This window comes from Neopsephotus bourkii, unplaced genomic scaffold, assembly GCF_033783945.1.
Source record: "Neopsephotus bourkii isolate Nb327-2 ecotype Australia unplaced genomic scaffold, CSIRO-AGI_Nbou_v1 NB_1638, whole genome shotgun sequence".
In the NCBI taxonomy this organism is placed as follows: Eukaryota; Metazoa; Chordata; class Aves; order Psittaciformes; family Psittacidae; genus Neopsephotus; species Neopsephotus bourkii.
Window position 1 is genome coordinate 4,224,033 of NW_026902113.1, and position 240,756 is coordinate 4,464,788.

Below are 240,756 nucleotides of genomic sequence, written 5' to 3' on the forward strand. Positions count from 1 at the left end.
CAGAATTCAAAACTTTCATAACAAATATATAACCCAGAATTGAAAAAAATATATTATTTTTAAGAAAAACTTCAGACCATGATGACTAGTAAAGAGAAATGAACACATAAAATGCCAAATGAGGAAAAGGACCCGCAAGTGTATTAGAAACAACCTGTGAGTCAACAGTGCACTATTGCTGTAATGGAAGGAAAGGGAAAATCTCATGTTTTCAAGAAATTTTTTTAGGAAAAATATGGCTGAGGATCATTTTCTTCTGCTAGTTTCCAGGGAGAATGTAGCTGAAGCAGTGTGAGAAGTCTTCAACTCCATACTCCCAGACACACGTAGTCACTCTGGAAAGAATACAGCAGAAGACAGCATGAAAGAGAAGAGGGCTCAGAATGCATTGTCTGTGAGGGAAGACCACAGAAAAAAAGTTTTCTTTTAGTCTAGGAAGGTAAAGGCTTGATAAATCTTCCAGTATAGGGGACAATTGTTCATAGTAAAGACAATGATTGACTGTTACCAATTGTTCACAAGAAAGAAAGACAAAAAGAATGCAGTTTAACTTGCAGTAAAGACTATATAGGTCATATATTAAGAAAAAAAAAAACAAACCCAAGGAGAGAAAAAGCCCTTGAGCAGGACACCCTCAGAAACAGAAATTCTAAAAAATGTACCAGATACAAATCTCTGTGGGAAGCTGTAGTGCATTTGATCCTTCCCCAGTGCCAGGGGACTGGACTATGTAACCTTTGGAAATCTATTCCATCCTGCATTTCTAATTCAATGACCACATGATGTGCTTTAGCAAGGACCATTTATGGATTTTTTAAGAGTGCTGTAAGTGACATCAGGTTAGATAATTCCGTCCTTTCGCACAGTAGCATTTTCTTTCCCAAAGGCACCCCTGCTTCCCTTGTGTTTACTTACAGATTACAGCAATATTCAGCACAGCCAAAGATGGAGAAGGTGCCATAACATGTATTTTGGATAATATTTATAAATATGTCTACGTGAATGATTACGACAAAATCTGACCTGTATTAAAGATGCTGAATTAATAAACTATATGAATAATCCCTAGCTTCACAGGGCATGAATCACTGGATTAAATATTAAATAAATTAACACTTTTAAAATTAATTGCTTTTAAGGGGTTTTGGTGCTAGATGAGCTCATTACAGCACTGATTTGCTGCATATAACTTCACCTAGTAATGTAACAGAAATACACACCTTGATATTGGATAGAATAATGTATTTTTTGAAGAAGAAATAACTGGATAAGAACAGACATGTCTTGACTACCAGAATACTTGTAGGAACATACACTTTTGAATAGATACCAGCTATGTTCACAGCCCTTAAAGCGTCAAAGACTGTTCTGATTTTCTAGGAAAACAGATTCTAGTTCTACAAACACATAGCACATGTCTATAGCTGAATGGCAGCAATTATCTGGAGCTGAGGCAAACAGACAGATTTATTTGAAACAAACTTTAACCTTACCATAGACAGAATAATACAAGTTTGAATATGGCATGGCCAAAACTGTGGGCTGAAAATTCATCTTCTAATGCAAGCAACATTGTATGAGCTCTAATTAATGTGAAAACTAAGATGAAAACTGTGTGTGTGTGTATGGTGTGTATGTGTCTGAAAAGCATGTGCGTGTCTGCCTGTTATGAAAAGCATTAGATTGCTTGGTCTTTTTTTTTTACCCAGAGCTGAGAAACAGCCTCATGCAAGTACCTAATGCTTTGATACACAAGTATAGATGGCAGCATATTTCTCTCTCAAAGATACAGATACGGATCTGTTAGGAACTGGAAAAGCTAACATGAGATCACAGAATACAGGTGAAAATTATCACTGTTATTGGCAATAAACCTCACTAAAACTAATTTTTATGAGCATTTTAGTATATCAAATTTCAGTTACATTCTGCAAATATGATTTTGTAGAAGCAGCTTTAAATTTTTCCTGGTTATTATGCCTGAAAGATTTTTTATCAAATTTGCTTCACTTGAGGATTTAAAAAGACAGACCAGAGGCTTCTCTAATTTCACCATCCCCCTTCTCCCTCAGGATCTGGAATTCAGACTTGTCCTTTCTGCTCATCCAGCATCATCAATACTGAGGCTTCTGCATCTGCAACTAATGTGGCAGCTCTCTGCTAGTGGTGTGCACAAACCACAGAGAAAACAGCTCACCCTTCCCCATGGGTGGCAGCACTGGGAAGGTGAAAAAGAGAAATGAGCTAAAACCTTCAAACAAAGGTGAAATTTGCAGTGCTTTTTACAAGAAATGACAATAAGGTCAATACAACAGGATGGTCTGGGTAGTGAACAGATGCCATTCTTTATACTGTTCTAACATCTTCCTCACTGCTGCTTAGATTATGTCACAGAGGTTACGGCAAAACATTGTAATGAGAACTGGTAAGAAAATTAAAAATATTTTCCATCAACTGTTGGTAGAAAAAAAAAGGATGAAAAAAGGGTTGGAGGAGGTAAATCTTAAATTAATTTAATGGAAACAGTGTGATGTTCCGACATGTTTTGTCTGGTTGTTTTGTTTTGCTTGGGGTTTTTTTGTGTTTTTGTTTGCTTGTTTGTTTGGGTTTTTTTTTAATCTCAGTAGAACCCAAAGAAACTATCTTTTTGACTTAGGGAAAAAGGAATTTTATTCATAATAATTAACATTCCATTAACATTTGTAATTATCTAAATTGAGTTTCTGTCTCCTGATGATTTTCTTCTGGATTCTTCCCATCTTATTCCACACTGCATTCAGTTTCACTGCAAAGTTTTCATTATTGGGGGGGGGGGGCCCCCCAGGAAATTTGTATCACTGTAGATGTTGTTTGCTTAGAAGACATAGAACCAACATCCTACTCCCCGTTCAAAAAAGGCAATTTTTAAGTACTGCATGATACAGTGCATGCATCCAGTTCATAGCAGAGGGACAGATGGGTGAATAGCCTTTCTTGACCTGTACCCTCCCTTTCAGGGAATAATCAGGCTGGCCAGACTTTGCAGTGTAGGTGATTACCAGCCAGCCACCTCAAATATACCCAGGGGAATCTTTCATTTGCTACTTTAGAAAAGTTCTCAAATGAGATCAAAATGGGTATGAAATACATTTATTTTAAAGGCTGTTATATGTAAACTTATTGATGGTTGGTCTAACTCATACAGTACCTAGAAGACTAGAAATAACTAACTTTGAATTCAGGAATTATAAGTGATGGGCAGAAGCCAGCATTAGCAAAAGTTGATTTTTTTTCACTATATAAACAAGGCCAGATGGGCTCAGGTGGAATACATTTAAGTTGGTTCATTTTCCCCACATGCACACCTCTAAATGATGAGGAAATTGCCCCATCCTTCAGAATTGACTGGCATTTGCTACTGCAATAAGCTGTATTTAGGAAAGAAACGTGGCTTCAGACTTTTGTAGTTTCTCAGGTACATCCTATGTGCAGCCCCGATTATAAGTCTGGGCCTGAAGAAACATATTACACCATTAAAAATGTAAAAAAATGAGATCAAATTTAAAGGGCATAGATTCCAGTTTTGCTCTTGTACCAAATTCTCTGGGACTGAAGCTATCTGGGAAGCATTGCAGAAGAATCTTACAATACTAATTGATCAAGCAATAAAATGGCAGATGAAATTTCATACCAAAAATACAAAGTGATGCACATGGGAAAAATAACCTTAACTATACACACACGATAGGTTCTAAATAAGCTATTACCACTCAAGAAAGAGATCTTGGAGTCTTTGTGGGTAGTTTCCTTAAAACATTGTCTGGGAATGGAAAATGGCATTTTAGGAAAGATTAGGAAAGGAAAAAACAGAAAAATGTGTCCTATTCTGTGTGCCTGTTTTTCAGAAAGTCATAAGAAGCAGCATAGAGAATAGTGCCAAGAAAGACTGATATATAGATATATAGTACAGACTAAAGGATATAGGAGGACAGAATAGATGGAATAGGATTCTTCACATTTGAAGAGGTGACAGAAGGGTGATATTATAAAGGTGTACAAACCGTGGATGATGTGACATGGTAAACGATTTTTAACTCTTGTTTTCTTAGAGAAATGAAAGACTGCTCAGTTTCTCATACCCTTCCCTAATAAACCTCCATCAGTTAACACAGGATACTGTTCTAAATGGACATTAACATACAGCAGTTAATTACATCAGTGTTACTACATTACTCTCAAATTGAAATAATCCTAACAATGCTGTGACAATCTGCATAATCTGGATATTTTGCTTTCTGCAGGATGACCTCTATAATCTCTCCTTTCCTGGTCAAGGTCTCTTACTGTATCATTTTAAGGTTGATAAGCCAGCAAAGAATGATATTAGCATACAGCATGGTGGAAAGGAGTGGAACCAGTGGATAAACACATTCAAAGCCAAGTGCATGGTACTACAATTGTTGCAGTCTCAACATAACACTTTTAATGAGAAGCACTATTAAAAATGATTACCTGTCCTGCCTATCCCAGAATTTAATGAATGAAAAATAAGCAATAAGAACAAAAATGCAAGAAAACTCTGTAAAGTCATTTCCTGAAAATCAGTTCTACTACTGAAAGAAAACTGCATCTTCTTTTGGTGCACTTCTGATCTATTCAGTACTGCTAGTATCACTTCAAACGGTGATGTGAAACCATGCCAAAGGGTGGAGTGTAAAAAATTCTACATAGATGATTTGTATTTTATTTACTTTTTATTGCCCAGAAGTGCAAAGCACTTCACAAAAGACATAGCCCTGTCCCAGAGTTTACAGTCTAATGGATCTATTTGACAGATATGTGAGCTACAACATTTCATAAGGCAAGAAAGGACTAAGAAAGGACAGGGTTTTGAGTCAATTGCTTTCTCCATCATTTATTTATTGCCAAAACATTTCCAGTGACCACACACTGAAAGCTGCAATGAGAACTGCATTTGAAGCAAGACTAATCTAAATGACTGAATCCAGTTTGGGGATGGAACTCCACGCCCAGATGGTTGTGCTATGGGGAACCTTTGTAGCACAGATATTTGCCTGCTCCAAAAGAGTTCATTTAGCAGCATGGGCACACACGCCAGGGTCAGGGTATTGTCTGTTTTCACAGACAGTCACTGCCTCAGTGCACCCAGAACCTGATGGTGGATCTTCATTGCTATGTCTCTTGATAGTGAAACTGGCCTCCTCCTTTCCTCCTCTCTGTACTCCTAATTGTCTCAACCTGTCCCTGACAATTAGCACAGCTTTACTTCCTTCTTTTCTCAGTCAAGTCCTGTTCTCCTCACAAAGTTACATGTCTCCAGACACATAATGACACGACTTTGTAATAGATTCTGTAGCTGGGATTTGCATTTTGGTTTCAAGAAGATATAAATATGAACCAAAGTTGCTACTTCAGTATGTGGGTTTACCACTACATATGCACCACAGACTCTGTCTATAGAGCAAAGTGTCTGCCTCCTTCATATCCTGCTTTTCCTCTGGGATTCCCATAAGGTAAATGCCTCTGGTACCTTCTTTGCAGTTTTATTCCTCCTGTCTAGCATATAGCCTTCATTTCTTCTCTAGCACAGATCTTCTCATATTCTTCCAGTTCCTGAAGGGTCTTTCAATAAATGCACCTAGTCCAAGCACAAGACTATCTGACCAAGCAAATAGCCAAAGGCTTTCAATCCTTGCCAGAGGGAAAAAGCATCATATTCATGCATCATCTGCAGCAGGATTCATTCCACAGATCATTAGCTTATGTTCTGAAGAGCAAATCTTCTCTAGTGGTGGCCTCCAAGCACAGCCAACACAAGCTGTTACATGCCCTAAGGCAAAGTAAGAATTCACCACCAATAGCCAGTGCCTCTAGTCCATCACCTACCACAACACTCAGTCTGCCTGAGGGGAATTAGGGGGAGCCAGGGACCCCAGTTCCAAAGCAGCTTCATGAAGCACCTGTCCAGCAGCAGCTGGGAGAACACCCACACTTTCCCTTCTGGTCTCCTCTTGGTTGGCAGTGGACTTGGTATTTTGTGTATCTGGTTTCCATGTCAAGGCTGGGGCTAGGTGGGCGCATTGCAGAGGTGGACTCTAAGAAGACACAAGAAACTGACACCATGTTGAACAGAGCCAGTTTTATTGAGCTCCAAAACAGACCCACTGCTTCCCAAAGCTGAGCACCCAGTGATGCTGGTGGCATCTCTGCAGTAACATATTTAAGAAAGGGTAAAAAAATGCTGCACAGCAGCTGGATGAGAGAGGAGTGAGAAAAATGGGAAAGTAACAACTCTGCAGACACAGTCTGTGAAGAAGGAGGGAGAGAAGGTGCTCCAGGCACTGGAGCAGAAATTCACCTGCAGCCCATGGTGAAGACCATGATAGAACTGATGACAACACTGCAGCCTGTGGATGACCCCACACCGCAGCAGCTGGAGATGCCTGAAGGAAGCTGCAGCCTGTGGAGAGTGAAGCAGGAGCAGATTTTCTGGCAGGAACTGTGGCCTGTGGAGAGCCTATATTAGAGCAACCTGCTCCTGAAGAACAGCACCCCATAGGGCAGACCCACACTGGAGCAGGGGAAAAGCATGAGGAAAAAGTAGCAGCAGAGATAAAATGCTATGGACTGGCTAGAATCCCCCACTCCTCACCCCCCTGTGATGCTCAGGGGGAGGAGGGAGGAGTTGTGAAAGGTGTGAAGTTGGGCCTGATGAGAGGGGTGTGTGGAGGGTACTTTATAGATTTGTCTTTGTTTCTCATCCTCCTAATTTACAAGAAATTAAATTAATTTTTCCCAAATTGAGCCTGGTTTGTCTGTGGTAGTAACCAGTGAGTGATCTCCCTGTCTTTATCAGGAACCGTGAGCTTTTTCATCTTATTCTCTTCCCCCTATCCTGCTGGGAGTGCAAGAGCAGCTTGGTGGGCACTCGGCAATCAGCCCAGGATAACCCACCAAAGTATCAGTGAATCTAAAAACTGATCTCACCTTTCTTCCCTTCCAGCCTTAATCTTAATTACAACCCTGCTATCCTTCCTATTTCAGTTTTTCTGTAAGATAAACATTGTGATCAATTACTTGATCATCTGCCATTCACTTGTCAAAACTTACTGAAATGGGATTTTTCCCCTCTGACACTGCAACTCTTTTTTTCCCTTCTGTCTTTTAAACAAAATTGCTATGGTGGCCTCTTACCCTTTCTTTCCTCTGCTTTCCATAGCTGCAAAAATGATCCTGAGATGTCTGAGCAGGGGAGTGTCAAGGAGAGGAAGGGATTATTTCCAGGAATAGCACTGAGTGATACCGTAACAGGAACACTGGGTTCATCAGAAACCAAAACTAAACAAATGCAGATTTCAACAAATTAGAGTAGGTAACAACTGGTACAACTTACCCAGGGAACTGATGGATTTCCTGTCTCTTGGAGTCTTTAAATCAAGGTTGGATGTTTCACTAAAATACATGTTCCAACAGAAATGGAAACTGCAGGATGAGACTCCTGGTCAGAACAGATTAGACCACTGTATGAAATGGTTCCTTGTGGATTCTCAAATTAAATTTAAATTAACATGCTACTGTCATATTTGAAAAAGGCATATTCCTCAGCTCAGTTGGTTGGCAGCAATTTGCCTGTAATGGACATATTTCTAAAATCATAATCTTTTATACATATTTGGCATGAATTCACATGAGTATGTGTCATCAGGTTAACTTAATATTTTACCTGTTTCCAAGTTACTTGCTCCTAGTGGTGAAGAATCAAACAGCCATTATGGAGTTGAAATATTATTCCATTTTCATTACATTTCACTTGGATTTACAAAGTCAAGAAGTTAAACACTAAAGGATGTAAGAAAGGAGGAACCAAATTTTGAGGAGAATTCAGGGAGACAAAGGAAGCAAGGCAAGGAAGATGGAAAGAAAGACAAGCAAGAGCAAAAGTAGAGGTCACAAAGAGCCATGGGTAAATAATGTGAAGCACAAGCCTGCAGATTGAGAGGAAGGATGGGAATACGTGACAGGAAAGTAAAGGGAAGTAGAAGAGTTACTGAAAAATAAAGGAATGAGTATTCTGAAATGCAGGTGAAGTCTGTTTGCCAGTGATCTGCAAAGAAGTCTTTCAAAGAGTGATTTATTTACAGGAACTCCACACTTTCCCAAACACAGTCACACACACAGTTGCACATGCCCATGCAAACAAGTTTATATATATATCTGCTCTCAGTGTTCTTTGCTTGCTCTTTTGGGTACACTGAGGAGCCCACAGTCATGCTTCAAAAAGCACTGTCACCCACTGCAGCAATTAAAGGGGATGTCTTTTTTACCCCAGAGCCTGGAAACACAGGATGTAGTAACAAACCAAGAAAGTAAACCTTCAGGAAAGCAGGCAAAACTCTGGTCTTGGAGCAAATGTGTGTGTTTGAGCACAGAGCCACAAAGCTCACCTTAAAAATAAAAATTCTTTCATATTGCAAATTAACATTTTAAAATTAAGTTATTTGAGCTTCAATCGTTCCCTGTGACTGACAGAAATCTCTCCACAAAGCCACGTGTAAAACTAGAAGCTCCCCTCCCTGACATACAGCTATTGTTGGGTGATTTCATTACCTATCATTTATTATATATATCTTTTAATAATTAACTGCAATATCCCCAGACTTCTGGCAGCTGCTGTGGGGAACTTCCAAAGCTTGTAAAGAAAAATCTAACGGCACCAAAGACAAAGGTCTAGGAAAAAGGAAAAAAAAAAAAAAACAACAAAAAACTCTATTAAAAAGAGGGGGATATAGAAGGGGGGGGAAGAAAAGGAGAGAGAGGAAAGGCGGCAGCACAGGAGCAGCGAAGTTTTCCTTTTATTTGCTTTCTCCTTTTGGCATGAGTGCCCACAAGCGCTGAGCGCTTCCCTAGTCTCGTCCCTCTGCTCCATCCTCTGCCGCAAACCCCGGCAGCGAGGCGGGGGTCCCGCTGCTCCCGTGCGGCACTGAGCCCCCCCGGAGTGGGAGGGATGTCTGTCTAGCTGCGTCCCCCCGCTCCGCAGCAGCTCAGCACATGCAGAGCCGCCCTGCCACCTTCATTAATAATAACCGGTACTTAATAAACGCCATCCCCAGCCGCGCGAATGATGGGCTGCAGCGGTCGTGCTTCTCCCCATACCCCGCGCAAAGCCCGGGGCAGTGACCTTGCCTGGCCCTCACTCCCTCCGCCGCACAAATTTCCGCGCCGCTGCGCGCACGCAGATGTGCGACCGGCAGAAACGGGGGGAAATAATAATAATAATACTAATAGAAACCCCAAAGCAACACAACCGGCCTCGCCGCTGCCGCGGTGGCTGTAGTGCGCGCAGAACCCGCGGGCAGCTCTGCGGGGCGGCGCAGAACAGGGAGCGCTTAGCAGCTCCGCGCCCGCGGCGGTGCGGGCGGCGGCGGCGGCGGCGTGGGGGGTGTCTCACGGCGCATGTCCGCCCGCCGCGCCGCCACTAGCCGCTCCCCCCCGCCGCCAAACTCACCACCATCTTCTGCATGTGCAAGGCTTGCAGCCGGACAGAAACCGCTCCCCGGCGATGGAGACTGCGGGAAAAATCCGGCGCGGCGGCATGGCTTGCTGAAACGGCAGCGGCGGCCGGAGAGAGGCGGAGCGGCAGCGAGAGAATAGCGAACAGATACTAAAACACAAGAACACGCTAAAAAAAAAGAGAAAAAGAGGGAAGGAAGGGAGGAAACCTCTCTTTTTATTCCCCCTTCCTCTTTTTTTTTTTTTTTTTTTTTTAATTCTTGATTTTGTTTGTAGCCACCTCGTCCTCAATGCCTCTCTGAGCAGCACCTAGCGAGCGAGCGGGAGAAGGCGAGACAGAGAGGCAAAAGAGAAGATGAGGATAATTTGCAGACAGCTTGTCTTGTTGTTTTCTGGCTTTTGGGGACTAGCAATGGGAGCTTTTCCTAGCAGTGTGCAAATAGGTAAGCGCTGCATTGGGCTGTGTGCGTGTGTCCAGGGGTTCAATCCTTTGCAAAGTGAGTTGGGAAGGAGGCTCTTGAGGCAGTTTAAACATTTCTCCTCCAACACCATCCCATTTCCCTGCCTTCGCGAAGAAATCCGCGTGTATCGGTGTACGTGTGCGTCTGTGTGTGTGTACATCTGTGTGTGTGTGTGTGTGTATACCAGTACGTGTGTGCGTTTGCGTGTGGAAGGGAGGATGCTTCTCTTTCGCAGAACTCGCTCTAGCTCCGGGGGTGAGCAGGCTTGGTAGGCAAGGAAGGGGCTCGGGGATGATGCCCCTTGACTGCCTAAACTCCCCCTTCTCCTCCCCTCTCCGAACCCCCCGCCTTTCACTGACTCCAGAGGGATGTGGAGTTATATGCACCGGGAGGATGCGGTAGCCGGCAGGGCTGGGGGGTAAAAGCCAGCGCTACCCTTCTTTCCCTTCTAGTTGGAAAGTTTAGGGGTTTGTAGGTCTGCCCTTGTAGCTCAATGCCCCATCCTCACCCCATTCCCATCTCCTCCTGCTCCCCTCCTCTCAGACGCGTTTCGTATGGGACGCAGCTAGCTGAATTCTATCCAGCTCAGCTCCATCACTGCATCATTTCTCGTGGACTTCTAAAGATGCTGCTAACAAGGCTGAGCTGCTCCCTGCCTGCACATGGCTGCAGAGGAGCAAAGTTCATTATATTCTTGTTCAGTGCAGATTATCCTACACTGAGTTTGTTATTTTCCCTTTTTTTTTTTTTTTTTTTTTGTAATCCAAAAAGCATCGTTCCCCTTAATCAGCCCGCCACTTAATGTAAGAGGCTGTTGAGTAGCTGATTTACCAGTGTGTTCCGTATCAGGGAGATGGAGGCTAAACACTTTAAAAGGTCACTGTAATCATGACAAATCTGGGTATTTATGTATGAAAGGCTGGAAACTGAGAAGTCAGAAGAGAAGCATGAATGCATCAGGGAGGTTAAAATCGATTGAGGACAGCGATTTAAAGGCAGTGGTTGTGATTACGAATATGTTTAGTTCCTTATCCGTTAAAGTCGTAGGACTAGACTTACTGTGCAGCTTTGGGAGAGACAGTTGCTTGGTGCTACAAGATAGTAAGTAGCTTGCAAATAATTCACGCTGTTTCCTTTGCTTTTTGCCTTTCTTTTTTCTGTTTTTTTTTTGTAGGTGGTCTCTTCATCAGGAACACAGATCAGGAATATACTGCTTTTCGATTAGCAATTTTTCTCCATAACACCAGCCCAAATGCATCCGAAGCACCTTTTAATTTGGTTCCTCATGTAGACAACATTGAAACAGCTAACAGCTTCGCTGTAACAAATGCCTGTAAGTAAACATGTGGAAATAACATCATTATCTTGTATTGAAAAAGCATCAGTAAGTCTGTCTTCAGTATAGATGCCTTGTGCAGAAGAGCAAAAGGGGCAGCAATATGTGCTAGTTTCTAAGTGGAGCAAAGTCCCCTCTCCTGCCTTCTGCTAACTAACCTGATGTGACATTTACTTTAGTGTTATTACTGTAGTTTCTTGCTTCCCAGTTTCTATGGAGATGAATTTTTGTTGTAAAAAAAAATTATGAATGTCTCGATCAGTCTGTACACCCCCAGTTCCTCTTTGTTGCTTTTGGGTATGGTGTGCCTTACGTGTATTTGAAAGCATACGATAATACTTGTGCTCACAAATGCTTTTCTAATGGCTGGAAAAGAGACAGGGAAACAGTGGTGTGCAGGATAATATATCTGAGTTGTTTGACGCTGCAGTTGATCTGGTGATGTCACTTGAGGCAGCCCTGCTCTTATATTCTAGGTTGTAAATGTCTCTTATCATTTCGTAATGCATACATCGTGTGGATATGTCTCTATGCATCCATACATTGGTGCCAAATCACGTTAGTATCTGATTTACTTGATTTCACAGACCACCTCAACTGGAACAAATATTCTCTTCCTACTATATATTTTATACACACTCACCTGCACACATAGAGATGCACATACACCAGAGAGGAAATCAGAAAAAGAAATGCCTTTACCAAATGAGGCAACATTTACTTTTTCTTCCTCTTCTTTTTTAAAAAAGCAAAGTATAATTAGCTGAACTTACTATATTTGAATCACCTCAGGGTCCTTAGCGGTGGTTAAACATGTGCTGGATACCGCTTAATCTTCAGTAGTGGCAAAACATTGTTTCTATTTATCTTCATGTAGGTCTGGCTTAGAAAAAGGAATTCATGTTATTATGTAAGACAGTGAGACATAGTGTGGCAAAGCTGAAACCATAGTAGCATTGCTACTTTGATGTTCATATTTTAGGACTTTATCGGTTTTCTTCTGTAGTCTTTTAAGTTTCTGAATTCCTCCTCTTCATTCAAGAGTGAATTGCCTCTGGAAGTAGATACCCTAAGCAATATTGCTGCGTGAGTGTAAAATAGAAACATACTGGAGGAGGTCTTAGTGTTCATCGTGCCTTTAAATTAAGTTCTGTGTTTCTCTCCACTTTATCACAGCCATCTCTGTGTCACTTTTTAATATGTAAACATACAATGTACTGTGCATTTCTCATATATAATTTATTGAATGATTGGAAAATTTATTTATATGAGTCTTTGGTACTCTAAGTTTCAGGATGACCTTGCCACCTTTGTTAACAGGAAAAGCTTCTGAGCTGCCAAAATGGCTCCATTCATTTTATGCAGGAAAGATTGATGTCCCATTAAGTGTGAATTCTATATTAAGCAATGTATCTAGTTGTGTTTAGCGTGAAAATCAGTATCAAACTCCATAAGGAGAAAACATTTCAAAAGGTGCTTTAAAACTGTAAGGAGTAAGATCTATGCAGCTGTATTTCATTGAGAAAATAACACAATGCATGTCAACTTTTGCAAGCACTGATTATGTATTCCATGAAGACAAATGACACAGTAGCTTTTTTAAACTTTCATTTTCTTGTGAAGAGGAAAGGACTAAAATTTTTGCATACTGAAATCAGTAATTTTAGGTGAAGTCAATTATTTTAGATTCTGCCTACACATCCAGTTCTGCCAGATAATTTCTGAGGCTATTGTTACTTTCTGGATTAAGGGCATTGCACAGTATTTCTGTGTGAACATTGGTGGATTAATTCTGTCTTGCATAAATCAAAATTGTCTAAAATTGAGCCATTTCTCTGTGTAAGTCTAACACCATAGATTCAAAAAGGGTTTGCCCCAAACTTTACTTATTTATACTATTCACAGCAGATTCTTCTCTCTCATACCAGACACTTTAAGTTGTATTTACCATGCATTGTTTTAACTGAGGAAAACCTGTCCCTTGATGTTTTTGTCATTTATAGAAATAGTGATTCATAACCTGATTTTTTTTTTTTTTTTTTAACTGAATCCAGTTTCAGTTCCAAAGAGTTCAATGACTCAGAGATGATGAATCTTTACAGTATGGGGGGAGGCAAAGATAGAGGAAGAAAGTAAATGTTTACATTTATCTGTGTGCATGCTCATATAACTCTGTACATCTGTATTAAATAGGTTTATTTAAGCCCGTACTTCCCACTTAAACCAATGTGTATGTTTGCATTAGTTCAAGTTTGTATTTATTTCAATTTTGCAGTCTTGTGCCAGTAATCCAACTACTGCTTCTTTTTTGAAGCATTTTAATACTGAAGAGTATTTTTTAAACAACAGATCTCCTAATGAAATCTAGGCAAACTAACTGACAACTGAATGCACATATTGCATGTCCCTTAAGCTAAATATGAGCAGAATCCTGCAAAAATCAATTGTCTGATAGCTGGAGGACACTGACTTCCGTGTGATTGAATTTGCTGGCTTGACAGAGGCTTCTAAAGCACAGATGTGTGAGATTTTCTAACCTAATTAAAGAACCCCCACCATCAGCTCTGAATTAAGTCATTTCATGGCAATATGAAATGATAACTCTTTGCTGAACCACTGTGAAACAGCGGCTTTGGATCTTGCCATTTGTGTAGAAATTACTCAGTGTACACATCCCCAAATATACAGTACAAAAGCCTTAGAGCTGCTGGGCTGCAATGAATATTCATGTGAGTTCAAGCATAAAGCTCTGAGACATGACCGGTTACCTCTATTTCTCTTCCCATTTACTGCAGAGGTTACTTGTGAAGATTCAGGGCCTGGCCCCTTGCATGTGTTATGGACAGTAAACAGAGTATTTCAGATGATTGTGGGTGGCATATGATCAGATAATTCACTACAACAGTGGAACTTGGATATTTTTTTCTTTTAATTAGATAAAACCGGTTATCCAAATATTCACGCATGTACTTTTGAAACTGGAATAATTTTGGATGTTCAGTTTTTATCTATTTTCTAATGGTTATCTTACACAATTTTTGTTTTCTTCAAATGGGCCCAGAACATTAGTATTTTTATTCTAAATCATGAGTGTATATGAAATGGGTAGCTTAAGCAGATAGACTCTGTTGTAAGTTAGCAAAATTGATCTGATTTATGAGTTTGGAGATAGTCCTCTTCCTTTTCCCTTCCCGTTGCCTATTTTATTTAAACTTTCTTCATTTCTTTTGCACAACATACATTATTCAGAGTATCTCTCTTACTGACAGGGAGAGCTGAAATTATTGTGAACATGAGTAGTACAAGGTTCTTACTCATCAGAGCACAAGACACCAGAGCTGAAACATTTGACTATTGGTGTACATTGGTTTACACCTCATTAGCAGGAAATCCTGCTTGTGATTACAAATCTACCTTCAGCTTGATTTCAGATGTTGGAGCAATGCATTGATTTTTGAAGATGATTGTGTATATTTATTCTTCAGCTGAATGCAAAGTAATTTTCTCCTCTCCATTCACCATCTATATTACATTAGTATACCTCAGCAACGCAGTCAACATTAAACCTGCTTGCATACTCTTGAGGTAGATCTATAATTTTACAAAGAACTGTTTGCCTTCCAGCTCTTGTCTTGTGCTTGAGAAATTTTCCATTGAAGTTTCAAAAATCCTTAATGTGTAACTAGTCTTGCAGTTCTTGTGCAGGATTAGGCTAAATGAGGAAGAAGAGAGATCAATTCAAGTCTTTCATCAGTGTTTCATACTAAAAGTAAAGCTTTTCCTTTTGAGTCTGTTTAACTACATTTGTATTCTGAGATGACTATATTCCTAATAAGTGTAATTTGGGGTAAATCAGACACTCCTTTTGTTTCACCTTTTGCACAACTCAGTTCTTTGTAGATTTTAATCCCAGTAGATACAAAACCCCCCAAATCAAATTTTGTTTATTATATGGCACATGGATTAGAAGAATAAAAGCATAATGGAATTAAAATTTTGTATTTTGGAATAACTTTCCTCTTTTCCCAAGAGTTTTTATTCTCTTTGAGTGTTATTCTCTCTGGACTAACATGGGGTTGATGACCTGAAATTAGATGGCCTGGTTCTGCCTCACCAGCATGAATGCAGTTTCTCAGTGAGCTCCACCAAGGTTGGAGGCAGCCCTCCCGACAGAAAAGAACTTCTCTTATCACCCTGCCATCTCTGTGGTCTTGTCTCTAGGCTTGTTCTTGCTATTGAGGTGAGAGGCAGTGTCATTTTGAAGTTAAATTTTCTGCCGAGGCATCCCGAAAGCTGAGGAAATAGGCTCAAATGTAGTACTGCCTTTATATTGTGACTGTCATTTTACTTAAAGCAGTTTCAGATTGATTTGCTAAGCTACATCATAATGGGATTTTCATTAAATTTAGTTATTAATTCTGCTTTATAATTACAACTCAATTTAGCAGCAGGAATGTAACCTTAGTTTAATAATGAGTGTAATTTAAAACCATGGTATTCCTTATTTAGGAAGTGAGGGTTTCATGGTATTTTGCTATTGAGAGCAGTGCAATATTCCCAAGGATGCAGTCTAGAGTATATTGAGAGTTACCATAAAGGCATACCATACGGTCAGGTTTGAAGTGGAAAGCAAACAGTGTGCCAGTTGGTTAGAAAAATGGAACTGGATTAAATTGAACCCTTCTAAAATAGGATCAATTTCAAAAACCCATTTCAAGTGAGTGGTTTGCTTTAATACAAGGAGTTTATCTCAAGCTAGAGTCCAATTATTGAAAACAATTTCTCTTAAAGTTTCTATTATTAGCACTTGCTGATGGAATCAAAGGATATATGTGTAGTTGGGTGTCATTTGCCATAAGAAGGATTCTGTATATTTTTAAGATATATGAAGACCCATATTCAAAGTGTTTCGCAGCTGTAAACGTGATACTTGTAAAGAACTGTACAGCAAAGAGAAAATTAGCTATCAATAGATCCCACGTATCAGAGTCTGGGTTTAATTTTCAAGGTTATTGTTGGGATAATAAATGATGAGCTTTTGCTGAAATATAGCCAGATTTCTTCAATGAAAATTCAGAACATGGATTTCCCTGGCATGAAACAAGACTTTTGTCCAAGCATGTTACTGGACTGGCTAAAATGTAGACTCAAAAGCATTATTACAGGCTACAGAAATAACCTAATCTTCGTTTTAGAGGATTAATAACAAAGACTTTGTTCCTTCGTTCTTTCTGCAGAAGCTAATGCAGAGCAGTACCTCTTGTGTAGGACAGAGCACTTAACAAGTAAATTAAGTTGATTAATATCAGCTTTATCATTGTAATCTAAGTTTGTATGCTAGTCAAAATAGCTCATGCATTTCATTTTTAGGTCTTGATTGTTTTGAGACTTGCCTGTTCATGAGAGAGGGCGACTTCTGCTTTGATTTCTTAACGGTTTAGATCCTACCATGAATTGTGCAAATTCAGGTAGTGAGCAGGTGAAGTTCTTTGGGTTTAAACATGTTGGAATGAATAATCTTTTCTCACAGTTCTTATTCTTTAATATATGACTGATTTAAAGGGGATAAAGCTTGTGCTTGCGCAAAAGTGAAGAACTCCATATGATTGCACAAGTATAATTAGAAGGAAAAAATTGGCCACCTCTATGGATTTCCATTAATCTGGCTAGTTGGCTTAAGGCAAAGGTTTGGGACAAGTACAGCACCAGTCTGCTTTTGTAGCTTAGGTGGGCATACTGAAGTAACATGTTGGGACACAAAGTCAAGCCGGATAATTTGTTCCTGTGTTAATCAAGAACTGTTGCTCTGAATTTGGGAAAATAAATTTACTCAAGACTACATGATCACAGTGTCTTCTTTGGAAATTTTTACTGTTGCTTTTCTTTTAACCATTTTTCTCAGGAGTTTTATTATCTTCTTGTATCTAGTTTGGGTTTTCACATAACTAACATATTTTTATGTCTTTATTTAAAAAAAATAGTGGCTTTTAGCAGTGCTGCTATGGATTTAGTTGTTCATTAATGCAGTTATGGGTTGAGTATTCTTAAAACTTCCGTATCAGAGATACCTGGTTTTATGCACCCAAGTTCAAATACAGAGGCTGTCTTACATTTTGGCATTCAGAGATGTTCTAGTATTTTCCACAGTTCTCAGCGGCATCTGCATTCCAACGGGAACTGCTTACTGCTGAGCACTTAGGAAAATTCGTCCTTCTCAGTGCGATAATGCATAGGTCAACTGTCTTGTTTCAATAGTGTTACTTCATTGTGAGGACTTTGTTTCTTCCCTCTTCTTTTTCCCAGAGTGACTTGTTCAAATAATCACAGCTGGGTTTTGCATTTCTAGTTTCTTACGATAAGAAGGTGGAACCAGAGTGTCACATACCTATCACCTTTGTCTTGACAGTGCACTGTAAAGACCCAGCCCATCCTTCCTCTTCACCACACTCCTCAGAAGCTGATTATAGATAAACTTTATGTTGGACTAAAGGGGGAATACCTGGTTATTTACTGAAAAGCTACTGTTCTTGCTGGGTTTTGGACAGCTACACTAACATTAACAAATTCCAGTTCAAATATTGGCCTTTGTCCTGCAGTTTTTTTTCCCAGACAGAGCTGTCTGTGATTTAAACAGGGACTCTACCTGAGCACGGATTGCAGACAGCAACCCATTAGAATGAAGGAATAGAAGGAATCGGCTTTTTTTCAAGGTGAGCAGGTTCTCATTCTTTCATGTCATAGCTCGAACTTTTAAAAGTATTAAATTGCTTAATTCCTCTTATATTAAAAAAAAAATCAACAAAAAGCAATTTAGAAATCAGACCCCTGCTACATAATTGCCTAATTTAAAATAATGTAATTCGGACTACTGTTTTCTTGTGTTCCACAGGCTATTTCAATCTTCTATTTATATACAGCCATAGATCCTGAAAAATGCAGTCTTGTGCAGCATCTATCTGTATTATTCTAAAGTCCTGGACAACATAACCGTGACTACAGGTTTTTTTTCTGTACATACAACTAGAGCACAAGAGAAGCAAAAAGCTCTTACACTTTTCACCAGCTTATTTGTTAGATTATTTGCGGGGAAGGGCTTTGAACACATTTTGAAGACTGTTCTTAAAATACATCAGCTTTTAACTATTCATTACAGTTCCTTGCAGCCCCTCTGTGGGTTTTTTTCTGTTCCATTTCTGCACGCATGCTCTTCCAATTGGTTTTGGGACGTATTTGTGTAGTACACTTTTACACCCACAGAATTTGGACTTCATTTTTATTTGCAGATCACCTTTCAGTACAGTTTAGGTATACCCAATGGGTATCCATCAAATACATGTTTTAGGAGTGTTCACAGGTAGTGAGAGTTAATTGCTGGAAAGAATTGAGGATTTTACACATTTCTTGCCTCGGTTCTCAGATCCATTTCTAAATGGATATGGAATTTACATTTTCATGTTGTGGTGCAAAATGCGATGCATATGTTAGTATAAGAAATTATGATACAAAGTCATTTGGAGTAATTGTACAAAATATCCTGGGTTTGATAATTGCTTTCAAAGTTACATGTTATTCTTCATTTCTTCTTGTTAAAGATTTTGCTGATACGACATGGATTTTTTTTTCAGTATCAGGGTCAGATGTGTTTCCTTAGTGGGTAAAATGATTCATGTAGTACATATTCAAGGTAGAGACAGGGGAAACAGAGGAAATTCTTGTAGAACAAAGAGTACAAAATGTAGCATATTCTTTGCCTGCAAAAGCTTCCTGTTCTACTTTAATGTTTCTGATTTACAGTAGCAGTATTTCACACTACTAGTTTATGTGAGATATGGGTCTGGATGGTGCTGTGTTCAGGTCTGGAAAACATTATTGAGGATAAGTGAAAATCACTTTATCAAGCACAGATACATTAATGTAAAATTCAGGAGTAAAAAGTTGTAGTGTTTTTAAAAAAGTGCATGTGCATCAGCACATTTTGCCCTTTTTTGCTCACATAAGCTGATGGAACAAAAAAGAACAAGACTTTACAGACCCACAGTCTTAGCAGATTCATGTAGGACCTTCAACTAGTGATTTCCTCCTGGTTTTCAGTGTGGATCTCTCCTGGAGATGCTTGCTTATGAAGGCCTCCAAGGCTTGTTCATTTCCATCCATTTAAACTGAGAAGAGTGTTTAAGAATGGACTTTTAAAAACCACTGCAGCTGGGAGGATAATTTCCTTTGAAAATCAATAGTCACATGCTCTTGGCTGACAGGATATTTTCTCACTTCTCCTCCAAGTAGGAAGTACAAGCCAGGTAGGAAGCTGACTCTTGCGGCTGCTTGCACACCCTGTTAACACAGTCTCTGTTATCTAGCTATTTGTGTGGCCTCCAGTTGCGACCTCACCAGAGGGTTTTCATTCTCAGGTGCTCTCTTTTTAAAATAGGTTCCCTTATTCAGTGCCTGTCTTGGGTGATAAAAACAACAGGATAATACTATAAGTAATACGTTACTGTCTGGAGACACAAGTAAACATGCAAGGAAAGGAGCATAAGAGGACATTGGTGTATTGGGACGACATACGTCTGCATCTGTTGCAGGATTACATATGCCCCATGAAAGTGTGTGGCTGGCAGGTCAGGAGTAGTGCCATATGGAAGTGTTCCAAGTTACAAGACCTTATAAATGATACAGAAAAGATGTGAAAGCAGTCTGGGGGATGAAATGTTGTGTGATGGCTCTGAGCATCATTGCTTCAAAGAAGAAAAAGTAAAGGTCACCAAAATAAATGGGAGAGTGGATAGCATGTAATAGTGTTCACAGGTTACTGTGTTCTAAGGCTAAATGGCACGATTTTGATCACCCAGTCTGACCAGTGACATGCTAGTCACCTAGCCTCAGCTAATTTCTTTATCCAACCTGTAATTTCTTTCCAAATAAGTCCAGTCTTGAACTAAAGACTGAAAGAATCACAGGTAAATTGTCGTGCCATCAACACATCATTTGGACATATCACCTACTGTGTGTATCTGCATTAAATGTAGTAGTGACACAGAGTAGGCAAGTAGAAAAAAAACTTGCCTACTGGGTTTGTTGTTGGTCTTTAATTTAGAGACATACCATGAGCATATGCATGATTTGCATCCAGTCATCACACTTGTGCAGTTCCCAGAGCCCCCTGAGGTTTGTTCTGGCTGGTTGGTGCTGTGTCTTGCCTGTGCATAGGGGAAGTTTTGGACACCTTTAGTAGCCAGGCTTCTGCCACAGCAAGACATGTAAGTTCCCGTGAAAAATACCATCAGTGGACACAAATGGTGGGTTTTCCTCCTCTCCTAAGCCCACAACAGGGAGTATGGCTTGAAGCAATAGTAATATAAGCTTGGTAAATACATTCAAAGACCATTAAGTAAGATTTTGCTAAGAAGCATACACTGATCCCCATTATTTGTATTATCAGAGTCATCTACCTGCAAATGCAACTTAATGGTCATGTGTGTTACACATATTTCACTTTCTGTGAGGCACAGAGGATGTGAATCTATTACTGCTTTCACCTGGAGAGTTTTGGCTGTTACCTTAAGCTACCAAGAGTTATGAATTTAGCTTTAGAAGTCCCTGGTTTCATCTACTTTGTGTGTCTGAGGAGATGGCAGCCTGAACACAAACATGATGATGAATGAGATTTAATACACAGGAATATTTGCAGAAAGCAAAAGCCTGAATAAAGGAATACAAGAAATTCTCCCATAGCTGTCTTTGATGATCTGTTGCACTATATCGAATAGCACATGTATATGGGAAGATGAAAAGAAGGACAAACCTTTTATTTCCTTATACCGCAAGTAATTAAAAGAGAGACACATAGCAACACAAGACCTAAGCAATTAATTTATGGTACACTAATAGCCGTACTTGCAGTATCCTGTGTACTACTAGTCCATCCATTAAATTATTTGCTTAAATGATTTATTATTCCATTATTATTAAAGTCAGATGGAAAATGACAAAGTGTTTTTATACTAACTTGCTCAGATAACTAACCCAGACAAAGAACAATCACAATTAACGCAAATGCGTGTGTGCAGAGTGTAATTGGTAAGGTTTGTCCAGGCATGTGTGATAAATCAAGATCCCAAGCAGGAGGTGGGTCTGCGCCGGTTCTTTGGGGCCCCTTCCTTCAGGGACCCCTGGGAAAATTACAGATTGCTTGGAGTAAGGTGTTAAATGAGTTTGAGACCTTTCACCTGAAGTTGCTGTACACCTTCTGTTCACCCCCTGTTGGATGGTAGAAGGGGTTCAAGATACAGTAGGAGCTGTGTATTTATAAACCAGCATTATTCAGTGATGGGGAAGTAGACTCATGAGAACAGAGGAAGGACTAACTGCTCACTGAATGGGGAATTCTATGCCTCTGAAAAGAAAGCAGAAAGGTGTGGCTGGTACTTGTGAGGTAGGGATTATAGCTGGTGTGAGCTAATGTGACTGAAAAACTTTAAGGTTGTGCTAAGCTAAAAAGTTAGTACAGAGGGAGAAGTAACAGCTAGTCCATGTGTTCACTGGAGTACAGTAAGAGTTAATAGTCATGGAAGAGCATAAACTAAAAGATACTCTTCAGAGACAGAGGGAAAATTCTCTTCCATCAGCTGTCCTCCTCCCCTCCCTGCTTGTCATGAGAAAATCAGAACAGTCTGCAAGAAGCAGTACCAGTGAAAGCAGTGGACATGGTACTTCCTGAGCTCTGCATCGCTGGAGAAGTGTTGTACTGGAGGCATCATGGGGCATCACAGGGAATGAATCACACATGCCCTTCCTGCCCCACACCTTGGGACGGGCTGCTGTGGCTTCTGTGATATGTTGATTACAGATAGACATCAGCTTAGCTACTGCAGGGACAGAGGAAAGGGAGAGAACATAAACCATTGATTTCTTGAACAGCAAAGATACAACATCCTATACGACCTCAGAAAAACTGTGTCCATTTGCATCTCTGTCTGTCTTACCCCAAGTCTGCCTTGGACTCCATCATGGTCAATCGCAGAGTCAACTAGGTTGGAAAAGACCTTTAAGATCATCAAGTCCAACCATTAATCCAGGACTGCCAAGACTTAAATATTTGAAGGAAATGAATGGAAGGAGGGAGTGGTGGTGTTAAAAAGACAGTTTATCAGATGAACTAGGTTGCTTTCCTCCATTCTTCTCTGGGTCTTTGACAGATGTTGAAGGATGATGACAGATGTTCCTATATTTTTATTTCCTGATGAAAGCCCCCAAAAGCCTATCATTCTTCCAGTTACTGTCTATGATGGGAATCTTTTGCTGGCAGGCACCAGAGCTTCACACCTTAGTCACATATTCTTTGTCAGACTTTCAAATACTGTGCTAAATGGGAGACTAGCAGAAATCCTTTGGGCAATTACAATAATCGGATAATAATAATTATTTCAGTTCCTTGTACTTACAGGGTCTGTGAGATTAAAGTGAGATCCGGCATAACATTACACTTTTGAAAGGTGTGGATATCCCCTGTCAGCAGCATCACCTTGCGAAACAGCTCTCCATGGCCTCACATTCCTGCTCCTTTATATTTGGTATGGTCAAGCAGGGCTGTACTGCCACCTTCCTATTAAAGTCTGTGAGCAACTGACTGCACAAATAAAGAAATGAAAGAGAATATACATGTGGGGAATCAGCAGCATGAAGAAAGTCTTGGTTTTGGCCTTGTTTGCTTGTGTCACTGTAAATGACAGGAGAGCATTAAGGGGTCGTCTCTCCAGTTCAGAGGGAGCATGCTTGCATGAGGTGTTTTCCTTTCTTGACTGCATATTATGTAGACTTAGGACCATTAGTGAGAGTTAAATGTGCACAACAAAAAATATAACACAGAGATGTAGCTTTAAGCCGGTTGGTTTCTTAAGATATGCATTAAGATAATGTGCTACCTTCCCATCTGGTCCCATGTATGAAAGTATTGTCTGCAAATGGTTGGTTTATTGGTACAATAAGTTAGCATTACTTGCCTACTGAAATAAAATCCTCTGGGGCCTTTCCCTCGCCCCCCAAAAAAGTGTTCCACACTTAATTAAAATTATGAACTTCAACATCTGTCTTTCAAAGTGTTGTGCCTATTGTTAGTGCTGTGATGATAAGTTCCTTAGGGATGTGTGTGACCATAGTAAGCTGTTACCATAGTTTTTCACCAAGACAAAAATAGAAAAGTGATTTAAAATTCGATTTTTTTTTTAATTTTATTTTTCTTGTGGTGGTGGCAGCCTGTAACTCTCTACATTAAGAATACAGAACAACTCCAGCTTTTAGTGGAAGCCTGCCTCTTTTTATCACCTCTCTTAGTAGATGCAGAGATGGAAGCATCCAAAACCTGTCAGAAGACAGGAATGCATCAAACTATCTCCCTGCATCTGTGGCATCCATGATTGAAAAAGCTGTGTTTGGCACCTCAATTAATTTGGCTATCCTGATGCACGATTTCAAGAGAACAAATTAATGGTTTTGTATCTAATACCCTGGAAGCTATTACACCAGACGGTGGTCCCAAAGGACTGCGGCAGATGTTTGCTGGATTCTGCCTCTCCAGTGTCTACCCAGTTAAGTAACTCCATCTTCATTTGGCTGTGCCAAGGACATGAGGAGAGTGGGAGAGACGATGGCTGACAAACCTGGGGTTCCTGGTGCTTTTTACTCCTAGAGCTACACACCACACAGGAGAGGGGCCAAGTGAGCAAAACTGCATAGGGAGCAAAACAAGGGTGGGACTTATATTCTTCTCCTCTGTGGCTTCCTGTATGTATTTATGACTTATGCCTGCACTCTGGCTTTCTGAGAAGTATCTGTGAGAGAATTTGAGCACAAGTTTGATTTCCAGAGCTCAAACTGCTTGCTTTCTTAGCATTGTTTCTTGTGTCTCAAATTATGCACTTGGCTGACAGTGTTTGTCACCAAGAAAGATTTGGAATGATAAGGACAGGTCACTGAGGCTATGCTACAATGTTTTGGGATGGTGTTTTAGGTTGTGTTGCAGAGGCAGACACATGTAAAAACATCTGATTTGGCTTCTTCCATGTGTGTAGAGGAAGCTTTACAAAACGTTTAAATAGCAAGCGGGTTGGAAATAGATGGTCTTTGAGGTCCCTTCCAACCCTGATCATTTTATGATTGAATGAAACATCTTTAAAGCTCTCTATTTTGGCTTTATGTTGATAACTGTAAACATTTAGGAGATTCTTTCTAAGAGATGTTGAAGAGACTTGATACATCCTGGCAGGGAAATCCCAATACTCCATTCAAAGCATGGATGGGAGTTAATTTAGTTGGACCAAGTTGTTAATTTCTGGCTGAAACTGTTGCCCAGGCGTCTGTGTAAATGTGTATAGCTAACAGAGAGCTGTTTTTTGTTTGGTTTTTTTGTTTGTTTGTTTTTTGTTTTTTGGGGTTTTTTTTGTACATGCGTTTTCACATTCCTTTTAGCTAATTCAGTGATCAAAATACTAAATCTAGCACTCAGACATCTTTTGGATTTATTATAGTCCCTGAAGGACTTTGACTTACAGTTATTGATACAGGTAGTTTTTAAAATTTATGACAGAAATAATAACTCTGTAATGATATTCATTCTATTGCATATTTAGAGCTAGAAATCCCTGGGACAAAGCTTTGCCTCAGTGCTTTGCTGTCCCTCACAGTGCATGGAGGCAAGGGACATTTCAGAGACTTCAGACAGTTCTCAGAACTTGCAGAGGTGTAAACCCAGAGTGAAATCTGTCCCAGAGCAGCAACTGGTATATTTAACTGTATTTCAGGTGCTCTACTTATCACCTAATTACAGTTTTCTGCTATTCAGGGATGTGCTCATTCATTGCAGGAGTGTTTATTGAGTTGACTCTGTCCCACTCCACACCTTCCCAGGAGGATGGTCATCTTCAGCAGTTTGTTCTGCCCCTCTTGCTGCTCTGTTGTCATCCGCAGTAGTGCCCAGAGCACACTCTGGGTGTCAGGAGGTTACAGCAGAATCTCTTGGGTTTAGGCAGTAATGAGGGCATCCTGGAAAAAAGAGAACAGGCAGCTGGAGGCAAATGAAGTCTCAGTGAACCACCTGATGCAGTGCTGTCTTCCAGTACTCAGCAGCGGAAAGGACGTGGAGCATAAGTGTGCAGGGATATACACTGTTTCCTGGGAAGGAGTGGGAAATGGAAACCATGTTTCTTTTACACTTGTCCTTAGGTAGGGTCTTTCCTCAGGCTGAGGTTGAGTTTTCACTGAAACAGTGTAAGAGTTAAGTATTTTTACCTTAAGGACTAAGAAACTGATTTTGGTGTAAACCTAAAACAGCAAAGAGCTTTCTTATAAGGGCAAAGGCTGCTGTAGTCGATGGGTTTTGTTATTTGTGACTAAGGCAGTCTTTAGTCAAATAGACAAACTATAACCTGAAGGAAAGCCCTTCTTCAGTGTGGGCAGAAAATGTCTTTAAATTAGTGTCCTTCGATCATTCACGTCTTTGTTAGAGGAGGGTTAGTGATGTGATCAGGTTTGAGCAAGATGAATGGCTTTCCCATATGCTTGGGGTGATAGTTTTGCTTTGTTGTTGGGGCCTTTTTAATTGTTTACTTTGGTTTATCTCACATTCAAAACCAAGAGCCAAGAATCTCCTGTATGAATCTTAGAAATCTTAAAATCCCTTAAACTCCAAAGTGGGTGAAATGTGGGCAAAGCTGGTGCTTTCCATTTCAGTGAGGCACACCAGGGCAGGCGTTGTGTTGGATTCATGCTGTTTTATAGGTCATTAATAATCTGTGGAGGAGCTGCTGCCTCTCCATCACATTGAGAATTGGCAGTGCTTCTGTGCAGGGCTTTTGGCTCCTCTCCCTGCAGAGTGCTGGTGTCCCTGTCTATCCCAGCCCAGCCCAGTTTGGCCTCAGGAAGGGACTTGCACACACCTGGGTAAAAGGCTTGTTTTAGGATGGAGATCAGGTTAAGCTGATAGGATTGTGCTAAAGCCATGTAGGGCTGCAGCTATTTGAGACTATTGGAGCAAAACTACATTAAACTCCATCCCGTGCCATTGCTGCCTGTGCTGAGCAGTGCCAATCTCTGTGGCTGGCTGCTAGGGTCCAGATAAGGAACTGCCTGGTGCCTGCCCACCCTCATCCTCAGGCAGCAGGGCTGGAGAGGTTATTAGCTGCTCTTCCATAGAGGTAAGAGCCTGTAAACACTTGATTATCAGCCCCAGGCTTACTGCAGCCAGTACCATCATTAAAAGCTCAATTGCAACCACTAAGGTGAATGTAAATTACTCCAAAAATAGGGGATTTCAGAGGGAGACTTCCAGACTTTTTAATAAGCAAAATAGCTACTGCTTGTTTGTACACCTTGAAATTGTGGGGAGTTTGTTCTTACTCTTCAGAGTTAATACACCATGGTTGTGTCCTAACAGCATGTCTGCTAAATGTTTCTAGCAAGACATCTTGAAATGCAGCCAGAAGACCTGGAGAGCTGCATACCTTGCTTTTAACAGAGTGACAGCTTCAAGTCACACACCATGCCACAGCATAGCCAGGATTGTAAATAACAAATTTTAATTACCAAGTATATTTATAATTCATTAATAAGAGGTAGACAAATAGACCAGTCTGTCTTTGCAGTAAAGACAAATGGAAGATTGTGAGATGGTAATAGATGCTGGAACAGAATGTGTGGCATTTTTCTTTCCTCCATTTTGTCTTGCTGCAGCTATTTTGCTTGAACTCTCAAAGTTGTTCTGGGAAGAAGGGCTGGAAATAGGACAAATGTACATCCATCATGAATGTTCAGAATTCTGAAACTGAGCTTTAAGTACAACGTGAACTGCTAGGCGCAAAACCTGGAGGAGCAGCCTTAATGTTTTGTTATTTTCTGCGGCAAATATTTCTCTAGTTGTTTAACAGCACTCATTTAAAATCTGGACATTTTGAATAAAATAGGTCTTAATCACATCCCTTCCATTTGTTCTTGCATATATAATTTTAATTGACTTCATGATAAATATTCCAGGAACTGCTTATCTGCTTGGGTGGTATGATAGACTATGTCATTGATTTAATGGCATAAAACCATGTTTAGGTAATGAACTTTTCACAGTCTTTCTTTTGTAAACATATAATCATCTACTTCAGTGATTCTTTTTCAAGCTAAATTAAAAGTAGCATGTGAGAAGAGTAATATATATGCAGTGTATCACTTATTCAGCTGTAATGTGTGTCTGTATAGCAGAGTACACTGTTGCCTAACCATCGGGCTGGCTTTGGACAAGTAATCAGCTATAAGAAAATGATGAGTACCTAATTTTATATCATTAGAGATAATTATTGTAACTGGGAATGCTTTTAGCCTAAAGGTGAGTAAATGACACCTGTGCAATATATATATCCATGGTTTGAAATGTCAGTTTAAAAGAAAAATGTAGTGGGACATAAAAAAAGGAATTTTTCAGTTTGTTCATAACATCCGATTTTTGTGTGGAGGACACTTACAATGAAAACGGCATTTAATAAAATGTGCTAGTTGTGTGTAGGTTTAGAGGCGGAAATGTGTTACAGTGCTCCTGAACGTGGTGGTTCTTCGACTGATTGGACCAAGGCTCCTTGGCCCCCACCAGCCCACTGACTTACTTTCCTCACTCTGTGTCATGCACGTTGGGAACATAATTCATAGGTGAGAAGGAACACTGTTGAATGAAAAAGGTTCTTGTCATTTTAAAAAGTCAAAAAAAGGCAAGGGCATGGCATACATGCTCCCCAGTGAAAGCCACATACCCCACTGCCCACTGTGAACATACCTACTCATATATGTAAGGTTCAGAAGCATTCCTTAGTCTTTTCTTCACAGCTAGTATTTTTCCCAGTTGATGGGGAGAAGAAGCTTTTGGCTTCCTTGGTGTCTCTCACCAAAGGGATTTCAGAGGTGTTTGTATTTTCCTTTAACTAAGTTTCTGAATGGTCCATGATTTATGTGGAGTATCAAACTATTTTAAGTGGCTGGTCAGATTCATTTGCTTTCTGTGTGCTATGATGGGGTCTTGAGAGCTGAGATCCAGAGCAGGGCAGGCCTCTATTGCAGGTGGTCCTTGCAGCAGGATCACTCCCCATGACTGCTGCCAGAGAGAACAGAAGCAGTCTGGGCTGTTTTCTACCAGTCAGGCATCTGGGGCCTGATTTCCAGCAATGGTGTGCTGAAGACACCTGCTGCTTCAGCAGCTGGATAGCTAATGGGAGATGCTGTTCCTCACTTTTCTGAAAAATAGGGCTCAATTTTTCTCCCGGTTGAGTCACTGTGTGTCAAAGGCCGTTTGTTTTGGTCTGGAAAAAAAGGGGTCAGAAGGGTTTCTGCTGGAGCACATACACGGGTTCACCCAGTTACAGAATCAGTAATCACGTGAAGTGACTTTACCATCATCTTCTGTTTCCATTTTAATTTGTAAAATGAATAGAATCAGACAAAATCCCCTTCTTTTATCACTTGTATAAAAAATTCAGAAAGATTTGATATGTGCTGTATGTGCAGAAGCATCTCCTAGGTATATGTGTGTGTCAGAATTACTCTAGATCCTTTTTCCAATGGTTTAATCATCTATGTGCTGAAGATGGAAGTTTCAGGTTTTGTAGATGTTCTTGTCCACAACAATCTGTTTGTTTAAAAATCGAAAATGTACAAAAAGTCAAAGAAAAAGAAACGGTATAAATTGGCGCTATTCAGTGCCAATAATTATTTCAGGGCATGTTCTTATTCCACATTTCTGAGAGTTTAAGGGAACACTTTTGCACTTCACAAATAAGTTATCCTCTACCAATGAAAAGTAAATGCACTGTACAGACAAGCTACAAGTAAAAATAATCATTGCTATATGATCCATCCAACGTGCATTTAGCAATTCTGCTTTATAAACAGGGTACAGATAGTACTGTGTCTCAAGGCCCATCTCAGAGAAAAATTTGTTTTCAGGCTTTTTCACATAAATCTGTTGAAGTCAAAGTCATTGCAATTCTGTGTGTGCATAAAGTTAAGCACAATTCTAAATGCTTAGCTGAGTATTTCAAAGCATTTCAGTGTTCTTTAGGCCAATGCACAAATATTTAACAATTGGGAAAAGTGAAATGTTTGCTGGAGGCCAAGGAATCAGGACTGGGAGCATGGAGTACACTTTTAGCCAGCAAAATTAATTCCCTGATTGTAAAGGGCAAGAACAGTCACTGAGCTATTGCTTTACTATTCTGTTTTAATAATGTATTAAAGATGTCATCTAAGCTTCTCACACATTAATCTTTGCCTGAAAAATAGGTCTGAAAATAATTCCTCTGTTTGGTTTTGGGCTGTTGTTTAAGGAAAATTTATGTACATGCAGAATTTTTAATAACAGTTGAGGTATGGAAACAGTTGTTGCCAGAGAGCAGGGTGAACTTTCAGGCTTTTAGAAATAATGCTGTAAGTTAAAGTAATTTATTCCATATATTTTTACTGCATTTCTTCAATGTTTGTATGCAACAGATTCAAAACAAACGGATGTGTTTCTGCATGGTGAGTGGTAGACCTATGGGACTGTTCTCTGAAGAAAACTGGGGATGCACAAAGTTTGTATGGATTCAAGTACAGATTAGCTGCACACTGGGAGAAGGCCAAACCACTTGGAAGCACCCAGTAGCTGTAAATAGTTGAGTGATGGGATAATATTCAGGGGAAATATTTATTTCTGGCCACTACTGGACATAGGTGGATGCTTGCCTGGGGCAAAATTATCATTCTTATTTTGGGAGCTATTTCCAATCCCATTGCAATTACAGTCTTTATGTAGTGTTGTGCTGACATAAGAACAGGCAAACCATGGTGGCAAACCAGCATCTTTGGACTGGTGAGACTGATCCCCAAGTGTGGTTTCCTCAAAGTGGGGACCACCAGAGAGTGCTGCTCACACTGTTGAGAATCAGCCTTGTACAGGTGTAGGTGGTAGCATGGGATAAAAGGTGAGGGAGGATGGGTCCCAGTGAAGTAATTACGTGTTCAATGCACACACTGGCACTAATGAAAGCCTCACAGGTATTTCCAGAAGAGAATGTACCCTTTCTACTCATGAACATCAAAGGATCCATAGGGTTACTGATTAGGAACTGCAGCTTCTTTTACTTAAGGAAGGCATGGATAATTAATGATTTTGCGTTCTGATTAGAAAATTAACATTGCTAATGCTGTTACTAGATAACTGAATTTTGGTATCATAAAAGCCTTTTGAAATGCAATTTGACAGAGCATATATCAGATTAAATTGGATTGATTATGGGAGTTTTGAAGTTGTTGATTTCTTTGAGAGCTCTGTTAATGAAGCATTATATTGTAACAGAACCCATTAATAGCACTGTTCTACTTAGCTAACAGCCCATTACCCTCAATAGGTAATAAAGTACAGATGCAGGGCACCACAGCAAGCAGGGTAAAACAGGGTGCTCCACTGTGTCCATTATAGATCTTAGGGTACAGTTCTAATTTTGTGGTATTAACCAGGTTTGGTTTTCACTGTCAACTTGGGCTGATAACAGTGAGTCTCGCAGACCACTGTCACAAAGCAAGAGCATGGTTTTGCACTGTCTATTAACTTCAGTGGATTGTTGTAACAGTATGACGTGGCAGGATGGTGCAGTTACAATATTCCATCTATTTGAGGAACTAGTGAAAAGAATTGACACACTGGTATACGCACTGTGACCCTCCCAAAATAGCAATGAGGTAATTACCTGAATCTAGTTTTCCTCAGTTTCTTTTAGTCAGGATACTTTTCTCCCCAAAGGCCAAAGAAGCTGGGTTGTACTCTGGGGTACTGTGCAAGAAAGGAAAAATGTGCATTAAATATTAAAATGAGGAAGTCAGCCTCAAAACTAGTCATAACTAGAGGCTTTGGCTGCATACCAGAAGCTCTTTCTAATTCTTTTACAAACTTCCCTGCTTTGAATCTTGGCCAAAACCTGATTGTTCTATATAGTCAAAACTGTGGAGAGAAAAGGACTTGGCGTCTCATTTCTGAATGTTAGTGCAGCATCTGTGGAGTTCTTTGCCACTTTCCTATGCTTTACTGTAATGGAGTAAGGTAATGTAGTAATTTACTCATGGAAGGCAGCGTCAATGCTGACGTGCAACTCAAGAGCATCATCCAAAGTACAGTGGTGTGTAGGTATGACAAAGAGTTATTTTTCATCTTCTGAGCTTTTTGATAATTGTGATGATGCAGGGAAAGATATTTGCACAGCTAGCAGCTGAAATCTGCACTTTTTGAGGTCAGGAAGATAGGAGGTCAAAAGATAATAAAACCCATGGTGCTGTTGTTACTCTTTGCAGTAAAATTGCCCTTAATGCAGATGTTTCCAAGTCCACAGTTACCTACTGTGGTTGTCTAAGAGCCCTAAAAAGGAAGCAGCCTGTAGAAGAAACAACTAAAAGGGGAAATATGTTACACTCTTCTAGATAGATAGATACAGTTCTGTTGGCATCCTGGCATTCATGGTCTACTTCCTCTCAGGAGATAACACAACATTTTTCTGTGATGAGAATTTCGGGCATGGCAGGAAGATCAGAGATGTGAGAAATTAGGTACTTTCTGGAGCTTTCTTTTTATTTATTTGCCCCAAGCATCCCTGCATGATTTTGACTGTAAGAGGCAAAATCTGGGCTCAGTAGAGGTTAATAGGTCTGAGAGCAATAACCCAAGTAAACCTAAGTGCACCTGTCAAAGACTGATAAGAGCATGGGTCTGTCAGCTGCATTTCTCTAGTTCTGGAATTGTGTCAGTTCAGTTTCCTCTCTATTTTATTACCTTTTAGTGACACAAATTTCTCAGGAGTGTCTGATTCCTTGCAACCCACAAAATATAATTCAAATTATTTGCCACTGTAACTGCACTCACAGTCCTGGAACATTTAAATTCTGCCTGCATTACAGGGAGAATTGCAGAAGGCAGTTGCTAATGTTTTTAAAAGCCCCAACGCGACAACAGTAAAAAAGCAAGACAACACTGCTGGCTTTTGATGTTAGACTCCTCTTTTTTAGACTAAGGGTTTTTTAAAAATTAACATGGTTTTACACAGATGTAATTAGATTGAGTTCATTGGCATTCACCTGAATTCACATTGGCTCTTACCCCTTCTTGTTTAGCAAGTTTTCGGTTTCAGTGATTTGGATTTAATTTTGAAAAGTATTCACCACACCTGAGGTTGGAGGCTTGTGAAGCAGGGGCTAGACTTCTAGGACCTAGAATTTTAGTTTCATTTAGAGAGAAATATGTCAAAACCAAAATGAAAGTAGGCTTCTCAATCAAGAAGGCGTTTGTTCTGCTCTACTTAAAAATAAATAAATAAAAAGTTATTTTACTTTCAAGAGGGGCAGGAGAGATGGGGACATGAAAAATGGTTAGAAGGAAAGGGCCAGCAGATGTGGGAGAGGATGAAAAACCTGTTGTTAATATAGTCTCTTTAAGTCAAGTTAACAAGAGAGTAAGGAGCAGACGGAAAAGATTTACTGTCATGAGTCAAATAGGAAAGCAAGAAAAGCAATTCCAGAGCACTGCAATGTGGGAATAGTTGTGCAGCCTGGACCATACTCCATCTAAGTGTCATCCTGCCTCTAACAATTGCTACTGGAGAATATTTATAGAAAAAAGGCCTGTACAGAGTGATCATTGCTTTGTGACCTGTGCAATTTCTGGTAGAGTAGAAATTTCTAGAGCCAGTGTGTGTATCTATGCCATGCTGACTCATTCCATCAGTTTATCTGTCCTTCATGACTGTGTAATCCCTTCTGAATTCTGAAATCCACACCATCCTGTGATGGGAAGGGGGCTGGGGAGCTCATATTCATGACCTACAGTGTCTTTTCTTCTCTGAGTTATTAAATGAATGGGAAGGAGACAAATCTTCAGCTGCTGGCAGTTGCTTTTGGAGAATTTATGCAGAAAGCTGCATCAAGCTGACTGATTAAACTAGACAGAATGTTTCCTCCAAAATATCATTTAGCCAAACATACAGATTTGTTGAAATTGAGACATTTCATTAATCCATTTAAATTTTGCAAGTACGTTTGGCAGCTTGCTCTCTCTACCTGTCTCACTTTCCCCATCTCCTTAGTAGTCATTATATTCAACTTAGACATAGTTAAATACTAATTTCCAGTTTCACTATTTTATATTTTTGTTCTGAAATCAACTTTAAATTCAGTGTAAACTCTGAGATTCCAAAATTATGCAAACCCAGAAGGAGATTTTGCTACCTTCAGTTATGCTTCTAACCGTTAAGTTGTCCCACACACATAGAAAAGGGTTTTTTAATCTCTAGCCACAGTCGATGTTGATTTTATTTTCAGAATTGCAAGCAAACTGAAAAATAAGTTGTTCAGGCAGTTTTCCTTCTGCACTTTCAGGAAAGTCACCTAAAGTTTAATTTTGTTTCAGAAACCTCAGTTAATAACATTTATATTGTAGTATTCATTTGTGTATGCCAGCCTTTCAAATAAAATATGTATGTCATTGGTACATGACATGTAATAATCAAAGAAGTAGGACTGCAAGACTGGGTCATATTAAATTCTCCCCCTAAAAATGTTAAACTTTATACTCTTTCCTCACCTATGAAGTTGCTGCAGTACTCTTTGTCTCCTAATGATTTTTGTGACTACTTGGTCAGTCAAAATCAAAACAACTAGCTTTTGAAGACACTCCAGACTTGTCAGACCCCTTTGAGTAGGTGGGATTTGACTAAAAAGAAGATGAAAATGACAGAGTAAAATTGTCTGAAATATCTATGACCTCTTTTCCTGAAACCATTGCAGTAAAATTTTGGAACATAGAAGTGCATGAAGACTTCCTTTTGGAAACTGTTCTTTTAGGATAAGTAAACCCAGATCAACCTTAAAAGGTATTACAAATCTGTAAGAATGATCAGAAAAAGCAAATGATTCAGTAAGTGGACATAATATGCTAAGCCAGTGCACTAAGGCATTTCAGTGAGCAGGGACAGTGCTGAGATAAGTCTAGAGCTGTAATGTTACAGGTAGCTGTTCCTTATGAGAGTTATTAGGTCTCTACTTTCCTTGAGAAAGAGTAGATATCCCTTTGCTTGCTTTAATATCAACCTTATACGACACTTAGTAGAGAACAAAAAAAAAAAAATAAAATCCACATGACAGTATAATTAGATTCTTTAGATTTTATCTTCCCCTATTTTATCCCAATCTTTTTTTTTTCATCATTTTCTGAATTAGGAAGACAACCAGGATTGGTGAGAAAATTGTTGGATCCTGGGATCCATTTTTTGTTTTATTTTGAAGCAGCAGAAACCAACTAGAATGTTCACGAATGTTCATGTTCAATGCTAAATATTAATATTTAACAGTAATTCATTTTGTAAAAGCCATTTAAAAAAAAACCCAACCCAACAAACAAAAACAACTTTTTTTTTTATGCCATTCCAAGTAATAAGACAGGAGAGAACTTCTGCTAATGTAAATTGGTACAAAGCCAGGGCTTTGTCTTAAGCAGTAAAAGTCCTATGAACCATATAAGAAAATCTACTAGGATACGCAGGTTTTTCTCCTTTCCCCCCTTCTTTTATTACTTATAAAGCTAGCACATGTCCCTTAGTGGAATTTTAATTTTCAGAACTACATTTGCTGATCTGTGAAATTAAGTTGTTGGGTAACTATCACAAACTATGAACACAGCACAGACAGACTGCTCACATCCTTTCCTCATTACCTCTAGATTGTTTAAAAAGATTTTTTCCTTCCAATTGGACAGGCTTCTGGTTGTTCAGACAGTGCATAAGTCTGGTTTTGCATCAATACTCTCAGTAAAATCAGGCAGATGTATTAGTAATCTTGCTCCAGTCTGTGTGCTGACAAGCAGTGCATGAGTAATGAAGAGGTCCTTCCAATGTGACCCTACTGCAGAGCACTAATGAACAGGGATGTGCATTGTTAGTTGATAATATATACCAGAATTTGAACAAAGAAATGCAACTTAAGGTGCTGTTTACATATATAATGTTCTAACTACTTTACTTCAGGGAACAATAAGGAAATGAGTCTTCTGTGCTAGACCCGTGTAGCTATTGGTGTTTGGGTTGTTGGGGGTTTTTTTGCTTTTTAAGGGGTTAATGCTCTTATTTCTTCTTCTTTTTTTTTTTTTTTTTTTAATGTAGAAATTGTCAAGAAATTATTGTTCCTGGCTTTAGAGTCTAAAAAGAAAACTATGTGACCTGTGAAAGTATTTCCATTTAAATTACAGTATGGATGAACAGATAAATGCTTAAAGAATGAACAGTCATGTTCAATTAAAGGATTTACCTAGAAATACAAATGCATTTTTGTTTTAGGTGTTGTCATCCAATGCTACCTCAGAATTAATAGTCAAAACAAATAAATTGTTTTCTGTCTTCTTTACTAATATATGCTAGCAGACCTTGTATTTTGCTTAATCTTTTGTGATGTGGTAGTAATGGGCAATAATGCTTAGATGATAAAATACCTTTTTGGCTACTTTAGACTGCAAGTTAACCCTTATTGTGCTTTGAAATCGCAATCAGTTCCACAGCAAGAGAGAAAAAAAGATACGGGATAAAATTTCACCTCAAGAACACTGTGATCCATAGGTGGACAGTCAAGGAAGACGAATGTCATGGAAATTTGCCACGGGTCCATGGTTTCTAATTATGATGGCACATTATTTTAGTTTGGCAGTACTGACATAGACGTTCACGTCTGCATTGCTAACAGCCGCAACACAGCCATGCACTAGGGCGAAGGTACATACCACCAATGCAGACAATCTTTTCCTGTGGCATAGTGACTGGTGAGATGAATTTTCCACTCCTAAGGGCTTCCACCTGTGTGCACAGGTTTTAACTAGATGGTAACCAGGAGAGTAAGTTAATAAGAAGAGGTGCGATGAGCTGCTCTTTGGAAGTACTGAGTGGCAGGCAAAATAGCTAGTGCTGTGTTCATTCAAGGAGTCCTTGGCCCTTGGAGCAAAGATATTCAAAGACAGAGCTCCAAAGGCATCTAAAAAGATTGCAAAATATTTCATAAGCCATGCTACTGTGGACAGAAATTTACCCCTTTCAAGTTTTAAGTTAAAGATAGATGAGAATGATGGCTTAAATGATGGTGCTCAGAGCTCTTTTGAATTGTCATCTTTATTCTAAACTTTTCTTTGCCCCAGAACAATTGGAAGCTTTGGGGCAGTTCAGGAAACTTTTCTGGCATAAATTCCCAATGTTTATTGTTTCACTTCTCAAAGATTCTTTCTAAGAGCAAACACAAATTGCTTTCTGTAAATGCTGGCTTCGTAATTCGTTTAATCATGAACATAAGGCTTTCCATGTTACTGTTTTATTGGTTTAGAGTTTTATCCTTACACACATAAGTTACAATGTTTCATTAAGTCTCTTCAAGCAAATAATATTAAAAATCACTTCATAAATTGAAATGCTTTTTCATTGTTATTGAATAATACATGTTCACAATAAGGAACACCTAGTTATTAACAGAGCGTGAAATCATCAATCAGTTTCAGTTGACCAGCTAATTCGAAGAAACATCTGGTCTGTGGTCTGCATGTCCCTCAGATGACTGAGAAAGCCAAGAAGTGCTTGGAAGACAAGCAGTCTTCGAAATCCAGTACACTCTGAAGTGACTTGTTTTTGTTCCACTGAAAGTGGTAGCAGCTTGGTCTATCAGATTGCCTCAGAAGTAGTTATGTTTAGGTTACACAGGTATGTGAGGAAGCTCAGTACTTATTTGGAAGCACAGCAGATGGTATTCAGATCCTTCTGTCAAAAGAAGTCTTTTGAAATGTCATTGCTTTCATTAAGAATAGAATTTAGACCCTAATCTGTATGCTGAATCCTGTAAAGTTGTGGAAATAATAGAGGAGGCAAGTCCTTATTTTATAGATGTTCTGTTCAATTTGCTTAGTTCGGTTTCAATGAGAATTGCTATTATATTCCTTTCAGACTAGTCCTAAGAAAAGGATAAATTCTGTTGATGTCTCTTCCAGTTTGTGGAAGGGCTTATCTCATGTCATTACCTGTTTTCTTATGGGGTTTGATTTGCTAATTCAAGAAGTAACTTCCAGGTATTTATGTGTTTTCCTCAGATTTTTAGAGGAATTTATGATTTAAACCACAGCAGTGAAGATGTACAGTATGTGGAAAAGCTGCCTAGCCCAAACAAACTGGATACCTTTTTTCACCAATTTGGCAATGTTCCGGGCAATGTCTGGTAATGTTCCTCTCTCTGTATTGGAGATTAACTGACCTAGTGTCCTGGCTCTCTCTGGAAAAGGTGTCCTTTGACAAAGGAAAACTGATGGGATAACCTTAAGGCTTTCCTGATGGCAAATGTACTCTACTGGTCAAGTGCCCACTCCCACCTGTAGCAGCTGAGTGAGCTGACAGTCCTGCTGTCTTTAACTGAATGACTCATGAGCTTAAAATAATTCAGGGTCATGAAATACGTATGTAAAACCTATGTTTTCACAGTATAAAAACATTGCAAGTATGTTTTGTTTTCCAAATAATTCCATGTTCTAGTACAACAGGCAATTTGTATAGTTTTTGTTGTGCGGTCGTTATATGTGATTTAACTGTATAAATGTTTTGACAATAATCTGAGCAAGTTATGTCCTTAATTAGCAAGCGCTGCTTTAAAAGAACAAATAAAATATTAACTAAATGTAATAGTGCCTGATAAACATCAACAATGGATTTTAGACCATTCTGTACTGATACTCTTCTTTGGCTGATTGTCCACAAGCAGTTTTAACCATCAGAGTACTCTACAGTCTCACGTGCAGAGTTTCATGTAATTTGCCATTATGCATCATGATTTTCATAGAATGAGCAATAAAGCTTTACTTCATGTTTCGTTAAAGTCACAGTGGTTGTATATTGAGGATTTGTCATTCCTGACGTATCAAATAATAGGTTCTCATGTATTGGGACCAGTGCCCTCCGGTAGACTCCAGTTAAGCCATGTGGGGTGTACTTAATCATATTGATTAGATGAATACAGTTAGAAATGTAGGGGAAAAAAATCAAGTTGAGTGAGTCTCACAGGAAAAAAATGCACTGTAGAAGGGCAGTGCCACGCTGCAGACGTCATACCTGGTAAATGCCTCTGCCAGGGCCTCATCCCTGTGTTTGCGGAAGAGAGATACAGCGGAGCTGCATGTCTGCCTGTGTCCCTGCCAGCACAGCCCAGATTCATGCTGAATGATGCTGCGGGTGCAGTCACTGTGACTGCTGTGGGCTCCTACCACTGCACTACTACTAACCACTGCTAGAAATTAGGACAGTTGGTCTCTAAGTAATATGGGGCTCCTGTAGAAGGCAGTTGTCATATACTATTACAGATTGCATCTCTGTGTGCTCTGTTAACTAAAAATAATAATTTAAACCTTTAAAATATACATCACAGTGTCTGTAGACTATAACATTAACGAGCTTGTACAATGCCAAGTTGACTGATGAGATAATACATATTTAAATAAAAAATGACAGTGGGGCTCCACCAGGTTTCTCTGGAATTCAAGGAGCAAAAACGTTACTCAGTCTTCTTTGCACCACAAATTAATGAAGATATAGAACAATCAGTGAGGAAGCTTAGAGCCAGAAAATACCATTTACGTGATCATTAGTAGGAAGTCAATATTTACTTCACTGTAAATATGCAGTCTTTCCTCTTTTTGTAAAGTCAAATACAGGGCCATGGTGCATGTCATTTCTTTACAGTATGACTACTGTAGCTGCAAACTGCTATCAAATAAATATACTGCCAAATGCTATTAGTACTTGTGCTTGCCATAGAAATTAAAAAAGCTTTCATACAGTTCTTAAATGAGGGCAGCATAAGTAGCTCTGGGCAATAATTCAGACTGTCCGATCGTGTCATTTTTACAAAAGGCTAACAATAGCTCTCTAGTACCAGGAACAACGAGAGCAGCTTGGGATGGGATGCTGGGTGTGGAAATTCAGGTTATGGATTATCTCAGTGCTGCTACTTCAGGTGGAAGCATCTTGCTTTTTGTAGTGTTAAATGTAGATGAAGAACCCTGTTAAAGTCACCTAAGCCTAGGCAGCATCAGGGAGGTCAATGTTATGAGGAATCTCTTACCAGGATGCTGGGTTAGATTTGCAATATGCAGTAAAGACCACATATGGCAATGTTAAGCTGCGTATGTGGCAGTAACTGAGGAATTGCCACTAATGCCAGGAATACACTGTTGAGGAAAACTCATACCTCAAAATTTAAATTGGTGATAGATTTTAAAAGCATAAAATTAAGTGAATAAAATAATAATTTAAGTGACAGTATTTATTAAAAAAAAAAGAAAAAAGAAGTGCTCCTATTGATTGACCGGAACAGGGACAAAATCTCACTAGCTTAAAGCGTAACAAAACTTTTTTATTCAGTACCAAGGTGGAACTGCTTGACACCTTGTTTCCTCAGTTCGGTAAAACACATGGTGACTTGACAAAGGATAAAAGAAAAAATCACTGTCTTAACACAAATTCGTTATAGTACTGGAGTGATAACCCTTTACTTAAGGTTGAATGCCAGATTATTATAGCCAAGAAATAACACTGAAATGACAGCCATGTTTTTATTCAGGCAATATTCAAAGTAACAGACATTCATTAAAATTAATATTATAATTAGTTATGTAAAATATTTTATGATTTCAGCTGTCCTAGCAAGCATTTGCCTTAACTGGAGGCGACTTCTCTTTGAATCTAGAATAAACTCTGAACAGCCTAGACATTTCCAGCTATCTAACAGTGGGTGTTTTCACATAGGATAATGGATGACAACTTCTATTTTACACTTATAGCTAAGAAAGAGCTTAATTTTCAGTCCTTATATTTAACGTGCATAGTTTATTCTTGAATTAAGAAATATCTGCTCTGTCCTGCTTGAAGATTATTTTAGTTCGTACAAGAGCTATTAGAACCAGATGGAAGTCAGAATGTGATCTGTGAATTCAGGGTTCTAGTTTTGATTCTGAAATGGAGTAAGAAGGGTATATGTGTTTCAAAATGAACAAAAGTTTTGAGATAGATTTTTTAAAGCAGCATAATGCAATGTGTTTCATATAAGACAATCATAGTAAGCTTTTTTTTTTTTTTTTTTTTTGCTAGGGGTTTGTAGAAAAGCAAGATTTTTTTTTTCCAGATACTTCATTTTTGACAAGAGACAGAACAGAATGCATGTTTTTTTCAAAGGAGTTCTGTGGATTGTTTCAAAAAATGAGTAAAACTAAAGTCTTCAACTAAAATTGATGATTTTTACTTTGGATTAAGAATTTCTTATGCTTTTATTTTCATTTTTAGGAGCTAAAAAATTTAAATTTGTACTGTAACCTGTTTTCAAATACTATTTTAAAGAAAGAAGGGAAAGAAAAAGGATTTGCCTTTGAACAAATCAAAACTTTTTTCCAGAAAAAAAATTGCAAAAATACCTGCCATTTCTAACCTGCTTTGTGGTGTATGTTTCCAAGTAGGAAAAGCACAGTAAGCTAGCACAGCTAGACTCCTTCACTGACAACTTTCTCAGCATCAGTTGCATAAGAATGAGCCTGGAGAAGAGAAGGCTGCATGGAGACCTCATAGCAGCCTTCCAGCATCTGAAGGGGGCCTATAGGGATGCTGGGGAGGGAGTCTTCATTAGGGACTGTTTAGGGACTGTAGTGGTAGGACAAGGGGTAATGGGTTCAAACTTTAACAGGGGAAGTTTAGATTGGATATAAGGAGGAAATTCTTTAGTGTGAGGGTGGTGAGGCACTGGAATGGGTTGCCCAAGGAAGTTGTGAATGCTCCATCCCTGGCAGTGTTCAAGGCCAGGCTGGACAGAGCCTTGGGTGGCATGGTTTAGTGTGAGGTGTCCCTGCCCATGGCAGGGGGGTTGGAACTAGATGATCTTAGGTCCTTTCCAACCCTAACTGTTCTAGGATTCTATGATTCTATGAGTGTTTTCTTGTGGCAAGGGAAGGTAATAACACTTGCAATTAAAAAACCCAGAAAGCCCACATTTATTCTGGAGAAACAAATGTATTATTAGAGAAAATGCCTTTATGATCTGCGTAAACCCATGACATTATTAAAGTTACCTTGCCTTGTGTAATCTCTATTATATATGTTCTATAGAGAGGTGCTCTCATGTACCTGGGCATACTATTCAACAATATGCCTAGGCTTTTTTTTAGTGTCTTTTGTCCAGTCTGTATTTTGAAAAGATGTAATATTGTATCATTTGGTCTTAGGAAAATGTCATTATTTAGTTACAGCAATTCTAGTGGTAATATTAAAAATGGAATATTGCCTCCTCGGAAGAATATGTCATAATAGTAACACTAAGCTGTAGTTCTGGAGGAATGATACAAACCAGATGACCTTTGTGTCCACTATTGATTTGATTTAATCTAATTAAAAGCCAAATGAAATGGTCTCTGATGAAATGCAAAAACTCAATATTTTGGCTTCACAGTTTTTTGTCAGCAATGGCTTGCTTAGCAGTTAGAAGTGTTATGAAATCTTTTTTAACACCTGACATGCTCCTGATAGGAGCCACTTGCAAGGAGGCTGCAGACTCCACCCCTGAGCCTTGCCAGGGTGGACTGTCTGTCTGCTGTGAGAAACAGAAACGTACTTTCCTGATTGAAGTCCCAAAATATCCTGATGTGCCTTCTTGGCATGTCACCTCAGATCCTCATCAGGCTGTACTATTTTGTTGCCATAGACAGACATGAAGGACAAGCTTCTGCACTGCTTCGTACAAGCACTGTCAGAGCCACATCAGTGGTATGCAGCTCTTTCTGATGTTGTTTTGGGGTCTTTTCTTGACCAAATGGGAGTGCATGTAGGAAGTGCAAGGCAGGGAAGTGCCAGATTGTGTTTCTGGTTTGGAGACTGTAAGATGGGAGCTTGGGTTCCTTCTGTTTTGACAGGGAAGACCTAAGCTGGTCCTGGTAGAGGTGTCTGGGTAAGCTCCTGTGGTCCAAATTGTTAGATGGTTAGTTATCTGTATTACAATAGTAGCTGCATGCCATCAACACTTACTTTGCATGCAGCATACAAGATTGTGTTGTGGAGGGTTTTGGGGGTGTGGGGAAACTGATGCTTTGATTTTTGTTGGTTTTTTTTTGGAGCTAAAGGACTAATCCTTACAAATCAAACCTGTGTGATACTGAGCTAGAAGACTTACCCCTTTTATATTTCTGTTTCTGTTTTGTTTATAACAACTTTGTGAGTATGGCTGAGACTACACCTGGTAGCTCTTGATTTATATGTGCTTTGAAGTTTTGGTGGCATGGATACTATGTGTAAATCATTATTCTTAAGAACCAGTAACTTATGAAAGGAGGTTGTCATTCTCCATAATCTGGCTGCCTTGTGTGTTTTCCTCTTTGGACACTAAGTTCCTGAAACCATTACATAGATTTATGACTTGTTGGATGTAGAGCAGCTCAGCAAGTTTTTTATGTGCCCATTTGCCATCTATTTTAAGTGGACTTGGTAGACACCTTTTATACCTGAGCCAGTGTATAAATCCCTGAATATTATTCATGCATGAGTTCTCTTTTTATAGTATAACATTTATCATGCATTTAACTTTTCATTTAAACAGAAGTGTACTGTTAATATCAAATGTTGATTTAGTAGAAAAATATTATTGTGTATATAATATCTTGAATTTAGAATATGAAGTATACAGAAAAGCAGATAGATAGCTGAGAGCTGCTTATGTGAGTCATCAAAGGAGATTTAGACTGTGAGGTGTCATTCCATGAATGTGTCATGATCTGATTTTCTAGTTCAGTTGTTCACTACCAAAAAGTCAGTCTGATGGAAGCATTTCACTTCAAGTCACAGATTGTGGTCACCATGTCTACTGTATATTATTATTTGTGTTTATAATTTGAAGGTGGCAACATCTAAGACACTGTGCTAGGCACTATAGTAGCATATGGCAGTCAGTCCCTGCCCAAGGAGAGTTGTAATCTAAAACATGAGAAGATTGATGGAGAGATTAGGAATCCAAAAAACCCCAGAGTATAAATCAGCAGTGCTTATATGGGCTGGTATTGTTAAGGTAGTAGTGATACCAAGTGTACAATATTTATGGATGCAGCTGTCATATGACACAAGAAAGGAAGAAAATAGATATTTTAACCTACATTTTCAACTGCAGATGTCTAATATCAAGTATTTAGATTAATATCTTGGGATATGCAAGAATCTTTTACCATTCCCACTGAAATTAATTGGTGTCAGGGCCTGGGGGCAGCTCTCACATTCAGGCCTGACTTTATGAATTCATGTTTGGAGATGTTGGCCTTTATATCCTCCTTGTATGTAACTGTGTTTCCTAGTAGTTTGTATCTAAAAATTTATTGTAAATATTATTTATTTACTAAGTAATTGTAATTCTAGCCATTTCTCATGTTCCTAAGAGTGCAATAGGAAGGCAGAGCAGGATGAATGAAACTATCCAGAACAGACCTGTATATACCCACAAATAGAGATTAAACAGCTCAGTTTTGCCAGGAGCATGAATATGTATCCCTATGCAAAGATCTGTAATTCTCTTGCTATTTAAGAGCAAAACTCTGGCTTCTCGGAACTAAACTCAGGAACAGTTTTCTGGTATTCCTGATGTTGTAATGTTCAGGATTGATGCTTACAACAATGAAGACTTCAAAGCTGTCCAGTCCGCTGAAGGATGCACTGGGAATTGCCCATTATCACTTACAAAAAAGGAGAATCAAGACAGACATAAGTATTCTCGGGTATAAACTGTTTTCAGTACTGTTAGCAAAGCTGCACGCTTCTCATTTTCTCCGTGTTCCTTTCTGCCTCTTCTCACTCAGCTTTCTTTCATGCATTTATTAAATATTAATCACATGATAATGTACTCTATTAAATTACAGGAAACATTCCTGTGATTTTTATGCTTTGAGTTTTGCAGAATCTGTAAGGAAATACGTTAAAACACTAGTACAGGTGTAGTGTAGTTACATTCACTTTTGCCATGCAAGTCTGTGCTGAATTTGTCTCATCATCATAAAACCTCTAGAAAACTGACATTTTTACACAAATCTGGTAATAAAGAAGAGTCATAACAAAATTGAAGCACTTGCTCTTTCTGCCTTCTTACTTGGGTAAGTCATCTTCTGAGGGTGAAAAATATCCCAGTAATTGAAAAATAAATGCAAACAGAATAAAATGGTATAAATAATGCTGCAAGGTCAAGTACCTGTTTGCAAATCTAGTCACTTTATCCATCTCCTGTGTGCCCACAGGGATTGAAAAAGGTGCTGTATGCTCATGCTGAATTTGTGAAGGGCAGAAAATGGCAGATGGCTTCCAGTCTCAGTAGTTGTTTTGTCTTGGTTTTTGTGATCAGCCTTTTGAAAAGACAGTTTTGGCAAGTTGTCTTCATTAGAATTTGCTACAAAACTAGAAACACCTCATTTACAAAGGTAGCTTACATGTGCTGATGTTGGCTGTGTGGTAGCATTGTTCTGGAAGCTCCTTAGGTGGTGGGTTCTTATGCTGTGGCTGCAATTTGTGCCAGCTACAATCACTGTGTCTGGGTTGTTGGACCTAGGGGCATTTCCTGCTTCTAAGGTCCAGCTGATATCCTACCTTTGTCTCAAATCCATACTCTAACACAAGCTTTCTTGTGAAATTGTATGCTTACTTGTGTGCTCCTAAATTTATTTAATTTCTAACCATAATAGCATATAAGATACGAAGCAAATAGACAGATAAAACTCACTCTAGGTAAATACTGAGATACTGAGTGGTGTAAACATGCTGAGAATGTTGCATATTCCTTAGCAAGCTTTTGCTAACAGCATATTGCGACGTAAATCGGCTTTTTTTATAGCTAAATGGAACAGGACTTTGAAGAGATTCTGGTAAATCCTCAGCCTTTCAGGTTAGGCATCCTGTCACTTCTATGTCTGGAAAAGATGTTTCTATGAAGTCAGCTGCAAGAGTTTGCCCTATACTTAGATAGTTCGACTCACTAAGGGAAGTGCCGTTAGAGAATAAAAGAATCTACCGTTTACATTTGTTTTGGCACTTACTGTTTTATACATTGTTAATTTAGAAGATGCTTGCCATGAAACCTATGCTCATTTGAAGCATAAGTGCATATTATTTGCTTGAACAGTTACAATATCCTTTCTGTCATATATACAAGTTACTAAAAATGTTAGTTCAGTTTTTCATTACTTATTCTTTTTGCAGCTGCTAAAGCAAACTCTTTGTCATAATCCTGCCTACACAAGTTTCTGACACAGAAGAGAACTAGTAGCAGGTTTCATTAGGATCCTAAGAGAATCCAATGTCCATTTTGCATTGTATTAATTATAAACTCAGAATCTTGTACAACAGGCACCCCACTTCATGAGCTTAATTCCATAGCCATCCATGAAGGTATTTTGACTTGCAGAAAGGCTTTTATTTTGGTTATTTTTTTTCACTTCCTTTTAGTGTTACTGTAATGTGTGTGCAATCTAAAAGAAAAAAATGGCGTCCTGCACTCATAAGCTGAACATGATCCAGAATCAGGGAGCAGGAGCTCTGGAACAGGCAGAAATACTATTGAGTTGCATTATATCCTACATGGCATTAGTGAGCATATGAATTGATCTGATGTTACCTTTTTTCTCAGTTGTCACCAGATGGATTACCACGTTTATAAAGTGCCAGTCACTGTCTTATTTCTCTTTTATATAATCCAGTGTGAAGTAAACAGCAGATAAACAGACGGGTTCCATACCCTGTTCTGATTTATGCACACATGCAATACAGCAATGAAGTAAGAAGCAATTATACTGAAAATTTAAAAAAATGTCATTTTTGTGTACACCAGGAAACCTGAAATTGTGCTACTGGTTTGGAGTAAACATGCAGTGAAGTCCTTTCTTATGAGAGGATGTTGGTATCTAATTAATGATGCTGTTTCTTGCTCTGATTTGGACTCCTAACCTGAGTGAAATATTAGGTGTGTTACGTACTTGCTTGAGGGAGTGAAGGCTGGTCTAGTCAGCAGTTCACCTGCATGACCTTTACATTCCCCTGGCAAGCATGCAGGATCTGATCATGCTGGGTTTGTTTCCTCTCTTGGCTTCTATAAGAGGGAGGTGTAGAGTATTTCCTGCTTAGCATGCATGTACTTAACTCCTGTTAATCCTTTTGGGCGTTACACTGTGATATCAAAATAAGTATATACTTCTGATCCCTAAAGCAGCCCTCTCAGAGGTAACTGGAATTTATAGGTTTTATCAATTTGCAGCAGTGCAGGTGAATAAAGATGGTCTTTAAAATAAAACAACTGCTGATTCAGCCTAGATAGAGGCTTGGGAGTAAAACTGAAAATTCAGCAGTGCTAGTCCTTCCTCATCTATCAGCTGATTGAAAGTATTACACTTTTTCTGCTAATCTCGGAGAGTGGTGTAATGTAAAGAATTGGAGATATGGGTGTCTAAATAACAGGAGATCGCTACTGTTTGGAGGCCCTTTAAAGGATAGCTCCTCAGGGTATTCTCCCACAGCTGACAGGGAGAAACTCAAAATATTAAGGTTTATTTTACATCTGAAAGCTAACAAAACTGAATAAATTCAGTAGAATTCTCTAACATGAAGACAGTTCAGCTACATTTCCTTTCCTGTCAGAAAGTGGTAGGAGCATCTGCACTTGATCATTTTTGTATTTTGATTACTTGAGACAACCTAATATGAATACCAGATATCCAAATAGCTTTCTGCCAATACATGTTGAATAACAGCATCATTGTGTAACATCAGATTTATGTAATATGGCATTGTCAGATAATAGATAATAGAAATGCAAGTTTGTTATATGGTACTGTGGTTTTGAGTCCCCATTTGAGGGCCATCCTTAATTAAGTGAAAAATAATTACTTCACCTTTCCAATTGTCCAAATGGCTCAAATGTCTGCTTAGTGTTTGTAAATATGTTGAAAAATAGTTCCTAATGTACAGTTTAGGAATAAACAGCAAATTTGGAGATGCTGTTCCTACTTACAATTTAAAATAAACATCCTTTCAGATGGTTATATTTATTTCTTTAGGTACTGGTGATACAGTGAGTAATAGGAGAAAGTACAGTGGAATAAGAGGGCTGATACGTAGTAAGTAAATATTATTTCATACAGTTAATAAAAAAGGGCTGAAACCATTCAGCGGGGGTTCTGATATTGTGCTGACAATTTGTTTCTAATAGCTGGTGCTTAATTAATTATTTCTAGAAAATAATGGACTTATACTTGTGTCACTTAATATATTTTTCTTTCTAGTTGGCTAAAAGCATCCTGGCTCTTAGACATTACTCAGGGTGCCCTAAGAACCAGAAGCCTGTCTTAGTTGTTGAACAAGGGGGTTTTCAAGTACCATTCACAACTGTTACCTCCTGGAAGAGACTAACTAGATTCAATTTTCCATGACCATATTGCAGCCAACTTCTTAGTTTTAAAATGATAAATAACATTGAAAGTTATATTTTAAGAATGCAGACATTCAAATATTTCTGTGTGTTTTTCATAACCTGTTACACTTTGCTTTTGAATAAAATGTACACCTACCTACTAAATGCTTATTTCACTAAAATGCAATAAACAAGTACTGTGAGTAGAATTCCATAAAGTAAATATTGCCTGTAGTTGTAGTGATGGAGACATTTTGAAATTGCAAATGCAATGAAAAAAAAGCAAATAAAAACTCTGTGCTTGCAGATATTTATAGAGAAATTTCCTGGATCATTAAATGCCTCTTTTCATTCATAATATGGAAACGTAGCAAGATGCACCTGGTGTTTCTGATGAAAGAAATCACATGCAATTTTTTGAACTTCCTGAAGCTTAACACATCCGTGATCTGAATAACAGCTTTTAAAACAAAAAGCTGTATGGGTTTATCCTGAAGGCTGATGGCATGAGATAAAGTATCAGAACAATTAAGTGTATGCATATGGGGGACAAAAAAAGCCTTTGAAAATTTCTATGAACGTGGGACATATTTTGGTTACTGTTCTATATAGAGAAAATACATTTATAAGAACTCATGATTATCTGCAGTTAAATGCAGATATACAAATAAAAAGATTAAATATAAAGAAGATGACATTACACAAATAAAGAAACATAAATCTGAAGTTTATTTTCACGACTTCAGAGATCTGTATTTAATCTCAGAAATGAAACAAAAGAGGAACCCCAAATCAGCTGTTTGTTGTAATTTACAGACATTAATGTAATTACAAATGAATGAACCAATAGAAAATTATGATAATTTTCTGTCTTGTCTTAAAGAATTGTCTGTAAACTTTTTGTGTCTTAACTTAGAGTTGATGCCCTTCAAGGACTAAAAATTGCAAAACAGGTCCTGGCATGGGTCAGGAGTCTCCTCTAGAACATTGCTAATGTGTATCATTGGGAAGTTTTGGCGTCATAATGGTGTTAAATGAATTCCCAAAGACAGCTGTCCTTTTCTGGAGCTGGATGTCGATGTTTTTAATGCTGGTAACCCAACTCCATGTTACAGCCTAAGACTGCTGTCATACAACTTAGTTGTGCAAGTCATAGGTGACTGATGCCTTCCCTATGCACTGACCTTTTCCTTGTTTGAGTGTGGAGTCAACCATGTTAGATTGAAATGCCTTCACTGTTGATTTAAGATTAAAAAAAGAGAAGATTTTGCACTGGGGCATTGAGTTTAGGAAGCACTTGTGGGCTCCATTTAGTTCGCTTTGCTGTTGTCATGGTGATCTCCAACATGGAGGTGGTAAAAAAATGGCCTGAGGTAATAACATTTGCAGCTCTTCCAGCTGCCTGCAAAGTAAATATGTGTCTGTGACCTTAGATTTTAGGATGTAGTTTTTTAATAAGTGGTGAATATCAGTCCCTAAGATAAATGTAAATTTTAAAAATTAACCTCTGAAATGTGTATCTGTTTAAGTTTATAGATAATATTTTAATACCAGTGTAGCTAATAGTATGGAATTGTAACTGCATATTTATGGTTTGAGAATGTGTATCTTGGTTCTTAGCTTTCCTCAGGCAGATTCCGTAATCCTCTGAGGTCCAGCAGTAGAGACAGTCTTGTAAACATAAGAGTTTTCTCCATAAAACTGTCCTTGAAAAATAAATCTATGCAATTAGCCTCCTATCACTCTGTTCACCACTTACTCCTGCAAGTATGATGTTTCACTACTCAATGGGTCTAATTTAGATTATGTCTTCAGATCAGGGCTGTAATCTCTGTCCGACTGCATGTGTGATGCTATTTAAAGATGTCATATTATTGACCTAAATCATAACTTACCAGGTGTTTTTTTGTACAATAAAGCTTTGGGAGGCTGTCTGATTACAAGGTGAATGGAATGGGGAGAAAAAAAAGTGCATTGCTGGAAGGGCTGCAGAGGTTTTTAAGTCTTTGCATTTTCTGAGATGCTATGTGAGTTAACTGTGGAGGATAAAGGAATCATGTAGTGTGTCCAAGGCCTCCAGTTTCTTTTGCAACACCTTAGAGGAGCGTGGAAAAATACAGAGTTTCCCTAGATCTCTTCTGTTTGAGAGCCACGCTCAAATACCCTGTGAAGAATATTCTGTTGGTAGCCAGGTGCCAAGATAATTGGGGATGATTCAGAAGGCCTCAGATTTCCTTTCTGCCTACTTACATTGCTACTTAGGCATGTGAAACTACCTCAGTATGGGCATAGTCAACAAGATGACTTGTGGCAATATTCACTGGGATCTGAGGTCACATCTGTCACTGTGCATTGCACTGCCTGATCTCTCTGCAGATCAGAATAATCCTTCCTTTAGGTGATCTCTCTGTCTTTATCTAACATTTCTTACATGGCTTTAATCTTCTTAAAATATGAAATACATTCCTTCAGCACTGGAAGAAGACCTGCAAATGTATCTGTCACTGGCCTTAATTCAGACAGTGGGAATGTAGGAGGCTGGTTGCTGCAGTTAAATCTGTATCTGTCAAAGCTGATGCTTCGTTTCTCTATACATTTTTCTGTTCACATTTCCAAACGTGGAATCTGAGTCTTAAGAGTTATATTAATCTGTGGTCACAATTTTGTACTTTGGACCTGAAAGCTTAGGACAGTTCTGGACTAAGCTCTTCATCTTGAACAAGCTCTATCCAAGACTTACATGGCTAGTTGTGTTTCCTATCTATAACACTTGCACAGCCAGCAAAGCTGAAACAAATTCTAGTTAGTGATCACCAAGTAGATTTAGTACAGAACTTTGTACAATCAAGATTTTAGCTATACTCATGCATGTATGTAAATTATCTGATATTTTATCACTTGATATATAAGCCAACTTAAATCGATGAAAGGAGTAGTTGTGTGGGAAAACAGAACATAAATTTGGACTTGAAAGCAAGATGGAGGCCCTCTGTCTGCATAATGTATGCATGGGGAAGACGAAGGTTTTGCGAGCGCAACGTGTGGGATTTCTTGGCAGGAGATGTGGATCCTGAGTTTCTCCTGAAAGGTTTCCCATAGCATATGTGAATGTGGAGCTGGCCAGATATCCTGTAAGAGTTAAAAAGTTAATGGAAGTGCGTTAGGATAGGGTGAAGGGAAATAGATTTAATTAAGGCATATAGCTGAGGGTGCCTTACAAGAATATAAATTTGTTCCTCAGAGCAGCACTGAACAGAGTTTTGTAATTTCTTTCATGTGATTGAGAATGCCATAACAGCATCTGTGGAATTCTAAGACTTAAACTCACACAGAAAGACTGGATGGCAGAGTCAAACAGTTGTTTGGTATGCATTTATAAGCTGAGTTTCATCCTGATCTTAAAATGAAGTTGTAGCTAGGTACACTTAACCATACATCAGCATCTTTGGGAGCAATAAATGAGGTCTGTCATTTAACAAAATATTTTTTTTCTTCAGGGCAAACGATTGCATTGGAATAATCTGCTGCCATTTTATTCTTGCTTTCCCGTGATAATAAAATTGTGAAAGGGGAGGAGGGGGAAAGCTACATTTTTAATTCTCCCAAAAAACATTGAAGGATGAACTAAATTAATGGTTTAGTTAACTGATGCAAACCTATAAGAAGCTGGGTTTTCACTATTTTTTGCAACTGCTTTGCTTTCAACTATTTTTTGTAATTCAGTAATTATAAAACAAGTATTGTTGATGATGGCGTTAAAACAGGAATGTATAGTACTTTATTTAGCATCTCTTGCTTTTTGTTTAAGGTGCCGTGAGCTACTGGAAAAATTATTTACTATGTCACAAAATTTTCTGCCTTATTAGTTAGAGGAAAATATTTCCCTACAGATATTTTCACATGTAATGCTATTTCCCATATTTCACAAGCTGTTTGCAGTTTAAATTTAATCATATTTGCCTCTCTGTCACTGAGGCTTTTTAAAATTACCTCAGAGATCTAGATCTTACTTGGATATTTATAGCATAATTAGATTTGACATATCATAGTTTGTTTATCTCAGTTAATGCCTAAAGGCTTGATTCTGATCTCAGATCTGCAGAGGCATAGCACCAAATTTGGAATAAACTGTATCAGAGATCCTAATAGCAGTCTCTGTCCAAAATAGTTACTCTGCTCTCCTCTTACATATGTTAGGTTGGAAAGATGTAGTTGTGTTCTGTTTAGGATGAGATAATGGCAGGAAGTGGAGCCAGTTTGCAGGATTTTGGTCTTTTGTGCTGGTGCTCTCCATATATATTAATGTACATCTGACATATTGCAGTGGATTGATCCTGGCTGTATACCAAGTGCCCACAAAAGCTGCTCTATCATTCCCCTCCTCAGCTGGACAGGGGAGCGAAAATATAATTAAAGGCTTATGGGCTGAGATAAGGACAGGGAGAGATCACTCAGCAATTACCATCACAGACAAAACAGACTTGACTTGGGGAAAAAAGTTTAATTTATTGCCAATCAAATCAGAGTAGGATAATAAAAAATAAAACTAAATATTAGAACACCTTTCCCCCAGCCCTCCCTTGTTCCCAGACTCACCTTCACTCCTGATTGCTCTACCTCAACACACCGAGCAGAGCAGGGGGATGGGGAATGGGGGTTGCGGTCAGTTCCAGCATTCCTGGAAAAAACAGCCTGAACTGGTCATGCTTCCCAGAGAACTTTATTCTCATGAATCAATGAATTAATCATCACCTGGAATTTGTAGTTTACCCCCAGTAAATGAAAAATATTTTTTGTTTATCATCATGTGCATTTTCCAGCAATAACTCTTGGAAATTGTTATGTTTCATTGTCTTGCATCATCCTTTGCTTGGACACATATTTTCATCAAGAAATCTGGTAGTGTGTTATCTATCACCAAGCTGGTTTATGAAGGGTGGTTATATCTGAAAGCAGGAACACTTAGCTGGCTTACAGTGGTTTGCCCACACTGAGTAAAAGGCATGGGGAACCTTTCTGTGTTCAGCTCTGAGAATAGGGTATAAAACACAAAAAAACCTAGTGTAGATAGGTTCACATTTGTATTGCTTTTGGTTGAAACCCTGAAATATATTTGCCAGAAAAACAGAGCTGCTAATCCGTCTCAGAGCTGGGCCATTTTGTACTCTAGTCAGGCTATGCTCATCCCTAATTTGGGTGTTGTATAAGGCAACCTATGGACTCCAGTTGTGAAGAAATCTATTTCAGCTTCATAATCACCTGTTTGTTGTATTTGAACCCTGATCATAGTAAATAAACTCAATGGCCATAGTCAGGCTTTGTGTCTGCTGTCACTTTTGTGAAAGAGGCCCTTTAAAAAATGTGTAAGGCTCCCACAGTTTTTATGTATAGGCAGTCTCTTTGGAGAAATGTAATGCATTTGTGGATTTCCTGAACAAGATAAAGTAGGAGAGAGAAATTTTTTTAATTATCTGTTTTAACAGTTCAAAAATTTGCAATTGTGCTTTGAGTGTTATTTATAATATTATTGTTTATGGAAAAAAACTATATGCTAAATTAAAGTTTGCTCACATGCAATACAGGTTTGGGTTACACTTCAAAAAAACCAGTACACGTACTCTGTAATTCTCATAAAAATACAGGCACACAGACAGATTTTTCTGGGCTAAACTTTAGGCGAACAATGCTGGTTTAATATTCACAAGGCAGAGGGTAATATCTTGCTTTTTGAGTTCAGGTGCACTGCAGAAAAGATGAATATTGCTGAAAATACTATTCCACAGAATTTAATTTCTTACTAGACTGTTTGTTTTCTAAGAAATATGGCTTTATTAAGAAAAGACAAATGAATATCCTTTACTCCTTAGTCAGAGGTTCTGCATATACTAATTAGCACTATGTGATTTCTCAGATATTCAAATTATAGTGTACAAATAAATTTTAATTGCTAATTATTTATACAAAAGTTATTAATTTCATTATTACAGAATATTGATACTGTGGAAAATTACTAATGTAGTAAGAATTTGAGACAAGAGCAGGGCAATAATTATTGTTACTATTAGTATTCCAGTATTATCCAAAATTTACTGAGCCCTTTAGAAATGCAGAGGGCAACACAGCCTGCATCTTAAATAATGTATAAAGCAGCAAGAACAGATCTAATACGCAGGGAGTCAGATTGATGGTAGGCGAGTGACTTATTTACAGGATTTCTCCTTTCTGAAGCTGAGTTCAACACATTCGTGGTGTTTAGGCCACTGGTGTCTGCACTCATCCAAGTGGAGTGACCAACCTGTGGCTCTTGAGTACCTTACAAGCAGCCCCCTGCCAGGATTGTATGCAGAACCACGGTGAGGTGGTTCAGGCATCACTGGATAAGTAAATCCTGCAGCTGTGGTAATTAGCGGATGCTGCTGAGGCCAGCCAGCCACTCCAGGGCCCTGCTTCCACCCAGCCTGGCTGGTCTGGGGTGGGAAATGTGCCTTTTATGGTAATTTCACCCTTTGGGTATAAACTGCTTCAGAGATTTGCACTAGCTTCCTTACTCCACTGCCTCCTAGCACCATCCAGGGATGTGCTGTCTTCTACTTTCACCCTCATGGAGCTCTGGATACATTGCATGTAGCATCAGGATGTAGTGCTGCTTTTAGCCTTTCTCCTCCAACACTTCTGGCTAGATGAATGAGGACTTTGTACCTGTGCCCTCTGCTATGTGTATCTGAGAGCTGTGCAAAGAAAATGCTTCCAGAAAAGACCTGGCAGGGAGCAGGGAGGGAAGTGAGGATGTATCTATGAGAAACGTAACAAATGAAGTGTGAATTACTGCCTTCATGTTTATTTGCTTTCAATTTGCTGCAGCTGGAGATCTGAGAAGTTTAAGACTGGTGAGAGCTCAGAGCTGAGGCTGTGATGAGAAGAAGCAAGGGAGACCTTCTCAGAGATGGTTCTTATACAGATGAGAAAGAATGTGTGTCATTTCTGTCAGGCCAGCGTGAAGGCATCTTTGTGAATCGAGCTGGGAACGATGCAATAGGAGGACAAAGAAAAGACACATTTTAGATGCAATGTGAGAAAAAAAGGTAGTAATTATAAGACATGGCTTGTGTGGGTAAGTGAGGAAAAGGGTCAAAATTATGTTGGGCTCTATCAGAACTGCAAGGAGACACATAAGTCATCCTGGAGGAAACAGCAGAGCTCTGTTTTGCCATGTTGAGTTTGAGCAGGTACTGTGAACTTATCAGTTACTTTGATTTATGGAATTGGGTAAGTGGAGACAGGCCATCACTGGAAAAGCTCCTTTGCTACAAAAAATAGAACAACTGTTCTCAGTTTTTTCCAGTTTCTCAGCTGATGCTAAATTAACAGATGTCAATTGGTCTGAATTTACAACAGCTGAAAATAAGACCTTCAATACTGAATATGATGGCATATGTAAAATGGACAGAGAGACCCAATAAATAACTTATTTGACCTTTATACATTATTTATAAAGTTCTATGCATGCAAAGTGCTGATCACCTTCCGTTTTCAATAACCAGCCTGCAGGAGCTACTTGTAAACGCATTGCTTCACTCCAGCAAGGAGGGAAGCCAGGTTAATCAGAGGATTTGGATCAGTCAGTAGGATATGGTATGTTCTGTTGCCTTATTGACATGGACCAGCTGTGAAGAGGTACCCAAGAGAAGATTTTAAATAATTTTATGCAAAAAGTAACTGTGCCTGTATGGAAGTGGTGACAAAATAAAATAATAATAATAAAAATAAATTTGAAGTCCTCTACTACAGATTAATTTAAATATGGTTTATGTTTAAGGCTTTGTCTGTAAGATTAAGGAAAGCGCCACAACTGTTAGGCACATAAATCTGAAGTTCTTCTTTGTGTAAGGGTGTTAACTGAGATTAGGCCACCTAGGAAACTTAGTGTTGGTCAAACAATTATTTATATAAGGTTCTACATGCATATCAAAGAGCAACAGCACATGGAAGCTGTTGCAGTTGTGTAATTCCTCACAGGAAAAAGGTTTACAGTCACAGTCAGGATTTGTGGATTCTACTCTGGGGCATTTATGCAGAGGTTCCCCAAAGCCTATGGGCTAGGTGCTGCAAATTGTTTTGGCTCAGTAAAAGTGTCTGGTACCGAAGGTATGACTCTAGCATGTATTACTTTAAATGCAGGTTTGAAAACAAGAAAGACTTTCATAGTTTTATAGCCCCTTCTTTCTCTGAAAGTATCATAGAATCGTAGAATAGTTTAGGTTGGAAGAGACCTTAAAGATCATCCAGCTCCAACCTCCTCACCAGAGGCAGAAACAGCTTCCACTGGACCAGGCTGCTCAAAGCTCTGTTCCGCCTGTCCTTGAGCACTGCCAGGGATGAAGCACCTACAACTTCTCTGGACAGAGCTGATAACACTGATGTTTTGGTTTGACCAAGGACTTTGTGAGCCTCATGCTGTGCCAGGGAGGAGGGGAAGCCGGGAGGAAGCAGAGACACTCCCCCACTTCTTGCCCTCCCCCTACTCCCAGAGGGACAGAGAGGAGAATCAAAAAGAATGAAACTCCCATGGGTTGAGATAAGAATAGTTTAGTAACTAAGGTATAACACAAATCACTACTGCTACCACCAATGATAATAATGATAAAGGAAATAACAAGGGAAGAGTATACAACACCTCACCACCAGGCGACCGATAAGTCGCCCCCCCCAGCCTGACCAAGCACCGACCGATACCTCCTCCAACCCCACAGTCTCCTAGTCCTTTCAGGTCCCTCCCAGTTACATCCCAGGCATGACGTGCTGTGGTATGGAATACCTCTTTGGTCAGTTTGGGTCAGGTGTCCTGTCTCTGCTTCCTCCTGGCTTCCCCTCCTCCCTGGCAGAGCATGAGGTTCACCAAGTCCTTGACCAGACCAAAACATCGGTGTTATCAGCTCTGTTCCCAACCCGAAAGTCAAAACAAAGCACTGCATCAGCTACCAAGAAAGAGAAAAAATGACTGCTACTGCTAAATGCAGGACAATGGGACAGTGAAATAATGCTTTGCAGAGGTCCAGGTATAAGACGTCAGTCGGTCTTCCCTTATACATCAAAGATGTAAGTCCATTGTAGAAGACCACCAAATTTGTTAGACACAATTTGCCCTTAGGGAAGCCATGTTGTCTATAACCAATCACCTTATTTTCCGTGTGCCTTAGCATAGTTTCCAGACCGATCTGCTGCATACATTAGCAGTATCTCATCTTTTAGATGGGCTGATGCACACTTCTGCAGTTGGAAGAAGGCAGTATTCAGCTATAGACAGTTTTTGGCCTTTATGAGAGTAGCAGCATATTAATCACTTTTACTATAAGCTTTACTAATACAGAAAATTATGTATTTGGGGGATTATCTGAATTTACTGTCAGAACTGTGTTTCTTGTACAAATGACTTAATGGTGTGCTTTTTTTCCTGCAAGTGTTAAACATTTTTTGTCTTAATGAATTTTACGTCTAGTGAAATAATTCAGTTTAACTGCCCTTACAAATCGGGGGATTTTCTCCAGTGCACAGATTGGATCTTCCACTGTATTCTTGCATTTGGTTTTGTATTACCCCCACATCACAGAATTTCTCAACATTCATTGTGTCTGAGGCAGCAGAACTTTTGCCTCTACTTACGGAGCAATTCATCTACACATTGCAGAGGCTAGGTAGGTCCTTCATATTCACCTGAAGTCATGTGTTACTTTAAGTCTGTCCCACTTGATTGTACAATTTGTGAGAGTTTAAGTATTTTAGTGTCTTTCTGTTAAGCATGTGCAGGGTAACAGCTATTACTTTTCCATCCTTTATACATGGATTTCTGATTGCGTATGGTTTGAGAAAGCAAATTAAAACTTAATTTTCTTGTAATTTCTTTCTTTCCTCCTTTTCCTCTTTGTACGTTTGTATTGTTTTTTTCTTAAAAAATGCATAAAGAAAATCTCATAGATAGTGTGATGAGTTGACCTTGGCTAAGGGCCAAACACCAGTCTGCCACTCTCACTCCCTCTCAACAGGACAGTAGGAGAAAACAGAATTTAAAAGTTTTGGGTCTGGATAAGGAGAGGGAGATCCCTTACCAATTGTTGTCCTGGGTAGAAGAGACGTGACTTGGGGAGGATTAACCAAGCACCTTTTCCCAGGCTTAGCTGCAGTCTTTCCCTCCTGAGTCCTTTCCCCCAGCCCTGGGTGGTGCAACTTGGCTGTGGGACTCAGCCATGCCCTGTGGTGGGGCTTTTGGAGCCAGTGGAACCGGCTATGCCCAGCAGTTTCCCAGCAGTTTTAGGCTAAAGATTTTTCCTGTGTGGATGTGTGGGTGTGTGCATGAAAGCTCACACTTTCTTTATGTAAATAAAGTTTATATTTTTCAAATTACGTTGTCCTAAGCTGCTGCTTCTTCTTGCATAAGTTTTTCTCTCCCTCACAGTGTTTCTCTCCATATTTTATTTCCTCCACAATAAACTCTTAAATAAGTTTTATTGCTCTGCAGTCATCAGAATTACTCTGACTTTTCATGGACTGTTATTTCTTCCCCATAGATTTTGTTAACCATGAAAGATCTGTGTCACTAGGCCCATTCACTCCTTCCTCTTCTCATGTGCTAATGAGCCTGGTTGATGCCTGAGTCCTTGCCCAAACCCTGATGGAGCCTCTTTTACTCTTCTGGACTGTAGTACCAATTGAGCTTTCTTGCTGTGCTTGTCTATTACCTTCAGGAATAAATTTGCTTTTTGGGGGGGGGCTTCTTTTTTTGTTTTCCATAGGCAAGGTTGCTTTCTTCAACCTCAGACACTTGGTTGTATGCTATATTGCCTGCTTCAAAGTTTTCAGTTCTTTTTGATGAATATTTATATCTTAGAGGTTTTGCCAAATATATATGTATAACATTTAGTATGTTTATTTTGTGGATTACTATATATAATATAGTACTATTTCCTCTCCTTATACTTTAACCACCTTTATAAATGGCTTAACAGCATAAGAGGTCTTTCCCAGACACTGGCACTGTAGTCTTGATTGAAAATTATATTTCTCCTCACTACATGAGCTATCCTATATTCTCATGGTTTCAACCTTTTCCTCTTCCACGACCTCAGATAATTTTATTATATTGGGGTCTTTTGAGACAACTGTGTAGAAAATGGGAATAGACTCTGAATCTGAATTTGGGGGGCAGGTAGTTAAGACTTTCCTGATCTGAAAAATGCTTAACAATATAAATATTGTTAATCTTATGCTGTATCTTGGTCAAGTCCATCTCTGGACAGCTTGTGAGCAATGATACAAAAAAAAAGCTGCTTTGCAACGTTGTCTTCCAAAGTCTAAAAATAGAGCCATGTCAGGGCCCTGTTTAACAGGTTGTTCAAACCTTAATTCACTGAAGCTTAATCACAGAACAACTGGTATTTTGTGGAATTCAAGTCAACAGTTTTCATCTCAAATAATTACTTCATATTGTCATCCTTTGAAAACTACTCTATATTTTGATGTACTTATTTCAACTTTTCATGATGATGAAGTTGTACGTATTATTTATGATCAGTGAATGTCAGGTGTATTTTCAGTTGCACAGTTCTCAAAGATAGAGTGCTCCATTCATATCAGGTTTTTTGAGTAGCACTAGTATAGTGTTAAAAATCCTGTTTCTGCTTTTTTTCGTAGAGATTTGTTTTTTATTCTGTGAGCACACTAATCATTGTAGATACAGTGAAGAGCAAATAATTGCATTAGATGGCATATGCTTAAATCTCTTTTGAATAACTTAGCTGGAAAATGAAAAAGATGGATTCCACTGATCCTCTCCACCCTGGCTTGAGTTATTGTAATGACCCTGGTCAAGAGACCTGGAGAAATGTGTTCCATCAGGGGAAATGTAGTCTGACTAGACAGCTCAGTCCAAGTGAGAATGAAAAGTTGACTGAGGAAGGAAATTACTAAGGATGGACAGTAATTAAACAAACCTGAGTAGGTTTAAAAAAGAAAAAAAAAAAAAAAGAAACATTTTAACTTTATTTAACATGTAAAATTTTGTTTTGATTTTACTGATGAAAAGATAGAAGATTCCTGGTAGTTGAAGTGATTGGTAGAGACTTCGAATTTTATAGAAATTATGTGTCCCTGATAACATTTCTATTTAGAGATGTCAGAAAAAAGGTAGCATTTTGATCACACTATACACTGTGACATTACCCTGGTGCCTCTTTTATTGCGATTGGTTCTTATTAGATATTTTTACTGGTTTGACATTCTTTAGTAGTCCTTGGGTTTTGCCGCCTGGAAGCTCATGAAATGAACAAACCAAAATTACAGAAAATAAGGTCAGTAAGTAATCATCTCTGCAATCAAAAAAATCTTCACGTTGTTTACAAAATCCAACCCAAACAAATGTCACAGTTTCGAATAACTTTTTTCTCATGTTAAGTATACTGAACAAAAAACAGTTGTAGCAGATCATAATTTTAGTGTGTGTATATATACATATACATATACATACACACTTTCTTTTTACCTCATTATTTGTGTTCTGTGTCATTTTGTGTCTTTTGCCTATTACACGTCTAAAAATATATATAATATAGTAAATGTAACTGAAAGATGTTAGTCTCAGAGAAGATATATTGTCATTGTTTATGTATGTGATGCAGTACATACAATAGCGCAAGGAGAAGAATTGGCAGCATTTTGACTGTGAGAGGACACTCCATATTAGAGTCCACTTAAGGCATGTATCACTATCTATCTGCTTGTTCTCATAATTGCTCAGCATTTTGCAGAAGACTGAAATTACATGAAAAAATTTACATGTTTTGTACAAACTATTCACTATTTCTTTGCTGTGGGGCTATTGCAGAACACAACTTGAATTTTTCTAGTTTTTCACAGAGGAGCTTTTGTAATCAAAGGCAGTGATAGCCTTGTTTCAGCTGATCAGGTGAGCGTAAATCAAAACACTGTGCTCAGTGCTGAACACCCAGCGCCAGAAAATCTTCAGCATTGTGAGGACTCTAAGGTGCTGGTGCTCTCCTCAGTAAGAGTTCATTTCTTTATTTCCAATAAAAATCATTCCTATCCATCACATACCTCATAGTGAAGTGCTCTGTGCTGACAGAGTTTTATCCTTCATGGAGATATCCAAGTCACTGAGGCAAGAAGCTCTGATGCGAGCACAACCAGCAGTGGAGCACACTATCGAGTTGCATGGTGGGGTTTACCAAACCAGGGAACCTCAAGGGTAGCAAAAGGAGCACCAGGAGCCCACAGCTTGTGTGACAGCAGCTGATGGGACCTGGGCAAGGCCAGGAGCGGCAGTGGCCAAGCCTTCCTCCCCTCAAATGAAAGAAGCTCTTGGGTCATGCTAGTGACCAGAAGTGCTGCCAGCCAGGCAGGCAGAGAGGCTATGGCAGGTTAGCAAGGGCATGGCACAGCATGGACAAAGAGCAGCATGGATGGCATGGAAGGGCATGGACAAAGAGCATGGCAGCCCTGCCAGCTTGACCAGGGAGCAATTGTACCATAGCCTCTCTAAACTCTGTATCCACCATGACTGACACAGGTGCCCAGGCCGCAGGCTGTGCCATGCGCTTGTCTGTGGGACAGCAGCAGTGAGCAGAGCTGTGGGAGGTGTGCCCAGGTAAAGGAACTCCTCCACTTAGGGACAGAGCTCTGTCAGCTATGCTGACTTTGCTTGTACTGATTAATTATTGCTAGCAGTGGGCAATGAAAATTGTGATGTCTTACAGGTAATATCTGGAGGGAGTCCAGATACTATCTGCAATGAGAACAGTCAGGCGGTGCCAGGGGATGCACAGAGAGGTTGTACAGTCTCTCTTGTTGGAGGTTTTGTTTTCAAGCTGCGACTGGATGAGGCCCTGAGCAGCCTGGTTAACCTCAGAGGTTAGCCAGCTATGAGCAGGAGATTGGACCAGAGACCTTCTGAGATCCCTCCCACCCTGAATCATCTTTTCATGCTGTTCTGACCCTCCAGCCAGGTCACTAGAAATCTCTGTTTCTTTTTTCTGAATTTTGATCTCAGTTAAACTCAGGGATATAAAGTAGCATGGTGAGGAAATCCTGTGGGGTTCTGCTGAGTCTGTCAGCATGGAGATCACAGCATTATGGCAAGGAACGTGATGCTGAAGGAGATTTCTTTAAGCCTCCAGTGCAGTCCTTCCTGTTCTCAAAGGCTCTCAGATGGCAGGCTATCCCTCTTTTCTTCAGTCTAGAGGAAAGGAGACAAGCAAATCAGGAAGCTAATTTCTTTAAATTATCTCTTTGTAGTATTGTACATAGAGGAAGAATTATCCAGAAAAGCATGGATGTGAAGTAGATAACCCAGACGTTGAAACTCGAGAAAACACAAGGTGTACATTAATAGGCCTGGAATTTTTTGTAGCTTCTCAAAGTGATTTCAGTGAGACAGACATTAAACCTAGTAAAACCTGGAAGGAAGTAAAATGACCCTACCTAGATTATATTTGATCTCGTGCAAAAGAGCAATTGGTGCATCTCTTTCTTTTCTGAGCAGTGTAGATAATAGAAACATAACTATCGTGGCCACAAAAACGGGCCAGGAAGGAGACTGTAGAGAAAGTAAAAAAGACAAGTTTTTTCTGTGCTTCTATGTATTACTTCTTTTTCACAGCAACTCTTCAAATCAAGCTGTGAAAATTATTTGATTTTGTAGCTGTAGTAACATCTATGTTCCTTTGTTTACCCATCAACAAAACAAATTCATCAGGCTGAGGGTATTCTGCATAGCTGTGTAGGGGTGAAAAATGTTTATTCTGTACATTGCTCTTGACTGAGTTTAGGTATACGATGGCAACATTTCATTTAAACCTTTTGTTGCTTTAAAAGGCATGCTCAATATTTATTAAAGTTGAAGAATGATTATTTACAGGAGTTGGTTTTGGCCAGTAATTGCATGTTTGTATAATAAAATCATTGTGGTACCTAATTACTAATGAGTTTTTTTTTGTATGGCAATGAAAAGTTCATAAACTATATTCCAGACAAATATAATGTGACTTTTTTAAAAAAATACATGTTGTGGTACCATAAATAAATGTTTTATTGGTGGAGTTACTTTTAATAAATATGATAGTATGTATGCATTTAAAAAAATGTATTTCAGCCCATAGTCAAGAAAAATTACCATTTCTGTTAATTATTTTTTTTTCTGAAACAGAGCATAAAGTAAGCAAGATAGTCTCAGAGAAAAGGGAGGAACCTGCCTTATAACATCTGGTTTGCCAGTCTTGCTGGAATCATTAAAAATGTGGGAAACTGTTTTTAACATTTTACATCTAATTTTATAATGAAAAATAAATGATTTAACATAATTTTCTTAAAAACTCTACTTGCATATCTTTCTCCAATATGCATATAAGCAATACCAGTCTATTATCCTTAGGCAGTTAGTTTGATCCTGCAGAACACTGCGAAGAAAAGCAACAGGTACAGAGTCATTTCTGCACTTCAGTGTTTCATGTGATTGATTTGGTTTGGGTGCACATTACCATAGTTACATTTTATCCACCAACTCTTCAGCCACTGTTTATTTTTTGTCATTTTGTCATTTTTCTTTGTAGCAAGACTTTCTGGAAATTATGAACGAATATGTGCTAATTAAGACAATAAAATAGTTTAAAGATACACAAATGTTAATAGGATTTGAACTTAAGAGGTAGCTTGAGGCCACTGCTGTAACTAACAAGCCACTTAAAAATTATTAGCATCAGGCCCAGGGGACCAGTAGTAAAGTACAGCTGCCTTTTTACTACAGTACCAGATCCAGCGGCCTCTAGACCCTGAGCTTTACTCCAGTGATCACAGCTGTGAACTGTGCTGAAGTAATTTTGCTTATTCCTGCAAAGGCCAGCATAGGAGCTACTACCCTTATGTAATGCCTAAGGTGATATATATAATATGTATTTATATGTAATATTTATTTATAAAGCAGTTTTTACAGCAAATTAAGTATATCACACATTTCCATCAAACAGTTAAATGTTAAATTAATTTTCAGTGGTCTCCTTTTTAGACTAAGATTGATATTTAAAAGAACGCAGAGTATATTACTCACTTTGTGATCAAACAGTTCAGCAAAGTGGAGGACTCTGCTGTGGTGAGCCCTAAAGTCCAGAAACCCCCAAGGGTTTCATTTGAGAAGGCTACTTTTGAACAGCAAAAGAAGTTTACTTGACAGCTGTTTTAAATCTCCTGTGATAACCATGATGAAGAAAAATATTTTGTAAAGGCATATTCTTTTTAACAGTCTGCCTCTTTTTCCCCCAGACCCTACAGTACACTCTGCTTGGTCTATTCACAGAGATAACAGGGTGCCAGCCAAACAATCTCAGCTCCCTTATCTGTCTTCTTTTCTAAAACCATCACCAGCTCATTTCCCAGCTCTGTAGAAATCCCAATTATAGATAGTCCATTTCAAAGTGTCTTATGGATGGAGCCTCATGCCTCCCAAAGATATGAGAGAACAAAATGAGAGGGCTTCTGCTCCTGTTTTAAATTAGTGAAGTTGTGGAAATACTTAAGACGGTGCCTGAAATCCTTGCATAGAAGAAACCGGATTAGCTGAAAACTCAGGAAGAAGCAGATAACTGAAACTGCTGTTACTGCTTTCTTTTTGTTAGATAGTTTCCAGCAATCATGATTGCTAAGCTCAGAAGGTAAATTTTTCTAAGAAACAAAGAAAACTCATTGCACGTAGAAAGATGTGAAGTGGTGCATAATACTGAATATTAACAGCAGGTTTAGACTTTGACCAGCAATGCCCTCTCACTTAAGTGGTTCTGAATGCATTTTGCCATCTTTTTGTTATGCTTTACAGATTGTTATTCTCATTTATAAGCTCACAATCTGACAATGTCATAGGAAGGGAAATGGAAACAGCATTTTTGATTGTTGTGGCAGGACACCTGCATCACAGTGCACCTAAGAAGAACAGTGGACAGCTAGTTTTTGAGGTTGTTTGATTTTGGGAAGTTTATGATTTTAAGCCAGTAGGTTCTTTACTGCAGTCTTTTTGTGTATTGAAAAATACCTTGAAAGAAAACCTATGGCTGCAGAAAGATTCTGGTATTACTGTAGTCACAGATGTAATAATGTAATTTAGTGACATCAACTGATTTTAGTGCAAGTTAGCAATTTTGCTCTTAAAAAATATGAGATATGCTAAGCAATTTCTGCCTATTGAAAAGTTGTGTTGTGTTTCAGAATGGCTACTTCAGTCAAGGGGAGGTAGGTGATGCCAAGCATTCAAAACCTTTACCTACATTCTACAGGCTGATTTTAGTCTGGTAGCCTTTAGGAGCTTCAGTTTTGGATAAAGACATCCTTGTATAAGATTTTTTTTACAAATACAGAGTTACAAAAGAGATGTTCATTCATGACAGAACTTACAGTGTAATTATTTTCTGTGAAGCATTGTTCTGTGAGTGGTAGCAATGCTTTATGAAACAACATAAATATTTTTCTCTCATCAGCCATTAGGCTTTCAGACAATAGCACATTCATTTCTATAATGTATCTCCTGGCCCAGAATTGAAATTAATTAATCTCTTGTTAAATTGAACATGGAGAAGTACATAAGACAAATATGTTAGCCACAGTGACAAATTTATGTATTTTTACTTGGCTTATCTGCCTCTTTCTTTTAAAAAAGTCTAAGTTAGCATCTATCCCATTTAATAGTAGAGATTTGTGTTTAGAATAAGCAGATGTTGAGTTTACTAGAATAAAAGAATTTGTGATCAACAGAAATAGAAAACATGCACACCTATCATTACAATATATACACAGATGAATTTATAGATGTACTACACTTCTTCAGTCTTGTTTTAGCTGAAAAAAAATATTTAGAGTGCATATTCCATTCATGCATTTGACACTGAAACCTGCCTTTCATGTCAAGCAGTTAGAGTTTGAAGCCATTAAACACAGGGGCATGGCCAGAAGCCATCTTCCACTCAGATTCGATGAGGCTACTCTTCCATTTAGAAGGTGAATGGCTTTCACTTTAGATAACCTTGGTCAAATGGTTCATTTATATGTAAGTTTTTGGAAAGGTAATTCCGTTTTCTCATCATTTTAATTATTCTGAGACCCAAAGCTATTTAGAAATGACTTTTATACATTAAAAAAAAAAAAAAAAAAGAAAGATTAGTTTTTCAGTGAGAGAAGAAACAGCCTGGTGATAAAAAAAGGAAAGATGCATTTCAGTAATCCATGCCGAGCTTTTGATTCTAAAACAACCCAGCTGAATTGTGGTCAATTCCCACTGGCATAACTGTGGGAGGCTAAGAAGAAACTCTCTCTTAAGATGAATAGAGAAGAAACTGCAAGGCAGACAATGGAGAAAAAGCGGGGGGGGAGAAGGGAGGTAGCTCAGGATATCTTAAGCTTTGACCTTTGTCCCTCCACAGAAAATAATTCCCTAGTGTCATTTGGACATGACATGTCCATAGTAACAGAATCTATGTCTGAAAAATCCCTTAGCAATGATCACTACATTATCTGGTGAAAACAGGCAAGCTACAAGATGCTGAAAAACTTCAACTTCAGTGCAGTGAGATGATCAAAACAACAGGAATTAGAGACCAGTCAGTCTCATCTCTGTGCCTTGCAAAATCTCGGAGAAGATTTTTCTGGAAGACATGCTAAGGCACACAAAAAACAACAAGGTGCTTGGTGACAGCCAGCATGGCTTCACTAAGGGGAATTCCTGCCTGACCAATTTGATGGCCTTCTACGAAGAGGCTACAGAAGTGATGGAAAAGGGTAGAGCAGTTGATGTCATCTACCTGGACTTGCGCAAAGCGTTTGACACTGTCCCACACGACATCGTTGTCTCTAAATTGGAGAGACATCAATTTGATAGGTGGGCCACTCGGTGGATAAAGAACTGGCTGGATGGCCGCACATAAAGAGTTGTGGTCAATGGCTCAATGTCCAGCTGGAGACCATTAACGAGCGGTGTCCCTCAGGGATTGCTGTTGGGACCAGTCTTGTTCAACATCTTTGTCAGTGACATGGATGGTGGGATTGAGTGTGCTCTCAGCAAGTTTGCCAATGACATCAAGCTGTGTGGTTCGGTTGCTACGCTGGAGGGAAGGAATGCCATCCAGAGGGACCTTGACACGCTTGTGAGGTGGGCTGATGCCAACCTCATGAAGTTTAACTATGCCAAGTGCAAGGTCCTCCACCTGGGTCGGAGCATCCCAGGCACAGCTGCAGGCTGGGCAGAGAAGAGATTCAGAGCAGCCCTGCGGAGAAGGACTTGGGGGTGTTGGTTGATGAGAAAATGAACAATGAACCGGCTTTAGTGTGCACTCGCAGGCCTGGAAGCCAACTGTATCCTGGGCTGCATCAAAAGGTGTGTGACCAGCAGGTCAAAGGAGGTGATCCTGCCTCTCTACTCTGCTCTTGTGAGACCTCACTTGGAGTATTTTGTGCAGTTCTGGTGTCCTCAACATAAAAAGGACACGGAACTGTTGCAACAAGTCCAGAGGAGGGCCACGAGGATGATCAGGGGACTGGAGCACCTCATGTATGAAGATAGGCTGAGAAAGTTGGGGCTGTTCAGCCTGGAGAAGAGAAGGCTGCGTGGAGATGTCATAGCAGCCTTCCAGTATCTGAAGGGGCCTACAATGATGCTGGGGATGGACTCTTCACTAGGGACTGTAGTGATAGGACAAGGGGTAACAGGATAAAACTTAAACAGGAGAAGTTTAGATTATATATAAGGAAGAAGTTCTTTACTGTGAGGGAGGTGAGGGTCTGGAATGGGTTGCCCAGGGAAGTTGTGAATGCTCCATCCCTGGCTGTGTTCAAGGCCAGGTTGGGTGGCATGGTTTAGTGTGAGGTGTCCCTGCCCATGGCAGGCGGGTTGGAACTAGATGATCTTAGGTCCTTTCCAATCCTAACTATTCTATGATTCTATGAATAAGGAGCAAGTAAAAGTATTGGCAACACAATCTGCTATGGCAGTGTGAGATCTCCTAAGTAATCATAATTTCCAGATATATGTTACCCAAACAGGCTAAGACCCAAGTTTCTGGGAATAGCAGGAGAGAAAATACCTTTTCTTTGTAAAGTTAAGAGTAGCAATGCCTAGGAAGTTTAAAGAGGGCTGAAGTATGACATACAGAATGATAAAAGAAATCTCCGATTATTCTTGCTGCAGGCCAGTGATGGACAATAAGGGCATGTACATTCATCTTAGTGATTCTTTGAAAAGATTTTATTCATTACTTCAACTAAGTTAGGAAATGTTAGAATCTTTGGTTTTCAGATTGGAAAAGTCAGAAAAGCTAAGTGACATGTCTACAGATAGTAGAAATTAAAACAAATTTACCAAGTTTTGCCTTTCACTTAGACTTTGTCTTTTCTCTCCAGGTACCATTTGCTATTTCATTAGATTAAGGCTAGGAGAAACAGTGAAAACTGTAAGATAACACAATTTATGGGGCAGTTCTAGGCTGTCAGAAGCACCTCACTGTTCTGGGAAAGTCATCATTACCAATGGTGACATGTAAGAGAAAGCAGCCCAACCAACCAAAAAGTACATATTGGATTTTTTTTTTTTAATGTATTTACTCAGCAGAACACACTTGCACTAGCATATACAAAAAATCAATGGAAGCATGAAAATCTCTTATCCACTGTAAATAAAACAATGGTTGTTAAATGTGAGAAGACTAAGAACAATTAACAGCTTCATGTATCTTGATCCCTGAGATGGTGGCTCAGAAGATACTCCTTGACTGGGAAATTGCATCAGCAGAGCCTTGTGAACTTTGTCAGCAACTGCTGTTCTACCAATGTACAGTCACAGACTGCAGAAGGCATCAGCAGAATTATTTTTCTGGATCTTGTGAGGAGTTCTTTCCCTCAGACCAAGTTGTATGTAATCGCATCATGTGATACCATGTTCCATTTATCTGACAGTAATAGTAGTTTTGAATTCTGCTTCATACTATCAAAGGGAAGGAAGTAAAGGAAAGGATGAATGACATATTACATCAGAAGTACTCAGAATCTCTTCTTATGGAAGTCCCAACTGTGAGCAAAAAATGACTGAAAAGGGTTTGATTATTTTTTTTTTCAAGTTAGGATGTACATAATTAGATAATACCTCTTGGATTTTATGAACCCATGGAAACTTTGGAAAAACAGGTAAGATTTTCATCACATAGAATCTCTTAACATTGCTTTCAAAAATTAAAAACCATGTTTCGTGGCTCTTTTAAAGATACTTAGAGACCAAGGCAGCAACGTTGTATATTAATTATATTACTTAACCAACATAAAGGTGAATGTCTGTTTATCTTACTGAGGCCAAAAGAAATCCATAGTTTAATTCATTCTAAATGGTAAACAGCAAAGTAGAAAGAATTATTTAAGATTATGTCCTTGTGCAATAGAATTAATCAAAGTAAGCTGTGATTTAAGTTGGTAGTGAGGGGACTTTTGATGGTCCAAACTCTGTTAATGAGGGAAAAAAAGTAGTAAAAATCCCAGCTTCTCTCCTGCTAACATTCAAAAGCCTGAACTGGACAGAGCACGTCACGCTTCATTGGACAGGATGAATTGTCTGGAAAATTATGGTGTAAGAATTAAGAAATTGGGAAACAGACTCACCAATGAAAGAAAAATAAGAGTTCCAGCAATGGATCATATGGCATCACTCCCCTCAGTACAGGCTTGAATTCTAAAAATAAAACTACAAAACAGACAAAAAAACCCCAAACATCACCATTTAAGTTTGAATGACAACTGCCTAAAGAACCTTCATCTTCATTCAGTTAATTCAATGACAGTTTTACTGGCAGGAGTACTGCAAAACTAACATTTCTCCAAAATGAAGAAAAAAATTATTGTTGCCATTTTTTTCTGAAAACTACAAATAGTCCTTCTTTTGCGTAAGAAAATTTGTAATTGTGTAGCTATGTATAAAAAGCTATTTTTATGTAATCAACCGCACATTTTATAAGATACCCTCCCATTTAAAATTGTACTGATCTTTTTTCAGTTCTTCTGGAAAGAAAAATGGCTGTTTAAATGTGCTTATTTTCTCCCTTTTCAAGATAGAAAGAAAAAAGAAAGCTAATGTTGTAGAGAAATGGGCCATCAAAGGATTACTTCTTAAAACAAAATTCAGACTTCTCTTTGTTCTGTTTCAAGAAAATGGGATAAGTTTTATAAAATCTTACATTTAGGGGGTGAAAAACAAGCTGCAAAGAAACTTACTTTCCCTACAAAGGAATGTTTGGATGAAGTTCAAATTTGGATTGAAAGAAATAATATATCTCACAAGGAAATGAATCAATCCAAGAACAGAAAAAAAATATTTAAACAGAGAAGCAAAAGATGTTTAATCACACAGGCAATCTAGATAAGTTATAAAGCATGATTTCTCTAAATATTCATCTAATGAGCGTAAGCATTCTCGTAGCTGGCAAACTGAAGAGGTGATATGATTTTCCAAGAAGATCTCTAACTACCACATTCGTATCTGAGTTTAAATGTTAACTTCAATTAAGCAAATGGGAGTTTTACCATTGATTCAGTAAACCATTTTTTTACTATAGTCTAGTCTAATTTCTATGCAATCTGTTACACTGCTCTATGCCATCTATCCTGATAGAGGAAGGGAAAAAAAGGGGGAGGGGTGGGGAGAAAGAAAAAATTGTAGACATTTTGTCCTTGAGAAGACCTGCTAGCTTCATGGGAACTTTCTCCCTAACATTCATGTTTAACTTGTTTAAAACTTTTATGGTTTTGAAAAGCTTGGCAGTCTCGTGGTGGTGATATTTTTATCAGTTTTTAAGAATAGCCAATAAATAACTTCTGTACCAATGTGGATTCTCATTCATATGACTATGAAAGGTAAATGCTGCATGTGGATTCTCTATGGGAGAGTGTTCAAAGAGAAAGTTTTGGCAGAGTTAGTGAAATGCACGTGTATATGCACTGCCAGACAGCTATAAATACCAGATCCATGGAGTGCACAGGACTGGAGGACAAAGGCACAAAGACTAGATAATTTATTGCAGAGAGAGCTGTAAAGTACTTTTAAAAATGAGAAGAGATTTGTTAGCATTCAGCAAACGTGAAATTCATGAGACAAATTCTATCAAAGAGTAGCCAAGGCACAGTGGAAAGAGAAATTTTATAAATAAACCCAGTGGAAAATGTTTTCTTGTTGTGTAAAAATGTTCTGTTGGATTTAAATTATTCGGAATTATATATTAATGAAAGTAAATACTTCAGTGGTGCTGAAATTTTCAGATGAAGAGTACTTGATGAAAATAGTTTTTCTCGTAGAAATTTATGAAATTTACTTTGTGTTCTTCATCGAGAAATGAGAATTGTCAGCACTTTTCAGGAGAACAGCAATAACCTACTCTGTATCTGAGAAATACCTACAACTGCTGGCTGGGAGGGATGTGTGTCCACTGTATGAGAAGAGCCTCAGAGAAGGGCAGCTCCAGATTGTGGATGGCAGGGAAGAAAAACTAAGTTTCCTGAAGTGAGACATTTAAAACAATTTATAAAAGTAGCTGCCTAAATGCAGGTGCCAGGTTTTTCACAGTTGCATAGCCTCTTTTTACAGCTAAGAAGTACCTCTAGTGGATGAATCAGTACACTTAATTTTTTACCCATCTGTCCTGGGTAAGCTGCGATGCTCCGTTTTCTGAACATATCTTTTCCTGGTTTAGAGTCAGGCCAAAAAAAAAAAAAAAAGAAATCTAAAATTCCAGCTTTCAGGTGGTAAGGATCAGGTGATACAGTACCCTCCAGTCTCCCTGCATGCACATGTACACACACTTGTGTGAAAGTTCACAAGTACTTTTGGGGGTTTGTGAAGAGCAAAGGTTGTTCCATATGAAGCATGGAGATTTGCTTAGTAGCTGGATCTACATGTCAGTCTTGTCTGGTTTCTGTGGCCCTCTTTTTTCTGTTATTTTGGGTATCTCTCAGGGTAACCTTCTAAAGTTAATGTTCTGTAACTCAGTGATCTGGTATAAGACATTGCACACAAAATACTATATTGCAGTGTTCAAATTGATTTTAAAAGAAGAAAATACTGTGCATGTTAATTAAGCAAATTCAATTCCATTTTCCATTCCATAGGCAAGAAATGCGCTATCACTTTCTGCTATTGTTTCAGGAATTGACTTTGAGCAGAAATAGTCTTTTAGAGACAATTCACAAAAACTGTTCCTGGAAACTTAATTATTAATTAAAAAATGTAACAAGTGTGTATTTTGCTTTGCAATATGTTCTCACATCTGCAGTTGCACAAACAAAACTGTATTTCCCAAATTGCCATTCGATCTAGCACATTAAACCAAGGTTTTCATTGTTCCTAGGAGAATATTTTTAAATGAGCTGGCAAGTCAGTGCTAGAAGTAACCCATTTCTGTGGGTTACACATAAAAGGCAAACTTCAATTTTCTGCACCTCAAGTTTGATGAATCCATCTGTTGATCTCCAGATAAATACTCCTGCACACTCTTTAAAACATGCTTAATTTCACGCAAGCAACTAAGCACACTGACCTTTAATGGCAAGTGCTTACGTATTTTTAGGGTTGTGGAATTTACTATAGAATTACAAGATAAAACTCCACTCAGTGTAATGTTTATACACGTTGGAGTAGGACTTGAAGCCACACCAAAGGCAGTTGGATCATTGTGCTAGGAGACTGGCCTTCCTGTCCAGTGCTTATAGTCCAGAATAGACCAGAGAGTTGAAACGTTGAGAACTGAGACATGGGAATGTGAAATGAATTGCTCCAGAGTACGAACTTAGTCTGAGATTCAGTGCCAGACATACTACATTTTGCACAGTGTGGTAAATGTTTGAGAGAAAGAAACATTTGAGGGGATAATGTTTGTGCTTAATTTTTATTTTTTTTCACCAGAAAGATCTTAATTTGGTCTCTTTTTGTTCACCTCCAGCATTAATACTGTATTAAATTGCATATCAATGGACTGAATTTAGGTAATGTAATGATGTGGTGTTATTTCTGGTTATAATGATTTAGGTATGATGCATGTCAAAGTGTGATGCATATCTCTTGAATGCAGGGGAAGATAATTCTTTTGCTTGAAGAATTCTGTGATCAAACCGCAAAGGTGGATGATGATTTAGAAGGTACAGGGTCTATAAATAGAAAATTAATAGGGTTGTGATGGATGCATGTTTCATTAGGCATGAAAAAAATCTAACCGTATAATAAGTAAGAAACTACTTGTTTCCTTTTTCCTCTTTTTGGGATAACAATGTTTAGAAATAGCCTTCTGTATTCAAGACAATTCTTAAGATAGTAGTAAACTGGTCCTAATACATCTATAATGTTCTTCATCTACACACTTTATGTAACACTGTTTTCTCTCTTATAATCCTATCTGTCGTATCAGTGATTTAATTTGTGAAGATACCTAATTAAATTGATCTCAGTGCTGGGATTTTTTCTTAATGCAACAGCATAATTTAGTGTAAGATCAACAGTCTCAAACATAACCTAGAGATAGAGTGTATTTGTATCAAATTTGTGCTGGATTTGGGAGCAAGATAGTTGAAAAATTACATAGGAATTAATTTACATCACTTGTCTTGTAATTCTAGAGACCCAAATGGCCTTGTGTCCTCTTCCAGGAGGTGGAGGCCAGTGGAGTGATCAGGAGGAGGTGGATCAGGCAGCACAGAGGAGAAAACTTTCCAACCCTAACTATTCTATGATTCTATGCATACTATTCTATGATTCTATAAAAGGAGTGTTAGGGTGTTCTTGCAAAATGAACAGAAACATGTTTTAGTATTTTAACAGCAAATTCTTATCTCAGAGATCTTTTAGAAATATTGCTTAATCTCCTCTCCAGTGCTGGAGCTTTCAAACATATAAATTGATAAATGGTTTGGCCTTGGGAGGAAGGTCCTCAGTTTTAAAATGATTCTCCCTTCTATGCTTCATCTCATTTGTAGAGCTTGCATCTCCAAATGGCTAAGCTGTTCTTTGGGCTCGATTTTTAGGTTCTTTAAATTTGTTTCTTAGGTTTTAGAAGTTCTTTAGGTTGAGAAAATTTGCCCAGTACTTTTAAATCAGTGCTGGCAAATGCAGGTGCACAGCAGCTGAACAAAATAGAGAGTATGTGACTGTAATCCATGAGCATGTGGTCTGCTCACAGCATTGCAGGCACACCTCAAATGAAAGCCTTAATGTACTATTGTGGTAGCAAGGAAATGTGACTCATAAATGTTTTTGAAATTTATTGCTCTCTGGAGTTTACCAGGTGCATTGGCTTTCCAAGGACAGGTTTTGGTCTAGGGGGGAGCTACAAGGGTAGCTTCTATGAGAAGATGCTAGGGCCAACCACCATGTCAGAAAGAGCCAGTTTTCAGCCAGATCCAAAACAAACCCTCTGTTGCCCAAAGCTGAGCCCATCATTAATGCTGTGAGGCCTCAGAGATAACACGTTTAAGAAAGGGTGTAAAACACTGCATAGGATCGGTGAGAGAGAAGAGTGAGAAAATGTGAGAGAAAAAACTTGCTGACATGAAGGTTGAAGGAGGGGGAAGAGGTGCTGCAGGTGCTGGAGAAGATTTCCCTGCAGCCTGTAGGGAGGATAGTGGTAACACAAGTTACTCCCCTGCAGCACATGGAGGACCCCATGCTGCACCAGGTAGATGTGGCCTTAAAAGAAGCTGCAGCCTGTGGAAATCCCACACCACAGCAGGCTTCTGGCAGGATCTATGACCCACGTAGAGGAGCCCATGTAGGAGCAGGTTTTCTGGCAGTAACTGTGGCCCATGGGGGTACCTGCGCTGGAGCAGCCTTTTTCTGAGAGACTGTACCCTAGAGAGATTACCTCTGTTTTAGCAGTTCTTGAAGATCTCTAGCACGTGGGAAGAACCCTTGTGGGGCAGTTTTTGAAGGACTGTATGCCATAGGGGAACCCCACACCAGATTAGGGGAAAAGGATGAGGAGAAAGGAATGTCAGAGACAAGTTGTTACTGAACTGACCACAATCTGCACTCCCTGTCCTGATCTCCAGAGCATAGGAGGAAATGAAGAAGGACCAATGAAAGAGTCCTCATGTTTGGAAAACTTCCATAACACAAACTGCTCCAAGTCTTTCAGTTTTGGTGCTGCTACAGTCTGTCAGGTTTTGGCAGATCAGTGGTTCTGTCAGTGTATCTGTAACAGACAACTGTGCCAGGGCATCCCATCTAGGAGCCTAAACCCAGGGAAAAACTTTTTTAAGTGCTCATGTCGGAGCTTGTGTCCTGGAAGACTTGGAGGCTGCGAGTCATGGCTCTGAAGCATGATCTACCATGTTATCTCTCTGTTAAGTCTGTGGGTCTTCCAGATTCCTACCTATATATGGTGTAGGTACCAGATAGGCTGCTGAGCAAAACTAATGCTGTTATTTGCTTATCAGACTTCTTTTTTTTTTTTGTCTCCTGAAGAAGCTATTAAACTTTTAGGTGGGACTAAATAATAAAACAAGACCAGTATGTAATACGTGTGCAGGTGTATATATACATGTATGTGTATTTGTACATACACATTTCACACAAACTTTCGCTTGACCTCTTCTATGTAATTCCCATGGTTGTGATTACATGTATTTGGACACTGACTTCCCCTGTACCTATTTAGAGAATTTAAATTAAATGAGTATAACTTCTGGAAGTCAATGAATAAGAAGTTGGGGTTTGATTTTTTGCTTTTTGTTTTTCAAAACAGATTTGTGTTTAAAGTGTGGGGTCTGTCTTCAGACAATAACTGGGACTTCACAGTCTCTCACAAAGAAGGAAGACTGGATGTGGCTTGACTGTACATCTCAGTAAACCCTGCAGCGTACAATTTTTGCCCTTTTGGCATTATGATTTCTTTTTTTAACAGAAGGTCCCATAAGTCACCTATTCTTTTAAGGTGGTAGTAGTATCACATAGTTCAATCTTCTAAAGTTCATATTACATCTACTGCAATAACATTTTCTTGACTATGTAAGTTGCATTGCAACGTCTTCTCTGGAGGCCTACCTCTGCATTCATCCGATCTTTGGTGTCATTGCAAATTTTGCAGGAGAAAATCACATGTGTAATACCAGCATTAAGCTATCAGCTATGAAGAGATGTCTCATTTAGAGATGAACTATTATTGAATGTATTTCAAAATATACTTATGAAAGTGTATTTGTCACTGCTTTACATTTATGGGGAAAAAAAAACTCAAACAAAATTTTCTTAGAATTCTAATGTGAGACAGTGTTTTACCAAGCATAATTTAGTCCATTTATAATAAGTAAAATGCCTTTAGAATTGTAAGAGAAATAGATAAAGAATTGGGAAATCCAGGTAGTCGTGTTTTCCTGGAGGCATTTTCATGAGGACAGTAGTGAGTCAGAATGCAAATCCTCATGGATTTGCTGATTTTTGTGGTTGCTGCTGATTACTGTAAAATTGATTCAGGAGCGTTGCAGCATTTCTGCATATGCTTAAGCCTAATCTCCATAGTGTCATAGGCACTTTTCCTCTGTGGATATTGTACTGAGTAAGAAAAAAAAATTCATAAACTTCATCTTAGTATTTTTTTCTTATCAAGGAGCAAAGGACACTATTCAGTAACTTCCCAGTCTTGTTCTCAACTACAGTAGTGCAAATTTTCTTTGATTATTTCAGACCTTTAATGATAGTCAGATAATGTTTTATTGCATTTTGATCTGGGCTGTAGCAAAGGCAGTTTGCTTTGAAAATGTAAAGAATTATTATTATGTTTTTTTAGTTAAAAATATTTTAGGGTCATATCATATTATTTAATGAAATTTAAAGCTTGACTTGTTTCTCTCTCTCTTTTTCTTTTTTTTTTTTTTTTTTTGCTATCCTGAGAACGAATTTGAGCTTTAACTGTACTATGTCTACAATCTCTGTATGGACCACATGCTATGTAAAGTACCATTTGCTCATTTAAAGCTGCAAAGAATTAAGGCAACGCAGTGCCTTAACAAGGATTTTCTCAAAACAGAAAACACATTAAGTAACTACCACTTGCATACACAAGGTTTACATTCAACTGTTTCAGTTGGCAGAGTTAACTGGACTGTGTTTGAAAATAGAGGAGGCTGGCTATTTCCTCATAGAAACACTTCTAAAACACTGAGAAATCCCTTTGTAGGGGAAAGTAACATGCAGGATGTGACTCCAGAACTGAATGAATAATTATACAAGAAATGTATAAGAAATAAGTGTTTTAAAAGGGTTGTTAGTAAGACAAATTGTGTTGAAGAAATCCAGAGGTATAGAAGACATTTCCTGCAGAAATAAGAGCCTAAGTTAAGACTGCCAATGAAAACTGAAACTTGCAAAGGACATGAAAACAACAGTAGAAGGTCGTTTACATCTTTAAATACAAAGACAGGAAATAGGCAAATAATTGAAGCTGTTATATATTGGTGATGGAACAGAAAACCAGGAAAATATGGTTAGAGACATAAAACTAATAGATACTTCACATTGATTTTCACTCAAGGAGGATGTTGACCTTAAAACAGGTGTGATGTCTAATGGGAACAGCAAAATCACCTCTTTCTTCTGCGGTTCTTAAAGAATTGGTTTACTGAAGGGCAGATGAAATAACATGTGCTTCTTAGTAGAGCTGTTAAATGAGTTATGATATGCGTAATCAGTGAATAAGAAAAATAGTACTTACTTTTAAAGGGGGACATAGATCCTGGCAACAATGGACCTAGCAGCTTAACATCTATAGACTATAAAGTTATAGACCAGATTTTGATGGAAAAAAGACTTAAAATATGGCTATACACAGAAAATGGCATAAAATGAAACCAGAAGTTATTGAGGTAGACAGTATGGGATTAATCCATGTGTTCGAGTTGCCAAGAGAATGAAGTAAAACTGGCATTCTCCTAAGAGAAGTGATTTATGAAAATAGAGACAAATAGGAGAGTTAAAAAGACAGCATGAAACTAAGAGGAAGGTACAACAAATGCTAGTAGAAGAGGAGGTACCAGCTGGAGAAGCATAGCTTCAGGAGGAAGATACTAAGAAGAGACTGATTTTACAGTAGACACAGAAATAAAAAGTCTGAGTGCCCCGATGGAATTTGCTGGTGAGGCAAATACAAACATTGGTACGAGTTTAGAACAGGCTAAGAATGTAATTGTGGAAGTAAATAATTTTGAGTACAGTAATAAATGTGAAATAATGAAAAATTAATAATAGTGACAAAAATATTATGCTATAAGCATAAACTCACCATTTGGAAATGGGCCAGAAGGAAGAAGGAACAGAATTTTGATCCTGAAGTCACTGTCAGCCATCACAGACATGAAGATTTAGAAAAATGCAATGTGTTGTTATGATATGTCATCAGAAGTATTTTACAGTAGAGATGGGGAAATAATTTAAAAAAAAAGGCAGAAAGCATTCAACTGAAATTCTAAACTTGTTGGTCATCTTTATTCAAGAAATATGAGATAAAACTGGAATAGCATAGAACAAAACTTTTTAGGGTTATTAGTGGAATGGCAAACCAGTCATTTGATGGGTTTGGAGAATGTATGCTGTGTGGTTCAGCAAAGAAAACACTAAGAGGCTGTGTATCAACATATTGAATGGGGACTTACAGGAAGAAAGAAAGCTTTCTAAAAAGCTTTATTTATATCTAATCTGGCTATGAAAATCCTTAAGTTGGGATTGTAATAGTGGGACAACACATAAAATCACAGAACTGTCCTCAAGCCACTTACTTCAGTTCTGCCATCAGATCTGGAGTCTGAGGAGGAAAATGCACGGTTTGTAATTTTTCCTGTCTATGCAGTAAATGCAATATTAAGGAATTAAAGCTGAACTGAGTCACCGTGTTTGCTAAATGTGTATTGTACCCTAACTGCGCTGCTCTCACAGGATGACTGTGACCCCCAGGCTAGAAGAGAGGAGGCATCTAAAGGATGTGTCTTAGGTATTTCCATCTTCAGCCTACATGAAAGAACAGGTTGCAAGGAAAGAGGTTGTGGAACAAGAGAGCACAGTAAATACATAGGAGAAAATGGATACAGTGATCCCATAACTGGCTATTCCTTTCTCTATTTTCTGTGATTCTGGGATTGGTAACACTTAATAATCACTCAGTTTCTAATAAGTTGTATTGTGCTTGAAAAAAAGTCAGGATGTGTTTTCATTGAGCCCTTTGTGAGTTCTAGAGAGGTAGTATTTTCTCAAGAAAATACCCTTATATCTGTTTTTATGTGTATAGATCAGTAAAGCCCTTATCCAGCCTGTTGAAATCAATAAAGGTCTTTATGTCTTAAATGAGTCCAAGAACAAATCAAAACTCAGGCTATGTATTCAGGACATTGTTTTCTGGTTTTGTGGTTGACAGAGTAGAAATAAAAGATTTGGGGGAAAAGTCTGGTCATGTTGACTTACTGTGTTTCCCTTCCACTGCTCTCTTAAAGTCAAGGAGATTCTTCATGTAGGATTTTACTCTGTCTGTAGTAGACTTCTAATGCAATGCAAGAACTCCCTGCTTAAATGGGAGTAAAGGTTCTACACTGTTGCAATTTGAAATGTCTACATTTCACTTACGAGGTTGGTAACATTTTTGTGATAATTGCACATTTCAAAATGTGAACACTTTTCATCTTAAGATAATGGAAATGATCAACACCTGATAATATCCAGAGCTATAGTTAAAACAGCATATGTTGAATTTTCAGTCGTGCAAAAGTACATGTTATTTATTTTATATTTTCTTTAGAGTGAAAACATTACTGATAATGAATGGGATCCAAAAATGACAAAGTGTTATTTGGCTGTTTATTGGCTTCCAGAATGAAACATGTGAAAAGTGAAGTTAACTATACAGTTAGAAGTTAAAATCTTCAAATTAAAAAGTTTGGGATATTGGAATGCCTAAGTACAGATTTTGTCACCAGATGAACTTCATGGTTTTGTTTTGTTTTCCTTTCAGTTTGCTCCCAGTATTCTAGAGGAGTTTTTGCCATTTTTGGACTATATGATAAGAGATCAGTACACACCTTGACCTCATTCTGCAGCGCCTTGCACATCTCCCTCATCACACCAAGTTTCCCCACAGAGGGTGAGAGTCAGTTCGTGCTGCAGCTGCGGCCATCTCTGCGGGGAGCCCTCCTGAGCTTGCTGGATCATTATGAATGGAATCGTTTTGTCTTCCTGTACGACACAGATCGAGGTGAGTTGTAACCCGGATTTCTTATATTTTTAGTTCAAATGACATTTGCAAGAGCTGTGCATTATTATATCAGATTGAGAGCTTGGGGAGCCAAATTATAAAGGCCCGTTGAGGTGAAATACCTCTGGCTGAATAGCGGTGTGGTTGAAGGAAGAATCCTTCGTCTGCAAAAATTGGGTATTGGATGCGCATAATATGTAATCAGCCAGCTCTGAAGCCTGTGCTTTAAGTCTAGAATACTAAAACATTTAAACTAATGTTAGTGAAACAAAGACACAGATCAATAAGCAGAATTTCGCAGTTCTGCTCATTCTTCAACTCACTTCATAAGTGACAGCAGTACAAAGAAGTTGAGAGGGCCAACATCTCCTCTGCATTGATGTAAGCTGAGATGCAAGAAAGCCCCTTAGGGTTTCCATGCTTTGAAAGGTCAAGGCAGATTGAGAATCGCTCACTGTGAGGCTGCGACAGAGAAGTGGAGGGAAGAGGCAATACCTGCCAGGCAAGGGGTATCCATGGGGGAGCAGAGGGAGGAATGCTGCAGTAGTAGCCCATCTTCTGCTCTTTTCATCTGGAGTTATCTCTGTGATGGGCTATACTTTTATAAAATGCATAGCACGTTACACAAAAGGCTTCACTTTCTATCCACTTTCTCCATTCCACATCCCAGAGCATCTCGGAACCTTTTAAGTGATAAAAACCTGCAAGTGCATCACTGCACCTTCCCACTCAGTGCTGAATTGAGAAGTAAAATCTGCTGTTCTCTGTGTTGTGTTCATTGTGACGGCAAAGCCCTTTGCCTTTGTTTATGGAATAGGATTGAGCCAACATGGCTCAGCTTCTGTGAAAAAGGAAAGATTTTTATGTTGATGGCTTGCTTTCAGGGGGAAGCAAGTGGTATAGCTGTAGTCAAACAATTATTTTACTACAGCTGGTTCAGTATAACTCCCCATGTGGACAGTCTATTCTGGAATTAAAGTGGCTTTATTCCAGTATAATTGTTCCACACTAGAAATAAAGAAGTATACTGACTTAACTAAATCTGTTTAATTATTTGATTTTGGCTATAGAAGTCAATTTTCTCATGCATACAAACTCTAAATTTTACTGAGTTTTTAGCTTGATATACTGCCTAAATTCCTGTATTTAAATCAAAGTGAGTAATGGAATGAAAATAAATGGCTTGTATTGTTCCATAATTTTGTTTGGGGTTTCATATATATATATGTGTGTGTGTGTGAGTTTGCTGAACCTACAAAGTTCTGAGAAGCATTATAGATTGTATTAGATAACTGGAAGGAGAAAAAAACCAGCAAATTTAAAAGTATTCCTACTCAAGACGTAGGTGTGAGTAATGAAAATAAGCACATAATTACAGATGTGGTCATATGAGTTCAACAAATTTTAAGAGAAGAAATGCACAACCTGCAGTCACCTTTCTCATCTAAATTCACATGCTTATTTAGATTGAGGTATCATTTTTAAGCACGCAGTATCACACCAAGGGCAGTTTCAGGATGTCAGCTGTAACAGTGTAATTAATGAATGATTCTTATGGCACTGAACTCAGCAACTCTGAACTCATCAGTATGACTTTGATAAAGAGATGTCATTTGCCAGCTTGGATGCAGGGAGTGCTCCTTTGGATAGTCTCTCAGATTCTAAATAGGTCTTGTGACTCAGTTTAATGCAGGAGAAAATAAGGTTCAATGTATCTTTAGGTATTAAGATGACTCTAAACATACATCATTGCTGAATAATTTTCATTACCATTACACAACAATTTTTTTTTTTAATGTGGAGCTGACATAAGAGTAAATATCATGTCTTAGTGTAACCAGAAAAAGGAAAAAAATATCATTAATGTTGAGTGATAGGGTCTCTCAATGAGGCCAGAACTTAACTGTTTCCAGGTTTTTGCCAGCGATCCTTCATTTACATGCCAGATATTTCTATGTCCCTCAGAGCACCCCCATACCACCAAAGTGAAGGAAGGGGAACCACTATAATCTTTTAGTTTTCTTACTGGGTCTGCAAGCTGTTCCTGCAGCTTAACCAGGAAGCTATAAATAAGCTCTTACGGGAGAAGGTAAGCAAGAAGTGTAAATTCCAGCCAGATACAGTAACTGTTAGTGAAGGCAGCATTTAGCAGCTATCTTTATTGTAAAAGTCAGAAGTCCTTGGCGGAAGGTCATATGACAGAATAAACTTAGGCAAACCTTCACCACCTTCAGCAGTGGTGACATGCTGTGGTGGGCAAATGTGTGTTGTTTCCAGACCTGTTTTCCCAGCCTTTCCATCCTACTTGTTTCTCAGTTCGGCAGCATGCAGCTCAGTTGCTGCTCACTCTTAAGAGATCAACAGTTAAACCATACTGTTAAGGTAGGTGTCTCAGCTTCATGTGGTCATTCATCTCTTTAACAGTCTCTCAGCTCTCTGGAGAGCCCCAGTCTCTTTGCTACTGGAGGCATCTATGTTAATATTTTAGTTCAGGTCAGAAATGCACTTTTGTCACATCTCTCCAAGACATTCCCACATACCACACTTGGGTTTACACCATGGAGCAGTCTTGGAACTCACAAACTCTGATGAGGTGGTGGCTTCAGCTGTTATGTTGTATCTCCCTTCCTAGTGTTCTGCCAAACTTGCAGTCTGGAAAATCACTGTCTTGTGACAGGATGAAGATACTAGAAAGAATGACAAAGATGCAGAATGAATTGGATCTAGCAGGGGAAATTATAGAAAAGGAGAACAAGTTTTGGAAAAGACATTAGACCTAAGAGAAAAATGAAGGAAAATTCAGCTTCTTATTTAACAGGAAAAGTGAGCGAGTGAAGAGTGACACTAAAGCCTCGAGGGTCCTTTTGTTCCAATACATTCTTCTTTCTCTTACCCTCCTTCCATAAAAAGGTTTAATTATGACCCAGTGCTTAATACAATTAATATTAACAGCAAAGTGCCAGGAACACAGACAGGATACGGAAAAAGCAGTCTGAAGGATACTTACTGAGTTACACAAAGCATAGCGGGAAAGAGCTAAAATGAAAACCATGTGTCCTTGAGATATCTAGAAGAAAGGGCAGTCCAGCAAGGGTGAAGTATTCAGTTAATGTTTGATGTTACCTCTAAAGGGAATGAAGTGAAAGAATCAGACTAAAAGAACGTTCAGTTTCTATATGTTGTTTCATGGTGATTGAGAGGTATTTCTTCTAAAAAGAGGCATATAGTCGAGTGGAGCTGTGCATCTACAAATCCATGGTGTTTTTGACCTACCACAGGTATACCTATTTTGCTACTTGCCAACAGTGTTTTTGAGCACCAGAAAGCAAAAGTTGCACCCCGAAACCACAGAAGAATGCTGGACAAGTTCATGTGAGGTGTGAGAAGCTGTTTAAGAATAGAATCACAGAATTGTTTAGGTTGAAAAGACCCTTTGGATCACTGAGTCCAACCATTAACCTAACACTGCCGAGTCCACCACTAAATCATGTCCCCAAACACCACATCTACATGTCTTTTAAATATCTCCAGGGATGGTGACTCCATCACTATCTTGGGGGACCTGTTCCAAAGCTTGACAACACTTGGGGGAAGAAAGTTTTTCTAGTAACCAATTGAGACATGAAGGAATTGAGCATACCGGAGTCAGGTGTTAGTTTTCCACATTGTGTGCAGCCTTACTGAGAGCTGGGATGGCTGAAGTTGTTCATGAAACTGCAGGGATTACCCAGAGCTAAGGGGTCCCAGGGTGGGAAGTGGTAGAGGGGCTGCAGAGCTGCACGGGACACCAGGGATGATGGCAGCCAGCAGACTGGAAACTGCTTTCACAGAAGTTCAGCAGCTATTTGAATTCAACTGTGTTTCCCAGCAAGAGGTTTTAGTCCCTGACTGTGACTAAAAAGCGGTAGCAGGAGAAGCAGACGTACCAGCTGGCCTAGCAGTTGGCTCACCAGAGGTGAGGACTATAAAATAGTTATAGTTCTCTAGAAATTAGGCATCGTGTGTGAGTCTGCTTATGTACCTTGTTGATGGTTTTTTTCCCCTTTGCTACTCGTAATTATATATTGTTCGTTAAGCCAATACAGTCGTGGTTGCAGGTGAGGAAAATTGCTTGCTGTGCGCAAGGCAAATTTAATTTTTCCACTTTTCTGGATAGCATTTTTATAACAACCCCTTTAAAGTTGAAAACATTCTGGTTTATGGCAGTCTAAACCCAGCAGAAAGGTTACACAAGTCCTGATGGCCTGTTCAAATTGCAGTACATAGAGTAGCAATCTCCAAGATTTTCTCTTTGAGGACTTGTGGAGGATAGATGGGTCCCAGCTGTCTGGAGAAAGCAAAGAAGGGTACAGGAAATTTGTATCTCTCCCTGTTATTTTGAGGCAGATTATGAAGTTGGTTATTTACAATCAGTTTATCAGGCTAATCTAATTTATTCCTCTGGTGGAGTGGCTGGCCCAGCAGTTAGCATTAGGTTTGATGTATCCATTATTAGTAACTCCAATGATATTGCCTTATGCCTGACATTCTCCCATAAAAAATAGAAAATAGAGATTCACCTATAGCATGGCATCCTGAAAATTAGTAACCTTAGCTCCCAAATTGTTATTAATTACACATTTTAAAAGTAAGAGAAGGTCTCAGGCGAGGTGCAAGTTATTTGTGTTTGCTCTGGTCTAGTGTACATCCAGTATGAATTCGCATGATTGCACAAAGAACAGCCATTGTTGGTACCCGGTTGGGCTGAGTTAAGAGTGATGCAAGACAGGTTCAGAGTTGAAAGTGATTTTGCTAAATAGATAGACCAAGACTGTGAAATATGATAAAGGTGGTACAAAGGGTAAACTTAGTAGGGAAGAAGCAAAGGTACAAAGTGCAGAGTGACTGGCTCAGCCATAAAAGTAATGTAAATCCAGAGAGACATGCTGTTTCCAAGTCCGAATTCTGAAATTTAGGAAAAAGAATGCTGCATGTGACAAATGAAAGCTGAATATTGGTACCTCCGACATGGCTCTGCTGCTGTCATGTGCTGGGATTTCCACTGCAACAGAGAAGATAAATTTCCAGTAAGATGAGGAAATGGAATGGGATTGAATGGATACGGTACATAGAGGACATGATGATGGCAGCACTGTGACCCACCACTTTTTCCTTGTTCTTTGATAGCATTGGGCACTGTTTGTATCAAGGGCCTTTGGTATGAGAATGGCACAAGGATAAGGTATATGTTGTTAGAATGGCACTGTGTTCACATACAGATCTCACATATTAAGTTTAAAATGTCTAGAGGAGAGAAAGAGTGTTAAAAAATGACATAGAATTAATTGTGACCTTTGAGGAAAAGCTTCTGGAATTGAGATCTTCTTTATTTTAGGTCTGTTAAGGATCAAAGGCCAATTCTTCGTACGTCCTGAGAATTAGAATTGTTTTGCAGGAAGGGAGATTTAACGTGTTACTAGGAAAAACTGTTTCAGTAAGGTTAGAATAGTCTGAGGAGATTCTTATCACTAGAGGTTTTAAAGAAAGTTTGAATATATCGGCAGTGGTGATCTGCTTTTCTACCTCCTGCCTCAGATGATCTCTTATGTGTCCTCAGGTTTTATATTTATGTAATTTTCATGATAACCCTAGGAAACTGGGAATGGCTGCTTAACAGTACTTGGGACACTGAAAATATAATTTTCTACTATAAAGCAACTTTCAATAATATATTATTGCTGTTCAATTATATATATAGCCTTTGTAAAACATTTAGTATGTTCTATTATTAAAAAATCAGATAAAAACCATCCTAAGTGACTTAGATAAAACCACTGTAAATTAAGGCTGAAGGACTATAATTAGAATATGGAACTCAATAAGTTAAGTTATTGTTAGCTGGACATTTAGGAACTGCAAGAATTGGCCCTATATCAAGCTTTACTTTATATTTTTACTGCACTTCTGAACAAATTTGTCTACGTCTTAACAATGAAAAGAGCAATAATATAATAACAAGTTGGAAAGTTATTTCAATAGCTCAATTGAAAGAGCTAGAAATACTAAAGCTAGTAGTAATACAGAAATATAGCCTACGTGTTTATCTGCATAATAATACTGAGTCAAGGTTCTTATTCATGAAATAAATTTAAAAGACAAATTGTTTCTAATAAAAGCAAATTGAAGATTAATTTACAGCAGTTTTGCAAAAAAAAAAAAAAAAGCTTTTCTACCAAGTGCTTTTTAGTTATTAAGTATTTTCTGTATAACACTGTTAAGCGCAAACCTACATCACTCTTACCCTAAACTGCTATAATGTCACAAGGTGTTTCAGGTAAGCCTGAGAAAGAGCAGTTATGTGTTTGATTGTACAGAAGATTATGTTGGGAATCTGACTTTGTTCAACTACGAACCGCTTGGTTTAGGGCCCTTTTTTTATCATTATGATCACGAAGAAGAATTTGTAAGGATTCCCACCATAAGCATTTTTTATCCTACTGACCTTTGGCAAAATGTCTAAGAATAAAAGGGAAACAGAAGCTCATGACTGTGTCCACTAAAATGAAAGGTGTTTAACTGCTTATGCAGTTGTGTACCATGCAGTTTTGTGAAACAAAGAGTCCGTTGTGACATTGCAGAAATATTGATATGATATATTCCAGAAAACAAACAGCATCCAATACCTGGTCTCATAATACTTATTACACTACTTTAACATCTGGTCTGTAGGTTTGAATTTTTTTGTATTACATGTCTTCATAATTGCTGAGATCAGAATCATCACCTATTTTAGAGTAGTTCCGTCAAGTCCAATGGTCAAACTGGCTTAGAGTTCCAGTAGCCCAAATACATCCCAGTAATAGGACTGCACTTATGCTATAGGTGAACAGAAAAAAATCCTCACTAGCTTCATAAAAAAGCTGTTTGTCTTCAGCAGACAGTCTACATGGGCAGTGAGCTGTGCCATACATATTGGGATCCAAGTACCAGTTTGTTTATTGTTTACCAAAGTTGTGTTGTAATTTTGTGCAGTCCAATCTGAACTGGTACACAAAACAGAAAAAGTTGTTTTATCAAATATCTGTGAATGTGGACAACTATAGTAAGTTTATCAATCTCCTTCATAATGTTGATGTGTGAACACTAAATTCTGTGTTTTTAATGGACTACTCCAATGTCATTTATGCATCAATAACTGGTTTGCAGGAAATTTTGCTTTCCAGTGTTAGCTCATTAGTAATTATACTGGCAACATGACTGCTTGTCCTCATCTTCTCAGCAGGCAGTAACAGCTTGAAAGTGTAGGTAGTAAATGCACCGGTGAAACTAAGATGCAGCTGGTTCCTAACATCAGCATCAGTAATGATGTTGTGATGTTCCACCTCTCCTTTGTTTTACCACGAAAAAGGAAGCAATAAAGGTAAACCAGCATGGTCATAATGCAATTCACTACGTATGAAAATCTTCCAAGAGCTTTCAGACAGCTTAATTAAAGTACTCCTCTTGTTGACTGAAACGATTTCACATTATATAAAGGTAGACATTAACAGAAAATACAGATATTGAAGTCAAAAGCTGGCAACCAGGTGTACAGATGATTCCCGTGACTTTGCTATTCCATGTAAGGTGTGTATCAAACTAAGCTGCATCAGGACTTTTCGGGGGGTTTGGTCATCTGGCTGACAAATGCCATGGAAATATGTAAATAAGAAAACATTAAATAAACTGCTGCTCATTATATTTCTGATCTGAAGAATTTGTATTCCTTTGTTATGGGTTGGTGGATGCCACAGAGAAGACAAGAGACTTGGGATAGTTTTGAATACTGCTTTTCAAGTTTCATGCCCATGAATCAGCTTTGCCCTTTTTAATAATCTGTTTGTGACAGTGTTGCAGAATCCTTAGAGCTAAGTTCTTTTCTCAGTAGCATTTATCACAGGTTTGCACATGTGTAACTTGAGAGTATGCCTGTAGCTTCTATATGCTTTTATATTCCAACATCCTAATGTAAATAACTTTGCTGCTTCAAACGGCTTGTTCTAATTTTATCAGAGCAATTGCATTTACAGAACCTGTCACAAACAGTTGATTTGCTGTTACCTGCATATATAACACATTCCTTTAAATGGAAGCATGTAATTTTTAGCTATTTATACACACATTCGGTATTTCCTTGGGAGCAGGGCAATGTGGTCTGTAATTCTGAATATCTGTTTCCATTTGTTTAAGAGCTTTCCCACACAAGGTTTGTTGAAAAAAAAGCTCCTGTATTGGCATTTTTACTCTAGATTGTCTAGATTGATAGCAAAGTTAAACTCAGATGCTCTTATGAGTCATGAGTAACACCTCTGAGCACTTTTCTGAGGATGTAGTGTACATGAGTATATGAGTATACATTGCTCTGAGTAGCAATTTTATGTATTTGTCCTACACAGATAAGCCATACTAAAAGGTCTGCATACTGTATTTTAGGAACTGTATGCAGTAAAAATTGATTTTATGATTATTTGATCCCAAATGAGAGCAGGTGATATATATACATGCTAATGGGACTTATATTCGTCTTTTCCATTAATAAGATAATTCCAGAGAAAAAAGTTCTAAGTAAAAATTTGTGTTATGGTTTGCTGATACTTATTTTTCATATTAATCTTCAGGATAGATTCTGCCCTTCCTTACATATACCTGTATCAGTGGTATCACAACTGACAAAATCTGCCATCTTTAGTAAAAGAATGGTAGCAGCCTTACATCAGTATAACCAAGATCACCTTTGCTAAGTATGAGGCTGTCTTATGTTACCACTACACATTGGTCAGTTGTAACACTGCAAACACTTGATAGATGCAACATCCAGTAGTGTGGACCTCCAAAGAACGCCTTGAAAAGACTCAGACAAGGAAGTCAGCCACACATCCAAATGCTTATGCTTTAGAAATTTCTTTCAGTATGGACATCTGAGTCCTGCAGCTGCTGTACATAGCCCTTTATATGGCCACAGGTGTTGGCTTCTGTGCTGGAGCACAGAGTGATAGCAAACAAAGGGGAGTATAGTCAATGCTGCCAGAGACCAGACATAGTGCCAATTTAATACTGAATGTAAAACAAATAGTTGTGCCAATTTGTTTCTAAATGCATTTTTTTAGTTAGAAAAATTAGCTTGTCTTTTGAGAGCATTATCTATGTGTGGATGAATGTTCCAAGTTTAAATACAGTATAAAGCAGGTTGGTTTTTTAATCAAAATAAATAAACAAAATATAGACTTAGAAATATCAAAACCTGCTGTTCTATAGTTTATGTTGTTATTGTTTAGAAAAATAATCAAATTGTATTAGACTAATATAATTCTTTATGATGACTGTCATATTTTGTGAGACATTTATCCCTTATGTAGTACAAATTACCTCTCTGGAGCTGCAGCAGGACGTAAAGGTAATTCAGCCTTAGAATATGTTGTGAAGTAAATCTGTGTTTGTATTCAAGGGCATTTCAGTAGTTACACATTCTTAATTCAGCTGATTGAACTGCCATGGAAACATGTATGCAATCTATAATTTTAGGACATTTTCTGCTTCTGTGAAGAATGTGTATCCCAATGTCTTCAGATTTTCACTATTTTGAGATGCATTTTGCCTGTAAATAGAGTATATTTTAAGCATTTCCCTCATTAATTTCAGCTGAATCCTGTTTACATACATACTTATACAAATAATTTGACTTCGCTTGATTCCAAAAGGAGAGGTGGAACTGTAGAGATCCTTTTAAAATGATTGACTACTTATCACAGTACTACAGATGCTATTTCTGCCTCTGTACAGGGATTTCCTGCACTAGTATTTACAGATAATAGCATTTACAGCTGCTTCTGTTACTAAAATTGCAGTGAATGTTTGAGGTATTTAGCATTTTGCAATTAGAAAGAGAGTTACCAAAGGGTCCTTCAATCCTAAGGACTCAAAATCCCTCCTTTATACTACTGCCTTGGTGGGGTTTAATATTAATGCACACCTGGATGCTGCAGGAATACCATGCTACAGGGCATGGGACATGCATCTTGTTCCAGTTTGTTCCAGTTCGACTTGGACTTCATTTGATTTCAAATAGCAAACAGAACATTTAATATAGTTCGAAAATATGGGCATAATAAATTATGAAAGTGTTGCCAAAGAGGAGTTGTGAATGCAAATCTGTGGTTGCTAGTCTGTATTCCTGAACAAATACGCATTTTGTGCTAACCTATCACAGGGAAGAAGAAAAGAAACTCTCCTGGAATGAATGACTTGTATCTTAGATCTTCCCAGTGAGCTCAGTCAGCATGGGATAATTGTTACATTGAAAGGTGCCTTATAGACATCTTTATTTCATAAATGCTATTGGAACTAATTCTTCCCTGTAAAGAGTTCAGTGTAAGAAAACTAAATTAAAAATGGCAAGTGTAGGAATACATTACAAAAAAACAGACAGCAATAAACAAGTCTTGAACACAGAAAGATCATAAGCAAAATTTTCTTAAGTGAACTATTCAAAGTTCCTCATAACAGAGAAATGTGTTTGCATGTGCTTGTTATCACAGAATCATAGAATAGTTACAGTTGGAAAGGACCTTAGGATCATCTAGTTCCAACCCCACTGCCATGGGCAGGGACACCTCACACTAAACCATGTCACCCAAGGCTCTGTCCAACCAGGTTTGATTTGTAAAAATGAAATCAAGTGGAAAGGAAGCAGTTTACCCTGTTAGTAAACTCGGTAAAAGCAAGGCATTAAGATGTCTGTGTATTTAAACATATCCTTCCTGTAAAAGCACAGCACTGTGTTTTATTTAATGGGATAAGTGTAGTTTCAAATAGGTCTAAATTATTCAAAATACTCTTAAGAAACTTTATTGGTACTGAAATAAGGCTGCTTTGCCAAACTTAAATCGTAAACAGTGTTTGCAATTAGTAGTACAAAGCAGGTAATGAGCCTGACCCTTAAACACAAGTGACTGTCCCAGTCACAGACCTATCAGTTCTTTTTGAGTAGGATCTCCCTTTGTGTTGGTGGTGTTATTTGCTTTATATCATTTTGTATACATATGTATGTATATGTACGCATATATATGCCTAATAATAATTATACCTCCTAGCTTTGTCTGGATGCAGAACAGTTGAAATAATTTAAATTTCAAAAATCATCTTGTCTTCGAAGTTCACATCATACCACTGAAAAATCTTCTAGCAGTAGTTTTAGATTATATTTTCTTTCCTTCTATCTGCTTAATTTATATTTATCCTTCTCAATAATAATTATTTTCAAACCAGTCTTTTACTATGTTCATCTAGTATGTCTCAATATCTTCAGTTTTTTGTTTCAAAATTATTCAAACCAGGAAATTAATTCAAACAAGCCTTTTCCTATGAAAAATATCTTGAGAAGATTTTCTTCAAGAAATAGAATTTGTGGAAAAAAAAATCCCAGCTAATTTGATCAAATAATTGTTTTACTGAGAAAAGAATAACCTTCTCTGAAATGTTTCTCTAAAAAAAGTTTTTAAAGATCAGCATGTCACTGTATATATCTTTTAAGTCGTGCCTTGTGATAGATTGATTTAATGTTCAATTTCTCCTTAAGTAAGCAAAGCATTCTGCTAGGTGTCTTCTAATACAATTGCATGCTTTTTCAACTTGAGACATGACGAAAATCCCTGTCCGTGTTCTGTGAAAAGCCAAGGGTGATGTTCACAGCCTGCCTTTTTGCACAGGACTTCTATTATTCTGTGAACTATCCCCAAAACAGCCCTACTTAATGCACTCTTCTCCTTATAAACTTCTTTTCTCCTTGAGAGAAGAGGAACTTTTTCCTCAGTATCAGAATATCCACTCATGGGTTGCTAATCCATTTTCTGAATTACGAGCTGTTTACAGAACTGCAGCAGCTTTATATTCTGCTGCTTCAGAAACCTAGCTTGTCTATTTTGTTGCTCACATTTCACTACTGCAGGGGGTTCAACTATCTTCAACTGCATTATCTCATGAATCACCTCAGGATCTACTTCTGCATTCCTGCTTTCACATATTTTCCCAATTTTGTTTTCATTAGTGTGCATTTCTTTTCCTCTTTAATCACTTAGTACTGGCTTTTTATCTACACTTTCTGCTACTCCTGTTTTCACACTTCCATGTTCTATGAGTACATTCCAAAAATGCTGATTCATTTCCAGCCCTTATACATTATTTGAAAACCTCAGAGCATCCTATTGCCTTCTGGTTTTATCTCTGCCATTCACAATTGTCACAGATGATTTTTTAATTTTAAAAAATTCAAAACCATATAACATGACGTAAAATAAGTGAATGCCTATGGCTGCCATGGAGGAAAAAGTTCAGTTTTGATTCCAGGGTGAATAAATAATTATACATTTATGCATCATCGCTGCAGTTTGAATGAAACAAAAGACATAACAAAGAAAAATATAGATATTGATTTATTTCATTCTAAATCAGTTTAGAAAGTGAAAGAATTCCAGTTTTGATTTACTTCACTGGTGCTAAAAGCGAGTCTGGACTTCACGTTCATGTGTCAACAAAGAGCAAAAAGCAAGGTTTACCAAGTCCAGTGTCTTGTATCCTCAAATGCACTTCCAGGCTACCAGACAAGACTGATAATAGGAAATGCATAGAGGTGCAGTATTTTGTCTGTACCAAGAGCAGAATTCACAAGTAGCCTAAACACCAAATTACGTAATTTCTCCTCTGCAAGTCAGACGGGATGCAGTGGCCACCGCACAGCTGCTGGCCTGGGTGGCATCCAGGCAGACACAGTCACAATTGTCCCGCTCCATCTGGGTCATTCTGAATTCCCCCAACAGGAAATGGAACACAAGCAGAAAAGTTTTAAAAACATCCCAGACATGAATCAACAAAAACCCCGAACATCTGCTCATCAAAGCTCATCAGAAAACAGTGTGTTTTATTTACACTACTCTTCTGGATGTACTGAGAATGCCTAATGAGGTTAGAGATCGCTGGAAAATATTGCTGGTATGAAGTGTCTCATTTCAGTTTCCAGATTACTGGTCTAACGTACCCAAAATATGTGAAGTATCATATTCTGCAGTTCTGTTACTTTAACATGAAGTGATTTAGCTTTTTTAAATTCACAGTTCACATCAAATCCAAGCTGGCTAAAAAAAAAAAAAAAAAAAAAAAGTACTATATTACACTTTATTTTGTAGATAAAATAGTGCTAACAAAACCCAGGATAATAGCCAGTTAATAGAAGCAGATTCAGCAGAGTGAGGAAATGTGGGCTCAGATCCTTAGATTATGGCAGCTCATCATAACCTGCTGACTCCATCCTGCACTGCTGAGGAATTAGGCCACTGTGTTTAAACATCTAACATTGTATAGTTCTTCTGATCCATGGGACAGATCCATACGCTGTCCTTATTCAGGATTTATAAACCCAAATGTCCTTGTGAGAAGTTTTATTACAAGGGCAGGTCTAATTTCAGCTTTATCCAAAGTAAGCACTCAGATACTTAACTTTCTTTTCAGTGACTGGGGTTTTTGTGGATCTATATTTAAGCTGTTACACAGGGAAGTACTTAGCTCAAAGATGGATACTGAGTTACCTGAGCTATTTCTGCTATTTCAGGGAGATTCACCTCATCTACAGTGAGGAAACATTGGTTTATGGTGGCTGTGATCTTGTCCTTGCAGACATCCTTGTGCTTATCTCTGCATATCAAAAGGGAAACAAAACCTTCTGCAGGAGTAAAGTTTGTTAGGGAGCAAAGGGGGTGTTTAACTGTTCACTGATTCTTGTCTTTTTTTTTCATGCTTTTTAAAGGGTTCCCATCACCTTAGCATGAAAACGCCACACAGTATTTCTTCTAAAGCTTTTTTGTTTGTGTTCATAGGAAAGCATCTTCCTTAGAGATGAGAGCTTTTAAATGGAGCCAGTGTAGCACCCTGGTCACTCTCTTTAAGAGTCAACTTGGAGATTATGCAGTTTTCTAAGTAAATTCCAGAAGAAGCAATACTTTCATAGTGTTGGTTTGGAGAAAGAGGACAACAGCACTGATGAATGACTAGAGCAGCTGTAAGTCACATAAGGGGTAATTATTTTTTGCAAGTGTGGAAAGGAATTTTATTCTGCATGTCTGCTGTGTAGCTACAAAATATTGCTGTCAATGCCAAAAAGGATAAACACCTGCTAAAAGAACTGTAGAGAGGATTATCTCTTTTCTTACACATACACTTATGAAATACGTACTACAGATTGGACCATCTCGTTCTTTTTTTTCTCTCAGCACTTTTCTAGCCAGTGAATCAATTGTTCTCTGCCTGACCTATGAAAAATATATTTGCTATGTAGAGAGGCCAAATATCAACAGATGACATGCTTTGGTTACTTTGTGCCAACCTGCTAGGACAGAACACTTGTTTGTTCTTTAACCAGTCTGGTTTTGAGTTCTCTTGCATGGTATTTTTACTGGGATATGGGGCTGCTACTCCCTCCTGCTCCTGTGCCTCCTCACCAGGCTGGGAAGAGCTATATACTGATTTCTGTTCACCTGTGCAGCTGTAGTAATGCTCTGCAAGCAATGCTAATGTTCCCTTGGCAGTTTTTAAACATTCTGCCAAGTAGAGAGAATTAATAACAAGATCTGAATCATCTCTAAAGTAACCCTAATGCCCCTGTGTCCTATTCCTCCAGTATTATGTCATTTTTCAGCTCCTGTCCAGGATAATATAAAGGATCTCTTATACCCCCAAAGCTGAGAAGTGTGTCAGGGCAGGCTGCGCCATTTATTCTGGCTACCCTTTTGCCTTTGTGGCTCTAAACATTTAGAAACCTTTAGGTCAGATTTTACCGTCCCTGTCATGCTGCTCAGCCAGTGCAAAGTGGGTGGACTCCAGCCAAAGCTGGTGAGCGGCCTTCCCCCCTTGTCTGTGAAGGCAGCAGAGAAAGGGCACTGCGGTTCATGTCCTTGTGTCCCCTCTGCCGGTCACATGCGAGGCAGCCCAGCCCTAGACCCTTATCACTCTGACAAAGGAGCCTTGGACTGAGTTGAGCTGTGTGCCTGCATGTGCTGGACAGCATGTGGGCACATAGCTGACATTCCCTCACCTGAGGGTATCCACATTTAGAGCGGAGCTTTTGATTTTCAGATTGGAAAACAAAAGAGTTAAAACAATTGAAGGGTTTGAGTGGAGGTTAAAGCAATAGGGAGAAACTACTAAACCTGAATCATAGCTGATAATGTCTGTAATATGCATGCCTACTATAACTTCAGCAGCAGCTTCCCACTGTGATGTGGGCTTAACTTACTTGATTCTCTTCCTTTCATTTTGTTTCATTCTTTTTGCTCCATTTGCAAGCAGAATCAAAGACAGTAAAGCATCTAAATGAACTGTCAAAAGTGAATAGTGGAAGATGCTTGGCCCCTAGTCTCCAGAGACCTCTACCAGATGCATGATGGTGTGCCGAGCAGGGGCAATGTGCACTTGCAGCTCAGAAGGCCATTTGGGCTGCATACAAAGGAGCGTAGCCACCAGGTCAGGGGAGGTGATTCTGCCGCTGTACTCTGCTCTGGAGAGACCCCACCTGAAGTACTGTGCTCAGCCCTGGAGTCCTCAGTACAGGAAAGACATGGACCTGTTGGAGAGAGTCCAAATGAGGTCCACAGAAAGGATCAGAGAGGTGGAGCACCTTTCCTGTGAGGAAAACCTGGGAGAGCTGGTTTTGTTCAGCCTGAAGAAGACTCTGAGGAGATGTTATTGCAGCCTTTCAGTTCTAGAAAGGCCTATAAGAAAGATGGGGAGAGACATTTTTAGTAGAGCCTTTTGCAATAGGAAGAGGGGTGATGGTTTTAAACTAAAAGAGGGAGATTCAGGATGGATGTGAGGAAGAAATTTTGTACATTGATTGTGGTAAAATAGTCACAGGTTGCCCAGAGAGGTGGTGGATGTGCCGTCCACTTAAGGGCCAGGCTGGATGTAATTCTGGGCAACCTGATCTAGTTGAAGTCCTTGCTCATTGCATGGGGTTTAGACTAGGTGACCTTTGCGGATCACTTACGACCCAAACTATTCTATGATTCTATGAATGCATCTTGCTTCAGCAAGCTGTGGTGCCAATTTCTTCTAGCACCTTACATTACTGTTGCAGCTACTGGGGGCTTACTTCGGCTGGGTGTCATGCTTTCCTTCCCTGGTGCTCTGGGGATTGGCTGCACAGCCACAAGCATAACCTAGAATGCTCTGAGCTTCTCCCCTCCCTTTTCTCCTGTATCTCTCCTACCACATGTTAATCATAAACTTCATATTTGGATGACATCCTTGATTATCTCAAGCTTTCTGCGGTGCATTTGGCTTTCCTCCAGGCATGGAGCCTTTGAGGCAGCATTTCTGCAGCTCTTTGTTTCTAATTCAGGAGCCTACATATTCTACCTACTGTTCAGAAAGAAGAGTGACACTTAACTGCTTCTAAGGGCATCCCTAAATACCTGTATGGAGATTCTGACACAGTACTGTTAGTGTGGTAAAAGGCAAAACTTGTTATAGAAATGTAAACATGCTTAATACTTTGACATCCACCCATCAGTGGCTGTGCATTGGCCTTGTTCTGGCCTGAGCGTAAGAGTCGCACATATCTATACACCACATCACAGTCTCTTTTATCACATCATATACCCACTGCTTTTATTAATAAAGGGTTACTCCACAGTGGCTGTGATGATTACAGGGTGGTTGGTGGTAATGAACTGACCTCAAGTACTGCTTAAAACCTTGACGGGAAGTGTGAGAGAAAGAAGATATCTTTAGATGAGGTACCATGTGCCTTCTTTGTCCTGGCCAAAAAGGGTTACCTGTTGAGAGACTCCTTTTTTTTCTTAGGCCCTTTTCCATCTATTTAACTGTTAATACCTTAATACAACATATTAATACATCTGAAAGAGCTACATGGTACCAGCCACTAAATTCCTTTTGGTTCTCTTCTCTGTTAGTAGTAAAGGGGCAGCTTCTGAAGACCTAAAAGTTATCTGGCTTGTAAAGAAAAATCCAATCTCTGGTAGAGACTGGAGTTATAAAATTTGACCTACTTAACAAAAATCCTATTAGATGGATTTACACATGGCTGCCTGAGATCAGACTGTCCAATATGAAGAACAGAAGAATATGAAGAATGTTCAATGCTGTCAGGTATATTTTCCAGGTTACTTCTCCTTGCTTCTTTCAGAATCTAGTGCTAAAAACAATGCAAGATATAATCTGTCTCATTCATATAGAACTTATAGTTTGGAATATCACTGTGCCCAGCCACTGTATCTGTTACATTGTTCCAGCATTGCTGTAAACCAGAAAAAAAGCACTTTACGTTTTTTGGTTGTTTTTGTTTTTTTTTTTTGCCACAACTATTTACATGGCATGGTGAGATGGCCCTTCTCGGAGGTTATACTGAGCTCTGACAAGTCAGTCTCACTTTAATTGCTGTAGTGAAAACTCTTTTTTCTTGACTTCATACCACTTCATCTCACCCCATGCTGCTAAGCCATGTGACTTTATTGCAAAGCTAACAGTACTGAGTGTTTGTTGTTTTATGTTTCCCTTGAGTCCCTTTCTTGAAGAGTCAGGTGCTTTTGTGAAGCTCTCAGCACTTCTTTCTGTCCAAAAGGAAAACAGAAAAAATGGAATTTCTGTCCCCTTTGGCTGTAGAAGAGTTTGTGACCCCAAACACTACAGTGGCTCAGAAACTAGGGGACAAAGCAAAGCTCCAAATATATGTTGTTGTCTTTAAATCCTTGTTTATATTAGTCTTGTAATTTTGTTTTGTTTCAAGCAATGTTTTTGAAATTTTACTTGTTTAGCCAAAATTTTGTTAGCAAAGGTCCAACAGAGAAAAAAAAAAAAAAAGAAAGACAAGCCCCCAAAACCAAAACTCTACAAAAGGTCCTATGAACTCCACAAGTGCTAGTAGTTTGATTCATTGGGATCATCCCCTGCTCCCTTGATCGCTTGACTCCTTGCCTATTAGATAAGAATGTTCTTGTAAGTGGGAGGCACGTTTGCCAGAATCCTGGTACCTCCTTTGCATAGTTGTCAAAATTTCCATGATCTGGGCAGAAGAAGCAAATGCCAATGCCAGCCTGGCATAACCAGTGAATTTGTTTGCTTCATTCCCAGGAAGAGGCACTCGGAGAGTCACCCTTGGCAAAATTGGACAAGACGTTTTCTCCAGAAAGTGTTGGGGCTGGTATTTCTGGGCCCTGAGTGAAGACCTTTTTTTCTTCAGCATCCTACAATCTAAGCACAAGGAGAGGACATTACTGTCTTGGGCATATTGAGCTCTTACTGGTTATGAGCAATATTCATACAGCATGTATTGCAAAGCAGAATAGCTTCCTTTCTAGGTAATAAAGTAAGGATTTCAATTCAGCATTGTCATTTCCTATGTTCTTTATATTAGAGCTTATGGGGAGTCTTTGACAGAGAAGCTATATATGTAATTTAAAAATCTATAGTAATAAATATATGCTGGCCGTAGCAATAAACTTTCTCCATCCTTTAGCTTTAAAAGATGGTTATGAATAACTCTATAAGAGGACTAGATTCCCAGCTGTCATCAAAAGCTACACAAGAGTCATTTATGCATTTATCCTCTGAAGGCTGGCTCCCAAGGCTCCCTTTTGACAAGACTACTGTGCCAGGAGCTTGTAGCTTTTGCTAACCCAGGCTAGGGAATTCCCGTTGTAGGAAGGCTGGTTTCACAGACTTAGGATACAGCCCAGGGACTCTTTTACTTATCATTTTAAAAGTATGTGTCTATATGTGTGGGCATGCGTTTTAAACTTCGGTTTACCCTGTGTCTGCAGACAAAAGTATGCCATGGAATTTCACCTCATCTTAGTTTGACTTGGCTAACTGAAGCTGAGAACATACCATTTTTCCATCTGATACTTCCTGTATGTTTTAGTTTCTATAGTCTTGAACAGTAATAATATCTATTAGAATGAGTGCAAAGGGAAGGTGAAATAGTATTGGTCTGAATGTAAACACTTTATACCAGTTTTGCATTTAGTTGTCCTAAATAATCATGAAAACACAAGGCCTTACATATCGATTTTTCATTCTTCAGCCCACTGAGATCTGCAGTACATTTGGCAAGAAGTAACAGGCTCAACCTGTGCCAGGGGAGGTTTAGGTTTAATATTAGAAAAGATCTCTTCACAGGAAGGGTGCTCAGGCATTGGAACAGGCTGCACAGGGCAGTGGTGGAATCACCATCCTTGAAGTGTTCAAAAACTATGTAGATGAGGCCTTCAGTGACATGGTTTAGTAGTGGTCTTGACAGTCCTGGGGTAGTGGTTAGACTTGATCTTAAAGGTCTTTTCCAACCTAGTTGATTCTGTGATTCTGTGACAAGTGGGTATTGACCATCACACAGTGTTGGTTAATGTTACCTCTTAAAACACTAAAATCTTAATCTGTCTAAACAGAAGTGGATGTCTTTCTATTACCTCTTCTTTTTCCACATGGGTTATTATATTATAAATAGCAATATATTAATTTCGCTTGGATTTACTTTGAATCATACATATACCTGAATTTTCAAATAGGTTATTTGAAAAGGAAATAATGTATCAAAGATCTCTGGTGGGACCTATGTATTTATAAAAATAGAAAAATGCAAGTACAAACACATAAATGTTTATGATTAATTTTCTTATCCCTATAATATAGCATAATCTTTCTTCCATAGGATTAGGTTTGATCTGCCTCTGGTTTGTGTGACAGAAAATTTAGAGCAGCTCAATCAGCATAAAACAATATGCAATGAGTTAATATCAGCACTGCAAGCGTGGAATTTTTTAAATGCATGACTAATTTATGTGCATGTCTTGTCCTTCTGAATTAAAGGACCATTTGGGGCTGAAAATTAAATCCTAGCTGAATTGTTTTTCAATTAACAAAATAAGGGGAACAAAGCTTTAAAACACTTTGTGATTCATAGATACACTTCATAGAGTGCACACAGCAGTGGCTGTTCCTTCAGCCTAATTCTGCTTTCACTGACAGAGATGAAAATCAGGAGCAAGCCAGCAAAGTCAGTGGAGCTACCTGGGGTAAGATGAGAACAAAATGGGGAATTTATATTGTCACAGCTGCAGAGCAAATATATAGCAGTGATGGATTATTTCTTTATGGACTATGACACAGCTTGAGCAAAGAAAAAATAGTAGTGGCCTATAAGCAATTGATTTTTTTTTTCTTTCAACGTTGAATGCAGGTAGAGCTACTGTTTGCCATTGTTCTTATGCAGTGAAACAACTGGAAAAGTACAAAGAACTTGTACTGGATGTGAAGATCTTTTACAAAGATATTTTCAATTTAGTGATTGGAATACAGTAGTTTGCCTTTTTGTAAAGGAAAGTATGTATCTCAAGCCTCTGACAAAGTCTGCCTGGTAGAAAACAAATTGGAGAAATGTATAAATGTATTCTAGAGACTTCCTGGAATAGTCATTATTTGCAGCTAGTAATCATTGAGTAAACTCAGACTTATTCAGATTAAGGTATTTTATTTTATGTCAGTTTGAACTATTGCATCTTTCAATGGCTAGTAACGTATTTCATTTTTTAGTTAATGATAGGTGACTTTGGGTTAAACAGATCAATATAGACTTTAATTTCTAATGTTTCTTTCAAACCGCTGTTAACTCCCCTCAGCTTTACATTTATACAGGTTAATCTAATGGCTATATTTGATTAATAGTGAACATTGCAGCTTACTATCTGGTGCTAGTAACATGTAATAATCCATTTAATTTATCTTTTCCTTACTGTTTCTTCTCCTCTGTTAATTATCTAACGCTCGGCTTTGATCCTTAGGAAACAAAAAAAAAGAAAATACACTGTATTTCTCTCCTAAAGGATCAGATAATAAAAAATACAAACTGACACTTCTAACTGTTTAGAATGTAGAGGGCAGAAGTTTCATGACAAAAGGACTTCAATAAATTTAGTGAAAGGAAAGCAAAAGAAGGATGTCAACCTATTTTATTTTTTATTTTTTTGTGTAAGAAGATTCAAAATGAGAACTACTAATAAGATGATGAATTTAAGAATCAAAAACTCCTAAAGAAAATTACTTAGAACACTACTTTAAAGTATCCAAAGAAATATTTTAAGGAGCAAAGTTCTAGGCTCTTAAAATGCCTAGTGGGATGAATCCAGGCTTTGGCAAGTGTAAAACGTAACTGTGGGATTATCAAGGTTTCAGTAAAGGAAAAGGAAAATACCAAGCAAATCACAAGGGATAGATGGCTTTAGATTTTATTCAATGCCTTTGAAATGATTCAGAGGAAATATAGAAGCTATCTAAAAAAAGAGAATAAATAAAGCCGTTATTACAAGACGTATGCTCTTTCTTCATGTGAGTGCATATGAGCAAAGATACAGTAGATCTATGCACCTATAGATATTATCAATTGAAATGACCATGGAAAGGTGGTTATTTCAAAACATATGAAGAATTTTGTATACAGGTTTGAAATTATACCATGAAAATGACACATAGAGGATATTGCTGAAGGCAAAAATACAGCATACTTCAGTTATCATTTGGAGATTTCTATGAGTAACTGTATCTTCAGTTATACTATTAAAGCAAAAGAATATGACAAGGAAGACAGTCATGTCAGATTTTAAGTCTGGACATTAGCAAATATAAAACTGGCAGAGTGTAATACATAGCAACTGATTTTAGGCCATTTTGTGAAGCAGCTGGCATTGCATATGGTAAGAGGTAGGATCATGGATGGATTGAACTTTGTTTTGTTCACTGTCAAATACTATATGCTGTAAAGTAAAAATAATAGAAATGAGTCTCAAAATGATACAAAACCTGACTCTCAAAATTCTCTGGCCAAAATTTCTCATGGATAATTTGTGCAATTGTATTCAGTGTGGTAGGACTGTAGTAATTTATCCCAGGTGACAGTAGGCCTTAAAGCTTTAAGATAAGCAGAAAAAAAAAAAAAAGATTTCAGCAAAACAAACACGGAGAAGTAATCAGTCTTTAACTCCTGAATGAAAAACTACCATAAAGCTAATAAACTGTTTTTAAAATTAATGAAAACGTAAACTGAAAATCTCTTTTCTGAGGGGAAGCAACATTTCATTCTGATTCTCAAGTTGAATCACATAAAGTTTCCTTACAGGACACAGCTTGTGTGGTTTCTTCTGTTAGCTTGTAAAACTCACCTTCAAGTTATTCCATTGAGCTAGTACAGGTGGCTAATGTTTGTGTGGAAAATCGAAAAACTCACATGCTTCAAGCTAAATATTAAGCTATTTTTTGAACAGCTAAAATTATTGGGTTTGGAAGCAATGAAATGATAAATATAAATGGTGGAATAGCAGAAAGAAAGATGCAGGCATTTTTGTGTCATTTGTTATTATGTTGCCTGAGCAGTACTGGTGAAAGAGGCTTGGTTATCTAGTGCTGTGACAATCTAAGTTGCTGAAGCCTCTTTTACGATAGAGTGAAACACTTATCAAAATATGTTGGGAAAAAGTAATACCCATATCATAGAAAATATTGTTGCAGTTTCTTGCATAATCAATCTTTGGATGGCCAACACCCACCAAAACCCACAAAGAAAGACAGGAATAATAGTTCTGTGAATACTGTAGCAAATAGTTAAACCATCTAACTTAAACATAAAACAGGCAGACAAATGCTTGTGCTTTCTGGTCACTTAGAAATGCTGAAGTAACAAGACTTAGATATAGCTATAGGTATATAGATATATAAAAAGAGGCAAATGAACAAAAAAATCTAAAATACCTTTCATTTCAGTTTAAAAAAAAATATTTTTTTGTAGCGCTCTGATGCCTTTATTATTCTTAGATATCTGCATTGTTTAGAAAAGATTATTTGTGCTGTGTTCTTAGCACTTATGTAAAAGACTAATATTTGTGATAAAATGGCATTCACTGATTACCAAACTGCTTTGCGAGACTGTCTCATTTGGAAGAGACCTACTTAAAGGTATTTCACTTGAAAATTTTTAAGACATTCCAGAAGTATTACCATGTGGTGAATTCACACATGGTAAGCTGGTCATTTTCTTACCTCTTCCTAAGATGAGAAGAAAATCACTTTCAGTTCAAAAGTCTTCACATCATGTACTAGTGTTTATCTACTGAGTTCACACATATTCCCAGTGCACATCTGGTGGAATATAAAGTTATGAGCCATAGGTTTTAAAATGTTCTTGTTTTATTATCCTATCATTTTTATGCAAATTTGAGTATATAAATATATTACATAAATAAGAAAAAGAGAGGAAAGAAACAAAACAAACAAAACCACGAACAAACAATACAAGTGATGTACAGTAAACACAATTGTTCACCACCCACTGGCCAATACCCAGCTCGAGCCAAGCAGCAATCAGTCCCTTCCAGGGAACTCCTGCCAGTTTCTATACTGGGCATGACGTGCTGTGGTATGGAATACCCCTTTGGCTGGTTTGGGACAGGTGCCCTGTTTCTGCTCTCTCCTGGCTTCTTGTGCCCCTCCTCACTGGCAGAGCATGAGAGACTGAAAAGTCCTTGATCAGAGTAAGCTCTACTGGGCAACAACTAAAACATCGGTGTGTTATCAGTATTGTTCTCAAACTAAAGCAGTAACACAACACTTCACCAGCTACTAGGAAGAAAATTAACCCTATCTCAGCTGAAACCAGGATGACAAAATTATTTTAGGGTGTACAGGTAAAAAAGAGTTCCCCTTAAAAAAAAAAAAAAAAAAAAGATTGTCTTTCTGGCTTGTCTATTGCCAGTAGATTATTCACAATAATATTAAGTTGCTGATAGTTTTAGGAATAATGGTGTGTATAATAAAAGCATCAAAACAAGTGAACAGAAAATTGGAAAGAAATTACAACCTCAGGAAACAAAATGTTTCCTGCAAACCTGGCTAGAGAATTAAATTACTGCAATATGAACTAGTATGTGGATTTATAGCAGATTCATTATTTCACAGTAACTACCTCACTGTGAGAAATGTTGAGTAAGTGGAGTGACACAGACTGCAAGCTCAGAGCCTGCACTTCTTTGCTTGGTGTTGACCTATTAATTTATTCACTTAATAAATATTTTTCAAAGCCTAATAATATAACACATCATAGCTAGCCAATTAAATGCAGTAGTCTTGCCTAGCAAAAACATTTAGGGCTCCAAACCCAAGTATGAGACTGGAAATGTGTCTTTTGGACTTCAATGGAAGCCTCAGTAAACTAAAATGAATAAAGCATGCAGCACCTCACTGACTATAGGTAGCAGTGTTTAAACCTTAATTTTAAACTTTAGAGAATTTAGTGAAGATCAGTGTTTTGATCTTCTTGATTTCAGTTGAGGTGACCAGAATGCAAAGCTTCCAAATCTGTCATGGAACCCTTAATTTACAGAGCAAAACATCCTGTGCAGCAGTCTTGGACATTTAATACACTTGGTGTATTCACGCATAGATGATATACTTTATAAATAATATTGAATAAAAGTGAAGGTGTTTTTTTTTCTCTCCCTTTTACCTTGAGATACTGATCTGCCTTATCCTGAGATTTTAATAGCTTTTTTTTTTTTTATCGGATACCTTTATGGTATTGCTTTGTTCCACTTTCAAACTCAGAAAAATTTCTAATATGGCCCTCTATAATAAAGGACAGGAAAGGCTTTGCTGTAGAAGTTGTACTTCAGGCTATTTCACAGAGAGATCTGTTATTGCGCCAGTGTGTGTCCAAGCCGTGGTCTGAGGTACCTACATAACCAGTGTGTGTGGAAATAGGAGATTCCATAAGCAGACATTCTGAGACAGGAATCATTAAAGCCATATGCTAGGATGTACAAATAGGGACAAAGTTTTGCACACCCTGAATGCTTAACATTACATAATTAGATCCTAGAGATGCAGCTGTTGAAAGTTCATAAGCTTCCCTTCGGAATTAATCATCAAAATGTTTTTCCTTTTGACAACCTTGCCAAGACAGGTCTCTTTTTCCCCTGAAAATGTGTGTGCCTAAGTGCTATAGCAGGTTTCTGAGCATGTCCCCTTAGATTATAGGTGTTCATTCTGTCCCTGTCCCTGTCTTCTACCTCAGGGGCTGCAGTACCCTGCATAACCTCATGACATCCTTGTAGTTCTCATGAGTTGCTTACCCCTTCTTCCAAAGGTTATAAGCTCTCCTCTCCTTTTTTTTCCTAAGTTCCAACCAAAGCTCTCTGTTCAGCCAGGCTGCTCTTCTTCCCCACCACCTCGTCTTTTGGCACATGGGATGACCTTCTCCTGCACCTTTAGGATTTCCCCAGTACGGGCCAACTTCAGCCTTAGAGAAGGTTGCCCAGACCCTTGTCTAATCAGATTTTCATACCTCCAAGTATTACGATCCCAGATGCTCTCTGGAAAATCTCTTCTTTTGATCACCTTCATTCTGAGAGCTGTAAATTCCAGTTTTGGAATTTGTGTTTGTTGGGCTTCTTTCCCTTTTACTGTGCATCACCAATAGAGAGTGGCTCCATCCCCTGTATACCCCCCATTGCGTAGTTGAAGAAAGAAGTAAGATTCCCCTTAAATTTCCTTTCTGGTGCTGCCTTCTGTCTTGTGTGAGGATTGTGAAGGATGTAGTTATAACAATTTAAATTGAACATTGTGAACCAGGAAAGGCTTTGGCCCAATATATTTAGCCTCAGATAGGTGAAGCAATTATCCCCCAAAGAGTTAATATCCTTCTGATACTGCATTTTTGAAATACCAATTTGCAAAGTCTAAGGAACCTTATTTGGAGTCATTTACACCATTAATACCTTTTTCAATCTTAGTTATGGTGTCAGTAGTATAATATGTAAATATGTAAAATGAGAAGGTTTCTTTTCTCTGCCTTAAGGTAAAACTAACTGCAGAGACATTGTAGGTTAGACTGCTGGTTATATGCCCTCTTAGCAGGGGGCAAACAAGCTGTGGCATTGCTGCATTATGTATTCTGTAAATTATCATGTCCCCTCTACCTTAGCCCATCCTTTTCTGAGACATTTGATGCAAAAGAGTTCTTAAAAATTAATGAGTGTCAGGATTGAAATTGTTCCTGACTTCAGTGAGTAGCACATGAGGAACTGGCCACACAAGGAGGAGGGATAATATTGCATGGAAATATCCCCCTTTTCCTTAGACATGCAAACACACAGTGCTAAGCACTGAATATCTGGCTTTGATGCCTTTTAAGATAAGGGCTATTTGCCCAGTCTGCTGCAGCTATGTGAGCTAATGGTGGAAGGCTAAAGGAGCAGAAATAAGAGGCCACAATTCCTCTGACCCCAACACTGTCTGCACAGCAGCAGGCTGTCAGGAGGGCATGTAAATACACCTGGTGCATGCCTAGCTCTGGCTGCTCCCCTTGCAAGGAGGAAGCAGGGTACTGGAATGTGACTTTCTGGGTCACAGTGCACACCCAAATCTGCCCCTGAGCTATGCAATTACACATTTCCCTTATTCAAAGCTCATGCTGACTCTGTGATCTAAATAAGTTTCAAAGCTGCTATTCATGTAACTGTGATTAGATAAGGTGGCACAATGGCTGGTTTTATACAGCTGCAGTGCACTCTGTCTCTGTGGGTGCAGGGTCTAGTGAAATGCTGAAAAGAAAATTCTGAAATAATACTTTCTTCCATTGAAATTTGGTTTTCAGGTTGTAAATGGTGCTTATAAAGGGTTTTAACTGGATATTTTTGTCTCCTGGGAGATATGTGCAAAACTCTGTAATAGATAAAGCAATGACAAAGATAAATATGATGCAGTAAATATCATACTTCTATGTTTTCTGGTGGTATACATTGTAATGATGTTTGCAACATGAATCAGCATAATTGTTCCTGATAGTTTCCTTGTATCATTTTATCTTTCCAACAGAGAGTCTTTACCTCCTTTCTTTGAAAATTTGAGCATCTCTTATACAGCGTAGGGCTTCATAATTGAATTTAATGTTTTAATAAACTCCAACAGAAATGCATTTTATTGTCTTTGTTCCTGACGGAATTTTATGCAGGATGAACATTTTTTATCTTGGTATAGCTCCTCCAAACCTTAAATATGTTAATGCAAAACATCCAACATCAGATCATTCTAAAAGTACAGATATCAGAAAATTAGAAGTTATTGTTCTCACACAAATTGTATTTTCTTTTTCCTGGTTATATGCAGTACCTAGGGTTTCTCAGTAATGCTTTACTGTACTTAATTTTTATTTCAAAGCCACCTTATGATTATTGAATTAACATAATTACATATGTTAGTTCATTTTTTCTAGGTTTTATATATTCACACTGTATTTTTTTCCAGAGTGTTGTATGTGGAAAAGTGCTGTGGATCCTTATTTGGGGGACTGGAAGGAAGGGAGAATCAGCACAAAGGCAGGAAGGAGGGAAGATAATTAGATAAGTTACAGTGTACATTCCTGTAAGATACTACATGATTCTGACAGAAGTCTGTCCCTGAACTGGTGTGTGTTTCAGGCCTTGTGCTGTAACTGAATCAACATCTGATTTGGATGTATTTGTATTGTGACTTCACAAAAATGCACATTATGATAAGGTAGTGTAATGAGAAGCAGAAGCACCTGTAGCCAATGAAGTCTCCCCTTGCCACTGCTTGTGTGCAGCTGTTGTATGTAAAGACTGACAATTCCGTGAACTCAAGATGAAACCACTAGAGGGAAAGGAAAAACAATTACATTTATTCAGTAATACATTGTCAACAACAGCCAGGCTAAAATTTTAAAATGGATATATTTGTTCTAGATCTGATTTAGAGTCATTCTGCCAGGGCAAAGTTAAAAACTGAAAGTGAGAGAGATTGAGAAGTAATATTATTGTCCTGACTCCTTTGTGGAACTAGGCTAACTAAGGTGTATACTGAAATATGTCAGTCTGGTCTATCACAGTGACTCCCACACACTATGGAAATGCAGACAACAGTGATACAGCATCAGAATGGGATAAACTTCATTAATTTACTAAAAATAAAATTAGTAAAGATTTTAATGAAGAAAAAAGTATCAGAAAGCAAGATGTTTTGCATGAGTTTGGAAAAAAAAAGAAAAAATATGAACATAAAAAGAAATTATGTTATTAGTGTGATTTATACAGTACTTTGATTCAGTATTTTTAAACAGTGGTCAAATGATCACTATCCTGCAGAGAGGAATATATTTGCTCTATTGTTTTGAAAAACAGAATAATGTTACTTTCTACCTGTCCTTGGATCACTGAAATACATCATCTCTAGGTGCCTACCATGGACCAGGCTTTAGCATCTAGCTTCATATGTGGAAGGTTTATATTGCATGAAGTGAGTAACGGCTGGCCAAGTTCTTTGTAAAAATGGGGATATCTGGTGCCTTGCAAAAGCAAGCACAATAAAGTACATTTTTGAGATTATGAGATACAGTAATATTAGAAACTACTTGAATGCTATGAAAAATTAATCTGAAGATTATAAAATAAGTTATAATTAATTGAAAAATATACTTTATTTTCCTAATTTCCTCCTTTTTTGTGATTTGTCAATTCACATGACCAAGGGCTTTTTGTTTATTGAGAGAATAAAATTAACGTCATCAGTCATATTTCTGGAGCAGGCAGCAGCCAGTTTATCTCATAAACTGATTTTTTTTTTTCCCTTTTGAACTATTCATTATGCTATAAGAGCTCACATGTTTATTTAAAGAAACAAGGAAGGGAGTGCTGGTGAATTGAGAAGGTGGAAAAAGAAGGTGGTAACAAGAAGGCCCTGATACAAAATGGCTGAGGACCATTTCACAGTGTTCTGATTTTTCTACTCTTCAGAAAATCATTCAGTCCCTGCAATGGAATTAACTTACAAATGGCAGAATTGCTGAAAGGAATTCATGTGGGAGTGTGACACAGTCATGACTATTTTTTGCCTCCAGTAGGATGGAAGAGCTACTAACAAAATATATGGGTGATCATTTCAGTTAGTGCTATTCAAAATCTGTGGTTTTAATCTTCCAACTTTTCACATATAGAATTCTTGGTTTGCATAGCTAGCTGACAAGTGATTCATTAAACATAATTAAAAATGATTCAAGATAATGTGGGCTATACCCTCGCTTCATGTTATGCTTTGATCAGGAGCCTTGTTTTTTGGGCTCCTTGGTCTCTAGGACCGAATTACCTTTTTTTTCCTTGCATTAGAACAGAATTAACAGCAGAGCTACACAAGGGCAAACTGTACTGCCAACATGGAAGTGTTATGTTCATTTGAGTATTATTTCTTGGTATCATGGTAGCACTTGAGAACCATAGTAACAGAAACTTACTTACACGTTGAAGTACAAAAAGAAAGAGAAGATCATTACCTGAAGTGATTGCACCTATGTATTAAGCAGGACAGCAATGAGGAAGAATTCAGTCATACAGGAGATGTGAAAAGTATTCTTACCATCATGGCAATCTAATCATTGTCAAACCTTCTTGCAGATGTTACAGAAAAGCAGTTTTTGAGGGAGCGTAATGAGGTGACTAAGCAAAGGCTCACAGGAAGCCACAGAACCACAAAGGAGAAAGCAGATTTGAATGCTGGATTGTCTAGTAGGTGGGCATGAGATTAGCATCATTGATCATCAGCATCTCTAAAATAAATAATAATATGGTGGAGGTAGGTTAGAAAGGGCCTTGAAAGTGGGTAGGAATATGTAAATTTGAATACAAAGAAAGGAACATTATTACCAGAAGAGTGGGCTAAGAGGCATTCATTAACTAAAATTATGGATGGGTATGAGTGAGGAAAAATTAAATTTGCCAGAAATTAATATAATAATGTTGAAATAGCTGAGAACAAGGATGGAAGCTATGGTGAGTTTGCAGGATGGATACAAAATGATAAATATTAAGGAATTTAAACTGCAAAAGGTTTTATGTTAGCATGTTTAATCTGATAACTTAGTAGTGAGTTCTATGTGTAGGTTAAGAACCTGCCTTACAAATAAGATCATGTGTTTATGTTATTACATTATTTAAGAAAGTAAATAGGCAGTTCAAGAAGAAAAATTACTCATGTTGATCCTGAGCTCATGAGGAAACAGTGGAAAGACAGAGGACAAGTTGCTTTCTGTTAAAGGGACAGACTGGAATAACAAATATATAGGTTATACATAGTGATAAATATGGCAAAATACCTAGGAAAACAGAGACAGAATGCAGTTTTGAAGGTTTGAGTAAAACTTTAGCTGGTACAGACAGGTAGGTGGGAAAGCAGACAAAATGGTCTAAAAGAGACCTGGCAGAAGTATGCTTAAATGGGTTATAAGCAATGGATTCAGAGAGCTTAGAGAGAAAGCAGAATTGCATAGTAATTGTAAAAGCAAGTGGAACTAGAATTGGTACAAATTCAAGCTCTGATTGGGAGGAAAGGAAAAGTAATGTGTGCATTATTGAGTATATGTCTGTTTGTGCATATTTGTAAGCTTATGAAGTAAAGGCTATACTCCAAAGGGAAGCACTATTGGTTTTGTGTTGTTGTTTGTTTTTTTTTTTCCTGTGACCACATTGCTGCGTTATTTTTATAAGAAGTATGTGGGCTGGTTTTAGAATTCAGCAATTCCTTGAGGGTAGAAAGGGTTTAACAGTGGCTTAATTTATGAAGGGTCTCTATTAAATTGTTCTATTAAGAGCTTTGTTCCACTAATTATATAGGTAAGTGCTAATATAACTGGTTTATATTACAATTAAGAGCATAATATGCAAGGGGATGGATGCTGCTTTTCTAAACCTCCTCTGTTGCAGAAAAAGATAATGAGAGCTATATAAAGTCCTGAAATCATAGCCAATCTCTCAGGCCCCCTATGTGAGCTAATGCAAGACTAGAGATATACTGCATTGGCTGCTGCTGATTTTATGCCACTTTTAATGCCTAGAAATGAAAAGAGATAAATTAATGGGGAAATCAAGAGAGAAAATGGAATAGAAAGGATGTATTTTTCAACATTTTGAATCTTACCCTATTATTAGTCTTTTTATATGGGGAAAAAATCCAATCAAATCAGACAAATATTCAGATTTTGTTCTTTATCCCATATATAGGGATTATAGAGGATACTTGAAGAGGTATTGTAAATAATATATTTTTCATAAAGATATAAACTGAACAATGAATGGGAACTAACATAAATGCAGTTTTCCTACCTATTATGCTTCATAATATCATATTATTTGTTGTTCATATACAGTTAATATTTTGACAGCATTTCATTCATAATATAAGTCTAAAATTTGCTTATGAGGCCTTGCTTTAGTCTAAGAATTGATTTCTAAAATGCAAGCTAAATCTTATTTTAGGTAAAGGAAGGAAGACAAAGATAAGAAGGAGCAATGGTAATAATTTCAGGTACATTTGTGTTCTGATAACATAAAACTAAATTTGATTCCTTGTCTGAACTGTTGCATTTAGGCCTAAAAATCAAAATTGTCTGGATATCTGTTTATTTAGGCTGACGTCAGTGGACTTGACCCGGTGGGGAATGGGAGGCCATTAGAAAGCACCTGGGGAACACTGATGGGAGTGGCTCTTGTGCTCTCACCTGATGAAAACATTGAGACTGTAGTCCCATCCCAAGTGTCCATGCTTGAGTGAAGACATCATGGGGAACAAGCAAGTGGGATTAGACATTCCTGTAGAGCCATAGAGCAAAAACTCTTTGTGGGATTACAGAAAGGGGTGGGATGTCATAGGATGGGAGTGCTACAGGGCATGGAGGAGGTGGGCACAGGCTCTTCAGGAAGAATGGTCTGGGAAGGCAAGGAGCAGGAGCTGTGCTCTGTGCACAGAGACAGCTGCAGTGTGGAACAAGTTGCCTACAGGGCAAGCTGGCCCATGGGGGACCAGGAGCAGAGGCCAGATAAGCAGGCATGGGGTGGTGGTACATTGGCTACACACTGGGTAGTCAAGAAGTGGAAACAGAGGAAACTTCAAAAATGTAGTCTCTGGTACACACAGGGGACTTCAGTTGCCGTGATACCTGGCCAAAATGCATTAAGGAGGAGTACAAGCAAGGGAAAGGTTTTCATGGTGAAAGTGACGAAGCATTAAAATAGGTTGCTGTGAGAGTTTTTAGAATGTCCATCAAAATTTAGATGTTCAGATTTCAAATTGACATGCCTTGAACAACGTGCTCTAATTGGCTCTACTTTGAGCAGGAAATGAAGTCAGTGGTATCCAATCTAAATTTACACTCAGTTTAAAAACATTTCCCTTTGTCTTGCCACTACAGGCTCATGTAAAAAGTCTCTCTCCATCTTTGTTATAAACCCCCCTTTATATATAGAAAGACTGCAAAAAAGTGTCATCAGAGCTTTCTCTTGTCTAGGCTTAACAAACACAAGTCTCTCAGACTGACTTTGTTCCAGCCCTCTGATCATTTTCATGTCCCTCCTTTGGACCAGCTCTATCAGGTCCATGTCTTTCTAGTACTGGGAACTCCAGATGCAGACACACACTCCCGGTGGGGTATCAGGAGAGGAGAGAGTAGATGGTCAGAATCACCCCTCTTGACTCGCTGGCCATGTTTCTTTTGGTGCAGCCCAGAATACGATTACCTTTCTGGGTTGCAAACATGCATTGCTGGCTCATGTCCAATCTTTCCTCCAACAGTGCACCCAAGTCGTTTTCTGTAGGGCTGCTGTCAGTCCATTCATGATCCAGTCTATATTGATACTGGAATTGCTCTGACCCAGATGTGGGACCTTGCACTTGGCCTTGTTGAGCTTCACGACGTTTGCATGGGCTCACTTCTCAAGTCTGTCAAGGTACCTCTTTATGGCATCCTATCCATCTAGCAAATCCACTGCACCACTCAGCTTGGTGTCATCTGCAAACTTGATGAGGATGCACTCAATCCCACTGCATACATCATTAGTCAAGATATTGAATAATATTGGTCCCAGTCTGGACCCTTGAGGGACACCACTCATTACTGGTTTACATTTGGACACTGAGCCATTTCCATTGGGACTATGAATCTTAGAATGCAGCCATCTAGCCAATTCCTTATCCATTTAAGAGTACATCCATCAAATCCATATCTGTTCAATTTAGAGATAAGAATGTTGTGGGGGACTGTGTCAAAGGCCTTAGAGAAGTGCATGTAACTTTTTCCATTTTGAGCATTTAGAATTTGGGAGACAGAGAAAGGGACACATTGAGTGCTGCTAATGAGATTGTGCATTGTAAGCATTACTGTTTTCATTCCTTTTCTTCCCCAGAGAACTGTATTAGAAAGACTGGAGTAGTTTGTGTTAAGCCCATTAAAATATTTTCCTGGGTTTTAATTAACCTCTTAATTTACAAATGTGCACGTTTTCCTTTTTAAATAATTGTTGTTACATTTTACTCTCCATGCCTTTTATTTTTTTGTTATCAGAGCATGAATGGAGTAAACAATTTGGCAATAGTAGGTTTACTGTAAGCCCAATGAGTTTCAGACCCTAAATAAAATGGAGCTCTGTGGTGTGGACAAGGGGAAAAAAAATGTGATTTCTTGATCTTTAATGTTCATAATGTTCATAATATCATAATATTTTTTAAAAGAGCAATCTTAAAGACCTGCCAGGCATAAGGAAGTATTTCTCATGCATGAGGCAAACCTTTCCCTACCATCACCAAAAATGCTGTCTAAATGGCATTTTTCATCCACTTGTCATTATTACTAAACATTTTAAAGAGTGTCAGGTTACTGTGTGTAACTTACAGTGTTCATTGATTCACTGGAAGCTACTCTTATGCTTTCTGAACTCCATATTTCATCTTTCTTCTTCTTAAGTATCATGGGGCTTTTTACATACCAGAGATTTTTCAAACAGCACTGAGACAAGTCTCAGGGGAATGTAGTCCTAATGAGGTAATCATATCTCTGGAGAACTCAATTTACCTGGCTACTACTCTAGATTCAAGGTGCTTTAGGATACAATTACTTCATGAGATTTCATGCTCAGTTCTGGGGAAGTTACCATATAGATAGGGGACAGAGATGTTTGTAAAATAATAATGGTAATTATTAATTGGCATTAGTTTTGTAAAATAATAACGGTAATTTTGGGACAATCAAGACCATTTTTATCTTCAAACCTATAGTAATGATAATAGTACAGAATGCTTTGAAAAGACTATAGAGTATAAATCAGTCATTATGAATAACCAATCAGGAAGCTTCATAGTACTGATTGATAGTAAAAATAGGAACTTTTTCTGTTGTACAATTACCAAACTTTTTTTCTGCAGTCCTAGGCTTTATATTGTCTTAACTTTGAAAATGTCAATGCCATTAGGGAAAAACCAACATTATCTGAATAGTCCAAGAAGAATTTAAGTAAACACAAAGTGATCCTGTTCAAATTCTACATGAACATCTAGGATTTAATTTTGTAAACTGAGGGTAATATTGTCCGTTTAGAAAGAGCGCTAAGATAAAAGAAATCAGACTACTCAGAAGATAAAACCCAAGAACTACCAGGATTTTATGTACTTATCAAGGAAAAGTAAGTTTCTGTAAACGAGTCAGCTGACCTTTTCATATGGTCTGCCCCTCTGTTTCTTTCTGTACCTTCCTGTCTGGAGGAAATTCTTCTGCCAGCTGGAGTCAAGTAACTCTGCTTCTTTATTAGATATACCAGTCTTTGACAGGGCTTTTAGGAAGTTAATCCATTTCCCTTTGGATTTTTTCCCATTCCCAGTACCTAACCAGTATTTTCAGGAAGACCTTTTCTTCTCTTGCTGTTCCTCTGGGGTGTTACATTTCACTTGTCAGATAAAAAAAAAAAAAAGAAAAAGAAAGGTTTAGAACAGCAAATTGCACCAGGTTACATTAGGTTATATGTTAGTTTCACATTTTTTTCAACTATAGTGTGCACAGGATCCACATACCCTAGTGGGATGGTGACTGGAGTATAAAGGCCTTCTCTGTAAATTAGGAAGAGGATGAAGCAGGCATCCTGGAAGGATTGGGTCACAGGACTGGGCCCAGCTGCTTACTGATGCCAGAAATAAGCCCTCTGTGTTTCTGCAATTGCAAGCAAAAACACCAGAAGAAATTCTCTGTTGAATTGTTAGAGATGAGGTGGGACTAAATAGCATAAAAAGGTTTAATTCTGTTTTCATAATTCAGCATATTTGAGTGCGGGCAAGAATAACAATAATAACTCTCTAGAGAACTGAAGGAGGTTTAAACTGAAGGTAATATACCCGTGCCACATAATGAGGAGCAGTCACAGTTCTTATACGATTATCATCAGTATCTTAGAACTTGATTACTTCGGTCTTTAGCTAATTCTTAATCTCAGCCTTGGAGTGGTGAGACACTTGGAGTAGCTTGGCACTCTGTTCTCTGAAAAATGAGGAAGAAGTTACTAAATGTGGTTTTGAATGTCTTTAACCCGATTGTATAGAATGTAGGGTTATATCCCAATGCAGGGAATTAGGGAATTATAGGCTTTTTTCTATTGGACAATTCCCACATCATTTTTACTTTGTGGTGTGAATACATCAGATTTGTGACTTAAGTCTTTGTTTCTGTTGAAAACAAGCTTTAAAAAAAAAAAAACAACCCAACAGTAAAACAGATAATCAGATGATAAGTGTATGCATCTGTATTCCTGTAATTTTGCTGAGATGACCATGACTTTCTGTGAATACAGTGAAGTACTCAAATGCTGCATGGATTTGGTCTTCAGGAAGAGTCCAACATGAAGATGATAGCTTGCAAATCCTGAAAATACAAAAGGAGTGATATCATGAAAAGAAAATCCCATGATGTTTACTTAAAGGATGTGCTCACTTTACTGCCTGTTCTTTTGAATACCTTGTTTCCTGCTTCTTTTTTTTTTTTTTTTTTTTTTTTTTTACTGTATTGGCAAACCCAAAGAGTGTCAATCTAGTACAAAATTTAATTTTTAAGCGAATTCAGGTATCCCATACATGTAGTAACTTTTACTGCAAGTTGCATTGTTGTGGAATTTGGCCTATGACGTTTATGGGAACTAGCATTTGGACATGTCTGCTGTTATTAAGGCTGCTGTGCAAAAGCAGATTCTTAGGAGCCTTTTTAGAATGTAGATAGAAGTTCCCAAGGATGATGTAGGCATTGGCACAGGCCTTCTTAACATTAGGAACACATTTTAATTATGCATCTTAAATGCATCAGTGTAGGATATCTGTAGCTGACTTTGTAAAACTTGAATGTAATAAAGCTGCAGGACAGAAAACCCTTGGAGTGCAAAGACACAGTGTAATGGAGAAGCGTGATTTCTGTGTAAGAATGTGCAATAAGATATGAAAAGTTTTTTTTAAAAGAGCACCATTTTCACATTTGAGTATTACTGTCTTGCAGCATAAAGACCTTTTCTGGTACCAGGTTTTAGTGGCATGAGACCACAAGTTCAGTTTCTTGTGAGTTTCAGTAAACATGCAAGCTGGGAGCGTGCCTGGAGCAAGTTACAGTACCAATGAAGAAAGTTGCTATTCAAACCGAATGTCACAACTTATCCTTAATAAATACTAATAAATTTTAGTCTATTTCCCTAGTAAATATTTTATAGTCTTTGTCACCATGTTAGGTTGTTGGTTTTTTTTTTTTTAATTCTTTCTTACACAGATACTGACTATCTTGGATATTAAGTGATTGTGATCATTCCAGGGTGGAACAGGGCTTTTACTCTTGCAGTCCATTGAATATGTCATACACTTCATCCAGATAGTTCTCTTCTGCCAGGAAATAGCTAATATTGACATACTGGCATCCTGATAATGAACTATCAAAAATGTCATGAATTCTAAAGGGAAAAACCTATGCTTAATCTATGGTAAGCATGTTTGATCATGTTTTACATGTTCAGTTGGCAAATAAAGCATGCCATTTGAAAATTAAATCTGTCACTTCATATCATTTGGAACTGATCATAAAACATATGCAGTAGCTTTTTAAACCATACTTTTGATGTGCCAAAACCGTGCCATACATGTTGTGACCATTCCGCAGTTGTGAAACTCAGTGTATATGAAAGATATGCAAGAAGTTGCAGAGATGAACATTCAGCCTGAATGTTCAGCTTTTACTGTAACTCCTTTTTTGTGAATTACTTTTTCATTTGGTACAAAATTAGTTGTTGTACGCTTACAGCCCAGTGAATGTATTAAAAGTTTTTTGGAATTAAATGGTCTCAAATTTTAATTACATCAGATTTCAAATATTGGACCAATTTCCTGTCCCATGAGTAGTTCCAACTGAAGTCAATACAAATATTTTATGAATTATACAGCAGGATTTGTCCTATCTTTTATAACTAGTCCTGAAAAAAAAAAAAAAAAGAAAAGCAGTATTTCTAGAATTTCTCTAGTTCTTACTCTGTGAAAATGCAATATAGAACATGGACCCTGTAGTGACTCATCTGTAATGTTTCAAAATAATGACGGAAAGGAAAATGTCAAATAAATTAGCTAAATCTTTTACTCCTAAGTATATTTTAAAAGAAATAATTACAGAAATAAAATTTAAAATATATACATATTTAAATATATGTCTAATTTGGTTTGTATTGTATATTTTTGGCTGTTGTATTTTTAAATTAATTACTGAATACCCATCTGAAAGCAAGCTGAATTATTTTCAGACTGGTAAGTATTTTGAAATGTCTTGTTGACTAAATTAAAAATAAAAGTAGGAATAAAAAACTCTCCCTACCTCCAAGTCTTTTTAGTTTCCAAAGACATATTTTTGCAGACTTTTTCTGCATTCATACTTTGTACTGTACCTAGGACAATGAGGCCTTTGAGCCCAACATTATTTCTTTAAATAGAAACAAATATTCCTAGTAGGGTGCCTAAAATTTTACCCACATTCTCTACCATAGGGTGTATTGTACAAGCCTATCTCATATTTCATGATAGTTGTCTCAGTATCAGAATAACCTTTTTAATCATGAAAAGGAATTAACACCAGCTTCTTGATGGAAAAGGACTTGTTCATTTAAACTACCATGCAGATGAAAGCTAAATAGTGAATATTAAAATTTTCCAACAGAGATAAAAACTTAAAGAAATATCTGTCAAGTAATTACAACTTTCTTTCTTGCACAAATACATTCCTAAATTAAGCCATTAAGGTTTTTTTAAGTGTTAATTCAGTGATACACAAGTCAAGATGCCATTATCAATAGAATGCTAAAGGTAAGTAAAACTGGTATCTTGTATTCTTCCATTAATAGATGTTTTATGTCTGCTTTGTTATATTAAGAAAAAATCTCTTCTTTGTGTCTGTCATGAACAACCTTGTTAGACACTTACAACTTAGTGCTTCAGAGTAGTTCCAGCCCACAGAAGGAGCCTGGCACTGGGACAGAGGTCTCTGTGGAGAAAAAAACACGCGTGAGCACTTTGCATATTCACACCCTCCTTCCAACTGCAGCAAGGTCTACATACAACTTCTCACAAGGTTGTTTGGTGTAAAGGTCCTGCAGTGTGCAAATATTGAGGTTTTTGTCCTTGTATCATCTCCAGTGTTAACAGCTCAGCAGGGAAACTCCTGCTGCTTATAGCTGTGCAAATTGTCTCTTATGAACCATCTCATAACGGACACAGGCAAATGTCCAATTTCTGTAATAGTGATGTTTGCTTATTTGTAATTAATTAGTCTGAGATCTGACTCAGTGATTTGGAGCCTGATTTAGCAGGTAACTTTAGCAAGAGAAATGAGGTCACCCTGTCTCTCATATCTTGGGACATCATACCATATACATCCCAACCTGGAGTCACAGCCCAAACCTGCTGTGTGAGTGTCCCTTCGGGGTGCCAGTACCCATAACTTCTGTAACACAGGAAAAACACGATGTGCTTAAGGAATTTTATGAAATTTTACAGCTGTAGCCTGGTCTCCTGGAGACACTTAAGGAGCTGGGTGTGCTGTCTGCTCCCTTCCACTCTGCTTCCGGGGAAAATGCCCTCAAGTATTAATTGTAACCCACTGACCTTTTTGAAATAAAGTTTCAGCCTCAGTTTGAAAAGGCTGGACATCAGTGTGTGAACCAGACTGGAAAATCCAAATCTGCATTGTATGTCTTTAGGAAACTAAGACAGTTGAGATAATTTATAGTGTTCAAGATGCTCTGTTATGAAATAATACCTCATCGGTCACATTGAAAAGGGCAGTGGAAGCAGAAACCAAAACATACAAAAATCATTAGTGGGCATGTCGTGGTTTAACCAATGCCAGACAGCTTGTCCACTCACTCCCCCCTCCCCCCCTCCCCCTTCTTGCCCTCCCCTATTCTCGGAGGGACGGAGAGGAGAATCAAAAAGAATGCAACTCCCACGGGTTGAGATAAGAACAGTTTAGTAACTAAGGTATAACACAAATCACTACTGCTACCACCAATAATAGTAATGATAAAGGAAATAACAAGGGAAGAGAATACAACACCTCATCACCAGCCGACTGATAACTCGCCCCCCAGCCCGACCAAGCACCAACCGATACCTCCTCCAACCCTGCAGTCCACCTCACCCTTCCGGGTCACTCTCCCAGTTACATCCTGGGCATGACGTGCTGTGGTATGGAATACCTCTTTGGTCAGTTTGGGTCAGGTGTCCTGTCTCTGCTTCCTCCTGGCTTCGCCCCCTCCCTGGCAGAGCATGAGGCTCACAAAGTCCTTGGCCAAACCAAAACATCATTGTTTTTCAGCTCTGTTCCCAGCCCGAAAGTCAAAACACAGCACTGCACCACGTACCAAGAAAGAGAAAAATGACTGCTACCGCTGAACCCAGGACAGGGCAGCAGTTTTTTCAAAGTAGTTTTTGAGCAGTGAGCATTGGCAGAGCTGTTCCAGACATCAGTTTGTAAGAAAATTCAAGATAAATTGAATAATACTATATACTTAGATGGATTATCACCTCCTATGGCTTTTTCAGAAATAGATTTTAATTTTCAAGTACAGCAGTGGGAACTTCAAAAATTTGGTGAAAGTGGGATTTTTCTAGTTTTACAGCAGTACAACTGAAATCAGGCCCTATTTACTATTTTATTTTCCAATTAGGTTACAGTCTAAAATTCCAAACAAATATTCTAGGACTTATAAATTATTTTATATCTGTTGAGCAGTTACTGGGTTCTCACTTCTCATTCCTCTGATATGGGAAGTCCTTCTGTTGCATTTTGATTTTTCACCTCCTTAAGTTTTGGCAGCTAATTCCCTCATCCTCTGCAGCTTCTTTGGATATTCTTTTATAAACCACTTAGCCACTGAAGGAAAGATTACGATAAAAGTTTCCCACCTCTTTCATAAATATTCTTTTTACCATGCTGCAGAGTCAAATTCTCTGTCTTTTTCTGCCTCAGAGATTATTTTAGCATTGGTTTTATGCTGTGGAGCTGCTCCAGATAGAGAGATGAGGATCAAACCACCCAGGGCACTTTCAGTCCTAATGATCATGACACAGTGGACTCAGGGGCATCCAGTGACACACGCAGAAGTGCTGTGCTTTCTTAGAGGGGTGGAGGGTATCTTGCTACCGCTGCTCTCCTGGGTAATAGGCAAATACCAGACCATGCCTTTTGTTTCTATTCATGGAGATGCCCTAAACAGAAATACTTAAGAAATGTCCATTTTCATTAGAAGCTGCTTCTGCTTTTTTGAAACCTCTGTCATTTTTTCTTCTTGTAAGTCCCACGCAGAAAACCTCATTCATGTTCATTGAGATTCGGGATGTCACCAGAGTGCACTTTTCTGTGAATAAACAGCTGTTCAGGGAAAGAAAAATACCCAGCTCTAAAATGAACAAAGTTCTTAAGACCATTTGCTTTCAAAATGGTCAACGCCAATGCCGTTGTATAATGAAACGTCACAGGCACTTAACTTTTATGGAGCAGTTATTGACTGGTCACTGTGTTCATTTTCAGACATTAATGCCAAGGTCAGTTAAAACTAACCAAAGTCCAGATCAACATATATTGAATACAAAAATCTTGCCAGGATTTTATCACTATTTTCTATCCTGGCCTTCTTTCAGACAGGCCATCTACAGCTTTTAATGTCTGTATTATTTTACCTGTTATCTTTTCATTATACCTTGCCCATTTCCACATTTCCAGCTAAATGTCAGTTCCTACAGCTGAGATTTAATTTGAATTGTTAAATATATTCATTCTACCAGAGCTTTGAACACGAGTTTATGATTACTTCTTGGAATATAGCTTGCCTCAGTGGGATGTAATAAATTAGTCTAATCATATGGTGAGTACTTACTTCATCCTGTGTTTGTTCCTGCTAGGAACTGAAATTGTCTCTGTAATTGTATGCAAATCCCTTCACCAGAATAATCAAAGGAAACCTATGTGTAGCTGCCTATCCTTCACAAGAGAGGCATAAAAGTAACCTAACTTTTAATTCTACTTAAATGAAAAGTTGTATCTTCACATGTAAAATGTAGATACAGAACAGAAGAACGCGAATTAAAAGGCATGTGAGTAGCAGATATTTTGCTAATACTGCAGGCTGCTTTTTTAGATATGCATATATATATATAATATATATATATGTTAATAATGTTCATGGCATCATGGTTTAATCCAGAAAACAGAACACCCGGCATTGAATGTGAGAAATAATACTGTGATATTTCATTTTAAACAAGGGGCAATTTCTTCTCCCCTGAAAATATATGAGGCAGATGATAAGAGGTTTTATGAATAGCCTTCAGAATGTGCCTGTTTCCCTCTACTGCCTGCAGAAGGATACTGGGGTAACTAGCTCTGATATAGCCATCAAAATTTCAGTTGAGATAAATTCTTCTCCAAGTATCTTACTCCAAGGCATGTTTTATATATTGGCCTCAAATCATTCTGATTTGCTTCTTTGAACTCTGCCAAATATTTTAGCCTTAATTTTTAAATGTGGACACCAAGAAGAGATTCAGTCATGTAGGAGCAGTCTAGTGTCCTCTGTAAAGATCACAGCATTCTTCTAGCCTTTGTCTTCCATGTTTCTGTATTCAAGTATCTAGATGTTCCATTAGCTGTCTTACTCATAGCATTGCTGAAAAAGATCAGTTCTGTGTATCTATGACCATCATAGGAATGTCTGTGAATGCACTCAACTGAGGCAAGATTATTAAGTGCCTTTTGCTTCATCAGTTCTTTTCAGAGAAGGGATGAGAAGTGGGAGAAGGGGGAAGAACAAGCTCAAACAATCTCTGTTCATTTTCCTGGTTTAAAAAGTATGTCACTTCCTTGCATGCTGTTTTGCACAGATTAATATAAAGTATTTACATATATACATACATATACATGTCTATTTGTATGTCCATGTATGTGTGTGCTTGTGATGTCTTAAAGCATTTAGAAGAACTTACTAAAATGTTTTCTTAAATATTTTTTTTTTCTTGTAGGATTATGTTCTTTTAAAGAAACTCTGATTCTATGCCATTTTCAGGATTTAGTTCAGACACTTGCAGTCCCTCAGATGAAGTGCCGGGGAGATGCAAGATTATCCAGTGTCATAGGATCATGGAATCATTTAGGTCAGAAAAGATCCTTAAGATCATTCAGCTACAAACCCAACACTGCTAAGTCCCCCACTAAACCATTTCCCTAACTGCCATATCTACACATCTTTTAAATACCTCCAGGGATGGTGACTCAACCATTTTCCTAGGCAGCCTGCTCCAGTGCTTGTCAACCCCTTCAGGGAAGAAATTTTTCCTAATGGCCAATCTAAACCTCCTCTGGTGCAACTTGAGGATGTTTCCTCTTGTCCTATTGCTTGTCACTTGAGACTGACACCCACTCCACTACAAGTTCAGGCAGCAATAAGCCTCTTTTTGTCCAGATTAAACCCGGGTTCCCTCAGCTGCTCTTCATCAGATTTGTGTTTCAGACCCTTCACCAGCTTTGTTGCCCTTCTGTGAAAACGCTCCAGCACTTCAGTGTCTGTCTTGTCATGAGGGCCCAAAACTGAGCACACCCTCTAAGGTTCAACCTCACCAGTGTTGAGTGCTTTAGTCTTAATACCCTCTGGTGTGGTTCTTTTGGATGTTGTTTACACAAAGGTGTACATACAATTGTATACCACCACAGGGCAAATAAAATCCTATTAAATTGAGAGTAGAGAGGTGATTTGTTGGGAAGTGAGCAATTTATAGAAAATAGCTTTGTGCCAATTAAGATATTGTGTAAGAAAGATAATTTATTAGCATCAAAATTACAGACTGTAGGTGCTGTTGAAATAAATTTTGGCTTTAAGGCATTACACTAGAGAAGAAAGTTTAAGCTACATGTGTGAAAGCAACAAATATTTACAACCAAGTTGGATATTTGTGAAATAAATAGAAGAAGAGAGAGAAAAAGAGTAGTAAGTTAAACATTTGAGCATACTGTATTTTCTTCTAAAATTAGTTCACTTATTCCTGTTTTTTCTCCTTTTCTAAAAAATGCTGATACACATTAAACCTAATGATAGGCCCAAGATGACAGATAATTGGTTATTCAGAGAAACTGCATAGCCTCTATAGTTCCTTTAAAATGCTGGCCTGACAGAGAGCAAGCCTAACACCTGCTTCCCTCCCCCTCCCCCCATCCTTCTTTTCCACTCAGTGGCTTAACTGTGTTTGTTTTAAGGCCGTAGGTTCTCATATTGCTTTAATTACATACTGTTTATGATTTAGCATTGAAGGTTCTGTAGGAAAAGTTTGATAAGAGTGTGGCTTCCTTGCTGCTTGTAAACTTCAGAGGAGCCAGAGGCTCCACACCTGAGTCAATTCTAGCTGAGCTCTTTGGCGGAGCCAAATAATAGACAAATAAAAGCAAAGAAATATAGAAAGCTTACAACAGACTATAAGTTTGGACTATAGGTATAGACTATAGGTATAGACTGTAGTCTATAGTTACCTATATATAGGTACGTGTAAATATACATTTGGCACATACATATATAAATATATATTGTACATGTGCGTGGATGTATTTATCTCTATGCATGCATGTCATAAGAAGACTTATTGGACTTTGATGTTAGTTACAAGGCATTTAGTGAAGAAGGAAGGGTATTGGTATCTGAGAACTGAAAGCACAAGCAAAAATATTAGACTGCCTTCAAAACTAGTGGTTTTCTTCAGTCCCTCTCAAGTTTACACTTATCTTTATCACTTAGTATTTTGGTGAGACACCTTTACAGCATATTTCCTATGAAGGTTTCAGACTCTGAAATGCAAAGAAGGGGAAAAATGTTGCTGCAGAGTGAGTGTAGAATAAATGGGATCTGACATAGCCTGAATCTTTGATCATGGATTCCCACTGTGGAGTAAGCCAAACCTCCTCCCATATGCTCACTGAAAGCACGTAACTTACATGGCATTAAGACTTTTTTTTTTTTTAAGGTAATAATTGAAAAATATTGACAGCTTTTTCCTCCTAGGAAAGCAGGGTTATTAAATACTGCAGATGAAGTTGCACAGGTACCAGTCTCTACAGGATTAAGGGAGAGAAGAACAGAAAGTCTGACCATAAACCTTGTTTTGGAGCTCTCGCAGCACTGCGAAAATATTCAAGGTCATAGATCTCAGGGAGGTGAGAAACATGAATTCAGATCATAAAGGTAATTTCCTTTATCACCAAATACTCTGAAAACTTTGGAGTAAAATAGTGATAGAGGAGATGGCCAATTGCATCCATTTTCCCTACAGTTTTGTTTCAGAACCATCTGTAACAAAATTATCCTCATGATTTATAGTATTGGTGACAATTCACAACCTCCATCATAACAGACATATTTAAAACTACATAGACTTTGGAAAGCTAACTAAAATGAACCATGGATTTTTTTTTCAGTAAAAAATATGTGAGAAAGCAAATTTCCTTCTGTTAAAAGTAACAGTTTTTGTAGACATTGGGGGAAAAAATAGGTGCTTCATTCTAATATGATTTTTTACACAGCTTGCATGATTTTTTTCTAAATGAGTGTATTAGGTTTGCATGGCAAGCTTTGGTAGCAAGGGGCTACAAGGGTGGCTTCTGTGAGAAGGTGTTAGAAGCTTCCCCCATATCTGATATAGCCAGTGCCAGCCGCTCCAACATGGACCCACTACTGGCCAAGGCTGAGCTCATCAGGGGTGGATAGCATAGTTAAGAATGGGGAAAGGAGCAATTGTAGCTGGGGAGAGAAGTGAGAATGTGTGAGACACTGCAGACACAACTGCAGACACCAAGGTCAGTGCAGGAGGCAGGAGGTGCTCCAGGCGCTGGAGCAGAGATTCCTCTGCAGCCCATGGTGCAGCCCATGGTGAGGCAGGCTGTGCTGCTGCAGCACACGGAAGTCCACGGTAGAGCAGATCTCCACCTGCAGACCATGGAGGACCCCATGACAGAGCAGGGGGATGCCCCTGTCCTGTAAGAAGCCAGCACTGGAGCAGGTTTGCTGCAGGACTTGTGACCCCACAGGGGACCCACACTGGAGCAGTCTGTTCTGAAGGACTGCAATCCATGGAAGGGACCCACACTGGAGCAGTCTGTTCCTGAACGACTGCATCCCATGGAAAGGACCTACACTGGAGCAGTTCATGAAGATCTGCAGCCTGTGGGAAGGACTAACGTTGGAGTTCGTAGAGGATTCTCTCCCATGGGAGGGACCCCATGCTGGAGCAGGGCAAGAGTGTAAGGAGTTCTCCTCTGAGGAGGAAGAAATGGCAGAAATAACATGTGATGAACTGATGGCAACCTCAATTCCCCATCCCCCTGGGCTGCTGTAGGGGAGGAGGTAGAGAAATCAAGGGTGAAGTTAAGCCCAGGAAGAAAGGGGGCATGGGGCAAAGGTGTCTTAAGACTTAGTTTTTATTTCTCATTATGCTACTCTGATTTGATTAGTAATAAATAAAACTAATTTCCCCAAGTCAAGTGTTTTGCCCATGATGGTTAACTGCTAAGTGATCTCTTCCTGCCCCTATCTCAGCCCATGAACCTTTTGTCGTATTTTTCTGCACACAAACACCATACAGTTAAGGACAGAAGTGATAAGGATGATGGGCACAAGTGAAGCCATCACAATGAGCTAAAGAAATTTTGTCTTGATGAAATTTCTGGATTCGTAAAACGTTGGTCATGCACTTGAACTGAGAGAGAAATACATGAGGTGCACTGTCAAATGAGGAGGTACTAAGTAGTGATCTATTCTGGCTGAAGTTTTTCCCAGCATCTTTTTTGATGACTTGGATGAAGAAATACAGAATACATTTGTTAAACTTGCAGACGATTACAAAAATTGGAAGGATTGTGTGTACTTTGGAATACTTTTTAAAAATATGTCACACTTTCACCAATCCACTTCAGGAAGGACTTAGATCAATCGCAACATATCCAGAGGAAACCAAGGAAAATTGTCAGAATCTAGACTAAAACATGTTCCACAAGGAAAACCTGAAAGAATCATGTTTCAGCAAGAGAAGAACAGACAGAAAGGAAATGAAACAGCAGCCTTCAGTTATGTAAAGGAATGTTTTAAAGAAGAAGGGAACAAACTGTTCTCTAGGTCTATTAGAGATAGGACAAGAATGAGTAGCTTTAAATTGTGCCAGGGGAGACTTAGGCTTGAGTTTAGGAAACATCTCCTAATGATAATTAAGCCATGAATATATTACATAGGAAGTTACAGAATCCTCTTTAGAGGTTTTTAAGGGCAAAGAAAGATACCTGTACAGAACAATTTAAATATAATTTATCTGTCTTGGGGGATGGAGGGATAGAGGGGAATAGATGGGAGTATTTCTTGAGCTTCCTGTTTTATTTCCCAATCTATGTGTCATTTCTGTGAATTAGACCCAAGTAGGACTCAGAACACAGATATAGTTCTAGCTTCCATTTTGTTGTCTAAATTGACCTGTTTGTATGTGCTTTTTGTTGAATATTCTGGGTCCATCTCCAAATGCAGGGAAAATCGGGCATGTGAATGAGTTATCATATGTCAGTTATACGATGGAGCTTATAAATCCTATTGGTTGTGTTTGAATTCTTGAAGCTCTTCAAAAATTTGAAGCAAAAAAGGATATTAATTAAAAATGTATTAATCACAAGGAAAGGTAAAATATGCTTGAGTTTGAGTGGTTTTAGTTATTGGCTGAAGGCAAAATCATGCATCACTCATACTATAACTTTCTTGTATGTTTATGATCACTGTAGTGTCTGGATTCATCTTGCCAAGGTTTGGCTAGATAAATAGTAGGTATTTTTACTAAGCCTCATGTCTAGACTCCTTCGATATTCATTGGAGAAAGAGAAAAGCACCTCTGCAATAGATAATCTAAGACAAAAAAAAATGCCTTTTTGTGGGATTTATGTCTCTCCTTTTAAAGTTTGGATAATAACTTAGACAACTAGTTTACAGACAGCTAGAGCTAAGTGACGTTAATCCAATGCTGAATGTCAAATTTATCCATACCAAATGATTTGATTGTTTATTCTTCACTTCTGCTGTGTGTTAGATTTAAAATGAATTTATTTCATGTACTGATCCCAGTATGAATTCAAATAGATGGAAGTAGATTGAAGAAAATAGCTCCACCATTTCAGTGTCTGTGACTGTTGGGATCATGGCTATTCTTGGGAATGGGATCAACTCCTATTTGAAGGTTAATTGGCCCATAAGAGAAGAGAAATAATTTGCATTTCAGTAAAATACAGTTGCATCCTTTTCATCATAGAAAATTAATAATAAGTTACTTCCTGCACAATAGTTCCAAACCAGGAATTATTACTGGGAGTGCTGCTGTTTGGAGCAAGCAGTCACTTTGCTATCTATCTCCTAGCAAGAATGTCAGGAATGATTGCTTGTGCTTAGAGGAGTGGGGAAAATTATTTTCCAGAGTGAAAAGACTGCTGGAAGATGAAAGTAACTGATATTTAATTACAAGTCTGTAATTGATCATTTTAATATTTCCAGTGAAAGCAAGCAAGAGCAAAAAGTAAAAATAAAAGGAAAGAAAAGGAAACGAGCCAACCATGTGCATTCCATCTGAAAAATAAGTCAAGAAAATGGTCCTCTACCTCTTTAGTTTATTCTGAACACACTGAAGAGATTTGGATATCAGATTTTAGTTTTCATTTAAATGGAAATAAGTGAAATTAAGTCATTGACTGCTGAAACAAAATTGGATAGGGGAAAGCCTGGCTGGTATAACAGAGGACAAATAAAAAAACCTGAAGGGGCACTGAACTTTTAAAATCAAAAAGATTATTCGTTATTTTGGTTACTTGGGTGAGGGATGATTGTATAAAGGGTCCAATTACAGCAGCGTTGCAGTGACTAGGAAGAATCCTAGTAAATGCCTGCATTTACAACGTATTCTTAAATACCAAAATTGCTCAAGTGATTTACACTCTTTGGCTTCCAGAAGACACCTAAGTTTCTCTGAAGAGGTACTAATATCTCTCTAAACAGATATAAGACCAGGTGCACATCTGGCATTGTTTTTAAGTGGCTGATGCATTTTGCAATGGAAAAAAAAAAACCTTTGGAGTGTGGAATGAGGGGAGGAAGGTTAAAAAATATCTGAGAATTTATTTGTAATGTATTTAAGTGTAGTATCAACCCAAATATGTGGACTTTCTGCAGCAGACATCTCCAGCTCTCATTTTACAGGAGAAAAATAGAGTAAGTTTTCATTTTTATATTCAAGTTTTGGTTTTTGTTTTGTTTTGATTTTACAATATGGTGACTGTGTGGTATTTTGGGGGGAAAAAAATACCAAAAATTAAAAACCCCCCAAAACAATAGCAGTGTCAGATCATCACAATTCCACATGAGCAGAGAACAGAAAAGCAAGAGAAGGCAGACCCAGGGAAGTGTAAAGAAAATAAAATCTTTTCAGATTTTGACTGTCTCTGCTTTGGTTCCAGTGTATTGAAATGGAATCAGTACTACTGGTCCTGAAGCAGTTGTCAATCGTATCTACATCTGAGCAATTGTAGTCTTATAAACAGGAAAAAAGCAGCTAATTCTTGCATATATGCTTGCATATAGCATCCTTCAGGGACTTAATCCCTGTTTTCAGGCAGTCATATTGGTGTTTTATCTTGCTTATAGATTTGCTAACAAAAACCCTGAAACTCTTTTATGCAACAAATAGCATTCCAACGTACATGGGATGGAATGTATTCCAGAAAATGAATCATTCATCTGTCCATAGCACGACTGAGGATAAATAACAGACAACCAGAAAACAAATAACTTTTAGGCAACAGCTGCAAGATTTATGTCTGTTGTCTTGGGCAAGCATCTTTCTGAAGTGTAAGAATTTTGTCTAAATAGACATCCTGCACTCAGTTTCTGAGAGTTACCCTAGGTTAGTTTCAGGAATTTTGCCTTATGAAATGTTTGCTGCACTACATACAACTAATGTTTTCCTCTGTCAGCTGTAGCCAATTATTTTGAGCAAATAAGCATTCTTCTCAGTATGTCTAATTTTTGTGCCAAGCCTATGAATGCCTTTATTCATTCTGTGTAAACTCCATCCTTACCAGTCTCTTATATTAAAAATTGTTCTTGCACACTAAATAGATGACTATGCCACCAATGGCTTGCACAGCAATTCTGAACTCTTCTTATGGAGATGTTGCACCATATCCAGTTAATACCATTTAGCTGTATTATACTATATGTGAAAGACATGCTAACATGAAAAACCACATCCAAGTGCCAGCTACTGACTAGATTTTACAGCAGCTTCAAATGCCTAAATGAAGGCAGTTGCTAATGAAATGTGGCAAGTGAAATCTTGATCCAAGGTAGAAGAAAAGTTTTTCTATTTTGTTGTCTGATATTTGTCATGCTTTATGCTGGGATAAATTCCCAGTTTGATCAAAACAAATATTAGTAAAGTTGTCCAAGCAAAATGCAAAAGGAATGAAGGGATGTCAATTGCGATTTCAAACTCCATTCATTCTGAATCAAAGAAAATGTTAATTTATGTCAGGAAGCTGAATTAAGTAAACGTTGACTGCCTTTGTAGCAAAGATCAAGTCAAAGTTACAGTGTAAATGAAGTAGGAACCCCTGTAACACTGGAGTAGTTTTAATGCCTATCTATATATGGAAATGAATAGGAAATGAAGCAAAAAATACAGTGTTTGGGAAAGAATCTTGTCATGATTTGCAGAGATAATTACAGTCAAAAAGGAGATTGAATATAGCAACAGGAAAAGCAGAATAATTATGCAGCAATTAACAGGAAATCTGTATGGTTCTTTGAAAAAAAATAACAGTCATTGGGTTAAAAATATATGCTGAGTACAGAAATGTTTTAATACTCAATACATCAAGCATTTTAATTCATTTCCTAAGATAAACTGTTACATAAAATAAATGTCTCATTTATAAGATAAAATATGTTATGCATTTTACATATTATCTATAAATGTTTTTATTTTTATCTTAAATATGTCATCTGCATTGAAGAAAAATAATAGATGTTCATTTTGGAGTGCGGGTGTATCATGTCATAATGATAAGGAGATACAGATTTTAAGTTAAGTTTAAGGGACTGCAAATGCTATAGGAGTCAGCAAAAAAATAGCTACTCCTAAATTTCCCCTCATGTGTCCTAAAATCTTCATATTCTGATAAAGCTATTGTCTGCTTTTATTTCACTGGAGGCAAAACGGGGTTTTGTAGGTCTTCTGATAATTAGTTAGTTAGGAACAGCACACATTCCTGAAATTTAACTTAGAAAGAGTCCTCTTTCAGTCTCTGGGAATGCCTGGTAGTGTTTTTTACAGGGAATCTATCACACAGTGGTGTATCTTCAGGTGCATTAGAATGACAGCTGGAGGTAACTTCACTCAGGCATGGGACCCTCTTGTTGAAGTTATGTGTAGTCTCATAACTAAGGATAGTTTTCATGAGGTGAAATTTTTCCTTTAAAGCTACTGGAGAAAATTCATCCCGATAACGAGTAAAAGCCACAATATTTTGTGGTTGTGAATCTAGACAGGGGGACCTTGTTTGAATTGCATCATTTGCATAAATAAATGAAAAATTAATTCTTTTTAAGAAGCATTAAAAACCCCTTGGGTTAAATGTTGTTAAAAAAAATAAAATAAAATAAACCCAACAACAACAGCAAAGCATCTGAATATCTAACATGATGTTTTTTAGTATGCAAATACTTATGATGAATGAGTAGGCTCATATTTTTTCTTTGCTGTGTTGAACTGCCTAGATACAGAAACCTGTACAAAACCAGTCTGAGAAGCTGAATGCTTGACTGGAAGAGTTTGTGTTTGTAAGTCATATGAAGATTATCCATAATGCTGAGAATCATTCTAAGCAATGTGATCACATCAGTGGTAATTGTTGTTAACTGCATACTGTGTGCTGATTATGGCTAGCAGCATAGGTAGTGATACAAGCAGTGTCTTATTCTCTTCCCTGCAGGAACAAATATTAAGAGACATAATATCGATTAAGGACAGTTCCTATTCAAAAGAATGCATTGATTGTGTTACTAGTATATTGTATCCTTTTCTTTTAGGTTATTCAATACTTCAAGCTATTATGGAAAAAGCGGGACAAAATAGCTGGCAAGTCAGTGCCATCTGTGTGGAGAACTTTAATGATGCCAGCTACAGGAGGCTTTTAGAAGATCTGGACCGAAGGCAAGAAAAGAAATTTGTAATAGACTGTGAAATAGAGAGGCTTCAGAATCTCTTAGAACAGGTAATACCTACTTTTAATGTCACTGTAAGCACATTACTGAAACTCCACATGAGATACCGTTGTGCATTTAGTTTTGTTTATTTTCTCAATGGAGATGAGATTGCTTGCTCTTTCTTTTTGTTTTTCTTCAAGGGCCTATATTTGTACATCCACTTGCCTGCTCCGTTTTCTTTTCCTATATAATTCTTATCACCTCGTGCATCACTGCAGTGAACGCCCCTCCCTTTCAGACTCATCAGGTCTGCAGGCAAAGGGTGCCAGCAGTCAGGGCAGCTGCATGTTTAGCCCCACATTGCAGCACCTACACACCTGATACATGCTGCATCAGGATCTCAGGGCTGGCGGAGCAACATGGTGTTGCTGAACTGGCAAGATGCCCTCAGTCCATACCTTCATGGGGTAGAGGTTTTTTTTGATGGAAAAAAGCATCCCGTTTTTTTGTGAATAGAGAGTAATACTGAATCCAGTATTACTTTCTATTCACCGAATAGAACATACGGTGAACTGCTTAACATCTTTGTCAGCAACATGGGCAGTGCACTATGTGCGCACACTCAGCAAGGCTGCCAGTGATACCAAGCTGTGTGGTGTGGCTGACACACTGTTGGGAAGGGATGCCATCCCAGGGAACTTTGACATGCTTGAGAGGTAAGCCAGTGTGAAACTCATGAAGTTCAGCAAGGCCAAGTGCAGGGTCCTGTATCTGGATTGGGGCAATCCCAGGCATGAATACAGGCTGGGTGCAGAATGGATTTAGAGCAGGCCTGATGAGAAGGCTGAGGGGTTGTTGATTGACAAGAATCTCAACATGAGGCAACAGTGTGTAATTGTAGCCCAGAAAGACACCTGTATGCTGGGCTGCATCAAAGGAGTGTGACCAGGAGGTCAAGGGAGGTGATTCTCCCTTTCTACTCCAGTCCTGTGAGACCCAACCTAGTGTACTGCATCCAGCTCTGGGGGCAACAACATGATAAGAAGGATGTGGACCTCTTTGAGTGAGTCCAAAGGAGGCCACAGTGATGATCAGAGGGCTTGAGCACCTCTCCTGTGAAGACAGGATGAGAGACTTGGGCTTGCTGAACCTAGAGAAGAGAAAGCTCCAGGGAGACCTTGTAACAATCTTCCAATACCTAAAGGTATTAGAAGGAGACCTACAAGAAATCTAGAGGGGTACTTCTTAGAAGGGTATGTAGTGATAGAACAAGGGGGAATGGCTTTAAACTGCAAGAAGGTAGATTTAGATGAGATATTAAGATATTTTTTTACCATGAGGGTGGTGAACACGTTCCCCAGGGAGGTTGTGGCTACCCCATCCCTGGAAGTGTCCAAAGCCAAGTTGTATGGAGCTTTGAGTAACCTGGTCTAATAGAAGTTGTCCCAGCCCATTGCAGGGGGGGAAGGAAATAGATGAGGTCCCCAAGCCACTCTGATTATGTGAAATAGCATAGACCATATATTTCTAGGCATAAAATGCTTTAAAATTATTACTGCACATATTTAAACTGATAGTTTTATTACCTTAGCAGACTATTTACAAACATGAAGAACAGCAGAATAAAGGTGCCATTGAACTGGGAAGAAAGGTCAGGTTCTTCCATCAGTTATTTATGGAAAGCTGCTATTAGATAACAAAAATATTGGGCCAGACAGACTGGCTTGTGCTGGGTAGTACCTACTTGAGTATATAAAGTGAATATAAAATCCTGCTGCTGTGATGTGGCAAATCTATCTATATAGTGCTTATGTACAGCTCTTTCTTAAATGATGGAAGAAGTACCTTAATGCTTTGAAAGGAGCATTTTGTCAAATGACAGGAAAATAACTTGGGGTTAACTAGCTGCTTCCTGCCTGTTCCCACATCCTGTGCTGATGTGCTGGTGCAAGTGCCAGTACCTGCTGCTGCTGCTGCAGAAATTGCAGGGAATGAATGCCATCTGCTGGTGGTCCATCCTCCACCGCCGCTCTGCTTCTCTGCTAGTGCGTTAATTTTGAGGATTTTTTGCAAAAAACGGTCATGCTGCATCTGCTACCAAAGTCACGGAAATACGAAATGTCTTTTGTGGTACAGAAATGCAAAAATAATATTTATAGAAACATACACGTCAGTTTTGCCTTCGCTGGCAGAAGATAAAGAGGGAAACTGAGAATTAATGGCATGGCTGATTTAACAAGGACTTTTTCTATGACTGCTGCCAAGAGAATAGATGACACCATATTGCTATAGACATTCTTTTGGCCATTTTTTTGATTCAGAATGCCATTATGTTTTAGCACATGCTCTCTACAGCTTAGAATGAGATCCTCCTCCAGTTCAGCCTGTGTGGTAGTAAAACGGAACACCCACTTGAAGGTCTTTTAAAATACATTGAGAAAAATAATTTCTCTCTCAGGTCTATGTGTGTGTCCATGTGTATGTACTTGATTTCTTTTACATGGCATACAAATGTGACTTAGGTAAAGTATACTATATTACCATAAGACTTGAGATACACCTATCATCCTGCATAGGTGTATCTACTGAGGGTCCACTCAATTTCAAAGCAAAATGAAGCCATACAGGACACATTTACTTTTCTATGATCTCAGCTGTACGTTTTATTTGCTACCAGGGGCTCTCACTCGTTCCCCTTCCAGATTGGCATCTGCACAGTCAGCTCATACAGGACTGGATTTTGCATGTCTAAAATAGGAGTTAAATGCAGGCTTGAATCAGATGTGGTGAATTTGGTTAACACATCTACAGGGCAAGCACAAAAGTTGAGAACTTTCCATTAATTGTGGCAGGAGATTGGAGGGTAGGAGTGAACACCTAACTTCAAGGCATGGTTTGAGTTGGATGGGACCATAAAGATCATGTAGTTCTAACTTTGCAACATACTTGTATCTTTGTTAGTCGTACAAGCAGTTTTTGGAATTGATTCATCTGACGACTGTCGAATTTTGGGCAGGATGAATTTTGCCCAGGAAGCAACCTCTTCTGTACTTGTGCTGGTGTTTATTCACACCTAAGTGTAAAGCCTTTGCCCTTAAATCTATGCTAATGAAGTGAGAGAAACTGGTTTGTGCGTTTTTTCTAATAGTGACTGCCCATATATATATTTATTTACACTTTAACTAATTAAATTGTAACTCATATATTTCAGAATATTTTTATAATTATCCCAGATCATATGAATTCTATTCTTCCCCAGCCTGCATGGGGATCCTCTCCATCCTTCCAAAGAAAGGCCACTGTACAAGCAGGAATGGCATTATAGCCAGGCTACACAAAGTATGCGTAAGAGCTGTAGCTTTACTCTCCACTGCGAAGGTCCTGCTCTTCCTAGACAGGCTGACATCCAAGGGTGCTGTTCTGGGGCTCCAAATGAAAGCACTTTGCTTTCAGAAAGAAAATACTTCTTAAGGATGTGTAGTCAGAAACAGTCTCAGACACAAAAACACTTAGTCTGCCAAAAATGGGATTGAAGGAAAAAGAGTCTAGCCCAATGTAAAAAAAGCAAAATAACAGCCATTTTAAAATATCAGCTATTGGCTTTTTCCCCTTTGCATGAAATCTTTAATAACCTGTATCAGACAGGTAAGGTGGCTTCACAAGTGGACTAAAAGTTGGCACGCTCTTCCTTGCATACACAGAGGAGCTGATTAAGCTTCAGTGATTCTAATTAACTCAGCTTCTTTCCTGCCTAGTTCTCCTGTAATTGAAAGCCTAAGTTCTGACTATACTGTAATACTTTGCAATGTACAAGTAAATGTTCTGCAGAACATTTAGGAAAAGTAATTAAATCTCAGTAATGAGACCGTAACTCAAACTGCTTTGCCCTTAAATCTATGCTAATGAAGGGAGAAAAGCTGGCTTGTGGGCTTCTTCTCAAGTGACTGCCCATATATATGCACATTCACACTTCTCATGACTGTGGACCTCAAGCAGTGAAGATTGGAGACTTTTTCACTGGCTGTGTTCAGAAAGTGAGCTCATATGCTGCTCTCCTACCCCCACCACTTATCTGACCTGGTGTCTTGTGCTCTTTGTCCTCTCCTGGCTGAGAAAATCAGCAGCTTGCTGTTTTCTCACTTCTTGTGCAACTCTGTTTTCTATTTCTTTTTGTATCCTATATTTTAAGTTCATTAATTTTCTTCATTTATTTTCTCCTCTCTATGTGCCTTGTGTGTGTAACCTGCCTTCACACTCAATACCTGGGGCTTGTCTTCAGTGACAATTTTTCATCTGGAATGCAGTGACTTACCTGAAATCCAGGCTCCCCATCTGCACAACCCAGGATGATCATTTTTGATCACATAATTTTTCTTTTGGGTTTTTATGTTGCCATGGTGGGGTTATGTTTTGGGCAAGGGCCAAACCTGTACTTCTTTTAAGGGTGAAGTATAGAAAGATGGAGTTTCATTTTCAAATTTCTGTTGTAGAAAGGAAGACTAGGGCCAGCATTAAATTCAAGACATGCATTCAGCCCAAGTGTTTATATGTGATTTTCTTGGATTGCCCCCTCCTGTCTTAGGCTCAGAGAAGGTTTCAGAGCTTAATTCTCGGGCGATGCAAAGACTTACAAGGCTGTGATGGTTTTCTTAATAAAGTTATGCTCCTCTTCTTTGGTCATGCTCACTCACTCATGACAATACAGTCTCCAGTAGCAACTGGAGATATTTGGGGTGATAGAACAGTTTCCAGTAGCAACTGGAGATATTTGGGTGTAATAGGATAACTTTTGATTGGATTCTGTATTAGTACAGAGTTGGCATGGCTCAGCAGCAAGCCCTGTTTAAACACAGTGCTGGAGCAAGACATTGATTTCTGCAGGATCACAGAGTTGTTGCTTCAATTCATCAGTAAGACAGACAGTGTCTTCAGCCTATCTGAGTCAGTAATCTCCACCTACTCTCGAGAATCTGATGTAACTTAAGCATGCCAAGACAATTTTAGCTCTTTTTCGCACTTCATTCTCAGGATGGAAAGAACACCCTGCCTCCTTAATATCTTAAGGAAAACCTTTTTGTTAACCTGTGAGTGAAGTTCCTCTGTACTCCTCATGTAGACTTTAACATCCTGCAATCCCAGGCTCTGAAAGACAAGCCACAAGCATCAAGACTTTTGCCATTAAGTGTTTTGTTTATTTGACACAAGGGGCTGCGATGTTTGACATGACCACTGCTGCTCAGCCCCAGAAATAGCTGTGCTGCAAAACACAGTTTACTGCAAAAGCAGTAAAATAAAGAGGGAATGTGTCGCTGCCCATGGCAGGGAGGTTGGATGTAAATGAGCTTTATAGTCCCTTCCAGCTCAAACCATTATATGATTCTATGATTTTATGAAGGTTTACTTCATGTCAGCTTTATCCAGAACTTGCAGAAGATGTGTTTCCATTTTGGAAAAATCACTTCTACTTAGTTATGTAGGACTGCTTATGCTTAACAGAATGTTTTCTAGAACTATGTAAGCGATCTCAATAAATCTGATGAATTGTCTCCCCAGTTTACTTCCCCGGCTCTTTGTTTCCTCTGCTCAAGCACAGACATTATAAAAATAAGCCACATGGTTTAAGTAAATAAATAAATAAATAGAAACCGACCAAAACCAAGGATAGTCCTTTATTTGTATTGTATAAATGACCAGAAACAAGACAAACAAGATAGAAACAAATGAGACAAAGCTCCATTTTCCTACATGCATGAAATGGTTTTACCATTCTCTTTCCTGCCTACTGGGACAAGGTAGAAAAAAAAGGAGATAAAGCAAAGACAGAAAAAGATAAAATGACATCTCCACAGATTTATGTAACAGATATTGCTTATATAGCAGAATGCATTTCTAGTGATTCATACTCTTCTGTCAAGGACTGTTATGTCCTTGTTTATCAACATCCCTTTTTTCATGGCAGTTTCAGCAGGTGGTCTTTTAAAAGCACGAAAATATTCTGTTTGAATCAAAGAATGGAAGTTGGTGAGAGAGACAGAAAATTCTCTGCTTGTGCGTCTCTTCTTTGCAAGTTGTGTTTCTAAAGTGCTCCCCTGAATTCAATGCAAAGAACTTTCTGCTTAAGATGAAATTAAGACTTGAAACACATTGTAACACTGTGATTTCCATTTCCTACCAACTAATCTGCTAGTACTGGCAGCAAGCAGTAGAGCATCTGAATAGTCGAGGCCAAAGTCATGTACTGCATATGATGCAGCAAGAATCAGGCCCATGTCTTTCTCTCACTTTTTACCAGTTTCTTTCCCTTCTTACTCTTTCTTTTAGTTTAATTTTTCTTCCTGTATTCTAAAATAATGTATCTATTTGCAGTTCTGACTTGTTCACTAAAATAAAAAGTCAAGTCAGCCTAAAGATAAAGGGTATAGATACCAAAATTAGAAAATCCTTAATCTTATTATGCATTTACTGCATTTCTATTTGAAATGCAGAACACGTTTCAAAATAAATATGGCTAAAAAAGAAATGTGGCTTTTATTTATTACTGCGAAAGCCCAAACAAAGTTAATTACAGATGCCTGTTTAAGCTGAACTTATGAAACCCCAAGTCAGGCTTCCAAGTTAACATTTTTTTTTTCTCATATTATTTCTTCTCATTATAATTTATTCACTGCTTCATTTGTACGAGTATAATCTAAAGCAATCCATAAGCATCTTAAAACAGTAAGAAGTAAGGACTGATACACCCTTGGATTTCATAGGCTTTGTTCTTCTCTTAGACCACCAGTACTACCACAAGCACCATAAAAATCTCTTTCCCAAAAATGTACTACGCAATCAAGAATAGAAATTACTATAACTAATCCAGAAAGATGTGCAAGTTGACAGTACCTGTGCATCAGATGGAAAATGTAGTGTCTGGGTGCTTCTTACCCTTTTGGTGGCTCTGTTCACCCAGCAGCCAGTATTAAGGACTGTAGAGACTTAGTGCTTTAGATGCCCTAGATGTCCTAGATGTCTTAGATGCCTTAGACAATGTCTTAGAGGCACTGTCTTCCTTTCAAATAAAGCTGAAGTTACAAAATATGTTAAAAACTGTTTTACAGACAACTCAGTAGCACAAATGTGATTTCCTTAGGAAAGAGGACAAAAAAGCAAAACGCACATATTTAAGGAAATGTCATGTCACCCTCGTCTGTTTTACTTGCATCTAGTCAGTTGGAATAATTTACCTTAGGTAAATGCGTGCCATAGATTTCTTTTGTTGTTCCTCAGTTTGCTAACTGGCAAGCAAGATTAAAGTGTTATAAATCAATGAAGCTGAGGTCAGACTTGAAGAATATCACAGAGAATGATTTTGAAGATTTCAGTGAAAACATATGTTACTTGTTCAACCACTATATTTGTTCTTTTTCCTTCTTCAGACACTAATAACACTTATTACTAGAGAAGCGGACTGTCATTTGCTCAGCCAGAGCGGATCTCACAGCTATTACTTAAGTTTTTTCAGTGCTCAGAAATATGCTCAGATAATACAATGAAGTCAATGCTCCAAATAGATTTTACAATTAAGCTGAAAAGCGCAGTATAAGAATCATTTAGATAATGATGGGTAGTGTTGTTAACTGTAAATACTTTTCTTTTGGCCCTTCATTGGGTTTTTATTTCTTTCTGTGTTAATCTCTATCAAAAGGACATTTAAAATCATAGAAGAAGCTTTCAAAAACATAAAATGCTGAAGTTGGAAGTTAACAGTTACGGTCCTTTCTTTTTCTGCCAGAATTTTCATTTTTCAGCACATATTAAACACTGCCAAGCAAATAAAGCACCAGAAAAAAAAAATACTGGAGTCTTGGAGTTCTGAGATCTCTTTTTAGACAGATTTTGGACCTAGTTTTGAAATTCAGACTGTGAAGTACTGACATAAACAGTTCTATTCTACAACCTAAGTAACAGAATAATTGGGGTTGAAAGTGACCTCTGAGGGCCATCTGGATGCTCCCCCTGCTCACAAGGGCAAGCTTAGATCAGGTAACTCATGCAGTCATACTTTGAACACTTCCAAAGATAGAGATCCCACCACTCTTTTATGCCCTGTGTCAGTACTTGTCTACCTCATGGAAATTAAAAAAAAAAAAAAAAAAGAAAAATCCTTATATCTAGCTGGAATTTCTTGTGTTGCAAACTGTGTTGTCTTTTGTCCTATTCTTGTGCACCTCCAGGAAGAGTCTGATAACCTCTTCCCTATCACCGTCCCATCAGATATTTATACATACTACTAAGATCTTTCTGAGCCTTCTCTCTCCAGGCTGAGCAGTCCCAGCTCTCTCAGCTTCTTTCATATAGCAGATGCTTCAAGCCCAGTCACCTTCATGGCCCTACTCTGGACCCACTCCAGTATGCCCATCTCTGTCTTGTACTGGGCAGTCCAGCACTAGATCCAGCATTCCAGATGGTGCCTCACCAGAGATGAGGAGAAAGATATTTCTCTCATGACCTGCTGTCAATACAGCCCAAGAGGGTGTTCGCTTTCTTTGCCATGAGAGTACATGACCGGCTCCTGGTAAACTTGTCTACCAGAATCCTCAGGAGCTTTCCTGCAGAGCTTATTCCTTTACAGCATGTACCCAACCTGTCCTGCTGTGTTTGTGGAGTCATGCTGAGCATCAGGCCACAAAATAAGCCATAGATCTACACAAATGAGCTCATTTGTTTCTCATTGCTCCATTGGCACACCTATATGCTGCTCTTGAGATAAAAATACCTTGTGAGTGGGTGAACCGTGTATCATCTTGTATTGAATCTTGCAAACCCATAATATATTTGCATCAGAAACAGCTAGAAGGAATACCACAGTGACTAGATCAGCCTCTGTGCTACTTGAAGTGACCAAATAAAAAAACAACTTCATTAAACTGGACAACATGCTTCTCCAGTATTTTGGTTCCTCATTCTCTGCTACTAAAAATTCTGATACTTCTTCCTACTTCCTGATAGTCCTCTTGGGCAAATTTTTAACAGGAATTTAATTTAACCGTGTCTCCATAATGACCTTCATGCAAAGCTCAGCAAAGCAAACTGAAAAACTCAAACTAAATGTAATTGCATTTGCCTAGGACCCTTATGTTTACTTCTTTGTGAAAGAGAATATCACTGCTTCTAATTTCTGTTTTCTCAGGCTTTTTTCATATGCAGTAACATTTACAGTGTTTATATTTGTACACACAAATATGTACATAAACACATGCACATGGGCATATACAGGACTATGTAGCAAAAAATGTTTCTCCTTTATCCAAGAATGGGAATGTATTTCCTTTCTTCCATCTGTAGCAGCTCCATCCTCTCCCACCCGTTTCCACCTGACAAAGTTCAAACCTCAGTGTTCTGTGTGTTAGAAGTCTTGCAAAGTGTCCACTGTGAGCAGCATTGAATTTTGCATAGTGAATCAGTTTTGCTGTCAGTCTGGCTCCTGGTCTAGCAGACAGGCTGATTCCAGACTTTTTTCTGCTCCCTGCCCTCCCCTACCCATAAGAGTTAAATGGGATGTTTCCCAGTAGACCGGAACTTTTCTCAGCTCCATCAGTGTTCTGTATCAGCAGGATCAAGCTTTGATGCTCACCAAGGGCTGTGTTTGCCTTTAAACATAGAGGTGAAAACTGCTATGCAGCATCTGGCACATATTTAATGCTTCAATGTACACAGCTGAACTGATACATAATAATAAAAAGTACATTGTGCTTTGTTATATTAAAAATTAAACCCATTGTGAAGTTGTCACATAGCAAACTATTATTACTAAAAATTACAAGCCAGTAAACTCTAGTTAATAATAGCTGACAATACTTATTAACAAGCATGATAGGCAAGTAGCTGCACAGTGTCTTGGATGTTGTTCATAGTTGTCTAACTCAGTTTTTCGATGTGTCATTTGACATCACTGATCCCCAGCTTCTCCATCTTTGAAAAATGTAGCTGAAAAGTACCATGTATGTGTTAGCATTGAAAACCAAATCTCTCTGATGGGTAAAATGAAGAAGGCTGTCACAAAAAGATTGATTATTATTATTACCATCAAAATGAATGTAAATAAATATGTGAATAGAGAAGAATACAGAAGCTGACATATTCCACTCCTTCTAGATCTGCTCTTAATATTTTGCCAGTGGAGTGCTAAACCTGAAAAAGCACGTTTGCTGAATTTCTCTAAATTCATAGAGTTGTAAATTTTGCTGGTTTTGAAAACATTTTTTTCTGACCTTGGTTTCCAGCAGGTCTACTAACTGAAGCTACCAACTGACAGTCGAAAATAATATTTAGATCACTTGCATGATTAAGATAGTAATAATAAATAAAAACATAATACTTTAATAAGTTACATCATAATGCAGAAAAGCATAAATTAATTGAACACATTAATTAGAGTATTAGCTTAATCATTCCTCCACAATTTCTTCTACTTTTTTTCATGAATGCAGAAGTGCATTGGCACAAAAGATCACTAGCACAAGACAGGTAAATACTCAGCAAGAGATTGCATTGCTTTCACATGTAGATAAGTTGCATAATGAGGATTTCTTTGTCCCTTGAGTCAGAAACAGCATGGACTGTCTCCAGTTGTCCTCTATATCTTTCTTATTTTCATGAACAAAATGCAAGTTTAGTTCTGCTTACACACAACCATGGGAGCAAATCATTAGCCAAAGAATGTGGTATGTGCATGGCACACAGTAATTTGGGCTTGTAGCAGCATTGTTGGACTTAACACTAATTCAGGGACATAGTAGCAGCTCTCTGTGTATCTCTTCTTAGTCCCAGGGTGGGTGGGAGATTCATAAAGTGCCTTTTCTTCATCGTTCCTTTCTCTCCATGCTTTTTTTTCCCTGAAGGTCTACGGAGTTGCTTCTTAGTGACACTGTAATGTCAATGCAAGCTGATAGCTGTTCTCCTTGAGGGAGCCAGCTGCCAGCACTGCCACCAGCATTTTCCTCACCCCGCAGAGCCAGGAAGGGCTCTCTACATAGGCTCATTTTCTGTGAAGCAGCTGGGGTTTTGCACACAACAATAGTCCCACACTGCACAGTAATAAAAACACATTTTGTCACTGCACCACACAACTGATGAGGTTTGGACCCAAGAAATAGGTTATTTCAGTTACTGAAAGAACAAATAGGCCGTAGAAGACAAAGGGTGAATACAGATGGTTTGGAGGTTTGTAAAATGACCTTCTTACACCCTTCCTCTCTTTCCTCCCCTCTTTTTTCCCTACAAGTCTGCACACCCCATTTAGCTCTGAGTGAGCCTTTTGCAGGATTAGGCTTCTGAGCAGCAGAAGAAAGCAACCAGCCATGCTCAGAGCACTGGTTAATGGCCTTTGAGCCATCTCTCCAAGTTTTCTTACCCAGCAGCTGCATGTGCTGTGCAGGGCAATCCCCTGCCAGCTGGTTGTGGGCATGGGGGCTGTGTGGGAAGCATCCTTCCCCTCTGCTCAGTGTGCACACCACTGTGCTGGCTCAGCGCCTGCCTTCACAGCAGAGAAAGAAATGCTGATCTGTACAGAGCCACTTCTGCTTTGTGTATTGCCTACTTTAACATCCTCTCTGGTGGCTGTAGACCGTTAACAGTCAGCCTTTTCCCCAACAATAGTGCCCTTTTGCGAGCACTAGCTGTTAAAATTAAGCTTGTTTCTCAATTGCTTTTTTATGGCTTTGTAAAAGATTTATCCTTGCTTCAGATATTGTATAAAATCTCATTTCAGTCATGATTTACATCATCACCATTTCTACTGCAATATTTCAGGTCAGGTCTCAATCTTCCGTCTTTAACAAGTCTCCACACTTTTTATATTGTGTTAGACAGACTTCATTTTATTGCAGGTGTTCTTTTTCTTAAGGCAGTGGATTGTTACACAGTAGAAAAGAGGAAAACCTTTGTTAAAGTCCCATTGGTAATGCACAGCAATCACCCTTTGAAGAGATTTAACTGAAAATAAGTCCTTTTCACTCCAGCTGTACTGACCTCCATCTCCTAGAAATCATAACGAGGGATATTTTATGCTGCTGAAGTTAAGCATTCTTTTAAAATGGGTTATATGCAATATCCATTTCATAGTAGTAAAGAACAGAGGATGACTTGGGGCCTGATTCTCTGTTCAGATGCTGATGTAAGCCTGGCAGGACTTTTATCAAAGTCAGTGAACTTGTCACTCCCGGTAAAACGAAAAAAGAATCAAAGCAGACAGTGGTAGCTCTTCTTTTCTATAGTGGAATTCTTTCTGAATTTCCTAGGCCAGGCCATTGTCCAGCTAACTAGAAAGAACAGTATTGTATGATAAAGTCAGAAAGTTCAGAGTTGTGTCTAAAGCTAAGCTAGATTCAGATATCGCTGGCCCTGCTTTACCACACATTAAAGTCAGTAGTATAATTGTAATTATATCTGATTACCACTGGAATCACCAAAATAAGAATACGTCATTTTCTTTATCGCAATATTACACTTCACTTCCTTTGGTTCTCTCTTGTTGCATTCACTGAAATGAAGGATTCACTAACAGTGTGACCACAGGATAATATATGGAATGGCTGTTGTTTTTTGGTTAATGGCAATTTGGGAAGCAGATTGTATTCTTCCTCAAAACAGTGTTGATTACTTAACAATTTCTTTAGTTTTACAAACAAGAATATAAAAGAGTTCAAATTCTAAGCACTAACCACCTTAGTCATTGAATTAAAACATGCAAATCAGTATGCAAAATCCAGTGCAGCATCCTGCTTTCCCCTGCTCTCAGCCTTCCCCAAAGAAGTCACAACTCAGTTCATCCTTCCCAACACTTTCTTCCCGAAATCTCCCTGAGAAAGCTGAGGTCACCTTAAACTTTCACAGTGACAAAACTTGGGTGCAGTGTGTGGTGTTTAAGGAGAAGTCTTTAAGGAGAACTGGTGTTTAAGAGTGGGAGTACACTGCAAAAATAAATGTTTAGAAGGTGTAAGTGAAGAAGTGCTACATGAGCATGTAAGTGAAGAAGTGCTACATGAGCGGGGAGGAATGAATCTCATCCCACTTACTCAGCTTGCCAGCACTAGGGCAGCTTTGAATCAAAGCATCCTTAAGCAGTGAAAAGGACAGTTACACATACAAAGGGTCCTCCCTGACCTGCTATATCAGCAGTTTCATGGTTTATCACTGCTTATGTGACTGGCAGAGCCCACCTTTGATGCCTAGCTCTGCCTCAGGTTTTGCAACCTGCCAGAGTGAGAGCCAAGTCAGACTTCCTGCTTCCTGGGCAGAACAGGTGCCTGTGGCAGCGTTGCCCTCTCTTCACAGCCTTCCTTTTGAAATGAAGACCTTACTCACTGCTCAACCTTGTGATATACATGGATCTGCTACATGCCCCACAGATGCTCAGAGCCTGTCTAAGAGAGTGGGGCCCACAGGCACAGAAAGCATCGTAGTGGGTTTCAGGAACAGGCTCTTTTGAAGTGAATCTCCTGATTCACTGCATTTTCATAAAGAGCGGAATCAAAATACATGAATTGGCTTTCTTTTGGATGATGCCAAACAGAAAATGTGCATAGAAGCACCTCTGAAGTATAGCGTGAATTCATTCTAGTGACAAGGGTAAAGATAACCCAAAGTAAAACCCTGAAACATGCATGTGGTGGATGTGAGCTCCTTAGTACCAATGGTTTTGCTGTACAGATCCTATCCTACCAACTATGCTACTTGCTAATGTAGATGTTAGGCAATGCAACTCTGCCCTTTCTCAGGACTGTGACTCAGATTGGCCCTTTGGTCTGAATTTAGGGGTGGTACAAGTTTTTTTTAAGGCACCCCCATCTTAATGATTTTCTATAGCAAAGGCTTTCTGAAACATGGTCTCACCTGTCAAAATCTCAGTCCTGTTTCTCTTTCAGAATACATCTGCTGAATCTTCTACCCTCATCTTCATTCTGACGTAGAAGAAAAAAATTCTTCCTTCACTCACCAGCACTCATCTGTTTAGTTTGTGGTTCTGGGCAGTATTTACTGTTATGTGTATGGACTGTTTGAAGTCTTGTCTCTGTTAAAGCTCTAGTAACTGCTAACCTTTTAAAGAAAGGAAGAAAGGTGTGAGAGTTCTCATTCCAGACTGAGTAGCTGTCAGAAACTTCTCTTGTTATGAAGGATTTATGTGCATTGCCTCAATTTCTCTAGTGCAGAAGCACAGTATAGAGAAAGATGGTTCTTCAGGTAGCAAGAATTCATACCCTCTTTTATAGATCATAATCTGCAACTTTGATCATTTGAGAGAGAAAGGTGACTGTATTTGTGTTGGGTATTCAAAAGTATGAATTGCTTACTGCATGTTTCACTAAACAGGCACTTTTTCCCAAATCATAGGCAATTTCTGATTTGCAGACTGTATGGTTAACAACCATAAGCATTTTCAAATTCAAAATCAAAATTGTATCCAGTCTTGGTTGGGAATACAAGCCGTATAGCACCATTTCTCTTCTCTGTCTTCATGATCAACATTCTTACAGTGAAATTTGTCTTGGTTAGCATTAGGGATATAAAATGTAGGTGTCTACATCAGAACTAATCATCATCAACTCTTTTTCTTGTCAGTGTAGAAAAATCCACACTTTCAGGGCACAAGCTGTCTAATTAATTTTGCACATGTGCTTTCGGATAAGATGAATCATTTCCTCAAAGTGCCTGCTCTTTCCACTGACTAAAAAGGAAGTTAAGAAAATTAGATGATACATAAATGCATACCTTTATCACTCATCCTAAGAGTCAAGTTTTGAGAGAATACACTGAAAAACTCATTTAAAAAAAATACAGGAATTGTGCAGTAACATATACATGCATTTGGTAGGAACAGGCACAGACGCAAATCTGGGTAATCATTTTCATTATTTACTTAGTCTGTGACAACTGTGGACTTGTATCTGACATACTTCACCGGTTACAGATTGATCATGTTGCTGTTTATTTGACTGATAATGTTGCAATGATTATCACAATTTGTGTTATGAAACCAAACCAGGGAACAGATCACTAAGGGTGTTAACTGCCAAAGAAGGGAGCTGCAGTCATTTGCCCAAGCTGAGGATCTGGTACTTAGTTATGTCACATACATCTTAAATCATGCTAGTCAACTTACATTCAAACTGTCATACTGTAGTTATTTAAAAATGTAAGTATTTAATCTATATCAACTTCCCTATAATGGGTAGGCAAACATGTTTTCATTATCATGTATTACTGAAGGAATAAAGTGGAAGCATTCTTGGTGTCAGGGATCACATCCCTGTTGAAGCCATTGAACCAGCAGGAATTTGAATCTTTTTATTCAGTGAAGAAAAAAAAACAAACCAACAACTTGACAGCACCCTCCTTACATGTGTTGGTAGGGAAGTGTGATATCTCCCTCTTGCTCTCTGCCACCCCACCCAGTAAAATAGTAGCAATGGTGTTTAATCACTGATCTTAATGGGTGTTTGATTGAGTCCAGTGAAGGGTGACAATCTGGTCATGGCTTTGGAGAGGGGAGGTGTTTTCTCTAAGGGTTTTTTTAACTTATGTTTGCTTTTAAAGAACGATTTTTAAAAAGTTAAAAAATAAACTATATTTAAATAGTTTTATCTAAAAATATATAGAGGTTGGGGGAAAAAAGAACAAAAGGATAACAGACAGACTGCTTATTTACTTTGGTACTTTACAGACATGATGCTTATGCCACACCCCTTTGATTTTCCCTTCCACTTTGCTGTAGAAACAAATTGACTTACTAGAACAATAGAGCTGGGAATCAAGCATTTCCAAGTCTTAATACAGATTTAGGTCCTGGGTCCTTAGATGTCTTTGGCAGGATTATTTAGTCCTTCAGCAACTTGCCTCTCATCTCCAAAATGTGATAATTATTTTTTACTGCACTGGGAAAAGGAGCTGCAAGGCTTAGTGAATGTTTGTTCTGTCTTTTGAACAGGAGGTGGGATCTTTAAAAGCAACAAGTTTCCAGTTTTTCAGGACAGGGACTAGAACTAAGATATCAAAGCAGGCAAAGAGGCAGATCTATAAGCTTCCCATTAATTACTAACCTGCACTGCATGGAAAACTTCTGGCTGTATCTTATTTATTCATTTGGAAGGATGATAAAATGCTTTGTGGAGATGAGTACATGAGGAAAACAAGCAAACAAATAAAACAACAACATAAACTTGGGCTGCAAGCAGACTCTTTCTGAATAAGTGGTGCACTACCAAAAGTGAAGAGTCAAAAGGACTCTTGTACTCTTTACTGGCATTAAATGCAAGCTGCACGCTATAGCTATTACTGTTAGTTTCTTTAGTAAAACCGGTTTAAATTAACACCATTTTCTGTTGACAAAATATTCTATTCTCAGTTTTGATTTTCAGCATGTTAAATGAGATGCATTCCATCACAGAAATGGCAATAATATTGATACAAGGCACAGGATGACATAGATATTGTCTAAACCCTGTTGCTGGTCTTGCCATATCAGGACTATAGTGGCTGCACATCATGCTGTTGCTTGTTTGCAACACTTGGTGTTATGTTTTGGTTAAACACTCAAGGGTAGCCTTGCTGCCCATTCTTGCTCTGTTCTCACTCATGCCAACTCCCAAGACTTTCGCGTATCACTAATTGCTGAGTAACACTCATAGCATGTGACCATCTCAACGGCAAACAGCTTTGATCCTAAGAGGTGAAAACCCAGTCTGATTCAAAAATTCCCCATTTATTAAAACATAAAGAACATCAGCAGGTAGGCGTTCTAGCTAATGTTTGACCATGTGTGACCTCCTCCTTATGAATTTGTATCCCATAGTTAATTGCTCTGTTTGATAAAATGCTATATTACTATTACATTTTCGATCATACAGAAGACAGATTGCTGGTTCATTACTTAGTCACTTTCATTTTCTTTTTCCTATGATTAAGTACCTGGAAAGTTATAGCTATCTTATCAGAGAAAGACTCTCAACATAGTACATGTTACATATTTGTATCTATCTGGCTATGAAAACACCTTTCTAGAGAAAACAATGTGACATTGTTTTTTCTTTCTCATTTCTCTCCCACAGATTGTGAGCGTGGGAAAGCATGTTAAAGGATACCATTATATTGTTGCCAACCTGGTAAGATACTTTTCTAGAATTATACCCTTGCTCTGTAGGTGAAACACTCAGCTTTACTTTGAAGTTGTAGCACTTCACACAACATTTGCCATTTGTCATTAATATGTGGTTGCACATAATACATTCTTTATGGTGCGTGAAAGAACTTGGTTTTGTTGTTACAGCCATCTAGACAAGAAGGGCACAAGGTTTCTCTCAAATTTTATCAAAATCGATGTAGCACAAAGGACTGCCAAGAATATCTTGTGGCTAAATTAGAATTTACAGAACCACACTATGATTTTTGACTCATCTTTTAACATGACTAGCATAACAATTCTCAAAGTAACTTTTCTACATTCTCCAAGGAACATTCATTTTGCTGTAAGATCAGCTATTTCAAGTCAAATTACTAGTTCGGTATTTTCATTCCAAGTCTAAACTGTATATTCACACAGCTAATGTCCAGGAGAGGGCAAAACAACAGGAAGAGTAAATGCAGTATTTCATTATTAAAATATCCTATTCTTTAAGCCCAAATACTTGCCTGGCAAAGAACAGTGGTTATAAGACAGGGTCTTATGTATGGTCTAAATTGTTTTCTTTTTACTCTCCCTCAAGGAATTTTAGTTGACATGAAATATTTATTGTGCTTTGCTGTACTTGTACCTTAACTCAAGATCACTTCAGATTATTTTTAAGACCTCCGGCATTTTAAATGAGATATGTCTGTTCTCTTAGGTCTTACAAATTAGATTTTCAGAAATTTATAGTTCCCCAAGTAACTTTTCCCATACAAGAAACCTGAACTGCTGGTGGAATATATGGTGGAGACAGGCATATCTTCCCATCTGCTTCAGCAGGGGTACATGTTGATATCTGCTGGCTGTTCAATAATGTAGGTAATACAACCTCCTGATGTGTCCCCTTTTATACTTGCTGTCAGTATCCTTTAGGACATGAATCAAATCTCCATCTTTAACAGTTTTTTTGGTTTTTTGGTTTTTTGGTTTCTTTTTTCCCTGGGATATTGGGTCAATAATTCACTTTCCCTCACAACCCCCCAGATCTTTCTTTTTTAAGTGTGACAGTGCTTATCTGATTGCACAGATAAATGCCAATCTATCAGAGAAATTTAAGAAAATAAAAATAAGATAGTTCTGAGCTAGTGTTAAAACACAACAGCTAGGAAAGGAGCAGAATGATTCATGCTAGCTTTTTAGCTTGCTTTAGCGGTTCACATTATGCAGTTTCTTGAGGTTCAGTTTTGTCTCTAAAGGCAAATTTTACTAAAAGATTTGTCTTTATATATGCTGAACAAATTAGCTTGAGAAACTAGTAAATGAGGAAGCATATGTACTTTATTGTTTCTTTCAATATTGTGGGTCACTCTAGAATTTCAATATATATATATATAGCAGATCTGAAAGCTACCACTATCCAGTTTCACAAAAGTGTGATTCTGATGTTAGGTTTTCCTTCCACTAATGGTGAGATCCTCATGCACTGTATCTGCCTTCTAGTGTCTACTACATTACCTCGTTATCCCAGGCACCTTCAGCCTAAACAGTGAATCCTGGAATAAACTTATTTGCATATTGGTTCATTTCGCGAACATGCAAAAAACAGGCATATATTGGTTAAAGCACTAGTGCAGTGCTCATTCAAATCTGCAGGCTTTGATGGAAATTGGATTAAGGATTTAATATTCTGCAGGCACTTTTCAATTGATTCAGCAAAGGCATTTCTTCAAAAACTGTCTGCCATTCCCAGCAATGTGTTGCTTAGCCATCAAGACCACACTAGCAATAATGCTGGAAATTTATTTCTTGGTTTTGTTTCATTCTTTATTACACAATGGAAACCATCAACAAAGGTTCAACATTAGTGTCTAATGGAAACCTGATGCTGTACCCTCTTACGCTGCCTTGCTGGCCTAGATCAGATTGGACCCACAGTGATGTTCAAGAACAAACAAAACCTTAAATTGATTTTCTAGGGATTCAAAGATATTTCTCTGGAGAGGTTTATGCATGGAGGAGCCAATGTAACTGGATTTCAGCTGGTAGATTTCAGTACCCCGATGGTAGCTAAGCTGATGCAGCGCTGGAAGAAACTGGACCAGAGAGAATACCCAGGATCTGAGACCCCACCAAAGGTACTGGCTGAAGCACTTCCAAATGTTCTATCACTTAATTGTTCTAATTTCTGATTAACATTGTTGAATACATGAATGAATACCTTAATATTTAGGCAGAAGAGAAGGCAGTTGATCTTACTAATACTTGCTAATAATCATGTCTATCCTTATGTTTGTATGGTAGAAACACAAACTGCAACACTTTTCACTGATGTACTTTTATGTCCTTTGTTACGTATTCTCCAACTTCACCCCTTTACTGACAGGAATTAAAGGTCAAAAGCTTAACTGACAAATTAATTTCAACCAGTTTTACATTAATTAATTATCTGGATTCACTTAGAGTGCAGAGCTTTTCCAGACAGCTGAACTCTTCTGTAAATGAGATACAACTGCAATTGTAAATTTACTACACTGAAATTTCATTTGGCGTTTCCTCTGGAAATCCTATCCACCTCAAAACCTGGTGTAGTAATCACCTTCAGGCACAATCTTACAGTGAAAATACATCCCACTGTTCCTCTCTCTTAATCCTTCACAGATGGATAACAAAATATCTCTCACCTATAATTTTCTTGGCAGGCACATCACAGCATAGTTGTAAATATGATTTCATCTAAGTAGTTCTGGTATTATATGTACTAATGCATATCAAACCTAGTTGAAAATGGGATCCTTTATGCTGGGCACTGTGCAGAGATAAGCAGTCAGCCCTTCCTTGGATGGGAGAGTGGTGTGTTAGCGAAATTTAGAGAAAGTATCGACATAGATACAAAGCACAGCTACATAATTCAGTGAATATTCAAGAAATTTATGTCTGGAGATAAAACAAACAAGCAAACAAACAAAACCAAAGGTGCTCTGGGCTATGGAGTGCAGATATCCCCAGGTACTGGTGACAGGAATGATTTAGTCTATATGGCTCCTTGCCACAGGAACAGGATTGTGCTGCCTCCTTCTGAGAATCATAGAATGGTTAGGGTAGGAAAGGACCTTCAAATCATGTAGTACCAACCCCCATGCCATGGGTAGGGAACACCTCCCACTGGATCATGTCATACAATGATTAATCTAGATTGCACATAATTCACCTATGGATAACTAAAATTTGAGATTATAACGATAAATAGCGAACTAAAATTTTTGAAGTTCCAGGGCATATCAGTAGCATCCCTGGGCACGTGAACAACTTCACATGTGCAGTATGTTCATCAGAGGACCATACTGAGAAAATGCCCCTTTGTTTATGTGGCTCCAGGCTAACATCTGTTGAAGACTTGCTTTACACATTTAGTTTGGCATGTTCTCAACCTAAAGCAGTTACTATAGTTAGTGTGGAAACATAAACCATTCAGTCCCCTTTATAATTCAGAGAGCCAACACAGGTTTTCTGATAGGAGATACAATACTCTTAATCATTCTTGACAATTCCAGTAGCCCGTATGTCTGCTCATTAGCCATGCATTTTTTGCATTTATACTTTCTCAGTGAATTAGTGTTCTTTTCTTTTGAGTAAGTTGGATGGGTTGGATTATCACACAGTATCACAGTATCACAGTAGGTTAGAGATTGGAAGGGACCTCAAAAGATCATCTAGTCCAATCCCCCTGCCGGAGCAGGAACACCTAGATAAGGTTACACAGGAACGTGTCCAGGCGGGTCTTGAATGTCTCCAAAGAAGGAGATTCCACAACCTCCCTGGGCAGCCTGTTCCAGTGTTCCGTCACCCTCACTGAGAAGAAGTTTCTTCTCAGGTTTAAGTGGAACCTCTTGTGCCTCTCAGCTTGTGACTCCTGCTTGTACTACAGGATTATGCCTTAATACATAAGACAATTGGAAAAAAAAAAAACAAACAAATCTCCAGTTCTTTTAACAACTCTTCAGAGGCAGATTTCTCCACCTTAAGAAATACAGTTTCAAAGCTGGGGCTACTGAAATATACTCTTCTCAGTCCTGCATTTGTCCCTTAGTCAAAATTACTTTTGCTTTTGAGGAGAATTTTTTAATAAATGAAGGTGCAGAAACTGCTGCACAATGAATCAAACTATAAATATCTGAGACGGTTCATCTTTGTAAAGACATGACAATGCTAAAGTGGTGTGTTTGTCCATCTATTTAGTATACATCTGCGTTAACATACGATGGAGTGCTTGTCATGGCTGAAACTTTCCGTAATCTTAGAAGGCAGAAAATTGATATTTCAAGGAGAGGAAATGCTGGTGATTGTCTTGCTAACCCTGCAGCCCCATGGGGTCAAGGAATTGATATGGAGAGGACATTAAAACAGGTAAGGGAAGGATTTATTCTGGTGATCTTTGAAATACTGCATATAAGTTGTACAAGATACGGTTTGGAAGATACTATACACAAGGGTAGTAATGGGAGATTGAAAGCTTATTTTTCATTTGTCGTTTGCAAACAGCTGGGGCTATTCTGGTTGTTTTGGTTTATAAATTGGAATGAAGAAAGAGGGCTGCTACTACTATTTGAAACTTCTGTTATTTTTATTAAGACAGTTGGACTTTCCTTCACTGAACTGGTGAGATTATCTGTTAGTTTTGCATATAACCTGGATGTACAGATACTGTCATTTAAGGAAAATGGTATAGCTACATAGAATCATAGAATAGTTAAGCTTGGAAAGGATCCTAATATCATCTAGTTCCAATCCCCCTGCCATGGGCAGGGACACCTCACACTAAACCATACCACCCAAGACTCTGTCCAACCTGGCCTTGAACACTGCCAAGGATGGAGCATTCACAACTTCCTCGGGCAAACCATTCCCGTGCCTCACCAACGTTACAGTAAAGAACTTCTTCCTTATATCCAATCTAAACTTCCCCTGTTTTAGTCAAAACCCATTACCCCTTGTCCTGTCACTACAGTCCCTAATGAAGAGTCTATTCCCAGCATCCTTATGAGCTCCCTTCAGATACTGGAAGGCTGCTATGAGGTTTCCATGCAGCCTTCTCTTCTCAGGCTGAACAGCCCCAACTTTCTCAGCCAATCTTCATACAGGAGGTGCTCCAGTCCCCTGATCACCCTCGTGGCCCTCCTCTGAACTTGTTCCAACAGTTCCATGTCCTTTTTATGTTGAGGACACCAGAACTGTACACAATACTCCAAGTGAGGTCTCATGAGAGCAGAGTAAAGGGGCAGGATCACCTCCTTTGACCTGCTGGTCACACTCCGTTTGATGCAGCGCAGGATACGGTTGGCTTTCTGGGCTGCGAGCACACAGTACCAGCTCATGTTCATTTTCTCGCCAACCAACACCTCCAAGTCCTTTTCCGCAGGGCTGCTCTGAATCTCTTCTCTGCCCAACCTGTAGCTGTGCCTGGGATTGCTCCTACCTCGGTGTAGGACCTTGCACTTGTCATGGTTACTCTTCATAAGATTGGCATCAGCCCACCTCACAAGCATGTCAAGGTCCCTCTGGATGGCAGTCCTTCCCACCAGCGTACCAACTGAACCACACAGCTTGGTATCATCGGCAGACTTGCTGAGGGCACACTCAATCCCACTGTCCATGTCACCAGCAAAGATGTTGAACAAGACCGATGCCAACTCTGATCCCTGAGGGACACCACTCGTTACTGGTCTCCAGCTGGACATTGAGCCATTGACCACAACTCTTTGTGTGCGGCCATCCAGCCAGTTCTTTATCCACTGAGTAGCTCACCTATCAAATTGATGTCTCTCCAATTTAGAGACAAGGATGTCATGAGGGACAGTGTCAAACGCTTTGCACAAGTCCAGGTAGATAACGCCAACTGCTCTGCCCCTGTCTTTCAGCTCCGTAGCCCCATCATAGAAGGCCACCAAACTGGTCAAGCAGGATTTCCCCTTAGTGAAGCCATGCTGGCTGTCACCAAGCACCTTGTTGTTTTTCATGTGCCTTAGCATGCCTTCCAGGATTATCTGCTCTAAGATTTTGCCAGGCACAGAGGTGGGACTGACTGGTCTGTAGTTCCCTGGTTCATCCATTTTCCCCTTCTTGAAAATGGGGGTTATATTTCCCCTTTTCCCGTCATCAGGAACTTCACCTGACTGCCATGATTTTTCAAATATGGTGGGCAGTGGCTTAGCAACTTCATTTGCCAGCTCCTTCAGGACCCGCAGATGGATTTCATCAGGTCCCATGGACTTGTGTACCTTCAGGTTCTTAAGATGGTCTTGAACCAGATCCTTTCCTACAGTGGTCCCAAGGTCTTCCTTCTCACAGTCCCTGCATCTGCCTTCCAAGACTTGGGTGGTGCAGTCAGAGCCCTTGCTAGAGAAAACCGAGGCAAAGAAGTCAGAACCTCAGCCTTCTCCAAATCGTGTGTAGCTAGTTCACCTGAGAGCTTCCTGAGGGGGCCTACGTTCTCCTGATTTTTATTTGCTATGTACCTGTAGAATCCCTTCCTGTTATCCTTAATATCCCTAGCCAAGTTTAATTCTAACTGGGCCTTAGCTTTCCTAACCTGGTCCCTAGCTTCCTGGACTACATCCCTGTATTTTTCCCAGGCTGCCTGCCCTTGCTTCCACCTTTTATAAGCCTCTTTTTTCCCTTGAAGTTTCCTCAGCAGCTCCTTATCCACCCAAGGAGGTCTCCTGGCCCTCCTGCTGCACTTCCTTCTAGTTGGGATGCAACATCCCTGAGCTTGTAGCAGGTGATCCTTGAATATCATCCAGCGGTCTTGGGCCCCCCTGCCCTCTAGGGCTATATCCCACGGAACCTTAACTAAGCAAGTTCCTGAAGAGGCCAAAGTCTGCGCTCTTGAATTCCGGGGCAGTGGGCTTGCTGCACGCTCTTCTCACTGTCCTGAGGATCTCAATCTCAACCATCTCATGATCGCTGCAACCAAGACTGCCCTGAAGCATCACATTTTCCAACCATCCCTTCCCTGTTGGTGAGTGTGAGGTCAAGCATGGCACCTCTCCTTGGTGGCTCCTCTATTATTTGGAGAAGGAAGTTGTCTTCCACACAATTGAGGAACCTCCTGGATTGCTTGTACCAGGCTGTACCATCCCCCCAACAGATACCAGGATGATTAAAGTCCCCATAAGGACAAGGGCCTGTGAGCGTGAGGCTTTTCCTATCTGTCTATAGAGTGCTTTATCCAGAGTCCTCTTGATCAGGCGGTCTGTGACAGATCTCCACAGTAACGTCTCCCATCACTGTTTTCCTTTTAACCCTGACCCACAAACTCTCTGTTAACTGCTCACCTGTCCCCAGACAGAGTTCCATACTCTCCAGCCTATCCCTAACATAAATAGCAACTCCCCATCCCTGTCTGTTGGGCCTGTCTTTTCTAAACAGTCTGTAACCTTCCATTGCAACACTCCAGTCATAAGAACCGTCCCACCATGTTTCTGTGATACCAATGATACCATATCCCCCTAGACATGTGCACATCTCTAATTCCTCTTGTTTGTTCCCCATGCTACAGGCATTTGTATAGAAGCATCTGAGCCTCCAAATGAAGCCCGTCTCATTGGCTAGAGTGGCTGGAATATATCTATGTTGCTCTGAGCATGTATTATAGGTGCTGGCAACTGACTGTGTTGGGATACAATGATTCACCCCCCAACATATCTAGTTTAAAGCTTCCTTGACCAATCTGGCAAGCCTCCTACCAAAACCGATCTTCCCCTTCGTTCTCAGACAAGCTCCACCAGCCCCCCAGTAGACCCGGCTTACTAAATTGAGTCCTGTGTTCTAAATACCCAAACCCTGACTATGGCACCACCGTTCTAACCATTTGTTAAACTGGCCAATCCTCCTAGCCTTTATAAGGTCCCATAATATAACCTTTCAAATATGTTTCTATTGTCTTGATTAAAAGCAGATTTTTCCCAGGGAAATCACATAGGTAGTATTCTTTTTCCTTAAAAAGAAATTATGAGAGGTATTTTTCTCTAATGTCAGGATTTTGAATTCCCAATGAATATGGATGCCTAGAAAGTTCCAGATTTCTGTCAGGATGATTTAGCCTTTCCTTTGAATAGGGCAGTAAGAAAATCAAAATCCTGCAGTAGAATTTAAATCATTGCAAATGAGCAGGCTCCACTCAGGAGAAACTGCTGAGGAGAAGTGACTGCTGACAGAGCTGGCAGCGCTGTGCCTGGAAGCCAAGGTTTGAGTCCTGGAGAAAAATCCACAAAGATAGAAATGCACAGAGGGAAAGAATAAGTGGTTTAAATCCACATCCTGACTCTTAGGGAGAGCAATAACACATTTTGTATGCTTCACATACTCTGTACAGATCCACAGATCTGTGACAATTTGAGAGAAGCATGAAGTCAGGCTTCTGTGTCCAGGGAGCTAGCATGAGCCTTTGAACCTGGCCAAAGAGGTTTGCATGGCCAGATCCTGATACAATCAAAACCAGAAACAGTATGGTCATGACTTCTTTGGGATGAGTACCACAGTTTGGGTATCCCTTTGTGAAGCAGTGTAGCACTGACAGAAAAAACAGAATTCTGGTTTCAGCTGAGACACAGGTGGTAGAAAATTGCCACAGCCAGTCTTATATCTGTCCTTCGCTCTGAAGCTTTGAAAACATTCTTTTCAGGCCCTATGCATGTCGTCCATTTTCTTTTATAGTAAACTGCTTTGCTGAGGCTGTGGTTGCTGTCAGCTTTACCTTAATGAGCAGTATATACTCAATTTGTACATGTAATCCACCAAACTGTGACCTAAAAAGATACATGAGCTCAGGCCAGTCATCCTTTGTGTTTATTTTATGTGATCCAAAATATTCTGCAGGAGTGGTGACAATGGTAAAAAAATGTACTTCTTTTTAGAACCTGCAGCTGGAAGGTGTTGAGCTGCACAGCATGCAAGAGAAGGTCCATTGCGTGTCTTTGTTAGCGCTTAGATACTGGCATATCTAAGCCTATTTTTGAGCATGGTGTGACAGGAAAAAAGAACACATGCTTTATAATGACTGACTATTCTGCAGTAGTGTTGTTACAGTAATCTAAGGACATAGCCAGGGCAACTTGTGCGGCTCTGTGACATTTGGAATAAAGAATATAAGGTTGGGTCTTCATGATACATTCTCTTCCATTTATAGGTTCGAATACAAGGATTGACAGGAAATGTTCAGTTTGACCACTATGGTCGCAGAGTCAACTACACCATGGATGTCTTTGAGCTGAAAAACACGGGTCCTCGTAAGGTATGTGCTGAGAGCATTTACTATTCTGATGTCATCTGAGTGAGTTGTCTATGATGAAATGATTATGCAGACATATTAATCTGCACTCTGTATGATTTAAAAAAATATATTGAATACATGGATGATATTTCTGGTGAAAGCATATTTAAACTGCATTTTCCACTAGATACTATTGTTCAGTGCAACAAATGGGGAGCATAAAAACAAGTGTGCATCTTGGAGTGGTGGGATGTCAGTCAGTCAGGCATACTAATGAAAACCAGCTGGATGGCATGTTGCTGGGCTGCCTGGTAATGAAAAATGGTCAGAACTCTGACGAATATATATTTCTTGTGTCTTATCCAAAGATTTCTGTCTTGAAAATTGCTGGTATTTTTAGGTGGGGTAATTTGTATGTTCTGTGTAAACCTGAATCATAGGGCGTAACCAGCACAGGGCTTTTAAGGGGGAGAGGAGACAAGAGGAGAAAGGAGGAAGAAACAATACCCTGAATACTTATATTTTCTGAAATTAATTGCAGTGTGCTTGATTAGTTGCTTGTAAGCAATTTAAGCAAGTGCACATTAATATGTCTAAGCAGATTCTCTGTGTCTGAATGCACATAGCATATCACTCACCCTAATCACTTTGAAAAGATAAGCCTAGGTACTTTGTTAACCCTTTCTCTTCCGTGTTGAAATTTTTCCATTTTTCTATAGTATATAAAACAAAGAGCAGAAGATGTACTCAGGCTCAAGGATTTTATTTCCTTTGGAAGAACTGTGGCCTGTTTTGTTGGAGAGGTCATCAGAACAAGAAAAAGTGAGAAGCTGATGTTGAACAGGAGAAGCATGGCCACTTCAGTGGCCAAGGCAATCAAAATTGCAGGAAGCAGTCCTCTGCTGTTGGGCTACTGGTGACAAACCCAGGAAATGGTACTACAGGTGAACTGTGTAACTTAGAAGACAGTTACATATCACAGTGATGAGGAGGCAGTGTTAAACTACAGACTTTGAGCAGTATTACACATTGGGATGAAAAATTGCCAGTATGTCACAGAATAGAGTGGTAGACCAAAGCAAAGCATGTGCCTGTTGGTGCAGTTGCCTTTTAAAAGTATGACAGATGGCTGAAGAATAAATTGGGAAAGGTGAATCTGTCTTCCTTCTCTCCTGGGAAGCCAGTGTCTCCTGCCAGGCAATGTGTCTGACCTTGCTGCCACTCCTGCTCCTTTCCTGGCTCCACACTGCACTATCTGCAGCCAGGAGGGTGTACGGGTGGCTGGGGTGCATCAAACGCAAGTGGTGAAATATGACCTTTCCATCCTCTGTTCCCAGTTGTACAGGAGGAAAAGCAAGGTGGAAAAGATGTGACTAATTAGGTCATAACATCGTTAACTCATCAGGCAATTTGCTGGGCAGCAAACTGACAGAAGTGGCCTGTTGTTTCTGTTACAGTATTTGTCATCTGTTATGGGAGAGGTGTCTGGCTGGCACCACTGCAGAGATGCCCCCACCCTCTCTTCTTGCCTGCAATTTAAGGGGAACGTGGCTGCAAATAGACGAGCTGTGTCTGTACTGTACTGGAATCCTAAGGTGCTTTTCTTACCTTTTCAGGCATGCCCCTCTGCCACTCTTAAGCCATTACCGGTCCAATATAACAAGCTGTAACAACTTTGACAGATCTGGCTGCCCACAAGAATTTACTTCTCATGTATTACATAGTATTTTTTATGTGGTCATTGGACCAATTCTGTGCTCTAGCCTGACAAATCCTATAAAATATGTGAGAAATGGCTATACTTAATTGAACTAAGAGGACTTTGCTTTTAATGTCTTCTTCTTGAGTCCTATATAACATGATTTATGAGTCATCCAGCAATATCTTCTCAGGACTAGCCTTTCCAGTCAGAGTAAAGCATGCCTCTAATCTTCAGAAAAGTCATTTTTGTTGCACACAGCTCTAAGGATGTGAAGAGAACATTACAAACTGGCACAGCTAGTCAGAGGCAGGCTTCCATATAATTTCATAAAGGGAAACAATAGCCAATGTTCATATTAGGGTCATTTATGCAGCACTTGGTTCTTATCTGCTGAACAATAACAAAACCTGTTGGTGGGGGGGAAAGGGTGTGAGAAGGATCACAGAGATGTAGGGAGATGGCTCTTGTGACTGGAGTGTTGCTATCAAAGGATACAGGTTCATTAGGAAGGACAGACAGGAGAGATGAGAGAAGGGGCTGCATTTACATAAGAAAGCAGCTGGAATGCATGGATCTCTTCCTGGGGATGGATGAGGAACCTGTTGAGAGTTTATGGGTTGGGATTAAAGAGACGACAGGTCAAGGTGGTATTTTAAGAGTGTCTGCTCTAGGACACCGGAAGAACGAGTGGATGAGGCCTTCTACAGACAGGTAGGATCATTATCATATTCATAGGTCCTAATCATCGTAGGGAGCTTCAACTACCCTAACATGTGCTGGTGAGACAACACAGCAGGATATAAGCAGTCCAGGAGGTTCCTGAAGTCCATTGACAAGAATTATTCCTCCAAGATATAGAGGAACCAAGGAAAGGTGCTCTGCTAGACCTCCTACTTACTGAGGAGGGTCTTTCTGGGGACATGAAAGTCAAAGGTCTGCTTGGAAGATAAAGGATAAGGCCCTAGAGGTAAAAGAGTCTTAAGATACCTGCTTAATTTTCAAGGGTTGCCTTCTCCAAGCTCAAGAGAACTCCATCCCAAAAAAAATGAGAGCTCAGGAAAAAATATTAGGACACTAGGATGTATGAACAAGGAGCTGCTAGCCAAACTCAGACACAAAAAGTATGCATACAGAGATTGGGAGCAAGGATGAGTAACCTTGGAGGAATACAGAAACATTGTCTGATCATCCAGGGATGAAGTTAGGAAAGCTACAGCCCAAATGGAATTGAATCTGATAAGAAGAGCTGTACACATGTGGCAAAAGGACAACTAGAGAAAATGTGGGCCCTTTGCTTGATGAGACAGAGGACTTCAGTACAGAGGACATGAAAAAGGCTGCGATACTGAATGCCTTCTCTGCCTCAGTCTTCACTAGTCTTTGGGAATCCCAGGTCTTAGAGACAAAAGAGAAAAGCTGAAGCACAGAAGATGTACCCTTGATGGAAGATGACCAGGTCAGGGAATACTTCACCAAAATGGACATACATGCATAGGTCCATGGGACCTTATGGGGTGCACCTGCAAGTACTGATGGAGATGGCAGATGTCATTGTGAGGTCACTCTCGATAATCTTTGGTTGATAATGGCAGCTGGGAGAAGAGCCCAAAGACTGGAGGAAAGTACTCATTTATTCTAGGAGGAGAACACAGGGAACTGCATGTAGATTCCTGGGAATGTGATGGAGTAGCTATTCTCAGAAACCTTTTCCAGGCACGTTAAAAACAAGAAAATAATCATGTAGTCAGCATTGCCGAATTCTCCAACAGGAAGTTATGCTTGGTCGACTTGATAAATTTCTACAACAAAGTGACTTGTCTCATAGATGAGGGGAGAGAGGTGGATATGGTCTACCTGGACTACACTAAGGTCTTTGACAGTATGCTATGTGGGAGACTCCTAGAGAAGCTATTTTTGTATGCACTGGATAAGCAGACAGTGAGGTTGTTTGAAACCTGGCTGAAGGGCCAGGCCCAAGGGGTGGTGATCAGTAGTCTGAAATCTAATTGGAGGCCAGTAACCATAACCCAGGGGTCAAAACTGAATCCAGTCCCATTTAACATTTTCATTAATGATCTGGATCTGGATCAGAATGTACCACCAGCAAGTTTGCTGATGACACCAAACTGGGAGGAGTGGTTGATATGACGGGGGTTGTGCTGCCATCCAGAGGGATAAAAGGGCTGACAGGAACCTCATGAATTTTATCAAGGAGAAGTACAAAGTCCTGCACTTGGGAAAGAGCAATCCCAGGAGCCAGTGCATGCTGACAACTGCCCAGCTGGAATGCATCTTAGCAGAAGGGCACTGGGTGGACACCGAGTAGAACATAAACTAGTAATGTGCCCTTGCAGCAAAGAAGGCAGATGGTATTTTGGGCTGCATTAAACAAAATATTGGCAGCAAGTTGAGGGAGGTGATCCTTTCCCTCTCCTCATCATTGCTGAGGCCACACCTAGTTTTGTGTCCAGTTCTGAGCTCCTCAGTACAAGATAATTGGATGTGCTGGAGAGAGTTCAGCAAAAAACCACAAATATGATGAAGGGACTGGAGTGCCTCTTCTAGGAGAGCTGAAACTGTTCAGCCTGGAAAAGACACAAGAGGGATCATACTGATGTGTACAAATACGTGATGGGAGGGTGCAAAGACAATTGAACCAAGCTCTTTTTATTGGTGCCTACGTACAGGAGCAGAGGCAGTGGGCACAAACTGACACACAGAAGGTGCTTTCTGAACATCAGGAAACACTTCGTAATTTGAAGGTATCCAAATGCTAACAAAGCTTGACCAGGGAGGTTGTGGAGTCTCCATCCTTGGAGATATTCAGAAGCAATCCAGACACGGTCTTGGGCAACTAGCTCTAGGTTGTGCAGCAGGGTGGTCCCTTCCTTCCTCAGTCATTCTGTGATTCTCTCATTCACCATTCATCATGTCACCAAGAAAAAAAAAGTAAACAAAGTATATGCACATATATATATGTACATATATGCATGTATACGCACAAAACAGTCTAGGATGTGGATTCTATATTCCAACTTGGGCAACTAACACGAAATTAATTATCCAAAATTTTGAGTGTTCTTTTGCTCTTAGTGACTTGTGTGCAGGAGCACCCCACTGGTTGCTACAAGGCACACAGGCCTTCAGAAATAGCAGTATTCATCCAAATGACAAACCTGCCACAGACTTAATTTGAGGCTGAATTTATTTTTTTAAATATTGCTTCCTAAGATACAAATTCAACCTCTGCATAAGTGTATGTGACTGCTATACATTCCAGTTGCAATCCAAATAGAATTGGATATACTTTAACAGCTGAATTCAATCCTATCCTTTGAGGAATTTTTTTCCTTAGGGATTTGATGTATTTATAGGAAGGCATATTGTTATTTAGTGCGCCCACCATGACTGTGAATCTATATACTTACACAAGTGTCATGATGTATCTTCTGTATATTTACACAGTAGTCCAGTTCTGTAGCTACTTTAGCACAGATTTGAGATGTACACATGCAAGCTCACACCCTTGCACACAAACTAAAATTCTTTTTAAAAATGCCTGCCATTCCTCAAAAGCCTCCTCTATCTCTGCCTGCATTTTCATATGCTACTTAGTTTTATAACACAACGCATCATTCATTTTCTACTTTCCTTCTGAACTTTCCAGCAGCAAGGAATTGCACAACAGAAAACAATCATTCTCTACTATAATGGGCTTCCCAAACAGACAGGTTTTGGTGTACATATTCTGCATTTAGCTGGTCACAGTTTTTGACAAGAACTTGACATTTTCAATTATCAATTGTATCTGTGACTCTGTGGTTGTCAGGATGAAAACCAATATTTGTAAGTGCATCTTACTTAGAAGAAAACTTCCTCTTCACTCTAACAGCAATGCAGAAGCTTCTTGTTAGCTGCAGACACCTAAATCAAGGCTCCTGTGCTGTAACAGCAATTGCAAAGAGAAAAGGAACATTCAACTAAGTATGACAGAAGTTCTGATCAGGAAGAATTTGTGCTTGTTTGCTTCACTAGTAAGAAAAAAACAACAACCCAAAACAAAACCAGAAAAAAACTCACTTGTATTCAATCTCACTCACACATAATGAATTACTTCATGCATTTGTAATTCTCTGTGGTATTTCTGCACACTGCTCTAGGGACTGCTGAAATGACTTGCCTCTCCATATTTTTTTTTTTTTTTTTTCAAAAAAGGAAAAGAATGAAACAGTAAATGTAAAAATTAGGAGGAAGGTTGGCTGGTTTAAGAATATACAGGGTTCTTTATATAAGACCTGGAATTAAAATTACTCCCGTGCACTTCCAGTCTCTCATGCCATATCGCTGATGTTTCTCCATGTCATAGAGGCAGAATCCTGTGTGATGGTGAATTTTAGTTTGGTTACACAATGTTAGAAACAATATTGGCTGTATAACTGATCAAATAATTTAGCCAGTTCCCATCATACTGAGGTCTTTTCATCCAAAGCACAGACCGTCCATTTGCTCTGAAGTTACTCTGGGGATTTCTGCTAAAATTCCCTTTCTTTTTCTGGTAAGATGGACAAAGCATTTCTCTCTCCCCCAGCTCTTGGTCTCATGAACTCCTGATTAATCAAGGATGAAGGGAAGGGGCAGTTGCTGCTGACTGGTCCCCAGGTGCTTCTGGAAAGTGAGCTGTGCCAGGTTGAATTGATAGGAACCTTTCAAAATCACTACTGCTGTCTGCATCTTTCCTGGGGAAAAAGATCAGTTTCTTAATTCATTAGGTTCTCAGCAGCTTGGAGAGTCCCTTTGGCTGGGATTAGAGCACTGTTCTCCTGACATGTTTGTGTTCCTGTTGTCTATTTGACATGGAGCTGAGTGCTGTCAGCACTGGGTCAGAGGAACAGCCATTCCCCAGGAACCTCTCAGAGGATCCACAGATAACCATGATCTAGTTGCAGAAAAGAGAATGGCAAAAAAGGGAAAGGGGAGGGTGGGATTTTTCTTTCAATGGAAATACAAGAACTAGTGATTCAAACCTGGCCCTAGTTACTGCCAGCAATGGAAAAGGCAGCTGTGTCACCATACGGCTGCTCTGGGGAGAGTCATTGCAGCCTAAATGCTTCCAGGGAGAGGAAAAGCTAATTTTTTCCATATCCCTTTAGGCACTTAGCATAGATATTTTTAAAGTGAAGTTACTCTCACCATGCTTTTCAGTCAATGGGGAAAGCAAGCACTTTTCTAGGAAGAGTACTTATTCCTTGTGAGCTGAGTCACTGTCTGGTGGTGCCTGTCAGTGAGTGTAAAGAAAGCTTTAGTAACATGGCTTCTAAGGTAGGTACTAAAAGGTCAACACCAACAGTTAGGTGGAGCTAGCCTTGTGGAAGTCCGTGGGCTGGGGTCTCCTGAGAGGCCCATCACGGAACAGGGAATTGAGATAAGCATTTGAAATGCAAAACTGTCATCCAAGTGTCTTTTGCTCCTCCATCTAAGACCTCAGATGATTTGGACAATTAAGGAATGAAGATTTTTCTCTTGCAAAGAAAAAATTATCGTCTCAGGAAGGCATCAAACCAGTGAAAATGGGATTTAAAATGTGTGTCTAGTTGTAATAAGTAGCTCAGATCATTCAGGAACAGCTGAGTGGCAGTGGTACCACGTCCAACTGTGCCGAAGTGATGCAAGATACTACACCCAAAGTGTTAATGCATACCACCCGGCTATGAGCATGACAGCATTTCCCTTGATTCTTCAGATCACTCTGTTGCTCTTATAATAATTTATATTTGTAATTGTAGAGAATGTAAACTTTTCTGCTATAAATTATATACATCTTGTTTTGCAGGTTGGTTACTGGAATGACATGGATAAATTAGTTTTGATCCAGCATGAACCTACACTTGGAAATGACACTTCAGCCATTGAGAATAGAACAGTAGTTGTCACTACAATTTTGGTAAGGTGTTTCTTTTTTTTTAATGCTTATACTGGTGTGTGACACAATCTCTTTTCTATTTATGGTATAATTTAGTCTGCCAGTTCCTAGTCTAGTGGGAGGGTGAAAGCCATATATCTTAATTATCTTGACTGTCATATCTGTACAGATTTTTTTTTTGGTATGCATATAATATAGTGATTCCCTTGAAAACAGAGTTTTACAGTTGAGTTGCGGTGATTTTTTTTTCTGTATTCAGTCTTTTCCATTTTTTACTAAAGTAAGTCTCAGAAATACAAGTGAATTCTTTCAACCTCTGATAAATCTTGACTCACAAGAAACTGGGAAAAAGGAAAAACACAAAACCTCTAAATGACAGAATCGAACAGAGCGTATAAAATGAACTATTTATACAATGCCAGTGTCACTTTTTATTGATTCATTATAAATTCAAAATTAACATTAGCAAGAGCGAATCTTCTAAGTAGTATAGTTCCATCATCTATTCACAACTGGATTATGTGTTTTTTAATTGTGAATGAAAAAATGAATTTAGTAGATGCATTTGAACATATTTATTACTATGCTTATTCAGCATTTCAATAGAATTCCCATTTTAACAAAATCAAAATAGACTTGGGGGTTGATTTTCCAGTGTTACTGGTGTTTTTGAAGACTGGTTGCAGAGGAGAATGCAGTTGCTTCATTCATTTACATTTTTAATACATAGTTTTTAAAACTACTGTTTCGTACAAACCTGTATTTTAAACAAAATATTAACAACTTTCCCTCTGAAGTCTGACATGCCCTTTTAAGCCAATGTTTGTCAAAGTCAACTGACAAAGGGTGACCTTTACCTGACCGCTTTTAAGATTTTAAGTCTCAGTTCACTGCCCTTTTCACCTGCTTCATTTAGACAAGACATTTTAACCCTTTAGAATAAACTGTGTCTCAAATGGGAAGGAACATTCTGTATGTGTTGTTAAGCAGTAATTTTTCTGAGTTAATGCAGAGTTGAAAATGATTCAAAGGAAATGTCAAGACATTTCATACTCAAAAATGCAGGTAGTTACCAGATTTCTGGCAGGTGTATCAGGATTTATACATTAAGTATATTATCATTCCAGGACACAAATCAACCAAACTACTATGCAGGAATTCAGAATGTAACTTCTAACCAAATTGTGTAACTTTTTATTTTATTTCATTTTTTTTGCATGGGACATTTAAAATATATGTATCATTTTCCTAAGAAAAAAAAAAAAGACTTGGTGATGGAAAAAATATACTTCAGTACAGTCCTCCTCTTTTCAGCCTCTGATGAAGAATCCTATTTTAAGAAATTGATCAAGGAAGAAAAGAGTCCCAAGATGCTGCGAACATTCCTAACTAAGGCTCAAGTATTAACCACCAGTCTAGTAGCATTGAGCTAATTTTTCCATATGGATTACTGTTCCTCTGACTGGATGACCAGGCACTGAACCACCAAGAAAAGTTCTGTGGCTAATCTGAAATGTCTAGAACAGATGACGTTATGCTTCAACTTTGCCAAGCTGAGAAGAGAATGATGTGAATAACAAGCTTTCAGTCGAAATTTTCCTCTCATACCAATCCTGATATCTTTGACTGAAGCTACCATACATGAATACTGCAATTTCCATAAATAGCTCCAAGCTTAGGAGAAGCAAGTAAAAAATAATAATGAAAAGTAATATAAAAGGTTCCTGTTTGCTAGAAAGGAAAAAAGGAAAACAAGAAAGCTTTTAAAATGTGTTATCTTGCCTGTCCTGTTTGCATTGAAGCATTTTGATGTGCATAATAAATGTTATCTTCAAAAGAACTTTTCCAGTTCTTGCATTGAAAGGACTGGTGGGTTCATTTTAAAAACCAAAAAGCTGAATTAATATTCCAAAGCATGCCCTATCTTTATGCAGCATGTCACTTTGGGATACATGCAGATATTTGAAAGCAGCACTGCTTCTTGACCACAAATGTCCCCTTCTCAGTGTTTCAAAATCACAGTGCAAGAGAAATATATCAGAATTTGGTTTGAATAAGAATATATGGTGAATTCTGCCTTCTCATGCTTGTCTCCTGTTAACTCCCCTGGGAGCTTCACACATGATGCTGATGGCAGATGAGAGCCATGATTCTTAATATTGGACTGCCAGGACAATGTATTTAGTATCCACAAGCATATGATCACACACACAAAGAAAAGATATATTTAGAATAACTGAGAATCCTGTTCTTTTGCTCTTCTTTGTGTTATAGTCATGTTGCAAATACCAGACAGCAACTTTTCCCCTCTTCATTGCCCCCTTCACACTGAAGGGAAGTTGAACCACTGTAGATGACATATGTAATTTCGGTTGCATGCATATTTTCCAACATTAAACAGAAAAGCTTCTGCAACCAGTGCTGTCAGGCTTTTTAGTCTTTGAAGGCAGGTGTCGTGGCAGCATAAGATTACAAGTTTTCAGCATGGCTCACTTTAATTTTTGCCTGAAGCCAAATAGCTCAAGTTGATTTGCCCTCTGTTTCTTCAGTTTTTATGTGTCTGTGCTTACTGTGCTGTTATGTGGCTCTATGGCTACTGCATAGAAGGTGCATTATAATGAATTAGCTCTGCACTCATAGAACTTAGTACAGTGTTGTCTATTTGGCAAAATATTATGTTCATTTGTAACACAGTGAAAGTGTGTAGAATTTACTTTACAGTTTTGGTTTAGCGCATAGGCACTAAACTTATCTCCAGCTAAGAATGTGGTGAAGGAGCAGCCCAGAGAAAGGTGGCAGTAGGGGCAGCTGATGTTGTGTATTCCATGGGCTGCAGTGCAGCCCTCCTTTTTGTATTTCCTGGGAGAGACCTGTACCCTGCATGTATGGCCCTCTGGGAAGGACAGGTTTTCTACCTGTGTGCAGAAGTATTCCCTCTAGGGAGGGCTTGGGACCTCCAAATGCACAGTAGGCTCACTGTACGGCTGGACAAGGGATGTTATGTGCAGCCCGCCTCTAACAGTGAGTGATTTACCCAGCTAGGAATAATTATTATCTCTAGTTTAGTAAATTAAGAAATACAGTGACAAGTTGCTAAAACAGAATGTAAGGGAGTAGGGTGGGAAGACTACTCCAGTCTCTCTGATCCCATTTCATGATACAGCCTTCAATTCTACCTACTTTGAGACTGCAAAACTTAAAAAGTCATGAAAATCCTTTAGAAAAAAAGCTTGATGTGCATGAGCTGCATCTGTGTTGTGGCTTACAGCTCAGTATTTTAATGGGATGGTCTGGCAGAATCCAGTTTCAAGGGCAGAATCCAGTTCACAACCAAGTCACCTAAATGTAGATGCTCTAGGGTATACTGCCTCTCCCCCATTTCTTACACTGGCAGGAGAACATTTGCCTCTCTCGTGCCATATAAAATCACTCCATCTGGATTTCTACACTTTCAGGCATGTGGAATAAATTGTGCCCCAGATATATAATTTTTCCTGAAAGCCCATGAAGATTTAGAAATTGATTCAATATCCCATAAGTGGATGCCTAAGACAGAGGTTATCAGACCTGTCCATAAAGGGGCAGGACAAAGGACCTGCAGAACTGAACTTGGAGGTCAAGCAGTTTACTTTAGGGCATCTCAGATGACAGATAACGTTCATTAGGTAACTGAGAATCATCCTATTGTTTTGACAGATAAACTCTTGATGGAGTCTTACCTCAAAAATTCTAACTATGAACTTTCTCATAATAGAAGAATATTTTTTCATTAGAAATTGTTAATTAAATCCTTTATTAGACTGGAGAATACAGTGAAGTTTGTTGCATGACAACAAGAAAGACTTCAAACCGAATCCTGGACACTTTATTCAGAAAAAGGAAAAAAAAAACCAACCAAAAAACAAAACCAAATCCACAAAAAAACCTTCCACTGACATCTACAGAAGTTTCTTTCAGAATAAAGTGTGATGATGTGTGCCACTCCTGTTCTGAAAATGAGACATTTCCTTGCACAAGTATTTGTCACTTTTGCAAATTATTTTTACAGTGTTTAAAGACTTTGAAATGAACTTTAGAGTAGGAAAGCCAAACACAGATCTATTTGGTATTTGAGTTAGTTACTTTCTCCAGCTTCCCTTGTAGTATGAATCATCAGTTGTGAGCATATTACTGTACAAATGAATTTGTGGCAATGTGGTGGAATGATTTGTTTTACATCTATAAAGGTAATTGTTGCAGACATCAACTTGTATTTACAAATGTTAAATATTGTTATAAAATTGTGAATTATATAAGTAAAGCTTGCACCATTTCAAATATCTGATCCATGCTAGTTGTCGATCATTTCAGTGTGGACTTTTCCTTGATTCACTACCCTATAGAATACTATTAAGCAGCTGAAATCTTGCAAATATTGCTGTGTTAAACCTCATTCAGCAGTAAGTCAAACCTGCACTTTACGTCAGTAGGTTAAGTGCTTATAGATCAAAAATGTAATAGATACAAAGATGGTGGGGAGAAGTAATATTTTTATTAGACAAGAGGCTAAAACTAGAAACATTGAAAAAGCATACCTACCATTCTCAGATATTTAATCTGATCTGATAGAAGATACTACCTCTCCTGAGATGTCTTCCATCTCTTGTATCTTTAGACTAACATGGTTACACTAAGATTAGTATTGATTTAGAAAATGCTATTGTAATTGTATTATACCAAAAAAGTCACTTTTTTCAATGCCACAGATTAAAAAAAAATCATTAAGATATGGCTGAGTGCATGCTATTGATCAGATGTTCTGTGATTGTATGTTCCTATGATTCTGCTTCATGACTTTGCAGGCTGACCTTGCAAGTTCAGCTGTGTAAGTTAGCAAACCAGTAAAGCATGTCTTGCAGTGCCCTGATGTTCTAATAATAACATCTGCATACCTCATTAGTTTGAAACAGCCCCAAATCCTGAAATGGACAGAATTTAGAGCTCGTGCTACTTACTGATTTTTTTTTTTATTTTTTTTTTTTTGCAAACAGTCATTATCAGAAAGTCACATTCAGTCCTACCTACATTCCCCATCAATTTCTACTTTGAAAATCCATCTCATTATCTGGCAGGTAAATTAGGCACAACAATTAAAGAAACATATTTATTCTGTGTGAAATAGGAGGGAAAGGACAACATAATAAACAAAAGGTAGTAGGTGCTCCCATTATTTTTTATTTTATTGTTTCACTCCAGCAGATCGCACTCTGTTGTTTCTTCTTTTATTGTTTCTTCTTTTAAAGCAGTCACAGCAAGAGGTAATACCTTATTATACAAGAGAATTGCATTCTAAGAGATTTTACTTGCTGTGTTTTCCTCTAAATCAGTAAGATGAGAGGTCCACACACTTCTTACTATGTTGTGAGCCCCAGAGCTGAATATGGTGCACCAGGTGGGGTCTCATGAAAGAGAGAGAACCACCTCCCTGGACCTGCTAGCCACGCTCCTTTTGATGATGCACAACATAATGCAGCAATGGCCTCTAACACTGAATTACTGGTAAGGGAATGGGGCCTCAGGAGGCATGTCCATAGCAGAAAGTAACGTAAGGAGATGATAGGAGAGGTATTCTGGGAATGCACCTGAAACATTCCTGCAATGCCTGATTCTGGCTTAAGGAAACATTAGGACTTCCCCATTCCCAAACCATGTTGAATCTAATCAGGGACTTTCTCTCAAACTAAAGTGAATGTACCACACAACTTTCGTCATTCACACTACACAGTGCACAATTCTACCATCTGTATATGGAAGTGGGTCCTGGCATACTTACTACAGGGAGTAAGGTGCCTTTTCACCTTATAAATTAAACATGCTATTCCCGCTTGCCTATGAAGTTCTTCTATTGTGTCGATACACACCCCACCAATAGGAGCTACATTTTGGTGTCAGAAAGGAAAAAAATTACCTGACATACGGAAAATTGTTTTATTCAGTCCCCCTATCTCTCATGTAATGCCACATATCTGCCAGTGTCAAACACCTAGTAAAGGTGACAAAATTGCTGTTGCTTACAGCTGATATTGATGACATTTCAGTGAAGCAGATACTCTCAGACTACACATTTACATTTATTTCTATTTTTTTATTAATTACATATGCAGGAAATATGCGTTTGGTGTCAAAAAAACAGCATTTGCAAGGTCCAGCACAGAAGAAACTTAACATGCTCATATTTTGTGCTGTAAATTCAAACAAAGGGTGATAATTAGTGTTTTATCTGGAACTGGGTATGAATATAAATAGAGTGCAGTAATTTAAAATACCACCGGAAAGCATAGTTTTACATAATGATTGCTGAAGTCTGAATCCATACAGAGCAAAAAAAGAAAAACATGACCTTGTTTTTCCAGTGTCACCTTGATTTCCCAATCACAAAATGTTCACTATTGTCATTGTATGGTTTACACAGGGAATGTAGGATCCACTTTTTGAGACGTTTTACTTGTTTTCAATGGCGCTCACCATCCAAAAATATTTTGGTACGTCTTTTTCATGCAGCATGTAAAGTCAGTGTCAGCTTAGTGCCATTCTTGTTTATGCATATTGCTCAGATTCATCCTAAAAGACCTTGCAGAATCTGCACTGTTTATTCAAAGGGGCAGTTACGTGTTTCCGCAGGAATGTATCGTTATGTTCTCACTAAAATGTATGTAGTGTCTTAGTAACTATGTGTTCTAAACCTCAAGAAAGCAGACCATTCAGGCTGTGCATCTGAAGTTATACAGACAGTAGCCACACTATGTTAGAGAGTATGCTTAATTACTGAAGTCAAAAGTGTAAATCATACCTTGCATTATCCCACACTCATTTTTACTGTGTAGGTTGAACCTTTTTTCACGCTTTAAATTTAGCATATACTGGACTAAGGTCTTTCATTTAAAATGCATATGCATTTTTTGTATAGTTTCTGTGTTCTCTAACTAGTAAGGTTGATAAATCTTGTGAAATGTATAACCCAAATTGCAGTGTAAATACATAAATGTAAATATTTACAGTGCATATATAAATACACTGTAAAATAAATAGTGTAAATAATGTATATATCACAGTGGAAAGTATACCTTTCCAGAAGGATTTCTGTTCATACTTTTAGTTTACATGTACTAATACTATTCATGAACTTTTGATAAAATGTCTGTCATTCAATGAGTAGATGACGTTACGTTTCAGAGGATGTTCAATATACTTCTCCTTTACAGTTCTACTTCTTTCATTATAGGAAGCCCCATATGTTATGTTCAAGAAAAACCATGATACATTTGAAGGGAATGACAAGTTTGAAGGATACTGTGTAGATCTGGCATCAGAAATTGCAAAACATATTGGTATCAAGTACAAAATTGCCATTGTTCCTGATGGAAAGTACGGAGCAAGGGATCCAGAGACAAAAATCTGGAATGGGATGGTGGGAGAACTTGTTTATGGGGTAAGCATAACAATTTTTAAAGCAGGATTTAATTTATAATAATCTTAGTCATAAAGTAGGAATCATATGTGCATTTCATTTAACCTTAGTATCACAGAAAGGAAACAAAGTTCTGTTTCAGATGTCTGCTTTCGTTTTTAAAAGAATATCAAATAATTTAATGCAAATTCTACTGTTTATTCAGCTAGTACCTTATAATATCCTTAGATTGCACGTTCCTTAAAAAATCATTACTATTAGAACTAATGTTAGAGACCATCTATTCCTAATATATTGTAAAATTTATTTTGAAAGTATATCACTCATACTTATTTTCATGTAACAGTGAAAAAGCTAGGACTCTGGGTCTAGTCTGAGAAATGAAGAATCTGCCATCATATATTAAAAGTATTAAAAAAAACCCACTACAGGCAAGTACACAATTAAGTCAATTCAGAATTAAGAAACACTTTTAAGATGAACACTGAATATAAAATTTAAGAGCAAATCTGGTGAGAGCAGCAGCTAAGAGCTTTATGCTATACACATGTGGAGAACGATTCTTCAGAATAGCATAAAAGTTAATAATTCTGTTGACACGTGAAGTTTAAATATTTACTGAAAATAGTTCCAACAAACCCAAAGAAATATTTACAGTAACTGGTGTTACCAAAAGCAACAAAACTCAGAGCTGTGCTTGCTGAAGACCACAGTTGCTAGTATTTACACTAAAAATAGATCCGAATTCCTAGAGAAACTTTTCATTTCAGTGTTGAAATAGAAATATTAAACTCCTAAAACTATTCAGATGAGAATATTTCCATCCATGAACCCCTAACATGCCTCAACCTTCCTGTAAAATACTACTGCATACGAGCTGGTCCATTGTCAGTTGCAGTTTTCACAATTCTAGTGACAGTTAGGGCTATATGTGGCAGAAGCCTAATGGCTTTCTGTCAGCCCCATTTTTGTTCCCTTCTGTCAGCTAAATACAGGTGACAAATTTTGTTGAAGTCTCCTCAACTAGCAGCAGCTCAGGGAGCTCCTCAAAATGAAACAGACAGTGTATTTGAGGAGTGTGGGAAATGATGCCCCAGAGTTTTGTTGATTTCCCCTCCACATGGGAATGGGAAGGCTATACCAACCTCACAAAACTGTTCTCAGAAACTCCTGGAGGAACCAACCTCACTTGTCTTTAAAGAGCAGAAAAGCTGCATGATGACCAAGCATGTATATCCATTTTAGTGGCTTGGAAGCAGCTCAGCTATAGGGGTATTAGAAGTCAAGGGTTTTTCCAGCCATTTTTATCATAATGGAGATGACCCCTTTCCTGGCTTTCAATCACAATAGCAAACACATGAATGTCAATGGCTGTGCACTGTTTTATACCAGTAGGGTTTATTAAATCCTCTGAGAAACTTTACGAATTGTGAGAAAATTCCCTTGCCCATATGTGTAGTTTCAGTAGCCTATCATCTATTTGAAAATTGTAGAGAAACTTAAAATTGCACTTTAGTTTTCTCTTTGTTGTTTTAGGGTTTTTTTGTTTACCGGAATATGACCCACAGCTATTAACATATCTGAAAGCAACAAAACTTGCAGGCATAAGGAACCTGTTGCAAATCATCTGCATGAAGATAACATGCCAAAATACATGGTCAACACTTCATTTTTTGTAATGGAAAAGAATGAAGTGAAGGCTCTTTAAAGGACTGATTGCCAAGTTTAAAAAATCCTGCTGCAGTCTAATTGTGAATCTGGGAATGAGCTGCATCAAAGCCCTTGAGCTGCCTTTTTCTTGGAAGAATTACTGGAAGTCTGCTATGGCCCAATATATTTGCTGTCAGAAGGCTCCTTGAGGCTATGTCTATCCCAGTATCAGTGGCACCAGGCAATGTTCCTGGGCACTGAAACTTGCCTGACAAATTTGTTAAATGGCAACAATAGTCCCTGGTATTTTCCACCCATAATAACTGTCCAAAACAATTTCTGAGCCCAGCTAGACACTAGGATGAGGAAGAGACCATTCCCTGTAAGCAGCTTAAATGAATCCATGCTGGTTTAGAAGTTAAATGACTTTTATGGTAGTGACACCAGACTGTCCTTTGCCAGCTGGCCTTAAGGCTAAGAGCAAATCCAAACATGTTTAATGTACTTTTACAGGTGTAGCTTTAAAGGAAATTGATCTTTCTGTTTATTTATAAAAGTTTGCATCTTAAGATTTTCACAGGGAATGCATGAAGAGCATCCTCCCTGCAACTTCCTTGTGTCCTTGCCAGATGATTTACAGAGCATCAGGTTTCCTGGTCTATTCCATATGAAGAAAGAAAAAAAAATCAGTCAGCCAGAGACTTTCCTGCAAATCTCTGCTATAAGAAGATGTTTGTCTTCTCTGACAGAACTCAGATTTGGAGATAAACACAAGTACTCTGACTAGTTGGCTGTGCTTCAAGCTTCAAGAAAGTCTTTCTATATCCAGCCAGGATTGAGACAGAATTTGCAATTAAATTAGCATGTTAACAAGATGATCTGTCTCAGAAACATTTTACAGCTTCTAATTCCCAATCACATTAAAGGATTTGTGCTGGCCAGTGAGATTGGACCTTGCTTGTGCCACACAAAAGGCTCCCTCTCTCTTTACAGGGTACCCCAATGCCCCAGTGCCAGCAATGCGACTTAGCCCCATCCATGTTACTGAGAGTGGACATGTGCCAATTTTAATCCATGTCCCCTCAGGACCTATATGCACTGTTGGTCATTCTGGTACCTGGACACTTGAGATACTGCACAGAACAGCTTGGTTGTTAAGTAAACTCTGTGGCTGAATTTTCCATCATGTCCCAGGGGAAGCGGTTTATAAAGTGCTGTGGTGTACAGTTTTGCTATGACTGTACAGAAGGTCATTGTGGAGGATTGTTTATTTTCTTGTTTTGTTTTTAGCACTCTACTAAAAACTACCAGAAAATCTTGGTCGTTTGTCCCTGATATATCCAAATGCTTGCAGTAGTCCCTGCGGGACTATATAGGCCCTGATATCTAGCTCACAGGAGAAATGCTGTCTGGGGATGAAATACAATTAAGCATGTACAACGGGCATTTCCAAATGCTCTAAAGTCAGCTTCAATTAAATATTCATTTTTCTGACACAGGGTGCTATTCTTTCACTGATGAGCACAAAAGGTCACAACTCATTTCTGTTTACAATCTGAGAAGCAGTGAGCTTCTTGAAGAAGTTGAAACACTTTCTGCATTATTTTACTCACATAGGTTTACCACCTTAATACAACAAGCACAGATTTTATTCACAAGGTTAAAATAATCTATTCCAAAACAGTAAAAGTCTCTTACAATCAGATTTAATCTTGTCCAGTTGTATAGTACCGAAAGGATCCAGAATCCATCCAAATTTGGTAGTGGTACAGCCTTGATTAAAATGCTGTTACAGATGCAGTTAAGTGTGAAGTACCATTAGTCTTTGTCAAAACAGATTTCACTGGCAACAAAATCAGTAATTATTTTCACTATTGTTATATTGTTGAGCATTTAAATCCATAATTATATGGTGTACATTAGCTGGGCAAAGAACAAATGGTGATGATTATCATGCACAGCTATTGTCATTACTTAGCTGTCAACAGCTAAGAGTTTATGTAGGCCTTTTTATGTAGGCCTTAATGTGGCATACACTAGTCTCAGATAATAACATGATCAGATTGGGGAGGCTACATTATGAATCATCTGATGTTAGATCACTATCATAATAAAATGGGATAAGTTTCTGTTTCTCCTCTCTAACTCCTTCAAGTGGTGTAGGCAGCTAGTTCTGACGTAGTTCCAAGTTCAGCTTGTACTCTTTGATCATTTAAATTTGGTAAGATAAAACTTATCTAGTGTTTTACATACAATATGCAGTGTGCTAATTAGGTCTTTAAAATTAACACAGTTCACACTGAAATGATGCCATCACTTTTCCACCTCACATTTTAAAAACTAGCATCCCTCAAGGATCCTTATCCCAGTAGCAATCTGCAGACACAGAAGTGTTAGGCAACACTTTTGAAGACCAGTGACCAAGTCTACCATTTACACTAGGTTAATGAAGATACCACTATATCACAAATACAGAGATTAGCAGTAATAGATCACAGTTTCCCTGAGTCTTTTGGTTAATTCATTTCAAGGACTCAACATTAGGCATTCACAGTAGCTGAAATTTAGAAATATAAAAGGCATTGACTCTAAGGAAGGAAACCATTCTTCTAGGAAACACAAAATGATGAGTGAGATGAAAGACAAAAATATGTAGCAATGCCAGTAGTCCAGACCATCCTACAATATTTAGACTACAGAAATCAAATTTACTTTACAAATTTGGGGATATTTTAAACTGTGTTTTTCTTCATGTAATACTAATCTTCATAAAATATCTATTTCAGTCAAACTTATGAAATCACAAGATTTCAAGAAGCCACAGTTTTTTTGCATTACAAAATATGTATCTATAAAATATATAACAATGTTAATACAAATTTGCATTTTGAGGCCATTGCACCTGAATGAGTAAGTTCTTTTGAACTACTCAGAATTATACAGGTACCAAAATAGGTTTAGATTCTAGCTACAATAAATTAGTTTTAAATTAAATTCCGTAAAATATGTATCTCAATATAACTTGGTATATGAAATAAAAAATATTATTTTAAATGCATATACCTGATTCAAAGTTAAGAGATGACAAAAAAGCCTACATTTCAGTTTCTTTCTTTATTGCACAATTTACTTATATAACACTTGAATTAAACTATTTAAGTACATCTTTAATTTTCAGCATGCTTTACTCTCATTGCAATTGATGAGATTTTAATATATCCTTGTATATTTTATTGAGTATGAATGTCCTTAAGAGCATCCTAAAAGGCAAACATGCTTCAATGCTTTGCTAAACTATGGGCTGTGTGCTGTATCTGAAAATGCTACCCCATGAGATGAATTCAGGCTAACTAACTAGAAAAGCAAATTCCCACAGTGCTAGGATGGAAGTTTATGAATACCTCTTAATTGCGCCTCTTATTTGTTACCTGGATGGGTTAAATTCAGGCAGATTATCTCATATATTGAAGCCTGAAGCACAGTAAGACATTGCAGAAGACAGATTTTGAGTTTACCTTATTTACAATCAAAACAAAGTCTTCTCAAAATATGCCCAGTTACTCTCCTTAGCCCATAAGCTCTATAGCAGTCCATGCTGGTCACAGAGCACAGGCTCTGCTCTCTGAATCCACCTAGTTACAGCATCATGATGATGAACAGGAGAAAGGCTTCAGCAGCTTCTGCATCAGTTCCCTTCCCACTGTTGCATCTTCTGTCCCAGTTCCTCTTACAATTCTTTTATTAAGTTCTGCTTAATGACAGCTTTAGCATACAAGGCAATGGAAAACCAGGCAAGGCAAGGAGTAAACTTTATGTATTGTTGAATCCCTAATGACAGAAATGACCCATTAGCACAGCTACAATATAGTTCATGCAGACACCACTGTTGGCAGCTATAATCACCACCGATAATGCTTAATTCAACAATTCATTCATTCTAAAAACTTATCAGAGAAACATACTAAAAATTATTCCTGTAGCGAATTTATCCTTTTATTGCATGATTATGCACAGCTTTCTTTTGTATACTTGTCTTTTTTCGCTGTCTGAAAACTGATTGGTTCCTGTTGAACTCTTTCGCCCAAGACGAAATGACATACTGCTGCCCACCTCTATAAGATTGAATAGTCTTCTCCTTAGCATGAATATCAAGTATTACTATAATTCTGTAAAATAAAAATCTGTGGTATGTGTCTTACTAAACGCATATTGAGAGTGTAGACTGTGATAGAAAAAGAACAGAAAGATGTTCCAAGGCGCCTTTAAGCCACAGTGTCCTGATGTTAATGACATACCTTTGGAATTAGCTGCTGAGCTGAGTGTATAAGCCAACTCTAATTAATCTATACATCTATATTTCTTTTTTCTTTATAGAAAGCAGAGATTGCTGTTGCGCCTCTGACCATCACTTTGGTACGAGAAGAGGTCATTGATTTTTCCAAGCCTTTTATGAGTTTGGGGATATCCATTATGATCAAAAAGCCCCAGAAATCTAAACCAGGAGTGTTTTCCTTCTTGGACCCTTTGGCGTATGAGATCTGGATGTGCATAGTCTTTGCCTATATTGGTGTCAGTGTGGTCCTGTTCCTAGTTAGCAGGTTTAGTCCATATGAGTGGCACACAGAAGAACCAGAGGATGGGAAAGAAGGACCCAGTGACCAGCCACCCAATGAGTTTGGCATATTCAACAGCCTCTGGTTTTCCCTGGGTGCCTTTATGCAACAAGGATGTGATATTTCCCCAAGGTTTGTGTCAAATCTTTTTACATTTGCATTTTATCTTCAACACTGAAGCATAAAATCTTCCTTCATTTATTTTCCTGGCAGTGTTTTGAAGTTAATTCTTTAGGAAGCCTTTTCTTTTTTTCCTTTTTTAATAGTTATGATGAGGGCAACAGAGAAACTGCTTTGAATTTCTGTCATTACTATTATTTTATGTATGTCAATGTGCATAAACAGCTCTCAATCAGATCACAAACAGCTCTCAGAAACAGCATGTACACACTGGCAATTCCACTGAGTTGAATTCAGAGGAACTGTGTTGCTGCTAAATTAGTTCCATTGTATTATAATTATGAAAAGCACACTATTGTGCTGAATATTTGCCTTGCATGAATGAAAGTCCCATTTATGTTCCCTATCAAATTCTACAACACTGCTTCTAGAATATTAGTATCTATGAGAGGGAATATTTGACCATCTGTTCCTGAGAAGCCAAACTGTATTACTAAACTATGCCTTACAGGGTGGGTGCCTCAGATGTAACGTATGATCCCATTCCTGAATTTCTCAACCTTTTAAGCTGCCTGAACTTTAGTGTGCAGTAACTGCAACATCTCAGTTAAACATTATGACCTAGTCTTTCCAATTTGAATGCTATATTTTAGCCACTTACAGTGAGATTTTGAGAGTATTCAGCATTGGCCTAACTCTGCTATTATTGAAGCTAGCAATAAAACTGATTAAGACTGGATGTACATTACTCCTTAGCAGCTCTCTCATCAAATTACAGGTGTTAAAATGGAAAGTGTAACTTTTTACTTAACATCTCTGCTGCCACAAAGTGCTTGCTTCTTAAAGAAAAATGTAAACGTTCAAAGGGTTGCAGAGCTTGTAGAATATTTGATAAGGGTGACAGGAACATTTTAATCCTAAAGCCAACATAATCCATTTGCAAAGTCTTTTGTCTTTTTCTTTAAGAGGAAACAGAGAAAGCTACTGATCCGCAACTACCATGTTTCACTTTTGTCTACAGAAAGAGATTACCTATCCAGTATTTCTGGCAAAATTTTTGCAATGTTAGGCATTTCCTGAAATAAGAATGGGATTACTGCTCAAGAGAATTAAAAATTGTGTATGTGCGTGATACGTATTAATACAGTGGACTCAGCACTGTAGGCCTTAACATTCAAGAGGAAACATTTTTAAAATGCAAATTATGTCCCTCCCATTGACTGTTACGTAGTGATAAATATTCAACAATAATGGTGCCTTCTTTCTTTCTCTCTTCGTGACTTAAGAGACAGGAAAATGTGCATTATCTTATTCATGTTTAGATCCCTCTCAGGTCGCATTGTTGGCGGTGTCTGGTGGTTCTTCACGCTCATCATTATTTCATCCTACACTGCTAACCTCGCTGCTTTCTTGACTGTTGAGCGAATGGTCTCACCCATAGAAAGTGCAGAAGACCTTGCCAAACAGACTGAAATTGCTTATGGGACACTGGACTCAGGGTCAACCAAAGAGTTCTTCAGAGTAAGTTGGCATGTCCATTAGAGCAGCTCTCCCTAGTGACTGCTCTTATAAGATGCTTGGAAGTATGAAATAATGTTACTTTACAATTATATGTAATATAGTTTTCAACTATTGAATACTTCAGCTGTGTTTTTACCCCCACAACATCATTTGTCGGAGTTTTCAGTTATATTAATTTGTGGAATGCTTATTGATCCTATCACATTGGGCAAAAGAGGTGCCTCGAGGTATTCTGAAGCCAATGATAATTAAAGCAACATTTCACTATTGATTCATCTGAAGCTACAGGACTGAAATTTTGTGTAGTAATGAAAGCCTATGATGGTAACATGGAGTTGTGCAGATTTTGTTTCTGCTTATGGATTTGCCTGTGTGGATTTTACTTTGGGTCTCGGATGTAGGCAGGAAATGCACTTTTTAATTTGCTGACTTTCAGATGAATACTAAAGAAAAAATACATCTTGGCAGGATGTGGTTGGAACATTAGGAAATAGCCTAAATACCCTTTCATATGTCTGTACTGCCGGTATTGATTACTTCATTTGCTTTCCTGTGTTAATGTGGTTCATATGTAATCCTCATCACTTGTCAGATGGAAAACAGGGACCCTCGACATCACAAGGAGTACATAATAACCAGTCCTCCCTGCTTTATTTCATGTCTCTCGCAGATGAAAGTTAAGCCTAGCTGGCTGAACATGTGTGAGTTTACTGTTTGAACCTGGCTCTGAATAAATGCTGTGAGCCAGTCATTCTTCCTTGCAAATTACACATTTTAGGAGCATTATTTATCTGAAAGGTGCTGTTTAAGGCATTTTTAGAAGAAAGGAAGATAGAGTGATAATTTTTTCTTATTGTCTGTTTGAAATGTGACTGTTTTGTGTTAGGTACTCCAACACACCTTGACTGTTCTCAGTTTGGCCAAACTGAACTCAGTGAATCATTAACAGAATTATGGATGGGATTTGTGAAATATAGACAGTATCAATTCAAGGGCAGATGCTCAATGAAACAACCTTTTAATTGTGAGAGATATCCCCATAGAAGACCTTGCAAATATTTTCCAGTAGTTGTAAAAAGATTATGCCTTATGAAATATAAATGGCACTTAACCAACACACAGTGGTTGAGCATTAACATAATGAAGCTGTCCAAGGAGTTCAGTATAAGCCACAGTTTCGAAAAAAGTCAAAGTCAGCTCTTGCGACCAATAATCAGTCTGGGTCACAAAAAAATCATTATTCTTTTAAATCATCCTGTAAACACGGATACTTTTTTTATTTGGATCAATATTCCATGAAAGATCTGTCCTTAAAGAGAAGATTCTTTGTCTGTCTACAATGACAGCCATTATTTCCCATTAATATTAAAGGGTTAAGAAAAAAAAAAAAAGAAAGAAAATCAATGTTCTCTTTATATTTTTTCCTTTGTTTCAAAACACAGAGGGAAATGTGGAAAGTAACTACAAATACTAAATATAGTCGTATATGCAGAATGGGTTCATCTGTTATTTAATGATTCCTAGTGATTGTTAGTGATACTGTATGCACTGTTTCTAGAAATATTTGTCACAAACCATTTTTCACAAAATATCATTGCAGACAATATTTGCACACTGTTTGTGTAATAAAGGAATTAAGATCTAGACTGAAACAATAGTGCAAAAAGACTTGTTTGCCAAGTCTAACATTTTGTGTGGCTGGAAGCACTTTGGGGATTAGGGTCATGTATAACTTTTTCAGTGATTACTATCCGTCTGAAGATGAGCCTTCAGGACATTTTCTCATCACTTGATCATTTCTGATCCAAATGTCAGAAACTCTGAAAAGACATGCAGCCTGCTTTGGTTCTGTATTGAAAACAGAAAAGGGAAAAGGCATTTAAAAACCAACATTAAAAAAAAAAAAAAGAAGAAGACTTGGATACTGATAGCTATTTTCTTTTATTTTCTGTTTTGGACAAGTGAGAGTTGCATTTTTTTGAGTAGCATGCTCAAGAAGGAAAGAATTTCGTTTTAGCAGTTGAATGTTAACAAATGAAAGTTTGGGAGAAGAAAATGCTCTTACAGATCAGATGCCTTCTTAGACTTTCCATAGTTTTTTGGTTTTTGATGGTCACAGGAAACTAGATCCTAAGAAAATTATTTAAATGCAACCTTTTCAAACTCATTTAGGGCATTATTTCCTCTTAGTAATAAATCAATTTTATGTGTTGTGTGGTTTTAGTTTAAAAGAAAGTGGACTATTATATGCTTTTTTTATAAAGAATATGATGATATGGATGTTTAGATATAAGAAATGATTGGAAGTGAAAGCAGACAAAGGCAAGTAAATATTCTTGCAATTATGCCTGATTCATTACTGCTTTCTTCCATTTTTTTTTTCTTTCCATAATGTAAATCCATGAAATTGCATCAGTGTAAAGCAGGAGGAATTCTTAGGTGGCTTAGCTTACTCTCTGCTCTCAGCCACTATTTGTAAACAGAAAACAGTTTCCACTACAGAGGAAAGAGAGGGTGACAAGGCAGGATGTGATTATGGACATACACAGCTGTTGTTAATTTAAATTCTATTATATTTGACAGAAAGATAAAATCATGCATATAGACAAGCTAAAAAAGCAAGGATAATTTATGATGTTCTGCTATATGGTATTTTCATTGAACATTTCTGGTTAAATGCCACTTACTTTCAAGTTAGACCTACCTCTCTAACAAATTAAATTCTAAACAATTATACAGTCATTCATTAATTGGTGAAAAGAAGTGCTTCAGGGAAAATACCTATACAAAAGCTCAGTTGCAGCCTTTTAAATCTATTGTCAATTCAAATAATGCCTAGATTATAGAATTTGATATTTGTTTGAATGTTCTAAAGTCCTTTGTTTTGGGGCTTGATAATAATGAATGTTTTCCTGTAGTGCTCAGCACAGTGTGGAAATGGGCTTATAGACCAAATTTTGCTTAGCTAGAAGCTCCTGTTGACTCAAATAAAAGCTGACTTGAGCATTGGGTTAAAAATTCCTGTTTGCAGCATGCATAAGAGAAGACAAGTGCCATCTGTTATTAGGTAAAAACACTGTATAGTGTTTGGCTGACGCACTGCTGGTTTACACGTATGTATCCCTGTTGCTTGAGGAAGTAAAGGAGTTGTTGTCTGAATCTAATGAGCATGGGAAGCTTCTGAGTCTGAAAGCATTAAGCATTTCCTTCCTTCCTTCCTTCCTTCCTTCCTTCCTTCCTTCCTTCCTTCCTTCCCTCCTTCCCTCCTTCTTTCCCCCCTTCCCCCCCATCCCCCCTCCCTTCCTCCCTCCCTCCTTTATTTTTGCTAAAGTTACACTATGAATTCCCAGACAGGATAACTTCCACCTGATGCACTCTAAGCCACAGATTCTTGCGCATTCCTTGGCCAAGCACATGTATTACTCAATTACTGGCAGGATCAGAGTCTTTAAAAAAAATCCACTGGTACTGTAGTCCTAAAAACATGCCTAATATGTCTTTAAGACAAATGCTTAGGGCATTTTGTTCCCTTTAACAGTATATTTGGTCCAGTTTGCTATTTCCATCTTTTTATTGTAAACCATGTCTTGAAATGGTGTGCAGCCTTTCTGAGTGTCAATTAAATGAATTCTGGACTCTGAATTGTGAAAGCAGAAATCTTCCTTAGGCTACTGTGGTTTTGGTGGTGTAAGAAGTAGGTGTTATAGAAATGCTTCAAGATTCAGCTCAGTATTTATGGGGAGATTATTTTATTGTTTCTCTTTTCCATACAGGTTTATTGTGGGTTTCTGTTTCATATGTAAATCCCTAAAATGCACTTTACAACACTTTGATTATATGAACTGCCTTTATCTAACAGTAAATTCAGATCTAAGCTTTACAGGGTTTATTTTTGTGACTGGTAGAGCCTAACTGGATCTAAAAATAATAATACCCAATTTTATAGTACTGATGTCGATACTTCTTGTTTCTTTTAAAATAATCATGGAATTCAAAGAATATTCATACCCAAGTATGTTTTTCCCAATACCAGTTGTTTGAAAAATTAAGTATGATCGATTTTATTTTGAACAGTGCCATTCTGGAATGTTGCAACATTCTTTTGCTCTAACTTCTTTTTAATTTTCTCCAGAGATCAAAAATAGCAGTGTATGAAAAGATGTGGACCTACATGAAATCAGCTGAGCCATCAGTGTTCACTAGGACTACTGCAGAGGGAGTAGCTCGTGTCCGCAAATCCAAGGGCAAGTTTGCCTTCCTGCTGGAGTCCACCATGAACGAATACATTGAGCAACGAAAGCCATGTGACACCATGAAAGTGGGAGGAAATCTGGATTCGAAAGGCTATGGCGTAGCCACACCGAAGGGTTCTCCATTAAGGTGGGTGGAATAGTATAACAATATAAAATGTGTTGTTATAGTATTCCACCTTCCCTGATGTCCCTGATATAGCTCTTTTTGTTTTGTGTGTGAACATGGTATGTTACTTTTCTTTTCTTCCATTTCATATTTTTTTGATCAACAAAGGTAACCAATTCTAATTGCAATATGGATTTAGCAGCTATAGTTGGCATCTCTTTTAAGGCCATATAAAAACCAAACTGGTTGAACACTAGCTACTTGAAGTCAGCCTCTATAGAATTAACATCAGCTATATTATTTCATCAGCTTTTTTCACCAAATTCAACCCTTTATAGCAGTATTATGCCTACATTATCTGCATCAGTATTTGCACCAATAATATGCGTACATTTTATGTTTTGTTTATTGATCTTGGCTGCTAATTTCTGAATAAGAAGCTGCTTGTAACATCTCTTTTCAGATGTCATTACTTGGAGGAAATTAGTCCTTCATTAAAGCAACTTCATTAAAGTACTTTTTGTAAAGCACCTTCTTATTTAGTAAAAAAAAGGTTGTGTTTCTAGCATTATGCATTTCAGTACTGCCTTCAAACTCACCAGTATTTTCTTTATCATGATATCAGATGCATTCAGTCAAGTAGAGTTTTTGATTCACAGGCAAAACATCATTTACTTTTCATTCAGATTGTCAGGAAGACAGAAGTGAAGGTACTTGTACCATGTTAAAATTGGCAGTATTTACCACTGTGTTGTCTTAAGGCAAACAAATCTTGCCTCTTTCCTCTGGTAGACTTGCCAATTTTCTTCAAAGCAAATGAGCAACTAACAGACAACCGATGAAGTGTGTCTTGTGGAGTCTTAGAGCAATAGGGCACATGCAGGCAGGGGAGAGGGAATGGCAGTGGAACAACCAGTAAGTACCCTGCTTCTCAAATTTTGTTCTCATCATTAAGGACTACAACAGACACTCTGATGAATTAGATTCACAAGGGAGATGAAGTGAGTTGAAGGGAGGAGTTGCAAATGCAGGGAGCCATAGTTCTGTGCAGGAAGTAACTAAAGAGGTGTCTACATCCATGACTGCAGAGGAGATCTCATTACCACTATAGAGATAACTAAACTCACCCTTAGTTCACTAGTTTAACCTGTTCATGACATGAGAAACATCAGTAACCTTAGCTGTATTACACGGATGGGAATAGGCATATCATCATAATCATTTTCATCTGCAGCAAAAGTTGTTTCAGTGATTGAATATGAGTATTTGGTCCTTAACATTCATTACCTGTCAGATTTAAAAACAATCATTACCTCTCAGATTTAAAACCTGCCACCTTCACCACTGAATAAAGTAGTAAGAAAACATAAGGAGGTGAGAGAGGGACAATGACAACAATATATTAATTATAAAAAAAAAATTCCCAGGGCTCAAAGGGTTGTTAAAGATAGAAGGCAACAGATAATACGTGAGGCTGATCTATTGCCTTGGTATATTATCAAAACACTTATTTTTTTGTTTTATATTTCTTATAGATTGCTATCTGCTTCTTAGTGTTTCAGACAGTCTAGAAACGGTAGGCAGCATTGCAGTTTACAGGAGCTGCTTTCCTGTAGTAAGGAAATGCCCATTGCTGGCGCAGTCATGTTGTACTTTGCCATAGCTAGGGCAAATCTCTCTTAGGAATATCTTTAGATGCTGTCATATATATCCTAGCAATGGGTTGTTTGCTCTAAGCATGCATTGTGGTGGTTTTTAGTCCCTCTACCTTTTTCTGCAGAGAAATATCAAGAGACAGACTGTTATAATGAACACCAGTAGGCAGTGGAAGTTGTTTTGTGTCAAATTTGGGCTTATTTCAGGTTTGGTCAGTTGGCTACAGAAAAATATCTAGCAGTAATGGGAATGAGATGTAAAGGAGTTAGAAGGAAGAGGGTCCAGTAAGAACACAGGGGAAAAGCACAACCATGACTGTAAGGATCAAGTGTGAAATCCTGGTTCCAACCCAGCTAAAGACCAAGCTCCTGTATGTTTCAGTGAAACCCCAGTTTGGTCTAACCGGGAGTTGGCAATTGTCATTAGGGTGATGTGACCAAAAGCATTCAGTTTTTCACATCCTACCTTCAAATGTGTTTCAAACAGAGGAATAGGGGAATCCTACCCAACCTGAAAACTGAACCAAACCTTCTTTCAAGCTGTCTCGACTGGCTGTCTGTGTCCATGCCTTTCCTGAGCCTTTCTTTTACATGTGCTAATCTCCTTGTTTTCCTGCTGCACCCCATTCCCTCTCCAGACCCAGTGACAAACCTCAGGCAACACATCAGTGCCATTAAAAACATTAAGGAACACGCTTAATGTTCTGTACAAAAGGAAAGAACAAGCAATACTTCACATCCATACCACCTCTTCCACGTATGTCTATAGACAGTAGTGCTTTATGAGAGGGAAAAAGCTTTCTACCGCTGTGAAAAGACTCAGTTGTAAATTTTAACTGCATGCTTCAGTATTGTCTGAACTGTTTGAAAATAGAATATGATGGTTTTGCTGTTTTGACTGCATCCCATGTGGCTGTGTTTCTGGTACTGATCAGATGACTTACATAACTGCTGCCTGCACAAATAATTGCAAATATTGAACATGCAGTTAGAAATTCATGAAGGGCAGACGAGCTAAGCTCATTACATAAATTAGTCAAAAGACATAATTTGCTATGGGAGTTGTAAATTCTGTTTTTTATTTAATAATCATAATTTCCTACTTGAGTTATGTGTAGAGCACAAATTACTTGATGTAGCTCACAAATAATTGCAAGTAGCATATAAATGTTAAACATACAAGCTATTCTTGGGCTGTTCAGGACTAGGGAAAAATATAATTTCTTTCAAATGAATTATTCATATTAAATTATTCACTAAACTGTTTGAGCACCTATTTTACTAGAGATATTTTAGTTGTAATCCTCCTCCTACTTACAATGATTATAAATCAGGAATTTTTCACTGAAAATGTAGTAACAGCTGCATAAAAATGTGAGAGTATGAAGAACCAGGCCATATATTTTCACCTGTCTAATACTGTCAGAACGTGGAGTAACAGGACTAGTGATAGTCCCCTGCCATCAAATCACCAGGCTCATGTTCATTACAGAGCACATACTCATCACTTGGCTCATGCAGATGAAATCCACCTGTCAGAGCGATCCAGGGACTGGTCTCTCTGTTGCTCATGACCCTACATGAGCAGCGTAGTGGATTTTAATTTAACTCTTCTTTACTGGGTTCCATGCTACACTCCTGCAGTGTTCAACCAGTACCTATTGGCTAATTGGAAATATTTATTCTCAGTGCTGTTGCAGTATCAAGATTCATGCATATCACTGGATGGAGGAGAATGGGAAATGCCTGATGTGTATTTCTTTTACGCCCACTGGGTCGTACCACATTGCACATCATGTGTGTCTCCTTCCTTCCTTCCTTTTCAGTGGTATTCATTTCTATATAATATGTAAAAGACTTGACATATTTGAGAAGGAACTTGGGATTGAGAGCAAAGGCTCTCATCACAACCAAGATTGAGTTTCTCTCATGGCACTACCCAGCTGTCCTTACTGTTTCCTTCTCCTGCCACGGTAGGTATCCTTTCAAAACTCCTGTGTAGTAACCAGTGTGAATTAATGGGTTTCTTTCTTCAAAGGTGGTGTTTTCAAAGATGGTTAAGAGAGTGTTGCCTGTCTACTTAGCAAGACCTTCCTTTGTAAATGTGTTATTAGAAGACATTGTGGCCAGACTTCTGGCCATTGTGGAGCACCCCTGGCTCGTCTGCCTTGCCACTTGTAGTCATCTGTGTTTCTAGAGGGCAACATCTGGAGATCTTCTGCTACACAAATCCTGTGCCTTGCATGCCTCAGCTTTCCTATTGTAGACATGCAGGCATCATAAACAAGTTTGAATAGTGATAAACATGGAAGAGTTCTCTAAGAGGTAATGAAAAAGGAACTAGGGTCAGTATTGTCTTAAAGGTGCACTAAAAGCTTTTTCTACTTTTTGTATCTTGAAGTTGATTGAAGCAAAGGTGAATGACAGGTTGAGCTAAAAAATAAGAATTTGTCATCATTGTTTCTGTGACTGTTTTAGCTAAGGGAATTTGGCTGTCCTGTCCTGCAGCTGATGTTGTGCAGTGTGGATGAGTGAAACCTGTTCAGGTCATGAGTGTCTGGTGAGATGCTTTGAGGCCAGTCAGAGATTCATCATGGTTGTTCACCAAACTGATGAAATCCAGGGCTATATTAAGTTCCTGCTCTTGCAGTTATGGTTAATGTTTACAGATATGAATCTGGGATTTGATGTTTCCTTATTCAAGTCTCTGTTCTTTTCATATAAAAAAAATAACTTCAGTTTGACTTTAGGAGAAATCCTTTATGTTCTAGAGAGGAAGGCAAAAAGGTCCACATAGTGATGTCTGATGGTTCTTTGTAGTGTGACAGCTGGTGATGTAAACTGTGTCTTTACACTGACTAGGGTGCCAGTTCTTTATCCATTCTTTGCTGTGTTTATAAAGGTGGGAAATGCAGGAAGTGCATCAGTGAAGTGGGTGATGCAGATATAATTTTCTGATCATTCTATCAACTAGTTGTGAAGTGCAAAGAACAACATGAGTGGAGCTATGGATTTTAATTTCTACCACTTGCAAGGGAGCAATGCGCCGGAGAGTGTTTGAGGTGCAAAAGGCATCCCTGCAGTGCCTCATCAACATTGTATGGATTCTTCTGTTTTGTATAAGCGTGCAGTACCTCAAAGAGGTTTACTCCAGAAAAGAGGGATCTGTGGTGCAGGTAACCACATGATGAAATGTGTGAATTTATGTGAATAAGTTAAAGATCTGTTACGAAGGGAATCTTTTTGTGCAAGAGCTTTATAAACTACCATCTTGACCTCAGTAACTTCATCTAGCCTTTGTATTCCTGAGGCAAATATATAAAATTACCATTCTTTCACTGCCTTGTTTCAGTGTGGTGCTGCATCTGACAGTGTTACCTTTGCTTTTCAGGGATATATGCAGTATGGTCTGTTAATTAGAAATGTAGTGCTGAAGGAAAACTTACTTTGGTCATGCATACAAAATTTTGGCAGACCTTACATAGGATGGGATATTCCCTAATCTTTTTTGGATGTGTTTTTCATTGCCCTAAAACAAACTTGGAAAAATAAGGGTAAAATCTGATAGTATAAGTTCTTCCAATGGGACAGTTAAACTTTTAATCAAGTTCTTTCCTTGTTGGTTTTGGAGACCAGATTATAGAGAGCTTATTGTGGAAGGAATTCCCAGATCGTTATTCACTGTCAAAACTCTTTACTGTGAACTTAATATATTATTCCACTGTATACTCCAGTTTATTTTTACCCTTATTTTGCAGATTGACAAACTTATAATTCACACCAGGCTCTGTTGGAAAAGAATCAGAGTCATTACACAGTAGTCACCTATAAGGATAGATATAACGGAGGATAGATTATCTAAGGATAGATAAAAATGTTTCTTCCAAAATCTCTTGCATTCTCTGATTCCTTATGACTTTTATGAAATTGGATTTGCGTGTACACAGAATGGGTATGATATTCACAAATACCCTCTGAGAAGGAGGAAGACTAGGAAAAAATGTTTGAGCTGACCACACAAATTTATTTACTACAGAGGGCTTCTTCCACTAGTGTTTATCAAAGATTTTGTTTTATGGAAATCCATAAATGTTTGCAAAAATAGACTTTTTCTAATGAGTGAAGCTTCCTTACGCAAGTTATGTTGTATCATAAATCAAGCATTCCCCTGACCACTCTTCAGTGTGCCCTATGTTACTCAGTTTTCAAGGGACTTAATAGATTTTTTTTATTTTTAATCAATATCATTGATATAGCTATTCTAGTTTGTGGTGTTTCTATGCATCTGGGCTGTATCTTTTATTCAATGGTGATTCCTGTTCTAGAAAGGTATAGAAATAGGCAAAGGTGACATACCCTTGTGTCACCATGCGGAGGTCTGTGCCCTACGTGATTTTAAGCATTGCCTGGCAATTCAGAGAGAAGAATGGGTATTTCCTCTCCTGGCTAGCTGTCTTCCAGCTGGCACACTGTCATCCAAAGACCTCCCCAGGTCATTCTGGAGACAAGTGTCCTTCACAGTGAAGAGAGGTGCAGAGGAAGTAGGTTCCATATTTTTTGTGTTTCTTGTCTCCGGCAATAATGGCCGGTCTTCCCCATTGTCAGGTGTTATGCACAAAGGCAATCGTTCCAACAAAGCACTGTGAGAGCTAGAAACTGCTATTATTTATGTTTGATGTAGAGAAGATATAGAGACAACTGGCAAATAATGGATAAAAATGAGTGATGTGAAATTGCCAAGTTTGACCTCTATTCTTTTCAGACAAGGAGCAGTGGAGAAAAAAAAAAAAACCCTGCATAGATACAGGGTGGTTTGTTGGTATTTATAAGAACAGGATTTTAGTAATGAGTTTCACTTACCAAGATTTTACAAGGTCATTTCTTTCTGTGATACAAAATTATTTGAAAACTAAAATGCGATCTATAGCATTTTATGCTTTTTGTAAACACTGTCCTGTTTGATGGTATATATAGTCATACTGTATGACTTTGCATAATATTCTTCCTTTTGCTGTAGGCATAACAAGGCTTGAATTACCACCCCATTACCCATTCAGTATCAGAACTTAGAGCTTAGATATTTCTCAAGCAGGTCATATCCTTCAGAGCTTGTTAGGTTTTCTGTCAAGTAAAAATAACATTTACTAGGTAAAAAGGCAGAGAGTGTGCTGCTGCTTAGCAAAAAATGTAAAAGTCAGGGGTCAAAAGAAGATCAGTGAAGAGAAAGCCTGGCAATGAATGTTTGCAAGTTGTTCTGTCAGCTGAGCCTGAGAGGTATCCATAGTTTCAGTTACCTGGATTATTTCTGTCTAAAACCGGAACATCTATTTTAAAACAAAAAGAAAGACTTGAGAACAGACACCAGAAAGCTAGCTTGCTTGGTTCCCTAGTGATGCCTATTGAATAAATTTTATAATTCTGATCAAGATTAAAAATCTTCCCTATACAAAATAGTGCAATAAAAAAAAGAGGAAAATTTGATGATGGCTAATAAGTGCCATTGCAAGATATATTTGTGCAAAATCTTCTACTTGGAGGAGTTCTGCCCTTTCTTTCAGCTTTTATATATAAAGGCAGGAAATTGCACTAATCCTAACTTAAGTCAGTAAATTGCAGTGAAGAGCACTGCTATGGAGAGAGTTTCTGATATTTTTATCTTTAGAAGAAAACAACTCATTAGTGTCCATTAGTGTCCCCTGGATTTCGTAGAATCACCAAATCATAGAATGGTCTGGGTTGCAAGTTCCAAACCCCTGCCACAGGATTTCAACACTAGACCAGGTTGAATTTTACTGTCCTGGCAAAAAAATCCCCACATCAGTATAGCTTTCAAATACTTCTGAGAGTCATCTTTGAGCTACCTTGCCCCACAGAGCCTATTTCTTCATTGCTACTTCAGGAAGTTTCTATCCTCAGACTTCAGGGGGAAATCATAACTGAACAAAGCTCTTCATGGTCTGGAGAAGAGAGCATGTCACAGAAAATTGTTCTGTTGCCATTTCTCTTTTCCTACACTACAAAAGATGCTAGGAGCAACTGATGGAAGGCAAAGCTCCTCCAAGAAGTTTAGCACCCATTTTGGTCACACAGCCACATTCTGGTACCTCTCTGCTAATACCATCCTACTCCTTACTCCAGAGCAGGTCCCAAGATTTTAGTGAAAATGTTTGCAAAATGGAGCTGCTTCTGAGCAGGAGTGAAAGGACAAAGCATGGAAACAGCAGCAAAACTATTGCCTAGAAAGGTAATTTTTTATCTAAACATTACAATGGCAACAGGGTCTTTTAAATTGGCAATATAATCAGTATAAAAGGTGAAACTACTGTTCTGTCTCCAGCTTTAGCACTGGTGCATCAACAGTATGATGCATTTTTTTTATTTGTGTTCCTTTTTTACAGACATTTATAAAAGAGCTTTACCCTTGTGATATTTAGTGATTACTAAAGTGAAATTTCTGTGCTGCCATATAGAATCATTGCTTTGGCCAGTCCGTGATAGTCAGCACCAGAACATGTTTTATAATGGTCTCATTTTTTAGAGTCAGAAAGAAATCAAAGCATCAAAAAATCAGAGGTTTTTTGTTTGTCTTTTTCAGAAATATTTGAATGCAAACAGAATAGTTGCTTCACGATATCAGCTCTATCCAAATGACGTTTTTCAGGCTGTTCCCTTCTCTGTCAGACAAAAAAGGGCACGTATTTAAGGATAAACCATGAACTTCCCTAAAATTATCAGTGATGACCAAAATGTCTCAGAAATACTTGATACCATTGCTGTGCACATGTCTTACTGACTTTCTGGACCTTTGCCAAGGTTTGATAAGCATTAACCCCCAGAGTAAGCCAGTGGGATACAAAAGGGTTATCATTGTTTCCAGTCTGTAGATCCTCTGAGGAACAAACTCTGCTTCTTGGCACTTCAGAAATAAATTTCTCCTGCCCTTTTCCCTGCCATTTCCCCAACCCCTCATAAAGCAGCTCAGCAGAGGGCAAGTAGCAGCCCATTATATTTTAACAATGCAGCTCATTATTATTTCTCTCTTTTCTTTTAATTACAACCCTCTGGCTGTTTAGGTGTCAATTCCCAGGAAACTGCCAGAGTTCAGAGTCTCTATTCATCAAAGGTACAAACCAGCTACCCTTTGAAGTTGATGGTACAGTTGCCGCCAAGTAAAAGGCCTATCCCACTAAGATAATAATTGTCCAGGTAAACTGTAGATAGACTAAAGCAAGGGAGCAGGCCACTGAAAGGCATCTCAGCAGCTCATAACAACACCTCTCTGTGGAACTGACATTTGGGAAACAAACAGCACCTGAAAACCAGTTTGCGATTAATCTGTATGATAGCTGCAAACCTGCCTACTTCCAATTGTAAGCAAGTACAGGATAGACTCCCAAGAGACACAAAATCTCTATTTAATTTTTATGCAACTTTGGCCATTGTGGAAATCCCAAACCAAAAGTAAGGAAAAAAGTTTATTTCCTTTCTCCTAGCTCATTTGAGCTGAGAACAGACTGGCACACTGCAATGGAGTAGACATTATGGAGGGAGTGAACAACCCAGAATAAAAGGTGAAAAGATGTTGCAAATAAAAAAAAAAAGGCAGAAAACAAGATTCAGGAGGTTTAATAATATAATTTAAGGTACTCTTTGTCTTGGCACAACATTTTTTGGCAAAACATCTCATTCCCAGTATTGGGAAGATGTTCCCAAAGTGTATGCGTTCCAGATAAAAAATGGCCATCTGTGCACTGGACAGTGCAAGTTTAAAAGGTTGCATGGTAGCATGGTGGCTTGTGGTTGATGAGTGATTATTTCTCTCAGCTGGTCTACCTTGTCTGTGGAGGAAGTATGGTCAAAACTACTGCTCTTTTTCTCAACTATATCTAAACATCCTTTGCTGAAGTGCCTTACTCCCATTTTCTTCCTTCCTTCCTCTGCTTCCCATTCAAATTAAGTCATGGCGTAAGAGCTTAAATCAAAGCTGAAAAAGGATTTAGCTCCTATTTAACCATATATTTTAGCAAACCACATGATACTGAACAATGCTGTGTGCTTTTTTTGCTGAGTGATTCTCTTTTGTCTCTGTAGTCAAAGTTTGACTACAATTTTCCCTGACCTTTTCTAAAGCTAAATGTCAGCTGAATGAACATGGTCCGAGCTTGACCTGATACAGACACCTTTTTTATTGCTCCACTTCAGTTATTTTTTTTGTACTCTAAAAGAACATAAAAGGAATGAACTGCCTCCAGCACCCAGAGAAGATAGAGCTTTTTCTTTTCACCCCCTTCCCCATGGGCAGGAATAGCATCTTTGTGCAAGAAGATCCAGATACCTTGCATTTTCCATTAATAGCAGCAGGGGTGAATGAGGCCTGCAGGTGAAAGAAACCCCAACATCTGGAAGCCCATCTGTTACCTCCAGAATAGTCTTTCTCTGTACATAATCACACATAAGACTCATTCCAATCTGTTGTTTATATGATTCCATTTAGTGCAACCAAAATTTGCAGTTGTGTCTGAAGAAAGGTGTTTACATCAGGAATGAGACCTTTGACTTCCTTGATATGAATGTAACCTGATTTTATGCACAGCAATGTGGAAATGCTTTATATAGCGTTTTACACTGTGTCATTTGTGTGGTTCAGATCTACTTTGGAACTTAAAACTCTGAGTCTACAGAAAAACTCATTGGACTTGACTGGAAATCTGTGAGGAATTAGAGACTATCTAGGTAAGTTAAGTCGCCCAAATTTCAGATGCCTAATTGTTAAAATTGCTAGGCAATTTTTCAGATTTTTACATTTTCAACAACAGCAACAACAAGAAAAGAAAAAAAAAGAATTTGAAGGTTTCCACCTTCAAATTAACCATTTCCACCTTCCACCAGCTTTTTACTGGTTGCAACACAAAGCTGTAGGAGCCAGGTTATAGACTAAGGTTAATTTTTTATTGGTTTTTATTTAAAAGATTATGTCCTTGTACATGCAAAGCTGTGGGACTAGCCCACATTCAGGTGTTCTGCACTTTCTAATATCATCTCCTCAGGTTTTAATCAGCAATGAAACTATTTTAATTATATTCTATACTTGCTAATGATATTTTTTCATTTAAATCTACATGAGCACTTGACAATTAGTTCTGGTTATGCATAATATAAATAATGTGAAATTAGGCTATGACAGTGTACTTGAAAGTGAACAGAAAGTCATCACAGTTTGTTGATGATTTAGGAACTTTTCCTATCACAGTTAAATAAGCAGGCTGCTACTTTTGGCATCTCTTTCAGATAGTGGGCACTTATCCAAGGCAGTTTCCAATTAGAGTGCTTTTAGTTTATCCAATTTGTAGACCACAAGAGAAGATACTGTGGCATCAAATTAAATAATTGCAAACACTCAGACCACATCTAGAATACGGCATCCTTTTTTTGGCCTCCTAATTGAGGAAAAACATCAATAAAATGAAGCAGTTTCAGTGGAAAGTGATCAAGAGGGAATTGGAGTAACTGCCTTGTGAGGAGAGGCTGAGGGAGCTGGGCTTGCTCAGCCTGGAGCAGAGGTGGCTTTGGGAGAGCCTGCCCCGTGCCTGTGTGGAGGTCTTTGAGGAGTTGGAGCCAGACTCTTCACAGCAGTGCAGGGCAGGAAGGTAGGAGACAGCAGGTATAAGAAACAGAAGTTTGGACTGGATGCAAGTAGGAACTTTTTCCCTTGACTGCCAAGGGATAGTCTGACAGTGATACTGGTGGTCCAGAAAGGTTTTTTTTACTAGCAGTGGCATGTGGGCCTGTGTTCAGGACAACAGCAATTACATTATTTGGATTTCCATTGAACATCTATGAGTAATTTACATACCTTGTTTTGTCTACAGCCTGGCTGCGCATATTGAAACATTAAAAGCATGAGTATTACTGTACTGATGTGACTGTGTTTGGTGTGAGTGGTATGAGTGATGGCATATTTGCATTTGCTGCTGTGTACATGGCTGTACCGATGGTGGCAACATTATATAGCTGGTTGCCAGAGGGATTAGCTTGCCCTTGACTGATAATTTCACCTGATCTTGGACTGATGTTCAGCTGGCTTCAGGGCATTTTAATTATCAGCACACTGGCTATTGGACTGACCATCTTGTCGGGTTGCTGGCACCGTTTATATGTTTGTCTCAGCCTATCAGATCTTCCTCATTAACTTCTGCGATAATATTCGGACAGAAAGTCCTAGGAACACTTCCAGCTAATCCTCATTTTGGCTGCTGACCAAATAAGGCTTTATATAACAGAACTGTAATTGCTTCATTTGTACGGTATTGATCTGCCATTAGGCAAAACACAAGCCAGTATTTCACTAAGGCTTAAGTTATGCAGTATTATTTATTGTTTGAATTGCAGTTGCAGCTAGAATTCCCACCTGGGGAATAGGCCCCCTGTTTTTTCTCTCAGTCTCTACTTCTAATTAAAGTAATGAACTTCAAAGCGTTTGCATTATAATTAGACCAAATCTTAAGAAACAATCTCATAGCAGGAATCTTTCAAGTTATCGCCTTTCTTCTAATCCTTTATGAAAAACATCAATATGGAGTCACAAAGAAGCATGCGGAGCCAGTCTTTTATGCCTCTTCCAATCTAAGTTTAGGTCTGATAATAGCGTATCAGCTGTGCAGATCTTATGAAATAGTGGTCAGTTTCTGCCAACAGTAAAAACCAAGCATCCATCCTGATTTCTTAGTGTTGCAAATAGCTTTTGGCATAGTGGCCATGTTATATTAATAACTTTATGAACATTGAAACATTGATGTCTGAATGAACTCCCTCAGAAGCAAACTGATGTTTTGCCCTATATTTTCCCATGTAGAGTTGCTTTCCTTACTACAAAAAAAAAAAAAAAAAAAAGGATGAGCAGACTGCTTGTATTACAGCACTTTCAGTACCATACAGTATGCTGATGGTATTTGGCTTTGCAGTTATTTCATGCTTCATTCTCATTAAGGTGAGACTAGAGCTAACAGGACAGGCAAAAAAAAAAATGGTGTTTATTGGAAACAGCACCTAAACTAGTGGTTTTGTCTGTAAGATAGAATCATAGAATTATAGAATAGTTTGGGTTGGAAGGTCATTTAACACAGCCCTCTGTAGTGAGCAGGGACATCTTCAAGTAGATCGGGTTTCTCAGAGCTCCATCCAAAATGACTCTGAGTGCTTCCAGGTTCTACAACCTCTCTGGGTAACCTCACTGTAAAAATGTCTTCCTTACATTTAGTCTAAATCTACCCTCTTCTAGTGTAAAACCATTACCCCTTGTCCTACCACAGCAGGCCCTGCTAAAACATTTTTCCCTGTCTTTCTTATGAGGCCCTGGTAAGTATTGAAAGGTCTCACAGGAGCCTTTTCTTCAGACTGAACAACCCCAGCTGCCTCAGCCTGTGTTCATAGGAGAGGAGCTCCATCCCTCTGATAATTTTTGTGGCCTTCCTCTGAATGCATTTCAACAGGTACATATCTTTTCTGTACCGGGGACTCCAGAGCTGGACACAGTACTCCAAATAGGATCTCATGAGAGCAGAGTAGAGGGGGAGAATCACATCCTTTGACCTGCTGGCCATGCTTCTTTTTATAAACTAAACAGAATTTGGCTACTTCACGAATTCCTGAGAACCCCAGTAGCAGTAAGTTCATTTTTTCCCCCAGTTGCAGCTGCTGAGAAGATGGCAGGAGGTATTTTCTCTCACTGTGACTCTTGCCAGGTACTTATGTCTCTGTCACCCTTAGAGTGGTTAAATGCAACTCATTTTGTATGACTTTTCTCGAAGGACATCTCAGAAGTATTATGTAGGATAGAGGACTTCTGTAATGTTTTATGGACCCTCTTAAGCTCACAGCAAGGTGGTTTGTGAAAAAGGCATGCAGAGATGCACAGTTGAGCATTTTTAGATGCTTGTAGAATTCACTCTGTTGCAACTCCTGACGATTTTTTACCATTTCTTAAACTGACATTTTAAACTAATCAGTTGATGATAATGAAGTCTTGTTGCTTGCAAGAAAGAAAACAGAGGAACATACCATAAGGAGTAGAATAACAGGAGACCATGTCAGATGATACAGATCCTCTTGCCCCTCTTATAATTATATGTTTTTAAATTGTGAGATTCAGCTTGGAATAAATGAAACATTGGAGAAGTCTGATAGTGAAATCTCCAAATACTACCAAATTTGAGCCAGTCTCCAAAAATGCCAGATACATTAAATACTGTTTTAAGAAAGATCTTAGGTTTATCATATTAGCTGTCCAGCTACCTACTGAATAGAATATACATTTATATAGCACACTGAGCCATAGGGCTTGTTAGGAACCAGAAAACCTAATTTTTGCAGTGAGTCCAACAGGATATTTGGCTTTGCATGATTTGTAGCGAGAGATAGCAGTGAGTCCTGACTGGTTTTGGAGATCATAGTAACATTTCTTCTGGGGATAGGTGATTCAGCCTAGGAATGCGTCTTCCTGTGGATGAAAGCTGTAAAATGCTCAGTTGAAGGTAACAATATTTCTCCCACTTCTAGGGCATGTTGAATGGAGTGAAAAATTAGTAGCTGCTGAAACAGCTGCCACCTGCTTTGTGCTGGAAGATATTGATGTATCAAATAAAATGTCCCTCTGTGTAGGCTGTCTAGTAATCCATTGGTGATATGAAATGGATTGAAATGAATATAAAGAAGCAACAACTTTGTAAGTTATAAGGAACTGCACCTCTTTCTATTCACTAAGCACTGAATTGCATCCAAAAGAGATATCTTTTTCCTAGCCTCAGTTTGGATGAAAATAGTCACTCTGCGGAGTTTAGAAGCATAAACTTAAAAAGCCTTACAAATACGGCTAAGTTAGTTATTACATAAAGAAAATTTAAATCTACTGGCCAACATCAGTAATGATGAGTAATGTTTTCAATACTGTTAAAATCAAGTCATCCATTTGAAAAACAAGCAGATCATTTGTGCAGACAGTAAAATGCAGTGTTTGTCTTTTTCTTGAGGATGGAGTGACATAAGGAATCTCAAACAACATGTGCCTGGATAACATAACATAAGTTCATTTAAAGAGACTTGCACTAATGAAGTCTAGGTAGGAGAGGAGAGGGACAGCATGAGATGTAATAGAGCTTCGCTGCTGTGGGCCCCACCACAAGCTATTGCTCTCTGCCTTTCAAGCAGTGCAGATGTAACACGGATGGAACCTCTGCTTGGCACTGAGCCACATTCGGTGCCCTGCCATGAAAGCTATACCTTTCTGTGCCAATACTACCATTTTCTCTCAGCTGAGGGTCCATAAATTCAGGAGTTATTGGAGAAGCAGGTGAAACAGTTTCCCAACACCCTGCTGCGACAAAACTGTGAGTTGCTTCAAATACAGTGTAAAAAGGCAAAAGGCTTTCTGCCAGCCATGGCAGAGGTGAATCTTACCCCATCTGGAAGCATTAGGTATTTTGGGGGCATGTATTTTAAAAGGCGCATTTTACATGTTTCAAATATTCAATTATTATTGTTGAGTGCTTTCAGCAATATCAAACATACAAAACTAGTAAAGGACTCAGGATTCCTAATGTTTCTGAGGTGAGAAAGAGTTTCAACGTGGTTGGCAGCACACTAAGTTTATCCTCAGAGCAATTCCTGCAGTGTGGAGAGACACTGGTGCTCAGAAACTTTTGAAAGATCCTACTGAAGCCTTTAAGGCATATTTTAAATTGCAGGTGTTAGACTGCAGCAACCTATTCATATAATCCTGCTTATGCTGCAGCAGCAGGAAAAAAAATGTACTTTGAAAAGTGGTACTGCTCAGTGAGAGCAGGATTAAGTAGTTGCTAGCAAAAATTAAAACAGCTGAGACTAGGGAGAAACTAGTGTTTCTGCTGCTACTAAAGACTATATACCAAACCAATATGAACATTTACTCTAGGGACAATTGTATGTGGTTTTTATTTTCAGCAAAGCTTTGGATAAAACAGAGAAATGAGTGGAGTTGCCTTCCCAGGTCAACTGATACTGTTTTTACACAAACAAAATTGCTTGTGCCAATAAGTATTTGGATACTGTAACTGGAATATCTTTCTGCAAAACAGCTTTTAATTTATATAAATATTTTAAACTACAGTCATAAGACCTCTAGCTAGTGTAAATTGCCAGAAGTTATTTGGATTTAAAGTAGCTGTGACAATTCTTAGCAGCAGTGGGTATCCCATTAATTGGAACTCCTGCTGATCCTCAAGGTGTCAGTTTGGCTTATATTTGTTTACAAAGCTCCGTGCAAGTAACTAAGCTGCCTACTTCTGATATACATAGAGGCTGTGAACACTCGGTGCCCCTGGAAGTTAGCCATCTCATTTGGATAGCTAAAGGAAGAGCATTATACTAATTTCAACTAGACAGAATTAAAAATTATTTGAGCAGTGCTTTGAATTTCCCTTCTCTAAACAAAGAATAACAATACATACACGCTCCTGTACAGAAAAATTATTTTTAGTGCTTGTAGAATATTTTGAGATTATACTCTTCTAGTATTGGACAAGGTGTTTTCAAATAACATTTATAAATACTATGAGCTTCTAATGCAGCACACAACTTGCCCATAGCCATTTTGGCAGGCTTTTGACTTTCTACAGGCCAGTCGGTTCCTCAGGGGTATGTGGTGTTTGCAAGATGGACTTGAAGAGGCATCCACTGTCCTAGTGCATGTTCAGCTGAGCCCAGGCACTCAACTGAGATGGCTGGTCTCATCCTTTCTCCAATAGGCTGGAGACCAGTAACCAGTGGTGTCCCCCAAGGATAGGTGTTGGGACCAGTCTTGTTCAACATCTTTGTTGCTGACATGGACAGTGGGATTGAGTGTGCCTCCAGCAAGTTTGCCGATGACACCAAGCTGTGTGGTTCAGTTGATACGCTGGAGGGAAGGAATGCCATCCAGAGGGACCTCGACACGCTTGTGACGTAGGCTGATGCCAAGTTGGCTGAGAAAGTTAGGGCTGTTCAGCTTGGAGAAGAGAAGGCTGTGTGGAGACCTCACAGCAGCCTTCCAGTATCTGAAGGGAGCTCATAAGGATCATGGGGAGGGACTCTTCATTAGGGATTGTAGTGATAGGGCAAGGGGTAACAGGTTAAAATTTGAACAGGGGAAGTTTAGATTGGATATAAGGAGGAAGTTCTTTACTGTAAGGGTGGTGAGGCACTGGAATGGTTTGCCCAGGGAGGCTGTGAATGCTCCATTCCTGGCAGTGTTCAAAGGCCAGGCTGGACAAAGCCTTGGGTGGTATGGTTTAGTGGGAGGTGTCCCTGCCAATGGCAGGGGTGTTGGAACTTGATGATCTTAAGGTCCTTTCCAACCCTAACTATTCTATGATTCTATGATTCTAAGCATGTACATAGCAATGGAAGAGTTAAGCAGAAAAGTCTGAGAGAGTGACTGCAGAAGAATTGACATTGTTGTGAAGACTCACATCTTGAATACTAGCAGTTCCTTCTTTAATATAAATGGTCAGCAAGCTATCAAAAGAAGTGCCAAGGGAGGTTGGAACTAGGTGATCTTAAGGTCCAACCCTAACCATTCTATGATTCTATTACTTTATTTAGTTTAAGCTATCAGCTGAACATTAAAAAGTCATGATATGTGCTGGTCTTCAAGACTTGAATACATATTTTTCATACAAATAGCATTACAGCATGCAAACCTTTATATATCCCAGTATAAAAATTATTCCTATAATTTTTTTGTCTTTAAAAAAACATGATTTTGAAGTTCTCCCTTTGTCATTAAAATTTAGGTTGTTTTTTATTCTAAAAATGCTCTTGCAGTAGTTTTTTTTTTTTATGTTTGCATTATTGATCCTTCAAGCCTTCTGAGTATAGAATGATGTAAGCTTTGGCTACATCTTCCTCATTAACGCAGTGCTTGTTTCATTCCTAATTTATTAAACATATTCAGCCAGTGCCATGCAGCTTTACACTTAATTTCTCTTGATGAGTTGTCAAACACCCTTAAGCTGCACTGCATTTTGTGTCGTATTACAATCTGCCAACAGCAGTTTTCAAAACATGGCTAAAATAAGAAGCTCAGGAGATGGGTAGGTTTTAATTTTTTGCTTGTAAGGTTGCATTTTCATTTTTTCCCATTTAAAATCATTTGAATAAATGTTATGAACATCCAGGAAAAAATGCACTTGCTTGTCTTTCCCTCTGAGACTGATCCTCAGCTGCATCCAGGAAGCACTAGGTTGTGCATCAAGGGGAGTCTCTTGGGCAGCTGTGGCCTCCTCTTCCCAAGCCACCTGGGCTGGATGCAGATTACAACATGAGATAATAACTGTGATAAACAGCACTGAAATAAGGGCACTGAACTTGGCTTCACTAGGGTCTCCTTCTGCCTTGTCCTGAGGGAGGAGCCCCTCCAGTCTGCACCACAAGGGTCAAGGGGCTTGTCTGGGAGATGGCTGCATCAGAGATGTCCAAAGTCTAAGGATGAAAATGAGCTTTGAGTTGGTTGAAATATGTCATCAATTGCCACCACATTGCTTGCTGGCTGTGACATTGTGGTCTTAGGAAAGCTTGATCCTTCAGTGCACTCCTCCTGTGGGTGCACCACTGCATCCATGGCTTCACTGATAGTAGCTTACTGATCCCCACTTCTTTCCAGGAACTACTTATATGGGAGTATATATACAACAAACACCTATGATAAAGTAGTCATGGATTTTACTGGAATAAAAAGCAAATCCCTGTAATTTGCCAGTTGTTCCATATCTCGTGTATGGCCTGCCTGTGGTGCTTTCATCACTTAACATCCAGATACTCTTTGTTTAAAGTTTGCTATATTTCTATGAAGTTTCTGTACTTCTGTAGCAAACTGCATATAGAAAACTATATAGCAAGCTATACTACATAGTTCAGAGAACCTAAGACTAAAGAGAGGTGGCATCCCTCTGCACAACGTGACTTCTAAGTGACTGAGCAATTTCTGAGGCTTTCAGATCCTTGTGGGAAGGATTTATGAAAAGCCTTTTAGAGGTTCAGGGTCTTGGCTTCTGCCTCAGTAGCTGCGGTGGTGGCACCAGCAGTTCTAGGACAATACACTCTGCAATATAGCTGCAGTTTAAACAAAGCTGTCTCTGTGTATGTAGAGTCTCATTAGTGAGTCATGTTATTTTTGCGTATCCTGCTTCTTCCTTATTTCAAGTGAACAACATCCCCAACACTAAGCAGTGAAACAACAGTGCTGCCGGCTGTAAATTCAATAGCAGAATTTCACCCAGAATCCACCCAGGATTCAGGGAAGTATTTTGCTATCTAACATGCCAGTTACACAGAATTTATGAGACTAAGTTCAGGAAAGGGATTCGGGAAAATGTCAAAGATGTTTAAATAAATAAGATATTTAAGTTTTCTTGGCAAAACTCTACTGTTGGCCTAAAAGATTGTTATTAAAAGCTCCCAGGGCAGACCCTGCTTTTGTTTTAATGAGTACTTAGGGATCTGTCTGTGCCTTTATGCCATTTAGTACTCAAAATCAAGTATGCTGAGACCTGACTTTGTGGAGGAGATCTCCTTCGCTATGTGCTCAGGCCAAGGCTGAGTCCTCCGAATTGCCGTTGCGGATGGTGCTGAGCAGTGGTGATGGATGGTGTTTTCCACCAGCTGTGGAACCACTGTGCATTCAGGGATTTGGGGAGCTGAAAGACTTAAACAGAGAGCGGCTGGGGCTGAGACTGTGGGTACTTATTCAAGTCTAATCAGGCTGGAGAGAGCCTTTTCTACCTGCTGCCTGTATTCAAGCTCTGGGCATTAGGCTGTGGAAAACAGGGCTGATCTTACTGTGCAGGATGCATTTCATGGCTTAGTTTCTGGTTTCTTAGAGACAATGAGCTGCTGTGATTAAAAAGGTACTTAAAATGCGGCATTAGGCAGAACTCGTTGCCCCCTCCCGTGCTGTTCCCCTGTGGCTGTCTCAAATTATGCTTAGTGCTTGTGACATTGGCTGCTGTGGTGCCTAGCCTGGGCCCCTGTCTCATTCCCTCATGGTGCAGAGATGTTCATGTGTCTCAGTCAGCCTTCGAAATACCCCTCCTGTGGTTGAACATGTAGTTGCTAGGTACCACAGTGTTGTATGCCATAGTGTTCAGGTTGTTTGTTGAATACCTGCCTCACTGCTTCCTGTCTGATGGATGGGTTATCTGTTATCTCAGTGGAAGTCAAAGGAGAACTCTCTGCTAGCTTCCCTAGGATTTGGGCAAGCACCCTATTGTGATTCTTTTGGGGTACCAGATGAGGTGTCACTGCCTGGCACCAGAGATGTTATTTTGCAAGGAACTGGGTAGTTGCAGTGTCGTGTGTGTTTACAGTTTTATCTCTTGATAACTGTCAAAGGCAGATCTGCAGTTGGCACAAGCAGGCCTTTTTAAAAAAAGAAGTGACACTGATTTACTTTTCAAACTGCTTATTACTGTTTATTTATGGGGAGGTAGAAGGAGATTTGAAATAAGTAAGAATGACTTAATTCTCATCAAGTTTTTCATACTGTAATTCTACAGGCAGATTTAAAAAAACTGTGATCCATACATTGCAATCACTGCCCATGCACTCAGGTAACTGTGAAGTGAGGTATCAGTGTAGCACAAGGGCTGCAGTTTTGGCTGAACTGGCTTGATTATCACATACAAGGACTCCGTTTTCTTCTGTGTAACAGAAAAGGCAGGATTGTGCAGTGACAGCAAGGATTAAGAGTCAAAGCAGTTGCCTGCTTTCTGCTTTTAAATCCTTACTCTTGCAAACATTTCAATTCCTTTACTGAAGAACACATTGTTCTTCAGTGGGAATTTTGACTAAGTGTGGCATTGAGGATACAGTCCTATTTTTTAATGATGAAGGAACAATTTCTGCCATGGATATTCCAGGTGCACAATGCTGTCCTCTGTGGCAGAATGGAGCACTGTCTAGGATGAGTGATCTAGCCTGGCTGTTAAGATCTCAGATATATAACTTTCAGCGAGTCACCATCGCACTTATCAGGATCTCAGCTACAGCATTTCTGTAGGAAATACAGCAGTGTTGAGCAAAGGTTCTCTGTGTTTTGCTGACCAGAAGGAAATTACTTATTTCCACATGTTGAGGTGGACCTGGATAACAAAGCAACAGAGAAAGCAGTGTGAAACTAACCTGGTTTTACATGGCCTACTAGACATGATGAGGACAATAATGTGTTACATTTCTAAACAATACAGTTTAATTTCAGAACAATGATTGCAGCTTAAATCAACATTTACTTCATCCTTTTTATTTTCATTTCTCTATTGTGCTGTGAAACTGTCTATGGATATGGCTAATAACCCAGCTAAATAACCCTCTCATGAATGGGTTTCATTTATTTATTTATTACTTTAGGATTGCTATCAACCAGCTGCAGCTTCTTTAAATAATTGTGGGAAAATTTTCCTTCAGAATCTTTAATGCTTCGAAAGAGAAACTCAAACATTTGGCTCTTGACATTCAGTACAGAAATTAAATGTGAAAACTTATATCAGTTTCCAAAAATGTCACCTAGTTCCTTTTTATTCTTCTTAGAATAACCAGATAAAAGGTCTAAGTAAACACTTGAAAAGCTTCAATAAAAAGTTATCAGGTAACATAAAGATTAAGAAAATACCTTTTTCAGGATTTTAGCATAAGGACTTTGCCTAATTCAGTGAGCTGTACTGTTCATACTTGAGAGACTACAGCTTAGAGGAGATAGTAGGAAGACACTTTTACAGATCGACTGATTGATAGCACTTCACATCTGCTTCAGAATAACACCGAGCTTAAGTGGCTTTTTCAATTGAGAGTTAGTGGTATTCCTTGAGATACATTTCACTTTTCATGGGAGTGATCACTCCTATCTGCATCTGTAGCACTGTAAAAGCAGCTGTTTGTTATTGCTACCCAGAGTGACAATTAGACATAGCAACATTAAATTAGACCTTGGTTTGTTTCCTGTTGAAGGAAGGAGTTTTGACATTGACTATGTAGACAGCAGGCTCAAGCTGTATATCTAAGCCATTTTCAGAATAAGTAATGTTTCTCAATGTAAAAGAAATAGTGTTTCTAGGATCATCTTTCATCTGTGGCTCAATCCCAATATCCTTACAAAGGTAAAATTTACATTTAGGATCCTGGAAATTTGTCTGTAAAGTGGCAAGGCTGGCCGCAGTTACCTTTCTGAATGAGGCAAACAGGCCAAAAGCATAGGCTTTGTAACTTAAATCTGAGTAGGAAAAATCTGTAGCACATATGACTGGTTCAAAAGCTGTTGCCTCCAAGAACAAAAGAGACAAATGAACAATTTCATTCTGATTTTGCAATTGCTCCTCTCCCTCTGGAGTGTGAATCATAATTAAAGCACTTACTCAGAATCAAATTTGTCAGCTTGGCTGCTAAATTCTCCTTAAAGATTTATCCACAAAGAGCAGTCTGTTATCACTCCCACTACAGCCTACAGTTCTCATTTTCACTTTCAGGGACAGACAAGCAATTACATTATCTGTATTGAAAATCTTGTATAAATGTAACTACTGAAAAGCTAGGTAAAGTCAGATATACAGACAAGCATTTCCCAGACCTCACAACTGGTCTCAGTTCTAGAAAGAGCTATGTGAGAAGCTGTTACCAGAAGACAGTTATGTCCTGAAGCTGACACTTGTCCCACAAGCGAAGGAAGGAACACTCCATAAGCTGTGATATACTGTTGCCTGTACCTGTCTGCCAGGAAGATCTTTCTCCTGATGAGTGAGAGAAAAAATTCCATTCTAAGACCAGAGGGAACCCCCAGAGACCTGATGTCTCTAGAGAGGGTGAGTCACAAGCCCCAGTGGTTCCAAGTGCCATAAGATCTGATGGAGCCCTGCCGCCAGAGGATCTCTCTTCACCAGCCCTTCTCTGAGTGCTTTGAAAGTGTTATATCCTTTCATAATCGATGAGGGGAAGATGCCATTGAGAGACATAGGTCTTGATAATTCCCACTCAGGCCTGAAACAGATCTTGACAGCATCAAAAAATTCAGAGAGATGATCTCCATCTTTCCCAGCCACATGTTGTCCCTGAAGAGCAGCAGTTGAGCTGCCAGCATTTCACAGGTACTTTCTCTTTGGAGATGAATGGTGCTTCAAGCATGATGCCACTGCTCCTTATGCCTCTGCAGGAAGCTTGGGCAAACACCCACCAGAAGGTGTACATACCTGATAGGCACGGATGCATGAGGGACTCTGAACATGAAAAGAGGAAAAAAAGTTCATTATAAATTTTGCATAAATTCTCATGTACTTGTGTACCATTAGGATGTATGACTGTTAAGGATCTTAGTAATAAAGATAGGAAGTCCTACACTTCAACAAGTGCAAAGGTTCCTCAGGAGGTGATGAAGGTTGCATAAATGCCTTGGAAGATTAGTTATCAACCAATCTTAAAATGTCTGTAGTGACTGTAGTTCCTATCATAAATCCAGATGCCTTCCATTTGGGTTTGTATATAGATATATATACTGTCTGTTCTGCCATCCAATCTTAATGCTTTCTGGACACCTGAAGGAAAACTCTGAGCAATGCACAGAAGCAACCCCATCCTAGGACCAGCTGTGTCCCTTTCTTGCCTGAGTTTCAGTGCACACCCAGCAACCTTGAATTTATGCAGAAGAGGTGATTCTGTTCTTTAGCCTTTGTGTTGGCAACCCTCCTCTGCCTGTGAAAAGTCTCAGGTATTTCTTTCATCTGGAAAAACATGGGATGAAGGACACCAGGGTCACGGAGCCCCTTGCAGTCTGTTGTGCCTACACCACTGTGCTGCTAGCAATGCAGGATTCATCTTTCATCCAGTGGTAGCATAACATGTATAAATCCTCCAGGCCAAAGGCCTTAGGATGTCCCAGCTACCTGCTTCTATCTTAACACTGCCCCTGGTTTCCTCATAGGAAGGCCTCCACCACTACATTCCTTCCGGGGGCACCCTTCAGACTGGGACAGGGGGTGCTCTCCCAGGGTAGCAGGGCTGTCCCTGGAGTTACAACACTAAGTTAGACCCCAGGTCTTGCATTTCAGCTAAGCCTCTACTGTGCAAAGGGAGCAGGACTCTAGAGCCTACAGCCTAAATGCATGGATGTACCTACAGCAGGTGATGAAGCTTGAGATGGGCAGGTCTCCTGGCATCATTTTGTACACTGTTTTCTATTGTCTGGCTGTAGACAGCATCATGGTCAGCGTGCCAGCTGTTAGCACTCCTCTTCAGCTCTGCCTCACACTGCCCATTTCTGGAGCCTTAGCCCATCGGTTGTGCGGGATCACTCTGAAGTGCTATATGTCAAAACTGTATGTGACACAGTGATTGGCAACATCTAGCATAGGCTCTCTGGATCTTGCCTGTCTAATATATGGGAACATATTTTCCCATCTGCTTGAAAAATCAGCCTGGGCCCACACTGGCCCAGTATATAAGTATATATTCTAAGTACAGATTCAAATAAATCTATTTGAATAGTTTATAATTCCAGGCAGAGTTTTATCATCATTTTGCAAAAGTAGTTTGGGTTGGTTGATAGAATTTTCTTGTTAAAATCCAAGTCATTCTGAAAATCATTTCTACTCTGGAAACACATTTTTCACATTTGAAAGTAACCACAATTATTTGTGCTGCCAAGGGCTTTGAATATGGAAATGAGAGGTTTATTTAGTGTGTGGATCAAGCTTATAAACAGCTTAAGTCCTCATTCCTTCTAACATCTTAACAGCTGTGCAGTTTCTTACAAAATATGTTTTATCGTTTCAAGAAATGCTGTTAACCTCGCAGTTTTAAAACTGAATGAACAAGGCCTCTTGGACAAATTGAAAAACAAATGGTGGTACGACAAAGGAGAATGTGGCAGCGGGGGAGGTGACTCCAAGGTTAGCCTCAATGTCACCAAAAGCGGGTAAACAGTATGTAAAGTAATTGGTGCATCTGCTGGGGTTTTACCTGCGACAAAACAGCTTCATCAGTAGCACAGCACTGCTGGTACTTGCAGTTGAAATCTAGGTGTATGCAATTACTGTCAAAGCAAAAATATTCGCATTTGTTTAAGCACCCCAAGGGGAAGTCGTAAACAGCCTCTGCTGTGAGATCACCAGTTTTTAGAAACCTGCATCTTCTGAAATGATGATGAGCCTTTTTCAAGCTTGCTCTTGTGAACGAGCAGTTCGAAACCTTCAGGACCAAATTACAGCCCAGACTTTCTTCCTACAATATGGTACTACCCAAAATATTTTTCAGTGACAGTACAGGAAGAGGGTGATCACCAGTGTGACTGCCTCATAGCAGTAATCTGATGCATGGTCCAGGCTCAGGATCCACTACTGACACAAACAATAGTAGTACAAATCACAATTTTCACATGAGCATCTGAAATAGGAGGACAATTTTCAGCTAAAATATCTTCACACTGACATTTCCTGTTATCTTTCCTGAAATCCATGGTGGCTCCCTAGGCAGAATTTGTCAGTCAGGAATTTTAGGCTGAGGTGCTGACAGCTTCTTAGTCTTCCTGCATTCCCGTATCTTCCATATGGCCAGTGCCACTACTTCCTTGCCTCCACACGGCTTCCTTTTGGGAAACTGCCTTGTGCTGAAAAGAAGCAAAGATATGGAAGTGGAATATGGTGAAGTGGAGGAGGATGAAGCTATTAAAAATATGCCTTCTGTGCCATGCAGCATGTAATCATATTTATTTATGTGCTTGTGTGTAAACAATATATAAGAGAATGCTGCACAGGTAACTGTGCAAGCAGAGGTCTAGTCAGATATAGAAGATCAAGTTTGATTTGTTGCACACAGTTTATACAGTTTTCTTTACAGTTGCCTACATATGTTTTTTTTCTTACTATTTTCTCCTTCTTTAGTCCTCCTGCTCTTTCATGCTCTGTCCTGGCCTCAGGGACCATCCCTTGGGCTGTTCTGCACTCACCCAGAACTGCTCTCCTAATCCTCTTCACTTTGTCTTCAGTCCTACTGCTCTGCCTGTTTTCCCCCCACCACTCTGCTTGCCAGCAGTCACAGTTTCAAAAATGGTCTCTAAAAGTGCTTAGGCATATTAGACCTGATGGCACTTACCTGAAAGTGGAGCAGACACCAACTTCTTGTGAGAAAATTGACAAGTGAACCATAAATCTCCCATGTGCTACTATTATATGCTCCACACAAGCCTGAATTTTGGATTATTGAGGGAGGTCTTTTTATTTTTTATTTCTTTTAGTGTCACAGGCAGGGATTCATATCATTAAAATACCTCAATTTTCTTAGAATACACACCTCACAAACCTCCTGTGGTTGCAAGGTGAGATAAAAGCTAGGTAGCAAACTAAGGATGCTTAAAAATTACTTTCCCCGATTACCACCCACTGGTGCTTTGGGTCATGGAGAAGGGGAGCAGCTCATGGCAGAGGGATGGACAGGGCTTCAGCAAGAAAATGTCTGCAAGTTCTGAAGGAGCAAGTTTGGAGTGATGGCAAGTGATAGAAAAAGAAGTGGAAGAAAAAAGTATAACAGAAAGCCCAGGAGTGTGGTCCATGGAGAAACAGGGAGGACCTATAGAATGGAGGAGAGAGGAAGGAGCACAATGCCAATGGAAATGAGCAATAGGTGCCACAGGCAGTTCAGGATGCAATAGAAGTAGTGGGCAAGGCAGTGTTGGCAAAGGATGTTGAACATGCTGGAACTCAACCTGTGGTCCTGTGACTGTACACAGCCTGCCAGGAGCATTCATCTGACCTCAGGGCTGCTTATTGCCACACTTCTTCCCAGGCACAGCTGTGTGAACAGGCAGTACCAGTGCTCCTGTGCAGCCCTGGGTCTGTGTGCCCCTGCAGTAACCATATTCATAGAACCACCACAGCATGAAGATGAGCAGGCATTACCATGCTTCTCAGATTCTGCATTGCAGCAGCATCTGGTCTTAATTTTTAAACTACAGCTGCTCTGACTTCCCAAAGTGTTAGCCATTTATCATCTACAAAATCCATTTCCTTGTTCAGGAGCAGTCTTGTACAATCTGATCAATTAAAGCCAATAAGACCCTTTCTACTGAATTAATGGAGCTCTAAATATTTTAATTTTATATGCTAGCAAATGATCGTTAGTGGAATAACCAGGACACCATGCACTGTTGTTGTAAACGAGCTAAGCTCTTAAGCACCTATAGCTAATATTTCCTTTCACTGTATGGATTTAAAGAGAACAAACCCTAAGCTTTGTTAGCAGCTCCAGTCCAAACTGCAGGGCTCCCTACGGTCATGAACAACAATAAGAACATCCTCTTGTCCTGATTTGACCTCAGATTTGACCTCAGATTTGACTGATAACTGTTCTGTTATTATTTGAGATTCATTAGTCAGAATAACCCTTCATGGTAGTATAGAGGACTATAGAAATATGGGAGTTTCGTGGGAGCCCAGCAGTTCTCTAAAGCTTTGTGTTGCTCTGAAAAATAAGATTTCTCCTACCTCTATTCAGTGCTCTTAAAAGGTCATCTCTAGCCTCCTGATTTGTTGTTTCCTTTAAGGAACAATCATCCAAAATTCAGACAGTTCAGAGATCTGCCCTGTGTGAACCACCCTGTGGTTTAGTGACCTCAGTAATTAAGTCACGTTTGAAGACAAAACTGAGGTCCCCAAGTCCTTTGAGTGCTTTTGAAAGTATTACCTCAGATCTTAATCGAGGCAATCATCACTTCATGTGATTCATGGGGCAGTACTTAAACCCAGTTTCTGCCAGTCTGCTGCAATTGTATTTATGAAGGTGTGAGTGGAAGGAAGCTGTGCTGATATAGCTCTCCTCCATTTTCTGCTAGCAGCCCTCAGGAGAACACAACAGCCCTTGTTTTTCATTCAGTGGATGAGACTGACCTTACACTTAATTAATGGCTCGGCCATGAGTGGGTAATGAAAATGCTCCAAAAGCATATTCGTGATTGCATTTTTAAAATCCCAATCTACCAGAATTCTGCATTGGCTTCAGAATCACTCAGCATTGTAATTTAAATGCTGTAATTGCCCATTTGTTGTCCTGAACACAACTATCTTAGAACTTCATTAATGCCATTTTAAAGCACTGTGATTTCACTGATGTTGCTGGCACAAGATCCAGCCAGAGCCACTTGAAACCCAGCACTTCCAATAGCAAGTGATTGATGACAGGGATTGGAGGAAATGAGTAAAAAGATGAGAGGATGTAGTACAGCTGAGAACATGATGAAAACATAGAAAACCAGTGTCCTCATGCCCAGGTCATGCTGCATCACCACTGACTTCAGCACATGGATGAAGAACAGTCTCCTGTGCTTCCACACAACAGTTTTGCACTGTGGCTACATGGGTCAAATTCTTCTACATATATAAAGAGTAATTTTAGTTATTATTTCTTATACATTATCCTTGCATGAATTTGAGGCAGATGGATCCTGTTTATATATAACAGTGAAGAATCTAGGCAGATGTACATTGGAAAAACTACTCCAGTTGAAGATTAAACCCAACATTAGTAATTCAGGAATCACTAAACACTTTAAAAAATATACAGTCATTTTACATTGTAATATTAAGTATATAAGTATAAAAGGCTGAACTTGATGGGTAATTTTAATTCTAGATGCTGTATTTATCATCTGTATATGACTTAGTATACTGCTCTGCAAAGAAGAAAAAGTCCCTGCCTGTATCAGTCTTTATATTCCTAAACTGTTAGTGCTGAAAAAACAAGCAAAGGACTGGGAGACATCTGTTTTCTGATTTGCCCCAGATTGCTGCTGGTCTTGATAGCCCATATTAAGTCCTAATTATCACTTTATTTATCTTAATCTGCAACAACTTCAAAGGCTTCTGATTTTCCATGTGAGAACAGTACCTGGATGTCCCTTATCTTTGTCGTAACCAACCCTGTTACACTGTGGGGATTTAGAAGCACCAAAATGTGTCCCAGTGCCCATGCATGCCATGTTACAGATGATAGCTATCCAAATAATATTCATTATTTCACGCTTATACTAGAAGCAAACATAGGATCATGTTGTCAGGCAGCTTGCCAGCATCTGAAACTGCTACCCACTCATTCCACAGCTGTGGGACTCTCAGACTGCACTATCAACCTGCACATCCTGCCAGGGAGCCTGAAGACAAAATGTAATCTTGAATACTGGCAAAGATCAAGGAAAAAGCATGTTCTGTACCAGAAGCAGAGTGTTCCATATGAACTGAATGTGTAGGCTCTGGAAAGCGGATGAAGCGTTTTCCCTACATAAAGGGATCATTGAGAGTACCTGGGAATCTTCTCACTCAACAGTGGCTGTCAAAAATTGTCATTTCTCCAAGGCACCAAGGCTTCCTCAGTATTAAAAGAGGAAAGATGGGCATTTCAACAGCATGTTTCATCCTTTGTTAAAACTGGTATCTAAGCCCACATTTTGACACATGCTATTTCTGTTTATCTACCTGCTTCTCTGATATATATTGTATTTCATGCACACCTGCACATAAATAGATATCCCTATGCCTACCACATTAAGAATTGGACAGTCAGTGATTCAAAGTGGAAAGTACATACAAGAAGTCTGTTAATAATTTCCTAGATTTTTAGAAAACAAATTGGTACAGCTGCTTGAAATGGTGCATTAACATAATATTCTGAGATTATTCACTAAGATTATTTCCTATTAAATAACTTCAGTACAAACCCATAGTGGTTCAAGGCTCTGAGGCATCAGATTAGGTTTCATCTCAATATTAAACTCTGCTACATCACCCAGCAGCAAATACCACTAGTAAGAGAAGATATTCCAAGTAGCAATTTATAATGAGCTTGGGACCCTTAAAAGATTTATGTGAATAAGTGAGATTTAAGGAAAAACTTTGAATTTGAATATGTTGAAACAGGAAATGAAAATAAAAGACTGACTGTCATGTTCTTCTTAGCTGAGAATAAGGCCATCACAGCTCTCCCCCGAAGTTCTCTGCATGTAGACCTCTTAATTACAGGTCTGTGCAAAGTGGTTATGAGCAGCAAACTGCACGAAGCATCTCCTTTCCCTTGCCAGGATAATTTTGAGGGCAGTAAATGAAATAGCTATAGCCAAGTCATATTATTAGTTTCTATGCATGCAAACTAAAAATAGATTGAAAGCAAGGAACACAAATGCATATGTTTCTTAAGCCATATATCCAGTTGTATTATATATATCTCTGAAGGGTATGTTGTTAATATGTCTTAAGCCAATAGTTTTGGGTTAACAGTAATTGCATACTATTTATTTACAAATCTTCCCCAGCAGTATGTGCCTGTTACCTAAAGCGATGGAGCAGGTCCCGGTCATATGTCTGTCTCTAAACCTGGGCCAACAGTACATGACATAGCACCCACTGTGGCCTCTGCTCTGTCACTTTGCAATGCGATTCTATGTAGTTTTACTTGAATAACATAAAATAACATATATAATGTTATTTATGTTATTTTCCACGTGAAGAACTCCTGTAAACCTTGCCGTTTTGAAACTCAGTGAGGCAGGCGTCTTAGACAAGCTGAAAAACAAATGGTGGTACGATAAAGGTGAATGTGGACCCAAGGACTCTGGAAGTAAGGTCAGTCGCTGCAGTTCGGGACCTACTATCGTGTTCACAAAGCAGTAAAGGAAGTAATAAGCAAAATGACTTAGAAATAAAATAAGCAGCTGTAGACACAAAATTAATCAGCTTCACCCTGTCTTGATGGGGGACACACTTTAATTTAAAGAAGCACTATTGCTTTTTAAAGTCTTCAGTGATACAAATTACCAAACATCCTCCTACATATTCAGGGCATCTGTTGAAGAGCTACAAGGCAGTTTGGGGTCTTAGGGGAGGCAGGCTTGATTGTTTGTTTCTTTCTTGCTGGGGGAGTGGACTTTCCCCTCTGCTGAGGAAATGTCCTTTCACACCTCTCCTTTTGGAGCTGGCATCCCTCTGTGGTTTTCTGAGAAGGAGGAAAGCTAGCAGAAGGGTTGCCTTTCATCACTGCCTGGGGTGGCAGAGCCTGGTTGCCTTTGGGAAGGTCCCTGGCTCCATGAGGAGCCAAAGAAGACTTAACTTGAGCTTTGAAGTGAAAGGCTTTGATAATTAATATCTTTCTACAGCTCCCAGTGTTTACTCTCATCCATTCCCAAACATTAATCCTGACAGCTCCAGGGAATGGGGCAATACTTGAGGACAAACACAGAAGCAGGTATTTTCTGATGGCTGGGAAGCACCAAAGGCAGTGCCCTGTATTTGGGGAGTCTGAATTTTTTTCACACTGCTTGTCTCTGTGCCAGCCTGTGCTCTCCAGAGCTAAAAGGAAAGCATGACAGGCAGTGACTCCTTGCTGTCTGAATAGTCTGAGGGTTACTCTGATGTACAGTGGGTAAAATTAGCCTCAGAAGCAAACTTCCAACACATTTGGCTTTTTCTGGCAATTGCTTTGGGGAAAGGAGTGAAAACCAATTAAGAGGATGACAGAACAACTGTAAATGAAGCTGAGAATGGCTTAACACACCACGGACTTTAGGTCAGGTCTTTCTCAGTCCTGCCTCCTCCTTGTCTGCAAGCACCATGTTAGGAGTTGCCACCAGAGGAACACAGTCACCTCTAAGATATTTTGAGTCCTCTTAGAGGACTCAGAGAATGCAGAACCTGGCTGAAAGACCCAAATAGTTCTATACCTCCATGGGAATTGTTACAGTGCTAATCTGCTGATTACACAATAAATAGTGCCTCTTTAAATTAAACATCCAAATATTTTGCATTCTAAGTTTAAATTTCTTAGAGGTTACAATCAGAAGTTAAGTACTGTCCTTACTTTAGGTAAAGATTATATACTCTGAATAACAATAAAGCTTTATAAGCATCTTAAGGTGCACTATGTAGTATATGAAAGTCAATCCTGAGAGAGTTCCTTGAGAACTGTGGATTTCAAATTAAAAAGTACAATTCATAACTAAACAGTAAAGTACAGAAAAATGTAGAATAGTTATTTACTACAATACATCCAAGAAAATGAATATTTATACAATTATTTAATTGTATATTTAAGAATTTGCTAAAGTTCACATTTATGTCTAAATTATGATTAATGTAAGATTTCATGTGTAAGATTTCATAAAATTGCTATTTAAAATGATGCGATTACTGAGCCTTAGTAGTCCATGGGCATGTTGCAGAACTGTAACTCTAATAAAATAAGAACAAAATACAGTAATCGGTAAGAGGCAAATATAGCACGATGTGTATGGTACAGTGTGCACTTTCAAAGGAAGTGTCTAGTCAAAGAAATAAGTCTCACATGTTATTTTCAGCTGTCATTTAAGTATCAGAAAGTCAGTCTGGATCTTTTAAATTAACAGCAATGCCTACCACAAGTACAGTTACTGTTTTCGTAAAGATCAAGCAGAGTCTTATCTGCTATAAGTGGATTTCCAAGGCTTTTAAAAAGCTTTACATAAATGCATTGCTAAAATGTCCCCTAAAGAAGAGCTAGACATGTCATTGTTTAATTCTCCACTGCGTGGAAGTAATGCTTTGCCATAAGCAAGCAATGACATCCTGATATGTTGGCAATATACTTTTAATATTTTGCATGCCATCCAGGAAAACTAGGCACTTAAAATGTATTTTATAGATCCAGATAGGTCAAATTTTGAGAGAAGTATATAAAGAACTGTCATTTAATTTCAGCTAAACATTGTTATTTATTCCTATTTCCAATGTTTTAACGTGTACTTTGTGCTCTTGTCAGCTGTTTTCCAGGGTTAACTGTGTCACTTCTGTTTCCCCAGGACAAGACGAGTGCCTTGAGTCTCAGCAACGTTGCTGGAGTCTTCTACATTCTGGTTGGAGGCCTGGGCTTGGCAATGCTGGTGGCTTTGATAGAGTTCTGTTACAAGTCCAGGGCAGAGGCGAAACGAATGAAGGTGGCAAAGAGTGCACAGACTTTTAACCCAACTTCCTCGCAGAATACCCAGAATTTAGCAACTTATAGAGAAGGTTACAACGTATATGGAACCGAAAGTATTAAAATTTAGGGGTAGGACTTAGGGCCTACTACAGTGAGTGGGTGATGCATTTTGTAACGCAGTGTTGTGACATGTCTGTCTAGTGGTGCTTGCTTCTGAACAGAGCTTTATATTTTGGAAAACTTCAGTGCAAAGTGGTTCAGTTTTTTTTGGCTGCAGATGTACAGTATACTATTCTATGTTGCTAATAGACATCTGCATTGCAAGGAGCTTTTAATATAAAGAAATGCATTTTTAATAGTGTTGTCGAATCAGTTGGAAGATTAAAACTATTTGAAATTGTAAAATATATATTTAGAGGGCCAGTGTTTAATTACTTGATTGGCCAGCCTGTTTTCCTAAAAATTTGCACTCTACTAGTGACAAATTTCTGCAAGCCTTTATTACTCAGTGTTGGCCCTAACTGGGACTTCATTATAATCAAGATTTATTGATTATATCAATAATCATTATAATCAAGGATAGACAATGTATCATTATAATCAAGGATAGGCAATGTCACTGAACCATAGTTAACCTAATGGAAGACAAGGCACTGTTACCAGAAGTCTAAATGTTGTTTTACCTTCTGTTCCTCCTCCTCACCCTATTCCTTCACCCTCCCTTTGATACATGTTTTCTGCTAATTGTGTGCCATTTCTTTCACAATATCCTGCTTCAGGTCAATCTTTGGCCATTATAATAATCACAAAGAGTCACTAACCAGTGAATAGACCGTGATTATTGCCCTCAGCTTTCAGTAACATGCCCCCTTACCTAGCTCAGGACTAGTGTATTAGATGTTTACACAGTGATTTCAGAGACTGAACTGCTGATGTTGCCAAGCTGCATCCTGCATAGTTCCCCTGAGTAGGTATGCAGGGATGGTTTACTAATGCACTTGTTCTCACCTGTGCAGTGAGTATCTTGTCAACTAATCATCAGTCAAATCAACTCTTTGACTTTTGATAATGGCACATAGCAGCAAATTTAGCTTCTAAATATATCTTTTACATAGCTCCCAAGCTATACTGTCTGCTTTACAAGTGAAGGTGCGGGTAGGCCCCTGCCCTTTCATGCTACCTAAAGCTCCCTTGCCTTTGAAAATAGAAAGCCACATGTCTCCTCTGTTAACAAAAGGCTTAAGCTGCATTTTCCTGAAATCACTGAGCCATCCCTATAATAGAAGTAACAAACAAAAAATTTAGGGAAAGGAGATAAAGAATATATATTTTTATGTTGCCACCTAGAAAAACATTTGGAGGAAACAACTGGAGATGCAATTATTATTTTTTATTTATTATTTATATAGCGCTGGAGTACACGGCGCTGTACAATAGGTGAAGTGTGCCAAACACATAACAGGTCCCTGTCCCGAGGAGCTTACAGTCTAAAGGCACAGCCGGTACAATACCGAACCATACAGTACAGAGCAAACACAGAGTGAGCAGAGAATGGTGTTTGAGCATGATAGCTGGAGCGCTACAAGGAATAGGTGGGTTCTCGGGGGGCGAGGGAGGGGGCTTGGCGTATACTGGCTGGGAAACTATCCCAAACATGTCACTGTGTAGTTTGGTTCTATTCTCTGTTGTACAAGAAGTCATGACCTTGGGAATACTTCAGCTATAACAGAGCTGCCTAATTTCCCCATGTGAAAAAAAAAAAGTCTTATCTGTACACTTTGTTCACTAGTGAAACTGTGGAGCATAATAGGTGTCAGAAGGACCTCAGGAGTATAAGCTAGCCTTCATTGCTGTGAACTGGGGATCAGGAGACTTCCAGGTGCTAGTATTAATCTCCCAAATTCACTGCTTACTGTCAGTAATAAGGGTCTTAAAAAGAAATAATCCTGTGCAAGTAATTGTGCAAGGTGCAAGTAATTGTGCAAAATGCAAGTGAAGAGATCTTGTTCCTTTAAATTCTTCAGTAATGCGCCCACAGATGAGTGTCCCCAGGCTAGTATAAAAGTAAGAGTGCTAGAAAGCATGTTCCTTATCAAATTCACAGAATACAATGCATCCAAAATGTAGTCTGAAAAAAGCAAATAAAAGCCCAAAGTTTCCTTTCAAATACTGACCTGACCCAAACTGGCTTAGCATGCTAAACATGGCATGACTTGGCAGTACCCCAAGTTCCCACTCAGTGATTCCAGTGCAACAAACACCATGGTTAAGCTTGTAGAATTTATTTTGGCCTTACTGTTTTCATAAAATAAAAATTAGGGGTGAGTTTTATTTTTAAGGAAATACCATTAGTACTTCCCCTAAATTTTGGATTTTTGTGGGACTTGATGCAACACAGATAAATTCGTACAGGAAAAAAATGTATAAAACATGTTTACGTTGCATTTATTTTTTTGAAAATATGTTTTTGGGTCAGTCAAAACTTCTGATATTCTCTTAAAAACATAGTCTTAAAAACTTAAAGACTTTTTAAAATTTCACAAAGAAAAACCAACTAGGATTTAAAACAAACAACTATGGAGTTTTGAAATTTTTCTTTCTACTTATTTGCCATAATATTTACCTAAGAAATTTCATCATTAGAGCATCTTATAAAAATGCTTATGCTTATATGTGGAAGACTGGAAAGGTCCAGTCATCCTCTCCTGGCAATATTTGGCCATCCCTAGCCACGCAGGCAGCAAGGAGTTATCTATATACCATGCTCTGTAGAGAGTCACTTATACCAGCTGTTCATGCACATGCTGGTTGTAAGCCCCTGTTAGCTGGCAGCAATAGAGAGCCCACAACGTGGTTACACATAAATCTGCAGAAATATGTCTGTCCTGCACTTCAAAACCTTTGATGTGTTTATTTATCCAAGGAGTAAAGGGATTGTAGTGGGACTAAACCTTGCTAGTATGGAAGGATGCTTGACAGTTCTAACCTGCATGAGTAACCAACACACTGACTTTTTTAAGCTAACATCAAATGGTTTTTATAGTATGTTTCAAACTAATATAAAATAGGTTAAATAATCTGCTTGACAATTAATATTCATTGACATGTATTTTCTTTTAATTTAATCCAGTCAAAAGCAAGTTGCCTCAGGGAAATTCACCTGCCTGTGAAGCAGCAGAAAATGAAAATGTAGGATTAGTCTGTATGTTTGGACTAGTTTGTATGATAAAGGACTAGTCTCTGTGTGTGGGATGAAGACATTCAGAAGGGGTGACAGACCACTGCATCTGTTGAAGGCAGGGAAGGAAGTTTGCTTTAAGAAGGACACAATCCCTTCTTCTTCCCCTAGGCAGCAGTTTTCCATTTTTGCATATCAATAGTAAGCCCTTAGTACACTAATTGAGTTGATGCCCTGAGAACAGTGTGGAGCCTAACAGCCTTCTCTCCAGCTGCTCTAGGGAAAAGCCCTAATGGGATCCTCACCCCAAGTCCACAAGCTTTCCAAGAGATTTTCTCAGTACCCAGCCAGCCACCACCACCGCTTCTCCATCCCCTTCCCCTTGATGCTCATAAACCAGCTTCCAGTTCAGCTGCTTTCTCTTCCTCTCCCATCGCATGCTGTTGTTTATAATTACTGAAATTGATTATAGAACTAAAAAAAAAATTTAAAAAATATGAAATTAATTACCAAAAAAAGGCACAGTGCTACAGGATGGCTCAGTAAATGTGTAATGCATTTACTTTGATTGTATAGTCCCAATTTCATAGTCAAGATAAAAAAAATTCATTAAAAGCTAATCTTAAATATTTATGCCAAAGACACCTCCATGTGACCCAGGCGCTAGAGGAACCTGGCTAACAAAAGAACCCACACAGACTAGGATATTTGTATTATATAGACTGAGGATATCAGTTTCCTAAGTTCTCATTTCCCAATAGGAACAGGGCAGTCAGTGTTTTCACGTGATTAATTCCATAACTAATTTAACCAAAACTAATGACAAATTTGAAAATACATTATCACTATTAACTGCATACACTTACCACACAGAGAATTCCACAATCTGGTTAATATTCACAGTAAATGCCAAGACTTTTTCCCTCTTATCCCAGCCACTCCTAAAACTGCTCCCACAGCCAGGCCATAAATCTGAAATTGTAAGAGTACTGTTAAGCAAAGTATTAGCCTGGCTTATTACCTATATAGTAATAAGGTAATTTTAAACTACCTGTGTAATTTAAAATAAAACACAGAAGCTTACCTGGTTCCTTGGCTTTATGGCACCTTCCTGAGTACAAGTTTGACCTGTTCCTCCTGGCTTTGTTAACTGTTTGGGTTGTTCCCGTGGTGTGTTGCTGAGCTGTTGTTAATCTCTGCTGTGAGAAGAGTTGTTATATTGCAGCTTTTTCTGTTATTCTGTGGAAGGCTGCTAAGAAATTGTTTGTTATTCTCATTTGATTTTTTGTTTGGTGGATCCCTTTTTACTGTCTTTCTGTCCTGAGTGTGTTGTCAATGGCCAGAAAGCTGTATAGACTGAGCTACCAAACCCACAATTACACATAACTGGAATATCCCATTTAAATCTGAGCTCTCTCTTGGATTTCCCAGCAGCAAATCCTGAATGGCCATGAACAGATAGCTGAACTAAGTGATGGAGAAATGATTGTACGTAATGATGACTTTCAGGGAAATTTAGCACATCTGGAGTAAGCTGTCCATTTTCAACCCAGGTTTGCATTCTGATCTGGTTTGGAATCTCATCCCTCGCCCAAAACTAGAGAACCTTTGTTTTTTCTTGCCATTGACCAAAACATGTTCTGTGCATTTCTGCAGACAGTTACCAGTCCTTGGCATCCATTTGCAATGGGACTCCAGACGTGCACTATGTGGAGCTACACCACATTGCATTGTGACCATCCTTTGCAAATGCATAGTTTTTGATTTGCTGCTGGGGAGTAGTTGAGGTTTTTGGTACTGTATGGGCCCAGGTCCCCACTCTTTTATTACCTCTGCCTCCCTTTTTATATCTAGGTGTTGAATCAAGATACATTTGGTAATGGTCCCTGTCACAACGTACCGTGGCTACAGGGAAACTTCTAAAAGGGCAACTTTGGACATTGCAATTGATGATTATCAAAGCCAAGGTTTTTTCAACATAAGGGGAATGCCATAATGCTCATGCTTTTTTCTGAATTCAGCTGCTTCTGAGGACTAAGGTTTTAAGGGTAATTGATTTAGAAAGTTGTTTTTACATCCAAGCTCCATCTGTGCCACGACAGCAGCTGTACTTTTGAGAAGTCTTTTGAAGGAGCTACTGATAGCAATGCAATATTAGACTGGTGTGCTTTCCTACAAGTGCACCCAGAAACAGTAGAAACATTTGGGAGTTTTAATCTCCCTCATCTCTGTACACACATACTCATGTAAAATTAACTTCAGCATACCAAACACCAGCTCAGGATTTTACTGCTACCTCAGAAGGAGAAACCGGGCTCTGAGGGACAAAGTTCTAAATGCAAAGATTAGTAATAAGGCAAATAAAATTATTTTATGATGTTTGTTATCCCTTTGCTCCTATGTGAATGCACCCTCCTGTCTCTTTCCAATTGGTATTTCAGATTGCGTCCCTGCACACCCAATTACATGAGTTAGTTGCACAGACTATATATTCTGCTGACTAGAAATCAGATTTCCCCACTAATTAATGTCTTAACATGGTATCATTGAAATGTGTTTCAATGTAGTATAGTTTAGATGCCTATTGTTCCAGGTGTCATTTCTGCATTGGTTGACTTTGGACACCTCTACCGATTTTAGTCATCTGGAAATCATTTAGTCTAAACTAGTTATCTTGGCTTTTTCTGTCATCACATGAGAGAGCTCTTTTAGATTAGGTTACTGATTTTGGATGACTAAAGTTAGATGGCATAATTACAAATCTTTTTTTATTAATGAAAGATTTTTTGCTTGAGTCATTTAGTCCGTAAACAAGATAGTTTGTTTCAAATTGCCTGAAAGTAAATATTCTGAGGTAACAAAAATTTAAACCTTCATGTGGAAATTTAGACCTAATGTAAAAAAGTACAGAAAATTGTCTTTTCTCTCAATAAACTGCATTTCCTTTGAAAGTTCCCACTTCTCTAATTTTATGAAAATATATATATGAAAAAAGATTTGAGGACAGTTCTCAGATTTACTGATACAAAATATGTGCATTGTGAAAAGAAGTAAGAATTTATTTAGATTGATGCAGTAAATTACAACAGTGATAGCTGATAGTGATATTGCAATTTATTTAAGAAATGTCAGTAGTTATATTTTGTCTTGACATCCCTAGTTGAAGGTCTTTATTCACAGATGCTAATGCTTTCAGATTCATAAAAAGTTTTGATTCTTATTTCACTGCATATAAATGTAGTTTGAAGAAGATTAGATGAAGGTATTTCCTCTTCTGTTAATTTCTTGATCAAATTCAGATTTTATCTTTAAATCAGTGATTTATTGTAATGAAATTTACCCTCAGAACTGATAGTATTTTTCCCCTAGTAGACTTAAATGCTATGTATTATATTTATAATGATTACTATTATTGTATTTAATGTTAACATGAAAAAATGCAGATGTCTAGAATTTTATATTTTGGTGTTTGCTGTGTCCTGGTTTGTTGAAGGACAGAAGCATCCTAACACTTTCTTCTTTTCTCCTTTTCTTTTTCAAACCTAGCTTACCTTTTCTGAAGCCATAAGAAACAAAGCCAGATTATCCATCACAGGGAGTGTGGGAGAAAACGGACGCGTATTGACTCCCGACTGCCCAAAGGCCATGCATACTGGAGCTGCAATTAGACAAAGTTCAGGATTGGCTGTAATTGCATCGGACCTACCATAAAAACCAAAAAAATAATTGAGTGCCTTAATCAAACTGTGTTGGTGACTGATGGGAACACAGCACAGACTGTAGTGACATGGGAGCATCATTGATGAACTAATAATTTGGCTGAGAAAGGGAAGTACGTCCAAATGCGCCAGACATCATCAGCAACAATGTGTGCATGAGCTCAGCTCGGAAACCCAAACTCAGATTTTATATCAGGAAAATTCATAATTTAGTTTTGTTGGGGGGAGGGGGCTGGGAAGGGTGTATTAACAGCAACAAATTTCACTTGAGTGGACTTAAAACTAATAAGACTTGCCAATTTAGCGCATTAAACTGTGAAGAACATGCTCAGAATTGACAACATTTTGGTTATTGTCTTGACAAAGAGAGAAAAATAACTATAGAAGTCAATGAACATGCTAACCTGTGTCTCCAGAACATCAACATATACAATGGAAGAACACTCAGCTGTTCAGCTGTAGAAATGAATCACTAAACTGTGATAAGAAAATAATAAATATGTAAATCCTGTGAAAAAATAAAGAAATTATTTACATTTTCTTTGAAAAAAGAGGAATACTGAAACATGCTTGCTTTTTAACTGATGTAAATTCAGTAGAGGACAACACAATTCTTTTTTCTAACCATCTTAGGGAACAATTCATTGCAATAATTGATATAAAATGCCATCACTGTAATAAAATTCAGAGACTTTTTTTTTATAAAAGGTGTTGGTCATCCTCTTGTTTGCTGTTACCTTCATTCTGTTCCATCATTCTGTGTTCCACAGACTTGCATCTGTCTAATACAAGAAACAAAATGATAAAATGTTTAGAGTATGTCATCAGTCTGCAGTGTAGAATCAAAAGAGACTACGGGTCACTCATGTTACAGATATTATTTATAATCTTGTTCTGTGTAAGAAACTGTGGTTTTTGTACCCACCAAAAAGAATAAAACAACAAACGTTCTTATAATATTGACAGAGCTTGAGTTGTTTTCTGATCATTAGGGATGTTGTCACCTTGAAAATAGAATAAGGTGGTTCATTTCTTACTGCTGGATGCAGGACCCTCTCAGAGACAGTCTGAGTCCTTACACATTTGTGAAGAGCTTTTAAGTCCTCGGAGAGGAGGGACCTGAAGCTGACAAATTACTGTCATGGTTATTCACTTGGTGTTTTAGTACTAGTCATTAAAACTCCTTCTGAGAGGTTAGGGAACCATTCAGTGACAGTTTGTTCTCTAGGTAGGTCAAGTGGTGACATACCAAGGAGCAGGAAAGTACAAATGCCAGTCTTTCACACTGACATGATAGATACAGCGTGCTTGGCATCCAGCAACCTGGTTTTCATCAGCCAGCCTTTCAATGGCACACTAGGAAAAGGCTAGCATCCTGTTTGAATATGCAATAGTAATTGCATAATATGCAATATGCAGTAATATGCAATAATGCAAGAGTCTTCTGCAATATCATTCTCCTTGGCCACACTAGACCCTGCAGTGATTTCCAGATTCACAGTATTGCCATCAGTGTAGCAGCTCCATGCCACAGCCCAGACCACAAAGCCACAAATCAGTTCAAGGCTGGATTAACCATAGCTTCTAATGCCCTCATGATTTTGCCAGTCACATGTGGGGTCATGTTCAGATAGTTTACATTTCAACAAAGCCTCTGTGGCTGGTGCTTTTTTCAGCCCCCAAGGTCCCAGGCCTTCATGAAGTGCGTGCAGGGTTGTGCTTAACACTTCCAGACCATGATCTACGACTACTGAGGTGATACTCATACGATGAGATACAGACATCTATGAAGTAGCAAAGCAGGCCTTAGCTTCAGCAGAGGTATCGACATTATAGATGTGAATTCCTTACCTCAGACAGTCGAGACACTCTTTATAGTTACTGGAGGGAAATAACCAATGAGGGTGAATGACTTTGTCTTAAAGTAGACATTAAGACATCAAACTGCTGAATCACAGCAGCAAGAGTCTGGATCTTTCCGCTGACTATAATTTAGGCTGAGGGCAACTAGCTCTTATATAGAGCTTGACAGTGCAGGCAAAGCTGAAAATGAGGTGATGCTTACCCCTAAGACACCATAACTACAAAGTGTGCAGGGGTCTAAGAGAGAAAGACAGCACTGCAATAAATCACTGTGATTAAACTTACTTTACACCCTTGTTTTATTAGCATGTTTAGCTCATTCATGAGATAACTGTAAACTGTTTGTGTTTCTGTGGCCAGAATGGTGAGTTTGGTTTTATTCTTGTTTGAGTAAAGCTGGGAGCTCCATCTCAGACTTCTTTTTACAGCTGAGTTTAAAAAGCAACTTCTGGGTTGTTTAAAAAAAAAAAAGGGAGGGGGTTGGGAAGAGTGTTTGTCTTGATTTTTTGTAAAGTAACATATTGGAGGCTGAACAGATCGGGAGACTGAGTGTGGTGGATGCTGTCTACTTTGTTATACTGTGTATGTCTGTTTTTCCAGGAGTTCATCTTCACCCTTTCCTCATTCAGGACTGTGAACAGTGCCAGTGCTGTCCTGGGATATTTTACTGTCTTCCAGTGTTGCTCCTCTTACATTCTCCCCTGTCTCTTTAATGTATTGCATTTATTTTTCACCTTCAGTAAACAGCCCATTGCTGCAGTTAGGAATGTCACTCCATGGAGCCTGTTCTTGATTGCCAAACTTAGATTTCCACTTGGCAGTGAGACCCTCAAGTCCTTTGAGGTGTTTTGTCCAGTATCAATAACCACTGAGGATCCCCACCAAGAGGATTCGCAACTGAGAAGCATGAACTGTGCAGCTGACAGCCAGAATGACAATGGAGGGTTGTGACCCATAAAAGGCATGCAGCCAGCAGCCACCGGGGGGAATTGCCACATCCTCTCACCATTTCCAGGCCTTGTTCTTTGCAAGGGAATGCTTTGCTCAAAGAAAACCTGGTCAGATGAGGTGAAGAGGAGACTGTGACTTTGCCAATGACTGTCATAAAATAATAAAAACATAAAATAAAATTTAAAAAATAGATGGGAAAATGCTACAGCAGAGAGTTGACAAGAACTGAGATGGCTGAGAAAGCAATCTCAGGGTACCAGTCGGCTACCTCCCCAGTAGCTTACTTGTTTTATTCCAAGGAGGTAACTGTCACATGACTCCTATGACCATCTTTGTACATCTGTCTTAGTTGCCTCACAGAGATCTTTTCTTTTGCTTTTTCCCCTTCTCCTGAAGCTTGAACTTCTCACCTCTTTTCTGTATCTTACCCCAATCCTATTGAAGATCGGTGCTAGAAGACACTTTCCTCCCAAGTGTAGGAACTAAGACCCAAAGGAGGAGATCCCTTCCTCAGGTCAGGTTCAGGAATGCCGTGGTCTCCATCCCTAGGGGTATGAGGGTCTGAGGCTCTAAAGCAGCAGAACAGCTCCTGGCAGCTGCTGGGCTGTATACCACCCTCCCAGCATGGTGTTCTCAGTTCTCTTTCATTGACCCAGCTCACTCTTTCTTCAGCCACATCCATCCAGCAGCTTCATGGCAATGACAGACTCAAAGGGAGATAAGTGGAGGAGGCTATAAATTGATATTGAGACATTTACTCAAATATGATTTACATTTTTCAAAGATTTTGCTCTCTAAAAGAATGCAGACAACAGAACCGGACCCATTTTCCTTCAAGTGCGGTGCCCCAAGCTGTGCTGCCTGGCCACCAAATGATGGTCTAGAATCTAGATCAATATCCATCCACCTTAAGTCATACCTGCCAGTCCCAAAGGTATCTGAGTCACCACAGAGAGTCAGAAAGAGCACAGGATAGCTGTATGGGGGCCAATGAATTAAGGGTAAACAGAAGAGTGATTCTGGATAACTAAAGACACATTTTGTCTGCATAAATCTAGGCATTTGGGGTCAGTCGGGATGCCTTTGAAAATCCCTTCTACAACAGTCCAGAGAAGCATGAGTCTCCTGTAGATCCTGGGACAGACCTAAGAGCCCTGTGCACATGTCTCAGATGGCCTAAGGCATCTCAAATGGTACCACGCACCTGTGGGAGATAACTGAACTGTGTCCTATAGTCGCTTCAGTTGAGTCATTTTCAAGCCTATTGACTACATCTATCTCCATGAAGTATGAAAAGAGCATAAATACATATTTTGTACATATACATTTGTACATATACATTTAGATATCTTAATAATTAATTGAATGATATATGTATTTATCTGCATTTAAAATAATTTCAGTTTTGATGTAATCAAGTGCAACTATTACCATTAACACTGACAGCAATATTAGACTTACCTACAAAATAAGCACAAAATAAGCTGGTGTGAATCATACTGTAAGACAAACCTGCTTTGATGTTCACTGCTATATCAGCTGGGTTTTGTTCTATATATTCAGCTCTCCTATACTAGCGGCATTTTCTATTAAACACCTATTAAATTCAAGATCAGTACAGACTTGCTAGGCTGTCTGAGCACCTCACATGCAAAGCTAGTCTCACACAACCACTTGTTGATAGAGGCTATCCTGGGAGGGGACTGTACATGTTCTGAACTGAATTTGCCTCAGCGCAACTGAGAACAGAGCCTGGGGAAAGGAATACAACTTTATAGAGCTGGTTGTAATTATGTGTGATGAAGGAGACAAGTGGCACCTGTACACCCCTGTTCCTTAATGATTCTGTACTGGCTTCTGTCCTTTTAGGGTGCCAGAATGAAAAGCAAATATTTTTTAATTTAGTGTAAAAACTCCACTGTTTTTCTGCCATCTTAGAGTGTAAGCAGACCTTCATCCATGACTAGACAATTACAGCACAAATACGCTCCTGAAGCTCCAAACTGGCAGAATGTACCTGCTACACTAATGCCAAAAGCAAGAAAAGAAGGACAGCATGCAAGGAGCTGTGCAGATTTGTAGAGCCATGGATTAATTACAACAAAATGTTGTTACAACGAACTGTGTCATTTGCATGCAACAGCTAGTTAAACTTCAGCTGGAATGTCTAAGCGTAAAAAGACACCAGTGGGATTATAAATAAAAGTTTAGAGTCACTTCCTTTTCTAAATGATAGGAGTGTCACAGATTCCAAATATCTTACTGATTTCATAACAATTGCATTGAATGTAAAGTCAGGCAAGCTGAAACTAGTAAATAAGAATCATGGAATAGTATAGATTGGAAGGGACCTCTGCAGGTGATCTGCTTCAAACCTCCATTTAAATCATATTCAGCTTTGAAGTTAGATTCAACTTCAAAGTTTGAGAGGTTTCTCAGGGTTAGTCCTTTCAAAATGCATCTCCAGTGTTGAGATTGCACAACATCCCTGGGCAACTTCTTCCAAGTTCTGACCACCTTCAACATTTTCCTAAGTAAGTTCAACATTTTCCTAAAATGTTTTTTTTTTATTTTGTATTCAGATTGGGTTCAAACATAGCAGCACATATTCCAAGGTATTTACTTACATGCCAATGTGTGTTATTATTGTGAGCTCAGAACCTGTTAAGTGAGATTAAGGCACACTGTCACCACACCTCAGAGGAGTGTGTATAACATCAGCCTTTCCTTATGCCTAAAATAAGGATTCATTCCTAGCTCACTAATCCATCATTTTCCATTAGCACCAATCATCAAAAAGTTATAAAGGCTATACCTTGAATGTCTTTTTAAAGTGATATATGTCTAATAGGTCTAAAGATCTACAATAAGGCTAAACTGTTGGACTTGAAAGTGCTTTAAGATTAATTATGTATTTTTGTAAGGCTTTGCAAAAAATTTTATGTCTTTTCAAGTTATTGTGATTTTAGTTATTCCTTTAAGAATTCCAGTACTAAAGCACTGATTCTGCCTAGTCTTATGCCTGATACTAACTGCTTAAACTGATGCAAAATTGATGTCAAAATGCAACCATTAGGGTGGATGGGAAGATCTGATCTGTTGAGATTTTCAAACCTATTTTGGACTAATTGTACAGAAGCTTCAGGGAATTTGGAAGGCACAAGACTGCAGCATTTTAAATTCAGTAACTCCATTAAATGTCTTTTTATACATTATAGTAGTCATCAAGTCAATAACTATATAACAGAGGTGGTGTCTTCCTTTCTTCTGCCATTCCAAGGTATGTGAGACTTTCCATGCTTTGGTGAGCAGACTGCAAGCCTTGAATATATTGTAAAAGGAATACTATTACAGTCTGGTTAACTACAGTACTCCCAACTGCTAGAATTTCCCTGACACTTGATTCCAAATCAACTATGAGAGGAAAAAAGAAATAAATAAAAATAAGCTCTTTTGGCTGAAAGACAGAATCAATATTCTTTAAAAATTTCATCTGATAAAGGCTCCATCACAGTGATTAAAAAATAACTTCTGGAAAGCCTTTAGAAAATTCAATGGCATTCTGAGAACATTTGATGATATTTGGGGTGTCACTCGTTGACTTTAAACATCTCCAATGTAACTATCTGGGAATTTGTAGGTTGCAGTACATCTGACTGGTTTATGGATGACGTAGTCATGCCCTACCAGTCTTTTTTGAGTTTGCTGGCAAAGACAACCAAGGGTGACTAATTCAAATGTTGACATTTATCCTACAGATGCCTACTGTAGCAGATGACACCTACTCATGATGACCTAAATCCAGCCACCATATTGTAAAAGACTGAGACTAGCTCTGATTACAACGTCAACAAGACAGGGAGACAAGGACACAGTTGCTACCATCACCTCCAAATTGTATGTTTATGACCTTCAGGTTCACAGTATCTGATGCCTGGTGGTTGCTTGTTTGCCACTCCATGTGTAAACACACTACTTTGGACTCTCTGCTGTTCTCGTAGTTGCTGTTTAGATACCACCAGCCCCTAGAGATGACTGTTTTTCCTCAACTCCAAAAGATTGTGTTGGTTGGTATATTTAACACTGGTGAGAACCCTTCTTACAGCAGCAGCTGGATATCCTGAAATCTGAATTCGCAAAGGAATGGTGAGAAGAGGTAGGAACAGATCTCCCTGTTGGGGCCTGATGTATATGTATCCCTAGCAAAACTCAGGCATGACACTTTGGATCAAGAGGGCTAAAGGCAGCTCAGCACAGCCATCTTGAGGACCAACGGAGGTACAAGGCAACCCCCTGTGCATTTAACCAGGTACATTTTCATTACAGCAAGAACTTGAACCTGTATCTCCTATGGCTTGAGTGAGTTAACTAACTGCTGGCACTACAGACATTTCCATGTTCATGTTACTCTATTAATACTTAATTCTTCACACAAAGTGAAGAATTCTACAGAAGATCTTCTACAGAAGAAACCCCAGCTAGTGGAGGCCAGTTTTGATCTTCATCACTGGAAATATTCCATGGATCAGACCCAAGATGGTAACAAGTAAATTGACAACACATGAAAATTAGATCACTTACATGGAGACTATGTGTAAAAGTTCACTTAATTTCTTAATACAGGGAATATTTAAAACTAACTCCAGTACAAAGCAACAAAATAAAGTCACTGTGTGAAACACTGAATTGCATAATTCCCAATGAAAATGTAAAAAAAAAAAAAAAAAAATATCTTGCTTTTAAAACAAGTAATTATCACTCTGAATAACATTAAGAAGGAATGCCTGCTGTTTCTTTAGAGACATTTTTGAGCAGAAGGGAGCTGTAGCAACCCTCAGGACAGAGGCTGTCAGACAGGTTCAGTTACATTGACAGTCGTGTCAGAGTAAGTTAGTTTTGATATTTTCCAAGTGTGAGATCAGCTGCTGAAGGCTTTGAAGTGGCAAACATGGTGCAGTTGAGTCTGAAATTCCTGCAGAGCTCTTGAACAGAATGGGAGGTTTCTTTCTTCAACATGTGGGCACAACTTCTGTGCTTTCTCCTCTTACTCCACATCAAAAAGAATCAGGCTCAGGAGAAGGAATGCAGTTAAGGTCACTGTTTTCAGACAGGTTTCTCTGTGATTAGAAGACATGAGATGGTGTAGAAATAATGCTGCTTCCTTCTTCTCCCATTTTATTTGCCATGGAGAACATGGAAAGCGTGGTCTATAGCCATTAGCATGTAGACCTGATAGGATTTGGTCCATCATGCTCATCTACTCTCCTGTCCATTCAGATCTGACCACCTGATTATCACATCCTCTGTTAGGAATTGAAAACCAGGAACTACTGTGTCATTAAATTAATCTACAGGGGAAAAGGAAAAAAAAAAATTGACAAGCATTAAACTATTTCTTCTACTTTTGGCAAATTCTGTGGCATGTTTCTACAAATAAATCATTGGAGTCCTGGACCAAAGAGGAAATGGGCTGATGTTTTCACTCAGCATTGCTGTCACTGTGTTATTTCTGAAGAACAGTGTGTGGTAGTACAGTATTAGCAACTTCTGGTCAACCTGAGAAAAGGTCTCTGGAGATTTAGCATTCCCACAAGGCAACAGAGGCTTTTGACATTCCATCAGCATAGTGGAAGTGAAGTCTACCCAAAGCAGAGTGATACCATCTCATCTTATTACAAGTCTCAGTAACAGTCACAATCCACAAACAAATCACTTTGTGAGTTGTTCGTCTGCCCATTTGTGTTCCAGCAACCCAGCAAGCAGACAGGCTTTTCCTCGGGTGCTTTTCTCCAGCTCCTGCTTTTGGCCCCATCCTCCCTGCTGGGCCATTGTGGACCCTTTCCTTCTCTATGGGATTCTAGACTCAAGTCCTGCCCTGTTGGAAACAATGGGCAATCACTACTGAAGAGAAAAGGGACTGATGAAACGGAAATTTGAATGTGCAAGCTGTAGACCTGCTCTGCTTGCTGCTTTCCTCCTCACAGCTCTCCTGCTGTCCTGTACACCCTTTCAGCTCTTTACTTATTTCAAGCCCCACAACAGTTCTGGTCTCTTGCATTTTCCTTTCAGAGCTACCTCCATCAAAGCCCAACTTATCCCTTGGTCATGTATCTCCTTCCCTGCACCAGGTTTTTCCACCTTTGCTCACCAATACCAAACCCCAAGGCTTTACCCTGCCCAGTGGGGTTTCTTCCACTGTTCCAGGTTTTCCTGGATTCAACCTTGATGAAGTTTGTGATCTCTTCACCAACCAGCCCACTCTTCCAAGGCAATATAGTATCTCCAGTCCTCCATGACAGGCAACTTTAAACTAACTTCTAAACCTCAAGGTGGTTACACTGTTGTCCCCAGGACTCTTCCCAACTGAACCATATCCATCACGAAAGCTACCTCCAGATCAGGCCTGATGAGTAGTTAAAGCACAAGATTTCCTTCATGTACATTGCAGACAACCTTCCTAAATTTGGTATTTAATTTCTCTGCAGGAGTATGAAGATCTTAATGTAATTTCCTCATAATTTTTTGCAGTAAAGCTGCAGAGCCACTCATGTTTTATGCTTCATTTCTGTAGTAGATTACTCTTACTAAAGTATGCAGGTTTACATTGTCCATCTTCAATTGCATTAGATTTTTTTCTATACTATTTATCCAACATGTTAGTTTCATGCAAAACTTTTCAACAGTTCATAGAATCATAGAAACTTAGAATAGTTAGGGTTGGAAAGGACCTTAAGATCATCTAGTTCCAAACCCCCTGCCATGGGCAGGGGCACTTCAGACTAGACCATGTCACCCAAGGCTCTGTCCAACCTGGCCTTGAACACTGCCAGGGATGGAACATTCACAGCTTCCCTGGGCAACCCATTCCAGTGCCTCACCACCCTTACAGTAAAGAACTTCTTCCTTATATCCAATCTAAACTTCCTCTGTGTAAGTTTGAACTCGTTACCCCTTGTCCTATCACTACAGTCCTTAATGAAGAGTCTATCCTCAGCATCCTTATGATCTCCCTTCAGATACTGGAAGGCTTCTATGAGGTCTCCACACAGCCTTCTCTTCACCAGGCTGAACAGCCCCAGCTTTCTCAGTTCAGAGTTCAATCTATATGAAAAACAATAAGGGAAAAAGAAAGGAAAGAGCATGTTTTAATCATGAGAAATATTATTTCTTTATGACTAATTACAAGCTGCAGTGTGATTTGTATTTAATATAGATGATTCATTTTCAAAAGTTATCTTGCTAAATGGTGATTTCCTGAAAAATGTATTGCAGAAAGGCTGCACTTAAAGTCATCACTTCAGGGTTATTTTCAAAATGATGGCAATGCGATGTTTTTCTGACATTAGCAACAGTCAGTGTTAGGTTGTTATAGTGACAGAAGTGATGTGATGACTTTATGGAAGTGAGTGACATTATGGTGACAGCTTGGGAATGGTTGTTTCATTTACAAGCTTCGCTTTGAAGAAAAAAGACTGATGAAGATTTGTAAATCTGAAGATTCTCTGTGTGTAAAATGCCAAATAGCCTAACTCTCCTCTGACTAAATCTACAGCTGAAAGGAGATAAATATTTCAATAGTACTTCCTCAGACCCATTTACTTTAATATCCATTAGGAAAATAAAATTTATACCCATACATTAAGTTTGTAATATGGGATAAACATCACAGTTCAGTAAAGGTGATACATCTGAAGGTTTCCGCAGTAGGTAGAAAACAGAAGTAATTTCTAGGCAGGAGAAAATATTTTTCTTTTCTGTTTAGGTATGAAGTCATCAGAAAACTTTATCTTCTGTTTTTAAATCAGCCCTCTTGGATAAATGCTAAAATTAACTTTAAAAGAAATTATTCAGTAAAATGGTGCTAGGACAAGAGATGTCCCTTTCTAGAACATCCTTTCTTATGTTCTTTGTCAAAAGAAAGAAGGGGAAAGAAAAAGATATGTACGTTTTCCAACTGTGGTATTGAAAATTTATCCAGGGCATCAGCACATGAATAAATGCCACTGAGCATCATTTCAGTCAATGTGAAGACTGGTGTCAGCCCACAATAAAAATAATGAAAAACTGCCAAACTCTACAGTTCCAGCTACTATTAATGTCAAACAGAAAGATGTGCAAATAAAACAGAAACAAAGAAAGATCCACATTAGTATTCACAAAAGTGGACAGTACTTGAAGAAAGTCTTTGGAATGAGACATAAAAAAATCTTTTGTACCAAGCTGCTCATAGTGGTCAAGCAGAAATCCAAACATCCTGTTAGAATGGATCCAGTGGATGACCATTCCAAGGAAATAGAGATCATCTCCGGAAACATCAAGAGTTGCCTACAAAGGTTTGAAGAGAAAATACAGGCAGTGAAAGGACGAGGAGCTGTGGACAGAACTTGCATCAGCAGAAATTCAAGTTAGACATTTATAAACCGCATTTTCACAGAGAGGTTGGTCAAACACAGAGATGGGCTGCTCAGAGGGGCTGTGGAGCCTCCATTCTCAGAGATACTTAAAAGTTGTTGGGCATGGTCCTGAGTAACCTGATCTAACACTGAGGTGGGATGTCCCAGCTTTGAGTGGGGGTTGGGACAGAAAATTGCAGTGGCCTTGAGCTTCATGCAAGTTAAACACTATTCTGAAATTGTTATTCAGTGGGGGACTGTTTCCTTCCTGACAGTGGCTCAACAGTATTGTTCCTACATCGGACAAGCTAGAGGGAGAGAGAAACAGTTGTTTGGCAGCCAAGCCAAGTTCAACACATCGAACTAAAGAGAATAAGGAAACATAACTGTTCAATATGAGACTTCGGGACCACTCTAGAAGTACATTTGATGAGTGCAATTTTCTGACTTTCAAATACTTTGTGGCCAATGTTCTAGCAATGAGTCAGAAAGATGAGGGAAGCAAAAAGTTTCCTGAGACAGAAGGAATAGGTTGCTAAGCAGGAGGTTCATGATAAGCACGTGGTGCAGCAGTATGTTCTGGGAGATGATGTGGAGGGTGCAATTTAAGGTGCTAACCATGCACAAAATTTAAGTTACCTGCCCACCCGCAGATCCTGACTCATCCATCTCAATGCGGAGCTGGTGTCCTCACCAAGACTTTTTCATGTCTGGCTAATGAATACTATTAAAAAGATAAGACCATATATTAACACCTTGCTCCTTATAATGCCCTGCTTCTCCACAGCCTCCTTGCTCTCATCTGCTCCTTTAATGACCAGGTACCACATATTTCCCAAATCCTCTCCACTAGGAGACTCCCCATTTTGCAAGACCCATGTGTAGTTGCCTGAACTTTACTGTCTGTAGGCACACAGTTCTATATATACAGGAAAGAGGAATATTTTCAACTCTAGAAAAGATTACTGGAAAAAGAACAAAAGAACAGGGAGAACAGCTATAGCAAAGTCACAGCAGAGAAAAGGAAATGTGAATAGATGCAGTGCTGGGGTGGTTATCTTTGCTGATGGGAGTGAGCATTTGTAGCAGAATAAATGCAGACTGTTGCAAATGAATTACAGAATCATTTGGATTAGAAAAGATTTTTTAAATCATTGAGTTGAATTGTAAATCTAGCACTGTCATGTTCATCACTAAGCCATGAAGCCCATGGGATTGCTGGTTTCTGGTTTTTGCTTTGGAAAAAGACAAAACAATGGAAGATCTATAAGGAGACAAGGAGCATCTATCAGATTATGATATAATTTGCATCATATAAACATGAGGGAGAAAACACTGATGCTAATGGGTACACCTACCCTGGGGTGTGGGCTGGTCATTTGGTTTCACAGATCTTTATGCAGTGCATGCTGACTCCCATCTCACAATACCCACCCTACCACCTGGAGTCTTTATCTTATTGAGAAACTCAGACTGTGATAATTGATTAGCACAGACAGTTTGGGCAAGTCCTTCCTCACAGGTCTACAGTCCTGAAGGGAAAATTACAAGCATCTCATCAGAGGGCACATATGCTATGTGGCCCACAGCACTTCCCATGCTGGTGCTGGACTTTCAAACACCACTCAGAACTGACTTAAAGATGCTGGATTTAAAAAAAAAACTTAGATGCCTAAGTATTTTGTTGCAAGCCCACAGGGGTAAAAAGTATCTTTTTTCAAGGTTAAGTGCAGCTATTTTCTGCATCCAGGAATTTGACTGTGTAGGTTTGCTTTTATCTGCCATAATACTCTACCCTTGGAAATCTCCCATGTAGATATTTCTATACCTTAATCAAGTTATGTCTCCATGACCTGTTCTCTCAGATAAATTAAATTGATTTATTATTTAAACATATCATTGTATAGCAGTTTTTCCAACCTGGAGTCACTCCTGATACATGTATCCTTGGTCTGTGTCAGCACAATCTTTAGTCAGTCATATTTCATACTCCTGAAAGCTTTTTCAAGCTAAGACCACTCTGGCATGAAGGAGGGAAACTTCATCACAGCCCTGTAAGTTCCATTCAGATGTGTTCAGGTGAAGACAGGAAACTCATCTGACTTGCCTTTATTCAGCTGTAGATCTGCCTGTTTCTTTCCCCATGTCTCTCTTGCCTTCCCACCTGTAACCCAAGCAAACAGATGCTCCCATCTGCTACTACCTTTTCCTCATCAAGCAGTCAGTGAAGGCACCTCCCAGGCCCTACCATGGCCATCAGCCTTCAGTGGACATCCAGGGAAGAGAAGGATGAAGCCATGTTCCTAGACAGGATCCTTAGGTCAGGTTTTCTCCCCAGAGATAATCCTGGAACAACGCAGCCACCCAAATTGAGGGCAGCCACAGACTGTTGGAGGGAGGACAAGGTGGGATGAGAACCCAACCACGCTTGGCAGTGAGTTACTATCATATGCTGCAGTGAACATTTGGTGGCTTTTTCCCTGCCTACTCCTTGTGGGCCTACGACCTTATTCTGTTAATTTCAGTTGGAAATGTGATGAGTAGGTGAATATGTCTCTGAATTGGTATTTCAGACAGAAAAGATTAATTTATATATATTTGATACTTGGTGATGCATTTTGTAGTTTGATTTCTTTTGGATGATTTCCTATATACCCACACATACACCAAAGAAAAAGAACAAAAAGTTTTTGGCTCCTGTACTTCGTATGTATCAGTAGTATAGTACATAGGGGTTGGCGTTTTCTTTTTTTCAGAATGCATGACAGCTGATAAAACTTATCAGACTCCCTTTGAAACAGAAATTTTTGTGTAACCCTGGGAAAAATAGTGCACATCAACAGCAGTGCTGGCTACCGTGAGATCGCACCATTAAGTCTCCACATCAGCCTTTATTTACAGAGAAAACCACATCTTTGTTATCATTCTCCTTCAGTCTTTGCATCCTCTGTTGTGCTTCCAGGGATGAACCGTCTGGTATTTTTGGATAATGTTGTCTGTCCATTTGTAACCCCGTTGAGTTAACTTGGTAATGTAGTCTAACTTGGGTGCAGACATACAGGAAGCCAGTGAAGGCAAGTGTGCTGAGAACTGATTTGAGCCATTCTTTTTGTTGCTGACATAAATGCTTAGCTCTTGCAAACCTATTTGGCCCTGAAGATTCCCACTGCCTATCAAACAGCATCTCACAGGTTGGCAGAGGTTCACAGTAGTGTTGTTGGCAGTCAGATTTCAATAACGAACAAGCCAAAAATGCTACATTTTAATAGCCAGACTTTGAAGGCATTTGGGGTTAGTTCTCACAAATCCCTTGTTATAATTTCCTTTAATTTAAATAATTCCTTTTTGTAAAACAAGTTACTACCATTTCTTCTCCTTTTGCTTGTCTCTATTATTTCACTTCCTTATCCAGTGTAAAAAAAATCTGTATATTTGGCAGAAATTATCCAGGCCACCACTGTAACTGAGATTTGGGAAATCTGAACAGGATTCTACAATTTTATTCCCTGTTTCACTACACTGATTTAAACAAGAATTTAAACCTTCAGTTTAAACTCCCAGTTGATTGATTTTTTTATAACAATAGCAAAGGACAGAGATAAGGCTAGAACAAATATTTTCAAAGAAATAGCAGAATTAAAAAGATCAGAGTGGAATGCCAAGAAAAGTGCTCTTAATTCTCTTACTTGTGCACTACCTTCACCTTCTGCTGAGGTATCCCCTTGGTGAAGGGAGGTGCTCCTAAAACTGACGAGGGTTTAAAAGGCCGCTGTAATGCTAATGGGTCTGTATTTATAGGCATCTGTATCTTGGAAATTTTAGCGCGTTCTTCAGTTAATTTAACTTCTTCTGCAACCCCAGTTACGTGACAGTGGGTTTTTGGGCAACTCCGTCCAGAGGAGCAGTTCCCTTTAGGACAGTTTCAAGTAAATTGAACGGACCTTTGCTTTGCACCAGCTGTTCTTGGTGAATTTTCTCAGCTTGTTTTACTGCTCAAACTAAAGACAAAAAGTCATTTTTCCCACTCAGAATCTCTGTTTTGTTTGGTTCATTTAAAAAAATTTGAGCTGAATATTAAAGGTCTTTTGGGTCCTTTAGAGCCAGTTTGGAATAGGGTATAGAAAGTACCACGTTCAGCAAAACCCCTTTTCTACTATGAGAGGATTGCAGGGGTATACAGGCCCCAGCGATTGATACATTTTTAATTATTGTGCTAAAGTATTTATTGCCTCCTCATGTTTAGGATTCCATTCCCAGTTTTCCTTTTCATAAAAGCGAGTATAGTGTGTGAGAAATGATGCAGAATCCAGGTACATTGCCTACAGTAACTTAGAGTACCCACAAGCTGTTGCCATTCCTTCCTAGATTTGAGCATCTCCAGTTGTTCTGTGTTTCTTAGAGTGTCTGGAGGAATCTTTGCACTGCCTGCTATGCACCAGGTACCCAAAAGTT

The 240,756-nt window shown here is 38.7% G+C and overlaps 1 protein-coding gene across 12 annotated transcripts; it reads left to right on the top strand.

The window, feature by feature from the left end:
* The first annotated feature begins 9,291 nt into the window (after positions 1 to 9,291).
* Positions 9,292 to 226,054, top strand: GRIA4 (glutamate ionotropic receptor AMPA type subunit 4). 12 transcript variants are annotated; one of them, XM_061374442.1, is made up of 17 exons: positions 9,292 to 9,953; positions 11,146 to 11,304; positions 79,872 to 80,111; positions 131,708 to 131,892; positions 148,912 to 148,965; positions 150,944 to 151,102; positions 153,204 to 153,371; positions 158,152 to 158,256; positions 165,768 to 165,878; positions 173,119 to 173,325; positions 179,329 to 179,699; positions 181,010 to 181,208; positions 185,341 to 185,588; positions 215,760 to 215,874; positions 218,082 to 218,216; positions 219,610 to 219,792; positions 224,925 to 225,044. In XM_061374442.1, exons 1-16 carry the CDS (start codon positions 9,866 to 9,868, stop codon positions 219,742 to 219,744), a joined length of 2,679 nt encoding a protein of 892 aa, XP_061230426.1. In that variant the 5' UTR covers positions 9,292 to 9,865; the 3' UTR covers positions 219,745 to 219,792; positions 224,925 to 225,044. The 12 variants fall into 12 exon arrangements, 11 of the variants coding, with proteins under 11 accessions (XP_061230426.1, XP_061230428.1, XP_061230429.1 ...); XM_061374444.1 differs by lacking the exon at positions 219,610 to 219,792 and having other exon boundaries at positions 9,293 to 9,953; positions 218,082 to 218,329; positions 224,925 to 225,063; XM_061374445.1 differs by lacking the exons at positions 215,760 to 215,874; positions 219,610 to 219,792 and adding an exon at positions 210,045 to 210,159 and having other exon boundaries at positions 9,293 to 9,953; positions 218,082 to 218,351; positions 224,925 to 225,058.
* Positions 226,055 to 240,756: the final 14,702 nt, after the last annotated feature.

What these genes read in the sequence shown, in the direction of transcription:
- GRIA4 (XM_061374441.1), top strand. Translation starts at nt 9,866, where the DNA reads ATGAGGATAATTTGCAGACAGCTTGTCTTGTTGTTTTCTGGCTTTTGG. An exon ending in TTCAGAATCTCTTAGAACAG is followed by an intron (nt 131,893 to 148,911) that starts GTAATACCTACT and finishes TCTCTCCCACAG; the next exon opens with ATTGTGAGCGTGGGAAAGCA. An exon ending in GATCTGAGACCCCACCAAAG is followed by an intron (nt 151,103 to 153,203) that starts GTACTGGCTGAA and finishes CCATCTATTTAG; the next exon opens with TATACATCTGCGTTAACATA.